Below are 288358 nucleotides of genomic sequence, written 5' to 3' on the forward strand. Positions count from 1 at the left end.
ATGGGCATCCTTCTGAAGAAAGAGTGTTATATACAATATATCATAATATGCAATTAAAACCATAACACAAAGGTTACAAAGGTAGAGGTTTTGGCATGTGTTTTTCTCATCTGAAACATGGGGAAAGAGTTGATCCCGGACTTCCACACTCTCCATGTGAAAGATTTTCTCCTGGTTTTCCTCCTCCAAGAACTGTGTGTATGTGTGTTGTCGTTACAGCTACTGAGGGCGTGAACTTCTGACAGGAGCTGGGGGGGTTTGTGTGAGGCCATGGCGTTGCAGAGGCCATTAAGCATAGACTTAGTGAAAGAACGTCTCTAATTTATTACAATCTTATTGTGATATAAGCTTTGTGATATATATTTTTCAGTTTTAAAGGAATGTTTATTTATAGTGACTTATTAAAGTCAAAGGTTTATCTGCAGTCTGCCTGTTCACAGCCTTGCTATCATTTGTTTGTCGAACAAATGCTTTTTTTAAACCAGCTGGAGGGTCACAGTCTGGCAGTAATCCAGTTTGCCTCCATGCCTGCTATGCCAACGTCTTATTCATCATGTGTGCTACGAGAGTGAGGGCAGAGTTTGGATTCCAAACATCACATATCTGCATAGACGTGACAGGTCCTGTACAGTGAAGTTATTTGTAAAGTGCGCTGGAGAATCTCTAGTGTTACGTTCCACATCCCTCCCCTAGAGAGCGCTCCTACCCCTTTCGGTTATGATTAATTTCTATTATTTTCTGGTGCGTCTCGTTTGCTTTTTGGTTAAAAGCCTAGCGTCTCTGCAGTTCCAGGCTCAGTATTGGAAGATGGACGTTAAAAAGCTTGACTTGAGTATTTTCTGGGTTCTCCGAAGGCAGGCCTTTTCCCCGGCGTCCTGATCGCCTGGGTCAAAGTATCTGGTCTCGTTATGTTTTTAGCTCCTGTTCCTGTGCCGGTTCCGACCCGGTACCCCTTTTTAACTGTTTGTCTTGGATGGCTCTCCCGGCTCTTGGATTATGTACTGCGCCCCGACTTCCCTTTTGGATTTCCTTGGACTTGGTTGCTACCACATTTCCCCCGAGCACCTGCTCACTACAGTCACCGCCCCTGTCTTGTCCACCCATCCTAACCCCGTTGTACCTTCCTCCATGGTCTTTTACGGATTATACCGTCCGCATAGGGTCTTTAATAACGCACTCCACGGGAGTCAAAACCGGCTCCCGTGACATCTAACATCTCAAGTAAAGATCCTGGGAAATAGTGTGATGCGTGCTTGTACAATATCAGTAATAAGGTATCCAAGAAATCTTCAAGCTCTCAATACAGTGTAACTTCCAGTGGAAATGAATGAAAGAAGGAAGGACCGTGAATGCAAGATGATAATAATAATAATTGCTAACACTTATACAGTATAGAGTGTTTCTGGACACTCCACTCAAAGTGATGTTGTGATGGCAGCCATAGTGTGCCAGAACGCTCCCCACACACCAGCTCTCAGTGGGGAGCAGAACAGAGTAATGAAGCCAGTTCATAGGTGGGGATTATTAGGAGGCCATGATTGGTAAGGGCCAATGGGAAATTTGGCCAGGACGCCGAGGTAACACCCCTACTCTTAGCATTTAGCATTTTAATAAAACACTTCTCTGAGAATCACCCGTTGTCCCAGACGGGCAATGTCTGAACAAGTGTTTTTTTTTCACGTGAATCCCTCTAAAGGTATAAAAATCATAGATCGTTGCTCTGTTTTCGATTCGTTTTTCCAATTAGACACTTAGGCTGCTTCTGTTAATTTAGAAGTCATGAAATATGCTTCCACATATTCATAAAAAAACAAGTTATCCAAATGTTCCAGAAATGAAATAAATGCTTCTAGTGAAATTCAGGTTGCTGCCGTAAGTCATGCTGTTGGACACGTGGGGGGCATTTTTACCTCAGAACTGAATTACCAGATATCCATTCCCAGATTACTGACTGGGGTGCTGCAGACAGGATCATCCTTTTGAGATTTGAGATCTTTTTGAGATGTGAAACTGAGATCCTGGTTACTTGGTCATAAACATCTGGTGGCACTGTTCATAACAGAAAGGGTGTTTGTTTTCTGGCTTGCCTGGCTGACTTTGACAGTCTTGTCTCTATAGCCCCCTCGCTTCATTCAACTGGCGATGTGATACTGTACCTCCTTTTATTTTTCACCGTCTGCTGTGCAGTGAGGATTCTGGTGCAGAAAATCTGCCAGGTGTCACCCAGGTGACAGCAGGACTCCAGTGATGGATGAAGTGGGTCCACTCCTGTAGGTACTGTAAAGCTCTCTGGGATACTTCATAGAGAATAGTGCACATGCATTCTATATACTCCTCTGCATAGTTGATGATTTTCTGTCATTATTAATGTGTTGGTAATGTTAGAATAGACTCAATTCATTCATCGTCAGCTGTACGGGAGTGGTGAAGCAGACAGTGGATATTCTGTAACTGTGCCCTTTTCTTCACCCTGGTCTGTGCGCTGAATTAGTTCACCTGTTCCCACCTTGTCCTGTTCCCAGCATTACCAAGGTCACACCTGTGTTCATTATCTGGCTGTTGCTGCTTTCCCAGCTGGGTCCTGTTAATGACAATTTCTTGCTCTCAGCTTAACTGTCCCATATTAAAAGGTCAATTTTTGCTGTGTTTGTAATATTCCTTTTCCAGCTTCAGCCTGCGGAAGTGGGGATCATCCTGAAACATGGAAATAAATTGCAGGTGAGCACCTGGCAGGGGGAAGAGGAACATTATTGTTCACAGATGGGTATCCTTTCCACTTCTTTCACAGGAATCACATCTTGATTCAGAAAAATGTCCAATGGTCCACAGTTACTGTAAGTCAATTTAGATAAAAATGTGAGTCTAATAAATTCATGATGGCACTTTGGGAGGCATGGTGGCACAGTGGTTAGTATTACAGCTTTGCAGCTCTGGGGACTTGGGTTCAGTTCTGTACATGGGGTACTATCCGTGTATAGGTTGTGTTTTCCCTGGACTGCAATGGACTGGCAGAGGCACATTCCTTGCTGGGATACATTCTGAATCCTCCGTGGCCCTGAACTGGAAGAAGAGATATGAAAATGGATGGATGGATGGTTGCGACTTCCTGTAAAAGTCAACCAGGGTGTGCGTGTCTTTGAAAAAGAGCGTGCTGTGCTGTCATCGGTGCTCTGTACAATAAGCTCCTTGGCTTTGTCACTAGAGCCGTGTAGCACAGTTTTTGGACACATTTACTAGTACAAAAATTGTTACCATGATTCAAGATGATGAGGCAAATTTGAAACTGGGACGAGGACAAACAGAGGGATCTTACGGGATGTTAAAGAAAGACCCTGCCTCTGTATGTAATAAGATAACCACATCTCTGCCTTTATGTACAACCTGACTGGTTCATTCACAGAGGTAAGAACTCAAGAGTAGATTGAGGGGAAGGAAGTGTCACGAAGCGTTTTTCAGGACCCTATGCAGACAGCAGAATTTGGAGGGGAGTAAGACAAACACAGGGGGGAAAAAAGAATAGGATAGGGGCTGTCCACGGGGGGTGTGTCCACGGTGTGCTGGTGCTCGGGGGGGCGCGGTCCAAGGCAAACAAGTCCAAAGGGGGTCCATTAGGAAATCCATAGGAATGCAATTGTCCAGAGCCGGGTGGTCCATCTATGATGGAGACAAGACCAAGTTAAAAGCCGGAGCGGGATCCGGCGAAGGGTCAGGGGAATAAAAAGGGGGTAACGGGGCCAGGCGCTCCCAGCCCTGGACATAGATGGTCAGGATGCCGTTGCGAAGCCTATGCCATCGGGCCACTCCTGGACTCTCTGGTAGGTGGGCTGCCAGGCGTCCATCTTCCAAAGCTGAGCCCAGATTGGTAGAAGCATCTGGCATTTGTAGGAAGGGGGCTGGAACAGGAGGCAGGTGCAGAAAATCAGGTAAACATGGAAGGGCTGGAGTGTCCTTAAGAGGAGGGGCTTACGATCGTGACAGGAAGAAGAGCAGGAAACCAAAAAACAGCTAAAGGCAGGAAGAGTATTGAAGTCGAGTATTACCTGCGCCTCTTTCAGGTACCTGCAGATGGCGCTGAAAGACAGCCCAGCCGACCCCAACAGGTAGATGGCAGATCTGCACCGTGTTGTTCATGTGCTTCACAACCTTCAGATTACAGTTCGGTCTCAGTTTTGTATTGTCAAGACCTGTACTCTGTTAGTCCTTTTAGAAAAAGTGATTAGGTTTGTTCTGTTTTTTTTTACTTCTACCTTTCTGCCTTTACTTTTCAGCTGGAACAGTAGTGTAGTTATTCCTTCACTCTTTCCTTCCCTACGTCTCATGTCCCTTAATCCACCAGCATATTACCTATCACTGATAATAGCATTCATTCAGCTGGAAGCTCTTTACATCTTCACAAGTGATTTTATCTGCTGACTATATGAAGACTATATGACTGTATCAAACACACGCTGTCTCCCTCTTTGGTCCAGAGCCTGTGCTTTCAGTCAGTGGCTTTTGAAAAGTCAGTGGGAAAGGAGAAAAGAGAAAGGACCTGACAATAACACATGTTCACCTGCCACAAATGAACAGGTGTCTGCTATAGTATAACAAAGGGCTCCGTTGACCTCCCCCAAGTCTTTGACTTGAGAAAGCAGTTCCACCTGATATTTTTGACACCGCCCTCATCAGAGCCTCAAAGTGTCATTCCTTTGACCATCAATGACAGCTTCCCCATCTTATAAGATGACCCTTCCACTGCAATCCTCTTTTCTGACAGCCCCAACATTTCATTTCACTGACCACCTGATCTGCACAACCTTCTTCTCACCCATAGGACATCATGTACTGTATGTCCAGGAACATTTACTGCATCTAATGCAGAAGACCATATATTATATTGGAGAAGACCAGCAGACCTTTTCAGGGAAAATGTCAGAGATGTGAAGATCAAACATCTCTCCAAGACAATATTTCCCCAGCTCACTTCTGATAATCATAATATTTCAGATAACAGATCCACATCGGTTGGTAGATCAGCTCAGTATTAGGTAACAGCAAAGGAACAAGTAATAGGTTTATACCATGCTGAAAAGAGAAGAAAGAAAACACAACGTTTTGGCTGTGGAGCCTTTTTCAGGTGTGACCCACCCACCTGAATTACTGTAGGTAACAGCACCTTCTAATGATTTATATGCAAGAGTCTGTACTTGAAATGTCTCAGACTACATCCCCGAAACATCTCAGTTACATCCCAGCATGAGTGAAGACTGAGAATAAGGAATAAAGTACAATGTCATCCTACTGCAGTAACTCTCTGGTGGTGCTGTTGATGAAGAACAAGTGGTTTGTATTTTAAGTCAAGTAGAATACATTTTCAGAAAAATAAGTGCTGGTACTTTTCTGGATTTATCTGAAATTCAAATGCAGTTTTCTGTATTCTGAATATTGGAATATTTAGAAACAGAGTCATAATCAAGAAACTGTTGCAACGATTAATTTGCAGTACAACAATTCTCTTTTTGTGCGGCAGAGCAGTCATCTTAATGGAGCTCTTTGCATTTACTCTCGCTGATAACAGGGATAAAGGATGATTTAGTGCTAAAGTAACCATGACTTCTGAGTACATTTGCATGTACTGTATATGGAACCTCCTAAACATTGTTTTTTGTTTTAGGAGTCAGAAGCCTGAACCTGCTCTTGTTGAACTTGAAAATGTAGAGCACAACTTGTGGAGTGAACAGTTCTGAACTCTGTGTGGTCTCTCGTGATGTCATCACAGTGCTGTGCCTTATGATTTCATGCCATTCTTTGTCCATAGTTGTGTCACAGCCTGTAAGATCCAAACTTGAAGCTGATAGACCAAGAGTTTTAGAAACTTGTGAGTTAATTTTCCTTTTTGGGCCTTTTAACAAATCTTCAAACTGGAAACCAGGAACAGGAAGGGCTCCACTGGGAAGGTGGACCAGTGACTCAGAATTGAGCTGAACACAATGTCGGATCAATGCCGGATTGCTGAGGATTTAAATACCCTCAGAGCACCTGCTACAGTCAAAGCTCTCACTAAAGCCAGGTGCCCTGTGTCACTGTTTCCACGGCGATCAAGGCAGAGCGAAGGTGTGGTAACTAAACAGAGACACGTGCCTCTGGAGAACAGCAAGGGCAGGCATAGCCACAGCAGGCAGGGGGAGTGTAACAGTTCGCTTTAGCAAATAGAATCTTTAAAACCTTGTGGAATGGTTTGTGTCTGGATGTGTCTAATTGGGCAGTACGATGTTGTCTGTCAGTGCCCAGTGCTCGCTGTACAGTCTGTCATCTCTGATTCGATCGTGCGCATGCGACAGTCTCTGATTCAACACCGAATCCATGTGACGGAGTCTCCTTTATTCAGGGTCACTGATCGTCTGTCTGATATCATCGGTCTGTGTTTCACACAAGGGGCAGAGATCAGGGTTTCAAAGAGAGGGCGGCTGTGTGCACCGTGAGGTTAATCGGTTAGGATTTGGAGTCACGTCTGAGGATTATTTTGTTGAAGGAGCTTATAGGAATTGTGCATGCTTTCTGAGTACACACATTCCTCGTTTTACAAACACCTTGTTTACTAGTTTTAGATATAATATTATATAGTAACTAAGTTATAGTAACTATGTTATTATATAGTAACTGCACATGCATTTTCATACCTATTTTGTGCTTTTGCCTGCAGATTTTTGCTAAAATAAAGGTAGCAAAACAGAAAGTGCTATCCTGACCTCCCCCCAACAGTTAATGAATGCATTCTGAAAATTTTAACAATATGCAGGGTTAATAGGGGAATTATCACAAACAAGCAAGCGTTCCTGCTGTGATGATCATAGTAAAAACGAATAATACTTGATGATTTTTCTAAACCTTAATCAGAAGGTTTATCACAAGAGAAGTACTACATTTATAACTTGCCCACCACCAACCAATGTACTGTAGATATGCAATGTCAATAATGAGGACATCCCTGAGAAAGAGGTGTCTAACCCTTTTTTGAACTGAGATGCTGGAAGGTCTCCATTTCCCATATGCTCTGTGCTTTAGGATTCAAGAATTTCAACTCTTACAGTAGGATTTCCTTGTGTACATGAGAGTAACATACTGTAGGGGTCTCTCTTTATTGTGCCACAGCCTCTTGCTACACACTCTATTGATGTTTCACTGGATTGTGAGGGGTTGTCATGTGTATCATAGTAGATTGGGGTAGAAAACCTTATTGCATTCTCTGAATCCATCATTCATTGTGATATGAATGACACATGCACACCCAAACTGAGGAATAATGGCATAAAACATTTTAGCGGTGCAATCCATTGATAAAATCTTTTTTTTTAATCTGCTGTGTTAATAGGTGCGTTGCTGTCTGGCACAGAGATGGAACAACCCCCAATACATTATGATGAAAGCTGTTGTCACCATGTTAATCCTCCAAGGCCTCTCCCACATCCTGTTCAGTCCTACAGGGCGATATTTGCAATCCATGATCCATCTATGCAGAGTCTCCTCAAGCAAATGTGGTTGAAGATGACAAACTTCCCACTTAGCGTATGTTAAGAGCCATCTGGAAACAACAAAAAAAAAACATTCTGCTTGTTAAAGTCACACTTCCCATCAAAAAGAGACAGAGAAAACATCCATTTCAGGATCTGAGCGCTGCAGTCCCGTTTACAAATTGAACTGGACTACTGCACTCAGATCAGAAAATCAGCACCACACTTTTGATATTAAATCCACATCTGTCAGATTTAATGAAGAAGAATCAGCGTGCACTGACATCCAGCTACTGTAGCTCTTTCAATGGTGGCCGTGTTGGTAAAGAACAAGTGGGTTGTGTTTCAATGCAAGGGGAGGCGACCTTCAGAAAAATAACTGCTGGCCATCTGGAATTATTTTTCACTTTCATGGATACTCAAACATTGGAACGGGGTTATACTGCAGCAATTTGTGTGTAGTGCAACAGTGCTGCACTCCTGAAAGAGTCATTGTACTGCAACATGGTATTTTAATGGGGCTCTTTGCATTTTCTCTCACTGATAACAGGGATAAAGAACGACTAAAGTAAAGCTGACTTCTGAGTGGTTTCAGCAGGACATTTGCATGTGTGGGGAACCTCCTTATCATTTTTGTTGGTTATAGGTTTCAGTAGCCCACTCTTTAGAGCCTTAGGGGGAGATCAGAATTTTCATATTTATGTTTTACTGCCCTTTTCTTAAGCTCTTTGTCTTTTGTAGTGAACTAATTTGGAGCACAATCTTCCTGTGGTTTGAACAGCTCTGACCCCTGTTTGCTGTGTCTAAACATTTCATGCTATTCTTTGTCCATGGCTGAGTTACAGCTCGTAAGGTCCAATCTGTAAGCTCATAGCTAAAGAGTGTTAGAACTTCGTGTGTTACTTGTTACTTTCAGGCCTAATACTAATCCTCATACTGTATTATTTCAGGAGTTGCCAAAACTAGAATCTGATGCACAGTGACTCAAATTAGACCCTGGTAATCGAGTCATGTCATGTTGAGAAAATGTGATTGCCTGTACAATGTAACACAGTAGTTCTAAAGTACCTCAAAGCACAGGATCAGAAAGATCCATGAGAGCTGTAATTCTTTATAGATGACACTAAAACCAATAATTAAACTACATGTGGATTTTTGAAGAATTTGAATTGAAAAACAGTGGTGCAGTATTTAGCCTTGCTGCCTTGCATCACAGGGAACCTGGGTTCACTTCTGGACCTGGTATCTGCATTGAGTTTGTTTTATTCCCACAGTCCAAAGACAAGCGTGTATGTTAATTGGCTACTGGGAAAACAGGCCCTGGTGTGAGAGTGTGCATGTTTGTGTCTGTGTCTGCCCTGTGATGGGCTGGTGATGGCACTTGTCCAGGGTGTATCCTGCCTTGCACCTGTTACTTGCTGTGAGAGGCTCTGGCTCCCCCTTGACACTAAATTGCATGATGACTAGGTCAGTTGGTGTCTCCAAATTGTGCTTTTGTGTGGACGTCCTGCAATGGACTGTTGTCCCATCAGCACCTACCAGTAATTACCAGCTTTCTGTTGTTGGGTGAATTGAGGTTTATCCTACTGTATATTTTTTGCCAACTGCTTTGCACATGACGCAGCCTCTATCGTATGTGAATAGCTGGTGGAACGTTTCCATTCACACATCACAGCTGAGCAGATTTGCATTCTCTGTATCTGTGTCAGATAATCCATAAACACTGCTGTGACAGAAATTGCCTTCAGACTCCTCTCCAGGACAGGAGGTAAGTTACACACTTGGAGAAACGCAGACGCGCGCTTGTCTTAAGTGTGATTCTCCTTCATCCCTCAGGTAGAGCTTTAGCAATACAAGACCTGAAATGCATGTGATGAAAACTGCCGCATACTAAGGTGCATACTTGTTGACTTTTCTGGTGTGCTTGAGAAAAAACAAATTTCGGGAGACTCCATTTACACACCGAAAGACTTAAGTGTATCTTTGTTTGGGCTCTACCTGAGGGAGTAACAGCCCAGCTGTGGAGATGAGGCCACTGGAAACCCCAGCAGGTGGAATGAGTGAGGAAGACAGCTCATGGGGAGGAGGGAGGGCTGTTGAGCAAGGAATGCTGGGAAAGTGTGATAGATACCTCAAAGTGTAGGTGAGTGGAGGGGGGGTGGGGGGTGGGATTGTTCTCTTCCTTTTGAGATCTGCATGACACATAGCTGGGGAACAGGCAGATCACCCTCTCTCCAGATTCTCATTTCATAAGATGCTTCAGCTGGACAATGATGTTAAAAGCTGTGGGGGATTGTTTCTCACTGAGAAAGACCATGTACAGTAGTTACACTGTGATAGATTGATCAAAGCAGGCATCAGCCTGTCCAGTCATCTAAACATTTTGTAATACACCTATTGTATACGCCCTGATGTGAGAGTTCAGAATAGTTGGCGGACTGCTGGCGCTGGACCATAGCCAGAGCAAACTGTTCTTTCACATCTCAGTCATCTGATTACATTTCAGGTGCCCTGCGTGAATCTGGATTCCCTTTGCCATGACAGTCTTGCCACCTGGGTCCCTCTTAATCGGGGTGCTGCTGTTGAAAGTCCTCCACAGCCCTGCAGAGGCGCCCCCTGCTCCTGTCCGGGTGTTTGTTGTTCTGGAGGACACAACGGAATTCCAGCAGAGCTACACCCACGTCTTCGAGGAGCTCCGCAAGAATTCAACTACTGTCTTGATGCTGTTTCAGAACAGCACATGGACGGGACTTGAGTACGCAAGCAACAGAATACAGAGCAATCTCAGCAGCAGCCAAGTACAGGACATCTGGGGTAGGCTTCTGAAACCAGGAAGAAAAATTCTGTATGTAATTGGAGACTTTGAGACTCGAAGTACTACACTGGGTTTTGCCTGCGGCGACAGCTTTTTAGAGTTACCAAAAGCCGTATGTGGATTATTTCAGAATAATTCTGCTAGTGTCTCCATTAGGGTTGTTTTCCCTGAACCAGGCACACAGGCAACTCTTGGGAATATTTTTAAACAACAGTGGGAACGAGAGCCTCTTTGCCAGGCAATCGGTGTTCATTTGGGGGTGAAAGACGTCAAGCTTTATGTTGGTTTAGACCAGAATGACAGGACAATGTTAGAGAACCGGTTCCAAAACAGCAAAAATTCCGACGAAGTTGTTGTTCAGTATGAGGCCGGAAATGTGGAATTTTTTTCTTTCGACAACAATTTTTGGGTCAAGGACACAAGCTTAGAGAACGAGTTCCAGCAGAAAATCCGGGAAGCTGAACGCGTGACTATTTTCATTGATTCTTCCTCTCGGATAGATAGCCGGCGCGTCTTTAAAGTAGGAGAACACAGCGCGACTGACCTGGCGGACACGCTGATTAATATTCTCGGCACAAAAGAGCACCCCCACCAGCGGGTAAAAGTCAGGTTTCCAAAACCGGTTTTGAGCCTTAATGCCGGGCGGCAATTTATTAATCACGCTATCGGACAGATGCACAACCGCGGAACGGACGCCTACGGAAAAGAGCCCAGCGTGACTCTGTATCTCATTCTGGACATGGACAACGCATTTTATAACTTATTGTTCCGGTTTCATTTCATCTACTTTCCCACAGAAGGCATTTTTGTCGTGCATTATCGAGGGAATCACGGGCGGTTCTTTGAGTATAACTGTCCCAGTGTTGACGCCTGCGGATTAAATGAAGCAAACGATGAAAAATTAAGAAGTAGGATTTCAGAGGCAGAGGAGCTGTCCATTGTTATCTCTCCCCATGGCAATTACAAAGAGAATAAATGCACACACTGGCAGGTTGCTGGAAAAGATCCAGACAAACTGGCCTGTATAATAGGACGTTTACTTTTAAGCAAGTCGATTAAAGTTGTGAATAAAAGAGTAGAAGTTAAATACTTCTTCTGCAATGCTGAGAGCAAAGATACTGAAATGTATACTAGAAGATTTCTGAGTAGCATTGATGCAAATCTTTTACTCATAAAGGAAGTTATAGCTCTGAACAGGGGAGCGCTAAAGGCTGATAAGGGTGATGTTTATTCTCGAGCTGCTTCTGGGAGAAATACGAAAAAGAAATCTCAAAATGTCCTTGGTGCAAAAAACAGCCATGGAGAATTTTCAAATGAGCTTAAAGGTCTCAGGCTTTTAAAAGGAAAATTTACTACTAGAACAACCAGAAACAGAGACACTACATTGGTTTCATTCCCTACAATGCCAGCTGAAGAATACAAAATCTACAAATTAAAGTCTTCTTGCTCTAATGGAAAAAATAAGAAAGGGGATCTTTGAAACATTTTCCTGTGTATTATTCAACAGCATCGGGACACATGTCTGAATATATCACATCCTGAGGCTTTTGAGAACTTCCAAAGCAATTGGCATTAAAAATCTTTTTTTTTTTACTTTGAGTTTTACGCCACAAGTCAAGAAAACAAGCTCTTCAAGTGTTTTATACCTGTTCTCTTGCATGGCAAATATCTTAAACCTGCCTGCACCTGGGTTCTGTGATCTAGTCTTGACACTTATTGTATTAGCTCCATTAAGAAACATTGTGTCAAGAATTTTGTTTTTTAATTAGAGCTGTACTTGTCTAAAAGCCAAATTAAACGGGAGGTTAAATAAGGGCTAATAGACCTTTTTTAAAAAAAATCACCACATATTTTTGTTTTATATTTATATTATGTGCCATTGAGCTATTTTACAGGTTTCCATACCATTGAGAACCACAGGTTTTCAGGGGAATCTTTATGAAAGTAAACACCTGCATTTCCTAAAGGTTAATATCAGAATCAGGTGTATTAAAGTGCTTTGACCTCAAAAACTGAGAAGGAGCATAAAGATTCCTCTCCTACTGTTTGTGACAATTTGACGTTTGTGTGTCAAGCATACCACATCCAGAGAAAAGGGCTAACCTTTGCTGTAAGTGAATTTTTCCTGGTTATACAGATTGTGTAGCTGAAAATGAGTAGTGCTTCATGATGAGAAAGGCCTGTCTTTCTGTTCTGTGTGTTGGGTGGGAGGGCAGCATGATGTGTACTTATTCCGATAAGCTACACAGCATCTCCCTATCTTTGTTAATGGCACTGTACGTTCTGGGTCCTTCAATAAAGACCTGTATTGTTCAAAAAGAAGGTGGCATTTATTTTCATTTCTAATGAATGATATCATTTTGCTGTAGGTAAAGAGGTCATCCTACCATGAGCTGAATTTTCCTTCACTTTAATCTGGGTGACAAGCAAGACAGAGTCTCACACTAATTTGCAGCAAAGGCATGACTCTGGTTCTGTCAATACACAGGTGAAATGACTATTTAAAGCCTTTGGTATGTTCCAGACAAAAACTGAGAGAAACACTCTGGGAGTCTCCTGTAAGTTTTATATTAGTACTACAGTCAGAGGTATGAACTTGTGGTTAAGGCTCTGGACACATTAGGAGAAAATTGTGGATCGGCAAAATACTAATGAATGCATTATACAGGTCTTATTTGTGAAATATGAAGAGTAAGTGGTGGCTCTGTGGCTAAGGATATGTGCCTGTGGCTGAAAGGTTGCTGGTTCAAATCTTGCAGCTGGCAGAGGAATCCTACTTCGTTGGGCCCCTGAGCAAGGCCCTTAACCCCAACTGCTCCAGGGGTGCTGTACAAAAGCAGACCCTGTGCTCTGACCCCATGCTCTCTCCCTGTCTGTGTGTCTCATGGAGAGCAAGCTGGGGTATGTGAAAAGACAAATTCTTAATGCAAGAAATTGTAAAGGGTTAATAAAGTGATGTTATTATTAATGACAATAGGCAACGTACCTAGCCAGACTTTATGCAGGAGTTTTATATTCTTTTCATTAGTGTGTCACCCATACAGAACTAACATGTGGTCTACAGGATGCTCCTAAAATAAAGTGCTATTCCAGTGAGCAACACATTCCCAGCTCCTTTCATTCTGTAGCCATACAGCAAGACTTCCTTACCGATGTGTAAGATTGTAGACACATGTTTCCATACAAGTTTCCTGTATTGTTCCTTCTACTTTTTGTGTTCCTGCCTGTGATTTTAATTATCAACTTTATTTATATAATGCCTCTAAAAGTGACTCTAAAAGCTGCAGAAGCATAAAAGAAAAAAAAGCAGACAGTGAGAGGAGACACCAGAATTGCGCAATTGCAATAAGTAGTTTGAATTACAGTAGGAAAGCCAAGGGACAGACACAGAACAAATTAAACAAAAGCCCTTCTAAAGAAGGTTTTGAGTCACTGATATGATGGAGATGTCATTCCAGAGCTCTGGGACACAGCAAGTGAAGGCACTGTCACCCAAACTACTGTATGTAGATGGGCTTGGAGGACAAACAGGAGACCAGAATTAGATTAATGAAGTTTGCGAAGTGGGGAGTAGGATGATAGTAGCTCAGACAGGTACTGAGGTGCCGAGCCATGCAGAGCCTTGTAGGTGAGCATGAGGATTTTGGAGTCAACTTGAGACCTGATAGGAAGCCAGTGCAAGGACTCCAGGATAGGAGTAATGTGGTCTCTTAGCCAAGACCTGGTCAGGGTTCTGACTGCCCGAATTCAGGACATACTGACGTTTGTTCAGTGTGGATTTAGATACCTCCAGCAAGCAGAATATTACAAAACTCAATGTTCTGTAACATTTGCTATAATTATTTCAACTACTCTTGTTTGCCCTCTTGTGGTGACTGAAGGAATGAAACACTTATGTTCTGATTAAAAAAAACATTGTTACAGGCTGAGCTAGGTGATAATGAAAGTGTCTAAGACTCTAGATAAAGTGTGTAACAACTGGCAGTGTAATAATTTCCAGCTTCAAAGCAGAAGGGTGTTTGCTGAGATGTAAGGGATCCAGAATCTGTAATCAAATCAAAGTTTACCTCAGTTAATTAAGTTGTGGGTAAATGATTAAGTGTCAATCAACAGTCCAGAAACAAACCATATAAGATCAGATCAGGAGTAGAGAAAAACAGGGGAAAAGAAGGTCACACAGCAAGAGAGAAGCAAAGAGGAAATGGAACTTGAAGCTTGGGCCAGGTGAGAGCACCTACTTCATGATCATCCAAAAAAACGAAGTATTTGAACCTTGCTAGAGAGAGCTTGCTATTCTGTGTTTTTAGGGAATTTGGGTTTCCTGAGTCAAGAATACCTCTGTTAAAATGGCCTTTCCTGCTTGGGGGTGCATTCTTAGAATAGGGAGATACGCTCCCACTTATTCTGTGGCATGTGGGTTTTCAGAGAGATTTTATCGGAAGGTTGTATTGCATTTAGTTTAGAAGTCAGCTTTTTTCCTATTTTGGCCTTTGTAGGCATTAAGAGTTGAATACTTGGTAAGAGTTTGGGGTTTTTCTGGGTGATTAGGATGTTAGGAATCTGGAATGCAACTACTGTACTGCAGTGCTATTTTTTTCTGACAGAACTTCAGTGCAAATGTAATGGATATCTATTTGAACACTGACTTTTAACACCACTGCAACCTGTGGTCCATTGCTTCCTTTGTTGCCCAAGACATGATTCCCTTGTAATAATCATCTGATCCAACCTTCCTGATGCTTTACAAAATTTGAAACACTTCAATCAAGTCAGACATGTTTTGCCGTCACTGAAGAGATTGTTCCTGCAATGGGTACTCATAACAATGTCCAAGCAAACTGACTTTCAGTGTTGTTTTTACACACTACTGCAAATGGCTACGAAAAGCTTCTCTGTTTCCTAGTCCCATTGACATTGAAGCAAAGGGGATCAGTCATCATCACACAACTGACAGTTCAGTGCTCATCTTGTGCCCAAAGATGGGTTGAGCTGGGATAGAGAAAAGAGTGCAATGTGTGGTACAACCCAGGAAAATTATATTTTCACCTCTTTCTTTATTATGAAGCTATAACACATCAGTATATAGATATACAATACATATCCAGGCAATAATGGCTTGAAAATCACATAGAATGGTTAAATGTGTTTTGTAATTTGTAAGCAAAGAAATAATTATGAACAGACATCAATGCGCTCCTTTGTTAACTTTGCTTACTGGCCACATTCATGGTCAATACTGCTTGTCTGGCCCATTCAATAATCATTTATTTGATCGAATTGTGAGCCAAGGACTGTTGTAAGAAAGAACATATCATTGTAATCTAATGTATAGCTTGGAGACAAGCCTTTTTATTTTTGCTTTTGGGTTTTGTTTCCACAAACAAAAGGTGAAATTCCCAAAACCACCCAAAAATTGATTGGAGAGGAGTTACATCCTCTGGATTGCATAATGAATTCCCCTGCAGATTATTTCATTTGGATTCTGTGATGGAGTGTAAATTTAATAAAGAGTCCCACACAGCCCATTTGTGACCTCAAATAACAAACTGAACCAAATATACAGTATGGTGGCAAAGACTTAATTACAATTTAGTCTAATAAACTATTTGACTCTGCCAGAAGCACAGACTCTGTCAGAAAAATGTGCTTGGACAGTTTGAGGTACTGTACTTCATGGTCAAAACCCCATCAAGAATGGGTTGCCCCTGTACAGACCCAGGGTTGTGAGTTGATTTCTTCCTGTAGCTCAGAAGATCTGTCTGCCTCCTCATTTGACATTTTCCTGGTCCGTCTGGACTTTCTTCCAGCCCTGCATGAAACTGAAGCTTGTGCTCCTGTGCCTGAAGGAAGGCAGGTTGGGAGTCCGAGATTTGGGCAAGGAGCTGAGAATCCCGTTCTTGGTGTCATCACCCCGCTGTCTCATTATGGCCAGCGCTGGGGTCACCTTCAGGTGGTAGGGGTCATCACGCTGGGAACAGGGCAAGGATCAGTGAGATTAAGCAGGGTTTACATCAGACTGTAGTCACATTAACAATAAATCTGTCCTTCAACTTGTCTGGCCTTCTTAAAGTTTTGCAGTGGAGTGATTTATATTGTAATGCTTCGGGGTTCAAGTGGGCATCCACACCACTGCCACATCAGGTTGGCCCCCCACCGTCAGGGACTTGAACCCAGGCCTCCAGCGTCACTCAACAGGGACCCAGCCTCTTGAGCCAAAAGGAAATCTCCCGTCAGCCGGGCAGCTGTGGTCCCTAATATACACAGGGAAGGGAGGTGACATCACCACGCTGGTAAGTCGGCCCTCACAAGCAATGGAGACCGTATGCGTTACAATACATATAACACAGGTATCTGTACAGTGGTTTGGAAAACAGCTGTCCTACTTGGTTTGGAGGGCTCTCCATTTAATCTGTTTTGTTTTTTTTAATGGAGTTTGTAACAAAAGTTCAGGAGGAATGACAATGGCCAAGTTCAATCAGACTCAACTGTCAGTAATTAGCAATCACTTCTGAGGTCATTTCCTCTCCTAAACACTATAACTACTGTGTGTGATTCCCTTCTCTCTCTCACATGTCTTTTTGCATCCCACCTCCACCCCATCTCCATCTCTGCAGTTGCCCCTTAGTCACTCCTCACTCTGCAGGGGGGTCCCAACCTCCTCGTCCTCTGGCCAGGAGGTCAGCCCTCAAACAAGTGGGTGAAGCCAACTTTTAACTAAACATTTTATAACTCTTTCATTACACTTAATTCTTGGGTGTTGTTATTCCTTGTGACATTTCAGGGTATGTACTACTTTAATATATATTAATACACTTGTGTTGACAGAATTCATTATAGTGCATAATAAGTGCAAGTCATTACTAGTTTTGTAGTACAATGAAAGTACTCATTACAATAAAACACTCAGACAATGTACTTGTCTGGGTGATGTTTGCATGATCTGCTTGTGTTTTGGAGGATTCTCTACACCACCAAGACATGTAACTTAGTTTAATTTGCTCCTTGAAAATAATAATTCCTTACACTTATATAGCACTTTTCTGGACACTCAACTCAAAGCACTTTACAGGTAGTGGGGACTCCCCCCCACTTGGATGATGCAACGGCAGCCATCATGCGCCAGAACGCTCCCCACACACCAGCTCTCAGTGGGGAGGAGAACAGAGTGATGAAGCCAAATCATAGATGAGGATTATTAGGAGGCCATGATTGGTAAGGGCCAATGGGAAATTTGGCCAGGACACAGGGGTTAAACCCCCTACTCTTTTCGAGAAACACCCTGGGATTTTTAATGACCACAGAGAGTCAGGACCTCAGTTTTACATCTCATCTGAAGGACGGTGCCTTTTAACAGTATAGTGTCCCCGTCACTATACTGGGGCATTAGGACCCACATAGACAGCAGGGTGAGCGCCCCCTGCTGACCCCACTAACACCTCTTCCAGCAGCAACCTTAGTTTTTCCCAGGAGGTCTCCCATCCAGGTACTGAGTAGGCTCACACCTGCTGAGCTTCAGTGGGCTGCCAGTTGTTAATTGCAGGGTGATATGGCTGCTGGCTAAAATGTCCCCACCCAGGAATCAGTCACTGGTCCCCATGAGGAAAAAAAAAACTAGGAGCTCTAACATATTACTTTCCATACTACACAGTTGTATTGTGGGTGTCTGAAGACATCCCACTGGGGCAAGTATAATTTAAAGGAATATTATTATTCACAAGGACAGGGGATCTGTCAGTTGCAGCTCTGAACCTACAGCAGAGCATTTTCAGGACCCCCAGATTTATTCTTTTATAAATTTACCCTCCCCTATATACTAAAGCCTGCACCCCAAAATAGCAAAACTGGCAACACAAAAGATTTAAAGTAAAATGTCAGTTTTCTAAAGAAGTAGAAATATCTATCAATATATTTTACAGTGGAGGTCCCGATTAGACATTTGAAGAAAATTGACACAAAACTATGTCTGCTTCATACTTTAGAGAAAACTAAAGTTAGCATAAGTTGCTAAAAATAATGGACAAGTGCGACAATCCACAAACAAGGCCATATACTGTCTCAGGCAGTGTAACCAGATGTACCCCTGAACCTCACACTCTCTCTTCAAACCATTTTCCTGAAGGAGCATGCAGATAGTCTCTGCCATTCTATCCACTGGCATTGGCTTACCTTGGCTTGTGACAGCCTAAAGCTAGTGGTCTTCTCCAAACCATCCTCAGAGAACTGGCTCAGGTCCCACATGGACTTGCTGGCCCCAGGCACAGCAGTGCGAGCTCCCCTCACAGGCTGGGCCAGGGAACTGCGCCGTGCCTGCAGTCCCTTGAGGATATCGCTGAGAGAACTGGAGGCTCCAGTGTGGGAGGGCTGAGATTTCTGTGACCGACGTAAAGAGACAGAAGAACCTATAGGTGTTGCCTGCATACAGACACTGTGACAAAGTATACTAGTACTACTTAAAGTAGTAGTACTACTTAAACTTAACATGAAATCCAGTTATGAACTCCTTTGGTACGGCCTCCATTAGAACATATCTATGCAATTTTGGTTAAAGAATGGACATTGATGTACAGAGCTTTCAAAATAATCACTTGTTTTACAGGCAATGTTGTACACAGAAGTTTCAAGTCTTCAATGTTCTGGCTTGTATAGCTATTTTAATGGATTTTGATTGAAGTATTCAAAATCCTGAAAGTTATTGGCAATGCCAAAAAATAGGAACAGGAATTAATCATTATTATATACCTGACCAATTTGAAATGGCCAATAGTAATAATATTAATAATTGCTTACACTTATATAGCGCTTTTCTGGACACTCCACTCAAAGCGCTTTACAGGTAATGGGGACTCCCCTCCAGCACCACCAATGGTGTCTTTAGAGTTGGCTTGCCGTGAAGATGCCTGGACCCACATGTGGGCTGATGGTCATTTGGAAATGTGGAAGGTCCCTCAATGACATTACAGAAAAACTTGCAATTTCTTGGGAAGTCGCAGAGGTTCTTGTTTTACCAAGAACCATGGCTAACCAATTTCAACCACTGGCGGTGCTAAGGAAATTGTGTCACTAATCACGGTCACTGATGGCCCAAGACTTGGACTCAAGGAGCTCAAACCGTACATGCCCTCGCAGCTTGAACCACTTTGGAGATGCACACCTCAAACAGAAACACATGTAAAGACTTGCCTTTGATTCGTCAGGCCCACGAGTCTGCTCTGTCTCTGCCAGTTCAACATTTAGGGCTGTTCCCACCAGTGTGTTTCTTCTGAGCCTGGAGGAGAACTGCCTGAGACCCGAGACTTCCTCTTCACTGTGACTGGAGGATCTGGCTCTGAAGTCCTCCCTTGCAGAGACCTCTCTGCTGTGATTGGGCGACTCGCCACTTTGCCCTTCAGATGGGTTGAAGACGTGGGCGTTTGCAAGCGGCTCATCCTTGGGCTTGCCGCTAAGAAAGGAAGCACAAATGAGCAGCACTGCCAAAGGGAGGCAGGTTGAAGGTTTACTTGATATGTAACAGACTGCCTCATGAGATCCAATCCAGCTTTGCTAATTTTCTTCGATGCTATAACTGTTCGTCGTTGCCTGCATCTCACACAGTACAGCTAAAAACAGGGATGTAGATCTTTTTGTTATCAAGCTCTGTGCTGAGGGAAGTCCCCAGCCAATTACATTAAAGACTTTTAAAGACGTTTGTTTAAAAAGAACCAATAAGCGCTGAATTGACATTTTTCACTTCTGTGCGTATCTCGAGGTCACATTCGCACAAAGGACCTAAGAAATTCTAATAAGTAATGCACTGTACTACTAGCTTTTTTTAAATTAAAATACTAGAACAGAGATGTTATTGAACATACAGTGCTCACAATTAGTTGACAAAGTTCTACATACAGTAAATGTATATTGTGATGCCATAATTTCCCCCCATCATTTACGGATGCTTTTGCCCCCACCAAGATAGCCACAAAAAAACAACTGCCCATCAATTACTGGAACATGGAACAGCTGCATGCCCTGTTCAAGCGCTGTCGGCCACCTCTTTCGCCCTCCCGCCCTCCCCCCCTTGAGACAGCCCTGATAGCACATCCAGTGTTTTTAACAATTGCAGTTGCTGTCACCAGTGCTGAACACTTGTTTAGCAAACTGAAATTGATCAAAACTTATCTAAGGTCCACCGTGTCGCAGGAAAGACTGTCAGCTCTGGCTTTGCTGTCTGTAGAGAACAGCACCGCAAGGCAGGTGGATTTCAGTGATATCATCGCTGTGTTTGCTTCGACGAAAGCGCAAAGAGTCAAGTTGTAAACTTTAAAATAACTAGTTACTAATTATTGTTATTGTAGAAACCAAGAGATTCGAGCCTAAGGTGTCTGTTCGCCAAGCCAAGCTTTATTGTATGCATACAAGGAACCACAATAAGGACTATTGTTATAGTAGTTCAAAGGAGATTCGACACTACACAGTTTACAGTATATACACTTTTCTCCTCCCCCCCATGTCTTTGAGGTACAGTACTTTCCCAAGAAACTCAAGGACTCAGAGAGCAATTAAATTAAACATTCCTTCCTTATCAGATAGTTTAGTACAGAAGATGGGAGTTTGGTACAGAAAGGGAGAAGCATCTGTGCTCAAGCAAGCGTGAAGGTTAATAATAATAATAATAATAATAATTGCTTACACTTATATAGCACTTTTCTGGACACTCCACTCAAAGCGCTTTACAGGTAATGGGGACTCCCCTCCACCACCACCAGTGTGCAGCCCCACCTGGATGATGCGACAGCAGCCATAGTGCGCCAGAACGCTCACCACACATCAGCTATCAGTGGGGAGGAGAGCAGAGTAATGTAGCCAATTCTTAGAGTTTAGCATGTGAATTCAGCAGGAGTTCACATCTCCAACCACTATATTGGTACAGAGTAACAGACAGATTCTGCTAGCGGACTCCATCGGTATCAAGTTCAAGATGTGAGCCCGTTTTAATTCTGCTCTCTTTCTCTGTGTGCACTGGCGGAGGGAGGAGGAAGCCGGGGAAGGGGGCTGGGGGGGCTTTGGTACTGTTTTTACTTGCACCCGGGCCCAAGTATGGGTTGCGCCAGCCCTGGTCAGAAGTGAGCTGCAGATGCCAACTTTGTAGAAGCAAGGAGAGTGAAAGGAGACTGCAGCAAAAGAAGACACTGTGAGATTGTGGTGGGAAACCGTCAAGACCAAGAACCAGAGGAGAAACTGAATAGAGGAAGGAAACGTACATAGGTGAAGGTGAAGAAACTTCACTAGGTGTGTGGAAATGTCCTTTTTTGTTTAATACAACAGTGCTCCAGCTAGCAAAAAACTAGAAACACCATGATGTACTAAGACAGAACTTTTATTGCCCTTTTAATTTATAGAAAGGGCTATTTCCAAACCAAACTTGTAAGAAAAGCAGAGCAGCACAGTCTTTTCTATCTGCCTGTCAGTTCTGGAGTGAACACAAACAGTACTCTGTATTTCCTTCAGCATCACTCCATTTCCTAGGCAGCCACACATTTCCCCCCACCCTTTCTGAAGATATTACAGCCATACCTCCAAAGCTGCCAAATGTTGGGTGTGGAAATGGAGACAGATACAATATGTACTTCAATGGAAAGTGACTGCTCAATCGCTTCTCTCCACATGGCTAAGTGCACACTTTGAATCCTACTGTTAATATGATTCAAGGTCTCTAATAATGGGACTATCTTCTCCTGCACTGAGTCCCCCTCATGTGCTCTTTGCACCAGATTGTGCAGTTTTTATTGGGGAAATCTTTCCCGTTTTTCTCACTCAGCCCCTTCTAACATCCACTGGGATCCTAACTGGGAGATGGGTTTGTCGTTTTTCCCTACCGTTGCGCTGAGTAACTGCTGCTCCAGGTGGGCGTTTCTGTTTGAGATCGGAGACGTGTACTGGAAGACAAGCAGAAATGTAGAAGAGGAATGAGAGTGATTTCCAGGAAACAATGTCAAACATTTTGAACTTTTGAGGATTTCTTTTAACTTTGTTCATCACAAACACAAACAGCAGGTCTCACTTTAAACAACGGGTGTTTGGCTGCATCCATGTACTGCTTTATATACAACATATCAGCTGTGACAGTAGTGCTTTGGGACTCAACAGTGGCTATGCAATGAGGCCTGATCTCAAGGAAGCAGTGCATATCTTCTGAAAAGAAATCAGTGTCTTAAAGATTGCTTTAAGAAAAATGTTAAATCTGCTTTTTAGTTAGTTTTCTGATGGGGAAATGCTTTATTTCTTCCAATCAAAACACACATTTTCCCTTTTTCTGTTTATAATCCTTGATATCTGGGACCATCCAACAACAACCCAAACTGAACAGACGAATACTGTTCACTTGATTCATGATTTATGGTTTATGGTTGTTTGATACCATGTGCTCTGATTCAGCACAGAGGTGAGGTGGGAGCTGGATAACACATTTTAATAGTTAATAAACGAGAGGAAACAATTTGTTCCACCTATCTCTTTTGGAAATGAGTATCTTATTCATTCTAGGATTTCACTTAGCCATTCTTGGAAGAATCCAGGTTCACCAACAGGTGAGATACCTTGTTCTATACTCACACAACCCTTTGGTGAAGAAGTGCCTCTGGTTCATGTTTATTAATCATGTTGAATATGTTCTCTGCATTGTCTTTGTCAGTACTCTTGAGTGAGGATCTTGAGGACACTATCGTATCAATTCATTTCCTAATCTCTTTGTCTTTGAGGATTTCAGGACACTATACATTAACATCAGCCCAAGATGATTGGTAGGTTCTCAAGATTTATTTTTTCAAACAGAGAACAAAGTTGCATACCTTTGTGTGCTTTGAAGATTGGAGTCCCATGGATTGTGTCTCCTTAATTGAGAGAAAATAACAAAACTGCCTAAAACTGAATACATTATTCATCTCAATATAACCATGCTGTTACTGCTGACAAAATCAAAACACCTTTCATACAGTGGTCAAGTAAAAGTATCTTGAATATGTTCTACCAAAGCTGGAATTTAGAGGAGGCTTCTGTTCTTGAGTTGTATATAGTTGAAACAACCTTCAGATACTGCTACTAATTCTGAAGAAGAAGAAGTTGAAAGCACCCACCTGTATTTTGGGGGGCTGCTACTCTGTGCTTCAGTCTGAGAATGGAGACATGCACTGGAAGACACACAGCACTGAATATAAGATCTATGCATCAAGTCCCGTGGGTTTTCAGAAGAATTTTAAAGATTAAACTAAATAAGCTTTGTGGAAAACATTTGATTAAATCTTATTAACTTACTCTATTGCTTTCTGGATTTCAGAATTCTGGGGACCAGTTTTCCTGTCAGAAAAATCAGAAATATTTAAATATGAGAGTCTGCTGAAATAACAGTATTATCATGCAAACAGATGCAGCCCAGACTAAGGATTTATTCCATCTAGATCATTGACTAGTAAATAGATTAATTAATCTTTGGATCTCCCTCAGCCATTTTTTAAAATAAGTCAGGGTATCAGCTTCTCCAACAGGCTGGGTAGTTTGTTCTATACTCCCACTACTCTTTGTGTAAAGAAGTGCTTCCTGTGCCCTCTGCTTCATGAATAACTAATCATTCTAAATACATCCTCTAGGTTGTGTTTGTCAGTTCTCTTGAGGGTTTTGGCTACTTATATCAAGCCCCTTCACAATCTTCTTGCCTACAGGACACTGTAGGTTAACATCAGCTGGCACAGACAGTAAAAAACCTGTGCTGAAAGACGCACATAAGCTAAACATTGAACTAATCGCAGGATGCTTGTTAAGAGTTTTTAGGATTTTATTGTCTAAAAAGCATTAAGTTACATACATTTGCGCATTCTTGACATCTGACTCCTTAGGATCATGTTTCCTAGAAGAGAAAACTAAAAGATTATTTTTTTATATTGTCGGTGTCAATATGAAGACAGGTCAGCTCTCAGTTTGGTAAAAGGATTAACATATTTCTTTCAGTCAAAGCTGGAATTTTGGAATTGTTGTTACGTAATGGGAGACTCACAATCTCTAATTGTTGTGAAATACTTGCTGAAACACTACCAGTCCAAATGTTATTGAACAGAACTATTTCATTTCCACATCATTCAAGTTGAAGGGTTCCAGACTGCAGAAAACCCTTCCTTTAGCCTGTTTACTGGTAGAGGAGCCCTATGTCACTCAACACACCAAGGCCAGGCAAAGATTTAAAGGAAAAACAACCAATGTGAAATGCCTTCCTAAACCCTTTCTTAACACTTAGGTCATGGTTGAACACATGGTACTGGGATCTCATTGTAAGTGTAATTATTTATTTTTTGAAAATCTAATGCTTTTTTTTAAACAAGATCATTGTACTTGGAAATGTAGCTGCATTTGAAATTTGAAATATATTCAAGCATAGCTGTGTATTTAACAATAAACTGAATGTAGAATATTCAGCCACAACACAACATATAAATTATGTCATCTGAAAAGCCAAAAGGATCTGTGTTTCTTTGTTAAATGCAATTAAAACAGAAACTCTGTGGGAGTCGGAAAGGTGAATTGAAACTGCCTTATACAAAGAGCACTTATCCCAGAGACAAGATACTCCTCAGTGAGAATAGACACAGAATTGTTGCCTAGAACAGGAGTTTATTACACACACTGGACCTGTGTCCTGTGTCCTGTGAGGCTGCTGATCTTAATCTGTGGTTTGGTCTGAAATGGGGATATATGTGCTGGAAGACACACAGAGGAACAAAGGTAAACATCAGCACAGGAGGACCTCAGGTGGTCACAGGAAACTTAAAGTGTTTAGAAAACATTAACACAGTCAAATCTTGTAACTGAAAACAGATTCGTTACATCTATAGTCTCCTTTTTCCTAAAAATACAAAAGTTTTAAGAAAGAAAGAGAAGAAGGTTTTAACAGTTTATGCTGCCTGTGTAAATGATACTATTATTACTAAGAAGCTGCAGACACTCACTGTAATGGTAAGGTCAACAATTAAAGTTCTGTTATCTTCCATCTCTTTTTACATAGGCAAAATAAATGGAAAAAGGAACTACTGTACAGACTGTGCCCTAAAACATTATAAGAAGGAAAGCCAAGCTTTTCTTTAAGCTTAGTGAATTAACAAAGCACCACAAAGGTGCTGAAATGGACACATTCACAAGCTTCGTAGGAAATATTAAATATAGTTGCTTACATTGGTGCTGCCTGGAGGTCTTTGTTCTGAAGATCAGGTTTCCTAGATAATAACAAAGAAACTTAAGAGGATTGTGTTTTACAACCATGCAGTTTATGTTACCAGTACAGAATCTGGAGTGCTGGGTTAGATCAACCTGATACTTGTCCTCCAAACCAGATCCTCTGTTTTTTAGCTCACTGCCATGGGCAAAACATCTCGAAACATACTGAAAACATACCAATCGAAAGAGCACAGGATAAAGTTTCATTTAGCTTGGTATAGCTTAACCCACAAGGACAATAAATTAAATATTCAAAGCACATAGGCTCTTAATTCCTCATAGCTTCCTACAGAGGTTTAAGAACTTATCTGTTCCAAATATAGAGCCCTAAGGCTAAATATTTTAATTTAACCATGAGTAAGCTTAAATGTATAAGGTGTCTGCAGGTTTTTTGTTCATTTGGTGACTCTAGCAATCTAATTACTGGCTTAACTGTACCGACGTCCCACAGCTCTTCAGGTGCTACTATTTTAAAAAGACCTCGCAAAGCTACAGACACACTCCAGAACCAGGATTGGAGACCCCCGAGTTTGAATATCAGAACTAATGTGAACCCACTGCACAGCATATGCAACGCAAATTTCTGTTTTGGGGCTTACTTGCTTTTATCCAGCTCTGAGGAGAATCTTAAATCCTGCCCTTCTTTACTGGAAGAAAGCTCTTCCCCTACAGGAGCCCGTCTTTCGAAAGACGGAGGGATGTGAACATGCAACCCTTCCCACTCGCTTTCCTTCTGAGATTCCTGCTGGATGATTGGGTATCCATCTGGGAGAAATCCATCCTCCTTCAAAGATTTCACTCCAAGCTCCTCCCAGTTAAGCGGACAGTCTGAACACGGAGGGGTACTGAGGTGACTTAGGTTGTCCAGTCCCAGAAGTGTGGCATGATCAAAGGCTTTGTATTCAGGGTATGGGAAAGGGCCTTCAGGTTTGTATGGTTGTTCGCCAATCTCCCAGTCACTGGCCAAGGGCAGTGATGATGCGTACAATGTCCTGAACTCATTGTCAAACGACTCCACCACCTCTCCATTCAACACTGTCACCAGCTGTCGGTGTAGATGTGCGTCTGTCCATGTCAGACTAGGAGACAGAAACACAGGAAAGGGGTCAGTGTAGAGAAAGAAGGCTACACTAGGAGATGGGAACTAGTGCAGCTGCTTCATTCAGGTTCACTCAATCCTTAATTATATCAAGAGACATGGTCTAATCCATTATGATAAGATCAATAAGAATGGAAAATAGCTCAAACTGGGAAATGGGCAACACAAGATGTGGTCCTCTGTTCCAAGTGACATGAGTGAAACTACCCAGCCATGGGATGGAAGAAGATTCCCTGGAACCTTTCAGGCAGGAGCACCATGAAGTTCTAGGATCCACTGTCTATTATTAATTTATTTGAATACATTTAGCAGTTTCTGGGCACCTTTACCTTGGCTTTACTTTAGTCTGTGCATTCCTGCAGCTTCAAGATCTGCACTTTACTACACTGCACCTCAATGTAAAATACATTGGTGTCCTTGCGTAAACATGGCACTGAAGCATGTATCATTTCGCATCATGGTTTTCCTTAGGTCCAGTAAAGTAAAACACAGTAAAGCAAACCACTCTGTCCTCCTGAGTGACTTATCTAGCTAGCACAAGTGAGGGCATTCAAGGCTGGGTCATGTCACTAGCTGTCTGACCGGCCTCTCTAAGCTCTCAGCAACACTGACACCTGGGCATCCTGGGAACCTGCAGGTTGGCGGTGCTGTCAGTGAGAGACGCATCTCTTCCCCCAATCCAACCGTACCAGGTAGTGTCACCTGTGATGTGTTAGAAGATAAGTGGCTTGAAGGTGTGTGGGTCAGAGGAGCTTACATCCCTGTGAGCCGAAACATGAAACATACTGAGTTTACTATTCCAGACTAGGTGCATATAAAAACGCCTTTCATCAATTTTCTAAATTGCTCTATCCAGTACAGTGCTGCTGGGGAGATAGGTGAACCTGGCGTGTAATAGGCATAAGGCAGGACACACCCTGGAAGGGAAGCCAGTCCATTGCAGGACAGACACACATACACAAGCGCACACACTCACTCCAGGGCCAGTTTTCCAAGAACCCAATTAACCTACCAGTATGTGTCAGGACTGTGGAGGAAACCCACACAAACATGGGGAGAACTTACAAACCCCACACGGACAGCACTTCAAGAATTGAATCCAGGGCCCCACCTCTGAGAGGTACAGTAACTATGCTAACCACTGTGCCACTGTCCTGCTCCGACACATAGCTTACAAATCAGAAGTAAAAAATAAAGAACTATGGTAAAACCAGTGCAAAGTGGAAAAATGAAAATGAAATTTTACCAAGGTAAACTATAATATGTGTTGCTAATTTATAATCGTTCTCATGATTTTTACTATACAAATGTCAATGATCTGTAGCTATTCAGTAGACCAATAAGCTGGGGCTTAAATACTGTATGTAGGAATACCCATGATCATAAAGAGCAGGTGAAAAGTGATGTCTATCTGAATGCTGTATCTTTCTCTGCCCTCCCAAGTCCTTGTATAATGAGAGTGTTCTGCTTTCTTGCATATGGTATACAGTAGACTGAGAATGAGGAATTTAATCTGAGTATATGAGATCCTAACAGGATACAATACTCTAAAAAGTATTGGGCCAGCAGTTATTGTGACTTTAACAAACAATTTGCATTTGAATGGCAACATTTTTTCCACATAAGCCAACTTGACATTTCTGTAAACATTGTTCTGCTTCTGCCATCACTCGTTACAGTGTGTCATGATCGCCATCCCTCCTCTACAGGGCGCTCCGACCCTTTTGTGTTTTTCATTATCACGTTCACCTGCCCCCTGTTCAGTCCGGAAGCTCGGGACTCTGCATTGGAAGTCTGACGCCCGGAGGCCCACCTAGCATCAAGTCGCCCTACGTCTATAGCTTGAGGGCTTAGGCTTCCGATCGGCATCCTGTCCAAGCTGACCAAGCTTCCATTCCTGACTGTGTTTTCCCCGTAGCCCTTTTCCAGTCACTTCCGGATTATACCACCTGCACAGGGCCTTAAACTACGCACTACACGGGAGTCAGGACCGGCTCCCATTACACAGTGCAGGTGAGTGAGCCAGTTCCACAGGTGGCCAAGAGTGTCCTGGATATGATACTGCTACCATCATTGGTCATAAATAAGCCATTGGTCTTTAGAGCACATTTGAATATTTGGATTTTTGAAAGACACTGCACATAGGGTTAACCCAGCGGATTATTCCACGTTTATTTGCAAGACAAGTACATAGAGTCGCAATTGTAAACCATAAAGGAAATAACTTTTTGGGAGAAGAAGAGGAAATTCTTCTTTATTCAAAGACATCTATATGTCTGGAACTAGCTTCCCTACCAGATGCTTGAAGCCCAAACTCTAGGTAAATTAAAGAAACAACCGGAAAAAAAAATTATTAAACTACAAAACAACCAAGATTGGGCAAATAGCTTCCTCTCATTTATAACCTTTCTCATGTTCTTATCTTTCTTTGATTCACCTGCAAAAATTATTCTGCGCTATGTTTCTTCCCCTGAGGGCTAGATCCATGCCACTTTTAGTTTTACCTGTAACTTCCTAGGACTACCGTCTCCAAATCCACCAAGATGAAGTTGTCTTTCAGTTCCCCTGTGACCACCTTCCCATCCCGCGAGCAGAATGTGTTGCCTCCCAAGACGCGCACCCTCATGTTCTGTGAAGAGGAGAGAAGGAACAAGAAAAACAAGTGAGATGCTCTGGCAGCCGAGGCAGTCGTGGCACTGTCCCAATTGCAGTGTATAAATATCAGATCGTCTCTGTGAAGTGGATTCAGTGACATTGTTCCTGTGAGCATGTTACTTGTCATGGTAAATGGGGTTACAGTTCCTTAAAAGAAGAGGGTGTCCAATGCTAGCCAGTGTGTTAAGATATAAATGAGATTAAGCATGATAATCTTTACATTGATAAACATTACATCAAAAGAACTTTAATTCCAATTTTGCAAAAATATATGTGAGGAGAACATTTTGACTTCTGGAAATGAATTTATTCTTTCATCTTAAGGACTTTACAGCAGGCTGCCAGATGAATGCACTGCAGTTGCAGCCAACATGCCACTAGAGGCCACCAAAGGGCAACTGTAAATAGACACAGTAGGTGATAATTTCTTTATTGATTCAAAGTGTTTTTGTGCACATGCTCACATGTTTTTCATTAGAGGTTTGTATAAAAGAGCATGCACAAGGGCAGTCGGGTTTTCTTTTTGTAAGATGTTGAGTATGGAAGAGCCTGCAAGCACAGCCTTCTTGTTTTTGCTTCAGAGGAGTTGCACTGGTTGAGAGCAGAGTGTCACAGGCTGCTAGAGATCAGAAGAGGACTTTATTTCAGATAGAAATTCAGATTGTTTCAAATCCTAAAGACTTGCATCATTCCCTCCTCCCTGCAGGAGATGGTATATTGTGAATGTAGTTAAACCTGTTGTACATTTTTGAAGTCATGCTGCCAAACACATTCCTTTCATAGAGAGCAGTATTCACCTTGATGAAAATAAAATTGTCTGCTGCAAAAATGTCAGTGTGGGTTATCGGGTTTGGTCTTTGTTAGTCTGTCTAGCTGTCATTTCTTTGGGATTATGGTCAGTGCTATTGTTCTATCTTGTTTCTGTTTGTGTTTGGCGAATCAAACGAAAGGAATTCATGCATTGCTTTGGTGCATAAGAACGCCTTGCAGACAAAGACAACAATACTTCAGTACCTTGGAAAAATATGAAAAAGTGCACGCAAGTGTGTGTTGTGATTGAATAAGGCTGCTGTGTTTGCAGGAAAACAGGGAAACTGCAAACAAAAATAAAAATACAACAATTAGATATGAGTCCTGCCATGTTTGTGTGTTCACAGCACCTCTCCTGTCAGTTTCTTATTCTTCGGTAGATGCTACTTTAATTTCCAGTGTTACTTTCTGTTACATCTGCTTTCAAATCAACCAACACCATATTTATGGGACTCCGATCAGAAGACTGATCTTGGCCATCTTTGGTGTGTTGATGACATCCGTGTAATCTTTTTGTTTTTAAAAAACAACCTTAACCTCACTCTCTGCTCAGGATTCTCATCCTGCTGAAATACAAAGTCCTACAAATGTCTGAGCATGAAGTATCATATGAGCTAGTAAAATACGCTGGATGTTTGCAGCTTTCCTTGCGCCACATGTGATGCACACTTCACAGTGGACACAGTCACAGGGGCTGAAGGGCAGAGCCAAATGCCATGTCTCACACTGAGCACAGTCAGTAGCTCGTTTTCCTCCATAAATGTGCTGGTAGTTGTTGTGGGGAAAAAGCATTTTTTGCTTGTTATGCCCTCAAAATGTAAAAAAGTACTGCGAATGAGTGCATGGACGTTCTGCAAGCACATACTTAAGGAAGGAGAGGGTTAAGATGAATTTTGTATGGGCTTTGTGACATCAGCAGCATTTCAATATAATACCGAATCAGGCAACTTTCATTTTTACTCAAACCATATTGAATGAAGATTGATCATGTTTGTATTTAGCTGTTCAATAATTCTCAGAATATGCTGTATGTTCTTGCTATTGTAACAAGATCACCTTTCTATTTATTCCAAAGACGTTAGTCTGTATTTTTTAAAAAGACCACAAATTTCTGCCTTTGCCTGTATGCGGTATGTTAAAAATATCCCAGCTTGCCACCACCCTGTAATGGGTAATGATGGCTCACTTCTTCAGTTTCTTTGGGGTGTGCTCTGTTTTTTGTTATATTTAAGCAAAAAGTTCAGGTTAAACAGAGCCACGTATAGACTGAATCCAAGGACATAGATATAGGGTCAATACCTCAGAGTGCAAAAAAACAACAGGCACTAACTGTGTACAGAATCAGGCTATTGAGTGAGATCAAAACTGGAATCTCCACAATAGCTGAGTGACCTTATTCAGGAGAAGTGAAACGAAACACTTTATCACACACAACAATATGAGCCTTTTGCAGGAACTCCACAAGAGGAAACAGAAGAAAAATCTCTTTTTCTTTCACTCTGCTTCACTGCCAAAAAATGCTTCTCAGCTGTCCTGTGTTTCCTGTGTACTCACTTAACTGCTGCTTAGTGTCATAGAAAACCCTGCACTTAAGTACTTACTCCAATTCACAGGAAAACATTTTTTTTTCATTGTCGCCTCCATTTATGTACACTACTTATTTGTTTGGATTTCTAATTGTTTCAGAATTTTGTGAGGGATATTGAATGTGTGATCCATATTTTATATGCTATATTCTGACTATTCTGCACTGAATTGTTCTCCTTTAATTAATTGTATCGCAGGACTCTTGTGCCATTTTTACTGCTTCTTTGTTTTTCCTTGAAAACAGCTCAGTTTATTTAAACTCCTACTTTTATTGCCATTATTTATAAAGCACATTTCACAATGCACTTACAAGCTGCGGTGCAAATCAAAAACCATAAACTTTTCTAAAAAGGTTCTTAAAAAGGAACACAGAGTAAATACGATAAGCATGTGATGAAACCTGTGACCACAGTAATCAAAAGAAACACCAACACGAAAAAGGATTTTGTAAAAAGGTGTTTCGCTAACAAAAATCACTTGAAAAGTTTTACAGATAAAAACACAAATTAAAATGAGTTTGGAAGATAAATGCAAACGTTTCAGCATGTCGGAAACTTTTTAAAGGTGGTGTAGAAAGGAGCTCCACATCTGTGGTCTGTGAAACTATAAAACTGAAGGTCCAGTCTTCTTATTTTAAACCCTGGGCATGTTAAACTCTGTGACTCTCAGGTTTAGAGCAGGAGCACTAATCTTAAATAGTGAGGAGCTAAACCATTAAAAGCTTCATATCTTAGTAATAACTATATAACCAGAAGCCAAAACATGTGCTATATGCATGCAAGAATCAGCCCTTAGTAACAAGCTGGTAGCCAGTTCTGAATGTGTCGCTGTCTTGTAAGGACCTTATCTGTTGCACCAATGAGCAGAGCATTATAGCAATTGATTCTTGATTAAATAAAAACATGGCAAAGCTTTTCAGTTCCGGTTAAAGACAGGAATGGTTTTACATAGGCAACATTACGTAAATTGAATAAAGATGCCTTTGCAACATCTAGTTGAGTCCAGGTTTTTAAGGGACATAGGAGAGTTAATTCCCTTAGCATTAATAAATGTAGTTTATATCGAAAGTTCAGGGGAGAGGACAACAGCCAAATTCAGTATTGGTGTCAGTAATATGTTATCAGTTTGGTGTCATTTCCTTCTCTAAAACACTATAAATACTGGATGTACTGTAACCCCCTTCTCTCCCTCCCATACTGTACGTTTTTCTGCACTTCCACCACATCTCCCCCTCTGTTGCTGCCCCCTGGTCACTCCTCACTCTGGGGGTCTCAACCTTCTTGTCCCCTAGCCAGGAGGTCAGCTCTCCCCCAAGTGGGTTAAGCCAAATTATATTTCCTAGAGCCCTCCATAATCCTTAATTATTGGGTTTTTGTTATTCCTAGTGAACTAGTATTAGCGCTGTGTTTTGCCATAAAGCCAAAGTGAAAAGGTTAATAAAGCTCATTAGCAACCAATGATACTAGTGCTGATTACTCAGTTGATGAGTGCACAAAACTTCCTATGATCACCAAATTCCTATGTAAATCCATTGTTGTTTTTCTTGTAGTCAAATAATATTTTGTTAGAGGGCTCCTACAACGCACTTCCATCACTGTCTGCCTGTTTTGGGTATGATGACTAATACAATAAGTGTGTTTGTGTATGAGGATTGTTCTGCTGGCTCCCAGATGGGTAACACCCATACAGAGAGCTGATAGCAGAAACTATAACTCAGATAAAGCTGTGATGAATCTGGGTTTTTCAATGTGTAGGCTGTTTAATGGATTCTCCACATAAGAGTGTTCAGCCAGCTTGCTTTGAAATGGATGTCCACCGCTGTCCACTCAACATCCAACCTTGAGGCTGGTTGTCATGGAGACATTACAGTATCATTGGTGTGACCTGGTACCGAGTGAGAAATGATGTAATTTAACAGAAGTTCAGGATGATGTAAAATCATACATACAGTATAAATACTCCCTGGCTGCCCTAAACTGAGCAAATCTTATCTAGAGTCTGTCCCTTCGCCCCAACTTCACCCTTGCAGCTGCCTCCCTAGTTCATTCCTCAGACGTTAGTGGGTTCAGCTCTGATCTTCACTGTCATTTCCTCAGCCAGTTAATGTCAAAGTAAAAAGTACACTGTACCAGCTCATTTTCTCATTATTAGAATCAGGCCAAACTACTGAACTGGCAGTTCCTGCAATGGCAGATAGAAACCAGGGTCTTTCCTGAGAAGGCATTACCTGGTGTTTTAGCCTGCTAAGCGTGCAGTGCCCCAGTGCTCCTCTCCGGTTCAGGATGATGTACACCGGAGTGCCGCGATCCGCCGCGCCCAGCAGGTCGGCGATCACGACATTGTCTGTCAGTTTGTCCGTCACCACCGCGACCACCTGGCAACCAAAACACATCAGTCTTCCCACAGGTGAGGGGATTGGGGGGTGTAAGGGACTGGTAAATTCCCTTTCAGTACCTAGCAGTTGAAATAGCCTGCCTTTAGGAGCAAAGCTATAGAGCTATTTTAAAAAACGAAAGCAAGATGCCCTTCCTGTACCAAATAATTTTAACAATATTACATGCCTTTGTAGGTGATCTGTGCCAAAGGGTTTTACTATCCCTCTAACAAGCACTAACAAGATACTGCCTATTGGACCTCAGGGTTATATGTCACAACTGTAAAAAACTCAAAGTGAGTAAGTAGCAGAGTCACAGGCTTGAACCAGGAACCTCCTGGCAACAAGCCCTTTATCTGGATCATCCTCCACCTCCACCAGAAAATTGCAATACACACATCAGAGCAAAGGATCTCATGCCAGACACAGAAGATCACCAATATCACGCAAACTAAAACAGCCGCCTTTCGGAGCAAGAATTCTTAATTCAAAAACTATAACAGCAGGTGTAAAACATAAATTACAGACACTGTATTTTTTTTAATTCATCCTCTTGCTTTGCATTTTAAATTTCTTTCTATTTATGTGATTTATTTTTTAGTTATTGTTTGGGTTGCGATCAAAGGATGAAAGATATCACCTTGTAATATTGGTATATCTGTTGGCTTGTTGCAATGATGAAATGAATCTCAGACACAGCAGCAGCTGGTAGAAGCCAACTCTGAGGTGACAGACGAGTAACCTGGGTCAAGGTCACCCGTGTGATGAGCTGATCCAGTGTTTTTCATGCACACTCTTGGATCGGGGTTTCAGTATCAGCATGTCCTTTTGGTGACTGCCAGCAGCAATGGGAAAAACCCATCCCTACCTTGCTGGCTCCTTGGATCAGCTTCCTCACCACCTCTCGGATTTGCGGTGCTCCCTGAGTGGGCGGGCTCGTGTAGACTGTCGCCCGGGCGATCCCTTTCCAGCTCCCGTTTTCCGGCCAGCCCATCTCTAGGCTGGGAGCCGGGACGTCTGTGTGCTGAGGCCAGTAACTGACGGAGAACTCCCGCCGGGCCAAGTCCTCGCCCCCCTCGCCCCCCTCGTTCTCCAGCTGCACCTCACTGTGCCTGTAGTCCTGGGCCCAGCCGTCGATCTGGGCCACCTCCTCTGGGGAGAGGAACGGGCCGAGCCTCTCCAGGCTGAGCTTCGTGTGGAAGGCTCCCGGCCCGGCGCTCAGTAGCGACTCCAGCGCCCGGCGCTCCGGCTCGCTATAATGGAACTCCGGACTGGACTCCGTGATCGGGAGGAACTCCGCGTCCTCGTTCAAGCTCTGCTCCTGGGAATTAGACATGCCGTTCGCGGACAGGACGATCGGAAAAATTTCAGCTGAAACTCCTAGAGGGATTTCTCTTCGGACCACCCTAGGCAATGAAAATGGTTATTCGAGGGCTTGCTGATAATGAGAACAATGATCTTCTCTGTCGCTTGTGACTGAACCAAAAATCACAGTACTTACCCAATCATAGATATAATAATAGGCTCCTCACTTTGATACTGGCGAAATCCATTGGGAAACTGGATCTCCTTACTCCTTACAAACAATTTGTAGAGTGGATTGAAAGAGGCTGCTCTTGTTGAAGCAGCTACGTCAGAGGTGTAAAATGTATCTCTCTTAACGCACAGAGTGATGGCAAGAGCAGTGAGGAACAGGTAGCATTCAAGCACACAGGTGGACCTGGGGCTGCCCTGTAAGAGAAGCGGAGCATGAAAATTAGCAATAGTGGAGGAGACCCCCTCTGTCTTGGGGCGTAGCCGAGAGTAATCCGGCCCCTGGGCAGGGTGAGACACCTACCCACCAGTCATCAGGCTACAGTCTGGCACAACACACGTACTGCGGAATAACAATATGTTTATGCAAATCCATTGTAAACGTGCAGTGTATGTGTGTTTTGCATGAAACCGTAACCACCAAGTGAAGGGCTCACTCAGTTGTTGTTTGTACAATGTGCAAATAACTTTAGATTTTTTTCAGAAGGCTGGATTTCTAAAGCACCAAAATCAGCTGTTAAACAACTTGAGAATTCGAGAGCGGCACGAAAGGGGCTGTCAGAGAACCAGAAAATTAAATAAGCAGAACTCTTGCTGGAAAGTCCTTGAGAGAAAATAGTTGCCTTCAGTTCATTTCATTTACTTATTTGATGGGAGAGTCCTGTCAGAGGGTACCTGTCATACAGTGACAAGAGGAGATGATTTAGACAGAGTTCACCTCTGCTCTGCTTATCTTTGTATCATGAATTCCTGGAAATTCAGCCCCAAACCGTTGGTGCTCTTTCGAGACGTGAAAGAACTGGAATTATAGTGTTAAATAGCATTGAATGAACCATTTAGAGACAGCATTAACACTAATGACAATTCAGAATAAACACTGAATTGTGGTGGCATTGTGTCAGACCACATACTGTAGAATCACCTGGGCACAGCACCAACAACAACAACCACACTGTAGGCAAGTGCAGGCTGTCAAACAGTTCTATTACATTCTTAGAAAATGGAAGACTAAAACGTATTTCTTTTTGGAAACCTTCAGTCCAATCAGAATTGTCTATCAAACAGCAAGCCGAGGCATGATAAATACCACCACTGACAATTAGTGACAATTAGACAATAGGTGCTCACGTTCTATTCTCTCAAATAAGAAACTTTATCGATAGATAGCAATGGTGCAGAGATATCCACCGAAGACAAAAAGATATCAATTTACTGGCACAAGGCCATCATGTAGGCTCAGTCATAATCACATCCTTACGTCAAGGAAAATGATGATGGAGTCACAGTAACCTTATGTGAAGCATAAAAACAAAAATGTCAGGCAGACTAAAAGCCTTCCTTTTGGAATTTATACCATTAGCAGTTTTCAAATGCAGAAGACACAAGTTGCTTTATTGTATACAAGCCTCTGCGTTATTCTTTTCTGCAGGATTTAACCTTCTGTGGGGCCTGTGGATTAATTCGCTATTACCACTTTGTGTGTGGAGCAACTGTGTATACAGTATATATACTTTTAAATGATTTCTATTCAGCCTTGGTGTTATAAAGTCATAAAAACAGCTTTGATAATGCACATGACTTCTACAAATGCTTTTCCTACGTCCACAACTGTTATTAACAATATAACATTTTATACTATTTTAATGAATACAATATAACATTTATATTATTATTTTGTATCGTGAAAATGAAAAGCATGGTTTTGATGCCAACAAATCTGATAAAAGTATTTACAAAAAAAAACGATTATGTATAAAATGGAATTACAGTTGCAGTAAATGATTGGAAAAGCCCTTTTGCTGTAAGTGTGTTACAGCAGGTGAGCAGAGTGTGTACTCAATTGCAGTTAAAACTGGTAATGTCACAAGAACATAAGAAAGAGAAGAGGCACATCTAGTCCAAATGGTAGTTAATAGTGTTACAAGGATCTCATATGGTCATTTCTTAAAAGAAGCCAGGGAATGTGATTCAAAAACATGACAGAGACTGACTGGCACTTGAACACCAGCAGCAGGTACAAAACTAATTCAGTCCCTCACCCTGAGCAGCAGCTCTCCCAGAGAGATCTCATCTGTCACCGACAAACACGTTCCCTCTCTGTCCTGCCTTCCTGCTCTTGCACCTCCATCTCTCCGAACCACATTCCTACTCTCCTCTCCATTTTCCATCTCATTTTTCAGTCTCTCTTTGCTATTTTCAGTTCATTCTCTATATATTTTTTAATTTTCTCACCTCTGAGTACTTCGGGTTTTCTGTGAAGAAGAAGGATCAGCAGCCAGTATTCGCCTGCATCACGGGCTCTCAGACACTATGTATTCCAGAGCATTCTCTGAATGCATTGTTACTCCTTTTTCATTTTCTTTTTGATATTCTAATTCCAGGCTCTTCCCAGGATTGTATTTCATTCATTCTGCTTTGTTGCCTTTGGAGCCACTGTCTTTCACCACCGAATATGGAATCACATGGTGCTCCAGTTCTCGGCGATCCAGAAGAACAGGTTCGCCTGGTGAAATATCGAAAGAGGCTCCAAAGAGCAGAGCCAACCCTGGGGAACTTCAATAAAAGAGAAATGTGACATTTGTGCTCAATTGTCTTTTCCTTTCAGCCTCCAGAACTGAAATCTGAAAGTCTGCCAGTGTGTAAACTCATCAGGCTCAAAGCGCTGAAAAAGCTGAGACACAGATGTGTGCACTGCAGAGGGAAATAGCTATTCTGATCTTTCAACCTTTTCTAGTTTCCCCGGTTCTATGTATTTAGGTAAATTTATTGCGAGTGGGCCCACATGTGAAGTATGGTAAGAATTTCACCTCTGCAATACACACTGCCCTGAACTTATGCAATCTTTGATTGTCTCTGTTGTCTCATTACTCAGGCTCCTGGAACGTCATGTTTTCACATCTTTTTCAAACTCTTCATTTCACACAGACCTCTGACATCGGGCTGACAACATGTAATGTCTGATGAGTTACCCCTCCAAGCTTTTCCTAACCACTTTATTGAATATGGGATAGTGGGAGAGCCGGAGCCTATCCCAGCAAGCAACAGGCAGAAGGCAGGATAGACCCTGGATGGGACACTAGTGCATCGCAGGACAGGCAGGCACCATTTACTTCATTTACTTACCACCTTGTCTTTGTACTGTGGGAGGAAACTGGAACCCATGCGAACTTGGGGAGAACATACAGACTCCACACAGACAAATTGTAGAGTGGATTGAAAAAGGCTGCTCTTGTTGAAGCAGCTACGTTGGAGGTGTATAATGTATCTCTCTTAACGCACAGTAGTGATGGAAAGAGCAGTGAGGAACAGGTAGCATTCAAGCACACAGGTGGAATTGAACCCAGGGCCCCAGCACTGCGAGGCAGCACAGCTGGTCACTGCACCACAGTGCATTTACAGATATTTATTATTTAATCAATCGTGTTTCTGCCCTTCTGTACTGTTCTGGACAGGACAGAGCTCAAGGTGGAAAAACATTCTAACTTTCTAAAAGGAGCTGTGAAGGTAAACACTAATTTTGCAGATATTTGTGTAGCCTTTAAATAATGTACACAAACTTCATTTGTGTACCTCAGTTTACTGTCAAGCTTTATTGCAGGTTAATATAGCAAAATGTTTCAGATTATCTTATTGTAAATACACTTTATTTTGGGATATGCACATCACATAACCATTAAGCAGCCTTTAATAAACTATTTGTAAATGACAAATATCCAACTTCAATTACTATAAATACAGTTAATCATTATAGTCACTTATTGTTTAAACTATTAATGTATTACAGGATATAAAGGGTTTATAGGTGAATTAGCAGCCTCTATACAGACGTGTTACCTGTTAAGAGACAGTTTAGCAATCAGCCCACAAAGTTCATTTTAATATCCTTTAATATAATATCAAACAGCGAAAGGCTAATATTTATTATTGTAATGGTCAGAAAACATCATGACTTCTAAAAGTATGAGGAAACATGACTCATCTGTAAATGTTATCTTTTCATAATTGGTTTACAATATAATACTTTATACATGATAAGAAAATATGTTGCATTAAAATAAACGACTATAGAAATAGCTTTATTTATTTACAAAATCGTCCTTCAAAACAGTAAACATTCAAGAGAGCATGATTTTTTATAGGAGAGCATGTGTATAATATATTTGTACACATAATATGAACACTAGACATGGAGCTGTAATGTGCTGTAATGGATGCTAGGATATACAGTAGGATGTTAATTCTGGCATTGTTAAATGCTGTGTAAAGATTACTTTCTGAAGCTGTGTGATGAGTTTGTTTTTCCTTATTCAGAAAAGTGCTACAATTCTGACATGGGTGAAAATGTCTTTCTACTGTATATCCAGCCCTGTGTCTCCAGGACGGCTGTCCAGTCCTGGTCCCAGGAACCAGCTGTGCTTCTAATTGCTAAATTGAGCTTTTGATTGAACAGAATCTTTGTCATTATGAGCGCCTATGAAGCTGGTGATTTCAAGTTATTTCTCACATTGTGTTGTCAAAAGCTTAAAATAACTCCAAGGATCCAAAGAATAGAAATCGAACTGAATTAATGACAGAACTAGGTAAATGCAAGCTCAGCTGGACTAAAACGTAGAAGATACTATAGCCCTCTGCTTTAGATAATATGATATGAGGTGAAAAGTGAACAAAAAAAAGGATTTTAAGTTGCTGTTGAGCCTTTTTACAACTTTCCTCAGGCGAATACTGTCCTCTACAGAGATCAAAGCCACTCTTTTCTGTAACCTTCATTTACTCCCTGAGGATTTCAAACACCTAATCTCAGCTCAGCTCTCAGCCTTCAGCCCCTGCATTCCAGACCTTCCAGCCACAGCAGAGGTGCAGGCAGGTGAGTTATTCCCTGTAGCAAAACCTGCGGGCAAAACCCTGTTACCCCCATCTGTTGTTGTAGATGCAGCAATATGGCTCAGTAAAGGTTTTGTAAGAAAAGACAAGCAAGTGTTGGCAATTTATTTCTTTCAAAACCTTGCAGGCCGCAGTCCAATCAGCCTTTGTCTGAGGTCAGTGAGATCTTTCAGCCTAGTTTTGTGACTGCAGTACCCCAGCAAAAGGAATGAACTCAACTAAGCTGTCATTGCTGGTAGTGTATCACAGTACTGTACTACCATATGTATCACAACAATTAACTACTGTAATTTTTTTCTATATTGTGACTTTGTACATTTTAAAACTGTGGAAATGTGGAATGTGGAAACTCTTACTGAACCACAGTGTTTTTTTATCCAACCTGAACCAGACATTGCACAGAGATTGCACATACTGTACAGAGATTGAAGCTCATTGTTGTGAAGGCTTCTTCCCCACTTGGTGGCTTGTTCCAAATTCACACAACACTTAAAGAAGGCTTAAGTGTTTGGGGTTTTACATGCTCATTTATGAACATCTTTGGCTCAAAATCTGTTAATAGAAAATAGAAGCAGTAGACGGGGATCAAGATCTAAGCTCACATGAAATCTTTCAGCCTAGGGCTGGTTCTAAAGAATATATCTGCTTTACATGCTCAGACCTGAAAAAAACATGAACTATGCTATAACAGAGTAAATGCATATCACTAGTTTATATTCTTGTGTAGAAAATAACCTGTAGTAAATTTGGGAAAAAATAAAAGTATACAAAATGCTTATGGGTATAATACAAAACAGGGCTCTGTCAATATACATGGGTCTCACATTAGACATTTACACAGTGGCACTTGTCTTCTCTCTGGTGGGCGCCTGGGCTCACTCTTTCTTCCGCAGATGGAAGTACATCACTCCTCCACAGAGCAGCAGCGGCACGCACAGCCAGGCCAGGACAAAACAGTATCCGAAATGGCCGCCGTCCGGACGTTTCCTGCTGTCCCGCAGGATCTCCTCGTGGTGGACGGTGTAGATGAGGGCCGCTGAGAAATCCGTGAGACCTGACACGAAGGAGAAAAGAACGCAGTGGGGTTTATAGCAATTCTTCTGCATTTACAGACCCGTTGTTTATATGTGAGCTCTAGGTTTAAATTGAAAATGAGTGGGTGGCAGTGGTAGCATTGCTGCCTCACAGAGCTGGGGTCCTCAGATCAATTCCAGACCTGGGGTATTGCCTGTGTGGAGTCTGTATGTTCTCCCTGCATTCTTGTGGGCTTCCTCCAGGTGCCCCAGCTTCCTTCCACAGTCCGAAGACATGCTGGCATTTTAAATGATTCCTGAGAAAATTGGCTCTGGTGTGAGTGTGTCTGTGTGGGCCCTGCGATGTACTGGAATCCTGTCCAGGGTGAGCCTTGCCTTACACCTATGGCTTGCCAGGATAGGCTCTGGCACCCTGAAGTGGAAGAGAAAAATAATGCCACCCAGAATTCTGGGTAGATCTTTAGCGACAAGTAAAACAAGATGCAGCCAGAATCATGAAATGTGCACAGAATAGCAACTTTCCATGCGTTAAGATCTCAGCTCTATTTTTTTTTAGATCCTGCAGTTTGAAAACTGTGACACATTTAGGAAAGGGTTGGTTTATGCTCTGCTGACAGTACAGCTTGTAGGCAAATGAACTGTTGTAACAGAGAGGACTAGAAGGCCTGCAGCACTGCAGAAGCAGGCACACTGTGAATATTTTTAACACACATACCACTGTCATTGTTTCCCAGCTAAAATATATTATTAAACTATTATTAAACTTAAGCGTAGAGCAAAAGTTTTATAAACTTGACAGGAACAACAGGAATATCTTTTAGCTGGGAAATAATGACAGTGGTATGTGTGTTATAAATACTCACAAAGTTTCTCAAACAATATATAAATAGGATGCGCATTATTTCAAATAGCAGTATTGTTTTGTTATGTGATATGTGCTTATTAATATCCTTTTTCAGGAAACACAGTAAAAAACTGAACATTTTTTACTTTGTACTGTCAACACTACAATTATGAAAGGGAGACCACTATGAATCCAAGAATTGTTAAAACAATTTAACTATGCGTAGGTTTACAAATACAAGACAGACACACTTCTTTTCCTCCTTGATGTCCTGTTTCATTGTATTTTAATCGTGAAATTCTGTTTATATGCCAAGGAAACAATAAAGTTCATCCATCATCCTTCCTTTCTTTTTCTAACCACTTTATCGCAGCAAGCAACAGGCACAGGGCAGGCTACACCCTGGATTGGACGCCAATTCATTACAGGGCACCCGCACTCTGACACCAGGTCCAATTTTCTTAGAAGTCTATTAACTTTCCAGTGTGTCTTTATACTGTGGGAGGAAACCAGAGCTCCTAGAGGAAACACATGTGAACACAGGGAGAATATACAACTGCACACAGACAGCATCCCAGGTCTGGAATTGAACCCAGAACCCCAGCACTACAGGGCAGGAATGTTGATGTTTCTGCCACCCTTCATCTGTCATATGCTTTACAAAGAACATGTCTGGATTTAATCTGACTGAAAATAACACCCTATCTGACTTTGTCTTGTGATGCTAAAAACTGTAGAGAATGTGTTCACATCTCACCAATGGCTCTGTTTGTCCAAATCAAACTATCACCAGTCTTATTCTCCAGCATGTCATAGACGTAAAACTGAGATTACCAATGATGGCAGATTATCATCCAGAAATTAGAATTATTCTGCATTTTTTTAATTTACTAAAGTGCCAGAATTCCAAACCCAAAGATGAAATGGAACCAAGGCCTTGAAAAATGTCCACACAGATATGTACTCAAGTGGACACTAAAACAAAGTGGGTCAGGATGTAAATCTTCATGTACATGCTGGCAGAAACCAGGAACAAATTGCCCAGCCATGTTCCATCAATCAGTTTGATTCTTATAAAGCGTCTTTCTGTTTAAATGTGAAAATGAAATACATTTTTGAAACAAGTATGTTACAATATGATCCAAGGGACTCTTGGATCAGTAAGCACTCAGAAGGCTGACTGACCTGCACGTTCAAACTTTCTTTCTAGTAGGTAAACAGTAAAGAGATATAGGCAGCAGATATATCACCCTGCAGCTCACAGCTGGCAGCCCACTGAATCTCAGCAGGTGTGAGCCTGGCCTGGACCTGGATGAGTGACCTCCTGGGAAAAACTAAGGTTGCTGCTGGAAGAGGTGTTAGTGGGGCCAACAGGGGGCATTCACTCTGCGGTCTGTGTGGGTCCTAATGCCCCAGTATAGTGATGGGGATACTAAACTGTAAAAATCTTCTTTCCTTTGGATAAGATGTAAAACCCTGTTCCTTAAAAATCCCAGGGCATTTCTCAAAAAGAGTAGGGGTGTTACCCCAGTGTCCTGGCCAAATTTCGCCCTGGCCTTTACCAGTCATGGCCTCCTAATAATCCCCATCTATGAACTGGCTTCATCACTCTGTTCTCCTCACAACTGAGAGCTGGTGTGTGGGGAGCGTTCTGGAGCACTATGGCTGCCGTCGCATCATCCAGGTGGGGCTGCACACTGGTGGTGGTGGAGGGGAGTCCCCATTACCTATAAAGCGCTTTGAATGGAGTGTCCAGGAAAGCGCTATATAAGTATAAACAATTATTATTATTATGACCCACTATGCCTTCCTCCAAATCTTTTTCTAGATCTCTTCGTCATGACGAAGCTACATTACCTTTGCTTACTGCCCTATCTTTCTCACACCTGAAGAAGGCTCCACGGCCAAAACGTTGTGTTTTCTTTTTTCTCTTTTCAGAATGGAATAAACCTATTACTTGTTCCCTTGCAAGCTACGCATGCTGACGCAGCTACCCACCTGAACTACTACTACTACTACTACTACTTATTATTATTATTATTATTATTATTATTATTATTATTATTATTATCGATAATAATAATAAGTAGGAGGTGATGCATTCACACAGCACCTAGAGTACATTGTTGGGTGTTTGCTGTTTCTGCCCCTGCAGTGTCATTGACTGGAGCTGACTGGCACGCAGGGAATCTGGAGCTCCACCCTGAGGCAGGAGCAGCCAGTCCCACAGACCTCACGCCATTGGCATTTCCTGCTGGCTCTTTCTTTTGGCTTGGATTTCTTGCAGCTTTTATCCCGATACTCATTGCCGTTGTTTGGGTCTTAGGTTTTCCATTTGCCAGTTTGGGCTGTTTCGGCCCAGACCGGAGGGTCGTTGTTATCCTCAGAACGATGACGGCCTGCTTTGACCGGCCCTGTGAAAGTGACGGGCGTGTAGGGGCTCTGGGCTGAAATAATACAGAACAAAACCACACAGCTGCCTAAAACCTGAGTCAGCGGGCTGTGACTAGTGCTGCAGGTTTTAAAATTAAATCCATTCATCCCTGGCTCGGCTGATCTGGGTGCATCTGAGAAAAGTTAACAGAAAATTATACCCTAGTAGTAAATGTAAGGAGGAGCCATGGCCTGCCCTGGCCGAGTGGAGCCTTTGGCTGCACTGATTAAAGGCCGCCACTAGAGGGTACTACAGAGACGGCCACTAACGTCTAGTAAATCACTGGAATCATTCACCTATTACAAACTGTTCACTGGCTGTGAATTGTGTGATTGGGGAATATGGGAATTTCTCATTGTGGTCTATTTGTATGTAGAGGTGGGTCTGGTGCCCTGAGCTTGTCTGTAGATCTGCAAGGTTCTTGGTAATGGTAGGAGCTTAACCTGCAGTATATGTCTGTGCAATTTGTATCTGTGTGTCAATACTCTCTAGGGTACAATCTCCTACAGTTTAGAAACAGTTAATCAAGAGCTAGATCTTCCTTTATTTTTGTAGCCTTGTATTAAATTTGACAAATTCAGCATATATGTATTTTTGTCTTTATTGTTTCACTTACATTTTAAAATATCTATGCATATATAAACCATCAGAACTATGAATTACAAATTAAATTAGCTTTGTAAGGATGTGCTATAAAATAAATGCACAAATGCACAGGAATTATTTTGACTATTATCATTACTATAGATGTGCAACTGGTGTTCGTTTAATATCTATCATTTGTTTTGGAATAAATACTGTGAGCACTTGACACACTGAACATATATTAATTATTAATAATAATAATAATAATAATTGCTTACACTTATATAGCGCTTTTCTGGACACTCCACTCAAAGATTAAGTATGTTCAAGGTTGAAACTGAAAACCCTCCTTGTATTCTATCAAAACAAATGCTACAACTCTTTGGATCTTCAAAAATGAAACTAAACAAAATAAGTTAAATATTTCTGAAATGTGAGATAAATATGAGATTAATAAAATTGTTTATAAAAAACAAAATGAATGAATAAATTTCAATGTGTTGTTAATATAGAATTATTGTAATGATTCTTAATACATCATACAGTAAAAGAAGAGAGATTCAATATTCTGAGAGTTCACAGATTCTCTGCCACAGGCGAATGAAATATACTCAGATCTGACCATGAAGGGAGTCTGTCACAGGCCAGGACTGAGTCAAAGCACAGTGCTTTTACCACTTGTGCAGCTTATAGCTGTCCTATTTCACACTAATTTGTTGGAATGCTCTGATGTTCAACAGCCCTGAAGTTGAGACTACAAACTGGACAGGACCCTAGTGCATTGCAGGGCACACACAATGTAGAAACACCAGTCCATATAATAATAATAATAATAATAATAATAATAATAATAATAATAATAATAGCTTACATTTATATAGTGCTTTTCTGGACACTCCACTCAAAGCGCTTTAAAAGGCAATGGGGATCCCCTCCACCACCACCAATGTGCAGCCCCACCTGGATGATGCGACGGCAGCCAAAGTGCGCCAGAACACTCACCACACATTAACGATTAGTGGGGAGGAGAGCAGAGTAATTAAGCCAATTTGTAGAGGGGGATTGTTAGGAGGCCATGATTGATAAAGGCCGATGGGAAATTTGGCCAGGATGCCGGGGTACACCCCTACTCTTTTCGAGAAACACCCTGGTAATCAGGACCTCGGTTTTACATCTCATCCGAAGGACGGCGCCTGTTTACAGTATAGTGTCCCCATCACTATACTGGGGCATTAGGACCCACATGAGCCGCAGGATTAGCGCCCCCTGCTGGCCCCACTAACGCCTCTTCCAGCAGCAACCTTAGTTTTTCCCAGGAGGTCTCCCATACGTGTGATACGATTTTCTGTGTACTGTTCTATTCTAGTTTCCTCTTGTGTGTCCGGACTGTGAGTAACTCTTGTCTTGTATTGTATGTATTGTACTATTATTATATAATTCGTTACACTGTGGCTGTGTTGTGTGTGTTAAGCTGCTGTTGCACTGCAATTTCCCTCACGATATCAATAAAGTATCTATCTATCCAGGTACTGACCAGGCTCACACCTGCTTAGCTTCAGATAAACACATCATTAAACATTATTACATTATTATTATTACATTATTACATCATGTCTTTAACAGAATGCTTGGAAAAAACACACAGTCGTTGAAAGAACGTGCAAGCTCCGTACAGAACGTGCCTAAGCCTAAATCAAACTCAGGATCCTACAGCTGTTAGGTAGTAACTCTAATCACTACATCACTATGCTGCCCCAATGTTTTTCGTCATCTTACTTAATTATCATGCTGTTGATCTGATATACCAGTCCTTCTGTCACATTGTATTATATTCATTGTTTTGTTAGATTTAGGTGTGAAAAAGTTTTGTTATTGTCACTCTATGTGTTGGACTTTGAAACTTGGCTACAATTACCTCAAATTTGTGAAACTAAGCTATGATTACTGTATGCCACTTTCGATAGAGTCGCTTACAAAATAAATAAGGAAAAAAGTATTTAAAACAAGCCTGATAAAAAAATATTTGACGTGTTCTCCATTACCATTTGTTTGGCTCTTAACAGAAAGATTAATTTATAACCAATCTTGTACAGTCCATGCCTGAATGTGTGTGTTACTGAGCAAAACTAGGGATTTTGATGGATCTCCTACCATCCATAGCTCTGTAACCTTGTGCTCAAATTGTCACGCCCTCATCCCACCACGTTCCAACATGGTACTGTAGCGCACTCGTGCGAATCACACTCCAGCCCCGAGCACTTCTGCCAAACGACACCGCTCCTGCCAATCAGCCATCATTCAGCGCACCTTCCTCCTCTCACAACACTTAAACCCTCCAGAGGCCTCAGCTCTTGGCCTGGTATTGGTTGTTCTTTGGAGTGCCTACAGTACCTTCCCTTTGTTTTCTGAACTGGCTCTTGACTTTTCTTGATATGAACCATGGAACTTGCCTTTGACCAGGTCTCTTGTCTAGCCCTCGTTTACTTTGGAAGCTACCTTCTTGCCTCTTGACTCCCTGAGGTACTACATAGGGTCCATCCTCCCGTTTGCACAGGGGGTCATGCGTAACAGAAATGGTTCATAATCGAATGAACAGCAGAGGATTTGTATAAAAATGTCTAAGGCTTTAGTTCTGTGGAAAAGGTTTCTATAGTCTACTTCAGAGGGGGCAGACTCAGTTTCTGGAGGGATTAGTGTCCTCTGGATTTTTCCCAAATTGAGCTCTCAATTACATTGTGGGTCTAATTATTTAACCAGATGTGTTATAGTGTAGCACTCTACTTGTTACTTAGCTCTGAGATGTTTTAAAACAAACTGCTGTACCTTTAGTGAAGTGAGTTCTTTGAGTCATCAGCTTTAAAAGCCCTTAAGTAACATCTTGTTTATGTCTGACTAAGAAAACAATTTGTCAGATTGTTTATTTGACATTGTTTGTTATTTAGCAGACACAAGGCTGACTAGGAAGGTAGCTTCAAACCCCTGGTGGAGTGCCTCTCATTTCCACTGCTGCGAAGGACAGACAAGGGTTTTGTGGCAATAGATCCAGCAAGCCAATGACAGGGAACTGAGCGGAAAATCACTTGGGTTGACCGATTTTTCCAGTGGGAAAGGGTCAATTCGGGGCTGGGCAGAAGGCTCGTTAATCAAAAGGAAAGGTGACAACTTGGTGCCGATGAGCTTGCCCGTGCTTTGTGTGTTTCAAGTCGTGGGGCTGTCGGTCTATACCTGCGAGCACCTGGCACAGGCCAGTGAAGTAGAACAGGTCCCCTTTGTTGAGTGTGAAGAGCTGCCCTAGGAAGACGAGGAAGGAAATGAAGCAGAAGATGACGGAGAGAACCATCAGGGCCTGGACAGCCTGCAGCCAGTCTGGGAGAGAAGAAGCAGCAGATGAGTAACAACAAGGCCCACAGAGAGAATGGCCACATCCATCCACCTGTCATCAGAAAACTGCTTATTCCTGTGAGAATGCCACAGCCCAGTGTCTATCCCAAGTCATAAGATCGCCGGGTCTGTAAATGTAATATGCTACCCATCTAGGGTATGGAACTGACATTTGCATGGTGCACAACATGACCACAAAGGCACACAGATAAGAGAAACATCTGTTACCCTGGAAAGCATGTGTCTGGAGGGTGGGAGAAAAAGTGAGCGCTTGATCATTGCCTATGCAAAAACAGAACATGCATGCTCCACCCAGACAGCACCCCCAAGTGAAGAAATAATGCCTCAGACCAGTTGAGGTAACTCTTGCTATGATGTGAATCAAAGTCCATTTTGAACAGCTACAAAAAGGTAAGTTTCAACAAAAAGTATTTAATTTAATAAATGCCTGAATAAGGTTGTTTTAGGTGCAGTGCTGTATTTATTACTTAAATTGCCCATGAATTTACTGTTATACTTCCTGTTCAACTGCTCTGATTGAGAAGCAAACCTCTGTTAGGACTACCATCAGGCCAGAGGCAAGGTCCTGCCAAAGACTAAGATCTGTGGACATCAGCTCTTGACAACCTTACAATTAAGGATGACCGAGATGAATATGGGCATATTTACCATTGTCTCCAGTAGAGAAACACACCCAAGATCCAGTAGTATTATCAAACTCGCAGTTGTACCACAGATCAGAGTTCTCTACATCTGTCAAGACCCACCAAGCCTGAGTGGACAGAGAAGGAGAGAGACTTACACAAAGTTTTCACAGCCATGAGGAGTCAATAGAAAGTCTAGAAAACAAAATATTATAAAATCCAAGCACCATTGGTTGAGCTATTTGTACTGCTACATACTCATGGCTCCAGTATTTCACCTCCTTAACTGTCATTGCTGTGTTGCAATTTGACTTCACTGTATAATTTATTGCATCAGTGTAATACACACTCCATCTGTATTGTTTTCAACCCTTTCTGTGTAATACTGTTCCCTTCAACTTGCTAAAGAAAATGTGTGGTTGAGTGTAGATCTGCTTTGAGAAAGCCATGATAATAAACTATTTTTAGAGCACCTTTCATACAAACAGTAGCTCAAAGTGCTTTACAAACCAAGTGCAAAAAATTAAATATTAAAATTAAGAGACATACTTTCATTTGTAAAGGAAAACAACAAATGTCCATTTATGCTTGAAAAAGAAAGAAATAAAAAATTAAGAAGGTCATAATAAAATAAGAACAATAAAAGGTAAGTAGAAAGAACAAAGAACCATTTTAACTAAAAGCTAAATTAAAAATGTTTTTTAAAAGAATGTACCGGGCTTGACTACCTAATAAAAAGTGGTAGTGTGTTCCATAATTTAGGAGCACAAAAACAGAAAGAGGCCTCTCCACTCTTTCTGTTTTTGACACGTGGTATGTGCAGATCTATGGTCACGTATAGGAACATATAAAGACAGACATTCAGTAAGGTACTAGGGCGCTAAGCTGTTTAAGGCTTTAAAAACAAGTAAAACAACTTTAAAATCTATCCTAGATAATACAGGTAACCAGTGAAGTTCTTTCAAAACAGGGGTGATACGTGTTCTCTTTCTTGTTTTTGTTTATAAAATGTAAAAAAGCAAACTACAGCTTTACACCGCATGAAGGTTTATCACAGTGAACAGGAATGGCATGCTTGTAATTTATCCATGCTTATTGGTGCTTTTAATTTGCTTTATCACACTTCCTCTATCTTGCTGTGCTTTACTTCATTTTACCAGGCTTTTCTACAGTTTTCCCTGCTTTTATTATAAAGCCCCACACTTACATTTTGTAACTCTAATATCTTGGGGTCTGTAGATTTTAACTGGCCTGTAACACTCCCCTGACCTCTCAGGGTGCAGTCTCACCTTCTCCATGGTGGCTATGAAGAGCATGGTCAGGGTGATGAGATGCAGCAGAGTCACAGAGATCAACAGGACAGCCATTGGAACACCAGCTCTGTCTCTCCCAAGTCACAGGCAGCAGGACCTAAAGGCAAACACAGAGCCATGATTGGCATTGCTGAGTTACGGCACTCGGTGCCTGGGCAACACTTCGCGACATGGGGACAGAAGATGGTATGAAAGTGCAGTTGTAGTAAGAGTAATAGTTGCAGATCTGTAAACTAGTTTATAAGGTCATGTGTGAGCTCCCAGACAGCTCAGCCAGGATCAGCGGTGCTCATCCTGAGCTCACACTGAGCCCTGCTGGAGTCCAGGTTACCAGGCATGTCACCAGGACTCTGAAAGTGTGAATAAGGGTCTGGGTTCTGCTTGGGGAAGGTGGGCTCAAGTGAGCAAACCTTTCTGTCAGTTGCTCTGCAGCAGGGACTCCTGTATCCCGCTGGTGCCTGTGAGCTTGCAGTGATGTCAGTGACCACCAGATGGTGCTCATTCTCCTGTAAAGCTCTGTGGAGCTTGCATTTTGTCAAAGAATTAACATCTTTGACAGGGTTTGTCAGTGTGGCATCTGCACAAGTCTTTCTTGTCTTGTCCTCTCTTTACAGCACAGATTACTGTAGTGGTACCAGTTTTGGGGGTAGAAAGCTAAACAATTAGTGCCAGCAAAGTGAAAACATATAACAGAATCAGAATCGTGACCAGGTCTAGTGCAAGTGTTCATATTACTTCTATCCTGGAGTCCTTGCACTGGCTTCTGATCAAATTCTGTGTAGACTTTCAAATCCGCATGCTCACCTGTAAGGCTCTGCATGGCTTGGCACCACAGTACCTGTCTGAACTATTATCGCCCTACTCCCCACCTCGCAACCTTCGCTCTTCTAATTCTGCTCTCCTTACTGTCCCCCAAGCCCGTCTACATTGTATGGGTGACAGGGCCTTCTCCTGTTATGCCCCCAAGCTCTGGAACTCTCTCCCCAAGGATACCGGAGAGTAACCTTCTCTAAACTCCTTCAAATCCAGACTCAAAGCCCTCTTCTTCAGAAAAGCCTTTACTGAACTGGTTCCATTCTTCACCCCTCTGCTCTTCTTAGTACCACCATCCACGGTCTCCTCTATATATTGTAATTGTGTTTTATCTTGTGTATTCTTCTTATCTATTGTTGTTGTCATCCTGTAAAGCGCTTTGAGATGCCACCTTTAAAGGCGCTATATAAAACAGTTTTTTATTATTATTATAACTGCATTATGCTTATGTAAGGAACAGAGCATTCTATAATGCTGTGACTTGGCAGTTATAGTACCTTCAACACAATGTCAAATTGTATGGATAGGAGACAATGATAACTCACAGCAGTCTCTGAATATTTCTTCCAGAATTAAGCTCAGACATTTTCATTGTGCTGTTGCGTAAGTGTACAGTACAGGCCAAGTTCTTTTGATTAATAACTCAATACTTTGTTGTGTGAAGTGGCAGAGCTTAGCTAGCACTGTTCTTGTTGGAAGGCCAAGGGAATTTTCTAAATAATACCACAGCACTTCTGTAAAAGCACAGCGAGATTAATTTATTTAACACTCTACTCCAGTCCCCACTCTTTCGTTTAAGAAAAATAAGTACCTGCTTTTAAATGAAAAGGGCACGTTGTTCTGTCTGGGAGATATCAGCAATCATTTTTACATTCTTTGGCTGTCTGGTAGGGAATATTTGTGATTCCATCTGCTTTCAATTCCTGCAGCCTTAACTTTGCATTCGGAAGACATCTGACCACATGATTTCCGTGGACAAAATTTGTCTGACCATGTCTCAGGACCCGTTTTCATGACTGACAGCTAATCTGTTAGCATGACTGACTGCCAGAAGAAGATCCATCCATCCATCCAATTTCTAACCACTTTATTCAATTCAGGGTCGTAGGGGGAGCTAAAGCCTATCCCAGCAAGCAACAGGATCAAGGCAGGGTACACCGTGGACAGGACGCCAGTACATCACAGGGCTACACCGATACACACGCACCAGGGCCAATTTTCCCAGAAGCCCATTTTCCTACCTGATTGTTTTTGGACAGTGAGAGGAAGCAGGAGCACCCGGAGGAAGTCCATGCAAACACAGGGAGAACATACAAACTCCACACAGACAGCACCAAAGGTCTGGCCTGAACCCAGGATCCCAGCACTGCAAGGCAGCAATGCTAACCACTGCAACACCCTGCCACCCCACCGAAGAAGATGTTCACCAGAAATGCTAATTGTCAATTTACATTTACCTTCATTTAAAAAAGAACAAAACAAAGAGCACATCTCTATTCTGATTCTGGCTGGGCTCAAAATAGTATAACTGCAAAAAGATATGTATGGTAGAGCTTCAGGAAATAATCAAGTCTGAATTTTTTGCCTGCTTTAATAGCAGTCAAACAACATCCTATATCACCAGATCAAGCAGCAGATAAGGAATCCAGAACCCAAAGATGGGCTGAACTAGAAGAAAGTGTCCATTAATTTCGGTCTCCAAGGTTTCCAACTGACTAATGCCTAATATCTACTCTCTAACACAATTATTATGTGCGTATAAGAAGATATAAGGCATATCAGCTTCATTATCCACTCCACCACCACCAATGTGTAGCGGCATCCACAGAACGCTCACTACACATCAGCTATCAGTGGGAAGAAGCGCAGAGTAATGAAGCCAATTCAGAGATGGGGATCATTAGGAGGCCATGATTGTTAAGGGCCAATGGGAAATTTGGCCAGGATGCCAGGGTTACACCCCTACGCTTTTCAAGAAACGCCCTGGGATTTTTAATGACCAAGGAGAAACAGGACCTGTGTTTCACGTCTCATTCGAAGGACAGAGCCTTTTTTACAGTATAGCGTCCCTGTCACTATACTGGGGCATTAGGACCCAAACAGCCTGCAGGATAAGTGCCCACTACTGGCCCCACTAACACCTCTTCCAGCAGCAACCTCAGCTTTTCCCGGAGGTATGTCCATACTTTCGGATCCAGTGGTCAGAGCTATCCTATGGTCTAGGAGCTGCAGCAGTTGCATCAGGCTTTCTGTGCTCTTGTTTGAAAATGGGTTTTATTTTGGTAACCAATCTTTATTTTATTCTATTAAGTTGCCAATAGCTATGAAAATATTTTGAGGTGTAAAGGATATATTAATGAGGTACTGTTTATCTCAGAAATTGGATTTTCAAAAGACTCGTTGCAAGGGCTCACAAAGGAATTTTTTTTATGTTCACACCTGCATTAAATTGTCTCATTCTGCTGCACACCCTCTGTAGTGCAAATAGGCAAAGGATGCCAATTGCCTTAACTCTTTCAAGTGCAGTGATTGCCCTGCTTTCTAATCATGGCAGCAAGGACAATGACTGTTTGATGAGCACTCAACAAGAGGAAGCATGATAAAAATAGACAGAACAGGATGACATCAAGGTTATAAGAGTTGCAAAAAAAAGATCATTCAAAACAAAGTCTGGAGAAAATAATGGAAAAGTAACATTGCCAAGATTACATTTGGCAGATTGGAAAGGAGTACACTTGGTGTAGTTGAACTGAATTGTCTTTTATACCTAAAACTATTGCACTGTTTTGAAACTTGTTCAACTCCTCAATAATTTACCAGAGGTTTCAAAGCAGAGCTGCCAAAGAGCAAAAGGGAAATGAATGAAAGGATGCCTCTAAACTCTGCAGGTACTACACATAGTAATCAGAGAAATACAATGTTGAAGTCGCATTCGCTGGTCCTCTCGTGTATCAAAATCTTGAATTTGGCAGCAGCTTGCAGAGCTGTGTTTGAGTGCGTAGCGGAAATGCTGACATGTTTAGAATGATAAGCTGACAAGCTACACTTGAGCTTTTTTGATTTTGTTTTTTCTCAGGGTATTATTTAGAAAATGTGTTTAACTACTTTTAGCTATATGTCGTTTAAGGGCATTTTTACTGTCAAAGAATTCATGCTACAGTATATCATTTCTGATGGTTTTGGTGTGGACTGTAGTTATAGAGACAGAAAGCTTTGATTTAGTTCACAAAGAATGTAAAATGAAGGGCAGCCCACAGTGCCATGGTAGTACAGTGGTTAGCACTGATGCATCACAGCCCTGGGGGCCTGGGTTCAACTCCTGGGGTGCTGTCTGTGTGGAGTTAGCATGTTCTCCCTGTGTTCCTGTGGGTTTCCTAACACAGTCCAAAGACATAGTGGTGGGTTAATTGGCTTCTGGATGTCACAGGAGCCAGGTCGGTCTCTTGTGGAGTGTGCAAATAAGTGTCATGATCATCATCCCTCCTCTAGAGGGCATTCTGACCCTTTTTGTATTTTAATTTCATATCACGTTCACCTGCCCCTTGTTCCCTGTATATTATTTAAACTTCGTGCCTCTGAAGACTGGGGCTCTGCATTGGAAGATGGACGCCCCAAGGCTCGCCTAGCATCAAGTTTCCCCACGTCCGCGGCTTGTGGGCACAGGCTTCAGAACGGCGCCCTGACCAGCTGAGTTCAGGGCTCGGAGCGACTGGCCTCGTTACCCTTCTTTTAAACTTTCTTGTTCCTGGTTCCATGTCCCCATTCCCTGATTTTCTTCATGTCGTCTCTGGATGGATCTCCTGGTTTTAGATCATGGACTGCGCCCCAGTTTTCCTATTTGGACTGTTTTGGACTCGTTTGCCTGTGCTCCCCCCTTGCCCCTTACCGTGTTTTTCCTGTACCCATTCTCCAGTCTCTTTCCAGATTAAACTGTCTGCATAGGGTCCTAAATACACAATACACGGGAGTCAGGACAGGCTCCTGTTACATTAAGACTTGAGACAGACATCAGGGGAAAACACAGCAGGGTTAATCTGGGTTGACAGACAGGGGGCAGTGACAGCAGTGATCTGGTGCACGAGGGGAAACCAAGTCCAGGTAGGTCCAAAGGGGTAGTCAGGGCGCAGTCTGTAATCGAAGAGCCGGGAGATCCATTCAAGACAAAGACCATTAAAATCCAGGGAATGGGGGAACAAGGACAGGAACACGGAAGATAAAACCATTACTGGACCAGGCGCGCTGAGCCCCAGGCACAGAGCTCAGGATGTCGGGATGAAAGCCTAAGCCCTCAGGCTATCTCCAAGCCTGGTGCTGGACGGGCTTTCGGACGTCCATCTTGCAGAGACGCAGGGCTTATATAACGCAGAAGGGGATAGACACAGCTGGGAGTACTAAAACTAAAATCAATAGCAAAAAGCTAGGAGCACCCTCTAGAGGAGGGATGATAACCATGACACTGGGGAATTTGGCCCTGGTGTGAGTCTGCTGTATTTGTCTGTCTGCCCTACAATAGACTGCATCCTGTCCAGGGTGTTTTCCCCTATGCACCCAGAGCTTCTGGGATAGACTCTGGGACATCGTGACCCTGATTCGGATAAGTGCTTATTGAAAGTGATTTGATCATGTCCAAGAAAAACATTGGTTGCAACAAGCTGGTTTGAATGTGATCCCGGTTCTGTCTATTGTGCAGGTTTAACTAAATGACTGTCGCACAACAGATGGTCCGGAAGAGTTGCTTCATAGCTCCTGAGATCTGGGTTTAAATCTGGCTCTGTCTGTGTGGAGTTTGCATGTTCTCCTCAGGTTTTATGAGGTATTCCTGGGGTATTTGTGGGTATCCCTGTTTCTCTCACAGTTCAAAGACATGATTTTCCAGTGGCGTTTCTGATTTGCTCACCTGCAATGGAGCAAATGATTTGCAATGGACTGGTGTCCATCCAGGGTGCCAGACACACCTTATGCCCTGTCCCCCTCACCGTGACCCACTTAAGCAGGGGATCCTAATTTTGCTCCTGGGGTACCACTGTATTTTCAGCTTTTTGTTCTAGTTGAGATGGTATTCGCAGGTTAAATGATTGCAGTTTCTGAAGCTTACCTCTATAATTGTGTTCAGTACCTACAATGTTAGGCTTGTGAATGTAATTAATCAATTACAGTGAATGAGACTGGGAATATGTAAACACCATCAACCCTAATTGGGCTGGTTTCTGATGATCAGATTTCCCCTGATTCAGGCAAGTTACCTGAAATGTATCCAGTTGGACTACTGGAGAAGTGGAGAAACAAACGTGGATTTTGGGACTGTCAAAATTGTCATTCCCAACTTAAGTATGTCTGTTCATCACAAATTGATTATCTTTAGTCAGAATTAATTCCAGGAGCAATCGTTTCGAAGCAAGTAGAAAAATGACCACTGAAAGACCTGCATGTTGAGAAGCTATAAGCGATATGATTTTCCAAAAGTTTAACAGGTTTAACACACATCTGTTAAATGAAGTTGAACTAGGTAACTGTGTCAGCTTGCGTAGGCTGCAAAGAAACAAGTAAGGGTTTATTCTATGCTGAAAAGAGAAGAAAAGGAACACAACGTTTCGGGTGTGGAGCCTTCTTCTTCACACTCCCGAAGAAGGCTCCACAGTTGAAACTGTGTGTTTCTTTTCTTCTCTTTTCACCATAGAATAAACCCTTACTTGTTCCTTTAAAGTGAGCAATTATCCCCAGTAATTAAAGAGGTCAACTGGAATTAACACCAGCAGACACAGTGATCCATTATAACCAGGACTGGGATTCCCTTCCTAAGAATAAAATGATTTTCAAAATTAGACTGAATGGAGTTCTCCACAAAACCTACTGTCCTTTCAGAAGCTGTTGGTACTATTCCGTACTGTAGGTTAACTAAACCTGTTTGCAGTATATATGTGAAGTAGACGCATACTGTACATCCCCCATCACAAAACCTAAAATTTCATAGTTAGATATGTCACATTCCAGACCTATGACTCCTGCAGAGGTTTTCCTCAGTTATGTACAGCACCAAGTGATAAACACAGGGGATTTGTTAATTTTTTGAATGATACCTAGTGTTACCACTTAGGTATATCAAAATGATACAATGCACAGGAGTTCAGACATTCAGGAAAAAATTCACTAGCAGATCCCCTGTTGTCTTGTGAAATGGGGTGAAGGCACAAAAACCTTCTAACAACCTTGCTAGTTTTAAGAGATCCCTCAGCCACACACGTACACACCCAGAAACACACATACTACAATACACACGATAATTCTTCCACGAGCAAGTACAGAATGCAGACTCATGACAGAGGCTCTGGAGTCATTCGAAGAAATTAAAAATCAGAAAGGAAAAAATTGATAAAAAATGTTGGAAATGAAAATCCTGGAAGATACCTTCATCTAGAAGTGGATTGATAATGACTGGAAATGAGGATGATGTTGATGATTATGATGAAGATGTAAATGACCATTGATGTGATCTCCTAAAACTAGGCTTTGTGGGGTTATTTCTCCTATTCAATCGATAATATTACTGACTTCTTCCTAAATTACAGACCTTGAAAATCCCTACAGTCTCCACTTTCCCTGAGTTTTGAAGACGCATGCATGAAGAAGACTTCCACATTCAATAACTGCAGATTTAATCCTGAGGCACCTGATTTGGGGACAGAGCATCACACAGATACACAATTTCTCCATTCATCTTTCTCACATTGCTGCCATTCAACAAGACCAGGCACATACAGGACAGCAGTCTGAAGGACACACACTGCCTGAGATGTCGTCTCATCCCAACAGCCTGAAAAGAACAGCCATATTCAACAAACAGCAAGGTAGGAGAGATCCCTAACACAAGCAGCTGACTGCTTTCAGCCTTGCACACAGTAACATTACCAGGAATAAACACAAATGAAAGTTCCTTTTCCTTAATAAAAACGGAGAGGGAAAGTTCTGTGAAAGTGAACAACATGGTGAACTACGTTAACTAGTTTCTAAACTTAATGGACATACAGAGAACAGCCATCAGCCAGAAAAAGGGGCTAAGTTACAGTTAACCAGCGTTCAACAGCTACAGAAAGCCTTTCACATTTAAGAATAACAACACCTCACCTTTTCAACTGCAGTTCCCAGGACAACAAGTACTGTACGGTGAATGAGGAGTCAGAGTTGTATGAAGAAAACTCCTCTCTCCACCCTCTTATCCTTCTCTTACCCATCACTCCCCCACCCCCTTTTTTCTCCCACCCCCTCTACTTCCAGAGAAAAGGGAGGAGAAAACTGAGGAGTGTTTTTTAGAAGGACGTTTTCAACGCCCATTTCCTTTCTCCAGAAGCCCTCTCTGCCTTCCCCCCACCAACACACACACACACACTCTCTGAGTTCCTCAGCCAGGTCCAAATGTAAAACTGCAGCATGACTCAACTAGACCCGCCCAAGGTCTGCCACCACATGAAAAGGTCACATAAACATTCGTAGCAGCCCAGCTCGCTCAGCTTCCAGCCAGCAGAGGAGAAACATCTGCTGGGCAACTGCGTTCCTGAAGAGCAGGCTGTGTGGAGACGCGGCCCAGGCCTCTGGAAAAGAAGGGAGAGCAGAAAAGGAGAAAAGAGAAAGTCTAGTTTTTCTCTCTTCCTGCACCATTGCTGGGCTCCCTGGTTTTGTTGTGCATTATTTCTGTCAGGTTTCTACATTTTCTCTTGCTTTTTATGCCCCACCCACACCCTCCTCCTCCTCCATCATTTTTTTTATGTTCCTAAATTATACTCTCCCCATCTGGAGTTACCAAAATGACATTTCCGCCAACGCCCCTGTGCCACGTGGGGGAGAGCCCTACTGAAAAACCCTCTCGTCAGGCTGTGCCTTCATGGAGAGGCCTGTCTGACGGTCTACAGTGTCTTATAGGACAGTTATTGTTGCTAGGAGGGCCGGTGTGTCTTTCACACATCGCAGAAAAAAAATAAAATAATTGTTTACACTTACGTAGCGGTTTTCTGGACACTGCGCTCAAAGCGCTTTACAGATAATGAGGACTCCCCTCAACCACCACCAGTGTGCAGCCCCACCTGGATGATGCGACAGCAGCCATAGTGTCCCAGAATGCTCCCCACACACCAGCTCTCAGTGGGGAGGAGAACAGAGTGTTGGAGCCAGTTCAGAGATGGAGATTATTAGGAGGCCATGATTGGTAAAGGCCAATGGGAAATTTGGCCAGGATGCTGGGGTTACACCCCTACTCTTTTCGAGAAACGCCCTGGGATTCTTAATGACCACGGAGAGTTAGGACCTTGGTTTTACGTCTCATCCGAAGGACGGCGCCTGTTTACAGTATAGTGTCCCTGTCACTATACTGGGGCATTAGGACCCACATGGACCTCAAGGTCCTCACTAACCTCTTTCCAGCAGCAAAATTTCTAAATGAATACAATTTTGGTGATGAAAAACAAAAGCTTTTCAGAATATTCTTGAGTACACAGTATCCGCAAACAACCTGTGGCATTAAAGGCAAGATATCACCAATAACACTGAAAACTCGACATTACCCGACCAGTTGCAGGACTGTCTCTAGCAGTGCAAATCTGAGGACACCCTGGCCAGCTCCTGCAGAATCTGACTACTTGAGCACTGTTTGAGAGTCAAGGTCACAGAGTGATGGCCTATAATAAGCACAGGTAGGAACTGGTGATATCTGGTCTGTTAGGCCCAGCTTTTGCATCAAACAGGAGCCTTTGCTTTACAAGGTATTCTTTTTTAAATTTTGTTAACCTTGATTTCCATTCATCCTGTCTGTTTTCATAATACTTTTAATGTTGAGCACATCACCCACAGTGCAGCAGAAATCGTAAGGAAAGCAATTGGAACACTTTAAAGAAATAATTTTTCAATTTTTTGTCTGTCTTTGTCTTTGGAAAACTGTAAAAATGAAATGTATAAAAATATATATAATATAAAATGCAGTTGTACGAATATGAATTGCCAGGCAATTTAGGATTACAAAAATAATAACTTTAATAGGAAAAGGATTTAGAGAATGAAAAACTGACTCACCCTCTGAAAAAACTGACTCTGTCTTTCTGTAAACTTGGCAGTTTTAAGATTTCTCGTGGTGCCAGTCTCTTCCCCTGCTTTAATGAGAACCTGAAAACAGCCCATGTTTTCTCAAAAAGATGAAAAGTTGAAAATCGATTATAGTTAAAAGTATCAAACATAGTACGACAGAGCATTAAAAAACTAGTGCCTATTGCTGCCTTAATAGCTAAGAAAAGAAAGGTTTGATAATCCTAAATTAAACTTAAAACACTTTCAAAACAGAAACAACTTATGAGAATAAAGATTTCCATCTGATGACTGTTGTGACAGAAGGGACACCTATAGCATCACATAGTGGTAACAAAGTTGTCATTTTGGTGCATGCGTGGCCAGTAGCTCTGGCCAGTTCCACCTCAGTCGCTGTTTTATGCTCAGTCAGTCTTCAGTTATCACAAGGAGAAAGAAAGATCAGCAGCAAATAAAAAATAATTCAGTCCTACTGAGCAAAATCTTACGTGTGGTGGATGTTTCCAACAGCGAGTGAATTTCAGAAAGAAGTGGATGACCTCAGTGGGGCTAGGTGTTTTTTAAAAAGAATATAGAAAAAATATTGTACCTTCAAGGTAGGGAGAGAAGAAATATTAGACAAGCCTTCACTAGAGACTGTAAGGACCAAGTACAGATTAATTTCACCCTGCAATGTACTGTAGAAGGCCGACTCCAGGTGTAAGATAAGATCACTTTATTGGCCATATATAATTTCTTGCATTAGGAATTTGTCTCTATGAGACACACAGACAGGGAGAGAGAAGCTTGGGGTCAGAGCGCAGGGTCAGCCATTTATACAGCGCCCCTGGAGCAGTTGGGGTTAAGGGCCTTGCTCAGGGGCCCAACAAAGGAGGATTCCTCTGCCAGCCACAGGATACAAACCGGGAACCTTCCAGCCACAGGTGCAGATCCTTAGCCACAGAGCCACCGCACCACCCGAAGGTGGGAGACTTCTTGGGGTGCAAATGTCACCTAGCTCCCTTCATGAACCAAAGCTTTTCGTCAGCTGACTAGATGGATTACAGTAAAGAGATGGTCCACTATTGTAAAGAACAATGCTTCATTCATTATCATAAAGCTAGTTATTCTTGTTCATGGTCACTGTTGCGGTCCTCAGTTGGAGAGTTTTTTTCCCCCTTATTGTTTTCTCCTTTTTCTCCAGGCGCTGCCAATTACTATATTAAGCAAATGAGGCAGAAACATTTCAAAGGGGAAAATGAGGCTGCAAAAGGGAAGACCCATCTGGGATGGTGAATGAGGTTAGTTGAGTGGAGTGTTTTAGGGATGGGGGAAAGACATGTTGTGTGCTTTTCTGTTTTTGCTTTTGGTTTGGGTAGGTTATTAGTGTAGATATGGGTATGACGCGGAAGACTTTTTTTTTTGGTACGACCGCATTGTTAAGCACAACCACCTTTTTTTCCAGTTCTAGCTTATCTAGTTGTTGTTTTTTTAGTCAGTTAGTTTGTTGGGGTTTTGTTTTCCTTTTGGTCTTTCCTCTCCCAGTTGGAATACAGATGTGCACCTCTGCCTCCCTGGGGTTTTTTTTGGAAACATAAAGTTGATTTGTTTTCTCGGGGAAGTCCGATCTCTCAGGCATTCTTTTGTGTTGCGACTTTTGGTGGGACCCTAGACGTATTTTTTAAGGTCATAACAGTCACAATAACACAGAGGCACTGAGTACAAGGTGGGATCGCACTCTGGACAGACTGCAGGCAAAGACAGAGGGACGATTCAGGGGCAGTGACTAACTTATCCAGGGCGTCTTTGGAAACCAAAGCAGCTGTCGAAATTCCACAGGACTGTGGGGAGAACTCCGCACAGAAGGCTCCCCAGTCCAGAATCATCCCCGGACAAACTGTAGGGCAGCCGCACTAATCATCACAGCACTGCGATTATTCAACCATTAACACAGAATTCTTGCCTTTAGGTTCTCAGTGAAAAGCTTTGTTTTTGCAGACATGTCTTACCATAATCTGTGTGGAGTTTGTTCGCTCACCCTGTGTTTGTGTGGGTTTTCTCCCACAGTCCAAAGACATACTGGAAAGTTAATAGATTTATAGGAAAATCGGGCCTGGTGTGAGAGTGTGTGTGCCCTGTGATATACAGTACTGGTGATATACTGGTGTCCCATCCAGGGTGTAGCCTGCTTTGCCCCCTTTGCTTACTGGGAAAGGCACCAGTTCCCCCATGACCCTGTATTCAACAAAGCTGTTATAAAATGGATGAAAGGATGACATCACCTTAGGAAAGTGGTGTGAACTCTCCTAGCCAGGCAAAAACAGTGTGTAAAATGAAAATGAGTTTTCCCTATGTTCTGTATTCTATACAAGCCATTCGGATAAATCCTGCTCTGTAGATCTGTGCTTATTACTGCAATTCCACACAGTTCCTGACAGCACCTTTGTTTTAAAAATTTTGTTTTTCAAATCAAACTATGCTATAATGAGTGATTTATGTCAACAGGGAAAATCAAGGAGTGCCAGTTGAAATCACAGGATTGTCTTAGTGTCTTAGTGTGCTCTGATGTCTTATGTCTGACCTTTGCCTACTAGGAATTGTTTAAAACATTTTACTTTAAATTCTAATATCAAGGGAACGATTAGACCTACTACAACTATCTCCCACATCACTCTCCTGTTGTGCACAGATCCGTGAACTGCCCAGGAAGCCTTCTGTTATGTTATACAATAGGATGAGTAATTTATACTTTCTCAGACATAGCACACACGACTTTGCTCATTAATTTACATTCTGTTTTACTACAGAAATGTGAGGTATTTTGACAACTATGTCACCCTGCCCCCAGTTGATTACAGCTATCGCACTCAAAGCCATCAGTGCCATGAGATGCTTCATAGATGCAGACGTTTATTTTCTTTGTCTCCTGTGGGGGCTGCTGTGAAGGCCTGTAGCAGTGATTACAGAATCACACAATCCTAAAGGTGGAGGGCGCTTAAGAAATGCAAAGAAATGAGTTTTGGATGTTGTTTGGTGTGCAAATGAACACAGAAGAAGAAAAGGCAACCAGCAATAGCAACGTATAATTACACCAATTGCTTTATCGTGGATTTGCGGAGGCTGCTGTTTGCTCAGACCTCCAGATGTCAATCTTGCAGTCAATGCACAAGTACATTTGAAGAGCACCGATCTCATTTTTCAAAGTAGGTGGTATCAGTAGCAGAGGAAGCAAAGAGCTCATTTTCCACAAAATGAATACCTCACTTCTGTGATGGACTAGCGTCCTACCCAGGGTTTGTCCTGCCTTGAGCCCGCTGCTAGCCAGGATAGGCTCAGCTTCCCCGTCACCCTGCATGTGATAAAGTGGTGAGGAAATGGATGGATACCTCACATGTAAGCTAACAGAGAACACAGATGAATTGATATAGAGCACAGCGTGTGTGCTGGTGGAAACTCTGGACCAAGTACATGTTCCTTCCAGAGCTTTTTTTAATCTCATCCCTGGTGACAGACGAGACCGTTGACTCCAGCCCACAATGTCCTGAAAGGGAAACTTACGCCTTGATCCTAAACACTAAAGACGTTTTGCAGGAGGTCAGACAAAGCACCAGGGCCTGATGAGGTCTCCTCCGGTATAATGGAGAAGAGATTCTGCCAAACACTCACAAATGTGTGCTCTGGAGTTGGAATGAAACTCAATTAAGATCATATTTGAAAAAGGTGATGGAGTATGCAGTGTGCTGAAGGTATGCAGTGCATTGCACTACATTTGAGTATTGATAAAACACTTCTCAATATTCTTCTAACCAGCTCATGGATCGTTAGAGAGACTCTCACTTGGGATTCAGAACATCCTGTGATACAAAGCACGTGATCTTTGTACCAAACCATCTCACTAACATCATCAGGAACTGCTCCGCATCTTGCCAGCAGCCATATCACCCTTCAACTCACAACTGGCAACCCACTGGAGCTCAGCAGGTGTGAGCCTGGTCAGTAGCTGGATGGGAGACCTCCTGGGAAAAACTAAGGTTGCTGCTGGAAGAGGTGTTAGTGGGGCCAGCAGGGGGTGCTCACCCCGTGGTCCACGTGGGTCCTAATGCCCCAGTATAGTGATGGGGACACTGTACTGTAAAAAGGTGCCGTCCTTCGGATGAGATATAAAACCGAGGTCCTGGCTCTCTCTGGTCATTAGAAATCCCAGGGGGTTTCCAGTGCTGGATTTCCCCATTAGGCACTGTAGGCACAATGCCTAGTGTCTATGAAGGAAGGAAACACTAGTGACTTATGAAAAACGAGCTGATCAACTCTTGGTGCTCCAAATCAATAATCGTATGCTACCTAGCAGCTGTTCTATAACTAGAAGGATCGAAGTGATGGTCGCTCAACTCGCTCCATCAATCACATGGTTCAGCATTAGAATAGTGGGGCACCTCCAATTAGCTCTGTGCCCACAAGGCAGGCTGGGGGTAGTGGCTGAGGGGCTGGACTTGAGGGCAGTGTGTCGACCGGAGATTGACCTGGCAGTGTAAATACGAGGAGCCATTGTAAATAGGTGTCGGTGTTTGCTGCTTTGTCCTTGTAACCCCCCCCTCCGTAAACTGAAGTCCCCCTCCTTAATCCTTACCCTGTGTGTGTGTGACCCCTTCGAGGAGTTTCAACCTCTGTCTGTCGAAGTCCGAGGGGTGAAGGTTAATAAACGTGTTGTTGCTGGCACATCAGAGGTGTGCGAGCTTCATTCTGTGTTAATCCCCAAGTCATTACAATTGTTTAAAGTGCATTATGTCAATCGGCATAATTCAATTGGCATTTACCCATCTTTTTGCACATTTCAGAGTGAAAGTGCCCAGGGCCTACAAACACCAGGGCGTTTCTCGAACAGAGTAGGGGTGTTACACCAGCATCCCGGCCCAAATTTCCCATTGGCCCTTACCAATCATGGCCTCCTAATAATCCCCATCTATGAACTGGCTTCATCACTCTGCTCTCCTCCCCACTGATAGCTGATGTGTGGGGAGTGTTCTGGCGCACTATGGCTGCCGTCGCATCATCCAGGTGGGGCTGCACACTGGTGGTGGTGGAGGGGATCCCCATTACCTGTAAAGAACTTCGAGTGGATGGTCCAGAAAAGCGCTATATAAGTATAAATAATAATCATTTTTAGTATTATCATTTAGTCATCTAATGAAGGCCCTTGGGCGTCCAACAAAATTAATCACCCTCAAGTTATTCCATGATGAAATTACCTACCACTGTTTATTGCAGTGGATCTGATACTGAACCATTTATTAGCAGCACAAGTACAGCAGCAATGTATGGCTGTGGTTAAGCTTTTGGACTTGTACCTGGAAGGCTGCGCATGCACATCTGTGTGTGAATCTGTGGCATAACTGTTGTGCCCTGTACTGCACGTACTGTACATCACACAGGCTGCTTCACTAAAACACCCAGCTGTGTAAGTGGGGAAGCCATATTTGGAATAAAGCACTTAGCAAATCAATCAATGATAACAAATAAAATCCGATACCAAATAATAAAGTCCTCCACGAGCATAGGGGTCAACATGAACAAAAACAGAATTAAACAGGAATGCGGTATTGCGCCAGTGCTCTTGTCTGTTTGCCTGACAGCTGTCAAGGACACCAAAGTCGCCTTTGGAATTAAAACTGAGTACTGAGGAGATATATGCAGTTTTTTTCAACATCTATTCCGAAACCAGAGTCTTCAGTCCACCCATAGCTGTGCTGTCCTGGAGCACAATGTGAAGGAACTTCAAAATCTCAATCGCCCTGACGAAACATCTCCCCACTCCCACTGGGGCCTCAGCACACAGGAAGTCACCATCAATGTTAATGTCACAGAATGAATAACCAGGTGTAGAACAACAGGCATCAGGAACCACACTGATCTTAAATTGGCATTAAACAAACAGTCTCCTTAAGGTGGTGCATGTATCTTCCCTTGCTCTTAAGCTTCCCATTGATCATAGGTCCTCCTTGCGGGAACACTCATTAATTACTCATTAATTACCACACAGTGCAGAGGGGACATGTGGGATTGCAAGAACAAGGTGTGAAGACACAGTCACCTCTATGCCTTCTGCTTGCAGCCACTTGGTCAACGAGCTCCCAGTGGTTAGCTCTGCTGCACCCTGGACATCAAAGGGACACTCCCACTCCGTCAAGAACAGCTAAAAAACAGCAGTGGACAGGACACAGGGGAGAGATTGCAGCGGTTGGACCCAGGGGAGCACTCGGACACCAGGGACTCTACAGAGAGCAGAGGACTCGGAGACTAGCAGGGTAGAGGGGGGAGCATGAGGAACCACACTGCGCAGGACAGCTGGCAGGGAGGAGGATGCGGAAAACGGCACAGAGTGTCTTCACTGTGGCAGAGCGAGGTGCATCAGGCGACCGACCGGAGCTGGATTCGGAAAAGAATGCTGCCGGACATTTCCTCTGGGATGTTGGCACTTGGTCACTGGGGCCCCTTGTCACGAACTGTGTTCCTGTGTGCACCTCTCGGCGTCAACACCTGCGCCCTGGTTACGCTATCAGCTCTGCTTATACCCTCTCACTCCTCTCAGTCCTCGCTCACTGTTGAGATCGACTTAGCCTTTCTATTGTGCACGTACCTTTCTGACCTGACTTCTGGATTCTGACCCTGTTTTGTCTCCGGCTTCGTCTTTGTTTCTGCCTAGCAGCTATTGGATTTGGATACCCTTCTGACCTGACTTCTGGATACCCGACCCAGCTCTGTCTCCGGCTTCGTCTTCGCCTAGCGTCTTTTGGATTTGTTTACTCTACCAGACTCTCCAGAAACCCGACCAAGCCTGCCTACCCCGACCTCGTATACTGCCTTTCGCTCCTAGGATTTTGGACACCTACTCTCTCAGCACCGCATAGGGTCCGACCACCTTTTCTCACAAGTCCCTAGTGACTTCACTGACACCCATGGGGTTCTGTGAGAAACAGGCCCTGGTGGATGTGTCTGTCTTGTCTGACCTGTGGATGCACTTGTGCTTCTGGGGGATAGAGAGAACCTATTGCTGGGATAAAGGCATTCTAACCCCCTTGTAATTGCTAGGTGGCGAAGTCGGCTACAAAACCAAGAATTATTCCTGATTTAGGGGGGTCACCATCGGTGCCATGAAGCTCTCAAAGAATCGAAGTATTTGTCCTCCTGGAGCTGTCGTCTCTCCCAGAGCTCAACCATGGAGGAAGAAATTCTGCGCAGAATCCATTGCCTCACTTCCTCTGGCTTCACAGACGGAGCTCTGGAAAGAGAAGCAGAAAGCTTGGTGTACAGTGCTGTCATCTCCCAGGCTCCCCTCTGCTAGAAAGCACAGGTGATATATCTCACCAACACATCCTGGAAAAATGCCATTGGAATCACTCCAGGAAGTTTCCACACAACCAGCAATAATGTCACAGAAACGCCAGCATGAATAATAATAGAATAATAATAATTGCTTACACTTATATAGGGCTTTTCTGAACACTCCATTCAAAGTGCTTTACAGGTAATGGGGATCCCCTACACCACCACCAGTGTGCAGCTCCACCTGGATGATGCAACGGCAGCCATGGTGCGCCAGAACGCTCACCACACATCAGCTCTCAGTGGGGAGCACTGAGAAAACAATAATCGGCTCATCTGGCTGGATGCTCCCTGTGGAGACTCGACAACCACCTCAACCACGACCCTTGAGGTGGAGAGAGGAAGAATTTCTAACTCCCTCCTCGTGGGGACAATTAGGAGGCTAACCAGGCCATCCAGCTGTTTCGGGTGTTAGCAGATGATTGATCCAAGGATATCATCTTTAAGGTATCGGACCAACAAAAATGCTGTGTACCTTGTTGTACACTCCTGCCCCTCTTTGCGTAAAGAAATGACCCCTGCTCTTAGTTTCCAGTGCACTTCCATGTGAGTTTCGTGTTTGTCCTGGCGTAATATGTAAGGACTTACAAAAGAGACATTTCTCTATTTTAACCATTTTCTCTAGTCTAAACTAGAGCCTAGTTTCTCAGTTTATCCCACAAATACACAATCTCAAAGTGCCGGTTGTTCCAGCCCAGCAAAGAGTCGTTAAACACGTTCTGGGCTATTTTAAAGAGTGCGCTCCATATCAAAGTAAACACAGTGAGAGACGCGCTTGGGGAAAAAAAAGCGATCTTGTTTTTGGATTGTCTATTTTTGTTCCAAACACTAGATGGCACCAGACAGTTTTGCATCCTACAGGTAGATTTATCAGTTTCGAATTTCCCGAAGCATGTAGAAAGCATTGCCAATCGCAGGGGTGCGCGTTTCAGTGGGTTTACATGAGAGTATATCTGCAGTAAGCTCAATTGCGATCTTTGCGGACTTTTCTAAAACCGGAGATGTGCAATAACATTTACATATTTCATCCAACCCCAAAGGCATTAACGGACACGACAGATTTTATCCGACTTTAACTCTTCGCGGAACTCTCCATTTTGGCAATCAAACTTCTTAATTAGATACACAAAAATATGATGTGCCCACCTTCACGCGATTATACGGTAAACCAGATAGGCATATCAAAACCATTCCTCACAGAAACAGCCCTTAACTTCAAACACCCAAACAACGCGGTTTTATTAATGAATTATTGATTCACAGTAGCATATTTTAAGTACAGACGCATACTCTCTGACTTCGTTGATTTCTTGACTTCAAGAACTTCATTTAATGTTTGATTGAACGAGAGGTTTCTCATTCGAGAGGTTTAGGAGTTATTTCTAGTTTAAATGACTTCATGTTCATGGGATTTAAATGGTGATCTTTTAAAAAAAATTAAAACTATACTTCAACGTTTAAAAAGTCCGAATTTAAAATTACTGCTAAAACAAGGGGTGTGCAAATGCTTTTGTTTATATTCACTTATTTCACTCAGGTAATGGCAGTAATTGCTTTTCCCCAAATGCTACAAGTCTCTTTCTCAAAGGCTAGGTCCCCCCCCCGCCATGCAGAGCTCATGGTTCGGTCCGTTGCCAAGGTTACCCTCGGCCTCCGCCGACACAGTGCTGAGTGAGCGCCCGTCGGCTGCTGCTCATCTGCGGGGTAACAGTCTGGGCGGCCGGCCGGACTTCTTCCCGGGCGCCTCTCCAGCACTGGGTCTTGTGATGCTGTGGGCCGGGACAGGACATATCGGCCGGTTTCCGATTCCAGAGTATCCGAAAAATGCCCCCGCCAGCTTTAAATCTGCCTTTGCACAAGAGAGACAACAGCACACAGCTAAGTCTCTTCCCTTAATCCCCGACAGTCACATGGAGTAAGCGACTGTAAGTTTTCTCTGGCGTTTTAATTCGTTAGAAACAAATGCTGACACTTTTTTAACGCCTCGAAGTGGGTGCCGAGGCGAGGTTCAGATCGTGTCCCTTGTATGCACCGCGAAGTTTCTGTGCTCTCCCTTAGCTGGAGTTGCAGTATTGTTGCCTATCCGACCAGCTGGATCCTGGTCGGGGAATCTGCCCGACCCGGGGGCGGAGAACCGGCGGATCTGAGGAGCGAGTGGATCGGTACCGCTGGGCTGGCCCCTACTGCAACACAATCATGCAAAAAAAAAAAAATGAAGGGTTCCCTCTTTAAACAGTCGAAGTGTGTATGTGTTTGAGAGGGGGTACCGTAAAGTGCCGAAAAATGAGACACGCAAAAAACCTGCTGAAGAGACAGCGGCACTCCTCCCAGCCAAAGGAAGGCTGCTAAAATCTGGGATCCGAGCATTTGTCGCCGGACTCGAAAGTGGATTCGGTGTCGGACATTTTGAAGGAAGCAAAACATCTCTGAAGACCCTCAGCCGCCGCCAAACTTGAACGAAGTTGGTTGTGTGGCCGTGACTGGCGGTCCTCCTTGTAGCGAGCGGTGTGTCCAGCAGAGAGAGACAGAGAGGGGGCAAAAGTTTTGCCTTTTTTGGACAAGAGCTCCGGAGAGACGCGGTCCCTGGCAGCTGCGTTGTCAAAACACCGGAGGGCCGATTGTTTTGCACGCCTCGGTCCTCTCCCGGCTCCCGGCTCGCCCGGTCGTGCACGACTCCTCACAATTTTACACGCGTTTCGGAGACGCACCAGCCCCGCTTCCAGACGGCTTTCACGCTCGCCAGCGAGTCCGCTCTCGTGTGGGAGGGGAACCGACACAAGGCAACTGCGAAACATTTTTTAATATCTCGCTACTCTTTTTTTTAAATTGGTTATAATGAAACATTGTGACCCAAACGCCGCCTGTACGAACTCCGTGAAAATCAATATGATGAGCGGTTTGAATAATTGATGTCGCCCGGTGCCAGTCATTACAGCGTAACTGTATTTTCGCCTTTTATTATTGGTTTCATCTTCGCGAAGCGCTGGAGGGTATTTGTATTGCTGGGCATCGATGGGGGTACCCCTCGCCATGGACTGGCCGTAGAAAAGCACACCTCTCTGGAAGGTTTTCTCTAACTCTCCCCAGCCCAGGATATCATGGAGGAACCGGAGGTAAATATGCAAATATTATGTTTCCAGTTCATACAGCAGCAGCCCTCAGTGTTAAAGTGCTGCCTTTTAAACTGCTTTACTGCAGCATCCGATCGGCCACTTGTTAAGTCGACATTTACAAGTCGCTGCAAAGTGACAAATTTGATTTAACAGTAAATTGGTGAATAAACCTTTGTTACAGCTACGAGCTACCAGTGCCCAGGGCTGGATCTTTAAGAGTAATGTAATTAGCTCTAAAATCACTTTTTAGTAGTTGTCTGCCGCATTAACCCAGTGAGCACTCGCACCTAATATTTTGAAACTGGCCATTTTTCCACATCAGTGATGCGATGCGCATAGCCGAATTGCCTATACGAATGTTTCTGCCTGCTCCGTTTTGTGCCTGGTTTTATTACAGCTGTCTTATCCTAGGCAGAATTGAACCTTTCAACTTGGTTTTGGTTTAAACAAACCATATAAATTGATTTTGCAGTACACGTCAGAAAAACAAAATACACGTCCCATGCTTAAGGCTTGCTCTTTGATGTGCGTTACTGGAGCGGCGATCGATTGTCATGTTAACTCGCTTTTCATGCTGAAAAACCGCTTCTGATTGCGCCTCGGAGCTGAAACCTCGATTAGGCTTCCCGGCGTGTTGGAATACTGGAGGCGGAGTATCTAGAGGATTTTCTTCAGAGCTGCCGTCATGCTGTTTCACAGTGGGAAAAATCATGAGTCTCTACTCGAGTTTGATGGACAGGACCCGCTCCTGGTTCAGTGTGAAAATCCGTCCGCCACTTTAACTAATCCCTGAGTAAGTTTGTGGCCCAGTTGTCTGAGATATTGCAGAAGACGAGCAAGCGAGCTCAAGGGATGTACAGTAAGTCTCAAGCTGAACAGCTTTGTGAAGACGCTGCTACACTCCACGTTAGGATGTAGTGACTTCTCCGAGGTACTAAATATTGTGAGCTGTATAAACAATTTGTAATCGGCTTTAGTATCGTTAATCTTAAAATTAAGGTGGACCAGCTAATGGTAAACTCCCAGTTCCTTTTAGAAACAATAGTTTCACTAATAGGAGCTATCTGATATACTAAATAGCAAATATAAGGGTTATTGCCAAAAGTTGCTTGATAACTTAAAAGCTTTCAGGTGAACCTGTGTTTTCTGGGCCTGGCAAACAAATCCAGCTTACTTTTGGTGTCAAGACAACACATGTTTTTGTTCATGTACATCTGTCAGTACTGGATACTTTTATAGGATTTTTAAAGACTAAGTGTAATTCAGTTCCAAAAATGTATACTCTGGTGGGCAGTTTTAAAGAGTTTATAAATATCTAAAAATGGAAAAATCTGTCCATTTTCTAACCTCTTCTTCAAATCCAGGGTCACAGGGGAGCTGGAGCCTATCCCAGCTAGCAAGGGGCAAAAGGCAGGGTACACCCTGGACAGGACACCAGTCTGTCACAGGGCAGACACACGCACACTCACACCAGGGACAATTACAGTTTTCCCAGAAGCCAATTAACTTAGTATAATGTCTTGTGGGACTGTGGGAAGGAACCAGAGCACCCAGTGGAAATGCACACAGACGGGGGAGAACATACAAACTCCACACAGACAGCACCCCAGGTGCAGAATCGAACTCGGGGCCCCAGCACAGCAAGGCAGCGATGCTGGCCACTCCGGCACCCCTTTCAGTGTGGAACTGAAACACACTCACTTTACTGCATCGTACAGTGACCCTGACAAGCATCAGAGAATGGGGAAAAAACTACTTATTGCAGTCCTTCTAGTCCTGTGTGCAGATCAGTACTAGGCCATCATCACTGGTTTTCCTTATGGAGAAGGCATTTTCTAAACAGCTGTATGGGGAGCATATGTTGGCAGGTGTGTATGAATCTAAGACTACAGCTGCACTCGCTCTGCATTTGAAGTAATTAGTACCATCAAGGGCTCAGCTGGAAGAATGGAACTTGCTGACTCTGGTATAATATGGCCAGCAGCCATATCACCCTGCAACTCACAACTGGCAACCCACTGGAGCTCAGCAGGTGTGAGCCTGGTCAGTACCTGGATGTGAGACCTTCTGGGAAAAACTAGGTTGCTGCTGGAAGAGGTGTTAGTGGGGCCAGCAGGGGGCGCTCACCCTGTGGTCCATGTGGGTCCTAATGCCCCAGTATAGTGAAGGGGACACTGTACTGTAAACAGGTGCCGTCCTTCGGATGAGACGTAAAACCAAGGTCCTGACTCTCTGGTCATTAAAAATCCCAGGGCATTTCTCGAAAAGAGTAGGGTTGTAACCCTGGCGTCCTGGGCAAATTTCCCATTGGCCCTTACCAATCATGGCCTCCTAATAATCCCCATCTCTGAACTGGCTTCATTACTCTGCTCTCCTCCCCACTAATAGCTGATGTGTGGTGAGCGTTCTGGCGCACTATGGCTGCCGTCGCATCATCCAGGTGGGGCTGCACACTGGTGGTGGTGGAGGGGAGTCCCCATTACCTGTAAAACGCTTTGAGTGGTGTCCAGAAAAGCACTTTATAAGTGTAAGCAATTATTATTATTATTATTATTATTATTATTATTATTATTATTATTATTATAATGATGCACAGGGCTGGGGTCGCCTCTCTTAGGCTGGGCTGTAGCAGAGGACAGCTGTACAGAACCTCAGCATACTCCAGTGCTGATCATATTGCACGGTTTGGTAAGAACCAGTTTGGCCCCTACCAGTATTTCATGTGCTTTCCCAAAATGGTCTTAGTGCCTATAAAAACATACGAATGGTCACAAATGAGAGGAAACTGTTCAGCCCATCGAGTCCGTTTGGTATTGACCAGCTTAATTCCTCTCACCCAGCTGTTTCTTGATGGAAGCCAGGGTACAGACTTCAGCTGCTTGTCTGAGGGGCTTGTTCTGTATTTCCCCATAGTTTCTCCTCGTGTCCTCGGGTTCGTGTTTCACTTTTCATTCTGAAGTCCACTGTATCAATGTTGTCAGTGCCTTTGGGGATTTTCAGTACTTGTTTAAAGTCCTCTCCTCATCTTCTCTGTTCAAGACCAGAAGGTTCAGTTCTTTCAGTCTGTCAGTGTAGGACCTTCTGAATTGCATCAGAGCAGCAATATCGTTTTTAAAACGTTTTTATCAAAGTTCTAAATGAGGTCAAATGCATTGTATTTTAACATAACACTCCGTGATTTAAGTTCTGTGTCTTTAGTTATATATCCTAACGCTTTGCTTGCTGTTTTATTATTGCTACCCAACATTGTTGAGAAGAAACATTTCTAGCTAAGCGTTTCCTATCTTGTATTTATTAGGATTTTACTACCTACAGGTACATGCAGAACTCTGCACTTCTCTGCATGAAATGTCAACTGCCCAATCTTAAATTTTTTATTTTTTTTATTTTAAATTTTAATGCTTCTTTAATGTTTTTCGATCTTCCTATTTTGGAATCATCTTCAGACTTGACTATTTTAAACTATGCCAGATTTTCAACATAAATTAGTCAAATTAGTACAAATTCCTGCGATCCACCGCTAATTATATTATCCCAATTAGATCTTTCACCCCTTTTCTGTGCGCTTTGTGTTCTATTAAACAGTTCTCATTTCAAATGAATGCAGCTCCCTGAATTTGATCATATTTAATGAGGAACTCTAAACACACAATTACTGTGTTTGCATGTTCAGAGAACTCTAACAAGGTGGTCAGGCAAGACCTACTTTTTCTGCATCCATGCTGACTCTTCCCTAGGGATGTAGGTGATCTTCTAGTTCAGTTCTAAAACTTGTTTCCATAACTGTAATATAAAACAGACTTCCATCCATCCATTTTCTAACTGCTTCATCCGGTTCAGGGTTGTGGGAGAGCCGGAGCCTATCCAGTCAAGCAACGGACACAAGGCAGGATACACCATGGACAGGACACCAGTCCATCACAGACACACACACACTCGCACCAGGGCCAAATTTCCCAGAAGCCAATTAAACCTACCAGTATGTCTTTGGACTGTGGGAGGAAATCAGAGCACTCATAGGAAACGCACAAAGAACACAGGGATAACATACAAACTCCATACAGACAACACCCCAGGTCTGGAATTGACCTCCGATCTTGAGACGTACAATAAGACAGCGATCTTGAGACGTACAATAAGACAGACTTATTGATCTATATTTAATTGGTTTAGTTATGTCACCATTCATTTGGATGGGCAGTATATTGGCAATTCTCAGTCCCTGGATCTCGAGTGACAGCTGGAAGAGTTGCACCGATGCTTTCTCAATTAATGTTTAAGAATGTTTACATTTTAACTGTAACATCCTATAACCTGAGCCTGTTCCTTTTTTTTCTTAAGCATCAGTAGTAAAACTTAAAGTAATAGGTTTATTCCATGCTGAAAAAAAGAAGAAAGAAAACACAACGTTTCGGCGGTGGAGCCTTCTTCAGGTGTGAAGAAGCTGACGCAGCTACCCACCTGAACTACTACAGTAGTAAAACTAGGCTAACGTAAACAAGCGTTATTAACAGCTGACAAATCGAAGCCCTGCTTTACACACAAGAGCTGTGGGTGTCATTCCCAGCTGTGCTGTTGAAGCTGGCTGCCTTAACTCCCTCAGGAAATGTCTTGTTTACAGACAGGACAGGCTGCCAGACTGGCCTGTTGCTGTTTGACCACCTTTCTTATGTGCCCATGTTTTTATACCTGTGCGCTCTGATTACACTAGATTTCATCACACTGGATTCTCTTGTGGGGACTCTGTGCGCTGGGCAGAGAGGTTTGAGTTACTGTGCTGCCAGCGCGCTGTGCCAGAGGCGAGGATCAGTGTGTGCACGCGTGTCCACAGGCAGTCTCCCTTTGTCTCCCGACAACTGTTCCTGCTGGATATCCAGTTTCTTGCAGCTTTTTTCAGACTTGTAAAGGGAGGGGGAGGAATGAAATGTTTCACATTTTTCTGCCATTTAAACCCTGCGTCGTGATTAAATTGTAGAAGAGAAGACGAGCTTGTTCTCGGTGCTGCACTAACAAGAGCTTGGCAAATAAAATCTTCAGGTTTTCAAGTCTATAAAAATGTTTTCGTAAAGAAATAACATCACATTCACATCTGTATGGTCTTTTTGTCCGGTATATTTTATTTTCTAGAACTCCCATTGCTGATTTCAGTAGACATTTTGAATAAGAAACTGATTTTGGACTTACTGTCTGTTGTAGTACTACTGAGTTCTTCTTTTCACTGGCATTTAGAGATTGTTCTCCTTAGTTGTCCTGACAAATTATTTTTTTCCAGTACGAACTGGGTTCTGTGCAATCTATATTTCATTGTAAGCAGAGGATAGCTCAGCCGTACAGGATAAGCATCAAAGTTCATGCAGTGCTAGCCATATAACCTTTTTCTATGCTAAATATTGGGTTTGGTGTAGTCTACTTTGACAATATGCAGTGAAATCTTGGAAAGAGCCTGGAAAGTGTTCTAAAATCATTGTAGATGTAAAACACTGGATAGCATGTGTGAGAATCTCAAATTCCCATTCTTACCTTTCAGAAGAAAGATGCCCAAATTACTTACAAGAGGACATAGCTCACCTATGCTCAGATAAAAATAGCTACAGTACTTATAGTTCACAGTACTGGCATTAAAACCCCTATTTTACTGCCAGGCTTTCACTCTGGCTTCAGACACACACTCTGAAAATGCATTGCTGTTCCCCAGAAATGGATTAAAACATTCTAAAGTGAGCCCTTTAATTCCTAGAAGTTTTCTGTATGGTCTGTACATACAGTGGTGTGAAAAAGTAAGTATGCCCCATGAAAAGGTTGGTCTTTTTTTAGATTTTTGGACAAAATAATATTTGACAGTCATTTCGACAATACTAATAGATAAAGGTGATCGAATTCTAAAAAATAACATTGTAAAAACACCACAACACATTTTGCACTCATTTGTACTATTTAAATCAACAGAAATGCAATTTCCTTGTGTGGAAAAAGTTAGTACACCCCTACCTTTATCATTGCATCAAATGCTTACAATTAGAATCAGGTGCACCAAAACAGGTACAAATGATTAGAACACCATTAGCCTTATATAAACATCAGAAAGCTGTGGGCTGGTTTGGTCTTGGCAGTTGAGGTGTGTGGCTACATCATGCCAAGATCAGAAGAGCTCTCAGAAGCTCTCAGGAGAGAGATTGTTGGTGTCTATGAGTCTGGGAAGGGTTTTAAAGACACTTCCAAGCAATTTGTAGTCAATCACGTCACTGTCCGAAAAATCATCTACAAATGGAGAAAATTTCAAACCACTGGCAATCTATCTAGGTCAGGTCATCTCACCAAATTCAGCCCAAGAGCTGACCGAAAGATGCTGCAGGAAGTCTCCAAGAACCCCAAGATAACATCAACGGATTTACAGGCAAGTCTTGCCTCAGTCAGTGTAAAAGTGCATGAGTCAACTACGAGTCCGAAAGAGACTGCACAACTTTGCCCTGCATGCAAGGTCAGGAAGGAAGAAGCTCTGTCCCAAAAAGAATATAGATGCATGACTGAAGTTTGCCAGACAACACCTAGGTGAAGATCAGGACTATTGGAACAATGTGCTCTGGACGGATGAGACAAAGGTAGAGCTGTTTGGCCACAACGCCAGATGTCATGTTTGGCGAAAACCAAAAACTGTCTTTGACCAAAAGAACCCCATACCAACTGTAAAGCATGGTGGTGGAAGCATTATGGTTTGGGGCTGCTTTTCTGCCTCAGGGCCATCATAGAGTCAACCATGAATTCCACATTGTACTAGAGAGTACTTGGGGAGAATGTGAGGCCATCTGTCAAAAAGCTAAACTGTAAGTGGACCTTGCAACAAGACAATGACCTTAAACACTCAAGCAAATCCACAAAAGAATGGCTCAAAAAGAAGAAATGGAGGGTTATGGAATGGCCAAGTCAAAGCCCAGATCTTAACCCCATAGATATGCTGTGGGGGGACTTGAAGCGGGCAGTACATGCAAAAAGCCCTCAAACATCACACAGTTGAAGGGGTTCTGTAAGGAGGAGTGGGCAAAACTTTCTCCAAGTCAATGTAGGAGACTGATAGGCAAGATATATTGATATACGAGGAATGCCTATAAGAAGTGATTTCTGCCGAAGGGGGCACCAGCTATTGAAGCTAGGGGGTGTATTTATTGTTTCCACAGCAGAGAATTGCATTTCTGACTTTTTTTTGTTGTTGAATAAATGATGGCAAAGAATAATTTTCATTGTCATTTGTTAAATTAGATCACCTTTATCTATCACTATTGTTGAAATGAAGATCACATATCCATATATGCAAATATGTTGAAAAACGCACACCTTTTCATGAAGTGTACTTACTTTTTCACAGCACTGTACTGTATTTCTGCAGTTTTTCACCGGCGTATCTGAGTATCTGTCAGCCATTGTCTGGCTGGTTGAGTCGAAGGGTATGGTTTTCCATAGACATGCCTCAGCTGGCCCCGGTCACAGCCCTGTATGGACGGAGCAGCCTGTTCTCATGGAGACACAGCAGCGTCTCACCAGGGGGCAGGGATCTCTGATCCTATACAGGACTAGTCACTCATATTGTTCCACACAGTCATTATTTCAAGGTGAAGCATGCCTGAGACGTTTTCTGTAAGTGTATTTGCTTGTTAATTTCACTAACTTTAGCTTGCAATCTTTATTTCTTGATCAACACAGTACCAGAATGATCTCTGATCACGTTGACCTCCAGTATGTGGTCTTCTGTAAGGACTAGGCAGCAGAAAACAGTTTTTGAAGGTTGCAGTCTCGTGTTGTGGTGTGGGGTGGAGAGGGTGTCTTTCAAGAAGCCATCTGTTGTACAGCAGATTTGGAGCACAGTGTGATAACATCAGAACGTTTTAAGGATTTCTAGGGATTATTCTCTTCAACAAAGTTGTCCATTGTAAAAATCTCTTTCCATTTCAGTAATTCTAGAAACTTGTTTTTCTGAACATAAGTAATAGATGCTAATTCTATTCTAATAGGTAGCTAATGCTAACATTACATAAAAGTAATAGATGCTAATTCTTGCATTTTCAACATACAATCTAATGGAATAAACTTGATAATTGACAAGATGTTAAGCTTGCTTTTGTACTGAGGCCATGCAGCCTACCTTACTGGTTTGGATGGTTGCAGCATCATGTTCTGAGAACTTCATTCAAGTTACTTTTTCAAGCATCACAGCTTTAAAGGTACTCTTGACTTCCTAACACACGCCTTGATTGCGGTCCTGCCTGAAACCTGCAGTTCCCTTTATGTCCACTAGGGCTGGTTTCCTTGTTGAGCGCCTGTTTGGATTGGCCACATGCTGAAGGGTGACAGTGGGGGCAAGCTCTGCTTGGTGCTGTTTTCATTAGTGAAATGACCGTAGCGTTTTCTGACCAGTGCAAATGGTTGTCACCGTATGTCTTTGATTTTGACCTGTGTGGTTGATCAGATGAGGAAGACGCTAGTGCAACTTAATGAAACTCTTGCAGACGTTAGACATCACTGTTTTTTTTAACAGACTTGATTAGAATTGTCAGTAGCAATCCAAAAGAATGTTATTCTGTGGGCGGAGCGGTGGCTCTGTGGCTAAGGATCTGGGGCGGGAAGGTTGCCGGTTCGTATCCCGTAGACACATTCCTAATACAAGAAATTGTATATGGCCAATAAAGTGATCTTATCTTAAATGGGCCTGCTTTCTTATCCCCTCATTAAGGCAAGAAGAGTTACTCTCTTTTTTTTTAAACAATCTGGCTTGAAAGGGATTTTTGGAGTCGTTTTTTCTGTCTGGGAGGTGCGCGGGGCAGGGGGGGGCTGCGGTTCCCCGATACGCTCAGGCGCCGCTGTCTTCCAGGAGCGAGCGGAGCTGGGGGACATCGCCCAGCGCTTGAGGGAGGACGGGCTGACCCCGGGGGCCACGGCGGACGAGCGGCTGCGCCACCTGTGGCGCCTGTTCCTGCGCAGCGAGGGCAGCCTGCTGTCCGTCACGCAGGACCTGCAGGCGCTGCGCACGCAGCAGGCCGCGGAGATGAAAGAGGTGAGCGGCTCGTCGGCGTTCCGAGCTCTCCACTTGCGCAGACCGTCCAGGACACGGGGAAATGTCCCGAAGAAGCAAACATGTATCGCCTCTGCTCCCCACACGCAGGGAATGAGCCTAAGTCCGCAGCAGTTGTCTGCTTCACAATCGGCAGACGTCTCTAACCGCCGCCTGGCTGTTCCCTTTGGCTCGATTTGCATGAACAGATATGTGACGTGACGCTTTGCATGCTGTTGAAATAGTGAAGCACCGCGCACCCTTTCTGCTTCATGCTCTCTATTTGTACGAGAGTCGTCTGCTTCTGCAATCTGAAGCGGATCACGTTGCAGCACAGTGGGGGGTCCTTGTTTCTCTGGCGTACAGCTGCGGGGAGCCTGATCTGCAAGCAGTTCAGCCTGTCTAAGGTGTTACAAGCAGAAGGCCCAATATACAGATTGCACCGACAAGACAGGAAAAGCAAACATATGCTGTTTCCCTGTTCATTACTGTGTGTTAACGCAGAATATCAAGCACATGATTGTATTGAACAAGAGCTTTGTAACCCTTAAAGATGCGCCAGTCAGCTGTGCAGTGAGGGTTTGATTACCATCCCTGTGTGCAGCTTTGGCTTTTATTGGCTCATCAAAACTTTGATCTGCTGAGATTTGTCCTCATTTCTGCTGTGTTTTTGTATGATCAAAATAAAAAAAACCTGCAGAATGGTATTAGAAAACAAGCTAGACAGTCTCCAATAAATCAACTGTATATAATTATGTAATATGTAATTATTTAATAAAACCCACCCGGTTTAGAGTTTGAAGGCTGTTACAGTGGCATGAAGGGTAGACTAACTCTTCTCACCTGGGTCCGCGGTTTGATTCCGCACTGAGGTGGCTGGTGTGTGGAGTTTGCACGTTTTCTTTGTGTTAACATGGGTTTTCTCCAGTGTCTCCCATCTCCTAGGGACATGCTGGCTGGGTTAAATCTTGCCTAGGTTGCTGTGACCCTTTTCAGGATCAGGTGGCTTTCTGATAAGGAATGAATAATGTCCAGAGCTATCTAAAGAGTTTTCCCAGACAATCAGGAGAAAATAAACCAGCTGAGACTCAAGACAGCAGTCACACCATTGGAATAGTTTAGGACTGTGGGCCGTTCTTAGTTTGTGAGCTCAGTAAGTGATGAGTAGAAACTGTAACGGTGATCGTGCCAGTGCAGTATGAAATTCCGAGCTGTTTTAGTGCCGGCTGACGACTCCAAGCCTTCCCGCCTTCTGCCGGCTCCTGAATTCCTGCCATCCCGTCTCCAGGTGGAAAACTACGTGGACCACATCCGCAACCTGTCGGAGGAGCGGGAGACGCTGACGGCCGAGTACGAGCGGGAGAACGAGCAGCTCCGCCTGGACTTGCAGCAGCTGAGGGTCCAGCAAGGTGGGCCGGCCTGGCGGGGGGGGGGGGGGCAGGTTTGCGTCGCTGCGGCCAGGCTTCAGCCGAGAGCGGAAGCTCCGATGAAGAATTCCAATAAGGATTCCTTACATTGAAGCCAGCAGCCATATCACTCTGCAGCTCACAGCTGGCAGCCCACTGGAGCTCAGCAGGTCTGAGCCTGGTCAGGACTTGGATGGGAGACCTCCTGGGAAAAACTAAGGTTGCTGCTGTTAGTGGGGCCAGAATGTGGGTCCTAATGCCCCAGTATAGTGACAGGAACACTATACTGTAAACAAGCACCGTCGTTCAAATGAGACATAAGACCGAGGTCCTGACGCTCTGTGGTCATTAAAAATCCCAGGGTGTTTTTCGAAAAAGTGTAGGGGTGTAACCCCGGCGTCCTGGTCAAATTTCCCATTGACCCTTACCAATCATGGCCTCCTAATAACCCCCATCTATGAATTGGCTACATCACTCTGTTCTCCTCCCCGCTGTGAGCTGGTGTGTGGGGAGTGTTCTGGTGCACTTTTGCTGCCGTTGCATCATCCAGGTGGGGCTGCACACTGGTGGTGGTGGAGGGGAGTCCCCATTACCTGTAAAGTGGAGTGTCCTTTAAGAGCTTTACAGGTAATGGGGATCCCCTCCACCACCACCAGTGTGTAGCCCCACCTGGATGATGCGACGGCAGCAAAAGTCCGCCAGAACACTCACCACACACCAGCTCACAGCGGGGAGGAGAACAGAGTGATGATGCCAGTTCAGAGATGGGGATTATTAGGAGGCCATGATTGATAAAGGCCAGGGAAAATTTGGCCAGGACACCGAGGTAAGACCCCTACGCTTTTCGAGAAACGCCCTGGGATTTTTATAACCACAGAGAGTCAGGACCTTGGTTTTACATCTCATCCAAAGGATGGCGCCTGTTTACAGTATAGTGTCCCCGTCACTATACTGGGGCATTAGGACCCACACAGGCAACAGGGTGAGTGCCCCCTACTGGCCCCACTAACACCTCTTCCAGCAGCAGGTTTAGTTTTTCCCGGGAGGTCTCCCATCCTGGTACTCACCAGGCTCACACCTGCTGAGGTCTTCAGTGGGCTCCCAGATGAAAGGAGCCGGAGGTCATCCAGAAATCTGCAGTGGCTGGTGAAAGTCGGCTGAGCTGTTGTCGCAATTCAAAGGCATCTCAATCAGCTCTCTGCCTGGGTACTAGTTGATTTATTGATTACCCTGTGGCTCTTGTGACACCATGTGATAACCATGTCAGTGAGTTATTCAAATACATCCTCAAATGGGTCTTGCAGGGAAGTGCTTAAAAGTCAATCCCAAAGTCTGTCTTCAAATATACAAAAATTGAGGTGCTTCTTAAGTCTTGTAAACAGAATATCACTCAACAGTATTTCTGTAAATGTTTTCTGTAAGTGGGTACATTTAATTCCAGTGTTATTCATTATTCTAACCCTGTGAATTGCTATTGATGAGATACATGGTTACAGAAATGTGAGCTTCAGAGGTAATCACAAGATAGTCCTTGTGTTAAAATGAGGACATCTATACATAGTGACTCTGTGGGCCTTTTTCATATCACTTTTGTGCTCAAGGCATTCATATTATCTTCATAAGTACCTATCTGCCTACAGACCTGAGAGGTGCAGAAGGCTGAGACAACAAGAGTTAGTGTGTGTTCTCTTTTTGCTTTCATGGTATTTTGCATAAATATTACTAATCTCTATTCCTAAAAATGTTTTTTATTATAACTATTGTTTCAGAATGCATTATCATAAATTAGTGTTTTCTCTCAGCACTGTACAGTTCCAAGCCTTTGCTGTCAGTAGCATCTTTGTAGTTCTTGTGAGCTTTCCTTTGAACATCTGAAAGCAGCCGTGTTTGACTTCAGCTGCTGGGTTTCAGTTCAGTTTATTGTCATATGCGGTGCAATGAAATGCTTATTTGCATGTATGCTCCAATGCAAAGACATTAAAGGAATCACCAAAAACATAAACACAGAAATGCAGCAGCAGCAACAACAAACAAGTTAAATAATGTACAAATTAAAAACACATCGGTGTGAGCCAGTTGTAGGGGTAGAGTTCAGTAAGCTGACAGCTTATGGGAAGAAACTGTCTCTGTATCTGGACGTTCGTGCCTTTATGCTCCTGTAACGCTCACCTGAGGGAAGGGGGGAGATAAAGTGAGAAACCAGGATGACTGGAATCGTTAGCGATACTCCCAGCCTTCCGAGTTGTCGGCGAGTTGTAAACGTGGTTGTTGTTGTTGTCTGTTGCTGTGCCGGAGAGCAGAGGCCCAGCTGAAGGAGGTGGAGGAGATGCTGGAGCAGGAAGGGCTGGAAGAGATCACCCACAGCAGCCCCAGTGAGCAGATCGCCTACCTGCTGGTGGAGAGGGCGACTCTCCTGGAGAAACTGGAGGCAGCCGAGAGGAAGCTGGACACCCAGAGTCTGACCGGCAGTCTGAGGGAAGTGCACCTGCAGGTATGGAGCAATTCCAGGCTGCACACGGCTCTCCTCAGCGGACTCACGGCTGGCTGTGGTGTATCTGGGTGTGAATCTTTGCTTGCCTGCTCTTTGGGTGATTAGGAGGAGCTGGATCAGATCAGACAGACACTGGAGGAGGAGCTGAGGCAGCAGCGAGAGTCTATGCAGCGAACCAAAGAAACAATGAACAAGGTGAGTGAACACAGTGGACACTGAGCGGACACTCAGGGGATTGCTTCTTTTCTCCACCGGCACACAAAAAATACATTTCTTCCTCACCTCATGAAACCTTTTCTTCTCTCACTGCCACTTCCCGAGAGCTGCAGTTTTGTAAATGCTTTTAAATCAACCATTGATTCACATTATTCTCATTTCAAGGAGCTCTTCAAGTCATTTTACGTTGATGTAGCTTTTTTGTGAAAAATAAATCCATGCCTTTAAAAAGCTTAGTTGGTATTAATTTCAATGAAAAATAATGACAGGGTATAACTAAACTGCCTCGCCATGAATCAAGGAGTATATCCATGAAGTTCAAGCATGTACATGAAGCAGAGCTATGTGTGCATCATTGTGCTTGCTTGGTAGTTGGTTTCTTTCTTTTTAGCGAGTGGATTGGGAGTCAATAAGCTTTTCTTTCGGAAGAATAAAGCGTATAATATAATAATAATAATACGTTTATTACAGCCTAAGTGGATGGAGGATCTGATGGTGTCTGAGTTCTGTGCCCCGCAGGTGGTGTGCATAGAAATGGAGCTGCATTGAGCTGCGCTGACCTGAGAATTTATCCCCCTTGTCTCTCCACAAGGACTCGCAGTCCTCAGGCCAGAGCCCCTGGAAGAAGCTCTTCGGCGTGCGGAAGGCAGCACAGAGCACACAGCCTGGTGCTTCCGTATGTCCCTCCCACCACTCGCATTCCTTATCCGACGCTCTGCGTAGCAAGGCATGGGAGGCACAGCTGTGCACAGCTTTCAGCCCTGCATGAAGGCCCCAGGTATCCAGAGCTTGAATGAAGCTCGTGCAGTCTGTAAACTCCCAAAGAGCGGGTGGGTCCCCGTTAGGCCGCAGTCTGGTCACACGGATCACAGCTGCCTGACAAACACCTTTCTCCCCGGGCTGACATGATGGAAAAACTGGGATCCTCACCAGCAGCTGGGAAAGCTGTTTGATTGACAGCAGCCTTGAAGACACAGCCCACTGGCAGTAATTGAGAGATGATGTCTTCGATGTTGGGTGCACTGCAGCTCCAAAACATTATCAGGGCAATGAAAAGACAAATTCTGCACATATTACTGAAACTATTGTGGTAACACAAAGTGATGCATATTGCTTATCTTTTTCAAAGCCTTCTGTAAAAGAATCTGAAACTTACTAAATTCAGTTTGAATCCTCACTGACTGGCAAACATTTTCCTGTTGTACTCTGGACAATCAGGTCTTCATGTATACAGGTCTGAGCAGAAATGGGGTTGTTACTCATCCATAATACAGTTTATAATATAATGATCGACAGCTGTCTGACTCAAACCTTGAATGATCTTATTGGAAAACAAAACTTGGAACCTCCCTCAAATTATAGTAATCCTACTTGAGGAGAGTGAAGGAGCCCTTTCACACCTCAGACTGGATCTTATATTTCTGACATGTTTGGTTCTGTTCTGGGCCTCATGAGCACTTTTGGGCTCGAGCTGGCCAGGCTGTGCAACAGCGCCCTCTGTGGCTTGTAGAAGAGACCTGAGATGAAACAGGACTGATGGGACATAAGAAGGAAAGTAATTGGCAATTCTTTTTTTTTAATTCTTTCTTGAAACACAAGCAACATGGGATATTCAAACAAAAAGGAAACTATGTAATATAGTCTTAATTTTTTCAAGGCATAGCAATAAAACCATAGATGGGAAATCAGATTAGATTTGTCTTGTGCTAAATGTCCTGCCCAGTGATTCAGCCCCTCCCTCTGACTTGTGCAGCGTTGTGCCTGCCATGTCCTAATGCTATTGCAGAGCCATACTAACTCCTATTCACTATCCACAGACTTCAGCATGACACCAGCCACACCAGGGTGCATGTTTCTGACTTCACCAGTGTCCATTAACCACTGTCTCATACCTCTTTCCTTGTCTAATATATTGTAGGTTGCTGGTTAATCCTCAGATCTTTTGCTTCTGCAGACATTGGCAGAACTGTACTGCTTGGTGGTGTCCACTCAGCTCAGGGTTATCTGCAGCCCATCTGATCAAACCATCCCAACATTCAAGAGCACGAGAAGAAAATCAAGTCTTTATATCTGAGCATGCTTGTTTGAAGACCCAATTTTTAGAAGTGTGTTGGAGCACTAACACTGACCTGCCCTCAAACCAAGGGTTTCAATCAAGGGTACCCATTCAGAGTGCGGTTTTAAATATTTCAGGGCTCTCTTGCATATTAGTAGTTAAAACTGGATAATTTTCAGTACTATTTTAATGATTAGTTTCAATCAAATTTAAAGAAATGTTTTCTTCATAGTAGAATATGTGAATATATTGTATGCATAAATGGATCAAACACCCAGATCATGAAAGGCTTCCCAGGACTGAATATGGAGCAGTGCTGTTCTAACACACTGACAGCACAATCCTGACCTTATACTGCCCCAGGTCCTAAACTATCCTCGCTGGCCTGTGCACTGATGCAAAATTTCAGTTTTAAGTTTCACCTTTTGTTCTCAAAAGAAATATGAACCATGATAGAATATAATCTGACAGCCTTGAGAGTTCTTCTTAAAATTATGGCCAGTGCCCCTCAAAAAGGATTATCTATGCTTCTCCCCCTGAATGTGAACCAATTTAGATACCCAAACTGTTTTATCTAGTCCTGCTGGAATATGTTAATCTATATTCTACTGTATATTCATTTTGCACCAAAAATGAAATTACAGATCTCTGTCCATTGATTCCCGTCTTGTGTGAGGAAGCTCTGGATCTGGGACAGATCCTATAACAAAAGTCTGTGTATTATTTTGACCGCGGTGGTGGTCCGGGAGGATGTCTTGAGCGAGTAACAGGCAGTGAGATCTTGTGGCCTTCAGGAAGAGGCCTGGTCCTCGCCCCTGTGCCCGGGGCGGAGCACGAGGGGCTGGGGGCTCCAGCGCTGAACCTCCCTCCCTCCCTCCCTCCCCTAGGCTCACGGCGCCGAGCTGTCCGACGAGCGGCTGGCGCGCCAGCGTCTGGAGAGGGACCTGGACGAGGCATCCCGCCGGCTGGCCATGGCGCACGAGGAGATCCGCCGGCTGAGCAACGAGCTGGACTCTGCCAGGCAGGCGGGGGGGCAGTGCGGTGAGCGCTGGGAAGGGCAGGCCAGCAGGCCGGGCACGGTAGCATAGCATTGTCAAGTGCCCGCTGTGGGCCGGTCCTCGATTATCCGCCTACCGCTCTGCAGCGAGTCTGCTCCCCTTGAAAGGCCGTATGAGTTTTAGTGGGATTTGGCTGAGCACAGCGTTACTGGGAGGCTGCGAGTTCATATCCCAGTTGGGGCATAGCTTTTTGTACCCTGGGGCAGAAACAAAGATAAGGTGCTTTGGCTAAGAGTATCAGCCAAGCACTTTTTTTATCATCATGGTTTTTCTTTCTCAGAGCCAGAGTTGCAGAGAGCCAATGAGGAGGTGGAGCTGCTGAAAGAGGAGGTGGCCAAGCTCAAAGAGAGAGGTGAGACAACTTTTGGCCCAGGCTGCCGGGCTCTCCCAGCTGAGTCCCAGAACTTCTTCTGTGTAACGAAATAGATGGCCCAGTAGTCAAGTTACCCCAAATTCGCTTTTATTATTCATATTTCTTTCACTGTTGTCTGCGTTAAATGTTTTGAATAGTGAAATAATGAAAAGGCATGGTGTTGTTGGAAAGACAGTTTTGGTGAGACACCATGTAGTAAAAGTAGGAGCATAGAGTACTGAACGTGACTAATATTCAGTTCTGCCACTTCCCATTGACGAACATGGTGGATTTCAGAACAGCTGTTGTGCTCCAGGATTTAGGTTTAAAAAAAAATAAAAGTGTAACCCTAGAGGGGAACATAATTAGTAAAGGAACAAAGAAGGTATAGTAGTTTTTTTTGTACCAATACTGTCCTTGTAATGTATTCATTTAATATCTGATTTGTTTCCCAAATAAATAAAATAAATTCTCATCAGTAACTAGGTGTCAGTCGGATTCCTGATACAGTAACAGTTTCAGCAGCTGCAGGTCTGCCTGCAGGAGACAAATTAATGAACAGTCCAGAGCCCTCTGTCCTGACCTGGGTCTGGAACATGCCGATACACACGGCGTCTGGAGCCACTCCTTCCCCAGACGACTCAGAGGGTTCAGAGCGTCTCTGTGTGTTTCTGATGTGTTTCGGCAGTGCTTCGGGTTCCCTGCCCCTTCTCTGACTGCGGTTCAATTCCCTTTTCCCCAGACGTGACCGAGCTGCAGAAGGCCAAAGAGCAGAACGACAGGCTGGACCGGGAGATTCTGGCTCTGAGAGCCCGCGTGCGCCACCTGGACGCGGAGAGGAGATCGCTGCTGGACACGGTGCTTCACTCTCCTTTCTCTCTGTCGTTCCTCTCTCACACTGCTTCAGTCCAGCAGGGGTGAGAAGGAACTCACAGTGCGGGCTGCCGACAGGGCAATCAAGATACCTTCTCTGCATGTGGAGGAGTTCACCCACGGCCTTTCTGAATAAGCCGTCATGGTTAGATTGCCTGCAGAATGAAGCAGGGTGGCCCTAGCTTTTTGGGGGCTCTGGGCAAGATCTTGGAAGGGGGCCCCTCTAGATCATGATTGGCAGCTCCCACCCCAACTGATTTTACTAGTTAGATCAATTACATAAATTAATTATATCACTAGAAATCTTTTATTAACCAGCTTTGAGGAACACAATAAATAACTTAAAAATAAGATCAAGAAGCACAAACCACATCATAAAGAAGCATGACCTTGCTCTGTGCAGTGATATGCTCAATACAACTAGTAGTCTACATGTCAAGCTAGAAAATATGGCTTGTCTGCCGTTCGCTAGTTACATGGATCTGACAGACTCAAAACTGAAACAGATACAAATGCCTTATCGCAGTGACGTGATTTGGCGTACTTCTGTTTTGAGATCGCTTAACCTGCTTTTCTTTTCTGCTCTTCCTTTTTTCAACACCCAATAGGAATGTCATTTTGGCGGACAATATGCATTTACCGGTTGCAACTACAAGATTTTTAGTTTAAGCAACACAACATTTACTACTTTTCCGAAATGCAGCGAACAGCATTCGGTGTAGCAGCAGCTGGAACTAAACTGATATGGTCCTCTTTCGTCAAAGATGAGAGTCATTTACTACATTGACATTTACATGCATAACTAATATTATCATTTATAAGTAACCAACTTTAACAGCCTAGATTGCACAGTAGCAACAGAAAAGACCACTGGAAGGAATTTGTGGATCATATTTGAATGTGCTGATTAGGAATGTTGTGTTGCACAGTGAGGGGGCCCCCTGGTGGCCTTGGGGCTCTAAGCAGCCTAGCAATTTACCTAAACCAAGGGCTCTGAGATAACAAAACCTTTTGCACCGAATTAAAATTTGGTGCACCAGATTTGTCCTCATTTTTACCCGCAGGATAGAAACAGTGTCATAGTAACCCTCTGACCCGTGGATCAGCCAAGGAAAATTCTGTTGTGTTGATATATATTATTGCTTGTATATTTTTACTGACCTCTAGTGTTGACTAAGTTGTTTTGTGGTCAGATCATTGTTTTTTGTACAATGGCTTTGAACATTCCGAATACATACATTACATGTACTGACATGCTGAATACATTACAAACAAAATAGAAAGGGCTTGGAAAATAAAACACTGCCTGAATCCAGCCCTTTAAAGCCATTATGTGTAACTAGCTCACAGCGAACGATTTTGTGATTAACATGGTTGAAAGAGAGGTGGCATGGTGGTACAGTGCTGGGGCCCCGGGTTCAATTCCAGACCAGAGGAATTGTGTGTGGAGTTTGTACGTTCTCCCCGTGTTCATGTGGGTTTCCTCTGGGTGCTCTGGTTTCCTCCCACAGCCCAAAAACCTACTGGTATGTTAATTGGCTTCTGGAAAAATTACCCCTTAGTGTGAGTGAGGGTGCGTTTGTGTGTGCCTGCTCAGACCCTGCCTTGCACCTGTTGCTTGCTGGGTCTGCCTCTTGCTCCCTTGCGACCCTGAACTGGAAGAAATGGTTAGAAGATGGAAACTGTTCCTTTTCTCTGAGTGTATTTTCCTCAGGGGTGTTCTGAAACCAGTTCCCAGCTGGGCTGGTTGAACATTCTCAGCTGCCTTTTTCCTGGGTGTGTCTGGACCTGATCAGCCTCAGCAGTGCTGACGTGACACATGCTCACATATATCCTCACACAAGTGACTGTCACACCTTCTTTTCTTTTTCTAATCATTTTTATATTAATGCAGATTGTGAAATGAGGCACACACACACACAGCAGTGCTCTGATCCTGATAGTGATACTGCTGTTGATCTGTTTACTCATGCTCACAGCACATTTTAGAATAACTTAGTGTTATAATTATTACCATTAACCTTCTTGGCTTTTGCATTTGGAAATTAGGGTCATGCGGCTACTGAAAATGATTTTATCTGCGGTATTGTCATTGCAGAACTTGGTGGATAACGTGGATATCCTTGCGTTTGTAAAATGTGGCAAGATGAAAAGTGCTTTGCAAGTTCAATAGTTTTTTTTTTGCATTGAATTTTTAACCTTTATTGATCTCCCGTTGTCTCGTAGGTGGAGAGCCTGAGAAGGGAGCCGCAGTCCGTCAGGGATGGAGGAGGAAAGGCAGAAGAGTCACTGTCTCCTGCAGCTCTCCTGGGCCAGGTGAAGGCTGAAGAGCTCTCCGCCGGCCCTGGCCCTGAAATACAGACTGCAGATGCCAGCCTGAGCAATAAGGATCAAGAGGAGCTCATCCATAAAAGGTCTCTCCTGCAGCAGATGTATTCTACAAAGTATATATTGTGTAACATATCACTATGTAGTAAAATGTGGATTCATAAGTTTACAGTGCAAGGGTGGCATGGTCACACAGTGGCTGCCTTGCTGTGCTGAGGCCCAGAGTTCAGTTCTGGAGCTGGGGTGCTATCTGGGTGGAGTCAGTATGTTCCTCCTGTGTGCCCTGGTGTGAGTGTCGTGTGTGCCCTACAGTGGACTGGCAGCAAGTCCAGGGTGTATCCAACCTTGCGCCAATTACTTGCCTGGATAAACTCCAGCTCCCCCTGACCCTGAATTGTCTATAACTGTTAGAAATTGGGTGGAGGGAAGTTTACAGTGTATAGTCCCAAATTACCTGTCTGTTAAATACCAAGTATAAATACCAATACCAATACAAAAGAGCACAAGAAAGTATCACTCCCAAACTGAAGCTGAGCATCAAAGTCCCAGTCTGCTACCCAAGCACACAATATAGTTTGGCTTAATTATATTTTGGGCATTGAATAGTCCAATTTTTCAGCGTTTTTTCACATGCTTAATATTATCAGACATTATTAGTATTTCAAGAATACCGATCATTTGAAAATATTTAAGTATCAGCAAAACATAAAATTACAGATTTTTCTCAGAATTTAGAATAATGGTGTTGAATAACTGTTTGTACGGGGAGTTGAATGATGAGTATAACAGTCAGCTTTGGTTTAGAATCCGGGTTTGTGTGAAACCTACAGGGTGTGGAAGAGCTTGAGATACTATTAAGCAATATTTCGTTGCTATTTGGCTCAGGTCTGCTGGGAAGTGTTAATTCTGTGTCGATTTTTGCCAGGGTGGCACCATGTGCCTATTGACATGCCCCTACATGACAGGTGTTGTTTGCAGGTGGGAATTTGCATATTTCTAAAACCCTTGCAGCCTGATTCCTGGAATGTAAAAAAACGACTCAGAGTGTGAAAAGAAACAAGAGCAGACAATGTGGTATGGTATGCCATTGCAAAAAATAGAAAAAAGCATGGCTGACTACAGAGAGGGCTTTGTCAAGGGCCTTGACTGTAGACTCCTGTTTGTGTACTGAGAACAGTCAGCTCTGCTTTAGAATTAAGGTTTGTGTGAAACTTACTGAGTATGGAAGAGCTTGAAATAATATCAGACAAGCTCAGCATAAGTTATCTAACTCTTGTTGGTGTCAAGAATCAAACACTGTTCCAATTTAACCTGCAGGAGTGCAGAGTGATGATTACAGTTTATAGATGGAGATTATTAAGAGGCCATGACTGGTAAAAGCCAATGGGAAATTTGACCAGAACACTGGGGGAACACCCCTACTCTTATTGAGAAATGCCCCGGGATTTTTAATGACCACAGAGAGTCAGGACCTCGGTTTTACATCTCATCCGAAAGGCTGCAGTTTATTTACAGTGTAGTGTCCCTGTCACTATACTGGGGCATTAGGACAAACAAGGTGAGCACCCCCTGCTGGTCCCACTAACACCTCAGCTTTCCCAGGAGTCTCCCATCCAGGTACAGACCAGACTCACACCTGCTGAGCTCTTCAGTGTGTTGCCAGTTGTGAGCTGCAGGGTGATATACTGTATACTGATGATCTGCTCGTCTTAATGATAAGATTTAATAAGAACAATAAGTTTTGCCAGAAGCTATATCATCCTGCAACTCACAACTGGCAGCCCACTGAAGATCAATGAAGCCCCATCTCTGAACTGGCTCTCCTCCCTCCCTGCTCTCCTCCCCACTGAGAGCTGGTGTGTGGGGGGCGTTCTGGCGCACTATGGCTGCCGTCGCATCATCCAGGTGGGGCTGCACACTGGTGGTGGTGGAGGGGATCCCCATTAGCTGTGAAGCGCTATATAGGTGTAAGGAATTATCATTATTATAAGTCCGTCTACAGTTAGATTTGAATGTGCCCTGCTGGATGAAGACGTTACTGATTGTGGCCGCAGGTGCCGCCAGGACGCCGAGGACCAGGCCTGCCGCCTGCGGGAGCTGCAGAGGCGGCTGCTCAAGCTGCAGGCGGAGCACGAGGAGCTGGTGGAGCGGAACGAGGAGCTGGAGGCGCTGCTGGGGGAGGCGCAGAACCGCAGCAAGGAGGAGCGGGAGCGGCACGAGGGCGAGGCCGAGGGCATGCGGCGGAAGGTCAGGCCCCCTCGGCGCATGAGAGAGCACCCCTTCCGCCTGGGAGCTCTCCTGTGCCATGTGTATCCATCCGTTTTTCAACCACTTCCTCCAATTCAGTCTATCCCAGCAGGCAACGAGAGCAGGGCAGGGTACACCATGGAAGGGACGCCAGTCCACCGCAGGGCAGGCAGACGCACAGTCACACCAGGGACAATATTCCCTGAAGCCAGTTAACCTGCCAGCATGTCTTTGCTGTGGGAGGAAACTGGAGCACCCAGAGGAATCCCAGGCGATGACAGGGAGAACGTACTTTACAAACTCCACACTAACAACCCGCCAGGTCTGGAATTAAACCCAGGGCCCCAGGACTGTGAGGCAGCAATGCTGACCATTGCATCACCATGCTGCCCCAATAACGTATATATATACACCACAATGATACCTAATACATGCAAATCAACAGAGATATGCCTGATAACGAAGGAAAATAAGAGAAAGTACAGCACAGTGCTCTGTTATAAACATGAACATTAAGCGCATACCTGTCCAGTTAATGAGTATGGTAATCTTTAGAACGATGTGATGAACCACGATGCGATGGGTAATATGGAGGAAAACATGTTCAAATTTTGATTTGAGCCCTGGAGAGCAGAGCAGCTACAGTCCTGTGAGAATGTTCTAGAAGCTTCGGACTTCTAAGGATGTTCTAGAAGCTTCGGACTTCTAGGGATGTTCTAGAAGCCTCTCAGGCCAGGCTGAGGCTGACACTGTCAATAGACAAAACCGTAGATGAGGAGAAAGCAGTGTACAGTCAATCATTAACTGTGCTTTCTTTTGAGTGTGTCATCATTCTGATTTGATCTAAAGTTATATCAGCCAATCTGAAGTTGTAGGTTTTGACTGTCAATGGAGACAGTCTGTTGACAGTAAACTGACAAAGAACTGCTATTCATGAGTTCACTCTGAATGCACACCTAGTCCAAGGAAACTTGTCTGCATAGCAATAATTGTAATTATTAATTGCATTTATATAGAGTTTTTCATCATGAAGGATCCGAAAAACTTGGAGAGGAACCATTTAGTTCACCACTGAGCTGCAGCACTGACCTGAGGTGTTATTCTCACCCCTACACAGTAGATCAAATGGGGGAAATAGTTGCGATACCAGTTAAGTCAAACTGCAAGTCTTGATTGGATTGGAATTGAGCCAGGAACACCAGGGTGTACACCCCTGCTCAATCACATCTTTAGTGACCATGTAGTCAGAACCTCAGTTTAATGTCATCTGAACAACAGCATCTCCAACAGCACTGTCCTCTGTGGCACTGGTTTGGAAATTCAGTTTCACAGGGAAGTGTGTTGTCTGCCGTTTCAGCAGTAGGTAGACAGTGAGACTTCCAGATGGTTCTTCCTATTTGCTCTGGCATCACCCATTAGTAGGGATCTGTAGCTGACTTTTCCAAGTCATCTAAATACAGTTTAGATAACTTTTAAACTTATCTTGTAGCTGTTTTTGAAACTAATGCAAATCAATCTCGTTTACCATGCAGATCAAACGCCTGGAGGGAGAGCTGAGTCAGCTTTCTCAGGATCTGGAGGGACCTCAACTGAAGAGGGAAATTCAGCCCCTTGCCCTCACTAGTGAGCCAGAGGCGTACCTTCAGCAGGTGAGTCAGGGCAATAACAGGCCTGCCTTCAGCAGGTGAGTCAGGGCAATAACAGGCCTGCCTTCAGCAGGTGAGTTTGGGGCAATAACAGGCCTGCCTTCAGCAGGTGAGTCAGGGCAATAACAGGCCTGCCTTCAGCAGGTGAGTCAGGGCAATAACAGGCCTGCCTTCAGCAGGTGAGTTTGGGGCAATAACAGGCCTGCCTTCAGCAGGTGAGTCAGGGCAATAACAGGCCTGCCTTCAGCAGGTGAGTTTGGGGCAATAACAGGCCTGCCTTCAGCAGGTGAGTCAGGGCAATAACAGCTCTAGCTAGTGCATTTTGAAAAATGTTCTTATCCACAGGCAGGTTAGAAACCAGACTTCTTTTTGAACTGAGGAGATTGATAAAGGCATTTAACAAAACATTTAAGTGTTTGAAATCCTCAGAGGCATCACCTACATTAAGCCAAGATGTTCATCCAAGCTCAGCCATAAAACACAGACCTGGGGGTGCAAGTGGACATTTAGAGGAAGTGGACAGAGCTGAAAACAGAGGGTATCTGGATCAAGCAATTCAGCTGATTCTCTGCAAGTCGTATAAATCAGCTAATTGTGTATCTGGGATGCGTTAGCAGCTGGTAACCAAGCAAACAAGAATCTTACATTCTTTTAAAGTATTTTTATTTTCTACTGCTCATCCCTCTAAAAAGGTTCTGTTTGTACACACTTTTTTTACTTTCATTGTGGTTTGAAATGTACTGATCATTGTGATTCTTTCTAATCCTGAAATATAAAAAATAGCATTGCAGTTCCCTTTAAGGATCAGGTTCAGTTGGCATTTATGTTGAATCACCTGGGCCAAGCAAATCTGCCTCTGATCCTCATACTCACTGTTTACCTTTCTGGGGAACTGAAGACCCCAAATATTGGAATCATTAGAAATAATAAGATATTAGAATTAATGTTTTAGGAATCATACTGTATAAAACTCACCAATCAGCCTTCTTATTTCTGCGTGGTTGTGATAGAACTAAACGTAAAGAATTTTTGCTCAACAATTGCATTTAAAGAAGCAGCCAATATGGATTTAAAAACGGTCTTGTTTGACTTGCTAGCAGTTTTTTAACAAGCACCAGACAGCTGACAGGTGTACAGTGTATGTAATTAGATTTCCAGAAACATTTTCCTTTACCGGTTCTCCATTGAACCATTGATTCTTAAAGTAGAAACCGTAATATTCCAACGTAAAGCGTGCGCATAGATTGATAAACTGATTAATGATTAGTAAACACCATTTTAAGGAGCTAACCTCTGTAGACCTGCTGCTGTAGACCTGTTTGACTGTAGTGTTTTAGGCCTGTTTTAAAATCCAAATGAGAGTTTACATACAAGTTTAAAAGTCCACTAATGTCCAGTTAGAGGACTCCTGTCCAGGATGTAGAAACCCTGCTTTAGGCCAAGTGACTGGAGGCCACTTGCACACCGGACACAGGCTTGAGCTCAGCTTCATCTCGGCCGTTCGTGAAGGGGTCTGCAAGCCCAAGCTGCAAGGGCTGTGCAGGGGGCTGAGCGATGATCTACGATTTATCCCCCCGTGTCCCGCAGCTGAAGAGCAGCAGCCAGGAGAAGCTGGCGGTGCTGGAGGGGCGTCTGACGGAAGAGCAGGAGTGGAGGAAGCAGCTCGAGGTCGACCTGACTGCTGCCCAGGGCACCCTGAAAAAGGAGAGGGAGGTGGGGCGCCATTCTTCTTATATAGAGCCGAACGGCTACAGGGCTTCTGAACACCAGACAGCAGAGAGCCGGGTCTTCCTTCAGCCGTTTTTAAGGGGGCAGAGGATGGGCTGTTATTAAGGTTGCCTTCCTCTCCGTCCCTCCCTCACAGCTCGCTTGAGTGATTGCAGGTTATTGTACGGGGAGTTCTGGCTGCAGTTGGTCTTCCCTGTGCTCCAGGTCTGAAATACTCTTCCTACGATAGAATTTCTCAAGACATTTGTTAAGATCACTTTATTATACAATTTCTTGCATTAGGAATTTGTCTTTTCACATACCCCAGCTTGCTCTCCATGAGACACACAAACAGGGAGAGAAGCTTGGGGTCAGAGCGCAGGGTCAGCCATTTATACGGCACCCCTGGAGCAGTGGGGGTAAAGGGCCTTGCTCAGGGGCCCAACAGAGTAGGATTCCCCTGCCGGCCGCAGGATACGCACCGGCAACCTTCCAGCCACAGGCTCAGATCCTTAGCCACAGAGCCACCACTCTGCTTGTTTTTCATCCACGCAGTTATATTTTACACACACAGCGATTTACAAAAAGTATAAACAGTACATCTTAATGTTACATTAAGAATAAATATAACATTACATAAAAGACATCAACCCATACATTACACACCACTCCTACACAGCTTACCAGAACCTGTAAGTTCACTTCCCCCAAAATAACACCAAGCCACTATAATTGCACAATACCTTCCATTTCCTCACATAACCACTAATTGCAATTTCCCATAAAACAGCACTCCTTTATTGTGTCCGTTTGTGGAGTAGTTTGATCAAAAGATAAAAGAATTTCTCGTAAGGTTACACCTGCCCTGAGGGACTCTAAAATGTCTGTTTACCTAGTTGAAGGAATCAGTTGGTATTCCTCATGCAAAACATGTTAGGGATCAGAAGAGATACTAACAGCTAGTCTCAATTGTTGTGTGTTCACATGTTTTGCGTGCAATTGTATTGTGTACAATTAGATTTTTCATTACAAAAGGCAAGAGCAACCAGATATATTAATTAACTTCATATGCTGATTGTTAAAATTAGTCATTTGTTGAACATTAGTCTTGAACAGGAAACTTCATTCAGTTATACTTCAAATGCGGTGGAGAAAATGTACCTCAATGGACACATTGAAGGACGGTGGTAAAACATGAACCAGTGGGCTCAAGTGAAAACCAAGGAAGAGGTATATTGAAGCATGAGAAGAAAAGGGGTACCTTTACACAGAGGGTGGTGGGAGTCTGAAGCAGGTTACCCAGTCACGTTGTTGAAATGGAAACCCTATGATCATTCAGGAAGATAAAATTAGATTTTAGGATTGATTTGCAGGCCATAACCAGGCAGTCTAAATGTACCAAATGGCATTTATTGGTAAAGGCTTTATGTTCTTGTCTTCAGGAGCTGCACAGGAGTCAGGGTGAGCTGAGGAGCTTGCGAATGGAGACTCAGGCGCTGAGAGCTGGACTTCAGGAGAGCAGGTCCCTGAGCACCAGCCTCACACAGCTGCAGGGGGAGAAGGACTTGTTGGAGCACAAGGCAAGTCTTCACATCTCACTCTCCAGCAACCAAAGTCTGTAGCATCGGTGCCATAAAAGCTGAGATTTTTCTTGTCTTGGGGAAAAAAAAAGATTTACCCATTTATACATAAAGGTCATATAATTATTCTTCTGTAGTGACATAGACTTTGAATAGAGTAGAATTCTTTATTGTCACAAAATGATATCTGGTGGAATTTGCTTTTGGTGCAGCAAGAGAACACCGATAAGGCAAACATACAACACACACAGTATTAAAAACAAAATGCAGATTGAATAGCAAAACACAATCCCATTCACATGCACATGTAAACATTCGTCTTACATGTAGCAAACGGGATTGTAAAAGAGATGCTACAGTAAATACCTGAAGGTGGAAAGGGTTTGCATGGTAGTGGGAAAGAAGAGGTTGAAGAGGATTGATTTAAAGCACTTGCCTGAAGGGAAGAGCTGAAAAAGATTATGCCAGCAGCCATATCACCCTGCAACTCACAATTGGCAGCCCACTGAAGCTCAGCAGGTGTGAGCCTGGTCAGTACCAGGATGGGAGACCTCCTGGGGAAAACTAAGGTTGCTGCTGGAAGAGGTGTTAGTGGGGCCAGCAGGGGGCGCTCACCCTGCAGTTCATGTGGGTCCTAATGCTCCAGTATAGCGATGGGGACACTATACTGTAAACAGGCACCGTCCTTTGGATGAGATGTAAAACCGAGGTCCTGACTCTCTGTGGTCATTAAAAACCCCATAGGGGTGTAACCCTGGCATCCTGGCAGAATTTCCCATTGGCCCTTACCACTCATGGCCTCCTAATAAATCCCCCTCTATGAACTGGCTTCATTAGTCTGCTCTCCTCCCCACTGAGAGCTGGTGTGTGGGGAGCGTTCTGGCGCACTATGGATGCCGTCGCATCATCCAGGTGGATGCTGCACATTGGTGGTGGTGGAGGGGATTCCCATTACCTGTAAAGTGCTTTGAGTGGAGTTTCCAGAAAAGCGCTATATAAGTGTAAGCAATTATTATTATTATTATTATTATTATGGGCTGACTAAGAGGGGTCGGAAATAATCTTGTAAGTACAACTGAAGGTATAGCTAGTGTCAAGGAAAAAATGGAAGGGCGTTCACAGCATAAACTTGAGTCTTCGGACATGCTCTTTTCCAGTTTTCCTTTTGTATAGCTTTCCAAATTCCCATACTAAACAGAGATGGAAGTTGTCAAAATAATTTGAATAGTGGATGTGTACAATTGAATTGTTGGCTCGCTGTGTTTCTGAAGTACAGAGAAAGTACATCGTCTGCTGTGCCGCCTTAAGTACAGTATGTGATCTATGCTGGGGTTCCTTTTAAGGTCGTCACTTATACATGATCCCAAGAATTGGAAGGAATTTGTGGACACTATTGATGGTCATTAATGGTGACGGGAAATTGTGTGTTCTGGACACATCTAAAATCAATAATGATCTCCCTGGTTTCTGATGCATTGTTGAGCATTATTGAGCTGAGTTGAACATGCGACAGACAACTGCGATGACCATTGATGATCAGAACGCCAGGTTGGCGTTGTAGAACCTCATCATTATGAGAGACGAGGCCAATAATAGCATAATCTGCATATTTAAAAATCTTAACCGAGTCAGCCCAGGATGTGAAGTTTTTTGTAAAAAAGGGAGAAAAGCCCCAGAGATACAGTAGGACACAGCCTTGAGGCTTGTAGTGTTTGGTGACACTGTGTTTGCTGTCCACTAGAGTGCATTGGCAATCCCACTGCCTGCGTGTTTTTTGCTAAGGTTCTGTTGTAAAGGACAGCTGCACAGATTATAGAGCATAGCTTGGGATGTTTTTAACTGGTCTAAATCTCCACTTGGGTGCAGTATTTTTTTCTACTGCTTTTTGCAGCTTGGTACTTGTTGGAGCTACTCTACCTTACAGGTTTAACACTGCTGTATGAGAGAAAGTGGCCTCTTCTGTGCAGGTGATCCAGTTTGCTCTGGAAATGCATTGCTGTCTCATTGTTTTTGTCTTGAGGCACCTTAGAGTGTGCAAGTTTTTTTTCCCCACAAAAGTTTGAAATCCACTGCAGCAGGTGCTTTTCTCATCACTAGATGGTGCTGCCTGCTACACTGTGTTCCACACCACACCACATCCTGGCTTCAGTCTATGCAGTTCCAAGTGTTCTGATCTGGCATGCAGACAGCACTTCATCATTTCCTTTGAATTCTGTGCCATCTTACATAGCATGTAAAACACTTGTGTCATGGCTTATTTTCAAATCTTGCCATGTAATACTGAATAGCTCTCAAAAGAAAATATTAAGTGCTGGATAGCTCAAAAAGGTGGCAGCATGGTTGCTTCCCTGCAGCGCTGGGGCCCTGGGTTCAATTCCCGGGGAGCTGTCTGTGTGGAGTTTGTATGTTCCCCCTGTGTTCGTGTGGGTGAGCTGTAGGGGCTCTGGTTTATTCCCACAGTCCAAAGACATGCTGACAAACTGGTAGGTTAATTGCATTCTGAGAAAACTGACCTTGGTGTGAGTGTGTGCGTGATTGTGTCTGTGTGGGCCCTGCAATAGACTGGTGCAGTGGTTCTCAAACTTTCTGGACCAAGTATCAAACCAAAGCATCCAAGTACCACCTACCACCTACAAGTCATCTACTAATAGGAACCCCAGAAAATCTCAATGACCAACATGAGCGTGTGTGCGTGCACACACTCGCATACACATATAATAAATATTATAATAATAAACTTTATTTGATATAGTGCCTTTAAAGGTGGCTTCTCAAAGTGCTTTACAGAACAACAACAATCAAAAATAAACAATAAAAAAGCACCATTTCAGTAAGTGGGGTGAGCCTGTTTAGTCAAGCAAAGCAGATGTGAATTCATTGGTCGAGCCTTGATACAATTCACAACAGAGTCTAACAGATTTTAAATCCTCAGGCATTTTCTTGATGGCCAAGGCCTCGCGGTGGATGCTGCAGTTCATATTTGGAGCAACCTCTCTAATTCGTGCAACTACACCGCTGTGTCGGCTTGTCATCGCTCTAGCACCGTCTGTACAAACTCCGGGGCATTTTATCCAGTCGATGCCATTCTCTTCGATTAATTCATTCAGAAGCTGAAAAATGTGCTCTCCTGTAGTTCCTGTTGGTAGCGGCTTACAGAACAGAAAGTCCTCATGGGACATGCCCTCAAAATCGTATCGAACGTAAATGAGCAAATTGACCAAATCGACTACAGACTCATCTAATTGCAGTGAAAAGCATTTGCTGATCTTAACACGCTCTATCAACGTACTTTTGATATTATCCGCCATATCAATAATTCTATGAATGACTGTGTCTTTCAGGGGGAGGGGGGCAGCAGGTCGAGCTGTTTAGCAGCCTTTTCTCCACACATAATACATGTCAGCTCTTTTGCCAATGGTAAATAAGGTTCTTCAAAAATAGTGTGGGGCTTACCTGCTTTAGCAATCCGCAAGCTTGCATTTTTCTCCGTTTCCGTTTCAGGAGTCTATCTCAGAAGTTAAAAGAAGTTTTTATTTCATGCACATGGGAGCGAAACACAGAGACGCTCGGTGTATTTTTTTCAAATTAACCTAGAAGAGTTCTTAAATATTTTTCGGTTATCTATCACGCTTTCCTGTGCTCACAAGATTGCCAGCGTTCGTAGCACGCATTTCTATGCTTTCCTGTGCTTACAACATTGGCATTGTTCCAAAATCATGCACATTCCCCTACCTCCCTATTTGCTGGAGATATGTTTTTTTTAATACAATTGGTCACTTATGTTCGTAGCACGCATTCCTATAGAGTGGTAAAGAATTACATTGTAGCTCTTGTGTCCACTCAAGTATTAGCGCGCTGGATCGTAGTACGTGTGCTGCGTATTCAACATATATTAAAATAGAAAATCTGAAAACCCGTCCCGAATTTTCAGTGCACACAAAAAAGTTACAGGGTCATATGGCGTACCAGCTGGTGCCTCTGTATTGGATAACGCACTTATGAAATGGATGGATGGATTGATAGATCAAAAAGGAAGAGCTGGAAAGATACCCTTGTGTTGGGATGCCCTTTTCTAGGCAGTTTTCCTCTTCTGAGCTTCTAATCCTTGGAATATCCCTTGTCATGCTAACTCTTCCAGCAAAAAAACGCTTCTCAGTGCTGAAAAGCGCAACGGAGAGGCGAGGGTGTGCACCGTGTGAACTGGGGTGTTGGCGTGCTTGCAGGTGTCCGAGCTGGAGCGTGCACAGGCGCGGCTGGAAAGCGACTTGGAGCTGCAGCGGACAGCCAGCCGGGGGGCCCAGGAGGAGCTGAGGCAGAGCAGGGCGCGGGCCTCGGAGCTCAGGGCACAGGTCGGGGGGCTGAAGGCAGAGGTCGGCAGCCTGGAGAGGGATCGAAACGCCCTGCGGTGAGCAGCCCGAGCCTGGAGATTGGCAGCACCTGTGCACAGATCACAACTCATGTACTGTTGCAAAAACCATAGAATAGAAGTGGAATTTGCTGTCAAGCACTGATATACTTAGAAACACTAGGCTACAACTTGTAGGGCCTGGGGTCTGCACTGACTAGGGGAAATAATCACTGTTGTTTGTCAAACAAATGGATGGTTCAGGTATTAATATTATCCAAGTTCTTTTTTTATAGATCTTGGGTGACATTAAAACCTGGGATATTAGTGGGCGCCTCAGATTGCGATTTGGAATCACTCACAATCACCGCCCAGTGGCTCTCACTTCAGTAGTGCCTGGAAAGACTAGTACTGTCCTACCTAAATTGCTCTATCCCAGACTCCTTTGACCCACTTCAGGTTGCTTACTGCCCGAATAGGTCAGTTGATGATGTCATATCTCTAGCACTTCACATTGGCCTAGATCATTCAGACAGAGTGGGCACCTACAGTATGTTAGGCTGCTGTTTATTGATTACAGCTCGGCCTTCAACACAATTCTTCCTGCCAAGCGGGCCCAAACTCAGGAATATGGGCTTATGCAACTCTATCTGCAATTGGATACTGGATTTCCTGACGGGCAGACCTCAGGTGGTGAAAATTGACAAAAATATCTCCTCTACAGCGATCCTAAACACTGGAGCCCCACAAGGCTGCTGTCTAAGTCCTAGGCTATACTCCTTGTTCACCTCCGACTGTACAACAGCAACCACATCAGTAAGTTTGCAGATGGACACCACTATTATTGGACTGAACAACATCAATGATGAATCCGCATACAGGAGAGAGGTGGAGTGTCTTAGTGCCTTGACAACAATCTGGCCCTGATTGTCAACAAGACAAAAGAACTGATAGTGGACTTCAGGAGACCCAGAGGGAGTCACGCCCCAGTCAGCATCGAGGGCACAGCAGTGGAAACTGTCAGCTGCTTCAGGCTCCTCGGCCTATACATCTCCACCGACCTGGCTTGGACTCACAACACTGTAGCGAATCTGAAAAAGACACAACAGCGCCTGCGCCTTCTGCGGTGCGTAAAGAAATGTGGTTTGGGAAAGCTCACTAGTGACATCACTGTGTGGTACAGCAGAACTACCACACATGACAGAGACGCACTACACAGGGTTGTGGCAACAGCACAGAGGATTATAGGACATGATTTACCATCAATTGGCGAGATCCACATCATCCGCTGTCGCAATGAAGCCCGATCCATCATTCAGGATCCAAGCCATCCCGGCCACAAACTGTTCTCCCCCCTACCCTCTGGCAAGTGGTACTGCTCTATTAAAGCACAGACCACTAGACTAGACTCACTAGACTCTATCCCATTGCAGTGCGCATCTTCAACAGCTAACTGCAGGGCCTCAGACTCAATACACATCTGCACTCTGCACTTTTTACTTTTTTTTTCTTTCTCGGTCTCACTGCTGCATATTTATTTTTCCGCAATATATTTATTGTTCCTGTTGTCTACCTTGTGTGGTGTTGTCTGTTGTACTGTGTGTGTCCCGAGAGATCAGCGCGATTAAGAATTCCAATGTACGTGTACATATGGCAATAAACTACTCTACTTTACTCTCATATCCAGTATATAGTATCAGTGTTCAGCAGAGCACTAGCGCTTGGGGTTGCAGTAGTTCGTGGTGAGAGACAGACGGGCTTGTGTTGTGTCCGGGCACCAGGGATGCGCTGGCGGAGGGCCGCGCCCAGCTGGCGGAGCTCCAGAAGCAGCTGAACGAGAGCGCCCAGGACCGGCTGCGGCGGCAGGAGGAGAAGCAGAGGCTGAGCCTGGAGCTGCAGTGTGTGAGGGAGCAGCTGCACAGCGCGAGGGAGGAGGGCCGGAGGCTGAGGCAGGAGGCGGGGCGGGACCTCGGCTCCGCCCCGCCTGACAGGCCCAGGGACGAGGGGGCCAGCCAGGTACGGCCCGGCCCCGCGCCTCACCCCGTGTGACCCATGCACCATTGCGTTCTGGGGTTCCCCCTTTAAGCTCACGTGTGCCTAACTGTTCTGTAAGAGACCTAGACTCTTGTGTACTATTGCTAGAAGAGGTGTTAGTGGGCTAACTCTCTGTGGCCATTTAAAATCCCAGGGCATTTCTCAAAAAGGGGTGTCCTGGTGGTGTCCTGGCCACATTTCCCCCTGACCTTTACCAATCGTGGCCTCCTAATAATCCCCATCTATGAATTAGCTTCATCCCTGTGTTTGCCTAATAACTGGTGTGAGGTGAGCATTATTATTCTTATAATAAGGTCAATAGAGGTCTCATAAGAGCGGGGTCATTAATTCTGGTATCCTGGCTCAATTCCAGTCCGGACTTGCAGTCTGGTTTACATAAACTGCCCCCTTAATTCAACTGGTGAAGCACTTTCTTATTTCCCCACCCGCTTCATATCATTGCACCGTGTGCTGCTGGTGCATAAGAACATAGGATCATAAAATCGGTTCGAAATGAGAAGAGGCCATTCAGCTCATTTAGCCTCGTTTGGTAGCCAATTGATCCAAAGGTCTCATCCCACTATGTCTTGAAGGAAGCCAGGGTATCGGCTTCAGCAGCATGGCTGGGTGCTTGTTCTTGACTACCACAACTCTTAGGCTCTCCTGTTCTCAATTGTAAATGCACTTTCCTGTGATGTAATAATGGCTCCTGTGTGTCACCCAGGTGGGTGGAGGGGAGTTCTTTGGTTATGAAGTTTCATACAATTACTATAATTTTTATTATTTAGCACATCGATTATTTACAATGATGGACATTTGGATGAATGTGAAGGTGGTTTGCAGTCTTGTCTATGGGAGCAGTGTTAAGTAGCTAAGACGTAGATTTCTGTGCCCTTGTTGTGGAGGCCTTCCTTCTGATAAGCCATAATTTTCACCTCATCTTTAAAACTCTGCAGCAGATTCACTATCTATATTATGTCTGCCTTGCAGGGTGGAACTTTCTGATATGTTTCCTGAACCACTGAAATAGTTTTATGTCATTATGTTACTGTATGAGTTAAATTTCACAAAACTATGAATTTATAATTCAGCTGTTTGCTTTGTTGCCATAATTATTTAGTACAATCTGTCTTTTCACCTACGAAAGATCTCTTGATACATCTCGGTTTTGAATGGAGTCCGATTTTTCTGTGATTCTCAGTGACAAGTGAAGTGAGAACTGTAAAGGATGTTTGATGGCATGGGTGTGTTTTAGGACAGAAATGAAATTTAGGAAAGGTGGTATTTCAATGTTATCACTTTTTTTTCTTGCATATATGGCTGTATACACTGCATTGCCCTAAATGGGAATGTTATCTAAATTGCACAAAAAGCAAAACGTTGAAAGAAACTGGTTATACTTTTCTAACTCTTTAATTTGGCATTGAATGCACTGGCATTTTAACAGATACAGCTAAGATTTATTGGGTATTCCAGACTTTCAACCTATTTAACCCTGAAATTATACTAATTGAGAACACCATTCAACACGAAATTTCCAAAAACAGGATTGTTGTCAAAAAATACAATTGTACCATAGTTGATACATTTTCTTTGGTTTGGAAAGATTGCTTAGTCTTTTCAAACATATATTTTGGTGCTCTGAGTTACATTTTCCGCTCAAATGAGTGAAAGGTTGTATTTAATTCTGTGAAGAAAATCTGAACCCTAAACCTAACCTCCCCAAACCCTTAGCTAGGGTCAGGGTTAGGATTATTAGAAAACATAAAGGATGTTTGAAGGCATGGCTGTGTTTTAGGACAGAAGTGACATTTAGGAAATGTGGTACTGTATTTAAATGTTATCTTTCTTGCAGATATGGCTGTATACACTACATTGCCCTAAATGGAAATGTTGTCTAAATTGCCCTAAAAGCAAAATGTTAAAATAAATTGCTTATACTCTTCTTAATCTTGCATTGGGCATTGAATGCACTGGCATTTTAACAGATTCGGCTCCAATTAATTGGGTGTTCCTGACTCTCAACCTATTTAACCCTGAAACCGTGCTCATTGAGAACACCAATCAACACGAAATTTCCTAAAAGAGCTGTGTTCAGGCTTTTGTAGTATGTCATGAAGTTTTAGGAGTGGTATCGTAGACATTGACATTGTAATCTGTTGCCTACTAACTGGGGTACCCTGAAGAAACAGTATTTCCAGCGTTCCAGGATTTCTGATGTGTCAGTCAAGATCGAGACACAACCACAGTTTTTTTTTTCCCCCCACTGTTCTTGCTGCCTTGCTGAGCAGATGTCTTGTGTGCAGTTAGTGTCTCTCAAGGTGGAGATGGGCAGACTCCAGACCACTCTGGAAGAGGAACGCCTGCTTGCCAGCCAGCACCAGCTGGCCCTACAGGCCCAGATCAGCGAGGCCCAGGCACGGGCTAAGGTACACCTCTCGAAACCCCTTTTACTGTAAACGTGTACCACTTTACTTATGTATTAATGATGAATTTACAAATAGGTATACCTGCCACATTCCTTATTGACTGCTCCAGGACACTTTTTTAGATATTTTTTTTTTTCATACACCAGGTTTGGCTGATATCACACTCATGCAGTTCTTTGAGATTTTAATCTTTTCAGATCCACTATTTAGAAAATAGTCACCGGTATCTTTCAGTTGAAGAGTAGGTGGTTCAACTACTTTATTCTGATTTTGTTGCATGGAGAGTTCATCCTTCCTTTTCCGTGCCAAGGGCGGTTAATGAAAACTGTTCAGAGTTGCACAGAGTGGACGTACTCTCTGATGGGAGAGCGTGTGAGCGGGAGTTTGACACGCACGTTGTGCCGCCCTGTGCGTCTCAGTCCCAGGATGCCCTGCTCCAGCAGAAGGGAGAGGAGTGCCGGCAGATCCGCCAGGACGCGCAGAGGACCCAGAGCCTGTTCACCTCGGCTGAGAGGGAGCTGCGCTACGAGCGGGAGAAAAACCTGGACCTGAAGAAGCACAACGCTCTTCTGGACCAGGAGAAGCTGAGGGTACGGCAGCGATCTTTAAAGCTTTCACTTCTTGAGGGTAAACGCAGTTATAGTAACTGCGCGTGAAAACAACTGCAAAGCATCTAATTATCACCAAATGCAGGGTAACAAATTGCATTACAGCACTGTACTTAAGAGTGAGAAATAAAATAATTGAAATAAGCAAACATAGGTGCTGGCTAACATTTTGAGGAATTACTAGGAATTTATATTCTTTGGAAAAGCCATGGCAATGGAGTAATAAAATCTGAGTCAGAACAGACAAATGTTTAACAATAAAGTAACACAAAACTAAACAACATAAAACATTAAACAACGTAGACGTTCACATTACTCTGTATACAAAACAAGGCATCTCAAAGTCCTGTATTCTACAGGCCGAGAAAACCACTGTGCTTGCCATGTAACCCAAAGCACTCTCTAACACCTTTACAGGCTAGCAAGAGAAATACCCTGCATCCTCAATGAAAGAATATGACTCCAGACTAAATCTCCCTACCTCCCTGTCTTCTTGGCCTAATGAAGCCTCTAATGATTTGCAAAGCAGAGAACCCTGATGGACTGCCTGAGTTTACTTGCCTGTAAACGCTCAGCTAGGAAAGCACTTTAGACCTTAAACCTATTCTCTGTAGATTTTCTGTCATGTCACCTTTCCAAATGCGAACAGCAAATCTGATTGATTTTTGTGACCCATTCAGCTATAAATATAACATCGGTCTCTCTCTGTTGAAATAGAGGGCTGGATTTGTTAGTCCCTGTCAGAATTTCAACAGCCTTGTTTAATTTCCTCCTGTTCCAGGTTGAAAGGTGACTTTCAGAGCCAGTATAACTGTAGTATTTCTACCTCGTTATGTCCCTCATTTTGTACAATCCCCCTAACGTTCTTTTACTCTGCCCTGCTGTGTCGTGAATCAGGAATCACCCGAAGTGCTTACCCGAATGCTATTGAGTCAGAAGGTGAGCAATGGAGAAGTGCAGGCGTAGTTGTCCATCAACAATACAATTTTATTGAATGAATTTCTTTCACCTTTTAAAAAGGAATAATGAATGAGGCGTCTGAGTCAGTTAGTCAGTACAGGCCCTGAGCACAAGCTGAGCTCAGCCTTGATCAACTATTTGTCGTAATGTGGAGCCTGGGGTTCAGAGGGAGAGCACAGCAGGGATTAGTCAGATGGGATTCTTGCTTAATCTTACTGTATCTTGTATCCAGTGGAGATCTTTGGACTTTGAGCTGTCAGAGAAGTAGCATCAGTGTGTTTCTGTTGAAAGTGAGAAATTGAGGTCAGGATTGGCTTTGTCAATCCCTTCCTGGCAGGGAATGATATGGAGTCAGAAGTAAGCACTGGAGGAGCAGAGATGAAGTCAGCTCTTTCAGCTTCCAGCCAAACTGTGACCCCTTGGTCATGTCATGTGTCTGCACCACACTCTCAGAAAGAGAGGGGGACACCTCCCTTCCAATCAGCACTGAACCCCCCTCTCTATTGCTGTAGTGTATCAATCAACAAAGGGCTGGAGGGGGGGACAGCCCAGAGGCGTCTGTTTGCCCTTCCTCACTCTCCTTGTGTGGATGCTGGGGTGGGTGTGAGCTGGGGACATAAAGACACACCTGGCACTACAATAATCTCTCCTTCCTGTGTTCACCGGCCGCAGGTTGGAATTGTCTCCTCGGTTTATGCCGCGCCTTTTTCCCCAATTTGCTTGTATTGCCTGTGAGCATCCTGCCCACACATCCCACCAGCCTCCCGTTCGCTCCCTCAGAAGCCGTCGCGCCGAGCAGACGCCGCTAGGTCCCTCTGTGTGTTCTCCTTTTAAGGCAGTAGCTTTGCTCTTGAGCACAGCCCATAGGCATCAGTTCTGAGGCTGAGAAAAAGCAGAAAGGGAATTGTGAGAGTGATGCCTTTAGTAAGTGTTTGTCGCTTAAGCTAAGTGTGCTACACAGTATTTGATTGCAGTATTCATATAACCTTTGATCTGGAGCTGTGTGTGGTGTGAGAACCCAATCAGGACAAGATAAGATCACTTTATTGGCCATATACAATTTCTTGCATTGAGAGTTTATCTTTTCGCATACCTCAGCTTGCTCTCCATGAGACACAGACAGGGAGAGAAGCTTGGGGTCAGAGCGCAGGGTCAGCCATTTAAATGGTGCCCCTGGAGCAGCTGGGGTTAAGGGCCTTGCTCAGGGGCCCAACGGAGTAGGATTCCTCTTCCAGATACAGGATTTGAACCGGCAACCTTCCAGCCACAGGCTCAGATCCTTAGCCACAGAGCCACCATTCCACCCAAGTCTCTGCAGTTTGTGGACTTGAACCCAGACCATCACCGACCACAGAGTAGTCTGGGGACTTGAACCCAGACCCCTAGTGACCACAGACCAGCGCGCTGCGCTAGGAGCCGCAGCGCAGGTCGAAGGAATAGGCAAATACATATAGTGTCCTGTTTTTCAGCCGTGCCATGTTGCACAGTGTTCAATGGCGTATTCGGCAGCTGTATACTTCATGAGAATTTACATATGTATTTTGCATTTTGTTCCCTCAAATATTATTATCAGAATACCTTATTTTATAGTCAAAACATCTGCCAGCCACAGCTAATACCACAAATTTTCAGAGGTCAAATACTGTGAATAAAATCCCCAAATAATAGCAGAGTCCCGTGTGCTGATATGCAAATACATGTTGTGTTGCTGTTCAGTTGAGCATGGGGGGGTCTTTGTATTCAGTAATAGGAATAAGTACTGTCGTTTGACAGAGAAATTAACAGATTGGATAAGATATCCAACTAGATAAATGGATAACATTGTTTTTGATTAAGAAAATCATTGAATCATAAAATGTTATGCACTAATCTTGAACCCAGAATAGTCATATATCTCATAATAAAATCAGCAAGGGACAGTAATCTTTTGTAATGTAATGTCATTAAACTGGCAATAATCCCCACAAAACTGTGTAGTGCGGTCCTTCCTTCAGGACAGACTGTGTGCACCTCTATCTCAACTTCCTGTCTGTCTAGATAAGAGACATATCGGGGAGCCTGTTCAACAGGAGCTGCTGTACCAGTGTCAGTTTTGTGTTTTATTATGGAGACTGAGAAAGAGCAAAAGGGACAAGAAATCTTATATCTTTAGAAAGGAGAATAGTAGTGGGTGACCAGGCTTTGTAAGGGGACTCATGGGAGTTAATGAGTCTACTGTTAGGACAGTGAAGAAGAATGAAGCAGTCATTGTTTTATGTTTTATGTGCTGTAAAGTTATATTTTGTAAGAATAATGAATAACCTGCATGTTGTGTTGCATTTAGGATGTATGCATGCATAGCAGTGAAGAAAACCAGAGGAACTGCAGTTCTCCCTGTCCCTGTATTGTTCATAAGGCCTTATACTGTGCCTTTTTCCCCCAAGTTACAGCTGTGGTTTCTGTAACTCAGGGGGTCCTGAACACAAAATTATTGGACATTCTAAGAACTAAAAAAATGGACTAATGGATGCTCTCTTGTCAAACTAGCACTAGCTTGCAGAAGTAGGCCTGATCGCTCTGCCCTGCTGTCGCGAGCAGGTGTGTGCCGAGCTCAAGCAAGCCCAAGCCAGGCTGACCCAGCTGGAACAGAGCAGCGCCTCGCTGGGCGGGGAGCTGGAGCGCGTTCAGCAGAGGGCCAGAGAGCTGGAGCTCGAGATGGCCAGGGGCTGCCAGAGCCGGCAGGCCCAGCACAGCCTGGAGGAGGAGCTGTGCTCGGAGAGAGCTCGGCTTCTCGCCGCCGATAAGAAGGTAAGGAATGGATCACATCGAAGCAGAGCCTAGTCGTGAGCCAGTTCTGGGGGAAAGTGTGGTGTTAGTTGGCGTAAACGGTTCAATCAGAGCTATGTGGAGCAGTGACATTAAGCACGCATATGGATGGGACCACGGAGAGCATGTAGCACTCACTGGTGCATAGATGAGTTCAGTGTGACCACCATGTGTCCATAATGGCTTGCATGCATGGAAATTGTCCGGATAGCGCCCAGGCTAGGTACCATCTTGAGTTGGATGCTGCATCACTGCCATGGATCCAAGAGGGACATCGGGGATATAGCTATCTTTTAGGAAGAATTTACTGGTCTACAGAGATCTGCATGGAGTACAAACACACAGAAGACATGATGGATGGAAGGATTAATACCCTCATTATTTCCTTTTGTTTTAATTATGTAATGTTAGCATGCCCAAAGGGGTTGGGTACCAGTTGACCTTGGACCCCTAGAGGTTTTATTCTCCTTACTAAGGAGTTTCTAGTTCCTCCCCTCTGTTGTCTTCTGGTCTTCTGTTCTGTATTGACAAATTGTCAATTGTATTGTCAATTGCATTGTTAAGCGTCTTGGGGCAACCTTGTTGTGGAAGGCGCTATATAAAAATAAATTGAATTGAATTGAAAACACAGCTGCACTGGGGTATTCAGTGTCTGTTGTTTTCCTGGAGAACCTGCTTACAAATGAAATAATAAAAATTCCATTGCAACATGGTGCATATCTTTAACAATACAGTGACATTTTATAAGCATCCTATAAAATGTGCTTAAGGAGAATATTGTCCGAATGCCAACTTGCTTCAGTAGTATTTTACTGGGTAATTTGAGAACTGTGCAGACGTACTGCTTTGATGTTGTGTACTTTTGTACATAAGCCAGGAGGCCTGTGTAGTATTTGTTTAATCACTGGGATTAAAGCATGCAGTGCTACTACTGTTATGTCAGTTTGCTGTGAGATATGGTGAAGAGGCCACACGCGAAGCCTGCATGCCAAATCCTTTTAATAGGTCTTAATGCTAAACCAATGCAAATTGTGGATTTGGAATTGCAAAAGATCTCTTCCAGCTCTAATAAGGAGCCTAGCAACGCTGCAGCAGTGTCTTTCAGTAGGAGGCCTTGCTTGTGTTGTGTCTTGCCAGCGTGCAGTGCTGAACCAGACACTTCAGCATACATGGGAGACAAAGGTCCAACAGGGCCGCAGACTGCTAAACCACCAGCTTTTTCCACCCACTGGGTAGCAGAAACAACAACTGTAAATTATAAACAGGCTGAAAAATTGAGGTGTGTTTTACTAGAGCTTCAGAAATATCGCAAATAGAATGAAGTTGTCGTTTTTATTATATTTTGTTTTATTGTTGTTTTTTTTTGTACAAAATAAACGAAGGAAAAGTGTTTTATGTAGAGAATGGGAGAAGGGTGTTGAGTTCCTGGGCACTTTTATACTAATGCCTTATTGTTTAATGTCATTGTTTTAAAAATGTTTAATTTTATGTAAAGCTAAACCATGCTGTAGTCCCAGTTGTGAGCTGTTCACATTCATATAGTAGGTGTGATTTATATGTATGCTCTGACATTGTCACAAATGTGTGCTTGATTAGTTTGTGCTGCTGGTGAACAAAATGGCTTCTCATGCTCTCTGGCATGACTGAATGGCTGGAAATGCATGGACACGTTGAATAAAACATTGAGAGCACTAGGATAGTTTTCTGAGTTTTAGCTACTTCTCTTCATGCAGATTACGTGTCCACATTGCTGTTTCCTTGCCCTTAAACTCACTCTTCACTCTGAGATTTGCATAAATGAATGAATTGAAAGCTGCTGTTCATCTATACTGTGGAGGACTTTGTGGACGTGAGAAGAGAAGTCATTTTCTGTTAGTGTTGTAACAGAAAGAATAAGGTTCTGGATCCCGAGATGAAGTTAAACAGATGAGTTTATTGCATGCAAGGAACAATAAAGCCGAAGTCTTGTTTCCCGCAAGAAACAACAAAACCGAAGTATTGTTCAAAGTGCTGGTACAAACTTTAGGTTAATATAGTCCTTCCTTGCTGCTCTGACGTCATTCATTCTTATGTTAAAGAGGGAGAGGGGGTCATGGTATTTGGCCAGTTAAGAGACCCTGGCCAAATGGTCAGTTTAAGATTACGTCCCCATTGGGTTTTAGCTCTCATCTGGAATCCTTATCAGTTAACCCCCTTTCCTGCCATAAACTCCAGCTTGTTGTTTAGAAGTCTAAACCTCATACAGAAAAGGATTTAATTTAAACCCGTCTTCACATCTTTCTTCAGTAAGGATACAGGATCACATTGAAAGTTAATTGCATTTTTTGGCCCTCATTGTATAAAATTGTCCCTTAGCTTTTGAAGGGAACTTGCCAGGAGGGGGCTGATTGTATCATGTACCAGTTAGTGTTCAGATCTGTGCAAAGCTCAAGGAAGGCTTATAGCCACACAGCAGGGTTATTGATTTGCTTCTAGCTTTGCAACTGTAGATTCAGCATGTCAAAATTGAATCAACTGTCAAAATATGAAACAAGGACTTTGTGGAGGAATTGGCCGTTCAGATGAGCCCTGAACTTTCTTGTTAAAGCTGCTACTACATCTTGGGTCTAGAGCTCAAAAGAAACATCTCAGCAATGTCCTCTATGCCAGCAAACGTCATTGTAGTGAACACTTTCACGGCTTTTAGAGGAAGCAGCTACCAGCTCATAAAATAACCTGAGCGGCAGAGGACCCCCATCAGAATGATCATCTCCACACTCTCCCTTACTTCTTTCAATCCCCAGGCAGCTTGAAACACACTGTTTGTCCACCGGTTGTGTGGTGAAGCCCTTGCTTTGGCCCAGCACTGAATGTTCATCCTTCTTACCAGCATGCAAGGCTTGCTTAGTGCGAGTCCACGCTTCTCAAAGGTGACGCTGGCCTTTGCAAACACAAGATTACATTGGTGTCCAGAGGTATCAAATCCGTCAGTTCCTCACAGACATTTTGGTCATTGCGGTGTCTTGCATGCTAAAAAGTTGTGCGATGTCATTGTCTTTTGATTCACCGACGGCCAACAACATAAACTCAGCATCTCTTGGATCGTTCAACAATAAATGGAGATCTTTCAATTCCAGGCAGCCCGGTTTAATTCTAGAAAGTTTGTAGATGAGAGGAGACCATTTGTCTGTATCTCATCCAGTCATTTCTTGATAGACATTGGGATATTGGCTTTGCTGGATATCTTGGTCCAGACTTCATATGAGCCTTTGTGAAAGCAAAGTGCCTCCTGTTCATTGTGGTTGAGTCTTACACGACAATTTGTTTGACTGGGTTAATGACAGTTGCCCTTGGGAGTGGCCAGCAGGCAGTCCTTGCCAGTTTCAGATCCAGCGCCGGGTCTGTTCTTTAATGCCACAATCTGGGCCAGGTGTTGACCAGGCTTACACCTGCTGAGCTTCAGTGGGCTGCCAGTTGTGAGTTGCAGGGTGATATGGCTGCTGGTATTGTACTTATTCATTCAGTCCCTAGGAGAAACACTTGCAGTCAGCCAGGAAGCTGACCATTAAATAATAAGGACTAAATGTACGGTATTCTGTGCATTCTGTGTGGAGTTTGCATGCTCTCACCATGTCCAGCAGGGTTTTCTCTGGCCACTCTGGTTTCTCCCCACAGTCCAAAAACATGCTTACCAGGATACCAGATCCCACCCAGGGTGCCTCCCATGTTAGGCTTTAACTCACAAAGACACTCTATAAAGCACTTCTGGAAAAACTCTCTGCCTAGATAAAAATAGGAAGCTCTGAGAGAATAATGCGCTCTCTTTCTTGCACTTCTTGCTGAAACGGCAGGTCCTGGAGCTCCAGCAGCAGTTAAAGAGCGCCCTGCACCAGCTGCGTCTGGAGGAGACCCGCGCCAGCGAGGCCGATAGGCTGCACAGGGAATCCAAGGATATGGCCCAGACCCTGGGGGCCCTGAGGGCCAAACTGCAAGAGGAGCAGCTTCAGAGGTAGTGTCACCCACCCCTCCCCCACCCGCACAAAGACACTGTCAATTCACTGGCACAGGCCTGGGAGTGCGAGTCATTGATATTGAGATGGTGAGACAGTGAAGTATTGAGATATTGAGATATTAAGATATTGAGAGTAGTGTTAGGTGCAGCTTCCTGCGTGTAACGCCAGAACCTGTTCCAAGGACTAACCGAACATATGAATCGTGTGCTGGTTATGTACTAAAAGGCCATTCATTCATTTCATCCTTTTTCTAGCAGCTTTATCTAATTCAGGGTCCAGGCAAGCAACAGGTGCAACCCAGGGTCCATCTCAGGCCAGGCAGACGAACACAAACACAACAACTCACACACTCCCAGCAGGGCCAGTCTTCCTAGAAGCCCATTAACTTACCAGTGCATCTCTGGACTATGGGAAGAAACCGGGGCACCCAGTGCAATCCCACACAAAAATGGGGAGAACATACGAACTCCACACAGACAGCACCCCAGGTCCAGAATTGAAGAGGTATCTGTGTGGATAGTCTCTTTAGAAAGATAATCTTTTAAATATCCCCATGTAAACATCAACTCAGGTAAAGTTCAAATTTCTCAGCAAAACCTTTACCCATTGATATTTTCAGGAAATTCAAGTGTTTTGAGTGTGTCAAACCACAACGAGTAAACAGTTAAGTCCCTCATTCAGTTATCACAGAGAATTTCCAATAGTGACCAATATCTGCAACTTCCATGAAAATTATAGTCACCCCCGAATTTTCTCTTTCGAATTTGTTTGTATTCTCCTTGCATCCTCAGCTAAAAATATTTTTTAAATAAAACACAGATTTGTTTGACAATTTGACAAGAAAAGACAACAGTTCTCCATCATTAGTAGGGTAGCACTTTTTAAAATATTTTAGCTAATTGTGCAAGGGGGAGTATTAGGCCTTGTGAAATGTCCAAGACAGCTGTAAAGTGCAGAATATAATCACAAACATATTAAAAGCAAAGGCAGTGTTGAATGAAACTCTAAATATTAAAAAATATATATTGTTCAGTTGAAGGAATTGAAGAAACTATCAAAGCTGCAGTAATGTCAAAGGATTTTGATTCCCGACCAATATTTGCACCTCAAAAACCATTCGTCCTCGAAAGAAGAAAAGCCAGTTTTGTTAGGAGTCTTCTGATAATCCATTATATTTTGGATGTAGCTATAACATGTATAACATGAAGAGAGATTTTAGCAATTGCATGCTGATACTGCATTGAAGACAGATTCCATCATTTAGTGGTCAGTATTAATAACGCTGCTGACATTGATGGAGAAGAAATGTATGATGATTTGACAGCCTTATCTGATCTAATAAGTCCTAAAACACCTCCTGTAAATCTGTTAGAATTTAGAGCAAGAAATATTTTTTTACCCCAAGCAATGTAATTGGATTACACATTATGATAACATTACTAGTTTCAGAAGCTTCTAGTGAGCACATTTTCTCAAAAATGAAACTAATCAAAAATTATTTGAGATCTACCATGTCCCAGAATCGTTTCTCAGGACTAGCATGTATATTAATTGAAAGTACCACAGCAAAAAATGAGATGTAATTGAAATATTAAAAGACTACGTAAATATTAAAAGTAGAAAAATTCAGTTAATATGATAACTTTACCTTTTGAGGAATTAGGCACACTGGAAGACACTAACATTTTTCTTTGTTGCATTACATGAATAGCTTAACCTGAAATAAATTAACCTGTTAAATAAATACCCTAGTAAGATATTGTTTTATTTCACTAACTATAAGTTTTCTTCTGTTTCTTTCTGTTTCTGTTTCTTTTCTTAAATTTTAAGCGACAACATTGCAAAACGTAGGTATGGGTAAAAACCAACTAAAAATTAATTGAGGGGGTCAGGCAAAAATTGTTCTGGGCAGCAGAAAACTAGTCCTGATTTAAAGTAATCCTAAATATTTTATTTACCAAGTTTTGCACTGTATTTCCTAGTAATTATTCTGTCATACATACCTCCATTTTTTCGTCATCAGATGTAACTGCCACAGCTAAAAATAACAGCTCCTAGTGGGTGAGTCACTGTTAACAAAATCGCAAACTAGAAAACATAATTAGAACTTCTACCCACGTTCTCTCGGCAGACAGCAGTGTCAGTTGTGCAGATATACAAATAGATGCTGTGTTGTTGCTCACTTGAGCTGGGGGCAGGGTTTGTATCTCCTTTTAGACATATCTCACATATTCGTTGTAGATTCTCATGTTCAGGAACTAAAATACTGAATCTATTGTGTTGATAGTGGTGGTACCTATATACTGGTAAAACCAGTATACAGTGACCTCCAAATGTGCCTGGTGAACAGCTAAGATCATATTACAGAAAGATTTACAGGTTAGATCATGTTTCTTGTTAAACAAATTAGTACAATGTTTAAACGTAATCATCGTAGCATTGCGCACAGCAGTCATGTTTTTCATAAATAATGCAAGTCCAGACAACATGAAGGTTACATTTATTCACCCCCTTGTAGTTAGTATGTATGAAGCCTTCCTCTGGCAGATGCCTCCTGTAGAATTGCTCTTTCCTTCCTTTAAAGTCCCTTCACTCTTTTTGGTTTCTATTTGAACACCCATCTTGAATAAGAGTTACAAATATTCAGTTTTACTGGGGTCTGGAGACTGAGACGGCTACCCAGGAACCTTGTGTGCAGTTAACCATTCCTTTGTCGATTTGGATGTATGCTGAGGATCATTATCATACTGGACTCATTTTTTGCCAAGTTTGGCCTGGCCTGATGTCTTGATTTTCCCTGTCTGAAGGGAAGGGCTCCAAAAACACCCCTTTTTAATAACCTGGGGTGAGAAGATACACTTTTGGTCTCTTTTAGGCAATTATACTAGTAGCCTTATTTCTTGACAATAGACACTACAGCATAACAATCAAGATGGTAGGTTCAGCTTTTTGTGGATTTTTATAGCCATCCCCGAACTTCAAGGTCTTGAAATGTTGGCATCTTGAATGATTTTTCTGACCTTAACCATGATAATATACTCGAAGACTGAATGTTTTCAGTGTGTTTTCTCCTTTTTAGGTCTTTGTATAGTTCAGGAGCCTTCTACTACACTTCCACAGTAGAATGTTATTATGATTACACTATAACGTCATTAGAATTTGCGCAAATCCATAACTTATTCTGCTATATGATGATTTGTTTCTTCCCATTTCAATGGTGGCATTGTACAGTATGTGTCAGTCTCAGTATGTTGAGTAGTGAACTGTGTAAACAGTGTTATCTAAAGTTATGGTCCCATTAACTAGCACTTTATTAAAGAAATGGTTCAAACAGTGCTCCAGGGAATGTACCATTATCAATCCCTCAAGATAGGAAATTCTAGGTACACAGATAAAGAAGCAATTTAAATTCCACAGTCACAAGTGACAAGGCAAAGAAAAAAGTAATAGAGGATCATACCTGTAAAGAGATGTTCAAGAAGTATGCTGTACAAAAAGTTGTAGACTGAAACAATACAGGGCTGAAACAATAAATGCCAATGAATTCTGAAGCACAGACTTCTTCCCCAGCACTATTCAGACACTTGATGGCTCAGAAAGGTCTAATTACAAATTCTCGCAGCACCTGTCAGGTCTCCTAGTGGGAGAGAGAACAGATGTGAACTGGAAATAGAGCTGTATAAAAGTAGGTGTGTCCAGACAGATCAAACAGGCGACTAGAGCATCAGAAAAACGTAGTTACAAACGAGTGGAGACCATTCGACTTATCTAGTCCATTGGGTTGTGGCTAATTGATCTGAGTACCTCAACCAGCCTTTTTTATAAGAAACCAGGGTATCGGCTTCATCAACATGGCTGGGCAGATTGTTCCATACTCACAAACCCCTATGGGCGAAGAAGTGTCTCCCGTTCTCAGTTTTACACACACTTCCACACAGTTTCTGCTTGTGTTTTTTGGTTCACATTTAACTCCTAATTCTGAAAAAGTCCACTGGGATGACATTGAATGTCTGAATACCTGAATAATTTTGAATGAGGGTATCGGGGCCCCTCACAGGGCGGTGCGGTGCGGTGGCTCTTTGGCTCAGGATCTGCACCTGTGGCTGGAAGGTTGCCGGTTCAAATCCTGCAGCCAGCAGAGGAATCCTACTCCGTTGGGCCCCTGAGCAAGGCCCTAAACCCCAGCTGCTCCAGGGGTGCCGTATAAATGGCTGACCCTGCGCTCTGACCCCAAGCTTCTCTGTGTGTCTCATGGAGCAAGTTCGGGTATGCGAAAAGACAAATTCCTAATACAAGAAATTGTATATGGCCAATAAAGTGATCTTACAGTCTTCTCTTTTAGAGACTGAAAAGGTTTGGTTATTTTTGCCTGCAAGCATAGGCCTTTCCCTTTACCCCTGGATGGTATTTGGTTGTCCTCCTCTTTACTGATTCAGAAGCAGAGCTGTAATTTGGTCATGTGGTGACCCGACATCTGCACAATATTTACACACAGTGCGATCGTACTTGTGCCCCCCCAGGAAGCGGCTGGAGCAGAGGGAGGAGGAGCTGCAGCAGCAGGCGCGGTCTCTCCGGGAGAGGGAGGCGTCCCTGACCCGCGCCACCTCCGAGCTGGGGCTGCGGCTTCAGCAGCAGGAGGCCCGGCTGGGCGTCCAGCAGGCAGAGCACAGCGCGGCGGAGGAGGAGGTGAGAGGCGCCGCCGCCGCCCCCCGCCTGTCCCGTCACTGGGGAGATCAGTGCACGAGGCCAGGTGTCTGAGGGGAAGCGGCTCAGCCTTGAACCGTTGAAATCTAAGGAGGGTTTTAGCTGGCGATGCCAGAGGTGCTTTTATCCTGACAGGCATGCAGAGGCCCGAGGGTTAACTGTGGCATCACCAACTGCAACAACAGATTTATTTCCAATCTGAATCTCATTTCTCCACGCCATCTGTCAGAAAGGTTAATAAACTGAAGGCAGCACAGTTCGACCAATCCGGGGCTGCAATCAAGAAAACTCCTGTTTTAAAGAGTCGTTTTGTAGCCTCGGCCAGTCTCCTGTTATATATTCACTGTTGCTAAACATATCTGTAGCCCCTGCTTCCAGATTTGGCACTTAATCTGCACTGTTCCCTAGCACCGGCATACTCAGAAGGCCAATCAGAACCTCGCAGAGCAGCTGTTGTCATGCCAACAGGAGTCGGAGAGGCTACAGGAAGAACTTCAGCAGGTCTTGCAGCAGCTGGATTTGCAAGTCAGGTGCGTGGCTCCACTCAGAGTGTGTGGGAGGGCCTCTGTCAGGCAACGAAATGAAATCGTCAAATTAGACAGAGACACATCAAGCAACCACACTTAACACAATCTTAAGGTTCTTCACATAAGAAGGGCATCCATATGTTTTCTAAGTGCTTTATCCATTTCAGGATAAAGCCAAAACTTAGGTGACCAGAAGTGAGCATCATATTCTTAATGGAGAAAATGTAGAGGTTAATCCCATGCTGAAAAGCTGAAAGACAGATTAAAACATACCTCTGCTTGTTCCATTACAGGTTCGATACAGCCTATCCCAGCAAGCAATGGGAGCAAGGCGGGGTACACCCTGGACAGGATGCCCGCCCATCACAAGGCACACACAGACACAAACACACACACTCACACTAGGGCCAGTTTTCCCAGAAGCCTGTTGACCTATCAACATGTCTTGGTACTGTTGGAGACAAGCCAAAGTACTTTGAGTAAACCCACGTGAACATGTGTAATACATAGGAACAAGTAATAGGTTTATTCCATGCTGAAAAAAAAGAAGGAAAACACAACGTTTCGGCCGTGGAGCCTTCTTCAGGTATGATACATGCCAACTTCATGCACGTAGCAAAGGCAAACAAGTCCCAGACTAATTACTTGCATTCAATGCAGCTAACCAAGCTTCTTCAGAGCTTGGAATAAGCGTTTTGTACATCCTTTTGATCCTCTTGCTCCTTCCAGGAAGTACGATGAGAAGCAGGCGCAGCACAAGGCCAAGCTGCGTAAGGCCAAGCAGGTCTTCGTGAAGGAGACCTCGGAGAGAGACGGCAGGATTCAGCAGCTGGAGAACGACCTGGCTCTGGCCCACAGCCTGGCCGAGAAGGTGGAGTGAATCTGCTGGAAAACGAGCAGCATTTAATGCCTCCTGAAACATTTTAGTCTGGTAATCAGAGAGACGACTGATTCTAAAATGCTGATCCTAAAGTGGAGCAGCTTTGCCTCCCATATTCTGAGCGTTAAAGCTATGTGTACCAAGGAAGAAATGCCCAAACTTCAGGCATTATGTTTGTTTGTTTTTAATGCTGATTAACTCGTTTGTTTTGCCACTGGAAGCTATGCAGAAATCACCAAAATCTGATCTCAGGTAGGCTTTGAAAAGGATGTTAGACATCCTGAGAGCTATTCCCTGCCTACCCCACTACCTGCATCTCCTAGATATTTTACTAAAGGGTAAGCGTTGTGGATCTGCAGAGCCCTACCATACTAAAAGACTATTCCCCAGTGTAGTACAGCCTGGTTCTCCCCCTAGTGCTAAGCTTGCTGTAACTGTTAAATATGATGTGATCATAAGGTTTTGAACTAACTGCTGTTCAGTCTCACCCCAGTTTTTCTGCAGGATCTCGATAAAGCTGGGATAGGAGGATTGTTTTGGACGGGGAAAGTGATATAGCATATCTACATATCAGAACACCTCTTGATTTTCAAGCCAACCTTTGCCTGACTCTGAGATTGTTCATTTCCCTGGGCGTGACGTTTTGAATCACCCGAACATGGGAGGGCTTTGTGTTTCACTGTTATAATAACAATCGCTTACACTTATATAGCACTTTTCTGAACACTGCACGTAAAGCACTGTATAGGTAATGGGGATCGCCTCCACCACCACCAGTGTGCAGCCCCACCTGGATGATGCAATGGCAGCCATAGTGCGCCTGAACGCTCATCAAACATCTGCTCTCAGTGGGGAGGAGAACAGGGGAGGAGTGATGGAGCCAGGTCAGAGATGTGGATTATTAGGAGGCCATGATTGGTAAAGGCCAGGGGGAAATTTGGCCAGGACACAGGGTAACACCCCTACTCTTTTCGAGAATCGCCCAGTATAACAGAAGCTACTGTATATCGCTATACACAGGAGCAAGACTGGATCAAGAAGGTCACTGAGGAGAACGAGAAGCTGCTCCTTGAGAAACGCCATCTGCTGAAGAAGCTGAGCGAGGAGGAGGAGGTCGGCCACATGAACATGCGCACAACCTCCACCATCCAGCACAGGTGCCGATTGCAGCCACAGAAGAGCTCCTCGTTGATCGGAGAGGAACAGCACTCTCTTCCTCGCTTTAGCAACATTACATGTTTATTTTATCTCAGAAGAAAGGCAAAACAGATGGAATAAGATCAGAGATTTTCTTTTCACGTTGGGTTTCTCAATGTTGAGTGCACTTTAAGGTGTTATTAGTCTAGAGCACAACAGAAGTGCAGTGAAATTATCAGTTGATTTAGCAACTTCAGTCATACAGTATGAGCAGAACATTTACTAAACAGATTCATGCCCTCAAATCAAAGATCAGTGACCTCTGATCAGTGGCCTTTCGGTGCTCACCAAGTCAGTTAGGTGTAATAGGTGTTCTCAGTCATTGACTAATGTTCTTTTTAATTTTAAGGCAATAATTAATTCAGTGAATCAATCAAGAGCAAGGTTGGATTAAAAAAAAAACGTACTGTAGCTCTCAAGGACATTTCTCACATTGTAAAGTTCAGGGATTTGTATGTAGATAAAAGATGAATGGAAAGACCTGGGTAGATTATTAAACAGATTAATCAGTACTGATGCCAAAGTGGGGTGTGAGAAAACAGATGGCAGGGGATCAGATATATTGTTTTGCAGCTTGAGCTCAAAAATAGGCATAGAGACTGAAAGAGCCATCTAATGTTGGTTTGTGTAAGAGCTTAGGGGACTCGTAAAACCTCAGATGGATCAAAACAGCGTCGGGTTTGCAGCAGTTGCTTTAGACGCCAGTGACTTCAGAGTCAAAGGAAACCCTAATCCGGGTGCAGCTGTCCTAGGTACAGGATTTACAAGTAGGCTGGAAACAAAGGACCTCTGTCACAGCAATCCGAAAGCTTATTACAGCAGGTAGGAATGCAAGTGGAGTTAGGCAGGCTGATCAATTCCATGTCATGCTGATGTGCAAAGATAGTCACGTATTCATCGTCATACCAGAACTCCAACAAGAACCATATTAATGAAGACCAGCCAGGCGGAGGCTCTTATCAGTCTGCCTCATCGGGCAGATTGGATTGTATTTCTGTGTCTGATATAGACACTTCCCAAATAAGTCAAAGGTGTTTTAAAGAGAACTACACCCCCGGACGGGACACCTGTCCATCACAGGACAGACTCAAACCCGCCCTCACTCACACCAGGGCCAGTTTTCCCATAAGCCACCTACCCAGTTACCTACCAGGGCTAATGTCTTTGGACTGTAGGAGGACACCAGAGCACCTGGAGGAAACCCTTACAAACCTGGGGAGAACATACAGACAGCATCCCTGGTCTGGAACACATTAATGCGAAGCCGCCGGTGTTGACGGAATATCTTCCTTTATTTTCTGGCAGAGTCAACTTTCTTGAAGGGGAGAACAGGCAGCTGCAGGACAGAACCTTACAGCTTTCCACCCAGGTTGGAGCCCTCGAGCGAGCCTTGAGGAATGTGCAGTCTGTCTGCAGCATGGAGGTAAGTGGTGTGATTATCTTATTCTGTTGCGATCACCCACTCAGCAGTAAGGGCTCTCGGAACTAGTGGAGACGTAATTCATTCAAGAAATCACCCAACATGAGCCAGGATTCTGCAAGTGTTGTGGCAGCTGCATGGGTTTGAGTCAACTAGCTTGCAGAGTGACAGACATTCTGTGAAGCACCAGGTGCCTGTAAGCACACCAGTGGAACTACAGTGCTTCCTCAGCCTTCTGCCTGATTTGAAATCTGTTGATGACAGTGTGAAACATTCCAGATGGTTCAGTAATGCATGTTTCAGAAGAATTGTGCATGGACTTTGATCCTTTATTGCCTTATTGTTTCTGCAAGACAAATCCCTTGGTAATTTAAACTAGGAGATGAAATTAAAAATCCTATTTATGTAGGGTAGATCTAGCACTAAGACATATATTTTTATATCTTAATCTATGTATTTGGGATTAACTGAATGCCAAGAAAGTTCCCATTACAAATAATGATCTCCCAGTAGATGATTTAGTAGTTCCCAAAAACAGTCTGGTGTCTGTATCTTTTAACAATTTTATTTTACACTGGAGACAGTTAAGATGAGACAGGAGACATGTAAATGGCTGAGAGACAAGTCCCCCAGACAGAATCTGTTGCCAATCCTACTATAAACTGTTAATTTCCCTAATAAATTGTAATTATTTTTTATGCTTCATTAGGAGCTCAAGAAAATGTTTCCAGCTGAAAGTCTTCTCCTTAATGGCAGTGTTCTGCAGCCCACAAACCCAAGGTAAACTACTTCTTTTGTTTTTCTGTGAGATAATCAAATGATCAAGTTCAGTGCCAAACCTCCCCTCTTGCTACTTTTCCTGATACTTTTGCAACGGAACTTTAGTATTTGCATTACTTCATAGTTAATATTTCCTGATTAATACATTCTTGTTACCCCAAAGATAATTTGGTGAAGTGGGAGCCTATCCATGGAACCAGTTTGGTGTGTAGGTGATTAGTAATTCTGAGAAGACACTTTATATAGCCTTGTTTGCTAAATGCAGAGAGAAATTTGATGTGATAAATGAAGCTATATTACCTTTAACGGTGCCATATTTAACTATGGCCTGAAGTGTTATGGAGAAGTGTTAGTGTCGTCTGCAGTAGTACAAACTCCTGTAGATGTGATGATTAAAAGGGCAAATGAAAGAGTTAAACTTGAACTTTATTGCCATATGTAACCAGCACATGTACTGGTACAAAGGAATTCTTACTTACAAAAGATCTCTCAATTGTTAAAAAAAGTGTAAAAACACAAAGTGCAGACAGTGCATCAAAACAATATACAGTACAAAGAAACAGTAGACAGTGTACAAGTAAACAGTTCAAATGTAAACAATCTGCAGATTTGCAATAAATAAAATACATTTAATGAGGTAGATGGTGTAGGTGTGGTCTGGCATGGCCAAATGTGTTCACCAATCGCACTGCTTGGAGGTAGAAGCTATTGAAGAATCTAGTGGTAAGTGTCCATATGCTCTTGTATCTCTTGCCTGAGCGCAGTGGGGGTGAAGAGCTCATGCCTGGGGTGGTGACTGTCCTCTGTGATGGCCAGAATTCTACCACGGCAGTGGTCCTCTTAGAGCTGTTTAATCTCGGCGAGACCACAGCCGATGATCTTCTGGGCCAGGTTCACCGTTCTCTGCAGTGCCTTTCTCTCTCGAGAAGAGGTGTTGCCGTACCACATGGTGATCCCGTTGGTGAGGACGCTCTAGATGGTGCAGCGGTAGAAGGTCACCAACATGGATACTGGCATCCCCAATCGCTTGAGGCACCTCAGGAAATAGAGGCGCTCCTGAGCCTTCTTCAAGATAATGTCCGTATTCACAGTCCAGGTTAAATCATTAGAAATGTGAATTCCCAAAAACCCAAAGCTGGTGACTGTTTCCACTTCCGTTCCATTGATACTGAGTGGGCTGTGAGTGTATGGCCTTTTTAGCACTTTTAGCTCTTTTGTTTTATTTACGTTCAACTCCAGGTTATTGCTATGACACCACCTCTGCAGCTGTATGACTTCATCCCTGTAAGTGGACTCGTCATCATCGCTGACAAGGCCTATTATAGTGGCGTTATCCGCAAATTAACTGATGGGGTTGTTGCTGTGTCTTGCTGTGCAGTTGTGAGTGAACAGGGAGTACAACCTTGGACTCAGACAGCAGCCTTGTGGGGTTCCAGCGCTCAGGGTGAGTGGTGCTGATGTTTTATTACCTATTGTTTCTGATTTTGTTGTTCCTGCCTCCCGCAGTCTGGCGCCAGGCATGTGCAGCCCCCTGGGCATTCTGGATGTGATCCGGAGGGTGAAAACCGGCGAGCACCCCGAGATCGGAAACGCCTCCCTCTCCCAGCCCTCCGAAATCGGCTACCTGAACGTCACGTCCACCGCGGGCCCCACCGCGGCCCGGGAGCACGAGGACACGCCCAGCCTGGGCAGCGATGAGGTCTGAGGGCCAGACGGGGTGCCCACACCTCCGCCCGGAACCGAGGCTCGAGCCAGGGACCGCCACACTGCCCGGCCTGGTGCCGCCCGTCAGACACGTGTGTAGCAGCTCCACCATGTTTGACAGCTGACCCTGTTTTCAGGGGGAGTAACTCGGATGAACATATCACAACCATGACTCATTACCTTTAATTCCTTCCAGCCGGTTTATAAGTAATTTAAAAGCATCAGTGACACCAAAAAGTCTTATATAACATCAACACCTTCATCAGTGCTACTTTTTTATAAGCTCTTTTTAAATTATATACAAAATGAACCCTGTTTTGTACAGACGAGTGCTTAAGATGTTGTGACGGGTGGGATATCGTTTATTCCACTTGCTTCTGCTCAGTTGTGTGTCAGTCCCATGCTGTTTCCCAATGCCCTTGGCTCTTGTGGATGCCCCCTTAGACTGGGACTGCTGGGTTATGTAGAGTCAACACTGCATCTTATGTGAAAGGCAAATACTCGATACTTAATATCCTGGGTTTAACAGGCATGCGCAACAGGCATCAAAATACATATATTGATATAAACACTGCTCTGTAGTGCTCTGCAGGAGAGTTGATAACCAGCACATTTAAATAACTATACAGATAACCCAACATCATGCACCCCTTTTCGGTGTAGAAAATATTAACACAACTGTGTTTGTACCATGTGCAATTCGGTGCTGTTTTTCTCTCTGGTTATTGCAATTCTCATACCATGCAGATAGTTTTACTCAGGATCCTCACATCAATATCGCTGTCACTATCAGTGTCACCATATCGCTAAATAATTACCTGTGCTAACTGCACATCTACTATGTGACTGCTTATCGGTAACTTCAAATAATCAGCATGTAATCCCTCTTTACCTCCTGGTTAAAATACTACAGTTTGCTGCTGTATCCCCTCTATTTACAACTGCTCATCTCCATGGCTTGCAGAGTTGACGCTGCACAATCTAGTTCAGTCCATTTTATGATGCACCTGGTAATAAATCGATAACCTTTAGTATCAGCCTACACCGTACGGTACTAGTCAAACAAGTGCTGATTTTGTAGACTACGGAAGGCTGGGCATTGTTTCTGTAATTTCAGTTGTTCAGAGTGGTTACTGGAAATAGATTAACTACGCGGTGTTATAAACATTGCTAGCTGAGAATACTTAATATGCCAGGAACTGTGATATTTTTGTTTATTATTTTATAATTGTGAGCAAACATTTTGTGGTCTTCTGCCATAGCTCTGTGGCACATGTACTGGAAATGTGATCTCTGTATTATAGCCTCTCTATAACGATTTGTAGATTGATGTATTTTTGTAAGAATGACAGTATTTTTTAAATGCAATACAAGAAGTGATCCAAAGTTAGTGACTTCCACCCCAATGTGCAGCACTGACAATCTCTGTGGTACTAAGAAATGTACAGTGGAATGTGTGTGATTGATGCACTTTGTTCGGGCAGGAATGTCTGTCTGGATTTTTCGTAAGAAACAAGTTGATGACAGGACCTGTCTTGCATTTCGCACCTTCTAGTAAAACAGAGATACTATTTTTTAATTCAAAAGAGCTTTATTCTCTATAAACCTGCAGGGTTTCATAGATTTAAGGTGAGAGGGTAATGTGTTCTGTGTGGCTTAGCCAGTAGAGACTCTTGGTCGGAAGGCAGGCTGAGTGCTATAGTCTTGCCATTGCTAGATCAAGCTTGGCGTCACAAGGTCCCATTTACTGTATTTAACCAGTGGGATTGGTTGGGTTTGGAGCCTTATGCAGACTGCCCATAGCTTGCCATTCAACAGCACCCCCTGTGGCTGGGTGGGGCGCCTGCAATGCTCCAGTGAGAGCAAGATCAGGCCTCCATTAAGCATCTGCTGTTCTCATGTGTGTGAGGACAGAGGGCTTGAAAGTGCAGGGTTTTGAGGGGAGAAGAGAGGGGTAAAACCCTCAGTGCTGGTGTGAGGGTTATAGTTTTAGATCAAGCTCATTGACATTTGGTGACTCTGAAACTGAAAACAGGGCTGTGCACTTTTAACATAGTTTTTCAACATTGCAATACTGTGCCAAATCTCCAGAGGCACTCAGGTTCCACTAATTGAAATAGGGATAGAGTGACATTTCTGGCTACAATCTTACTTGCACCACTAAGTCAGAAATGCATGTATTCCACTTGCCGGTTATCTGTTCTGTATCTTTTTTGTTCTGAGTTAAGAGCTCTGGGGGTTCGAATCACAAAACAGCTTACAGTCAGGAATGTGTGTAAAGGTCAATTCAGGCTTGTTTTCTGTGGTTGTTATTCATTAGGTCCTGCTCTTCCAGATGTGAGATTTAGATGTCTGGAGGTCTGCAAGACCTGGTCCTGAATTCAAGTGATATTTGACCATTGTTGCCAATTCTGTGGAGACTGAAAGAAGTGTTTATATACATGGATAGGTCTCAACAGCACAGTCTCAATCCCTAACTGAAGCAGAATCCCTAACTGCTTATATCAAGTGGAACAAGAACATGTATTTTATTCAGACTTAAGACGTAACGCCGTTTTTTATTGTTTCCACCATCTTCCGTAAATTCAATGAACCTAATTCCGTACATTAAACTTTAAAGGAAATCCTGTGTTTCAAAATGCCCTCCCCTCTCATTCTGTTCTAGGCATCTTAACACAAAATTTGGTAAAACAACCATAATATCACCATAGTATACAGTACACCAGCCTCCTCTTCTTTTAAGTTATGTACTGTATTTCCGCCTGCTGAGACTTTTGGCAAGGAAATATTTTAAGAGAAATCTGACCATTTCTAAACATCAACTCTGTTATGCTTTGTAAGAGCAACACAGAAATACACAATGGACCGTTTCCAATCCTGCCACCCAGCCAACATTCAGCAGGATGGAAATGTTGCATGTAGCTGATTGGCTAATGCGACTTCTCACACAAGTCTTGAAAAACACCCAAGCCTAGTTTTCTAAAACTGTCTGAAAGGGGGTAGTTAGTTATGTTTGAGTTGTTACACGCCTCTATTTCTCAGCTCTGTAGTTGCAAGGATACTGAAACTACAGCAATAATAAAAGAATATGCTTTATTTTTCTAAGTCATGTACTTACGTAATTAGTAAATTGGGAAAATGTAGCGGGTCTGTGAGTATTTTACATACAGAAGGCCTTAATAATGTAACTAATAATGTAACTCATTTCTTTGTATTTTGCTGTGATGTACTCATTTATGGTTAGCAGTCAAAAGTCAAACCATTGCTTGACCTTATGTGTTACATTTAGCTTTTATTGAGCTTTTTGTTTCTCGATAAGCTTTTTCATTGCTAAGCCTTCACGAATAAGATCCATTTACAACTGTGTATATATACTAAATTATATTTATATTGGTTAATTTGTCTAGCTTGTATAATTTAGATCTAGTTCAAGTGGATAGCTGCATCAGCATGTGGAGGCTGCAAAGGAGCAAGTATGGGTTTATTCCGTGGTGAAAAGAGAACACAACGTTTCGGCTGTGGAGCCTTCTTCTTCACAGACCCGAAGAAAGCACCAGAAATGTGTTTCCTTTCTTCTCTTTTCAGCATGTTAATTTAAATCTTATGTCATCTGGATTTCTTTGATCCAAGAAATGTTATTTCCAGATAGATTAAACATACCTTGTGGCTTTTATCCTGAAATATCCTGAATATTTCAGGGAAAATGTACAGAAACCTAAGTATAGTATAAAAGCGAACCACAATCACAAATCCCTGTGTAATTAACAGGAATTGCATCATATAAAAAAAACAAAGAAAATATTTATTTCGTTATTTTCAATGCAACAGCCCTTTTTAGGCAACAAAATGAAGCAAAAAGAAACCTGGATTTAAAATTGAGGTGATGTTTAAAGCAATATTTTTTTGCCGTTAAGTAGCCTTTTTCCCCTTTTCACTCACACACCCCAGGAACAGGTTCCTGTGGTTGGCCATTAGAACAGAGAAGAGGAAGGATTTAAAAATTCAGTTGAGAGACCAGCATGGCCACATAACCGCAGCTGTGTCAAATTACCTGGTGGCCACACACTCAAACCTTGAAGCAGCACAGCTCCATTAGACTGCTGCTCACGCCACCATCTAGCAGAATACAAGTGAAAGCCATCAAGCAAGTCTATGACACATCGCTAAATAGAGCTTTTAGAAAGATATAACAGACCAGCTGTAGAGAGTTCAGGCAAGACAGTAACATATCTGTCAGCACAAAGGATGCATCAACAGATGATTGATCTTTATCACAATTCAGGGCTTCAATCCAAGGGAATTTTAAGAAAATTTAAAGCTTTTTTGGTTCACTTGGATGGTTCTGCAAGTAATATATCACATACATTTTTTTGTGTTTTTTTAACAGAAGCAGCTGGCCTGTGTCTTGAATCAGGCTGCTGTGCACCTTGTTGAATCTTTCTGCACAGCTTTGGACACTTCAGCTAATCTTTCACTCAGCCTGTTCACTATTTCTACATCTGAACGCTTTGAATTGAGCCAGGCTGTGGATGTCACAGGACAGGTTTTTGAGGAATCGTGTTACATCCTGCCGCACGTAACCATAACATCAGACAAAAAGATTAAACTATAGCTAATCGCATGATTTGTTAAAAAAAAATTAGAAGCATTGAGTGAAACAACACATCAGAGCTCTTTTCAGTGTAGGTATCCTTTAAGATCAGGAGGAATTTAAAAGCATTTTTTTTTCAAATGAAACTTTTCTTTCATACAGCTCTTTGCATCTTGTCATTAAAGCATGCAAAATATAGTGATATAGTAAAAGATACATTTTTAAAAAAATACCGTTAAGTATTCAGGAAGTTTTGCAACACTGTGAATCTGATTGTTTGTATTTGAAAAACAAAAATAAGTTATTCCCTACCCAGTTAGTCATGTTGCTGAGGGTAAAAATTGAAAGGCTGTGTATGCATTAGTGCATATCAGCACAGAGAACTGATACAGTAGCAAAGGCATTCCTCTGGCGAGAGTAGGTCTGGTAACGGGATGCTGTTCATATAGTGATGTAGCCCATTCCCTCTAGTCTTCCAAAAGCCAGTGCTGTTATGACATTAAAATGTAAGTTGACAGTATTTTCTGCTCGATAGTGTGTTTACAAAGATAAAGCAGTGAAAGGCACGAGGCCTCTTCATTGCTCCCATGCCTGGACCTCGATCCCCAATCTATTGGCAGGTGAAGGCCCGTGCCAGCAAGCTACAGTAGTGAGAAGAAACTACGCAGTCATCTGTTAGGATACTCCCTGAGTACTTGCAGCTAGGACTGCCTGGAACATGGCTCTTAGTGTACTAACATAAAGACAAAGAGAGAAACAAGGCCTGAGTTATGGATTAGGAATTGTAATAGGATACACTGTCAGTGGCTTCTAGAGCTCAGTATTCCTATTAACCAAGACCAGCTCTGTTAAGAAACTTAATTTTAGGACTTGGATCATATTGGCCCTTTAGCAATACCATGTTTGTGTTATTTGTAATGCATTTTATTTTTGCAATTCAATTTACCAGCGGCCTTTTTATTCAATTCCATATTTTCATATTTTCAAAAGCCTTAGATTTTCTCTCTAACAGCTGTTGAGGTAAAGCAACTAAGAAAGGCGGCGATTCTACAAAAAGTTATATTTTTATTCCTTATTCCATATCAAGGATTCTGGGCCATGTCCTCCCTGCTACCTGCCTGGTTGTGCGTTAAAGCAGCGTTTGTAGTTAATTAGAAATATTGACAAGTTCAGTGTTTTTTTACAGACCTGTGACTGTAGCTTTTTCTTCTATACCTTTTCCTGCTGTACATGTTGATAAAGAAAAATGAACATGCTGCTAAATATTGGGTCTCACTTGTTAAACTGACAGCATTTTACCCATGCTGTCACACTTGGCAAGCAATGCTATATGGAGAACTAGTGGTACACTGCTGTCAGACAAGACACAGAAACGCTGTGACTAATCTTACTCAAGTAAACTATCTGCTTTTTGTACATTGTTTTTTTGTGAGTAGATTTCCTAATTTTGGGACATCATGCTATTTTAAAAGTGTCTTAAGCAAATAATAAAGGTACTTTGTATTTTCATAAATATATAGTCTCTGTTTATGTGTTTGGTCAGTGTGAGAAAGTGCAGGGTTGGACTCTTCATAAATATAAAACAAATTAAAAAAAAAAAACTGTCAAATTAATTCCATGGGATCCAGAGTGATAGTTGGGTGACTTTGAATCTCGAAACCTTTTTTCTTTTTCATGGCAACATTATCACACCTCCAGGAAATAGTCCCCCAGTGTGTCCTCAGCATATGAAGAAACACAGGATGCTCCATATTTATTCTTATCTCCAGTGAAATATGAACAAAAAAAACATACAACTTAATGAATTATGGAATAGTCATGCTTGTAAAAATGTATAACTGTTGTACTGTGTTCATGCTATGGCACAGAGCAATTACATATTTGTCATTCATTCATAATTGTTTGAATTCCAGTTGCACTGAGGGCCACCTTCATTCACAGCAAATCACCTTAGCAGAAGCAGTCCTTCAAATGAGATTATACCTTCAGCTCTTTGCAAGTGCAGTGGACGTCTTCAGCTTTGAAGGGGGGCCTGTTAACTTGGGGTGTAAAAGGAAAAATTATGGACACACCCGAGGTCGTGTCGTGCCAGAGATCACACAAACTCTGGGACACGGTAGAGGTCACAAGACCTTTAGTACACGGTGCAGCAGTAAAGCGCAGATATGCAATAGAAGCAGCATCACGGTTAAGGTCAGCAGGGCCTTTGGAAAATGACAGGGAATTGACCATTGACCTTCACTAGCTGAGGGATGGCTATGAATGCAACAAAAACTGAATCTGTTACTGTGCATTGGAGTGTCCACTACTACTGGAATAGTGGCAGTCTTGCCAGAAAAAGGACACAAGTGGATCTTGCCTCTCCAGACTCTGCAGAAAAGATGTTTCAGGAGGCAAAGCCAAAAGGAGAGATCTCCCGCACAAATCCACATTATCAAGATACAAAAAGTGTCAAAACTAGCGTTCGGTGTCCCCTCCATGGGTGTGGCATTCAGGAAGAAGCACAAAGAGGCAAACCGCAATTGAATGACCACTGGTACCATATGATGTGGTCAGAAAAAAATAAAAATAAAAATTGAGCTTTTTGGACACATACTACATTTGGCATTAAAAAGAAAACACTTGCATGCTAATCCTAATCGTAAGTTTATACAGCATGTTAATGGTCACCAATCTGTAAAATATTAGTAGTGCAAACATTCACAATGGATAAACTTATTTCTAAACTTCTGTTAATGTAGAAACGTGTGTATTACATGATACAGAGGCTAAAACAAGGTACAACAAAAAAAACCTAGGCTGAAGCATCTAAAGCAGTACAATACACAGGAATGAGACTCAAATCATTCTAGCTGTTGGCAAAATCTAAACATCATGGCATGTTCAAGTTAACCTCAGCAGCGCGATACGTGAGCCTCTGAAATGTCCGTCACAGGCAGGTTCCTGACGGCAGGAGGGCTCATGCAGAGAGGCTGGTCTGCCAGCTGCCTGTTGCTAATCAGCCATTGCCGAAGATACCTGACGTTGCAGTCACACTGCCATGAGTTTCCCTGAAGTCGCACAGTCGTCAGATTCGACGCATTATCGAACAGCCCTTCCGGGAGCTGCTCCAGGCTGTTCTGCCGTAGGTCGAGTGTTTTCAGATGAACGAGGGGTTCCAACATCTTGGCTTCAATGGTCTGCAGCTGGTTGTCGTACGCGTACAGGTGCTGGAGGCCCGTTTGCTGGAAAAGACTGGCCGGCAGCTGGCGGACAGCATTCCTGGCCAGCGAGAGCCAGGACAGGCTGCGGAGGCCCCGGAACACGGCGGCGGGGACCGCGCTCAGCTTGTTGTCGTACAGCGCGCACACGCGGAGCGCCTGCAGGCCGCTGAAGAGGCCGGGGTGCAGGGAGGCCAGGCCGTTGGAGGAGAGAGACAGGACCGTGAGGGACTGCAGGTTCCGGAAAGAGCCAGGAGAGAGGCTCTCCAGCCTGTTTCTCGCCAAGACCAAGGTCTTGAGGCGAGGCAGAGAAGAGAACAGGGCGTCTGAAAATCGAGAGAGGTGGTTGCCGTTCAAATGAAGGCGCTCGAGATTCTGCAGAGGGGCGAAAATGCGATCCGGGAGCCGCGTCAGCTGGTTGCCGTAGAGATAGAGGTGGGTGAGCTGAGGGAGGGGAAGGAAGAGGTCTTCAGGCAAGCTCTCAAGCCTGTTACTCTGGAGATGGAGAGCCTGCAGCTGGGTGAAGTTGTGGAAGGCAGAAGCAGGCAGGCGATCCAGGGAGTTGTTCTTGAGGATTAGGACGCCCACATCTCCTGGGATGTCCTGGGGGAGGCCATGCAGTGCCCTCCCGGCGCAGTCCACCGTCAGGATGCCATCTGAGGTGTGGCAGAGGCACTCCCTGGGACAGGACAGGGCAAGGCCACCAAGGAGGAGCAGGAGGAAGAGACAGGTTAGCGGCCACATCACTCCGCTACCTAAGGGTGGGAAGGTAAGATTTAACCACATCTCACATTTCTCAAAGTGGAACGAAAGCAAATTAAGTGCACCTGGAGAAATATGTCTTTGTGCTAATGATGGCTGAGCCAATTAAATACAGCCGCCATTGTTACTATCCCTTCGTTTAAATCACCATTGCAATCGTAATTATTAAAAAAGAAAAGAAAGCTAGAAACAGTGTATTACCTCAAGTAAGTGAGGGAATGAACCTGCTCAAACTCCACTGGAAGCCTACAGTACATGATTGGCACATTATTGGCCGATTGAAATATCAAAAGAGTTTTACAAGATATGGTTCAAGCAAATGATCGAGAACTTGGATGAAGGCGTTTATCCATCCACCATTTCAGTGTCAGAGGCTGCAAACAATTCCAAAAAGTTTTGAAAAACAAACTTTTTGAGCCATAGGCATTTTTACAAGCAAAACGGTCTTAATTACAGCAGTTGTCTCACCTCGAAAGTAAACAACTGTTCTTAAAATGATTTCTTCCACATTTCCACTCACACAGTAAAAATCCATTTTCATTTTCCACATACTTTACTAACCTCAAAGTCAAATTAAGAACAGACCTGTGAAAGTCATTAGGAGAGAACAGCCTAATCAGAAGACCAAAATGGCCCTGAATGGCTTTTGTCAGCCCAGTTGCAATGAAATCTTAAAAAAGCATCAATATAGAATACATTTCCCTTGTCCTTGAGACTGAAATACAGAAGCTTAAAAGATTATAGCATTATCAAGTTGGGTTTGTACTTGCCTGTAACCTTCACAAAATGTTCACCTCTTTTTCAGGTTAGAAGCTGTTCTTCTGTGAATTTCAAGCTGATTGCGGATGTCAATATGCAGTTCTTCCCAGAAAGCCTTCAGTTTTATCACTATTTAGTCAGAATGTTGTGAAACAGTCTGTGATGAAATTTCATGCACACACCCCGTATTTCCCACAAATGATGAAGGAAGCATTCATCTTTGCCAGTATTTCAAAATCCTGAACAAATCAGAATGGGAATGCTGTAGTGATAACGTTCTTCATTGCCTCTAGCTAGTTACTTTAATGATCACGTATTTCAGACACTAACTAGGTTGCTATATAAATATATGTGCTGTTTGGCTTAAAACAACGCATTTTGGCTGTTTAGTTGATAGTAGATGAATGCAAAAAAAACTATCTTGAATATTCTTGTAATGGATATCTTTTATAAGCAGGGTATTAAAAATAGATGACGTTATCAACTTAAACCAGTGAAAAGTGCATTTTCCAGTGTATAAGTGTGTAAATAGCAGTTCCCCCACATTTATTAATATAACTTCAGCACACTAGTAATACGGTACTGTACCTCCACACAGACTTAAAATAGTTATATTGGCGTGTTCCTGGTTCGTGATCAGTTCCTAATTGGAGCCTGGACTAAAGAATAAACACTGAATGCTAGGAGGGGCAGTTCATGGAAGCAAATTTATTCTGCATCTATGAAGGAGGGGTGGAGGAGACTGGAATATCTGAGGAGGAAAAAGTCCCACCTAAACTGACACACAAGGTTGGATTTGAACCCCAGGAGCCCAAAGTTGTGCAACTTGTAGTTATTATCACTGATAATTTTTGCTGCACAACTTGACCCTGTGTAATTGAGAAGTTTAGAAAACCCGGGACTCTGCTGCAGAATACATTCATCTCACAGGATCACAATTCCAGTCTTGTAAGGTCACAAGGCAGCAGGTATTACAGGTTTCTTCACATTCCAGCATCGACTAAACTGGGGAAGCTGTTAAACTGGGTCACAGAAGGCAACACTTAGATCGATTAGGTATTCAGAATTCAAGGGTGGAATGAAACCCTGCAGCTCCCCTGACGTTTCTGCCAACAACCACAATGAAACACACATTTTTTTCCCCCCTTTTTATTTAAAAACTTTTAACATCTCGACGGTGATCATCAGGCACCTGTAGTTCAAGTCGGTCAACATCTGATGAATGTTGTGCCAGCCAGCCGGGCAACATGTGAACACAACACAGGTGGGGAACTGGCAGGTGAGCCGGGAGATTCTGGCCCTGATCCTGACGACCCACACCGCCGAGTTCGCTCCAGCCGAGCTTTATGTAGAGGTGCCCTTTGAACTATAGCATTTCAGAAGTAAAACAAAATCCCTGATGTTAAAGCAGAACACCTACCTTGGCAAATATTCCAATCAAGCATCCTGTCAAGTCCAATTATAGCTTAAATTAAGCTCAGCTGGAGTAAAAACGAGCAGGTGTGTGGAACTTTACAAGAACTGTGAACCCCTGCACTTGTAATTGTTTGCCCGCAGAGGCACTTTAAAAGGCTGGTCTTTCATCTCTTTTGCCACACCTTACCTCCCACTTACGATGGATCAATGGATTCATTAACTCAATGTACTGGCGTCTCATTGTGATGTAAATGCATAATGGAACACATAAACGTGCACAGATAAAAATGAAATTCAAACTGAAATTTTTGCCTTTTAATTTTAAATGCTGTATCTCACACATACTATTTCAAGCGACTGTCTCAGTAGCAAGGCATTACAGCGATTCACTGGTGGTAAAAATGTGAGCAGCCCCTTCAGTGATAGTGGTCACCCCACTGCACAGCTAAATGAACTTTGGCAGTTGGAAATCACTTAAGGTCATCTCAAAGTGTAACTACCACTCTCTGGAGTCACCTCTAATTTTAACTAACAATTGTATACATTTAGCACTTTTCACCCCAATAGACCCAGAAGGATTTCTGATATACACACAAGTGGGTCCACTTCATCTATCACTGAAAAACAATGCCATGACACCAGTAATGCAGTATTCATGACCTTTGTACAACATCTCATCTGAAGGATGGAACCTCCTGGAAAACTGTGTTCCTTGTCACCATAAAAGGGCACCGATTTGAACATTCTGGTGTGGGGAGACAAGCACCACCTACTGATCTACAAACTGGTCTACGCTTTTACAGAAGCAACCTGATTTTCCTGACTGTTCCTCCCAGGAGTGACCAAGCCCATTGGCCATTATTCACTACACTATCTGCTACTAAATGTCCTCCACCGCCCTTCCAACCTCCTCCTGCTGCTTGTGGTGTGGGCTCAACTTTTTGGGGAGACCTGCACAAAATTGGGGGGTTGGGGGTATGCTTTTTTACCACCAGTTTACAATGAGCAAAAATAACATAACTGAAGTATTAATAACACAGACATACTGTACACATACATGAACACTGTTGTGGCTTAATCCTGACTCAGCATAGAGTGTTAACAGTCTTGAGAAAGAATGCACAATAACCAAGCTTCACCAAATCTCAGAAATTAGCAAATACCGCCATGGGCGCACAGCAAGTTCAACTACATGTTCTTCAAGTGATGTTGCTGGCCGATAAAAAGAGTAACACCAAACTGCAACAACTGATATGTCTGCTTTCCTTTAACATTCTGTATAGCATGCACTTAACACAAAATCTGAACCAGAATCTTTAAACCCTCTGCTTTAAACTTTGCATATAAAAGATAAAGATGTAGTATAAACGTATAAAGATGCACAGACATCACTGCAGATGCCTTTAGTGATACAGACAATGCCAGACAAGCATTGAACTTCCGGAGTCAGGAGATGTGGTTTAGTAAGGGTGGTAAAAGCAGCAGTAATAATTAAAAGGGACAAAGGCATTTCATATACTTACGTTAGATCTGGGAGGTGCATAAATTTGGATGACAGAAGAAGAAAATAAGTAAAAAAAATTGACAAAGGACATTTGGCCCGAGCTAGCAGCCATATCACCCTGCAGCTCTCAACTGGCAGCCCACTGAAGCTCAGCAGGGTTGAGCCTGGTCAGGACCTGGACAGGAGACCTCCTGGGAAGCTATGGTTGCTGCTGGAAGTGGTGTTAGTGGGACCAGCAGGGGGCGCTCACCCTGTGGTCTGTGTGGGTCCTAATGCCCCGGTGTAGTGATGGGGACACTATACTGTGTCCATGGTGTCCATGCTAAATTTCCCCCCTCGGCCTTTATTGTGGCCTCCAAATCGTCCCCATGTATGATTGTCTTGCACTTGCCCTGCGATGGACTGGCACCCCGTCCAGGGTGTCCAAGGGCCCGTCTCTCTTCAGTAGACCTGTTGTCCTAGCCTGCTTAGCCACTTTGCTCTAACCTGACTGCTGCAATGGCAGTTTCATTCCAGCTCAGCTCGCTATTGGCCTCATGAGCCCAATTTAACAACTTCGCTCAGCTGTTCAGCTGCTGCTGCTGCTTTAAAGAAAAACAAAACCTTCAGAGAGTTCAACCCTCTAGGACCAGGGCTGGGGACCCCTGGGCTATAAAATCACTTCTTTTCTGAGGTCAGCTCAGTAGTTCACAGCTCCTGCTAAACTCCTGGAGATTAGGACACACTGGCTTCCTCTTCTCTGCCGCAATCTGATTGTTCTGGCAAACTTTCTACTCTTATAGGTTTTGCTTTACGTATACCTATGACACAGGTCTCTGAAAATGTCAGCTTCCCTACAAATTCAGCAGAGCAAGTTTGATATAAAATCAGATCCTTTCCGTCATATTGAAGTTTGGCCACCTAATTCAATTCAATCTGGCATTTCAACAATTGATAGCAACCTGAGGTAGACCAACAATTAACTAGTGATACGGTGTGTACATGGTAGTCAATACTTTTGATATTCCGCAACAATTTTAAATGACCGAGTCATTTTAAAATCTTTTTGAAAATCAGTAATGCATGTTGATCAAATTTGCATTGTGACACTCTGCAACTTCATAGAGAAACAGACAAATCAGAAAGGAGGATATATAAATACATGTACATTAAGTCAAAAGTATTGTAGCACAACAAAAAACGTACAACTTGCACACACATGGTGGTGGCTGACAGGATTGTAGTTAGAGCGGAGGAATGAGCGACACTGAAGCAAATGTAGTGCTGCCAACGACCAGCTCGAATTTGGAGCTCGAAGCTCGTCTCGAATTTGGAGATCTTTTGGCTTTTAACGATCAGACATAAAACAGAGCAGCGTGCACTGCAAACTTTGCCGCAGATCCGTGCCAGCAAAGACAGGCAACACCAAGAACCTATTTCACCATTTAAAACAACATCACCCGTTAGAACACGCAGAAAGTAAACATTACAGCCACAAACTACTGTTGTTAGTGGAAGGGGACCATCTATAAGCACCAGGCCAGTATTCAGTGCGGCTAAACAGCAGCAAACCATAGTAGCATCATTTTCGAGCACCGTGCCTTACGACAAAAAAACGAAAAGACATGAAGACATCACAAATGTAGTTGCATATTGCATTGCAAAAGACATGCTTCCCATTAGCACTGTCGAAAATGAGGTATTCAAGAAGCTTATCAGAGTCCTTGACCCCAGATACAAGCTACCTGGTCGGAAACATTTTGCACTGACTGCACTTCCTCGGCTGTATGCAGAGTGTAGGGAGATGGTAGATGGGCAGCTGCAAAAGGTGCCATTCTTCGCCACTACTTCTGATATGATCCTTTAAAGCACTTTAAACTTTGCAGCCTGTCTGAGCCATCTTCTATGTGTGTTTTATCACACTGCAGCACTTAAATTTTTCTATTAAGATTTTTACTTGGTAAATTTTACTCCTGCATATTTTGACATAAAAAAAAGACTTGAATACTCCCTACCTCAGATATGTTTAATGTTTCTGCTGTTTGGCAAATGTTTGTTGTGTTCTTAAAGAGTTGTTTAATTTACCAATAACTGTCTGGTTTCTTCAACTTTTACTCAGGAGAAAAAATCTGCCTTTAAACTTGAAAGAAATAATGATTTTACATTTATTGTGATAATTATCGATATCAACTGATATGAACATTTTTATCGTGATAATGTTTTTGGCCATATCGCCCAGCCCTAGTCCCAGTGAAGAAATTATAACTTGTAATCTACAGTATGTAGTTCTGCTGGATTTTACTTTGTACTTTGAAAGACTAACTAGCCCTTAAAAAGACCTTTGACATTTAATGCATTGTGCTAAAGTTAAAGATTCATCTCGGTTATACAGTACATGTGATGCAATGCTGCTCTCCTGGTTAGCAAGGCGGAAGGAACCAAAGCAGATCCTGAGGCTGTGCCAGAGAGATCAGATTATAGTTCAGTGGAAACTTCTTCCTATCACGATACGCATAGCGATATTTCAAACGCTGAGCGGAAAACAGATTTAACCAAAAGCCACAAACTCAAACATCCGTGAAGTCTAAAGGAAGCAGGCACAAGAAGTGCAATTTACACAATCACATTGCATAAGATGAAAGGAAATGAAAAGAAATCGTCTTATCCAACAGTCCATCCCTGGGCTGAAAGCAAAGCATCCAGGCCCTATCAGTGTGTTCAAACCTTCTCTCAGCTAAGAGCATTTGATAGTTCCTTAAATCTGGTGCCAAGTTTCAACTTTTAACCTATGAGCCTGCAGGAACCATGCATTCCATTGTTAAGAAATACTATGGTAAAGCCTTGTAGTGTTTATTATTATTTAATGTTATTTGGTTACTGTTAGCAGAACAGACAAATGAAGGATTCACTTTTCTCAAATGAAAACCAATGACAATTTCAGTTGTACCACACTGTAGTAAAGTGATGTGAAATTAAATGGAAGGAAGATTGTAAAGAACCAGCCATTTGTTATGCAAGACCATTAATATGTAAGAAAGGCTACAGAATGAGAAGGGACCATTTGGTTTTGGTAGCTAACCTGTAGCTTCCATTTCTATCCTCCGAGAGTAACACGTTTTAGACAACATGAGCTGTATTGGCCCCATGAGTGATATCTGAAAAATCTGGAGTTTGCTACCACAAACTTACAAACCTTTTTTACAACAAAGGAATTTTGACATTTCTGTACAAGAAATTGGTTAAACCCCAGTTTGCACGGGAATACCATTTTAAACGAGTATAACTGAATTTATCCCAGGTGCCAGAATGATAAATACCTAAACTGGTTTGACTATTGTGGTGTCTCCGGGGGAAAGGTTTATGTAACCGAGACAAAAGTACTCACACCACGCTTCTCTTCTTTAATTTCTGTGGAGTTTCCTCTGTTTCTCCAGTCCGTACATCTTCCAAGCCAGTCCGCAATCCGTTCGCTCAATCTTTATTCAGTCTGAGTTTCAAAGTCTGTAAAGTTCCACAAATCCGTGTCGTATCCAAATCACAAACCGTAAACCGTAATCCTTTATGTCTTCCGTTAATCCGTTATTCTTAAATCCTTACCAACACCAACCTGATTCTACTATCTCCTCCAAAACGCATTCACCTACTGGCTTCCACGCCAGGTCACTGTTCAGGGTATATATATTTTCCTGATGAGACACACCTGTGTCTCGTTGTTTTTCAGACTGAGCCCTTTCCATCTGCGGGTCAGCTGGTTTCTCTTGGCGGCCATCTTGCTCAGGTCTAAGTCGAGTTTATTGAGCAGATCGTTCCTGAAATACCCGTCCTGGATGACCCTTCCCCTGGTCATCTTACACTATCTAAACACGTTTTGAACAGAAGCCTCTTAAACTGCAGCCAAATTGAAATGTGAAGCAGGTGAGGATGTTGCAGATATCTGCCAAGGTTCAAATCAAATACTTGACCATTTCCGAAAAAGACTTTTTGGAAATGAGGCTCAGGTCACCATCTTGGCTGTCGAAGCTGCAAATTTCTTTTCAGGTGTCAATCAGTAGCTGCCCGTGATGATATGTATCATATTCCAGAAATGTGAATGCAAGAATTGTGACAGAGAAGATGTGTTCAATTTGGAGTTAAATCCTTAAGCTGTTTTTGAAAAGAGTCTAGTTTAAATATGAGAATGATACTGCAGTCGGGTGACCATTATGACTTATATGGGGACCTCATTTCACTATATTTTGGGTCTACCAGCTTCAGAACTATTTGGCTTGACATTTATGGAACTGGGTCGGTCTTTCACAAATCAGCATGTGATGACCAGTGTGAATATAAATATCAGCATATAAACTTGCAACAAATCTTAATCTGGCATGTTCTTAACATTTCACCTGGAACATTACATCTGGCTACACAAAGCTCAACTAGAGGCAGCCTGAAAGCTTGGAAGAAACAAAAAGAAAAATCTTCCAAGATAGAGATTACTAGAGCTACAGTATGTTTAAAAGCCTAATAAAATGCAGTTTCTTGCCTTCTCTCTTCAGCGGATATATGCCATTCTCATATTTTTAAAGCACTGAATGTCTTCAGTAAAATCCTACTTAAATACTGATCTACTAAGTAATATAGAATCAAAATAACTACAGTTTAAGAAATATAATTAACTGGTGAACAACATGGTGCACACAATTGAGTTTGTAATTACTTATGCTTTGCAGAACACTTCTATAACTTAACGAATAAATCTTAACACTGGTAAAAAAAATACAGGTATTGCAAGAATATATCAACTAGCCTTTGACATATATCTAAAATTAATGTGATACATTCGGTCTCAAGCAATGTTTTCAATCGTTATTCATGCATAATTTCCAGACCAGGCCTCATAATCTTGCTGATACTGGCATCAATTTCAAAGTTAAACTGAATTCCTGAAGGACATACTTATGATGGACGCTATGATCCACAATTTGTCTATTATGGGCAGAAACAGGATCCACTGAAAGTCATACATAGGTCAAGAACACTACCTTCTGTATCTTCGAGAGCATTGCTGAGCACTATGTTCTTACCACTATTCACAGGGACTTCAGGAAACAGTTAACAATTTCATTTAACATCTTCAAAGAGCTTCTCTTGCACCTGTTTGGCTGGCACCACTTGAAGAGTACTGTAAATGCCAGGAGATCTGTTTTGGCTCACCCTTGTCAAGCATCAGTTGAAATATCCAGAGTTGCACAAAGGACCATATAGACCAAATATTGGTTGTAAGCATGTGACTTCAAAACAAAACTGGCAGAAGTTAAGAAGGATTCAAAGATATTTCTAATTGATTGATCATAAAGGATTGTTAATAAACCTTGTACAAGTCTTAGCACAAATACCAGATAGTGGAAGACGGAGAATGGCGGGTTTAAGGATAGCTGAATTTTACACATTACACAGCGCCATGGAAACAAGGCAGCATTTTCTCCCTGAGTCGCAGATACTTAATGAAGATCTTTAAAGGCAAGTGAGATAACGAGGCACTTGGGGACACCGATGCCACAAGGCTCCTGAGTACTAACGCTGACAAGTTTTGCAAAGGGAACACAAAACACAAAAGCAAAATCAGTGCTGTCTCACAGGTCTGCAACGTAGAACAGGCCCATTGAGAAAGAAGAATAACCACCATTTTTTGAAACTCGTGATAAGAATACATTCAAGAAATATTTAAATAATAGAAAGGGAGTAAGTCTGTGTGCATAGAGAATGATCCCAGTCAATGAACTTTCCATCTACTGCCTGAGTGCTCTGTAATGCTTCTCAGCCCAGACAAGCCTGGGAAAATGCAAATCCATGCGATAGCCGATTTCCGGCGCCCAGCAGTACTCAGGGGAGAGAACTTTTGTTGGCTTATGGATCCAGAAGTACTTGTTTAAGTGGCTCTCGTCATGCCAGAGCGCCTCCACCTGGTTCTCCTTGTCCTTCATGATACCCTTGTAGCAGCTCTCGGTCAGGCGCTTCACATTCTGCCATGTGCCCCCGAAGACAGCAGCGTGGTAGTAGATGTCGCCCTTCTCCATGAAGGCCTCCGACTTGGGGTTCTGGTCGTAGGTGTACCTGAACTTCGGGGTGCGGTAGAAGAAGGCGTGCATCAGCGCCACAGAATCCCCCAGGGCCTCCGTGCCGAACCGACCCACGAAGACCTGGTCCACGTCCAGGCAGAAGACGTACTGGGCCCGGTGGCGCACCTGCGACTCGATGGTGTCGGCAATGGACTTCATCCGCATCATGGAGATGTCCTGCCAGCGCCTGTGCCGCTCCACCTGCAGGGTGACGACTTCCCGCCCTGGGGCCAGCGCGACCTGCGGGACCTTCGTGGGATCGTCCGTGAAGATGTAGTAGGTCACTCGCAAACCCACCATGAAGTAACGCTCTGCAGAGGTGAGGAAGTCCTTGAGGTAGGTGTCCAGGTACCTAAAAATAAAACAAAGGCGTTGTGAAACTCTCCATCTTCTCTACCAATATCCCCTCAGAAGCAAAAGAAGTACAAGTCACTCATAAAGCCAGTTATCCTAGTCAATGAACTGCATCGTGAGTACTGTGCAGTATCTAGTATTAATCTCTTAAACATAAAAGTGAGAGCATGATATGTTCCCATTCATAGCTACAGCTCACACTTGAGAGCGCTAAATTGGCTCAGTGCAATTGCGGTTTGAGTCCATAATGGTTTGCATGCATCTACCATCGTGGACTCGTGAGGTTACTGCCCTGAACTGTGTACTGTTGAACTCGTCCCATTTGTACGTATACCAGCTGTTACGGCTCTAAGATACACAAGGCTTCCCAACAACATATGTGAATAAGTCTTAGGTTACTCCTGAAACCCTATACCAACAGCGCCAACAGACCAGTAAGGAGTGGGATGCTCTATCTCCACCTCTGCATACGAGAAGATACAGGGGTAACATAACTCCATTCCCTCCTCTTTCATTTCTCCTTTCAAGCTCCAAGGATCTTGATGGCTACTCTTCTCTATCGATTCAGAGTAGCCAGCAAACAATGGGGCAGTTTCCCACCGCATTGTAGCCCAATGTATACAAGGGAAATGCAGTTAAGGAGCATTCCAGACAGAAGAATGCATTTACACAGAAGAAGCATGAGGGGCCACATGGTCACCTCAGATTTGTAGCCCTTCTGTGTTGCATAATGCTTTATGACTCTAAGACAAGTTGTGCTCACTGCCTTACTTTTGTAAAACATGTTGTAAAACAAACAGATTTCATTGATTAATATTGTGCATCACATCCAGATAAAAGCATGACCTTACATGTAGAATTCATGACAAAGCTCAACATCATGAAGCAGCCTCACAAGGCCAAGATATCTTGACCTCATAAAAATAGGAGCTTCTTCGATTTTCTTTTTAAAAATGCAGTAAGAAAATTCAAGTAGCCAGTCACAGCAAGCTATGGAGCAGTGGGTTACTTGCTGTTTTCCCAGATTTATAAGAGGAGTCTTATTTTACATTAGGGCTTTAAACAGGAAGATTGCCTATAAATTATCTACAATATTAAATCATGCATTTCACTTTAAGTCTAACCTGACTATTTTTCACTTATTGCTCAAAATGTCAAAAAAGACATCTCATCAGAGCAGAGGAAGACTAGCTGGCCAACAAACAGTTACATCGTTGGAAAAAAAAAACTACATACTTGCCAACAGCAAATACGGTCAATGCAACAGAGGTGTTTTGCTTTCTGTAAAACACATCGTAGTATTCCGGGTTAAACATGCCGTCCCAGATGACTGGAGCTCTCCAGTACGTGCATGTCTGGACGTCTGTCCTGGACCTGAAAGAAAAGACAAACATTTTGAGCAGTTTGCTCTTTAACTCTTTGTTCAATTGGAACAAATGACAAGTTATGATGGTCTGTTTACCACACAAAAAGTAACCAGATAGCATACACCCCAAAACCACTGGAAGGTTAGAAGCTACAGTATACTTTCCCATCTTCCACTCAATCAGTGCCAGATTTGCCTGTTAGTTTCCTGATTCACTTAGAACATTTTCTGAGTTGAGCCCATTAGAAACTAAAACACCAAGCACACACCATTTTAGGGTCATTTAAAGACTTAAGATTAAAGGATTACATTTTCTGCCCAGTCATCTTCTTTACAGAAGACAAAATCTACTTTGCGAGTTTTCAGTGATCTCTTGATTTTTATTAACTCATGTTGGATGACTTTAAAAAAAAATCGAACACCCTTTGATAAGCTTAGGCCATTCATTTTTACATCTTTAGAATTTTTATGTTTCTATATTTTATAACATTGAAAACATGATTATAATTCTTGTTGCCCTTTAACTCCCTATTATAAAATAGATCTACCAACGAGTTTTGGCATACTGTATTCGTTCCAAGCTTTCAGAACTAATATTTGTCTGCTCTATATTTTCTATTGTGATAACTAGACATGTTGATCAATTCTGCACAGTTGTAATATTCTTCTTATTCTTTGCTTGCTACTTTATGTGAATTTTAATTAAGATAGTGGGTTTTTCTGCTGTCTGATGAAGATGATATCCTGTGATTCTTCACAAAATGGCTGGTTGAGATCCTCAAATTAACTTACTGGTTAGAAATCTTTTGCCGGTACCCCATCCTTTGCTCTCAAGTTTTGTTTTTAATTTAAATCAACAAATGGACATAAGAAAGCTCGCTAGCATGTGGAGGTCATTCTGCCCATCACTGGTTGATAGAAACTGATCCTTAATTAAGGTAGCATGGACAGGTAGAATGTTTATTTGCAAAAACTTTGTCATTTCTTCATTTATATATTTACTTTTAATTCTAGCAATAAATATTATTTATTAGTATAGCAAAAATGAAACTTCTTTGATGAGGGATTGGTGACTATTATCAGTAATAGGGGTTTATTTTTTGTGAATTTGGTGAAGCTCAGTCACAAATAAAACACTGGATGTATTTGGCTTCAAAAAGGTAGTTGCTCTTTAGTAACACAGAAAATGTTTTTGGAATTGAAGAGCCCATCTTTATTTTACATTTGAAAAAAAAAAGATTTGGAATCACTAACACTGTGACATCCCTGACATTGTTTACATAAGAAAGTGAAGAGATGCTGGCATTATCTAGATCAAATATCCCAAACCAAACACAAAATCATTTCCGCCTTGGAAGAGACAGATTTGGAGTTTACTCAATGAAGTGCAAAGTCTACTTATTTAATTTAGCTTTCGGTTTATTTGCTTTTACATTAAAAGACTTACATGTCCCATTTGGAAACAGCCCCCTGTGTTCCTGTATCCCTACCCTGCTGTTAGGTATTAGCTAATCACTCTCTGCTCTGTCGATGGTGTCAGTCCTATCTGGGCTGGTCCTGCAAATAGCAGTTTAGCACATAGGGAAGTGCCGCCAGCAGTGGAAACAGTATTCAGTATCCATTTAGATTTTTTTCTGATACTTAAAAAATAAAGAGCATTGGGATCTGTTGTGTTTTAAAAAACGAGATCATATTATGCAATATATTCATATAAATAAAATGTAAACATAACATATTATATATACACATAATATGTGCAGCATATTATTAATATGAATTAATATGGCCAGCAGCCATATCACCCTGCAATTTACAACTGGCAACCCACTGAAGCTAAGCAGGTGTGAGCCTGGTCAGTACCTGGATGGGAGACCTCCTGGGAAAAACTAAGGTTGCCCCTGGAAGAGGTGTTAGTGGGGGCAGCAGGGGGGCGCAGTCTGTGTAGGTCCTAATGCCCCAGTATAGTGAGGGGGACACTATACTGTAAACAGGAGCCGCCCTTCGGATGAGACATAAAACCGAGGTCCTGACTCTCTGTGGTCATTAAAAATCCCAGGGCGTTTCTCGAAAAGAGTAGGGGTGTAACCCCGGCGTCTTGGCCAAATTTCCCATTGGTCCTTTCCAATCATGGCCTCCTAATAATCCCCATCTCTGAATTGGCTACATTACTCTGCTCTCCTCCCCACTGAGAGCTGGTGTGTGGTGAGCGTTCTGGCGCACTATGGCTGCCGTCGCATCATCCAGGTGGATGCTGCACATTGGTGGTGGTGGAGGGGATCCCCATTACCTATAAAGCGCTTTGAGTGGAGTGTCCAGAAAAGCGCTATATAAGTGTAAGCAATTATTATTATTATATAATCATATTAAAACACACTATTCTAAATGTTTTTGCTTTTCTATAGCCCAGGGGTTCCCAACTCCAGTTGTAGGGACTCCCACACCTGCTGGTTTTCATTACAGCTCAGCTCTGTACTTCAGTTCTGAATTGAGTCAACGAGTCGCCAAAGTTAGAACCTTTGTATTTTTTGTACTCAAAGATAAGAGATTTGAAGCTACCGAAGAAACAAACTAGCTAAACGGCACTGCCTTCACATTGAAGAAGAGTTCAAATCAAGAGTTCAAGAGTTCAAATTCAACCTGCTGTTGGCTCTATGAAGGTGTTGATAACTCAGCCGAGTGCTCAGCTGGGCCCAGCAGGAACAGGAGAGGGAACTCCTGCACAGCCCCTCGCATGCAACACAGGATATGAACATCAGTAACGGACTTCTTTTTCCTTGTCAAACCTAACTTAGCTGCAGTCATTTGTGAAACCTAAAGCAAATGGTCAAGTGCAGCAGCTTATCCTCAAAATGGGTCCATTTTTAGGTAGCAGTTCTACATCTTCAACGTGTCTCAGTAAGCAGGAAACACTTAGGGCTTATATCCTAAACAACTAATGCCTCAGCGTTGGCTTCAGGCGCTCTCAAGAGTGCGTTTCCCAGGATCAGTCATTCAAGCATGTTTTGTCCATTTGAGAATGAGACCTGTTTCATCCTTCAGATTATGCTAATGCACCAAGGGGGCGGTCTTGAATAACCAGTCATGAAGGGTGAGGTTACTGGAATAGAGGGTGGAGTACTGGGTCTGGCCGCTAACATGAATGCTAAACGGAAAAACAGCACACTCACTACTGCATAGATCTTTGGAGGTACTATGGGCGCTAAGGATAGTTTAACGACACTGGTAGCTCCTTAGTAACATACCACCCCAGGGGCTCAAGGAGAATCCAAACACAGGCAGACAAGCAAACAAGTGGAAAAGCAAAACCCAAAACAACAGAGCAAGTTCAGAGCAGAGAGATCCATGGGACAAACCAGAAGAAAAATCCAAAAGGTCACAGAGCAGGGAATTTTGAGGCTTTGGGGCCAAAACTGTTAGACTGAGCGCAGGGCTTAATTGGCCTTTTCCCCGTGAGACAGGTGTGGAGGTTACCTGCACACAGGTGAAACGGATCTCCTGCCAGAGGGCATGGCCACAGCGACCAGCTGACTGGCAGGTCTAGCTGAGGTCCGGCCAGTTGCCATGGTGACTCTAGTGTGTCCTTCAGTGCTCCAGCAGTAGGAATGACAGATAGCACTGGGTTTATCACCATGTTATCAATTCCTTTTTTTGCTCCTGCTGAACCATACCCGTTTAACAAACAAATTACATTTCCCTCTGCATGAAAAAAAAGTGACACGTGTAGTCAATTTAATTTTAATGACCTCAAAATGTGTGTAGCCACTGCTAATTTGACTTTAAAGAAGGACAGAAAATGTTGTACACATAAGGTGCTTATACCATGTGTGGAGTCTTAGCAAATGTGGGACCCCATTTGGCCTATTTTGGTGGGGCCTCCTGGACTTAAAATTGTTTCAAATTAGGTATCAGGAATATATGCTATTACATTATATATAAATATCTATATTTATTAGCTTATATTTTGACATAAAATGTGTTAAAATGAAACAATACTTACAAAGAAATGTGTCTTGGTTTCTGTTCTGCAACCTCAAAGTTTAAGTTTTTTGCTTCATCACCTTCTGTGGATAATATTGCAAGGCTGTTGAGTCTATCTTGGAGCATGTTTGACCTTAGATGAGATTTGATCAAATTTAATTTGGAAAAGCTTCTTTCCCCTGACGCCACTTTGACTGGAATTATCAGAAATGTCAAACAAATGTCAAAAAATGGAAATCCAGTAGCTCTCTCATTCAAAGCAAGGAATTCCACGATTTTCAAAGGCTTTCCAAAGTATGAAGAAGGAAGAATTGGCTGCAGTGTTTCTATTTCCTTGACCACTATATGGCCATCTAACTCTGCTAACTTTACAGACTTGACAAGTTCGTTTTCCTGAATGAGCTTAACATTTGTTACCGCAATTTTCCAAATCTGCAGCATGTTTTTGTAATTCCTCCTTTGGAATTTGTTTAAATTTACTCAAAAAGCCAAATAAATAAACAGGTTTTTTCCACTGCTTAAACTGTGGCTCCAAAGACCGCATAGCCTTGTCTAAGACTTGGCTGAAGCAGTGTACCTTGTAAGAATCCTTGGGATCGGTAACAGGGTCATCAGCAAACTGGTAACTAAAGAGTCTTTTTCTCTTTTGCAATTCGTTTGGAATTCTTGGGTTACCTCCAAGTCATTCGCAAGCTCATTTGCGCCAACTAAGACTCGTTCAAAGCCAGTCTCTCTATACTTTATCAGCTAATGCAAGAGCTGATAAAAAAGTCATGTATTTTTGACACAAACACATATTAAGAGTACAGTTACGATATGGGATGGAGCAGAACATTCAAAGCACAAAAGAACTATAATCTCTACTAATCTATCTACCTACCTCTCTTTCTCAACCGTGAGATTAATTAGAATAAGAGTAAGTGAGGGAATGATGTAATATTCATAAATGTTATCTCGGTGAATGATTTATTTGTATCATTAATTCAACAATTTATTTTGCTGAAAGAAAACACTGATAAATTGCTTACTGAGGCCAAGCTTGACGTGGGCTCTTTCTTGCCTGTCTTGGTCCTTGTTCAGAAAAACAAAGGAAGCATCGTTATTTTATTCTTCCAATTATCATTATTAAACCCTGCATATGGTTGGAGTGCTTGTTGTGTTCACCATTATATATATATATGAGAGGTTGGATGGAAACAAGTTCTGTTCTATAATTAATCTGTAATACTGGGGCAGCCCATTGTAGGGCAAACAGACAGGCATGCACACACACTCACACTAGTGCCAGTCTTACCAGAAGCCAATTAACCTATGTAGCGGCGAGGCTTATTAATAAGACAGAATTAAGTGTTGTTGGGCTTTCCCAAATGAGGCCTTATCTCTCTCTTCAAGCTATTCATGCAGGCTGATTTAAAGATGTTTTCTTTTGATAAGGGACAGCTCCCACAGGAGGATGCACTTAGCTAAGCCTGGCTATCATGATCAATGCTCATCCATTGGCGCCTATCTGTCTAGGGAGTGCCAGATGGACACCTGGACTGCATTCCAAGTGTCAGGAGTAAGTGATTCATATCTCACCTTGATCAACCAATCAGGGACTGGTAGGGCCGAGTAACCCACCTGGGACTCTGATGCCCATGGAACTTTCAGCCAATCAATGACCTGAAGTTCCTCCAGGTAAAAACAGGCAACACAGAGAGCCTGTAGTGGACTATTCTGAGACAATTCTAAAGGGAATTCAAAGGAGAATTCCAGGGCAGGACGGCCCAAGAGCAGAAGGCGCCCAAGGGCAGGACATTCTCGCAGCGCGCCCCCTGACCATCCTGAGACTTAGCCCGGACAACCACGGAACGGCCAGTGTGTCCGAGTGCCAGAACTTTCCTCTGTTCTAAGAGTCTAGAGTGGAGGTTGCCAGAGAGTAACCAGAGGATCCACCCGAGGTTAGCACCAGCAGCAGGCCTCGTGAACAGGTCGGAACTGTGGACAGCTGAATCACTATTCAGAACTAGCGCTTCATCAGGAATGAACCGGTCCTCTTCCTGAGCTGCTGGGACCCACAGTCATCTTTTCTCCTGTGCACAAACTGTGCTAGTTAAAGCCAACACTAACTAGCCGGTCAGTGAGCATCAGCAGCGCATCGTCACAAGCTGCACAGCACAGCCTGGCACGGAGCCAGAGAGCCTGCAGGAGATCTGAATCCCCAGAGATTGGATGAGTATTCAACTTCAATGCATTACAGCTCGAGAATTCAATTGTTATCCCAACCAGTTGATATCAATTTAATTCCTAAGAGTTATGTACTTGTTTTGAGTATCTAATGTAGAAGTTATAACCAAGTGCATTTACGAAACGGTCTAAATGAATGATATACTGAACGTATGTCCTCTTGATATATGTAACTCTTCATAACTGAATGAATATATATCTTTTGTATTCTGATAACCCTCACGATAAGATCGGTTAGGTTTATATGCATATTTTATGTATTAATAAATGTATCCTTGTGTATTAGTACCCGTGTGTGTGTGCGTTGTTTGAGTTATATCGCATGGTTGGATTCTAAGGCCATCAAAAGAATCATTTTGTGATTTACTGCTACAATTAATAATTGTCCCAGTAAATGCCCAACCCCTACAGAACTGGTGCCTTCAGAGAGCACACTACACCTACCAGTATTTGTTGGGACCGTGGGAGGAAATTAACACACCTGGAGGAAACCCATAAGAACATGGGGAGAACATACAAACTCCACACACATCTTGAAACCATCATATTCCTAGTCTCCTGTGCATGCTCTGTCCAATCTGGCTAATGAACTGATTAGCTGGTCTGACTGCAGTGAAAAAAGATGCCTGCTGTGTTTCCCAAGTTTCTACATGACTTTTTGCTTTCTTCTTTATCTGAAAAGTTTAACAATGGGCTTATCTCCAGGAAGTACTTAGTTTTAAACTATTCATCTGTACTTTCTTTATAGTGACAGTGACCCTCCTTACAGCAATATTGTTTTTGTAGAACAAGGTCAGTTTAACAGAAGCTGGTTAATCTACCAGCATGTCTGTTGGAGGAAGGTGGAGCACCCAGAGGAAACCCACACAAACCTGAGGGGAACATACAAACTCCACACAGACAGCACCCCAGGAAGCAAACCCAGAGCTCCAGCACTGCTAACCACTCCCTCACTTAATAATGTATCTTATAAATACTTTATGAGAATCATAATTATCATGTCAGAGGTTTATGAGCTGGGTTTTTAGATGAACAGAATCATACCCAGATTGACCATAACCCTTGCGATTTTAAAAAGTTTGAAACTGCTCCTTTTGAAACACCTTTCCGCAAATCGATCACCTGAATGCAAATGTAAAATTCCAGAAATACGATTCCACACTAGAAAGTATGATTCCTAACTAGGAATCGCAACTAACCTGTGTGCGAGATGGGAACAGCTCTGCTAAGATACTGTACAATCACAGCAGCTAGCTGGCTCAAAGCAGACACAGCCACTCTGTACACTGCAAGACTTGGTCCTCCACAGAGGGAGAAAACTAGGAATCGCAACTAACCTGTGTGTGAGATGGGAACAGCTCTGCTAAGATACTGTACAATCACAGCAGCTAGCTGGCTCAGAGCAGACGCAGCCACTCTGTACACTGCAAGACTTGGTCCTCCACAGAGGGAGAATTCTACACAGTCTAGGGTTCAAGGGACGACATGACATCACCTTCTGGAACAGGATCAGTGCCACTGGGCACTGTTGCACAGGCACGTTTGCATATTGAAAAACGGTTGCTGTGCTACACAGGAGGTTTAACTGAACACAAGGAGTGAGTCCTCCTATGAGTACAAATAGAAATTCTACTCTGGGTTTAATAATATGCTTGAACTACTAAAAAAAACAACCTGTGTATTTTGTTTTAAGCTGTGAAAGTGTTTGAGCCACATACTTTCATTGGGGCTTCTGGAGCCTTAACTATTCAAAATGGGGATAAAAGTGTTAAACCTCGCTGTATCTTACAAACTTTTTTTGTTTTTTGTGAAGACATTTCTGTATGTACAGCTCAGTCTACATACAGTATCGATTAAATACGAAGCTTTCCACTTACAAGCAACTGCGAACACAAATCAATTTATTGGTACTGTATATTAATTTCCACCCAAAGCTGAAAGTACTTGCAAACATATTTTAAGCCTGTCAGCAGGAGTCTCTTCTTTACACAGAATCACTTACATCTTGGAGGTCAAAGCTGTATCTCTTGGATCCATTAAGGATCAGCAGGATGGGATTCTTGGACCACTTGATCTTACATTTGTATGTTTTCTGGTTTGAACCTGAAGTATTGAAATAATCTCATTTGACTGAAATGAGTACAAATAGCTTTTTAGGTGTACTGTAAAAATGTCCACAACAGGTCATTTTGTGCACTACATACTGACACACTGGGCTGTTTGGAACACAGACCAAACAAATCCAGGATCACTGGTTCCCTCAGGTTCTGCAGCTGTAAAATCGCACCTCACCAGCCTGCATGCAGCTCTGACAGTTTGTACACCAATAGCTGGTACTGGCCTCAATAGCCATTACCCTCCTGATCTGGGATCTGCAGCCTTGCATAATCAATAAAGCACAGATCTGAAAAGCGTGTTCACTGCTCTTAGTTAAGAAACTGACTGACCCAGTTAAGACATGCAGAGCTTGGCTGGAATGAGAAGAATGAGAACGAGAAGACAGTGCTGCTTTATCCTTTCCCCAGGCCGATCAGACACTAAGCTAGCTGCTTGCAGAAAGTACCGTCATCAATGGCAAAGGCATCAGCACTAGGGGTCACCAAAAATGTCAGCAAAACACTGTTACTTGTGATGCATAATTGTATACTGATTGTGTTGGAAGCCGGAATTTTCACACAGGTGTCATTTGTGGTTTGTCGAAGGTATGTATTGTAATAAAGCCAGGACATTTCTTTGATCTCACAGGAAGTCACTCTTGCGTGAACAGGAACTCAGGTTCCCTGAGCTTTGTGACTTACAGTAAGAGAAGTCCCACAGTATAGGAACATGCTGGTGATTAGTCATTAGTTGCCATAATCTTACACTGAGAAAGAGCGTTTAAAAAGTACAGAAAAGGCCCGCAAAATATGTTTTTTCTTTGGAAATACACAGTCCTTCACAGCACTCACCACAGATCTAGGGAATTGTCAACATCATTTTCAGGTCGTAATTTTGTCCCAGGAGGCAAAATGCACTTTTCCATGGGAATGAACCCTTCAAAGAACCTGCAAATAAACACAATATACAAACAATTAGGCTGGGCCTTAACTGGCTGACACAAGGGTGGTTCAAAAAGCTCAGAGCCAAACACAAAGAGAAGAGGCTGTTGCTGTTAGAGCTGCATTACTTCCTGAGTAAAGTGAAATTGCCATATCCCCGCCTTCTAGACAGCTAACTGGTACTATTGCACAGACAAGCTGAAAGGATGTGGGAAGTCAAAAACCCAAGGCTGTTACAGCTATCAGATCTTAGATATTGCAAAAGGGGAGGGAGGAACGTTGACTCCTGTGTTGACAGGATATTGCACATGGCCAATCTGTAGATACCCTGCAACTCACAACTAGCAGACCACTGAAGCTAAGCGGGTGTGAGCCTGGTCAGTACCTGGATGGGAGACCTCCTGGGAAAAACTAAGGTTGCTGCTGGAAGAGGTGTTAGTGGGGCCAGCAGGGGGCACTCACCCTGCACTCACCCTGCATGTGGGTCCTAATGCCCCAGTATAGTGACAGGGACACTATACTGTAAACAGGCGCCGTCCTTTGGATGAGACGTAAAACCGAGGTCCTGACTCTCTGTGGTCATTAAAAATCCCAGGGCGTTTCTCGAAAAGAGTAGGGGTGTAACCCTGGCGTCCTGGCCAAATCTCCCATTGGCCTTTACCAATCATGGCCTCCAAATAATCCCCCTCTATGAATTGGCTTCATTACTCTGCTCTCCTCCACACTGATGTGCGGTGAGTGTTCTGGCGCACTATGGCTGCTGTCACATCATCCAGGTGGATGCTGCTATTGGTGGTGGTGGTGGAGGGGATCCCCATTACCTGTAAAGCGCTTTGAGTGTAGTGTCTAGAAAAGCACTATATAAGTGTAAGCAATTATTATTATTGTTAACAAACACAAGCAATGTCCGTTTAACCTTTGTCTCAGTACATTGCCTGCAAAATTCGAGCTACTGCACTGTAAACCAATGTGGCTGGTTAAAGAAGACTCCACTTTTTCTTTACTAGACTTGGAGGTGCAGTTAAGACCTTATTAAAATATCACGTTACAAGATATTGGACACATGCACAACTGTGTGGAGTTTTATAGCTCCATCTTGCTCACAGATGTAGTGAACATAGTAGAGACATTTCAGTTTATATTTCTACATTTGGAATCGCCAGCTTGTTTATGCACACCCTTAGGAATCACCTACTACCACTAAATGTGCCTTATTACGACATCCCACAGTGCAGGGATCCCAGACCCTGGCCTTAAGAGAAATCCAACAGCTCTCATAGGTTTTATACAATCCAACTCAGAACAATTAAACAGGTGGTTTGATCAATTAAGTCATTTACAGATCCACTGGGAACAAAGATCAGAAAATCTTTCAGCTCTCATGGACCAGTGTTCCCTTCACTGTTCAATGAATCAATGATCAATTAAAGGATCAATTGCTGGATCAGTTTCTAATGTTCATCTAATCATTACATAAGAGGTGGTTAATAGTGTCACTGCTTCAGGAGGTTGTGTGTGCAGGGAAATGATTCATGTTTTGATGTATAATCTACTAGGGGACTGGGAACTCATCACACAAAGTGGACCATATCCTTGACACAATGACCACTTTATTCAACCTTATTGCATAGAGATATCATTAATACAAAAGAAAGAGGATATACAATATTAGGGACTTGTGTACTGCACTACAAAACCTAAAAATATTAAGAGTTTCTTTCTAAGAAAATGTCCAAGTATGCGTGAGTACAGATCATATCTGCCTGTAGTGCACACAAGCAACTTTTTTTGCTGAAGGGAGTGATTTTTTTTGGTGACTTGGTGACTGGAGCAAGGTCTTCTGCACAAATAAAACAAATCTGTGTTGCTATAAAACATGAAGAGGCAAACCTAGCTGGTGGCAATGCAGACTTAGAACAGAGATGCTACGAAGTTTTAAAGAGTTTTGAAAAACACTTGGATTAAAAATGGAGCAATGTGTGCACAGCAGCAAAAGAGTTTTTCTTGTGAATGTTTGAAATGGACAAAGGAATTCTTCACATCCAAATTCATACACATAAAAAAAAGAACTGAGTCAATAAAAAGTCTTGACTAGTAATACTCAGATCGTCCAGCAGTAAGGAATGTCCGTGAAGAAATAGTTTACGTTCCATTTATTATAAATTGTTCACATTCTAAGTTAACAAAAATTAACTATGCAAATCAAATTCAAGAAATAAAGTAAAAACTGTAAAACTATGCACAGTGGAAAGTCTAAATATTAGGGGGTGGTTCAAGTTTTACATATATTGTATAATACAGTGTTGATGAGCCAATAGAAATGACAAATGAGGAAGTTACAGCAAATTAGAGAAGATATTACAACATACTACACTTGAAAAGGAAACCTTCAGCAGGGATGATTTAAAGGCTGACTAGCTTGACGAGATTTCCTGAGTTCCTGAGCTGAGCGATGCTGTTCTCGATGGGACAGGGACAGGTCTTACCTGACAGACACAGGCCCAAAGCTGGCGATGAAAAGTACAATGGGGATGCAAAGAAGGTATATTTTCTTGACCTTGAGATACTGCCTGGAACAAAAGGAAGAACAGGAGAGTTTAAGATTTAGGATTCTGAAATTTCATCGTAGACATAACCTAACATTTCATTAAAGCTGATGGCTTCATATACAGAAGTTACTGATGAACAAAATAATAATAATTGCTTACACTTATATAGCGCTTTTCTGGCACTCCACTCAAAGCACTTTACAGGTAATGGGAATCCCCTCCACCACCACCAATGTGCAGCCCCACCTGGATGATGGGATGGCAGCCATAGTCCACCAGAACGCTCACCACACATCAGCTCTCAGTGGGGAGGAGAGCAGAGTGATGGAGCCAGCTCAGAGATGGGGATTATTAGAAGGCCATGGTTGGTAAGGGCCAATGGGAAATTTGGCCACGACACAGGGGTTACACCCCTACTCTCGGACCTCAGTTTTACAGTATAGTGTCTCCGTCACTATATTGGGGCATTAGGACCCACATGAACTGCAGGGTGAGCACCCCCTACTGGCCCCACTAACACCTCTTCCAGCAGCAGCCTTAGTTTTTCCCAGGAGGTCTCCCATCCAGGTACTGACCAGGCTCACACCTGCTGAGCTCCAGTGGGCTGCCAGTTGTGAGTTGCAGGGTGATATGGCTGCTGGCATTAAGCAGTGACTGCAGACCTTGCTGCTACCCTGAAACCATCTCAAAAACCTCAAAAACTCCTAATAAGGAACAAATATTCAGTTTCCTAGTTTTTGCTGTTCCTCTTAAAAAAAAAACTTTACCACTAAAATACCACTACTGCAAAACAGTGCTTATTACAGAGAACTACATGGTCATAAAAAATGATTTATTGCATGTTTATTGCTTTTGGGTGGAACAATGGCGCAGTTCTGGGGCCACGAGTTCAATTCCGGACCTGGGGTGCTGTCTGTGTGGAGTCTGTATGTGCTACCCATGTTCATATGGGTTTCCTCTGGCTGCTCCAGTTTCCTTTCTCAGTCCAAAGATATTAGCCCTGGTGTATCCGTCTGTGTGCCCTGCGGTGGACTGAGGTGTATCCCGCCTTGTACCTGTATAGACTCCATCTCCCGCTCTAGCTCTACCTAAAATGTACCCATCCCCATCTACTTCTGTAGTTAAGTGCAAATAAATGTGTTACCACAGGAGTGCTTTTTGCTGTAAATACTTATAAATAAACATAAAATACCACAGAAGACCCTGAACCTGCCCCTCAGCTGGTGTACTGGAACACGATCCACATGGGCGGTGTGGCTTTGTCTAGCGTCCAGCTGTAGACACAAAACCTTATCCTGATCACGACTGAGTCGTGCAGTACTCTTCGGTGGTTCTGCCCTCTTTCTGTATTCTCAGGTGAAATGTAGCCCCTCCAGGGTCCATATTACAGTGCATCCAGCTTATCAATGACTCATCTCCCCCCCCCAACAGTGAAAGTGCTACTCCATTCTGGCCTCTACTATGGGTGGCTGAAAAATTTATGAAAACTTAGGGTGGAAAAATTCCTCCTCAGCCCCATGCTGCAGATCTTCTTCTTCTCCCTTTGTCTGGTCTGCTGGAGATTAATGCCTGTTAACAATGCCTTTTCAGTTCTTATATCACATTCAAGTAAGCTGCTATTCATCCATTTTTTAACAGCTTCATGGAATTCAGGGTTGTGGGAGAGCTGGAGACCATCCCCACCAAGCAATGGGTGCAGGGCAGGATACACCCTGGATGGGATGCCAGTCCCTTACAGGGCACAAACACTCACACACTCACCCCAGAGCCAGACTTCCCAGAAGTTAATTAACCTACCAGTATGTCTTTGGACAGTGGGAGGAAACCGGAGCATCTGGAGGAAACCAATGCAAACCCAAGAAGAACATACAAACTCCACACAGACAGCACCACAGGTCTGGAATCGAATGCAGGGCCCCAGCGCTGTGAGCAGTGCAGCAGTGCCTAACCCTTTGGTTAGTCACCATTTGTCTAATTAAGTAGTATCAATGTGCTGAATGCCCCCCCCCCCCCAAGTTTTATTTTGCAAATACTAAGGCATTGGAGCTAAAGCATACTGCCAACATGATTACACAAGACTCCCAGAGAACTACAGTATGTCCTCTGCTCAATCACTGCCATGCTCAACAGTTCCCATATATTGCCACATATTTTGGTTAAAACTCTGCAGAGACTTCAGCCACACCACATGGAAAGCTTGTTGAGACGGGGTGCAGAGAGGAACAACTACCCTGGGGCCTATCTGTGGATCAGTAGTGACTTCCAGCCCGAGAGACAAAGGTCACTCCATGTGCTCTTCTGGATTCCAGCCTGATACAGGAGGATCTATAAATACTGATATCATGAACTTTTTATAGGCCAGGCTAGACGTAGCTATTTTTGTTCAACTATTCTGCATGCCATTACTTTAATAAGTGGTCAAGCATAGAGCTGGTTATAAGCTGAGGGATTTGTACACCTTCTAGCACAGAGCTAAGGCCTCAGAAATGAAGACTCGGGCAAATTTCTTTTGGAGTGGAAGCACAGCTGCTATGGGATTTATGCGCTTTTAAGTTTTCACGCAGGCCCAGACAGTCCACATCTACAGTAGTAAATAATTCCAGAACATCACAAGGCATGCTGGCTTCTTACGCATGCCAAACAATAATTTTTTCTCCAAAGTCGTCGATTACCATTGCCACGTTTTCCCCAAGTTGGATGCAGCCCCAGACTGAAGTCATCTTAGCCGTGATCCTAAAATTTCTCTCAAGAGGCAAGTGGCTCAGGTTCCTAGCAACCGAAACAACAGTGAGGACACTTCTTTGGGCCGTTCTGCTGTCGTGACGGGACAGGGTTTACTAAAGGTTACAGGGCCTTGCAGAAGTATCACACCCCTGCACAGTTTACACATTTCGTTACTTTAGAGCCTGCCGTCATGACAGTTTGAGGCAGCAGCTAATATTTGTCAGATGTAAAACTACTCATTTCAAGGAAAGAAAGAACTGGAAAAGTCCCGATTGCAAATGTATTCAAATGCTTTGCTGTGGTTGAGGACTGCAGTGACGGATACAAAAGGTCACGCAGTTTAGCCATTTATACAGTTCTCAGAGAGCAGAAAAGGGTAGTTAAGCATTTCGACATAAAAACCTTCTTCTTGCAAAGAAATGAAAAATACATTTTTCTGCATGGCTAAATTAGTAACTCCCAGTATCTTCAAGCCATGAAGATTAATGCGTACAGATTTCCAGCCTCAAACCACAGGGAATCAGCCGAGCTGCATACGTGTCAAACAGATAGAGAAGACCTACAGAAGACACAGTCATGTAGTTCATTCAGAACCCAATCACGCCCGATTCTTGAATGCGTTCTTTTGTCTCTTCCCCAGAGTTGTCTCCAGTCATTCATACGAGTTCCTGCTGTACTCTTCGGTGGTTCTGCCCTCTTCCTGTATTCTCAGGTGAAACGTAGCCCCTCCAGGGTCCATATTCCAGTGCGTCCAGCTTAGCAATGACCCCTCCCTCCCCACCCCCCAACAGTGAAAGTGCTACTTCCATTCTGGCCTCTACTGCGGGCAGCTGAAACATTTCTTAGGGTGGAGAAATTCCTCCTCAATCCCACACTGCAGATCTCCTTCTTCTCCCTTTGTCTGGTTTGCTGGAGATTAATGCCTGTTCACAATGCCTTTTCACTTCTTATATCACATTTTAGTTAGATTCCATCCATACATTTTTTAAACTGCTTCATCCAATTCAGGGTTGTGGGGGAGCTGGAGACCATCCCCACCAAGCAATGGGTGCAGGGCAGGACACACCCTGGATGGGATGCCAGTCCCTTACAGGGCACAAACACTCAAACACTCACGCCAGAGCCAAACTTCCCAGAAGTCAATTAACCTACCTGTATGTCTTTGGACAGTGGGAGGAAACCGGAGCATTAAACTATTTTTTGTCTTTAAATTCTCATTTGGATGCCATTCCGCATCTCCCAAGTTAAAAAGCAAAATGCTGCCCCGAGGACAATGCAATTTCATAGCTAGAAACAGATGCACCACACAATTCAATGAGTTCAAATGAAAACCAGCAATGAATAACATAGAAATAGTTTAGATTGAGCCACTATGTATTTAAAATGCTTATAACCAGTGTATATTTTTCTAATTAGTACCATTAACGATAATGAAAAATATCTTAGCCTAATCAATATCTTTAAATACTTAAGCAACGTATTCAAATTTTGTACCACTTTGACCTCTACTACGCAGCAGTCTCGCTCTAAGGCAGCAGGGCCAGCTGTTTATAGCTACTCGGGTTACAGGGTGACACAAAATGGGGAAAAAAAACTTCACCTACCAACTTTGTTAAAAGCAATTTCAATTTGGGGTTTAACTTCTACCATTTAAAAAAATGTAAATTGCATCGTAAGATTGAAAGCTTTGATGGTTTGCGCAGGGAAGAAGGCAATTTTGAAAATGTCCACAAAAATAGAGCACTGCAAAAACTAAAATAGTGAACAATCACCAGTGCTATGCAAATTACCTGCCCACAGAACCTGTGAACTAATTATTTCAGTCACAGAATGTGTTTAGACTCTGTGTGTATTTATAATGTAACCACAGAAGAGCAGTGTCCAAAAGTACAGCAAAAAGTCAACACTTGATATTGCTTGACTGTAAATCAAACATTTGTGATTTTGAGATTAATTTGAATAAGTACAATATCGCATATGTTTTATTTTTGAGTAATTTCACACACACACAATTATATTATAACAAAACCATAGTTTTTATGTTCCACCTAGTCATTTCAAGTGACCTATTTTAACACATTTATCTGAAGAAAACTCATTCTTCACTCAGGTTGGGAGATTGTTAAACAGAGATCTTTAATTCAATCAGCTGAAGGGGAGCATATCGCAGAGAAAGGGTTTCCCCTAGCACTCAAGACATGCTCACTGGACTGAAATTACACTTTCCTTTTTATATATTAAAAGTAGGTAAGACTTTAACATATCAAAGGAACATACAGGGAAAAGGGGCAGTGTCAGAAGTCAAACAAACAGGACAGAAAGATCAAGTATTAGGTTTATTCCATGGTGAAAAAAAGAAAGAAAAAAAGAAGAAAACAATGTTTCGGCCATGGAGCCTTTTCAGGTGTCAAGGAGGCTGAAGAAGGTTCCACGGCCGAAACGTTGTGTTTTCTTTCTTCTTTTTTTCAGCAGGGAATAAACCTATTACTTGTTCCTTTGCAGCCTACGCATGCTGACGTAGCTACCCACCTGAACTAGGACAGAAAGATACCCTTTGGCATCCTGCAATCTGTTTCACTTCTCTGGTTGAATGGGTGGGAAGAATCACAGGCTTTAGTTTGCACCTAAGACAGTGTTCCCGCACATAGTCACTTTCTTGACCTTTTTCCACTCTGTCTTCCACACCACCCACCTTCTAACCATTGCATCAAATCTAGGGTTGTGGCGGAGCACAATCAGCAGTTTCAGAAAGCGACTAACTGAAATTTAAGTGAAAATGGAAACTTAAATAGATTCTTGCTGAAGAAAACTGACAAAAGGAGAACCTGACTATTCTGTAAATATACTGTAAAGCAGCACACATAGTGCTGGCAAAAACAAGAGGATGCCACTTGCACTTCTGTTAAAAATCCACCATCAGCTGTTAAAGTGCAACATAGGTATTTAGATTTCGGATTGATTGGGAGTGTTGAAGAATGTGAACTTATAGATAAAAAGTGGGCTCTTTGCAGTCAGCTTTGATCAAATCGCTGCTAGAAACTTAAGCTTCTCCAGCATCCTTCATACAAAGCATTGGTTTTTCAAAGACAATCCTGTTGATGTCTTGCAAAGAAAAGCTGAACCAGTTACAACAAGTAATAATCTGTTAAGAGTGGTCGGAATTCAAGATCTTTAGAAGTATCTGATAAAGCAAGTTGAAGAACTGTTCAGACTGAAAGAGGACAAACAACAGAGGATACTATTACCTGCTACAATTTCTGCCATTCTTGGAGAGGAAGCAGCAGAAAAATTGGATGTTGCTCCTCTAATATGGTGTCAAGAGAAATTGAATATAAGGGCTTTTCAAGCTAAAGAAAATCTAATGCCGCCCAAAAATGCCTAGTAAAAGTAATTTTAATTGAGCAGTAAAACTGGCCAACTGCTACTCAGTTCTCCCTCATTTCTCAAGAGAGGAGTGAGTCTTAAAGGCTAGTTCTCCTTCCTGACGTGATTCTGATCTCTCATGGAAAGGTGCTGGTTCATCTGCTTGGACTGCAATTTTAACCACGGCTTTTCTTTAGTGAGTTTTCTATTTTACCAACCATTTAAAACTACAGCACATGCTTTCCTTGGTACTTCTGGCTCCATTCAAACAGACCCTTACAAAATTAACATTTTAGACATATAAACAAAAGCCACTCAAAAAAAGTGTCATTTTTGTCTTTTGTCCCTTAATATCAGGGCTAGTACTCAAAATACTGGTTAATAAGGGAGAACCTGCAGCACACTACAGAAGCTTGTTTCATGGAGAAAAGAAATATTCTGCTTAACATTAAAAAATTATTTTGCAAGTAGTACTGCTGCAATATATCAATATATATTGCAATAATACTGCCCCATGCAAAGTTCCATTTTCTAACCAAAAAATAGGCCCACCCCTCTTTGTGCAAATTAATTTAAACGCGCACACGTTTATAAGGACTTATAAAGTACATCGAATAAAACACCCTGGAGCTGTTTGAGAAAGTGGGATTACTCACTAAACAGACAGATTAGATGCATAAAACCGTTTATTGCATAGTCCGTCGTGAACACAATGTATTTTTTTCAGCTTTACATAAGCATTATAATGATTTATATTTGGTCTTAATGCTACTTACACAGACTAAATGATAGAAGGGAACTAAAATAAACATGAAAAAAAAATATTTCTTGTGATGGAATTAATTATTGAAAAGCTTCATCTAAGCCATGTTGTCATCTGCATACTTTGGTGTCCCCTTCTACTTTGAAGAGTTTTCTCCTATAAGAGCCAAACTCACCACATACTGTAGGCTTTTAGACATCCCCTAATTTGCGAGCCACACCCTGAATTTTAAACCTTGCCTTTACCAGCAAATTTGCTCATCTCTGTGTCAGTCTCAATGAGCAATATTTTAGTGTTCCATTCCAACAATAAACCACACCCCAGATATTCAGGAAAAACTGAAAAATTTAAGACAGGGGAATACAGTCCCTGAAGGCCCCTATTACTGCACGTAGCACTACAACACAGATGTGAGAAAAACACTGGATCTTGACCGTGGGCAGGCAGTACCAGCACAGAGCTAACAATCTTGGGTGAAGATTGTTACAGTGAAAAGCAGTATTTTACATTAACATTTAAGCTCACAGAGCAAAGAAACTACCCCTCCTTTATTAACTTTGGTGCATGAAGAAGCACAAAGTGAAATAGCAATAACTGATTTACTGCCAGATCCATCTGTTTTTACTGTTTTATTTGTATGTAGCCAATCCTGTTAATCAAATTTAAACTGTGTGGTGAATCTGAAAATGTATATTCATGCTTAGGAACATGATGGTCAGCTCAAATGTAACTCGTACTACAACATGATTGATCTCACTGACTGAACTTCTCATGATACCAAATTTCTCTTATATCACATTTAGTCTGTATGACGACACTGTACAGATCTTAAATCTTTGTCGTCTTTTTAATGACACTTTGAGGTGTAACGGACAATAAAACTAACTGTCAATCAATGAACATCTGATGAATATTCAAAAAGAAATATCTTCTTCTCAGTGTAATATCCAATACAGGACATCCTAATCCAAATGGTGATGCATAATAGTGTGAAATTTGACAATAGTGCAAGACACTTCTGAGAGCTGGGCAACCTCTAATCAATTGCATTAGATCGTTTGGTTTTCCGTAGCATATAGTGATAAAGACATTTGTTTTAAATATTATCTGTTTTTAGGGCCACTATGTATATTTTTTATAATCTAAAATACAATTGATTTTTAATTACAATTTATACACAATTACTAATAATTCTGTATACTGTATGGAATTAAAATATTTTGTTTGTGTTATGCTGCATGTCATAATACTGCATCTAATTTGGAGTAGTGCATAATCATTGTTTTTAATGAAATTGTCACTAATACACTATGCATACTGTACAGTATGATTAGTGTAAGAAAGCAACAATGGGGTAATAAACATTTAATACTGTACTGATTTGTCTGAGAATCGTGGCAAATGTGGCACTTTATGGATTCACTGCTCCTCCTGGCAGTTTAACAACATAGTGCAGTGCAGCATCGGATTTATTTGAAATTAAAAAAGCGAGATAAGGTTCTGTACCTCATGCTGCGGCTCTTACCACCCTGCGTATTCTAGATGGATGCATCTGTTTTAAAACAGTTTTTACATCCTGTTCCTAAACAGCGGAAAATTTTCAAATTTCATATGCCTGCCTTAAGAATGCCTGCTAACCCTTCCAAAAATAAACTGTAGATTATTTTCACATTTTTATAGGGATGTCCATATAAAAACTTCAGGTTATTGTCACAAGGGTAGTGAAGGCTTCAACTGTGGACTCGGAGATCTGTTCCAACAACAAACAGGAGACAAGAGAAGCTATTTTTTTAATTACATGCCTTATTAGCTAATGTTAATCTAGACATTTAACCATGAGAGTGTATGTGTATCATGATCTGTACTTTAACATGTCTACTGTGGAAAGTCTGAGACATAACAATCAACATAAGGAAAAAAAGGAAACATGCACTTCAGCTACTGATACTTCACAAAACTCCCTAATTCACGGTGCCTTAAATTAATATGCTTGTCAGGGCTGTCAGGCAGGAGACAGGCGCTGGCAGTAAAGTGAAGTGGGAAAAGGGCCAGGAAACTTAATAATTTTTAGACATTACAATACTCCAAAGGCACCCACAAAGTTTCCTGGAAAGGCTCCCTACGGTATAAACTTCTGCAGAATGTAATTCTTACACACACACACAAATTAGATGCACAGCTTGAGGTCTTTGCCTAATATAGATATAAGCAGGAGAGGCAGATGCAGTTCCACCCACTTACAGTCTGGAAGGAGTAGACTGCTTCCCAGAACAGCCATATAGCAAACTGCCTTGCCCCTAATCCCTCATTTTACTAACCGATATTCAGTTATACTTCACAGGAGGTTGGTCCACCTGCAGTAATAATTATGTTGCTGCAGCAGTCGTTCATACATTCCATTGTCCACTTCATCATGGGACCACTCTGCGACATCCTCACAAGATGTACAACCTGTGTCTATTCCTCTAGTTCAAGATTTCTTTTGTTGGCCTGATTTCTGCTCTTTGTTGTTATTGTTCTGTAAAATGCCAGTTACAACAGAAATCTGAAATATAAATACAAATCCAGTTCCTCATTTAAGCCTGCAGGAAGAACAGGATTTAATAAAAATGTTTCCACTTCTTTATTCCGATGGCAGGTCTTTGAAACGTACTGCTGTGAGGTGACAGGGTGGGAGGACTCCTCTCTCTAAATGAGCTACTAGCAACAACACAAGCCTCCATATGGGCTTAAATGACCTCCTATCACTCGTACCCCATCGAGCTGCCCTGGCCGAACTGTCTCGGAAGTCGGGGATGCCGACATGCAGACCACAAGAGAGAGAAACAAGTCCACATCTGAAGAGACTGATGCCTGTGATCATTTTCTCTTTTTTGTGCATCACTTGCCCTTGCAGATACTGGATACATTTTTGACCTGTGATCATCATTGCTGTTCGTACCCACCCAATATTCTTACTAGAGCTGTCTTTACAACTTCATGCAGTTAATGTGCTCCAGTTAAATTCAAATTAGCTTTACTTTATTCCTTATTGATTTATTATTTATTTGCACTGGTTAATCAATCAATGGTAGAGATACAAAAAGGAAACCCATCCATTTTCTAACCGGTAACCCCTAATTCAGGGACCTGGAGCTGGAGCCAGAGCCTATCCCAGCAAGTACCAGGCTCAAGGTGGGGTACACCCAGGGTGGGACCCCAGTCCATTGCAGATTAAAAGTAAGTGTTCTTTAATTAAAGGGAGACTGCAGGCCCAATTTCTCAGATCGCTTATTAAATCTCAGTAACAAAATAGATTAATTAATGGTATTGAAAAATTTGACAAATTCCTAATTGAGCACAACATTGTGATTTTTGTGAAAGTAATGCAAGTCGCCATGTTGTCACAAACCACTGGTCTCGCCACGATCGAGAACTGCGAGGGCTCTATTCAAGGTGTTGTGAAAAGGCTTGACAAATCCCACCCCCCTGCATTTCAAAGCCTGACGGACATTGCTCTCAACGGCTGCCGTTAGAAGACATTTGACCTTTTGAACATGAATCCTTTATACAACCTCTTTCCGGGTCCCAGTATGTCCTGCAGGGCCATATGAAACACCCCAAGGAAGCATTTCAGTGCATTGAAGCTAAAGCCTTGCAAACAGCATTTAACTTTTCAGCACCAGGTTACCACCACTTAAGTTAAGTTAAGACTTAACAGCCAGAGGTCCTTAGAACCATATACAGTACATATATATCATAAATACATGTGTATATATACAGCTTTCCACAGGATTCTGAAGTCTGCCTTAACCGTTTCATTTTCAGTTTTAGTGCAATATACCACAGCAAAAGCAGGGTAATTTGTTAGAATTATGGTAAATAAGCTTAATTGCTTTCATAAGCACATGTCCCACACTCACCTCATTGTTGCAGGTGGACTGGATGGGTCGCCACCCCCGTAGTCTTTCCAAGCCTTTGCAGAACAGAACCCTTACAGCACACCTGGCCCACAAGTGAAAAAAGGAAAATGACAAAAAATGAAAACGGTTTTCCTCTGTGTTGCATTTTCAGTTAATCTACCCTGATTTTATTACAGTGGTCCATAGATTTGCCATAGTCTGTTCTACAACAGTGTATGGTGACTTACAATATTTGTTAATAGAATAGTAAGTGGTTAACACAACCATCAGGGCTGCGGCAAAACCTGCACAGTAGTACGCTGAGTGACATAAAACCACAGGAAACCTCTGTGAAACAATCTGGAAAACACAGACAATTCAAGGTAATGATGCCAAATTACCATGTAAGATCACAATGAGTTTCATAACGATAATCAAGCAGAATTTAATTAGCCCCATCTGAAGCTCAAGTCCTCTTCCGCTACACAAATTTAATAATGACCAAGTGCAGTCATTATTAACACTTGGCTTACTTGTCCTTAAACAGCCTGAGAAGGCTGACAGTTAAAACTGTAAAAAATGCAAGAAGGTGAAGTCAAAATTAATGATGAGGACAAAACTGTAATATTTCAGGCCAATGACTGACAATAAGATAGATGAGCTACATTGTCGGATCAATGCGGAAAGGGACCTGAGGGATTGCTGTGTTTATGCCTTCACTGAAACCTGGCTGAATGCATGCGTCCCAGACACCACCATCCAGCCAAAGGGGTTCACCGTTTACCGCATGAACAGAAACCACCAAGCAACCGGCAAACACAAAGGCGGAGGTGTTTGCTTCCTGGTCAACAGCAAGTGGTGCACCGACGTGAAGGTAATCTCTAAATCCTGCTCGCCGAATCTAGAACAGCTGACCATAAAATGTCGACCCTTTTATTTGCCGAGAGAGTTTTCCGCCACTATTATCACAACCGTTTACATTCAACCTCAAGCCTGCGTGGAAGCAGCACATAGCGAACTCCACGACATTATCAACAAGCACGAAAACTCCCACCCAGAAGGCGTCTCAATTGTAGTTGGGGACTTCAACCACTGCAATCTGAGGAAAGTACTGCAAAAATACATTCAGCATGTTACTGTACCGACAAGAGGAGGCAATATTTTAGACCACTGCTACACAACAATAAAAGGAGCATACAAAGCACTTCCCAAACCGAGTTTCGGTAAGTCGGACCACATCGCTCTCCTGTTGCTTCCCCACCTGCTTTAAAAAAAACACTATTGTTCCAACCCCCAAAAAGACAAAAGTGACATGCCTGAATGATTACCGCCCAGTAGAATTAACATCTGTGGTGATGAAATGCCTGGAGAAGCTGGTGTTGTCACACCTCAACTCCTCCATCACAGAGTCCCTGGACCCCTTGCAGTTCGCCTACCAGAACAACAGATCAGTGGATGATGCTGTCTCTCTGGCTCTGCATACAGCCTTGGAACACCTGGACACTAAGAACTCGTATGTGAGAATGCTGTTTGTGGACTACAGTTCAGCATTCAATTCCATCATATCCAGTCAACTGGTGACAAAGCTCAGGGGGATTAGGTCTGTGCAACTCTGTCTGCAACTGGCTGCTGGACTTTCTTATCGAGAGACCACAGCAACAACCGCATCATTAAGTTTGCCGATGACACCACTATAATAGGACTGATCAGTGATGATGACGAGTCCACTTACAGGGATGAAGTTGTACAGCTGCTTAGGTGGTGTCATAGCAATAACCTGGACTTGAACATAAAGAAAACGAAAGAGCTAATAGTGGACTTTCGGAGACACAGGCCACACACTCACAGCCCGCTCAGTATTGATGGAACGGAAGTGGAAACAGTCACCAGCTTTAGGTTTTTGGGAATTCACATCTCTAAAGATCTAACCTGGACTGTGAACACTGACTCTATCATGAAGAAGGCTCAGCAGCGCCTTTATTTCTTGAGGTGCCTCAAGCGATGGGGGATGCCAATACATGTGTTGGTGAACTTCTACCGCTGCACTATCGAGAGCGTCCTCACCAACGGGATCACCGTGTGGTATGGCAACACCTCTTCGCGAGAAAGAAAGGCACTGCAGAGAATGGTCAATATGGCCCAGAAGATCATCGGCTGCGGTCTCACCGAGATTAAACAGCTCTATGAGGACCGCTGCCGTGGTAGAATTCTGGCCATCACAGAGGACAGTCACCACCCCGGGCATGAGCTCTTCACCCCACTGCCCTCAGGCAAGAGATATAAGAGCATACGGACACTTACCACTAGATTCTTCAATAGCTTCTATCCACAAGCAGTGAGACTGGCGAACACATTTAGCCATCCCCCTCGGACCACACCTACACCATCACCATCTACCTCATTGTAATTTATTTATTGTACGTCTCCAGTCATTGTTTACACGTCTGTATTGTTTACATTCAAACTGTCTGCATGTTTACTTGCGCATTGTCTATTGTTTGTTTGTACATTGTCTTGATGCACTGTTTGCACTTTGTTTTGTTTTTTTTTACACTTGTTTTACAATTGAGAGACTTTCTGTAAGTAAGAATTCCATTGTACCAGCACCGGTTACATATGGCAATAAAGTTCAAGTCAAGTCAAGGTGGTGCGGATAGGCAATAAAACATCAACACCACTCACCCTGAGCACTGGAACCCCACAAGGCTGCTGTCTGAGTCCAAGGTTGTACTCCCTATTTACTCACGACTGCACAGCAAGACACAGACAAGAGATATAAGAGCATACGGACACTTACCACTAGATTCTTCAATAGCTTCTATCCACAAGCAGTGAGACTGGCGAACACATTTAGCCATCCCCCTCAGACCACACCTACACAATCATCATCTACCTCTTTATGATTTCTTATCTATTGCACATCTCCAGTCATTGTAGTACGCATACTGCATATGGCAATAAAGTTCAAGTTCTAGTTCAAGTTCAATGAACCCTCAAAACACCTACCTGACAAACTGGTGGAGCTTGCACGGGTTACTGGTTTTGGTAGGAAAGGATTAAAGACTGAAATATTTTAATTTTGCAAATATTATCTCAAGTAAGTTATTTAATCAATTCAACAAGTTTACTGTAGAAGTAGTTCAGGTGGGGAGCTGCGTCAGCATGCGTAGGCTGCAAAGGAACAAGTAATAGGTTTATTCCAGGCTGAAAAAAAGAAGAAAGAGAACACAACGTTTCAGCCGTGGAGCCTTCTTCAGGTGTGAGAGAAACAGGGCAGTAGGCAAAGGTAAAGTAGCGGGAGAACAAAGGTTGGGAGGGGGGAGGAGTGAGAGGCGGAGCAGGGGACAGAAAGAGAGGCCAATCAAGAGGTGTGGAGTCAGAATAGGTGTAGACAGGTGTGAAATGAAACCTCCAATGAATGGTGAAAATAGTACACAATACGGGATTAATACATCAAATTTGTTCTTGGAGTACTTGTACATCATAAAAGCAAAAATCCCATTTTAAAGGCTTTAAGATTATGACTGGACTGCAGTTTTATAACCAATAGCAGCACAGACATCATGATTGGCCTCTCTTCCTGTCCCCTGCTCCCGCCTCCCACTCCTCCCCCCTCCCAGCCTTTGTTCTCCCGCTACTTTACCTTTGCCTACTGCCCTGTCTCTCTCACACCTGAAGAAGGCTCCACGGCCGAAACGTTGTGTTCTCTTTCTTCTTTTTTTCAGCATGGAATAAACCTATTACTTGTTCCTATTGTAGAAGTAGATGCACTGGGGGAAAAAAAACGCAGGTGCCCTTTGCTGACACGTGTTATTTTGTTGAACATGTAATCCCCAGAGGACACAGAATGGCCAGTCTCGGGTCACCTGACACGACTTTCAACAAAAATGACAAATTTGATATTTTAGTATGTTTTTTTTTTAGGATTTCTTCTTGCATGAGTTGCTCCTGTAATTATCCATTCTGATAAATTTTTAGTATATCATGAAGTTATCGAGATGTTATTGTATATCCATTTGACATCTTATGCTTTATTTAAAAAAACACAGATCTATAATGAGATCAATTATACATTTTACCAGCTCTTATCTGTTAAACTTTATAAACTGGTTATTTTATAAATAAAATATCAGCAGCAAGAGTCAATCTGTAAAAGAGCCATTACATTTATAAAACTACAAGATGTTCTTTCAATTTATGAGCAGACAACGTTTTTAGAAATTAACAAGCACATCTGAGTAGAGAGTCACAAAATTTATCTTCTAGCCCAAAGGAACTGGACAGCCTGACTGACAAAGTAACTTCAAAACCCTAACACGCATCTGAAATTGCCAGATAATGATCAAAGTGTTAGTCACTTTTTGCCAGCTCGTAGAGTGCACAATAAGCCATCCAGACAAACAAAACCACCCTGTCTATGACATAAAACATGATTCTACCATGTAAGTGGTCATTTATCAGGCACCTTTGACCAGCATGACACATAAACCTTAGCATTTTGTTTTCCCAGTGACTGATTTTCTTTCATGATTCATATAAAGGCATAACTGAATCAAACTCTTAGCACCTCTTAAACCAATGTACATTTGAAGTGACAACAAATAAGGAATTAGTCTTGCTTAATGTGCAATAATTATTTGAACAAGCAACAAAGTAGATAAAAGAACATTTCAGATTTACACTTGCAGAAAACTTTTAATATGATCCCTCAAAAAAGGCTGATTTAAAACTCACGGTACAGATAATGTTGCACACTAATAAAAAACAAAAATAACTGTGTGCAGTGAACAGTGGTGTCATAGGGACCTATTTAGAGACTAATTTCTCTTCTTGAGCTATTGCATGATTTTAGATCTAGATATGAAAATGTTTGGATGGCAGAAATATAGAGAATGCCAAAGAGAATTAGTGGCAAGGGAACTATAAATCAGACAACACCAATTAAATGTATCATAGATTAGTACAAAGTGGGGCAGCACAGGTCAGCAATGCAATGTTCTCCCTGTGGTGCTCTGGGTTCCTCCCACAGTCTAAAAACATGCTTTTGGGTTAATTGGCTTCGGAGTGTGAATGTGTTTGTGGCTATGTGTGCCCTGAGATGGACAGGTGTCTTGTTTAGGGTGTACCCTGCCTTACCCCTGCTGCTTGCCAGGAGAGGGTCCGGCTCCCCTGTGACCCTGAATTGGATGAATCCGTTAGAAAATGGATGGATGGAAGTAAAGAGTGTTCCCCATTCATGGGTGAGGGTGATGGGTCACCCCATGGTAGTGCAGGAAGCCACTCACAGAAGACTCTACACAAACATTCAGAAGCCTACAGTATGAACTGATCACGACAACATGGAGAAGCAGGAAAAAAGAATAGCAAAACTGCAATTTAAACCAAGGGATGTTATGTTTAAGTTTGACAATGCACTAGTGAAACCTCATTTAAATCACGGTGTTTAGTTTTATATAAAATATCTTCATTACAAACCACAAAGAGGATATTATAGCCTCAGAAAGAATTAAAAGAAGGGATTTTCATATAAAGACAAAACTAAGGGAACTAAATGCTTTCGGTGTAGAGCAATGGAGATTGAGACAAGATCTGACTAAAGGATATAAGATCCTAAGTGTACAGAGTTAACCCTGGGGAAACTTGGAAATGCTGATGATGGAAGGATACCAAGACAGAAGACTGATCCAGATTCCTATGAAAGCACAGTGAGTAACTACTGATTAATATTCTGAGAACAGAACCAATATTTGGATAATATGTAGTCCGAAACATACCAAACAACTCAAATAAAAGTATTGTATTCTTCATATGAGTGCTATACCTGACACTTGTTTCTAAAATAGTACACAATACGGGATTTATACAGCAAATTTGTTCTTGGAGTACTTGTACATCATAAAAGCAAAAATCCCATTTTAAAGGCTTAAAGATTATGACTGGACTGCAGTTTTATAACCCATGGCAGCATAGGCATTTTAAACTACCTGTATCTCACTTTTGTGCACTTTATACATAACTGTGACCTGCACAATTTTTTAAAGGAAGAATTGTGTGTTATTCACTAAGAAAAATGTTTCCCGTTTTTGCAAAAGTTTGCAATTTTTGCCAGTATCCTCACCCAACGGGCTCTGCGTGTACTTCAAAATCTGGTCTCGTGAGATAAGGTACTAATAACCATATTGTGTTTCCTCAGCTTTATTAGGAAAATTGAAACAACAATCTGCAGTCAGCTGTGAATACAGGAGAAGCTGCCTTTAAATTTTGGCAGATGGGCAGCAGATGTAGGAATTCTAACATAAAAATGGAGAAAAGCCATGGGGTCTGTAGAATTAAGTGAAGAATTTAAATGAAAAAAAGAGGATTTATTCAAATGAGAGGAAGTTACCAAAGTCACAACAATGCTTTTACAGCTGGGTGTGACACAAACATATATGGAATATAATCTTTGTTATTAAGATTTTCAATAAAAGGATGTATCTATATATCAAATAAAGATGTTTTTTTTCCCTTGTATTTTCATTTTAGGGTTTTACTAACAACTTTTCTCTTTCACTGCAGATAACACTGTATAAACTGGAGCAGCTTTTATTGGCTGATATCTAAACAAAGTAAAAAGATCGAGAGAAGCAACCGCTTTTTGTTTCTGTGTGCAGAAATAATACAAAGGAATAAGTCAAAGACCTGAAAACATTTTGCTTAATTCAAAAGGAAATTAATTTGAACTACGTATTTTACAGTTACTCACAGTAGCTGTTTCTGTTGTGCTTCAAATCAGATATGAACGCACTAGTTCTTCTAGACACCCAATAAGACCCAGAAGACGTAAAGGAAGTGTTGCCTTGGAAGTCTCTTTAGAGCTCAGTGTACAGTATGTCTGAGCGGCTTTGTAAACACTACGCTTAAACACGCATAGATACATGTATTTTCGGTTCTCCCTGCAGTTTGGGAACAGGGCACGGAGCAGAAAGCACTATGGCCACCCCGGGGCAAAGAGAGCGCTTTAAAAGCGCTTCTTCAGCTCAGTAAAAGGACAGCAACGTGTTACAACAAGCTTGACTAGGAATTACAGTACGGCAAACATTTGTAGTTATTCCAACTGTTGTCTTTAGCCATCTGACTAGCTAACTTATCCACTGAAAGCCAAGGGTTGGAATGTCGATACAGAGATGTACAATTGTGTTATTCTTAAGTTATATTATTTATTTAAATGTTTATCTATTGCTATTGATGATACATTCATTTTGTTGTTTCTTTTAACAGTGTATCACTTAATTAAAGAGTTTACAACAATAACCTGCATTGATCTAGCGCTTTCTGTCCGAAGCTGTTCACCTGTTGAAAAGGGACCCACTGCTCACAGGTAAAACCCGGATATATTTTGAGAAATCTAGGCCTCAACGTCACTGAATCGAAATTTTGTAACCGTCTCCAGTTCGTTAATAACGTGGTTGAACACGCTGTCTTTACCCAGCAGTAAATATCATACCATCCCTTAGAAATAAAGGTATTTTACTGATAATTTGTACGGTATAACCGTGAAATGAGAATAACGGGGGAAAATAATTTAGTGTCAGAATAATTTAAGGGGAACTGGTTTAAAATAACTAGTAGCTGAATGAAACTATTGTGGAAAAAGAAATCCTTGAACTTTTGTAGGCGGAGGAGAATAAAGAATAAGCAATTGTATAAAATAAAATTGTGTGACCTTATTTCAGGATTGAGATCTGCGGTTTTGAAACTCTCCTTTCCAGAACATTGGTACAAAACATTTTTACCAATATAAGAAATAGGGAGTCTCATAACCTGAACTCGAACCGAGTTTATAAAACACACCAGCCGCACACACACAAAGTGAAATATACACGTGTTTATGTGCAGGTCACATGCCAGTTTAGTAAATTCAGTTTAAGGTGTCCTCTTCAGAGATTTAAGTGAATTAAACTGTTTTTTTTTTTATAAAGAGAGCGGTGCTGACCACGAGTCAGTAGGACGGAACAGGTTTTAGTGCACTTACCTGATCCAGCAGGGCGGCTGGGGAGCAGATGCGCTGTATTGTTACTTTATAAATGCTGTACTGTAGGGTGTGTCTATTCTAACCCATGTCCGAGGAAACACAATTTGAAGAAAACACACACACAGGAGGAGTAAAAACAAAGTCAAATCTCAGTGATAATATGAAGCCTTGTCATCTTTTAATCCTCGCGTTTGTCCTCAGAGCCAGTGGCTCTCCAACAGGTGAGGTACGCACAGTCTGGAAGGACACACACAAAAAAACCTCCACCCTTTCCAGAAATCCCGGAAACATGAAGATGGACGCCGAGATGGAGCCTCCCAGTTTATATAAATCACAGGAAAATACGCTGGGTAATAAATTTAGAGTCGATCACGAAGAAATGCGGAAGACCAACTGTATTTCCACCAACTGCAAAGTGTGGTTACCCAGCTGTTTTTTTTTTAAAGAAGAGTTTGCAATTTCAGAAGTAGCCGCCCAAGAAGCTGAAAACATCACCCTCTTGTGTTCTGCAGACACTGAGGAAACATAATAAAATTTTAAAGTTCTCACGCGGCATATAACGACGAAATAATTATTGACTGAGGCAATGTTCCACCTCGGTAGTAAAATAACCTACAACAAAAGGTTACAGTGTCCCGACTTCAGGGGTGCCTATGAGATAGAGCACTGGGAAGGTGATATGTCCCCTGTCGTTTTTTTTTTTTCATATATACTGTGAGGTGCTAAGCCACAGTAAAGACAATGAGTATATTTTCTGATTAATAATTTTGTTTTTTTAGGGCTTGAATTTACTTTGCAGCCTTCTTATCAAATTAAAGGTCAGTAAACGCATGTTCGTGGAACTGCAATAAAGGCGTCGTATAGAACAAACTAATCGCATTATTTTAATTGCCAAATGATTTCTGATAAAGTATTTTAAATGCGGTACAATCTCCTTACAAAGTGTTAAGAAATTGATCAGTAACCTACGAAAATGGGAGGACAAAGTGATGCTAAAGTGTCGGCGGAATGAAACGGGATCCATCTAGACATTTTTTTTTTACCTGTGGAAGGGGAAATAAAGACCACGCAAAATCCCACTTCGGTTAACTAAAAATGTTCATCTGTAACAATAGCACATTCATAATAATAATAATAATAATAATAATAATAATAATAATAATAATAATTGCTTAGATTTACTGTATATAGCGCTTTTCTGGACACTCCACTCAAAGCGCTTTACAGGCAATGGGGACTCCCCTCCACCACCACCAATGTGCAGCATCCACCTTCCACATTACAGTTAAGGAAATAAACTATCTGGTTAAAAAAAAACATTGGAATACTGACCGAGCGAGATTCCCAGAAATTCTTCTGGACCCTTAGCGTTTGAAGATGGCAGGAAACCATTTCACCTGTCTTGTTTGTTGGGTTTAGCGTTGCTAAGTGAATTCGGGGATTTCCTCCATTTTCTTGAAAGATCTAGGTCATAAAGATATGGTTGGATAGCTTGTTTCCGACCTTCACGGCCCTGATTTTTTTAAACTCCTTTTTTTACAGCAACTCGGGTTATTGGGCTGTTCGATGGAGAAAATTTCGGATAGAAAACAATTGATGTTCCTCTCAAGTTGCTTCACCACTTTGAATTTACCGAAACTATTTTGTTTTAAGAAAAGGTAAAAGGGTGCTGACTGTTGGGACAAACGGCACCAAATATCGGAACCAACCTTTAATTTCACAAGAGCAACTTTGTATGCTCTTTCGAGATGTTTTGTAATTTGTTTCATAATGGACGATTGCTCTCAGCTTTAATGCAGTAAATAACGTTGACTTTGAAAAACCCGGAAAGGCACTTCTGTTCTTTATTTTACTTTTCTGTACTTAAAAAACAAAACAATTATCCCTAAAAATGATTTTGGAATGCTACAAAGTCTGTAGTAAAATGGTTCAATTGTGTTCTACTAATAGCAGTATTCTGAACATCTCCCAAACATAAAAAAATCGTTCTCCTTTCCTTTCTCATTGTAGCATGGCAGAAAAGCACGTTCATCTTTAAAATAAATTGCTTTTCTCCTGAGGCGCCATTCCAGGGGAAAAGCGCCACTCAAAGCCAAGTGCAACGTGACGAATCCCTGAATTCTGAGATGGAGAAATAAAGAAACAATTAGTTAGATTTTTATATTAATTGCAAATATTTTAATTGAAACGGATGTTTATATTTTAGATGCTCCATAAGATGGCAAATAACATTGCATCCCCTCTTCACCTCTGCATGATGCAATTAGCACCACAAATGAAGAAGCACATTAAAAGCAACCCAAGAACCAGAGGGCACAAGCTGTAATGAACAGAAGGTGCTGTTAGGAGAGAAACAGACAACTAGTTGCTGGAGCTTCAAAACCTGGCTTGGATAAATGTGATAACTGGCACCCAAACTGTCTTGTTAGACCAAATGCCTGCTTTCTTCCTTTCTTGCTTTGTTCCCACTTTGAAACTTATGTTCTAAGAACCCAAATGTTCAAACAGAGCTGCAGGGTGTCATATCATCATATCATTAGTTTGCAGTAAGCACGGTGTCATATCATTAAGTTATTAGCGACCATATTAACAAGACAGGCTTCATGGCCTCCTCTCATTTGGAACTTTCTTATATTCTTATCAGTATGGCTTATCGCCTTACGTCACATCTCTTTTTCATGAGGAACAACAACAGTCAAAAATCAGATGCCTTTTGACTGAGTGTTTTATGTTGGATGAGTTTTGGCTTAACCCATTTGGGTAAGGGGTCCTCTGCTGGCCACAGGACAGAGGCGTGGCCCCCAATTCAGCGAGAGGAGTTAACCAAGGGGTAGCTGCAAAGGTGTAGATGGGGTGGTAGAGACATTTTCCCAACATGTTTCACTAAAATGCAAAAAGATTCGTTTTTTGGGGAGATATATATAGCTGTAAAAATGCCTAACAGCTGTGTGAAATTGGCTTCATTTGTCCAAACCATTTTGAACTTCAGTTAATAATTACTTTTATTATCGTTTCTGTCTGGATGACAGACAGAGACCACTTGTCATTTTCCTCTTATGTTGACTGGACCACTGTCCACAAATAGATGAATAATACATGAGGGAAAATACGAGATTGTTTCTCTCTTTCTTTTTCTTTTAGGACTGATGACTGCAACATTCGTGCCACCAAAATGCGAAAAGATTAGTTTGTGCGAGATGTACTATATATACACCATGAAAGTTGGTGATGGTACTTTTGACTGTCATTGTCCCCCATGAACTTCAGCTCAGAACTTCCATTCATGCTCAGTGCCTTTACCTGAGTCAAGGCAGCCACCAAAACTATGGATATTTGTCAAACACAAAATACTCACAACGCAGTTATAGTCAATGTGCTGGCAGAAATACAGCAGCAACGTCAATTGTCTGCAATGAGCGAAACCAAGTGAAAGCTAGCTTAGGGCTGTGAGATGTTTCAAGGATGCACAAGATATTTTGAAAAGAAAATAAAAAATTATGGAAAAAAACAGGATAGAGTACAACTTGCACAGGAATGTCAGTGTTTTAGGAAAATAATTTCTTCCACCATTAATCCTATCCTTCCACCACAGCTGCCTGGTTTGCCTGCCAGGCAACTATAGATATTGCTGGAACTTAGCATGGGACTGGGCTTGCTGACATTCAGATATTCAGTTATATATCACTTATTCATACAGTATGTAAATTACAGCACTTTGCATGGGTTATTGTTATCTCTACTTCTGACTATGCAGGTCAGAAACACTGCCATTTTTTATTTGGAGTTGCTCAGATTCAGTAACCTGGAACATGATTTTGACTAAACCTTTAAGTAGTGTAGAACCCTCGGCATATATTTTAACTAAATAGGGATACTTCTACAAACAAACTGAATTGTAGTTAAACCTTTTCTGTCAGTGAAATGGGACACACCTTATGCAAAGCTTTGTCTAATACTCTTTCCCTGTGGGAGGCTTTGTTTGTAGGTTTCATTGTCTTTTACAGTCCTTTTGTTATCATAATCCACAACATGCTCTCCTACTTGATGTGGGCCTGTATTGTACTTGCAAAGACATGTTAGGCAGTTATAAAGAAGTCATAGAATATTTGAGTGTGCTTTAGTTGTAGCAACTTACACCTGTTTGTCAGCAAATGTCAGAAAACCAGCATATAGGTGTATTCTCACAATAAGTCATAGAGGTGAGACTTTTTCAAGCTGAAAGTTGGAAGTGCACAAATACTCACAAGGTTCAGCTGTCTTGGAGATGGTCCTAACAGCATGAGAGGTTTTGTTCTTGTATAATCATAAATTAATTACTCCTTCTTAATTGAGGATGTTTTCATTTTTGATGGACTGTAGAGTGTACTGTTGGTGTGTCCTTGTGTGTGACACACTTCGGGTCCACACCCAAAGAAGGCTCCACAGCCAAAACGTTGTGTTTCTTTTCTTCTCTTTTCAGCATGGAATAAACCTTTGCTTGTTTCTTTGTAGCCTACACATGCTGTTGCAGCTCCCTACTTGAACTACTGTATTAACAGCTTGTCTTGGGCAGGACTGCTGTAACACATCAATTTCCCTACAGGATTAATAAAGTCTTATCTATCTCTCTTTCTATCTTAACATGGCTGTCTAGCCCACCTCTGTTGTGATGCTTATGCTTATTTAAGCACTTGATCTACTGCTATTCACTCCTCATTGGCCTTCAGACACATGCTTCAGTATTCAGGTATGAGGCAGGATACACCCTGGTCAGGACACTGTCACGATCGTAATCCCTCCTTTTAAGGGCGCTCCGGCTTTTTCTTATTTTGCTGATTACGTGCACCTGCCCCCAATCCTGCTCCACCTTATTTAAGCCTGGCGCTCCTGCTATTGATGTCTCAGCATTGGAAGATGGACGCCCGGAAGCCTGCCTTCCAGCGGGTCCAGGAGAGACCCAACGGCATAGGCTTCACCACAGCGTCCTGACCATCTGAGTCATCCTGTTTTTATGCCCTGTCCCTGTACCGGATCCCGTTCCGGTGTTTAACCTTGTCTTGTTTCATCACTGATGGATCACCTGGTTTTGGACCTTGGACATCACCCTGGATATCCCCCCTGGACTCCTTGGACTTGTCTGCCTTGGCCACACCCCCCGAACACCTGTTCACTGTCATCACACCCAACCATTTGTCAACCTGCCCTGATCCTCATCGTCTCCTCCCCATTGTCCTACTCCACTAACTTCCAGATTATACCATCTGCATAGGGACCTGGACTACACACTTGACGGGACTCAGGACCAGCTCCCGTTACAGACACCAATCCATTGCAAGGTAGACTCAGACAAACACAAACACACCCTCACATCAGGGCCAATTTCCCCAGAAGCCAATTAAACTACCAGTATGTCTTTGGACTGTGGGAGGAAACCAGAGCACCCAGAGGAAACCCACACAAACATGGGGAGAACATACTATACAAACTCCATGCAAGTAGTACCCCAGGTCCGCAATGCTACCATACTGCTCGTGCATAAATCCAATTAACTAAATATCAAGAACGAAACCGAGTGTCACATCACAAGAACAGGAGTCAAGGTTATGAAAACAGTATACTGTAGCATCAAACAGAGCAGCACACAATAAGATAATAATAACGGTCTTAAATGTGAGGAAGCTATTCAAGTCATAGTTCATTTGGTTGCTGTGAGTTGCTTTAGCATGGCTTAGTAGCTTGTTCCAGAGCACCCCCACAACTGTCTTTATTTATAAATGCACTTCTCTGCCATATTCACTTGTGTCCTTGAGGTTCATGTTTCACTGTTGATCCCAAATAAGTCTATAAAGGATGGCGGTGTCTGTTCTGGGTCAGAATCCTCTCAGAATTCCAAATGCTTGAATCAGGTCCCCTCAGTCCTTCTCTGTTCAAATGTAAGATGGAGCAGTATTTTTAGCGTGACCGTGTAGCACATTCCTTAGAGCCTAGGAATAAATCTGACTGTTCTTCTCTGGACTAATTCCAGAGCAGCAGGAACGTCTTTTGTCACGTGCTGACCAAAGTGCTACTTAGAAATCAGTATGAGGTGTTAATGTTACATTGTACAAATTTCACGTAGCATTCCAAAATTGAACTTTTGCATTTTTTACTATGTGTCCTAACATGTTTTTACCATGTTTGACCTTTTTGTATTGTATCCCCCCACTATCCAGAAAAGGAGATCCCAATCACCATAACTTGAGGTTATGGAGAAAGCACAAATTGGTCCACTTGCACCTTAATTGGATTAATTTTACGTTATTCTCAAGTGTTAATATTTTAAGTAGACATAAACCATCAGGAGTTGTGAACCGGAATTTTACGGAATGTTTTCATCCTGTGCTCACCAGCAAATGTCACAAAACAAAAACAGAAAAGAACAATCATAAAGAAATCATGTCCACATCATGTAATTGAAGTTAAATTAAGCTCTTTTTTATCCAAAAGGATATTGTTACTTTATTTTCATGGTTTTGGCAGTTCAAGCCAGAAGACAGAAAAGATCAAGAAATCATCACAATAAATCTGAAATTACATCCTCAGCAATTCAAATAAGTACTCCAGTTGAACTTTGACAATACCTCAGGCAACCGATGATGTAATGTAATTTAGTAACTCTTATCCTAACTGAAAAAAATTCTAAAATAATCTTGCCTGGTATATTTTTGGAAACAAACAGGTAAAGGTTTATTCCAGGCTGGCAGGAAAAAAAAGAGAACGTTTCAGTGCTGAGTCTTTTTCTCTTGTATCTACCTCACATATGCTGAAACATTGTGTCTCTTTTTTTTTCCTTTCAGCTTGGAATACACCTTTAATGTTTTTTTTTTAATGTTTCTTTATTGGCCCTATACAATTTCTTGCATTAGGAATTCATCTTTTCGCATACCACAGCTTTTCTCCATGGAGGCACAGACAGGGAGAAGCTTGGGGTCAGAGCGCAGGGTCTGCCATTGTACGGTGCCCCTGGAGCAGTTAGGGTTAAGGGCCTTGCTTAGGGGCCCAAGGGAGTAGGATTCCTTTGCTAGCCACGGGATTTGAACCGGCAACCTTCCAGTCACAGGCGCATATCCTTAGCCACAGAGCCACCACTCTGCCCTCCGCACCACTCCTTTACCCATTCCCTTGCAACCAGGCATGATTACACAGCTACCTGCTCAAATGTCTAATATATATACTGCTGAAAAAAAAGAAACGCAACACCTCCTCCTCCACGCTCTGGCTCTCCCGTCTGGGTGGAACAGGCTGAAGAGTGACTCATACGTGAAGAGAACCCGATGCCACTGCTGACGAGTCCATCGCAGCCTCTGTCTGGCCGTTGGGTGTGACGTCTAGGAGGTGTGAGCAGAGGGCCTCAGACAGGTCGCCTTGCTCTAACGCCAGCAGCATGGAGCCTCACTGTCCTGTCACTGATGTGGGCATTGTGTCTGTCGGCAGTCTCAGCAGCAGTACGGGTGGCAGATCTGAAACGATCTCTTAGACAGACCAGTCTGATGTGTCGGTCCTGTTCTGGTGTGGTCACAGTGCGACTGGGTTTTGGATGGTCATCTTTCCTGCTGGTCTACTGAAACCTTACTCCACATTGTCTGGCAATGCTGGCACATTACATGCCTGCCTGCAGCATTCCAATGGGCTTCTCCCTTGCTTCTGGTAACATTCGAGGCATTGTGGAATGCACAGAAAACTGACTATGTGTGGCCTTTTTCTTGCAGTGACCTAAGCTTCAAATTAATTTAATTAAGACCTTTTTAATAGTGACCTGATCCGGCATTGTTCCACCTAGACCTTGGTTTTGTAAAAATGCACCTAACGAGCTTTCGTGGGATTGGCAAGTTGCAATGTCTCACTGCACAAGCTGTATTGATGGTCAGAGGGCTTAAAAGAAATTGACAACTTTTTGTGAAAGTACATAAGCTTTAACTATAGCATTGTAATTCCAGAAAATGTTGCATTTCCATCAGTATATATTTGTCAAAGAATTAAAGACCTACCTTGCTGCCTACTGTAAATCGAGATGGCCTCTGAGTTCATGAAGCTGATGAGCAGGAACCTGCAGGACACTGCAGTGAACGGGCTAGATCCACCAGACTCTGAAACAGCTTCTTCCCGCAGGCTGTCAGGCTCCTCAACACCCTGGAATCTACTTGCACCCACCCCAATTCCAGAAACAGGGATTAAATCCCCCCCAGTGTGTTGTGTATATTGTACTACGTATTGCCTTGTAATTTGCACTATCTGCACTTTGCACTATGTGAATCCTGTCTACAATGTCTATGTCAGTGTCCTGTCTGTATTTGCACCATGGACCAGGAAGAACGATATTTCATTCCACTGTACACTTGTAGATGGCTGGAATGACAAATAATCGTGAACTTGGACTTGAACACTCTGTTGAGGCACACCACTGAGAAATCGGGGTGCAGTGTAACCAGGGTCTTCCATTGGCCGTGGACTGCGCATCTCATGACAGCACCATCATTTTCTTGCACTTTCCCCAATCATACCATGCATCAAAATCATTGCTGTCATTGTCGTCTAATGTTGAAATCAAGGAGAAGCGTTGTCCTTCTTTAGTTCAGCTTCATTCATTAATTCCTCCTTGGCATTTTCATCCATTTCATCTTGCGTCTATTGAGTATCCTCACACGTCCATCGAGATGGCTTTGCAATTAAGTGCAATATTTCTATTGGATTAAAAGAGATGTATTCACAAGCCTGCTTGTTTACAGTGTCTCTGGACCTGCGGCATTTCCACAAAACACCAGATAGCAGAACAAAACAGCGAAGTAAAAGCAAAAACCTTCGAAATAAAAGGCCTTTGTCTTTTTTTGGAAGTGATGAAAATGTTGTGAGAAAAAAAATACCTCAACAAAAGTAAATATTGTTATGAAACTGTTGGCTTTAGAGCTTAAAGATCTGTGTTCATATATACTGTTTAATATATATGTAAAGTTACCCAATTTGTGATTCTCTGTATTTATCTTCACTCTGTGAAGGTTGTGCTTTGACTTGGCGGTGAAAATACGCTGCATCTGGTGTATTCCAGAATTCGCTAAGAAGATAAATTGTCTGTACTTTCGGCCTGGGAAATGGCATTTATTCCATGCTTAGGAATAATGACTAAGACCCATTTATCAGAATCGTTACAAAACGGCAACATGTTTTGCAATCCTCCTGACAAAACTGGAAAATGCAGAATGTCCAGTATATGGAATCTCACTGTTTAACATTTGCACCAAGCATGCGTACTGTTTAGCTTTTAGTCATTTTTAAAAATGTACTGTAAATGGTAAATACAGTCTACGGGTCCACAGGGCTTACATTGTCAAACCAAATAAAGTAGACACCATGGTGCAGATGAACGTTTGTTCTTGCACAATCAGATCTACAGGTTAGAATTACCACTATGTACTAAGAAGACTCCACACATACAGAGTATTAAGTGTGGCTGTACACAGTGGAAAACCAGCACAGCTTTACAGTTTAGTTTACCTTACGTATTTGTTTGACTTTAAAAGCAATGACTGGATAAAAGAATGAAATCTTTTGAGACAGACACAGAGGAAACTGCAAGGAGACTGTGTACAGTGATCTAAAACCCTGAGCATTCTTGACAAAGTGAATCTTAAGGATTAAATCAGGACGAACACTGGATTCAGCTCAATCTGAAACAAAACTGTGATGAATCGCATTAAGGGAAGAGCAGGGCACATTCACATCATGGGATAACCTTTGAAATGTTTCTGTGTTATACAATCGAGGGGTCTGTTAAGGCTGACGCAGCTCTTTGAAGGCGATGACAGCGCGTGATCTTGATCCATTTGCCTAGTGGCCAGCATCATTACACCAGACACCGAGAATGTGCCCAATCACTGATGTAATAATGGCTCAGTTACTGTATGTAATGTCACACTCACGGCACTTCTATGGCTATGCGATGCAGTTGTTTATAGCAGTTATAAACAAGAGGAAAGAGGTCAAGCTGACTACACATTTGGTAGTTTGTTGGGACATTCAGGATCGAAGCCATGCGTAGCACCTGGTTACACTTATCAGTGGACAATCATGGCATCGCTGTGTATGGAGCGGAAACTTTATTAAAAGAACAGCCGCTCAACCAGGCTGTTAAAGCACGGCACGTGTGCCAGGCAATAATAATCTGGGTCTGTAACTCACGTGGGACTTGTGTCATCATGGTTTAATGCCTTCCTTGGTCACCAGTTCTCATGTTGGCAGTACTGTACGTTGAAACCACTGACTTGCTGTGGATGCTGGGTTTGTACTGCACGTTCGTCATTTATCATGCACAACTTCATTTCATGGTCATATAGTGGTAACAGTACTGTTAGCACAATACGAATACCATGAAATATCAAATCAAATTTTACTAGCAAAAATTCAATTAATGATTGTGCTCACTACTCAAAGTAGCAGTGCAAAATGTCGCCTTGGTTCTGGTCACCCTCAGGAAAGTAATGAATTGTCACCTGACTACCTGGTTGACAGCTCCTATTCCGGCTGCACTGTTTTTACAACCTACTAAGATTCATTGCAGGTCAACCCCTATGATACCTGCAACAGGTACGACACAAAAAGCTTTATCTATCTCTAAAAAACATCTGTTTTACTTAAGCCACAGCTTCACCAAGCACCTCTCAGAATATTTAGGTGTCAGGATGCACGATTCACTATGAGGGTGATCAAGGTGCCCCAAAAGAGGATTCCAAGTTAAAATCCTTTCAGGAGAACAAACTTTAGCCATGGAACCAACTACGAGATGACTTTGCTTGTAAACCTCACAGGTAGTTTGGGAAAGAGGAAGAAAAAGAAGACATTTTCCTCTCAGTCATTTGAAATGTTTAACACTTTAACCACAACTAGTAGAAATTAAAAAGCATACAGAAAAAGGAGGTCTGTTGTGTCTGCAGTTTTCTTAGGTCTCCAAAAAGCAGCACCTAAAGATCTAGAAGAAACCAATCCCATTAATTGGCCCGATTATTCCAATAATGAGCTGATTTACATCATAAAGATGATGGAATGAAAACCAGCAGACTCACTGCCCCTACAGGACTAAAACTGCCCATCCCTGCCCACTGGTGAACAAGTCTCAACAGCATAGAGCTGACGGATTAGAAAGGGTTAATCTTGCACCTGTGAGGTAGAAGGCTAACAGGAATCATGCCACACCTTCTGGTGAAAGAGACAGTTTTTATTGTACCTTTCAATATGGTCAGCCAGCTATACTTCAATTTCCACCTTATCTTTACTCTCCTGATTTTGGACACACTGAGTAATACAGTATGCATGTAGCTCTGTATATTTAATTGCTCTGTATACTTTTTTCTGAAGAAGTAATACATGCTAAAAAACTTATTTTTAACTTAAACGTTATTTTTGGCAAGCTGCTCACCGTTTTCCTTCTGGAACTTTCAAGTCAAGGATACAGATCAGATTTAAATTGTTCCTTTATTGACTTTATTTCCTGGCTGCCTTCATTTTAATTAGTTTCATAGTAATGTGGTCCCTTTTCCCTTTTCACCACAAAAAAAACCTATTTATGAGCTGAATGGAAGCGATTCCAAATGAAAAGGAGGAGGAGATTTAGACAGTTTCAGATTTCAAACGAGAGGGCTTTTCCACTCCTATAGGCACAGCAGCTGACAGCTCTAAAATGAAGGAACCTCTAAAACAGATAAATCAGATGAGTGCCACTGTCTGGGGCCTTACAACCAGGGCACTTTTAGCACCAACAAAAAATCCAGACAGCAGTCCTCAAGATAACTTTATCAGGAAGGGGTGCTCCACCAGCTCACTGCCTTCATGACCTCTGTTTAAACAACATAAGGACCCAAGGTCAAGGTTGTGTTTCAAAGGGGCGCTACACAGGAACACCTGCCACTAACGTGCACTGCCTTCTGAGGAAAAGAAACTTAATAGCCCACTTAAACAAGATCTTCAGAGCCAAGCTTGTCCTATTGTCATGATTGGGTGGGGAGCAATTGATTTTCAGGTGGTGCTAGCAAAGCCAGCTCAATTATTTTACTCTGAAGTCTTGGGACAAGGGGTATTGTTTTGGCAGTATTTATCTTGCTCTTCTTGGGGTATAAAATAAAGTGAATTCAGAGAATGTCACAGATGATTAGGGGATGTTCTTAATAATTTAAAGACTACCACATTAAAGAACAGACATTCAACACTAATTGAGCCACCTATGGATGGATTATTGTGCCAGGTAATGAATCAGCCACCATAGGAATGAACCACAGCATGAATAAGGGAGGGAACCTACAGGAGGGAAATTTTCAGCATATATTGTTGTGCTTCAATTTTGGATATTGGAGTCCAGATGAAAGTCTACCATTTTTAATGTGTTCAATTGAATTTAGGACATGAACTGCAATACAGGCGAAGTTGAAGTATTGCACTGAAGTGAGGAATTGATACCATTCCAAAATGGACAGTTAGTTTAGACAGATTAGAACTTCTAACTAAATTAGTCTAAATTATTCTAAATTTGTTTATTGGATTTGTATATCACTGTTCGTCTTAAAGCTCTTTACTTTAAGAAGGTAACTTCTAATTCCTTGCCAGTCCTTACAACAGCTTAAGGAAAAATGCTCAAGATAGTGAGATAAAACCTCAACTAGTTAGAATCAATACCAGGCAAGGTTAAACGATTTCTCAGATCTGAACAATATAGAAATAACTGGCATATACAATTTTAAATATACATTACAAACTAACAGATAGAAAATAGAAAAACTGTTTATAATAGGAGAGTTATGAGAGTCCAAAAGCCTTCTCTTCTATATTTCCCCCCAATGCATTCAGAACTGGACATGGGTCCGATTATGGGTCAATTGTACTGAACTTAAAGCAGCACACTAACAAGGGATGATCCTGTGGTTAGTACACAGCTCCATACTAAACTAGTATACTACCATATACTAGTATGTATTGTCAGTATACTGTATGTAATACCATTTTTTTAAGGCTAAATTAATACAATTATTGCAAGAGCTTTAGCAATTCAGTACTATAATAAAGAGGAACACTGGATTTCATGGGAAAGTTGCAGAAATCAGTTGCAGTTTATTACAGAAATGTTATTATTGTGATGGAATGATTTTAAGTGTCCGTTTCTGGGAAATGTATTGCAATATTCAACTAACATTGCATTCCAACTGCAATATAATAGACCTATGTCTTGTGAAAGAAGATATCCTCAGTATTACAGCTACTGCTGCATGCAGAGTCTGAAGTATAAAAAGAGAGTTTTGAGATATATTGAGATAAATATTCTGTGAGGTAAGCAAACTGAAATTAAGGCAAATACACAAGTAAAACAGAAGAGACCAACAGTCTCGCCCAGCTGGTCCAGATCTGCACACTATGACTATTATGGTAACTACTATGGTACTACAGTATCTTGGGATCATCACCAGCCGCATGATGAATTACAAGGAGAAAACCTGCAGAGCAAAGTTGGAGATCAGCTGATCCTGTTCATAGTATGATACTAAGCTGTTGTTGTACGAGGTAGAAACTGAAGGAAGCTCTGAATATTATTTGAATTATCTGTACCAGTCAACTAATATTCGGCATCACATTGATTTTTGTTACTTTTTCATATACGGTATATAGTCAAATAATTCTTTTAGATAAGATAGGTAAGACTTTATTGATCCCGTAGGGAAATTGATTTTATGTTAGTTTTTCATTAGTAAATATGAAAAAACTCCAGATGAGAGCAAGTGCAGTAACTATTATTCTATCAATTTCAAAGTGCCAGAAAAAGAATGCAGTAGCTGTTAGTGTTGAAGTTGATCATTTGGTGTATCACAGAGACTTTAGTTTGCATTTATAAATGATACAGAGACATATTGAAACTCTTTAGATGCTTAATGCAACACATTGGTAATTTGTTTTTTATGATAGGCTTATGCTACATGTATGTGTAGAAAATACTAACCCCATGCTCCTTCATGTGCTGCATTCTTTACAGATAAATTACAATTTCATTTATCTGATTTTTCTCATTTTTGACTGTTTGGAATAGCTGGGTATCCAGTGTGTTGACAATGTTCCTAGAACTGCAGACAAAAGGTCTTAGCAGCAGTACTGAGGTATTGTTCTGAGACTTTAATCTCCAGGGACCAAGAAACAAAACACCAGACCTGAAGAGCTGGTATTGAAGCAACAGACAGAGTGGAAACACAGCAAGGCCTGTTGGAGAGTTGGGAAAATGTCCAGTACAGCCAGGCCATTGCAGAGACTTCCCAACAGGGACTATTAAAAAAAATGTTTTTTTTAATAGATCTACTTGTTCAGTGCGGGGGAAAAAAAACGTTCACATGCCGCGATTGGGCTGTTGAATTTCTGGTTCTCAAGTGTGTCCTTGGAGATATTGTGTGTGTTGTAGATTCCGTGTTTTCGTGTAGACAGTGAGGAGTGCTGTAATTATTAGACAATAAGAAAGGCATGTATGCAATACTAATGCCTGGAGCTGATCTGTTAGTGCACTGGTGGTTAAAACGAACCTGTTGCTAGGATAAAGGCATCCTAGAATTCCATAAAATTTCTAAATGGCATAGTTGCTACAACAAATTGCATTTAGGCATCACTTTCTATGACAGTTGTACGTACTGTACCCTTGTTCCTCAATGTCCTGATTAGCTCGAAGAACCGCCCCTGTGAAGAGTCCTTTTAGAATTAATAGAATAAATCTTCAAATGACACCCAGATGTGACGTGCAAAGTAATAATTATATATTAATGCTAGCCTTAGTATGCATTAGTTTGCTGTTTAGAATAATTCAAATATTCCGAATCAGACCCCCTCTTCAGTTTCTGCTGAACAACACCAAAGTGTAATCCTTAGTACTGTACTAAGAATGGAACCAGTCGATCTCCAACTTTATTCTGCAGTTTATTTTTGCAATTGCGTACAAAGCTGGGGATGATCCCTACATAGTACAGTACTAAAAAGTACTCAAATTAGTGTACAGATCTGTACTAAATTAGTAGGTCCATTGCAATTGACCCTAGAATTTTCCCCAGACTGCATCCTAAATGCAATCACTAACACTGTGGTTGGCCCTTTACATACCTAAACATCACTAATTACACCCATGTGATAATCAGGAATTTTTCACGATTGTAATCCCTCCCCCTTAAGGGCGCTCCAGCTAGTTCACATTTGAGTTGATTTTGTGCCCTTGCTCCCTGTTCCTGCCTCCCTACAAAAGCCTGCACTGGAACACGGACGTTCGGAGGCTAGCCTACCACCAAGTTGCCCTTCATCCGCGGCTCAGGTGGCATTCGCCTCCTAGGTGTCCTGAACCAGCCGAGTCCAGGACCTGGAGCGTCTGGTTCTGTTCTCCCTTTTTTCCCCCAACCCTTCGCCGGATCCCACTCCGGCTTTTAACTTTGTCTTGTTCGTCTTGGATCGATCACCCGGCTCTGGATATCTGCCTGTACGACTTCCCTTTGGACTCCCTTTTGGACTGTTTGCCTGGACCACGCCCCCCTGTTGCGTCTACCAGCCCAGTTATTCCTCATGTGTGCTCACTCATTTCCAGATTGTACTGTCTGCATAGGGTCCTGAAAGACGCATCGTAACAGAATTCAACCCCTCAGCAATAACAATTAACTAATTCACACCCTGACAGCCAATGTCCAACTAACACATGCTCCCAAACTCCACTCTCCGTGAAGCAATTCTCAGGGGAGTGTAGAGGTTGGCCATCAGTTGCTCTGTCTCCCAGGAACCCAACAGTAGTCCAAGGTTTCTTGATGGCTGTGAGCAGACGACCCTTGCTTTCACGAAGACTGCAGGGTCTTCAGGACACTGTTGTCACCCAGAAGACCTCAATCCTATTCAGACAGATGGCAGGGAGAGTGGGTCATCATCCAAAAGGTGTTTTCACCCTCTCCTGGAGTCTTTGGGGCAGGAGACAAGACCTGGCAATGTCCTGCACCTTTCTCTAACTTCACGGAGATGTTTGTGGACTCACTGGCCTTTCCCACTACTTTTGTTGGGGAAGATGCCAAGTTGGTTTTTACTTATCCAGCGAATAAAGGAGCAAATGTCTGAATACTTAGAATTCCCTTCCTGTTTTCTTTTTCTAAGCTGGTTGGCTACCAGCTCCACCTTTATCGGCTGCTGTTTCTGCTGACTCAGTCTAGCTGTGGCGAAAGGAGCTCTTTCTCCCTCACTTCAGGGAACTGCTCCACACTTCCCTGAAGATCCTCAGCAAAGCGTCTCTGGCAGCATGTACCCTCTGCTGTGTCCCTGAGCTTGTCCAATAGTTGCAGATTGCTCTGGTAGACTGGCTGAGAACATCCTGTGCCTTCTGCTTGAATTCCTTCAATGGGAATCTGGGAAAAATATCTGAAAAACCTCCTTTTGCATCCTCTGCCACTCCCTTAGATGCTATTCCATAATAACCTTCTTAGTCCGAGCAGAACGTCTCCTTATGATATGTGACAGATAGGTATTGCAGTAGCAGCTGATGTGCCACTAGACCAAACTGAAGGCCCTCTAACAAAAATTGTTTAATTAAAAAAAAAATAGGTATGAGGAAAGTGTGTAACACAATGCCGGCACTTCTTTTGTTCAAACAAGTAGTCTCATCTAACAGATCTAAAACTGCACTGTGCAATCTTTTCTAACAATATCCTTCTCATTCTGGGTAAATGTGTTATTGAGAGTTTGAGCATGCAACATTATAATGCAATATCTGTCTTATATCAATATCATTCAATTCCTGAGTGTTCATGATGTTTAGACTCTTGGTCTAAAACTGGTGGGATTTTGTTCAGATTGATGATGGTCTGCACTGAAGCATCCCCATTATCTTTCCATAAAGTACTAGATACAAGCATGTTCCACAGCCTTTTCCCTGAGAGCCTGTAACAAGGCAGCTGTCACTGTGAGAGGCGTTTGTGTGGTTGATGTGTCTAGGGAGCCGCATAATTTTTAATTGATTGAGAAGCCTATTAGATAGATCACTGCTCATGGCTTAACATCACACATTTGTAACGTTCATTATTTAATCTCTTTAAAGAATGGTTGAGACAGAGACACAGGAGGAGAGGTTAAACACTCATGATTATAACATGAGTCATAAGAGTCTGGTTACATCAGTCTCCTTATACTCTTGGTTAGAAGGTGACAAGCTGTCTCTTGCTTGCAGTAGGTTAGATTGGTGAAGTGGAGAGTATTCTCCAAAGAGTCAGGGGGGCTCTGTGTTGTTTAAAGTTTTTATCTCGCATGTGTGACGTCAATTTTCCAGTCCTTTTACATGTCCATGCAGTGACTTTCAACACAACAATGTGGAAATATACTGATGGAAAAAAGAAATGCAATGCTTTCTGGAATGAGAATACTCTAGTTATAGCTAACTAGAGTTATAGCTCTAGTTATATGTACTTTCACAAAAAGTTGCCAATTTGTTTTAAGCCCTCTGACCAGCAGTACAGCTTGTGCAGTGAGGCATTGCAACTTGCCAATCACACAAAAGCTCGTTAGGTGCACTTTTACCCAACGAGGTCCAGGTAGAACAATGCCTGATAAGGTCACCTTTAAAAAGGCCTTAATTCAAAGCTTAGGTCACTGCAAGAAAAAGGTCACACTTAGTCAGTTTCCTGTGCATTATATAATGTCTCGAATGTCACCAGAAGCAAGAGAGAGGGCCACTGGAATCCTGCAGGCAGGCATGTCATGTGCCAGCGTTGCCAGACACTATGGAGTAAGCCGCTCCACTGTGTCCCAACTGCAGAGAAGGTTTCAGCAGACCTGCAGGACAGACAACTGTCCAAGATCCGGTTGCCCTCGAATGACCACACCAGAGCAGGACAGACACATCAGACTGGTCCACCTGAGAGATAATTTCAGATCTGCCACCGGTACTGCTGCTGAACCTGCCGGCAGACACAATGTCCACATCAGTGACAGGACAGTGAGGCTCCATGCTGCTGGCCTTTGAGCAAGGCGACCTGTCAGAGGCCCTCTGTTTACACCTCCTAGACGTCACACCCGACTGTCTTGGGCCAGACAGAGGCTGCGATGGACTCGTCAGCAGTTATACATCGTCTTAAAAGGCAGGCTGTTTGCAACTGACTTTCTGTGTGGGTGTAGGGAGGATAGTCCAAACTGTGGTTGATAAAGTACTATTACCTGCATTGAGAAAGGAAAGACGTGCAATCTGGGTCACTACACCTCCCATAGAGCCACAGAAAGTCACAATTCATAGTATTACAGCAGGTATTAGCAGTAACTTTATTTTAAAAGTTGATAAGATAGATAGATAATACTTTATTAATCCCGTAGGGAAATTGATGTGTTACAGCAGTCCAGCCCAAGACAAGCAAAAACAGACATCAGAATAGTTATAAAACAAAAGACAACAAAATAAATAAATACATAGGTGTATGCAAAATGTGATGATCATAATCTCTGTAAAAACAATAAAATATGTGCAAAATGTGCATAGGTTTATACAGATTGATTGTCGAAAAAGTACAATGGAGCAAGCATGCTGTCCATAGACGAGCAAATGAAGGGCTATTTATTACGGAAGCACGTTGCTACCATCAAGTAAAGAAAAATTTAACGTTATCTAGTGATTACGTGAAAGTTATCTCGTTTTTACAAGATAGTATATTATCTCATAATTATAAGACAGTAAATTATCGCACTTTATGTGATAATCACACAATAGCACAAATGTCATAATTTAGGCACAGTAAGTTTTAAGCAGTGGAAGCAATTGCATGGTACACTCATTCTTGTTTAAGGATATGTGCAAGTGTTATAATGATTGTGTTCACATTAGAAACAGATTGCAACATTTCAGTGTGAGTAAAGTCAGTCTGGGAAAATTCTGCATTGCTGAACATTGTCACAAAAATTATACTCACGGTTCCATCTGGGCTCTCAGTAGCTTCTAGGTGTTGTCATTGCGCAAAGCAAGAGGTTGTTCATACAGATCATTTCTATACTCGTAATTACGTACTGTACGTAATGTACTATCTTCTAATTACAAGGTAACACATTTTTTTTCCCTTGATGGCAGCAATGCACTTCCATAATTTATGAAAGACCAATTCCTCTAGCAACTAGAATGCTATATACATGGAGAATGCATCAATAATGATGTATTTAGAAAGAGTACAAATTAAAAAGACTGTACGTTAACCTGATCCACTGTATCTACATCCACCTGAAAAAAAACAAAACAGATTTAGGATTAAGAACAAATTTAACAAGTCAGTACTATATCAACACATTAAAATATCAGGCCTTCTTTTACACTCGAGACTGGCAGTGTTACAGTCAACATACTACTGCACATGCATATAGCTGGCAAAAAACAAAAATACTTTCGCTGTCATTCATATAATTATCTCACAGGACATTTTACTGTACATTATTAAGAAGCAAGCGCATCTTTCCTTCATTGGTCATACATTCTCAACACATTGAAATTTTTCTTGTGACACTTTATCATGGTTCCGAATGCCCGACGTTTTACATCATTTTGGGTCTTAAGTAAAACCAACAAAACCAGAAGCAGTTATTCAGAACCAGAACTGTTCCAAACTGAGAAGGGCAGAACCAACTGACACTCTGTTCCAAGAAATGGCTGAACACGATCTGTGTAGCTACTGGAAATCAAACAGGCACAATGGCCCGAGCTTGTCTGCAGCTTCTATAGTACACTCATCCATTAGAAGAAAACATCTTATTGTTTGTCAAAGGCTGTGGCAACCTGAAACATATCCCAGGAGCACAGGGCACAAAGTGGACTACTCCCTGGATGGGACACCAGGGTCAATAGAGAGACACCAATCAAACCTTCCCAGCATGCCTTGGGCAGAGCACATGGAGTAAACCCATGCAGACAGAGGAATCTTCTGCTCTTTAGGATGCATTAAGGAAAGATAAAGAATTCTATATTTAAAAATCACTTAAAATAATTAACTTACCAACACTTTCTAATGACAGTTTTTTGCTCTTCTGAACAGCTCACCCACATGAGATAGAAAATTGTGCTTACCACTACTAGTGTTCTAGTGTTCCTACTTCGGACTGGGGTTAAATCTTAAATCCCCTTTATTACAAAAGGTCTAACAGCTGCAGCCAAAATAATACAACAACATGTTGGAGATCAGCCTAAACATTGGGTCAGTTCACCCTGCCAAGGATGGAGCAGGATAAGACATTCCCTTCATTCTAAATTAAAGTTCAGGTGGGTAGCTGCGTCAGCATGCGTAGGCTGCAAAGGAACAAGTAATAGGTTTATTTCATGCTGAAAAAAAGAAGAAAGAGAACACAACGTTTCGGCCGTGGAGCCTTCTTCAGGTGTGAGTGAGACAGGGCAGTAGGCAAAGGTAAAGTAGCGGGAGAACAAAGGTTGGGAGGGAGGAGGAGTGAGAGGCGGGAGCAGGGGACAGAAAGAGAGGCCAATCAAGAGGTGTGAAGTCAGAATGGGTGCAGAGAGGTGTGAAATGAAACTTCCAATGAATGGAGAAAATTTAAAAGAACAGTAGTCTGTCGTTAAGGGAAGGGAGAATGTGTGATCCTAGCTGCAGAATAATTTTAGTTTCGGTGGTCTTTCTGATGTATGAGTTCGGAAAACCGTCTTTGAGAACACAGACGGAGAGATTAGAGTGGTCATGGCCGTCAGAGGTGAAATGAGAAACAATGGGCTTGGAGAGATCTTTAATCTTCACAGCCCTGACGTGTTCTCTGAAGCGGTCTCCGAGTCTCCTTCCTGTTTCTCCAATGTAGATGGCTGGGCATTTACTGCAAGAGATACAGTAAATAAGGTTGCTGGAGGTACAAGATGCTGTCTGGGTGATCCGGAATTGTCCTGAGGGGCCTTGAATGAGTGTGGTGGTGGCTGTGTACTTGCAGGTGATACAGCGAGCTCTGTTGCAAGGGAAAGTGCCTGGTGTGGAGGGTTGTTGAGGGCGGTCAAGGGAGCTGTGAACAAGGAGGTTACGCAGATTAGGTGGTCGGCGATATGAGATGATAGGGCGATCAGAAAAGAGGGCCCCAATAGAGGGATCATCCTGTAGGATGGAAAAGTTCTGGTTAAAGGTCCTGGGGATAGGAAGTGTGTTAGGGTGGTAAGGAAGCACCAAAGGAATGTGGTAGTAGTTCAGGTGGGTAGCTGCATCAGCATGCATAGGCTGCAAAGGAACAAGTAATAGGTTTATTCCATGCTGAAAAAAAGAAGAAAGAGAACACAACGTTTCGGCCGTGGAGCCTTCTTCAGGTGTCAAAGGAATGTGGTTATTCTAAATTAAATACAAGTGTACAGTAGGTACAGAGCTCCTGGGGTGTATTTGTAACGGACACGGACTGAAATCCGTGTCAGATCTTGTAGAAGACCCTATGCAATGCGGTAAGAGCTGGAGAAAACAGGAGGCATGGTAAAAAGGAACACACAGGGGTTTAATAGTGCACAAAATAATAGTGACAGTCCATGAGACAGTGTACGGGGAAGACAAAACGGCATCCAAATCCAAACGGGGGGCAGGACAAAGCATGGTCCGAAAGTCCATAAACTGGAAATCCATCCTGGAACGCGACAAAGTTAAAATCCCCAGGAGGGGGGAGCACATGGACAAACGAAACATGGAGGTCCAAGGGTGACGGGGCGAGATCCTCCAGACCCCGGGCTCAGGAAACGGGAGGTGTCGGGGATGAGGCCTATGCCCTCAGGAGACGGACGTAGGGTTTCCTGGTGCTAGGCGGGCCTCACGACAACTTACCCTAATGATGAGCCCCGAGGACTGGAGGAGCTGGTCTTTAAATAATAACACTGAAAGGGTACACCTGGAGAGCTAAATGACACGAACAATAATGAGAGCAGTGGAGCGCCCTCTAGGGAGGGATGTCGGGCGTGACAGTATTGTTACTGAACTGGAGAACATAAGAAAGGTCACAAACCAGAACAGGCCATTTGGCCCATGTAGCCCACTTGGTCATTTGGCAACTGAACCAAACATCTCATCCAGATGTTTTTTGAAAGAAGCCAGGGCATCATTTTCAACAAAATGGTTGCATACAGTAGCTTTTCCCATCCTCCTGCAAGCCTTTGAGTAAAGAAGTACCTCCTGTTCTTGGAAATGTCCTGACCATGGTTCTATCTGTATGTTATTTATACATACCACACTAAGTATTAAATAATACAAAATATGAGATAACACTGCTAATGAAAAGCTGGTCCATCCACTGTGACATCGATTAATGGCACATGGAGCAATTCCAGTAGATGTTCATAAATGTCCGGGGCAAAATTGTTTGCAAAACCTGCTACCTGTCAGTAATGTTCAGTACAACATGCTGTACTTTCTGATTTTTTATTAATTTCACCAACGTCTTGTCTGAATTGACACATTAGCCAGGTCTGCTGTTACATTCATCAATGCATAGAGGCACACATATGAGCAACACTAAGAACATGTGGTATGGAGCTACTTTCCTGCCCACCAGACTCAATGGGCAATTTCTTTGGCTCTACTGGAATTGACAAGAACTCCTCGTTATCAGCAAAATCTAACATGAGACTTGAAAGAGTTTGATGGTTCATTATTGCAGAAAGAAAAAAAAACTCATTAGACATATTTATTACAGAGTCTGCATTTATTGAACAACAAAAAGATACAAAGTGTTTTTCATGTTTTTTGCTTTTTACACAAATCCCATTTTTCTTTTCAAAGTCTTAACTGCGTATTACACAGCCAGAGTGAACTTTTTATAAGGTACCACAATGCAAGACAAAGGATTTTTTAATAATAACTAGACCTATATAATCATTTAATATAGAAAATGGGTTAACAGTAAGTATTATATAGTTTATTTACAGTATATTCCATGCTAAGAAAAAAGTATGTAGATACAGTACTGGTTACCGAACAACACCAATATGAAAAAATGGAAATAAAATGTGATAAACATACAGTGATAATATATAGTTAAGGCTTAAATGTGTATAAAAATAACAAAACAGTTAATTATTAATATTTTAGGCATGAAGAAAATAAAAGATTACAAGACACCAGGAGGTCTTTTATACATAAACATATCTATACAGAATTTAATGAGACACCCAAAACAAGAATTCTTTTCAATTTAAAACAAAAAAGGGCCGAAGGTATATTTATCATGTAAACTCACACATTCCGATTTACTCCATTCAAAAAAAACAAAGATTTGTAGGTAAAAGGTGGGATCTGTTTTTTCTTGGCATACATAGTTATGTACTTAAGGGTTTTATACCAATTAAATGGCCAGATTATATATAAAATATATATTATAACCTATATAAATAATTATTTTACTCTGTGGGGTAAATTAGTTAGAACAACACACATTAAAAGCCGCACATTAAAATCAATTTCAAAATGCTACACTTTTTAAGCAACACCTAAATGATTGTTCTCTTTTTTTCTCCAGTTGCTCTTTCATTATTATTATAATTGTTACTAAACTGGAATGTCAGTAAATGTAGTGGAAGGAACCATTACGTGCAGGAGGTGGGGCTGCCTCTCAGATACTGTGCATGCTGAAATCTGGTACACTAACAAGACTCCTGGGGCTTCTGGCCTGAGCTCACAATCTAACAAGCACATTTATGCAATACAGGGGATGCCCATCAGATTCTGAAAATGCAGAACAAGCGCAGAGCATTTACATTGGCCGCCTTGTAAAACACAAAAGTTACAGTGGACTTTGTCCTCTAACCTTGTGCCAAAAAACCTCCTGATTTCCATTCTTTTTAAATGATTACAGAAAATTCAACTTTATTACACATAATACTGTGTAATTAAGAGTTCTTAGACAAGTTATTATGGAGATTGCAAACATCAGACCTTTTCTAAAGCTAAAATATAGAGGCATTTTTTTTCCTTATGTAAAAGTCCAATTTTCTGACAGTCCCTTCATATATATATATATTTAATTACTTTAATCACTTGAAATGAAAACCCTATAACACTTTATGTTCCAATGACATGTCTGATTTCAATTCACCCCAGCAACACTGGAATAAGAAATGCATGACCAAGCTGTAATGATAATAAACACATGCTCTTTTTTGTGCACTGAAAGCTAAAAAAAAAGCGTGATAGATAAATGCAAATAACTTTTTTCCCCCCATTATTTTCTTTTTATACGGCCACAACGGAATCACCAATCCGGCACTATGATTGTCACACCAGCTTGTGAGCTATGCAGGTCGCACGGTGCCCCCAGCTCAGTTAGCATCAGCTGGAGGAGTGATGCAGTTCTCCCCGACAGCACAGCCTGCTCACATGCCCTGCACATCCCAGGGGATGCTGGCATTTTGTCATTCAACCAAGAAATGGGAAATTCTGACTGAGAATAAGAATGAGTATTCCCAGTTAAATATTGTGGACTGCAGCACACCGCCACGCTGCACAAGCCAGGGCTGTAAAGTGAAAAGTGGACGCTATCTGAGCAAAGTATATGGGCTCCAAACAGCAGGTCGCTACTGCCAATCTGGTCAGCCCAAACTCAAGGAAAGCCATGAAGAACTGAACAGGAAAGCCATGGAATACAAGAGCTTGCAGTCCTGATCAAGTAATCAAGGCTTAGGAATCCCATTTCCGAACAAAGATTAAATCAATGCCTTTGCCAGACCAAACAGTTATAATATACAATTGGGACCCAGAGTTTTCCCTCGCAAATCCATTTGCTACTGTCAAACTATGACCAGGGCTAACTGAAAGCCTCAGGTGCCGCTGAATTAAGACCGCCCTGGAAAGTTTGCCGAAAGCGTGCCAATCACCACACAGGAAGTGCTTTCACAGGAAGTGCTGATCTTTAGATGTACCTTTTCAGTTACGACCATAAAACCCACCAGTAAAAACCTGCATCCTCAGCCTCTGGGCAGTGACATCACTGCGGAGTGCAGCCTACACGAAACTTGTGACAGGGACCCCACCTTTTTACATCTAGAAACCTTTTCTCAACACACACGCACACAAACACATGCATTCACGACCACACGAGATGGGGATTGCAATATTAAAAACCGCATGCCTCCATTTCAAAGAAACCAGGCACGCCGCCTTTCACTAAAAGGTTACATTAAACTGGAATGCAGTAAAAACAAGCCCTCCCCATTTCCTACCCATAATATTGTTTTTGAATGTAGCTTATTCTTATTTATCTGGTTAAAAGATAATCCACGAATGGGCGTCCATCACTTTCCGAGTGATGTGCGATGGTTACTTGGTAAAGAGCCAAACACAGAGGCCAAGACTGCAGATACAAGTCAGAGAGAGTGGGGACAGAAAATGTCAGCAGCTGTACTATTCTTGTTTTCTTTGAAAATATAAAGTACACTAGCTGTGCCACACTAGTTCCAGATTATATAGGAGCTATATTTAAAGTTCGATCAGGGCTTAAAGTCCTTTTTATGTAGACTGAAGATTCAGGATATCGTTTTTTTAGCCCATGCTTTTTCTACTGGTTCAGTAGAGGTGTGATTCTGTATTTTATTTTTGTCCAATATTTACTTCCTAGGTAACATGAATACAACAACAATCCCTTAAGCATGTGCCTTTTGTCTGTATTGCCCGGTTGACGATTTTAGCTATATCATAGCTTGTATCACTACTTACCGCAGAGCCGTGCAGACATTCTCTGGGCCTGCTTTGGGTGTGCTGCAGTTTGTTTTTTTTAAAAAACCCAAAACATTTTTGTCCATTACTCCTCTCATAAAGACGCCCATGTAACTCCAAACTCACCTGGGACATAGCTGGATGGTGCTATTTTTCCCGAAAACTCCCATGTTAAACGTTCCTTTCTTCATAAAGTAAGAAAGAAAACAATTCCCATAACACTGTGCATTAGGTATAATCTTTCTAAAAAAACGGTTCATTAAACCAAAACCTGGCACGTACCAATTATCAGATTTAGGGCCCCCTGCCATCATCTCAGGACTGGTCACAACTCAGTTTGAAGAAGATGCCGTAGAAAGAAGTGCTACCCAATTAACCAGTTCTAACCATTTAGACTTATTTTTTAGATTTGGTTCTAACCAAATCTAAAAAAAGCACACAGGAGGTCCTTTAATACCTATGGTCAAAAGTCTTAGCTGCCTGTAGCAATGCCTTTTCATTTTTTGTCTTAACAGACTATAAACTTTTTTTGGCCAATACTGTAAAGGCCTGAAAGTGCTCTAAAAATCATCTTTGGATGTCCCACCCCCCTCCCATCCCCTTTCACAAACTAATTAACTAGCACCTGCCCCCTCACCCCCCCCCCCAAAAAAAAAATTGTTGTGTTAAAATACAAAATACAGTCTGGCACATTTTTTTTTTGGAACCCAAACTGGGGACAAACGAAAACCAAACGAACGACAAGGAACAGCACAACGGGGAGCTGGCCGGCGGCCCGCGGCGGAACGGAGGCCCTTGCGGGGCGGCACAGGGAGCCCCAGGAGGGGGAGCCCCGCGCCGCTCAGATGAGGGAGATCCGGATGGGGATGCTCGGGGACTCTGTCCTCTGAGGGGAATGGTGGTTCACCAGGTGCTCGACCACAGTATGCTTGGACATGTGCTTCATAAGGTACGTCTCCTGAAAGGCACACAGACCAGCAAAGGCTCAGAGCTTGGTACTCTGACTACATGAAATAAGCTCCGTTAAAGGCAACTAAAGAAATAAAAAAGCTTCAGTCCAAAATACAATTTAAAATCATACAACTGCTGATTACTGAAGTGCACAAAACTACAACTTAAATGGCACATCCCAATTTTCCTATTGGCCTTCACCAATTATGGCCTTCTAATAATCCTCATCTCTGAACTGGCTCCATCACTCTGTTCTCCTCCCCACTGAGAGCTGGTGTGTGGTGAGCGTTCTGGCGCACTATGGCTGCCGTCGCATCATCCAGGTGGGGCTGCACACTGGTGGTGGTGGAGGGGATCCCCATTACCTGTAATTACGCCCCATTACCTCCGCCCCATTAAGCTTTGAGTGGAGTGTCCAGAAAAGCGATATATAAGTGTAATCAATTATTATTATTATCATAATAACAATTTGGAACAATTAAAAGTTTAACCTACATGAGACTACAGGGAGGCTGAAGTTTTTGATTTCAGAAAGTGCTGTTTCATGGTTCCAGGGAACATTTCTCAGATACTGCCTTTATTTCATTAAGACAAGACTACTGTAACACCTTTCTTAATGGGAAAGTGTGAAATAGGCTTAGATATGTCAACATTTTGTGGCTCATGTACTAACTAAAATTACTCTCTAAAGCAGATTAGCTAAAACTAATCAGCATATACAGTACTCCCATTTTTGGAATAATGCATTAACTCCCTTTGAACGTTAGAGTGGATGTTAAGGTTATCCTGCTCACATACAGTGCCTTGCGAAAGTATTCGGCCCCCTTGAACTTTTCAACCTTTTGCCACATTTCAGGCTTCAAACATAAAGATATAATTTTTTTATTTTATGTGAAGAATCACCAACAAGTGGGACACAATTGTGAAGTGGAACGAAATCTATTGGATTTTTGAAACTTTTTTAACTAATAAAAAAATGAAAAGTGGGGCGTGCAAAATTATTCGGCCCCCTTGCGTTAATACTTTGTAGAGCCACCTTTTGCTGCGATTACAGCTGCAAGTCGCTTGGGGTATGTCTCTATCAGTTTTGCACATCGAGAGACTGAAATTCTTGCCCATTCTTCCTTGCAAAACAGCTCGAGCTCAGTGAGGTTGGATGGAGAGCGTTTGTGAACAGCAGTTTTCAGCTCTTTCCACAGATTCTCGATTGGATTCAGGTCTGGACTTTGACTTGGCCATTCAAACACCTGGATACGTTTATTTGTGAACCATTCCTTTGTAGATTTTGCTGTATGTTTGGGATCATTGTCTTGTTGGAAGATAAATCTCCGTCCCAGTTTCAGGTCTTTTGCAGACTCCAACAGGTTTTCATCCAGAATGGTCCTGTATTTGGCTGCATCCATCTTCCCCTCAATTTTAACCATCTTCCCTGTCCCTGCTGAAGAAAAGCAGGCCCAAACCATGATGCTGCCACCACCATGTTTGACAGTGGGGATGGTGTGTTGAGGGTGATGAGCTGTGTTGCTTTTACGCCAAACATATCGTTTTGCATTGTGGCCAAAAAGTTCGACTTTGGTTTCATCTGACCAGAGCACCTTCTTCCACATGTTTGGGGTGTCTCCCAGGTGGCTTGTGGCAAACTTTAGACGAGACTTTTTATGGATATCTTTGAGAAATGGCTTTCTTCTTGCCACTCTTCCATAAAGGCCAGATTTGTGCAGTGTAAGACTGATTGTTGTCCTATGGACAGACTCTCCCACCTCAGCTGTAGTTCTCTGCAGTTCATCCAGAGTGATCATGGGCCTCTTGGCTGCATCTCTGATCAGTCTTCTCCTTGTCTGAGCTGAAAGTTTAGAGGGACGGCCAGGTCTTGGTAGATTTGCAGTGGTCTGATACTCCTTCCATTTCAAGATGATCGCTTGCACAGTGCTCCTTGGGATGTTTGAAGCTTGGGAAATCTTTTTGTATCCAAATCCGGCTTTAAACTTCTCCACAACAGTATTACGGACCTGCCTGGTGTGTTCCTTGGTCTTCATGATGCTCTCTGCGCTTTCAACAGAACCTTGAGACTATCACAGAGCAGGTGCATTTATACAGAGACTTGATTACACACAGGTGGATTCTATTTATCACCATCAGTCATTTAGGACAACATTGGATCATTCAGAGATCCTCGCTGAACTTCTGGAGTGAGTTTGCTGCACTGAAAGTAAAGGGGCCGAATAATTTTGCACGCCCCACTTTTCATTTTTTTATTAGTTAAAAAAGTTTCAAAAATCCAATAGATTTCGTTCCACTTCACAATTGTGTCCCACTTGTTGGTGATTCTTCACATAAAATAAAAAAATTATATCTTTATGTTTGAAGCCTGAAATGTGGCAAAAGGTTGAAAAGTTCAAGGGGGCCGAATACTTTCGCAAGGCACTGTATAAGGCACTGAATGGTTTAGTGAGTGAGGACCTCTGGAATTGACTATGGCATTCCCAACAAGGTTACCCTGATTGTCAGAAGGAAAATGCTAGAGGGTTGCCTTGTACTTACTGAGGTGTAGGCCCGGCCGCACATACTGCAGCAGTAGGCCTTGGCGTTTTTGATAGCGTGCGCGGACAGATGGATCTGCAATGAGGCCGAGTCGGAATAGGCGCGGTAGCAGTTTGGACACTTGTAGGGCTTGTCTTTGTTGTGCTGCCTCTGGTGTGACTGGTGAGACAAAATCAGGAAGAGACGAGCTGTTATTTCTGAGATTTCCGGCGCACCTGAAACATCCGCGCGTTGTGAGGGAACAGGAAAAACGTTAGCAAATCACAAAGTTGCCAGTACAAAAATACAGACTTCTCAGAAGTAGGCTTCTCATGTGGTTTCCTCTAAGGCAACTTGGTCACTCTGCAAGACTCCTGTCTCCAGCGTACTGCGAGTGAATGACCTGAATACAGCAAGGATCTACGAAGTGCAAGAATGAGCTTTGTATCAATTGAAAGAATACCTTGTAAGCCTTGTAAATCAGGGACAAGGCATAAATACAATTTATTTTTATTGTATTATCTTTTCCAGACAGCTTTTACATAATTAATAGTGCTATGATAAAAAAAAAAATGCAAACAGGTAAAACACATACATCAGCCTGAATATAGATCCTAGCTTATTTTCTCCCGGTTAAAACAAGGCTTTATTTTACTTTGTTGCTCTGGTGCAGTTAGTAAAATCAAAGCTGTCGTGCATACAAAGGCAAAGGAAGAGAATACAGGCTACATTTTGTTTTTAAGTTTTATGAGGATTTCAATTATTGAAGGTCCTGTGAGACACTGATCACGACAACTCATTGTGGGCTCTCTCAACATCAGCAGTGACACCAGGACCAAATGACACAAGTGGAAAATTACTTTTTGGGCCAATTGCAACAGAAATCAGACAAGGCATCTTTACACCTTCAGAAGACATGGAGGTGAAGCTGACCCCAAGAGATCTTTTAAGAAACACAGACTATATCCACGATCCATCAAAGCTATCAACACCCTGATAAGCAAGGTCTGCCAAATGAACTCCTCTTCCTTGTAATTATAGGTTCCCAGTTTCTTTTAAAAAAGATCAATACAAAAGTAGTACTTTATTTAAATCTTCAAATGCATTGGCATTTAATTTTAATTTGTGCATTTTTGTTGTGTGGTCTACAGATAATACAATAGTTTGGCCCTAGTTTGTCGATCCACTCTAAGGACTTGGAACACCTTGAACACATATCCAGCGCTGCCCCTGAGGAAAGAAAGGCACCCTTTAGTCCTGCAAGGAGAGTGATGTCTGCCTTAAGAAAAGGAGAGAGACACCCTTTAGTCCTGTGGGGTTGAGACAAGAGCAAGGTCTGCTTTGAAGATCAGTGAAAGGCTGGCCTCAGCATTATTTTAGAGGCAAACTTATCTTAAGGTCAGCTTGCATATGAGGAGTGAGACACAAAGCACTACAGAAAAACTGCCTTTAAATCCATTTGAACAAATCCTTTGCCATTTTGAAGATGGTGAAATTAACAGCCTATACTGTAGGTATCAAGTTTTGGCATCAGGTTTTAATTGTACTGCTTTCTAAGTCATTATGCAGCTGGGACCCTCGCCCTGCTGGTAAGAATGGTAGGATTCCTTTCCTGTTTGCAAACAATGATACATTTCTCTTCTACCTTTGTATTTTGGAGAGCAGCTGAGCCTTTCATTACAGGGAGATCAATACGCTCAGATGTAACACAAACACCTAATGCTTACAGATAAAAGGAGGCTGTCTGGCACACACAGCCTGTTTGGATCACCATTGGCTGAATTGCGCAACCAGGTTGCATAACCAGACATCTACCAGGATACCACATGCTCAGCCTGCCAGAGTAAGTGAATCCTATACTAGTCACCAGGTTCATGAATGAGAATCATCATAAAGTACAAAGTTCACTGAAAGAAATTTACTACCTGCATGTAACATGCTGAGCAATTGTGAACTTTGTCTAAGTCTTTTTGAATGTATTTGGCCATTTTACAGATCATACAGTTTGTTTTTATCCATTTTCATTTTCTCCACAAATTAGTTTAACTATACCAGGATCTACATCATTAAAAATATCAACTGTTGTCCTAATATTAATCCCTCCAGTACTCCTATCACCCCTATCTGAGTATTTACCCCTTATCTATACTCTGTGTAGAGATTTCAGTCATCTACATCAAAGAAATTGTGCAGAAGGCAAATATAATCATTGACTGTTTCCTATTAAGCAGATCTTAATGCAAATACATGCAACTCCTTGGATACCTATAACCTTCAATTTGAGACTTGGTTATTTATGTGGAAATTGGTCAAAAGCCTCCTGGAAATCGAGAAACACCATTTGCTGTTTGCATCTTTTACTGCTGCTCTTTGTTTAAAGAAATCTAATAAGCAAAAGCTCCTGGAGGTGCGTGAGGCTTGGAGTGACAGACAGGCTCTAAGTGAGAGACGGGTTCTGAGAGGCTGGTGAGGGGGAGACGGGTCTGCGAGGGAGACTCCTCACGGTTTGCTGGGAGATAAGGGTGAAAGAAGTGGGGCCACTATTGTGGTTGCTAAGCCAGAGCTCTTGGAAAGACCTGGGAAAAGCAGAGCTCATGGAGGAGTTAGGGTGACCTTGGAGAAGGAACCTGCTAGTTTGGGCAGTTTATTTTTGAGCCCCATCTTAAAACACATGAACCTCAATGAATTCCTTTTACATGGAAGTTACAATGCAGAATAATGTTTTAAGCATTGGATTCTTTATTTCGCCAGGAACATTCAACATACAAGGAGAGTGTGGTCTTCCAGCACAGCAATAAAGCTGATCAACGCCACCCTGCTGTCCCTGGTGTCTCTGTGTGGCCTAGCCTAAACCCCATGCCTTCACTACCTTTCCTATATCCATGGTGAATATTCCTAGAATATTATCATACAGACAACCCTTTAGTTCAGTTTTAATTATCATCTCCATAAATACACTGCAAGAAAAGTAACATCAATCCATAACAACTTGGTTGGGTGATACAGGAATCTCCTAGTCAACAGATTGTTTCCACATCCTGACCGATTAATAGTGTCTTGTTAATGGTCTATAAATAACGTCTTCCACTATTTTCTTAAGTCACTCTGGATGAATGCCACCAGGCTCTGAAGATAAGTGCTTGCAGCAAATTCTTCAGAAAAACTAAGGATCTGTAGTGCTGAAGTGTACTCTAGGCTGAATCACTGGACAGTTCTAACACTCTTATCCCTTATTTGCATAAAATACTTATCACTAGATGATAATAGTAATAATAATACCAATACCACACAATATGCTGCTGAATCATGAATGTTTACTATTTCTGGATTTTATTTGAGGAACACTTGCAAACATGCATCTTTCTGAAGAATTGTTTCTTCTTTCAATACTACTGTATAAAGCCTAATTGGTATTAAAGGATTAAACATGAGCTGTCTGCATTTAATGTTTTACATTTATTTACATAAGATTTTCTAGCTATTTCCCTAACAATGGAAATTGTTAGGAATTCTTCCACTGAGCTCAGCATTTTTTTTTCCTTAACAAAATTCGATTTGAGCTTGGAAAGGCACAGTTTTCCCACCTTACGCAGCCTCTCAGATTTCCTTCCATTAGGTAATGGAATACTTGGTTGACACTAACCTGGTTAGTACTGTTGGGAAAAATAATGGATGGCTCTGGGGTCCTGGGTTCAATTCCTGGGGTGCTGTCTGCATGGTGTTTGTGTTTTCTCCTCATGTTTGCATGGGTTTCCTCCCAGAGTCCAAAGACATGCTGGTGGATTACTGGGCTGTGGTGTGAGTGTGAGTGTCTGTAATGAACTGGAGTTCTGGTTGTAACCCGCCTTTCACCCAGTCCTTCCTGGAACACTGTGACCCTGAACTGGATATTCAGTTTCTGAAAGTGATGTAATTTGATAATAAATGGTAGAATGAATGATTTTACAGTATTGTAATGTTATTTGTTATGAGCTAGTTGTATCATGGTTTAGCTACATTTATAATACATATCCTGATAGAACCACCCAAGGCCATTACTCCTTACTCTAAGTCTAAAACAATGGTATCAATCGAGGTGTTAGCCCAGCTGCAGGCTGGCTAAGAGGCAGGTAAACACTGATGGTTTCTGGAGGATTTCTCTGGTTAGCCATAAAAAAGGTGAAAATTCAACAGCCAAAGATGCAGCATAATACAGAAGGAGGAACAAGGAAGATATGAAGACAGTGAGAGAAGAAGGAGCATCGTCATCACCCTCCTCTCCCTCAAAGCTGGTGCCATGCAAGAGGACCTTGTTCAGATCAGTCCTCGAAAACCAGATTCTGGTTCATTAATTGGAGCATTTTAGTTTAGTGCTTGTTATCTTATTTGAGGAAATTCTGATTTCCTATATTGTGGAAACCTTAAACATCCTTTCAAAGATTGTGCTGCATTTGTAGAAAAGGGAGATTGATTCCTAATTACATTTAGGCATCCATGCTGTAGAAAGCAAGATTTAGTTCTAAGTCATATTCCTTTATACAGCTGTAGGGTTGTTGACTTTTTTGGCCTGTCTAGGTGTTGCATAGTGCTTTCAGATTAAAATCAATTCTTTCTAGGGTTTCTAGGTTTCCAGGTTTGGAGTACATAAGCCTCTGAAACACACAGATTTGAACATAGTTACAGTGTAACTGGTGTACTATATAGTGTATAAAGATGTGGGTTGTATAGATTGTTCTTTGTTAATTAATATTTGTCCTGTAACAGTACAAGCCTGATTAATTAGTCACCAAAACTGTGTCAGAGAATATGAAAGCAGGAGACCAAAGGATTACAGAACTGTGGAATCATGTAGCACTTTATTTTAATAACAAGGATGCATGGACCCCTGGAGCAGCTGGGGTTAAGGGCCTTGCTCAGGAGCCCAGCGGAGCAGGATTCCTCTGCAAGTCGTGGGATTTGAACCGGCAACCTTCCGGCCACAGGCACAGATCCTTAGCCACAGAGCCACCTCTCTGCCCACAAAATTTCACATTCTTTTGTTTTTGAACTTACTTTGACTGGACATGCTGGACTAACCTGTAGATTGGAGAGCTGAGTGAAGGCTTTTTCACAGCCAGGATGGGCGCATTTATAGGGCCGATCACCAGTGTGGATTCTGGGAGAAACGAGAAAGGCATAAAAATATTAGAAACAGCACTTTTCTGGGTATAACCCTATCCCAGTGTTAGCTTAATGCACACATATTTCCCTACCAACAGGTTTGAAAACAATGACTCCAATTAAAAACAAGCATCCCTGAAAATGCACTGTGAGTGGACATTTCACCTCTTAAAAAAGGGCAAATCCTTAAAGTCTAATTTGTTCAGCCAATGCTATGCATAGTAATCATGGTGGCATTAACAAGTCAATCAAGATTAAATTCTCCATACTTTAATAGAAATGAATATAGCCTATATACAGTATCTCAGAGGCTGCTAAAAATCCACCTTTATAAAGATCACTATGAATAGGCCAGCAACCTTTGTATGCATCCTGACAATGGCCCTTGTATCACCTGTGTTAAAGCCACAGGTGTTGCGATGGACACAGTTGATTAATGATCAGCATTTACAATCTGTTTTCAAAACTGGAATGTAACCACTTCTTACATTCACATTTCAACTCTAGAAACAGTACATAACAAAAGCAAAGGCTCTGAGGCAGAAACTGAAACACACTTCAAGAGCAGACATCATAAAGGCACTATACATCTTAAGTCCCCGATCCCTTTGTGTGCTTTGGTGGCGGATATGTGATCTGGTGCAAAAGATGTTTCGACAACAAGGATGATATTTTAAGACGGGCTTGTTTAAGGATTCATGCAATGATCTGGCCAACAATGTTAATAGATACTGAGCTGTTCTGACACTGCAAAAAAGAGGCAGATGAGAAGTGATGGGACAACAAGCATCTCACAGCCAGATAAATAACTGTCTTCCTCCTATCTGTTTCTGTCCTGTGCACCTCTGAGGTTTTAGAAATTTGCCATTAGTGAGCCATAGAGAGTATTATGATCAGTGGTGGACTGGCCTTTTTTTACACTTCCTATGATAAAATATCTTGACCAAGTTGCAAAAGAAAGGCAGGATCCTCCAAATAATATGATCTGAAACACCACCCCTCTCACCTTTTCTTCCCGTATAGTGGACTTATCATCTTGAGTAGGAGAAGTGAACAGTTGCTATTATATACTTGTCACAGTGACGACTGATTAGTGATGTGAAGAACTCATGTCTGAAAACTAAAAAGGGATGTTGCTGAAAATACTACAATGCAAGGCTACTGCAGAGAAAATAAAATTAATAACATTTAAGACTAGCTTACTGGAACAGGTGTTTTAATTGCTGCTAGGGCTTCAGGATAGATAGCAAACTATGAGCTATGTAAAGAAAGAAGAGTTCAATTTAGAATGTTAATCTATTATTAATATCCTAGGTTCTACGAAAAAATATGTTTTCACTGCTTTGAGGGACATTTTAATGTTTCACATGGGTTTAATCATCTGTCCTCTGCAATGTCCCAGTGTAGAGAAAGAAAAAAGAAACAAGGAAAAAAAGAGACCATCTGGATTAAGATTAAAAAATGCAGAGAAAAAAGTTCAGGAAAAGTAAAGTGGTGAAGACTGTTCACAGGGAAAGCTTAATTTTTCTAAACCTAACCCATCTTTAACACAAGATCCTATAACGCTTTTATGGACTTGCCCTTACATTACCAGCTTATACAAACAGAACAGGTCATTGCAGTAAGCTGTTGAATAATATCACAGCAATAATCACAGACTCCAAGTCAGTACAGTTTGATGTTGGAGATATTGGTTAATAATAGCACTGTAGAGTGTTTACATAACTGTCCTTGTCCTTGAAGCAAGTCAAATACTGTACGTAACTCAGGTTAAACTAATTCACTGTTAAATCATTAATTCAGCTATATTAGAACACTATTTTTTTTACAGTGACTGGACCATTCCCAGTGAGGTATTGACAGTATGTCAGCTTGTCATCCTACAGGATGGAACAAAGGACAAAGTTGGGTCTAAGGCAAGTCAGGATAAATACAGCAATGCACTAACCACAGGGAAGCCCATTACAGACATGAAAAATTGACAGAAAGATTTAAACGATGTGTTCAATATTGATAAAAAGAACTACAATTGTTTGTGTGTTTGTGTGCAGTATCATGTGTTTCACCGAGATTTGGCTGCAGGAACTTATTCCGGACTTGAACGTCGGCGGCTTTCAGACGGTGCGGGCGGACAGAAACACCGAGAGCGGTAAGAAGAAAGGAGGGGGGCTTGCTCTGCTTGTCAACAACAGATGGTGTAATCCTGGACATATTCATGTTAAGGAGCGCGTCTGTAACCCGGACATCGAACTGGTAGCCATAGGACTGCGTCCGTACTATCTGCCGCGGGAGTTTACATGCGCCATCTTTGTTGTTGTTTACATTCCACCTACGGCAAATGCAGAGGTAGCGTGTGACGTCATAAACACAGTCACAGCCAGGCTACAAACAAAGCACCCTAGCGCTTTTATAGCTATTTCAGGGGACTTTAACCACGTATCTATTTCCACCACTCTGCCTACTTTCCACCAGTTTGTTAAGTGCCCTACCAGAGAAAACAAAACACTGGACTTATTATATGCCAATGCTTAGGATGCATATAGTTCCACAGCCCTTCCCCCCCCTTGGCAGATCAGATCACAACCTCGTCTTGCTTACACCACTATACACGCCTATTGTCCAGCGCCAACCTGTGACCATGAGGACTGTGAGGAGATGATCTCAGGAGGCTATGGAGGATCTACGTGGTGCTTTGGAGGCAACTGACTGGGATGTGCTGTGCGAACCACATGGGGACGACATAGACAGCATGGTGGACTGTGTCACTGACTACATTAACTTCTGCATAGACAACACCATCCCCACCAAAGACATACACTGCTTTCCCAATAACAAACCCTGGATCACTAGCGACCTGAAGGCTCTTCTGAATGACAAAAAGAGAGCCTTTAGGAGGGGGGATAAGGAAGAGGTCAAGTGTGTACAGAGGGAGCTAAAGCAGAAGTTAAGAGAGAGCAAGGACGCCTACAGGAGGAAGGTAGAGGACAAGCTGCAAAGGAATAGGGTGAGGGATGTATGGAGCTGCATGAGAGAGATCTCTGGCTTCAACAAGCCTGGGGGTGCAACAGAGGGGAACCTGGAGATGGCCAACGAGTTGAACCAGTTCTTTAACAGGTTTGATTCTGGGTCCTCTGTGGCTCAACACCCATCCCCCCACAGCCACACGCTCCCTATCCCTTCACAGCTGCGACTGCCTAACACCTCCTCCATCCCCCCACAACCATGACCGCCTACAGCTACAACCCCCGACAGCTACTCACCCACCCATCCCCCACAGCTGCCACTCTCCAACACCTCCGCCATTAACACCTGCAGCACTGAAAGCACTATGAGCACCATCCCCCAGGCCAGGCTGACCATCACAGCTGACAAGGTGAAGAAGGAGCTGAAGAGGCTGCACGAGGGTAGGGCCACGGGACCAGATAACATCTGTCCCAGAGTTCTGAGGGCCTGTGCTGATCAGCTGAGCGGAGTGCTCCAGCGACTGTTCAACCTGAGCCTGCGCTTGGAGAGAGTCCCGGTGCTCTGGAAGACATAATGCCTGGTCCCGGTACCAAAGAAAGGGCGCCCCTCTGTCCTCAACGACTACAGACCAGTTGCACTGACTTCTTCAGTGAAGACACTGGAGAGGCTGGTCTTATCCCACCTGAGACCCCTGGTCAGCTCATCACTGGACACCCTACAGTTTACCTACCAGCCCAGTGTTGGTGTGGGGGATGCGATCATCTACATGCTGCAAAGGGCCTACTCACACCTGGACAGGGCTGGCAACACTGTAAGGATCATGTTTTTCGACTTCTCCAGTGCCTTCAATACCATCCAGCCCTTACTTCTAAGGAGGAAGCTGGAGGAGATGCAAGTCGATGCCTCCACAACCTCGTGGATCACTGACTACCTGACAGGCAGACCACAGTCTGTGAGACTTCAGAACTTTGTGTCTGAACAGGTAGTGAGTAACACAGGGGCACCTCAAGGGACAGTTCTTTCTCCATTCCTCTTCACCCTCTATACTTCGGACTTTAAGTACAACTCAAAGTCATACCACCTGCAGAAGTTCTCAGATGACTCTGCAATTGTGGGATGTATCAAGGGTGAGCAGGAGGAAGAGTACAGAGGACTGGTCAGCAGCTTTGTGGAGTGGTGTGGGATGAACCACTTGGAACTGAATGTAACAAAGACAAAGGAACTGGTGGTAGATTTCAGGAGGAAAAAGGTCAAACCTACTCCTGTCTACATCCATGGGAGTGGCGTGGAGATGGTGGACTCGTACAAGTACCTGGGAGTGCACATTGACGATAGACTGGAATGGTCTAAGAACATCGAGGCCATCTATAAGAAGGGACAGAGCCGACTTTACTTCTTGAGGAGGCTCAGGTCCTTCAATGTGTGTAGTAAGATGCTACATATGTTCTATCAGTCGGTGGTAGCGAGTGCCATTTTCTACACAGTGGTGTGCTGGGGCTCTAGGATTAGAGCAGTGGATTCTAAAAGGCTGAACGAGCTCATCAGGAGAGCAAGCTCTGTCATTGGGTCTGACCTGGACCCCTTGGAGGTAGTGGCTGAGAGGAGAATGATGTCCAAACTAGAGGCCATTATGGACAACTTCTCCCATCCCCTCTATGACAGGCTTGCAGAAATGAAGAGCACGTTCAGTAATAGACTGATTCATCCACGGTGCGACAGGGAGCGCTACAGGAGGTCATTTTTGCCTTCTGCCATAAGACTGTACAACGCATCCACCTTGCGTCTGGGCAGAGGCAACATCGACAGTGACCTGTTTCTGGACTGAATGCATCTACACATCTACTGCTACATCTGTTCTCTTTCTTTTTTTTCCCGTTTACAACCGTTTTTTGTGCAATATATGCCAGGGACCTGTGCAATACATTTATATCTATATTTATATCTATATCTACATCTATATTTATATTCATATGTGTGATACGATCTTTCTGTGTACTGTTCTGTTCTAGTTTGTTCTTTGTGTGTCCGGACTGTGAGTAACTCTTGTATTGTATTGTACTGTAGCAGCGAGGCTTAATAATAAGGCAGAATTAAGTGTTTCTGAGCTTCCCAAATGAGGCCCCATTTCTCTGTTCATCTCTGTGGTGCAGCCACAGAGAGACCATTAGTGCAGGGTGATTTAAGGTCCTAGGACAGCTCCCAAAGGGGGATGCACTTAGCTAAGCCTGGCTATCATGATCAATGGTCATCCATTGGTGCCTATCTGTCTAGGGAGTGCGAGTTGGACATCTGGATTGCATTCCTAAGTGTCAGGACTAAGTGACTCATATCTCACCTTGATCAACCAATCAGGGACTGGTAGGGCCGAGTAACCCACCTGGGACTCTGATGCCCATGGAACTTTCAGCCAATCAATGAGCTGAAGTTCCTCCAGGTAAAATCAGGCAACACAGAGAGCCTGGGAGATTCAGATTCAGGGAGATTCAACAAGATTCAGTGAGATTCAGATTCAGATTCAGTAAAATTCAGAAAGGATTCAGGAGAATTCTGTGGACTGTTCTAAAGGGAATTCAGAGGAGAATTCCAGGGCAGGACGGCCCAGGAGCAGAAGGCTCCCAAGGGCAGGACATTCTCGCAGCGCTCCTCCTGACCATCCTGAGACTCAGCCCGGACAACCACGGAACGGCCAGTGTGTCCGAGTGCCAGAACTTTCCTTTGTTCTAAGAGTCTAGAGTGGAGGTTGCCAGAGAGTAACCAGCAGCAGGCCTCGTGAACAGGTCGGAACTGTGGACAGCTGAATCACTATTCAGAACTAGCTCTTCATCAGGAATGAACCGGTCTTCTTCCTGACTTGCTGGGACCCACAGTCATCTTTTCTCCTGTGCACAAACTGTGCTAGTTAAAGCCAACACTAACTAGCCGGTCAGTGAGCATCAACAGCGCACCGTCGCAAGCCGCACAGCACAGCCTGGCACGGAGCCAGAGAGCGCGGATTGGACGGCAACAGCCTGCAACTGTTTCTTTGTGCCCGCAGGAAGATCTGAATCCCCAGAGATTGGATGAGTATTCAACTTCAATGCATTACAGCTCGAGAATTCAATTGTTATCCCAACCAGTTGATATCAATTTAATTCCTAAGAGTTATGTACTTGTTTTTAGTATCTAATGTAGAAGTTGTAACCAAGTTCACTTTACGAAACGGTCTTAATGAATGATATACTGAACGTATGTCCTCTTGATATGTGTAACACTTTGTAACTGACCGAATATACCTTTTGTATTCTGATAACCCTCTCGATAAGATCTGTTAGGTTTACATACATATTCTATGTATTAATAAATGTATCCTCGTGTATTAGTACCTGTGTGTGTGCGTTGTTTGAGTTATGTCGCGTGGTTGGATTCTAAAGCCATCAAAAGAATCAACTTTGTGATTTACTGCTACAATTAATAATTGTCTCAGTAAATGCCCAAACCCTACAGAACTGGTGCCTTCAGAGAGCCACTATGATTACATATTTGGTGTCCCTGAGCCGGTTTTCTTACAGTACGTATTGTACTATTATTATATAATTCGTTACACTGTGGCTGTGTTGTCTGTGTTAAGCTGCTGTTGCACTGCAATTTCCCTCATGGGATCAATAAAGTATCTATCTATCTATTAGTTTAAGAAGATTGTGTTTGTGACTTAAGTGAAGATCAGACCACATTTGTATGAGTACTTAATGAAAAAATTCAGGTAATTCCAAAGGATCCACAAACGTCTTCTTGCAACTGTATATCTGGAAACTCTACAGTTTTAATTGGGACTGCAGTCCCAATTTCTCAGACTGGTTATTCAATCTTGGTAACAAAATAAATTAATTGAAGGTATAGAGAAAAATGGCAAATTTCAAGATCTTGTGCAAGTACTGTACATCGCCATGGTGAGGGACCAGGGGTTTAGGACAACTGGCGAGAGTGAGAATTCCCACGAACTGTGACATGAAGTGGCCCTTCCTGCTCACTAGTCATTGTGATGAAATGCGATGTACGGGCAAATAAGTACAGGTTGTGCAGCAAATATTTCACTGCAGAAAGTTTCCAAGGTGAGCTGCATGCAGAGTTTACATCTAAGTTGTCAAAACTGTCTCGAAATTGAGAGCAATACGCTCAAAGTACAATGTAGAAGTTTACAAATGCTACAAAGCAAAGTTTGGAGGAATGAGACGAAGTTGAAGAGAAGTAAAATATATTAGGATAGATATAACACCGGTGTAAAATGGATGGAAACTAAAGAGATTCTTCTTGAAACAGAACAAATCTGGTTCTCCCAAAAGTGAGTATAGGATTTACTTAGGGATTACTCCAAGTAATTAGGGAAAAATATAGAGGAAAAGAAAGCACTTTATAAAAAATGAAAAGTTGTACAATGAAAGAAGGTATTAGCTTGGCCAAAAGAGTAACAACAAAAGAGCTGTTGGGGATGAAGTAAAATATAGCCATGACAACAACGGAATCTTCTAGAAAATCGAAGGAAAACAGCTGATACACTAAATTAATATTTCACTCAGTTTACTAAGGAAGAAGACAGCAACAAGTCTCAAGCAGCGGTAGGACAAAGTTCTGTATTAAACAGAATCATCATAAACATTGAGAAATATTACAGGTACCAGAAGTACTTATGATAAATAAATACTCCAGGCCTAAAATGAGACTTTAATACAGACTCTTCAACAGCTGCTCAAGGAAGGGACTGCACAATTTTGAATGTAGAGTCGATCCATATGAAGGGTGAGAGAACTTAAAGTACTTACAGATCGATAACTCTAAATTGTATTATATGTCATATTATAGAAACAATTATTAGACCAAACTAAAGGATCACATACAAGCAAATCAGATACTTGGTAGTGGTCAACATGTTTTGAGAAAGGCTGGTCTTGCTTATTAAACATACTACAGTTTTTAGAACAAACAACAGTAATGGACACAAAGTATATAAGTATATAAGCCAGCAGCCATATCACCCTGCAACTCACAATTGGCAACCCACTGAAGCTAAGCAGGTTTGAGCCTGGTCAGTACCTAGATGGGAGACCTCCTGGGAAGCTATGGTTGCTGCTGGAAGAGGTGTTAGTGGGGCCAGCAGGGGGCGCTCACCCTGCAGTCCATGTGGGTCCTAATGCCCCAGTATAGTGATGGGGGACACTATACTGTAAACAGGTGCCGTCCTTCGGATGAGACGTAAAACTGAGGTCCTGACTCTCTGTGGTCATTAAAAATCCCAGGGTGTTTCTTGAAAAGAGTAGGGGTGTAACCCCAGTGTCCTGGCCACATTTCCCATTGGCCCTTACCAATCATGGCCTCTTAATAATCCCCATCTATGAACTGGCTTCATTACTCTGCTCTCTTCCCTGGTGAGAGCTGGTGTGTGGGGAGCGTTCTTGCGCACTATGGCTGCCGTTGTACCATCCAGGTGTAGCTGCACAATGGTGGTGGTGGAGGGGGGTCCCCATTACCTGTAAAGCGCTTTGAGTGGAGTGTCCAGAAAAGTGCTATATAAGTTTAAGCAATTTTTATTCTTAACTCTCAAATAAGACCACTGTTCTTCCAATTCATATCAATGATGTATATATAGATCCTGACTTATTTCATAAACTAGTCATGTTTATAGATCATATAGGAGGATTAGAAAACACTTCAGAAGCAGCAAACAAAAAAAAATTGAGATAATTCAGGATTGAGTAAACACCTTGCAGATGATGTGTAATGCAGACAAGTGCTGGGTTTGGCATGCAGGAAGTAAAACCATAATCCACAAATACAATTGAGGAAACACAAAGCAGAGCTAGGTATTTATGTTGGTAAAATAATGACATTTTTTACAACACAAACACAAATTTGGCACGAAACAATGTGGTGGGAGGTACTGTGTTATTCAAAGAGGGCCAACTTTACAGAGCTCCAGCATTGTACTTTTGTAACATTATCTGTCGTCACATTTATTTTTTTTCTGTCTGAAACAAAAGCAGCAATACTAGTTTCATTTCAAGTTTAAACAGCTCCAGTCTGTCATTGTTCTATTTCTAAAAAGCGTTGTTTTACTTTTAAGTTAAATGAATGTTTGTTCCTGCCTTGCCTCCATTGTATTTTTACTAGCACTTAAAATAGTAATGCTGTGTAATTAACGTTTATTGTTTAAAAGATGTTCTCAGGTTGCATACAAGCATTTGCAAACAGTATTAGCACTGTATTCAAATTAGTGTTAAAATTCCACAGAGGTGTGTTTGCTTTTGTTTCCTAATCAGTGGAAGCCCAGTGTTTTAGTACTGTTTATTAAACAGTAACTTGAATGTTGTCTTGCGGCTGGGGATTCACCCAGTCACAATTGGTTTTTGTTGCTGTGGTAACCATTAATATAAAAACATTATCTCTTGGACACCTGAAATCAAATAAATCACATGAGTTTGAAATAAGGGAAAGTAATAACATTTCTCATTTTTGCACCAGTAGATTGAGAACAATAATTACATCTTTTTAGCAATTACAAGATTTCTATTATTTAAAGTTGAGTGGTTGCAGTCAACTTCCAGCAGATCTTTTTATTGGGAAAGTGTATAATATCGTTGTCTACGTAATCCACTGTTTGTCTTGACTGAACTGAACAGGCCTTTGCTTGGCGCTTGTGAAATAGCAAGTAGTACATGAAACAAATACTTATGGGGATAATCAGAAACAGTGGCTGAAAACCGTGCATATTGCATAAAAAATAATGTATAATTAAGGAGAATCAAGCTGGAGAACAGTCTAAGCTCTGTCAGTAATAAACGGCTAATTTTCTCTCAGTCTCTCGACTTAAAATACAGAGTCTGTAATGTGTCCCAGGTAAAATCATAAGTCTTGTTTTGGCTGTGGATCCTTCTTCAGCCTTCACACCCACAGAAGACGCCTCATGAGGCAGAGTGGTGGCTCTGTGGCTCAGGATCTGCGCCTGTGGCTGGAAGGCTGCCGGTTCAAATCCAGCGGCCCGCAGAGGAATCCTACTCCGTTGGGCCCCTGAGCAAGGCCCTTAACCCCAGCTGCTCCAGGGATGCCGTATAAATAGCTGACCCTGTGCTCTGACCCCATGCTTCTCTCTCTGTCTTTGTGTCTCATGGAGAGCAAGCTGGGGTATGTGGAAAGACAAATTCCTAATACAAGAAATTGTTTATGGCCAATAAAGTGATCTTATCTTATATTATTACCTGTAAAGAGTGGAGTGTCCAGAAAAGTGCTTTATAAGTGTAAGGAATTATTATTACTAATATTATTAATTATTAGAGGGGTTCCAGTTACACAGCTTTAAGCATCTGGACATGCCGCTACAGCTGTTTAAATCTTACTTGTAAGATTTCTATTTGTGGTGAATACCTTGAACTGTTTTCTGTAGGGAAAACACTGACATGGGGCCCTCTGTGCCTCTAAACCCTCTCCACAAATTAACAACCTCTGGACACTAAAAACATTTTTTGGTTGCAGCCTTGCCTGACAGTCTTATGATCCCAGGCAGAAGTCCATGGAAAATAACTCTCCATTCCTACAGTCCCAGTCCAACTAGTGCATATCGACAGTCTGAAGGCTGCAGTTACTATTAGTGCTTAGTTGCAAAGAAAACAATGCCAAAGAAAAACGTATTTCCATCTCCATGACAGACCAAGGCCAAACCTATGTTACCCAATTGTTCTGGTTCTTCCTACCATTGATGGCGCCCTTACACCTCTTACTATGCAAACTGCACAATAAAAAAATGAAAGAAAAGAGAGACTGTACACAATGTCAGGATGCTTACTTATGGAAAGCAATAAAAAGCGCAAAAAGAACATTAGGGAATATAGATACAAGTGTAGAAGGTGACTGAAAGAATGTTAAGATTTACAATACACTAGGAGGACCACACTGCAAAATCTGTGTCCAATTTTGGGTCACCCAAAGAAAAGAAAACAACACTTCTCTGAAATTAGTTCAGAGAACAGCCAACAGATACGCTCCCAGTGTTAAAGGCCAAAAGAACTGAGGTGTTTAACTTTGATGAGAGGAGACTACAAGCAGACCAGTTTCAAATGTTTAAAACCATAAAGGACAAGTGTATTACTTCAAACTCAAATAGCAAAACACAAGCCAGAGGTGTCATGCTCATCTCTCTGGATGACCAGGGCATGATATCTCACAGCAGCCAGCCACAACTCATTCAAGTGCTGGTTACCATGATAACTATTTGACTGGAGCCCTGGACCACCTGGAGGCAATGACTTACCACGTCCACCTCAGGTGTTTCACTCTTCAGGAGCTGTGATCTGGCAGTGCTCAGGAACTCTGTCAAAGAGTTAGCTAGGTCCCAAGCGGTGTTCCAATTTTATGAGTTCTCACTCTGTTTGCCTCCTGGATTCTGGGCCCTGCTTCACCCTGACTTCAATATCTGGATTCTTCTCTGGTGCTCTGTGCTGTGTCTCTTGGTTTTGAACTTTGCTTGCCCTGGTTTATGTCTATGGACTGTTTACCTGGACCATACTGGCCAATGCTCACCTTCACTGAGCCTGTCTGTCTCCACTACTGGCCTGCCTCCTGCTCAGGCTACAGTTTGACCGTATTTATCTGCCTGCTCTTGTATTAATTTCATGAATGCGTTACCACCTCCAGCAGTGACATGACAACTTCCTAGAATAAATGCTTTTAACAATTTATCTCCTACAGGTTAAGCTGCATATTAGTAGCCTGTCATCAGGAAACACATAGCAAGTGTTGTACTTTCATGATTTCACATAACGTCTACGCAGAACATGTAACATCCTGTTTTGTGAATTCTGCGTTCTGGCAAAATGCCATTTAAGGAGGTATTTTCTGTTAGACCAGCATAAGAATGGAAAGGACTGAGTCAACAGTTAGCAAGTCATATAATGTATGTGCTAATACTTTATTTGTTACACTGTATGAAAAGACTAACTTTATAACCGTTCGAAGAGACTAGCTTTTGCAAGCTGCTCTCCCGTGTGCACACGGATAAACAGCTCTTCTTTCACCAACATCCAAATTCTGACATTTTAATGTTTCTTCACTTATATGCTTAATAATGACACACAGACAGTTAAAACACCTGCAGACATTGGGAAAGTGTAAGGCTGCCCATTTGAAAATGTTGCTGTTTATCTGGACAGCAACCCCAAGGAATGGGGGGGAACATGGTGCCCTCACCTGGTGTGCTGCTGCAGGTGCGACAGCTGACGGAAGGACTTCTCGCAGTAGGAGCAGTGGTAGGGTTTGACGCCCAGGTGGATCCGCAGGTGCTGGGCCAGGTAGGAGGCATTGGCGAAGGACTTGGAGCAATGTGGGCACTTGTGGGGCTTGGCCTCCGTGTGCGACTTAGAGTGGATCTGCATCTCCGACTTGGTGAAGAAGGTCAGGGGGCACACTTTACACCTGCAGGAACACAAGTGACAACCCACCCCCGGCAGCTGTAAGTGATGACATAAACCCGAGCCTGCCCCGCAGCTGTGGACGTCGCGCCGAGCTCTGCCCGAGTTCTAGACAGCCCACAGCCCTGCAGGTCTCACAAGCAGCTTGATCTGGGCTTTGTCAAGCAGTCAGTTGATCCAAATCAGTCATTCATCAGAAACCAGAAGACCCTGTGGCTCTCCAGATCCCTGAACTGTATAATTTGACCATATAACTGATAATCCCACCCTCATGTCAAAACTTCTTTCAAAATGTTTAAATTCCAACCCACCTAAAGGAAAACATTTAAGTTATCTTTTTCTTTACAAGCTGTTGATTGAGATATCACGAACCATGTGACGAAATATGGTCAAGGTAGGAGACATGAGAGCCTGACCAGAGTGAAAGCATGGAAGATAGATTGCAAGTTTCAAGGGATGCTGAAAGATCCTTGTACTGTTCAAGGTTCAAGGTACAAGTAAAGTTCAGAAAAGAATGACAGATTTACCTGCTAGTCATTGAACACATAACTCAGCCTACTCAGCCCTTAGCCTCAATCCTGTAGCTTGGGGACATTATCTATTAGTAGCAAAACGAATTACAAACCTAAAATCAAGCTAAATTACAAAATGAAATCCATTATTCTATTAGAGCTTCCGAAGGCCTCGACAGTCAATTGTGCTAGTCCAAGTCAGGCTGGATCTGTGATCATCTCTGAGAGAGCCAGGTTCAAGCTTGGGTCATGTCACTACCCGACTGTGACTGAGAATCCCCAAGTGGCAACATGCAATTGGCTGAGCGCTGAGAGGGGTTGGGACTGGGCTAAGTCAGCCAGGGCTCTCTTAGCTCCTGGCAATACAGATTCCTGCAGCTGCCAGCTAAACCTGCTGCACACTCTTGTGTGGCCTGTGATCTGTTAAAAGAAGATCGGTACCTAGGTGGACATGGAGTCGTTTATACCACAATGCAACAGCTCGGTGAAGTTTCATTCCTAAAATACAATGCAAAAGTTTTTTTTAAATACTTCTGCAAATAGTAGTTAAGGTTTTGTCTTCTCTGTGGCCGGAGAGACCCACTGACACAAACATTCCCATTCCAATTTTAGTTTTAGAAAAAACTCTCAATTGTTTTTAAGGAAGAACAACAAAACTTCCAGATCTTATAACTACTATTTTGGTTTCAGTACATTACTGGAAGCATTTTCACATGCTGCATAAATAGCACCCAAGTTTGGAGAGAGAGCTTGTAGATGAACAGGCTCTTTCTTTGCTTGGCTGGATCTGTTGTTAGAATAATGTGATGAAAAAAGGTTGCGGAATTTAGCTTGAGCATTTTTAGAGCGGAAATCATGCAAGCTTAAAATTGATTCAGCCAGAGGAATTGATGAATGTACACACTAACAAATGTTTGTCTTAAAAGCACAGCCTATTGACAAGAAGCAAAACACATTTTCCTGCAGAAAAATTGATTCCTAGGATAATCCCTAATCAGACTTGAGCTGCCAATGAAAAGGTAAAAAAAATAAGCAACCATGAACAGAGTTCTGCTAGTCATATTATTCTGAACACTGGCGTATCAATAACCAAGCTGCTGAAAATGTATGCTCATCTGGGTGAACGTTTTCTGTTTTACAATGAAGTTAAATACAGAAGGGTCTTGACATTTGTGTGGATTCATTATAGAGAACTGTCGCAAATAGCCAAATTCTATTAGCCATTAACTAAGTCTGTCCCAATACCTTTGCTTAATGTATACAGTATATAGTATGTATGGTTAAAAAGCACGTATCCCTCCTCTATATGATTATTAAAGTGCTAACACCTAGGAAGAGGTGTTAGTGGGGCCAGCAGGGGACGCTCACCCTGCGGTCTATGTGGGTCCTGATGCCCCAGTATAGGAACGGGGCCACTATTCTGTAAACAGGCGCCGTCCTTCGGATGAGACATAAAACTGAGGTCCTGACTCTCTGTGGTCATTAAAAATCCCAGGGCATTTCTCGAAAAGAGTAGGGGTGTAACCCTGGCGTCCTGGCCAAATTTCCCATTGGCCCTTACCAATCATGGCCTCCTAATAATCCCCATCTATGAATTGGCTTCATTACTCTGCTCTCCTCCCCGCTGATAGCTGATGTGTGGTGAGCGTTCTGGCGCACTATGGCTGCCGTCGCACCATCCAGGTGTAGCTGCACAATGGTGGTGGTGGAGGGGAGTCCCCATTACCTGTAAAGCCCTTTGAGTGGAGTGTCCAGAAAAGTGCTATATAAATGTAAGCAATTATTATTATTATTAATGCATTGGACTTATTAAAGTACACTGATCAGTTAAAACATCAATAATCACAGACTTATAGTAATCAGGTAAAATAAACAACATGAATCCCTCCTCTACGTGCAGTGGATGCCTGCACTTTCTCTCTCTGTCTGCCATTAGCTCACCCCAGTGTAAAGGAATGGGCAATAAAACTGTCAGTGAGCCTGTAATGTCATCTCCAGCCGGCAACACAAAACCGCAAGCTTTCATTTACGCGTTGAGATGGGGATGATGGTAGTTGGTATTTGGTCAACAGGCAGGTGGAGGCTCACTCGCGAGCTAGATTTTTTCACGTGATCCGAGTCTCATCTAGGGCTGATTTGAAAGTTGCACTTTCCCTTTGGCTCAGTTTCATCCTGCTCTGCTTTTCTTCCATCTAAAACTCTGTCGGCCAGAAGGAATGGCGAATAAGCAAATCTGTGATTGGTAAATTTGCAGATGTCAAGACCCTACTGTACATTCATAACTTTTTACAGTCATGCAGAAACTACAGCTTAAAAGTATTTTGTATTCTTGAGTTAATAGACATATTGCTTATGTGAGACCCAAAGTGTTCTGTCATTTCAAAAGCAAAAGCTGTTTACTAACATGTTTTACAGTCAGTATTCAGATAACAGTAGAAACAAACATAAAGCACAAACTATTTAAGTGATCAACTGGTTTGACCTCTTTTATTAGTACAACTGGCTTTCATCTAAAAAGGACAAAGACACATTGTGCATGGTTGTACAACTCGTGGTGCCATGTTAACTGGAAGTCCTAAAAAAGGCTTTGCTGTGAACACTTTTCCATTAGTTTTTCTACTTGTTAATTGACAGAGCTATACTTTGATCTACTCTGAGAAAGTCCAGTTGGGACTACATTCCTCAGAAAGCTCTGGAGGCAATTAGCTGCAGCTCTCAGTCACCTAACCAGTTTCAGGAAGACAACTGCTCAGGTAAGACTTTGAAAAGTAGGAAGCAGAGCTTCCTGTGTAAGTCAGTGAAAGGCTATGCCCCAAATGAGGCACTAAGCTCTAATCCTTTCCTCCAGGTCCATTCTTCCGTATATGTACACACTTCATACATAGAATACATATGTATCTAAAATAAAATATTATGAGCTTTAAAACTGTAGAAAATCTACATTTTACCAACACAACTACACTCCACTTTGATAGGTTAGAAAATGAAAGGTCAATATTCTGCAAAGGAATTTGGGGTAATTCCTTTCAACTAAGTCAAATAGGGAAGCCCTGGAAATTAAAAAGCACTTTCAGCAATCACACTCAGAAATGCACCAAAATTGTAGCACTAATCTTGCATCTTGTCACGAATGTGCCCCCTGCAGGGTAAATACTGTACTCCCCCTGTAATGCAACACTCAGTTGCCCCCCCCAAAAAAACTATTGAAAGTCAGAACTGGCATAAAACTCACTATGACTCGTATTCAACAGATCTTGTTTCAGAATTGGGTGTATTTTCCTACAGTGGTTTACAAAGCAAAAAGGACTTTCAATATTTTCTGCTTCGTTCCCTTAAGAAAGACAGTACTCACTTTCCAAACCCCAATTACAGCAATTACAGTAAGGAGTGGGGTGAATTCACACCCCTTCTGCACAGATTACTGGGTGTGTAGCTGCCTGCAGATCTTTGCACTTTTTAAAGGAGTGGGTTTACAAGCCAAGCATGTGGAAGTGTCTAATATAGAGGCTTAAACCCAGGGTATGGAGAAGAAACCTGCAAGTGCTTTGCATCACTTCTGCAGAGCACAGACTTTCAGCTTTAATGACACCCGTTATTAAACTGTACGGAATCTCACCTGCTCTCATTAAAGTCTCACATACAGCTCCTGCTGACAGACGCAGCCATCCTGCCATCCAAGTTGAGGCTTTGGTCGCTAAATGCATGAAATGTGTGATTTCCTTTCTGGCAACCAAAAGCATTCACTGCACCAGAGCTCCATCCCTGCCTGTATTCTTGTAGAATCAGAGGTTACTTTAATTTGCACCCTGTGCATTTTCCTTGCCATTTTCATACATGTGTGCTTTTAGAATTGAATCCTTTCGAAGACCGATAAAAACACCCCTTTTGTTTTAAAACGCCACTTCTTTACCCCAAAGGTCGTAGGTGTACAGAGCATGTCACCCAGCTATGTGGTTGAAGCCGATACCTCGTTTCCTGCCTTCCTTTAAGAAATGGTCTGATGATCCTTGGATCAATGAACTACAAATTACCAAATGGGCCAGATGAGCTAAATAATAAATAGCCTCAAGACGTTTGAAACCTTTCTTATATTCGTAAGACAAATAATTCTGCAAGCAAAGAAGCAAACACAATGGTAACAGCTTGCAAATCCTTATAAATATGCACATGCCAGCACACGCACCGATACGAGCTTATCAGTTAACGGAGAACTACAGTGCAATTTTTATATTTTGGGGTTAGAAAGAATGAGCTTTCATGAGTGCATTTTTAAAATAAAAACAAAATGGAAAAAGATTGTAGTAACCCCAACTTGCATAAAAATAGACTACATTCCCAGGTATGTGCAGCGCCATATTCTGTGATTCAGAAAGAGGCAGCAAACCTTCCAGTGACGTGAAGCAGCCCTATTACACTGTAAACAAGCAAGCTTGTGAATCCATCCTTTTTAATCATATACAATTTCGCAGTTAATCCAATAGAACTGCTTTAAACTTTTAGACAGTTTTGCTGACAAATACAGTGCCTTGCGAAAGTATTCGGCCCCCTTGAACTTTTCAACCTTTTGCCACATTTCAGGCTTCAAACATAAAGATATACATTTTTTATTTTATGTGAAGAATCACCAACAAGTGGGACACAATTGTGAAGTGGAATGAAATCTATTGGATTTTTGAAACTTTTTTAACTAATAAAAAAATGAAAAGTGGGGCGTGCAAAATTATTCGGCCCCCTTGCGTTAATACTTTGTAGAGCCACCTTTTGCTGCGATTACAGCTGCAAGTCGCTTGGGGTATGTCTCTATCAGTTTTGCACATCGAGAGACTGAAATTCTTGCCCATTCTTCCTTGCAAAACAGCTCGAGCTCAGTGAGGTTGGATGGAGAGCGTTTGTGAACAGCAGTTTTCAGTTCTTTCCACAGATTCTCGATTGGATTCAGGTCTGGACTTTGACTTGGCCATTCAAACACCTGGATACGTTTATTTGTGAACCATTCCTTTGTAGATTTTGCTGTATGTTTGGGATCATTGTCTTGTTGGAAGATAAATCTCCGTCCCAGTTTCAGGTCTTTTGCAGACTCCAACAGGTTTTCATCCAGAATGGTCCTGTATTTGGCTGCATCCATCTTCCCCTCAATTTTAACCATCTTCCCTGTCCCTGCTGAAGAAAAGCAGGCCCAAACCATGATGCTGGCACCACCATGTTTGACAGTGGGGATGGTGTGTTGAGGGTGATGAGCTGTGTTGCTTTTACGCCAAACATATCGTTTTGCATTGTGGCCAAAAAGTTCAATTTTGGTTTCATCTGACCAGAGCACCTTCTTCCACATGTTTGGGGTGTCTCCCAGGTGGCTTGTGGCAAACTTTAGACGAGACTTTTTATGGATATCTTTGAGAAATGGCTTTCTTCTTGCCACTCTTCCATAAAGGCCAGATTTGTGCAGTGTAAGACTGATTGTTGTCCTATGGACAGACTCTCCCACCTCAGCAGTAGTTCTCTGCAGTTCATCCAGAGTGATCATGGGCCTCTTGGCTGCATGTCTGATCAGTCTTCTCCTTGTCTGAGCTGAAAGTTTAGAGGGACGGCCAGGTCTTGGTAGATTTGCAGTGGTCTGATACTCCTTCCATTTCAAGATGATCGCTTGCACAGTGCTCCTTGGGATGTTTGAAGCTTGGGAAATCTTTTTGTATCCAAATCCGGCTTTAAACTTCTCCACAACAGTATTACGGACCTGCCTGGTGTGTTCCTTGGTCTTCATGATGCTCTCTGCGCTTTCAACAGAACCTTGAGACTATCACAGAGCAGGTGCATTTATACAGAGACTTGATTACACACAGGTGGATTCTATTTATCACCATCAGTCATTTAGGACAACATTGGATCATTCAGAGATCCTCGCTGAACTTCTGGAGTGAGTTTGCTGCACTGAAAGTAAAGGGGCCGAATAATTTTGCACGCCCCACTTTTCATTTTTTTATTAGTTAAAAAAGTTTCAAAAATCCAATAGATTTCGTTCCACTTCACAATTGTGTCCCACTTGTTGGTGATTCTTCACATAAAATAAAAAATGTATATCTTTATGTTTGAAGCCTGAAATGTGGCAAAAGGTTGAAAAGTTCAAGGGGGCCGAATACTTTCGCAAGGCACTGTATTACATGTAGATCACATTGGAACATTTCTGCGGTGAAATATCTGCTGCATAACCTGTACTTATTTGCTCATATATCACATTGCATTAGTTATTACAGTGACTAGAGAGCAGGAACGGCCAGGTCACAATTCATGCAAACTTGAATACGAATTTCCGACAACTGGGTGACTTATAGTACCTTCACAAAGTTTAATCATTTTTGCTTAGTTCAAAATTTTGGAAATATTTCTATAACATCAATGCATTTATCTTGTTACAGAGATTGAATTAAGAAATTGGGACTTCAGTTTTCCTTTAAGTAGAACTATCCTGGGTGAAAACTGCTCCACAATCCCTAATCCCTGAGGAACGATCTAGGAATTTAAGAAAACAGACAGGAGGCTGGTCAACCTCCTGTCTGTTTGACCTGGTCATTTGGTAGCTAATTTAGAAAGCTGGAAGTTTTTGTTTTTAATCTTACTGCTGGCCTGCTGTATCCTCTCACTGCCACCTTCCATAGCGTTGGAATAGCTCATCAAATCCAGGAAACAATTGTTCTTAAAACCCGATATTATCACTATTGCATGGGATCATTAATAAAACCTAATTTAGCTAAGGTAAGGTCATGTCATGTCATTTTCCAAACCACTTTATACCATACAGCGTCGTGAGAAGCCGGAGCCTACACGGGAAGCAACGAACGCAAGGCAGGGTACAACCTGGATGTGGCACCAGTCCATCGGCAAATTTAGCTAAGGTGTAATGCTTAAATTATCATTTCAGTTTAAGTGAGACCTTAATGGACATATTATAATTAACTAACAAACACTACACAGGTTTTGGAACGTCTTGTTGTAAAAATATAGAGTACACCAGAAATTATAAAGAATGAATTGACCAAGTTAATCTGGTGTTGGTCTATTGTGGAAGCAAAGCTCTCTACAATAAGAGATTATATGGTTTGGCAGACAATGGGATTCGCTTCACAGGAATACAGTCTATGTCTAAGTGGCTTTCAGTTCCTTCTTTCACTTCCAAGATCCAGGAGTGAAAACTAAAAGATTGGTATCAGGTTGTGCCCAATGTGCCTCAATTCATACAGGCAATCAGTTCTGATTCAAGGAGCAGCGTCTCTCCCTGACATCAGTACAGAGAGGCTCTGCTCAACACTGAACAGGGTGACTTAAGCTAAACCAGCCACAGTAACACAGACCTGAACCAGCAATATTAAGACTGTAAAATCAGGGGATCCTAACTCAAGACCAGGAACTATATTTTGACTATATTTTGTTAGAGCCGAGTTCTTATTCACATTTCATTGACTTGTAATTTGTGATAAAGAAATTGTAATTTATTGGAACAAGTAATACGTTTATACTTACACACCTGAAGAAGGCTCCACGTACGAAACGTTGTGTTCTCTTTCTTCTTTTTTTCCAGCATGGAATAAACCTATTACTTGTTCCTTTGCAGCCTACGCATGCTGACGTAGCTACCCACTTGTAATTTATTGGTCCTTCACCAAGTTTTGAGGTTTTTGAAATCCCTTCATTCACCTCTCGCTGTTAAATTGACATTAAGAGCTATGAAGAGCTGCTGCTTCAGAAATGAGAGAGCAAACTCTCAAATGCACATCGAGAAGAGTCTTGAGAAGCTGTGTGCTAAAGCAGTTGGAAACAATAAGGAGGGCATCTTTGAAACTAAGGAATGGGTGCTGAAACAGTTTAAAACAGCTGATTCAAAGGGGAAATACAGTCCGGATAAAAAAATCTCAATGACAAAAGAAATTAGTTAACGGTATAGTACAAGACCGTGAATTTTGTGTAGTTGCCATGATTTCGCAGACTGCCGGTCTAGCCAAAGACAAGAGCGAGAGTTCACTCACATTGCGATAGAACATGACCCTTCCTGCTCGCTAGTCCCTGTAAGCAAAAGGGAAATCTTGGTCTTCAAACAACCTTAATCCTTTTTTGGCTTTTGCAACTCATGTATATTTTTTAAATGATGCCTCACTGCCTAGCATATGTCTGTGAAGACCTGTGGTCAAAACTGAGGATCAGATCAGAAAGTCAAACTCTTTAGTTGTCCATGGGATATTCAATTAGCCATGAGATGGGTAATAAACATGGTCAGTGATGTTGGAATCATCAGCTAATTTCTCACAAGATTCAGTGCGATGTACGAGCTGCAGAAATGTTTAAATGTGATCCGCATGCAGAGGTAAGAAGAAAGTAGTATTTGTCAGCAAAACCATCTCAAAGTTGATATACTGAATTCAATTAATTTGCACTCATTCAGATCAGCAGTCTAGATAATGTATCTAAAATGTCTCCTTGTATGTGTCAGTTTCATAACAGTTTAGAAACTAATGAATACAGTAGGAATATTTGTTGTAAAGCATGTGTTTTATTGCAACACAATTTTTGTTGCTTTTGACTTTACATGATTATGAAGCCTGACCATTCATAATAAGGAAAATATTTTCATTTCAGATACTGAACCAAAACTTGTGCTCCTACCAGGTGCCATTTTTGCCCATATAAAGCGACCAATGAAAAGAGAACGCAATGAGAGGGTGACATCAGTGCTCGAGAGAAAAACAGAAAACAATCTTCACGATTTACATGATCATTTATATCGGAATTATGTTTAAGACCTAAGTTAAGATGTGCATTAAATATGGTTTTACTTTATGACTAAGAGCGAGATATCTATTGGATTAAAGATTCACAAGCCTGCTCGTTTACAATGTAAAAGGCCACTTCACGTCACTGGAAATTTTGTTGCCTCATTCTGATTCGTAGACAATAACGGCAATCTGGCGCAGCACATACCTGGAGTTTTCAGCCACTTTGTGATGTAGACTGGAGGTTGTACACATTACTGTGTACTTTGTACTTTCAATGTGATTTGCAATGCACTCAATGCCGATTCTTTAAAAACCCCAAAACGTAAAATAGCATTGCGGTTCCTCTTTAAGAGCTCAGCAAGAATCAAGTGTCCCCACACCGAGCTTGAAAGTCATCCCTACAGGGCTAAAACCTCTTTTTTTAGCCTTTCTGGGGAACAACCCTGAAAGGAGTCTATGCAGATATACTGTACCTGCAGCAAGGATTTTCAAGTTACAGCCAAGATGGACCAGTTCTGACTTTGAACTCAGAAGCCAAGATCAGAAGAAAGGTAACATGCAGGAAGAGACTGATGTCTCTCAGTAGCTACGGTGCCGAAAACATCACTCCTAACTCGCGTGTTGATTTATGACCATTTAAATCGCAGACCAGAAAGCAAAATTATGCAACCACTACACAGATTAAAAAAGAGAAAAAGAAAGAAAAACAGGCATTATACCACAGCCAGCTTATTTCCCAAACAACAGCAAAATTCATTCCAAGGTTAAGTGTAAGCACAGGCTTGCTACATACAAATGGGAACACATGCAAAAAAGATCCTTTTCCAGAGGGAAAATATCTTCTTTGTTGCCAAAGGAATTGAGAAGGCATGCCAGAAAAAGCAGACTGAGCATCCAGATTGTGGAGTACTAATTCAGACAAATAATGTAGCCCTATTCCATAAGTCTGTGCTTTTAATCAGAAATGGTTAAGCATTGTAGCTATTGAAGGAATAAAGACTTATTCATTCAGTGACCTGAAGTACTTTTCAACCTTCATACTCAGTCATACTATTTATTGTGGCTCAGAGCTCCAGCCCTCTAGGGAAAAAAAAAAACTTTCAAGTACATTTTGTATCAGTCTGCTTAAAAATCTGAAAACAGCTGCCTGAAAAACAAACCTAAGTATTGTTTTTCTCTGTCATCACCTTGTGAAACATTCCCACGCAAGTAAGGAAAAATCGTCAACAAATTTCCCTCCAGGGTAGCAAACATCTCATTATGTAATTAAAAGAAAACAGAAGACTGATTTTATATAAGGCCAGTCTAGTTTGAATGAAGATACTAACACCAAAAACAAGGCACTTACTAAACATCAATCAAACATTTTTGCATTAATCCACATGTAGATTTTCACCTATATGAAATGTTTAAATTAAATCAAGGGATCTAATTCTTGCTAGGTCTTACTAGTAACAATTGAGTCGATGATTCACAATATTCCAATTAGAATAATGTAACTGCGATCAAATTAGCAAGTGGGTTGTTTGTTTAGTTAATTTAAAGATTACTGTGCAAAGAACTGGGAAAAGCCTTCAACTCTCAGGGAAAAGAGTTTGTGTACCTGAACAAACTATTTACTTAATTGATCTATAACTCTCAATTGTGGCTTCTTTAAAAGATACTTTAAAACCTCTCAACTTAAAGTGACCTAAGACACCAAATAGGTTGGAATTCTTCAGGAACAGGGCTGAAGATTGTTGGGTTTACAGCAGCTTTTGGTTTTCATTCCAACCAAGATCTCACTGACTTAACCGATGCCATCACTGGTGTAAATACTGAAAAGTAATGTGATTCTTAGTGTCTGGCAGAAATGAACTGTTAATTCTGAGGGCCCTGGACTCTACAGGATAAGCTCTGGTCCTTAGCCAGGTGAATCATTTCTTGTTGTTTCTATTTTGGAATCCATTACACCCACCCTGATTTCTGTCACAGATTAATTTGGTTCTAAAAGCTAGAAATTAGGGGTCTCTGCTGAGATAATCAGCAGAGAGGGACATAAGCGCCCAGCAGACCAGAACAGAAACGGTCATCTTATTCCCAGAGGACTGGAGAAAGCAGCCTTGACCCAAAGAACAAAGGAAAACTTAAAAAAAAACGGGAAATGGCAAAATTCAGGAAGTGAATCACGGTATTGTGTACTCTGTAAGTGGTACTCTACCGCTTATTTTCCAACCTGTACGTTTTCCCCTCTTTCGCGGCGATGGTGACGGTGGACTGGTCCGTGCCGGAGGCCAGGATGGGGTACGGGACGACCAGCAGGGGGCCCGACGGGCTCTCGGCCTTGATCTTCTTCCGGCCGCGCTCCCCCTTGGGCGGCGGCCCCAGCAGGCCCGACAGGCCCCCGCTCTTGGCCGGCTCCATCCCCGGGCCGCTGGCCAGCCCCGAGCTGACGTTGGGAGAGGAGGCTCCGCCCAGGCGGCTCTGGCTGCTGGAGGTGGGGGTGGTGGGGGTGATGGCCTCCGAGGTGTTATTCTGGCTGCCCGTGCGGGACGACAGGGCCAGGCCTGCAGGGAAGAGAGTTGGGGGACAAAGACGGCGTCACGCCTCCAGGCCTCCAAATAAATAACACAACATCGTAACGGCTTTCCCTTGTGGGGAAGCTGCCCCTCGAGGCAATTTTACATGACTTTTCCCACAGAAGAAGGATGTCTTGGCTTACAGAAATAAAAGAAAGTTTACAACAAAATCAGGCCATTAACCCCTCAGGGTCATTTTCCTGTTTATAGTGTAGTTCACCCACTGTGTCAGGATGAATTTCCACCTCATGATATGGCAGATATCATGATATGTTTTCTAGCTTTGGTTGAGAATTTAATTGACCCTCACATTCTCAAGCTACAAGTGAAAAGTCACGAAGTCCCTTAAACACGATTATAAGCAATTATTCAATTCAAGGATGCTATCGAGATTACAGGACGCAAAATGTGATTAGAGTTTCACTACTTTGCTTATTTAAAAAAATCTGTCAATAATCCTTCTAAATAATATCTCAGATAGTACTTCCAACATACACTGTTAAAATGGTTAGATCAGCAGCTATTTTGGCTCTAAAACGTTTTACTGTGCACTTAAGTCATGTGCCCAGTATGTCAAGTAATGTTGGCTTATGCCAAATATTTTTGATTTAGTTGATATTGAATTTTGTAGATGTTTACTTAATTTAATTCATTGCATTCATACTTTTCTTTCCAAAAATCGACACACAACCATTTGCTTGGCTTCTGCTGTTCAATCATTCCGTCTCCCTGATCATTCATATCTTTGACCAATTTATACATTTAATCCCATGCATTTATGGCCAGCAGCCATTTCACTGTGCAACTCACAACTGGCAGCCCATTAAAGCTCAGCGGGTGTGAGCCTGGTCAGTACCTGGACGGGAGACCACCTTGCAAAAACTAAGGTTGCTGCTGGAAGAGGTGTTAATGGGGCCAGCAGGGGGTGCCAACCCTGTGGTCTTAGTGGGTCCAAATGCCCCAGTATAGTGACACTATACTGTAAAAAGGCGTCGTCCTTTGAATTGGTAAAACCAAGGTCCTGATACTCTGTGGTCATTAAAAATCCAAGGGCGTTTCTCAAAAAGACTAGGGGTGTAACCCCAGCGTCCTGGCCAAATTTCCACATTGGCCTATTATCAATCATGGCCTCCTAATACTCCCCATCTCTGAACTGGCTTCATTACTCTGCTCTCCTCCCCACTGAGAGCTGGTGTGTGGTGAGCGTTCTGGTGCACTATGGCTGCTGTCGCATCATCCAGGTGGATGCTGCACATTGGTGGTGGTGGAGGGGATCCCCATTACCTGTAAAGCGCTTCGAGTGGAGTGTCCAGAAAAGAGCTACTGTATATGTGTAAAGAATTATTATTATTTATATAGCACTCTTCATCCTAAAGGATCCCACAACACTTTACAAATAGGAGGGAATCAGCCCCACTTGAGTGACCTACAGCAGGCATTCTGTGCCATCAGTCACACTGCACAGCAGACCAGGCAGAGCAGAGCTACCTCATCGCCACCTGAAGCAAGGGGAGCTGGCAGGACTGAGCAATTTAACATCCCATGTAAGAAAGCAGTAGTATTTTCAAAACGGTAGTTTTCCTATAGTTAAAACCAAACTCATTACTGCAAACAAAAACTACTGCAACCGCTAAATAATTATCAATTGGATTAAACAGTACCGTACCATATTGGAAGGGAATAATTTTATTTTAGAAAACTGCATGGTCAGAATGTATGCTATTCCATTAAATAAAGGAAGGAAATTGACCAATTTGATACGCAGCAGTTACCACATTAAGATGGATTTGATCAGCAGCTATGTGGATTGATGTCAGTCCAGCTTTAGAAATATTTATATTTTATACAATACTCCAAGAGCAAAAATGAAATTTTACAAAACTCTTCGGTCACTCTTACTGTATTTATGATGCAATTTCTGTACTGTAATGTGAAATCTGCAAAGCTATTTTTATATTTTGAGGTTAGAAAAAATCAGCATTGATGAGCACATTTCAAACTACAGCAAAAAGTAAAAAGGTACAGAGTAACATTTCTGCGCTGGAATTTCAGCCGCACAACCTTATTCTCTGGTACATCGCATTACATGAGTCAAGACAGTGACTAGTGAGCAGGAAGATCTTCATTCGCACAAATGCTCGCTCTCACACTGGGGTTTGCGACAAAAAGGGAGACGATACAGTACTTTCACAATGTTCACGATTTTGTGCTAATTTCAGAATTGTAAATTGGCCTGAGACGTCAGGACTGCAGTTCCCCTTAATTTGTCCACATACGTCCTCAACAGGGCGGCGTGGTGGGGCAGTAGTTAGCATCACTGCCTCACAGCACTATTCCTGGGGTGCTGTCTGTGTGGAGTTCGTATGCTCTCCCAAAGACAGACTGGTAGGTTACATGGCTTCTGATAAATGACCCTGTGACTCTAAATTGGATGAACTGGTCAGAAAATGGTTGGATGTCTGTAATATTACATATTACACACAGATTAACATAAGGAATGGATTGAATGTGATTCAACTTAAAAAGCCTGATCAAAAAAGGCATTAAAGCTACAAACATTTTACAGGCAGGAGTCCATTTGAGCACTAACTGCTAATGTTAAACATTTTAAAGTGGGAAACCCAAACTAACAGTATAAGGCTTAAAGGGAAAGTGAGTAAACCATTAGGTTGGGTGGTTATATATATATAAAAAAACTCTTTCTCTGCTGTTATTTCTGTGAATCTACAACTGAAGACACAGCAGGGATTCCAACATTCCAGACTATCCGATCAAGGATAAAGAAGTACTAACCCGGAGTGCCTTACTGAGACAGCAGTAGGTTTTGAGAGGATTCCTGAGATTGGCCAGGGTGGCTCCTCTGGAGTTTGGAATCCGCTGTTTCTGAACCCCACCCACGCTGTGGGTGAAGAACAGCCTCCTGAATTTAGCTGCACTTTGTTACTTTTACTTTGAAATTACCTTTCCTGCTATCTGTGTTGACCCTGACATCGAGGTCTTTTCAAAGATTTTTAATTAATTCCCGGCAACCGATTTCTCAATTCCAATTTGTCAAGCTCTCAGAATACAGAAAGCTGCCAATGACGTCCCTGGTAAACTGCTAAGATCCGCGTTCTAGGATGTGCAGACTCAATATTTGTCAGCTCTCATCTCATCATGGATGCCCTTTGCTCTGGATTGTACAGTACAATACAGCTGTTCAATAAAATACAGGGGAGTTCCAAACTGCTCTGCCCCGACGCTCTGGAAAGCAGTACTGCACCATTAAGGTCAGAACACTAGGATTAAGAACAGCTTCTATCCTATGGCAGTGCGCATCCTTAACAGTTAACAGTGCAGTGCATCAGAACTCAATGCTGTTTCGCACTACATACGGACTTGGACAACCATGATTTGTATTCACTACCATATATTTAATGTTCTCTACCAGGTATTTATTGCTCACGTTTTATTGACTGTACATACTATCACTATTTGTTATATAGTGTTTTGTAATGTACTGTGCATGTCCTGAGAGAAGAGAGCGAATAAGAATTCCAATGTACACGTACATATGGCAATAAACTCCTCTACTCTACCGTCTCCTCTACTCTACTAGCTATAGATTCTTTCATTTAGTGGTGCAAGAAGCAAACGCACTTTCATAGGCTACTGCATTAAGCAGTTTCAGCCATACCTCCCTCGATTACAACGTAAGGCATTTCACTGCGTTTCCAATCGCTGGTAGTTTTTTAGTCTGTCCTTCGTAATTTGGTCAACAGAAACATGAATAATAAAAACAATCTACAATAAGTGGGACTACAATAAACAAAGAGTATCTATTAATAGGGTGAGCTGGGAATTGTGGAGGCTCAGAGTGGAAAACACTGACATAACAGATGGGAGGCATAAAGGAACTTCTTATGGTAGATAGCAAGTGACTGGAAGAAATTGATGCTCAGGGTCTACTTATCTACAAGGACTCATTTGAATTTACTGATATTCAATTCCCAGGTCTGTTTGATATCCTGCGCCATTGTTTTATGATTTTAGCAACTCCTGTTCTTTTTTTTTTGCCATTTCAAAATAACGAGAGCAGCAAACCTCTACAGCACGTAAAAGAGAGCAGCATGAAGAAGGCTCCACAGCCAAAATTTTGCGTTTCTATTCTTCTCTTTTCTTTCTAAACTTCAGACCCCTGATACAACACCTTAGCGTGGAAAAACCATAGAGGATCTCTCTTCCCTCAGAATATGGCGGTTTACTGTGCGAACAAAGTAGTTTCGCTAATAAAAATGTGACAGTTTTCCTACAAACAATCCATGTCTTTTCCTAGACCACCATATTCATTTTCCAAACTCTCTCATATTAGATTTAAGGCAAGCCCTGGGAATTGATTTAGAGGGTTTGCCATGAAGAAATTTTCCTAAAAAAGATCACAACAGTAAAAATGCAAAATGGCATGGTACAACAGTTTAGATATATATTACGGTTAGACTTGGCAGGATTTAAGATAAGAGATAAGATAAGATCACTTTATTGGCCACATTGCATTAGGAATTTCTCTTTTCACATACCCCAGCTTGCTCTCCATGAAACACACATACACACAGACAGGGAGAGAGAAGCTTGGAGTCAGAGCGCAGGATCAGACATTTATACGGCACCCCTGGAGCAGTGAGGGGCCCAACGGAGTAGGATTCCTCTGCCGGCCGCGGGATTTGAACCGGCAACCTTCCAGCCACAGGCAGAGATCATTAGCTACAGAGCCATCGCTCGGCCGGATTTGATATTAATTTTACTACTGCACCCAAAATAGTGTAATAAATGACTTCATCTGGAGACTTAATCCAATTAATCAGTTACGAGTTGTACTCGGTCAATGATATACTCCACAACAAGTGGAAACCTACTTCAATACTTTTGAGGAATGTACAGCCAGGTGCTAGGTGCATCCTGTACAAAATAAAACCAGTGTATCTGACAGTCCTGGAAAAGTAATTAAAACAGGTCAAATTTGGTGGTCTAATTTTACTGTTGAGTTGAATATGCTGTTAATTAGCAAGACAAAGGGGAACACAGCCAGAACAGAGCAGTAAACATGTAATGTGGCAGAGTACAACAGTGCAGGTACTCATGATTTATACATTATGGATTTATTACTGCTCACAAAATAACATACCAATCCAACATTCATTTTCTTTGATTAACAAGTTCAAAGGTATCTGCTTCCATTATTTTTTCAAAATTGCCATGCTAAAGAAATATTTCCCAGAACAGGTGAGTATTAGAAATCCCCTTTTTCCCCAAAAGGCTAAAATGATGCTTCTGTAGCACTGGCATTAAGTGATTAGAGGTAGATTTCACTTTAGGATTAATGCACAGATACTAGCACACAGAAAAGAGCTGCAATTCTCAGCACAGCAGCTCCCTGAACTTGTCTGTCACCAGACAGACAGAAAGTAATCAGGAGGAGTTAGTCACCTACAGTTGAACAACCGCCTTGACAAGGTGAGTCTGTTATGGCATTTTGTGTGCAAACAAGGTGTGTGGAATTCGGGAAGACCTATGCATTCCAAAACAGTAGTTAATTCCCAGTCACGTGTCAAATTTTCCTGGAGCTTTGTAAGCGCGGTGGAAATGTGGCACCCATCAAACTACACAGCTAGGGCAATATTCCCATGCCGTTAAAATGATTTCGGGGTGACTAGATAGTAACTCATTCATGACACTTAAAAAAAAAGCCACTGCTCCATTTTGACTCAAAACACAAGAAGATAAAACCTTGAGGTCTGTTTTCTTTTTCTTTTAACAAGGTAACATGGCAGAAATGCCAGATCCATGGAGAGGCGATTACCTGAGAGATGGTTCATTCTAGTAGGCTGGTCTATGATTTGACGCAAATGCCAGTCCTCCCACAATCCTTTAGCTTTTACAGATGTCTTATCATCCAAGTTTACATCACCAAGAATAAGGCCTGTTAGAGATGTGCAGAAAACCCAGATTTACGAGAAACATTGGTATTCATGGATAATCAACATACAAGAGCAACTTAAAAAAGGGAGAAAACATTTTTTTTAAAGAAGGTGAAGGTTTATACATTTATATATCCCAAAACATGTCCATAACCCACCCTGGTCAAGTTCCTCTTTATCTGTAATGCAGTTTCATGCCTTCGGGTCAGTGGTATTGCAAAAGAAAAACAACAACTGCGGTTTTGTTTTTAAATACAGGACCACCTCACAAGATAAACTGGTCAAATGTGGGAAGAATTTACTGAAGGCTCAGTGGCAAATCGGACAGCTGTGCCTGTATTTCCAGGGGTTAAAAAGGAAAATACAAAATGCCAAATCTTCTGGCACTGTGTAACTGTTTCTGACTTAACCAAAAACTCTCTTATCAATAGACCCGTGGGTACAAACACAGAATCGTTAACAGCCAATCGCCATCTTGCTGGACTCCCAACTACAAACTACGTGGCGTGTATGGAAATCATCAATCATTTTCCACAGCCCTCCTGAGGTTTACAGCTGTGTATGACCTTGTCAATTAAGAACTGAATCCTGAAAGAAAAAGTGCAGTCAAGGATTCCACTTGACAGAAGCAATGAAATGAAATGCATGAGCAATAGGCTCTGGTCGTGCCAGCTGGCAGGCTCTTTGCCCACAGACAACATGGGCACAGGCAAACCTTAAAGTAAAGTTTAACTGCCTTCCTTCCAAAACAACTTTTTAATGATCAAACACTGAAAGGCAGTTTATTCCGAGAGCTGCAGAAAGCTGGAATGCTTTTCGGGAAGCAGTGACTCAGCCATCTCATCTTGATCTTGCCGCGATCCATGTGTGCCGAGGGAAGAGCAGTCTGGCTGTGAGGATGAGACTATAGCCCCCCCTTGCGGATCAAACGGAGATGCAGCAGAACCAGGAGTCAGCAAAGGATTCTGGGAAGGGTTTGGCACCTGTGTCCACCCAGCCTTTACTCAGAACTATGTTTATAATATTCATGCTTTCATAACCCTTTATTTACGATCTTAAAATAAAGGTATTCATTCAGTTCTACTGCTTCCAGTCAGGAGAAGTTGAATCCATACAATAATTTTCTCCATACAAGGGGCTAGCACTCTGTAACTGCAAAAAATATTTTGTTTTTAATAGCATTACCACACCCGACCAAAAATAGTGTAAATCAATAAAAAATAAAAAATACAGCAAATCATTTGTGGTCATTTTTATTGTAAGGCAAATTGTAGCCTTGAAATAAAAGTGCAATGTTATTGAAGCCGTTGTTTAACAAAGGCAGGACAGGTAATGCATCTGAAGTCCTCCTTAATGCTGGCTAGGAAGACACTGTAACCAAGCTTAAAACTCTTGACTTTGACTCTTACTCCTTGTGCTGCACACTATATAGGGCTGATACACAAAACGTAGCTCCCACTCAAATCAATTCATTTATGATTGGAATAGAAATAATAATAATAATTATTATTATTATAATTGCTTACATTTATATAGTGCTTTTCTGGACACTCCACTCAAAGTGCTTTACAGGTAATGGGGACTCCCCTCCACCACCACCAATGTGCAGCCCCACCTGGATGATGCGACGGCAGCCATAGTGCGCCAGAACGCTCCCCACACATCAGCTCTCAGTGGGGAGGGGAGCAGAGTAATTAAGGCAATTTATAGAGGGGGATTGTTAGGAGGCCATGATTGATAAGGGCCAATGGGAAATTTGGCCAGGATGCCGGGGTTACACCCCTACTCTTTTCGAGAAACACCCTGGGATTTTTAATGACCACAGAGAGTGAGGACCTCGGTTTTACGTCTAATCTGAAGGACGGCGCCTGTTTACAGTATAGTGTCCCCGTCACTACACTGGGGCATTAGGACCCACATGAGCCGCAGGGTTAGCAGCAACCTTAGTTTTTCCCAGGAGGTCTCCCATCCAGGTACTGACCAGGCTCACACCTGCTGAGCTGCAGTGGGCTGCCAGTTGCGAGTTGCAGGAGAAAAATGAGGAGCTATACGTTCCTCCAGGAGTTCCAATATCTTGCAGCATTCATGTGTCTCACAGTATAATTTATCTCCAAAACCTGCTTATTTGACTCCAACTTTCAGTTTATATCAGTCTCTTTGGACTCTTTTGGCCATTTTATCCCTTCAAACAAAACATTCAAATTCCATAGACAAGAACAACCGGAATATATTTTTTAAGTTTAGGTTCACCCTAAGCATGATTTTTTTTCCGAAACACAGCTGTCCTTTTAAATCTGTATTTGCAGGCTTTGCAACTTTAATACAGACGGAACCCACAGAATGTAACGGCGAAACCCCAGCCAGAGCAGCCTTGCGATCCAATTACATTTTCTGATTACAGTAAAAAGCCTCCAGTCGCTCCAACCCACAAGCTGCTTGCTGAAACGGGCACCCAGCAGCTTTTCCGTATTAAAAAAAAGCCATGAAGCGACTGCATCACAGTAGAGCAGAAAATGACACAAATGGAGGGTGAGGAGATGCCGTGTGAAATATAAATGGATGTGAACCGATGCCCTGAGCTGAAGGAGGTGAATTTCGTGCACATCGCTAGTGCCTTGAAGGAGAATCCTCTCAGGGGGCAGGAGTAGGGGGCATTGCCTACCTGCCACAGTGCTGGAGGCTGGCCGGGCGTGCAGGGCGATGTCAGGCTGCGAGGGACTGTGTGTGTGGAGCCCGGGCACCTGCTGAAGCTTGGGAATGGACATCACGTGCTGGCCGCCCTCCGAGGGCGAGGGGGGCACCAGCAAGGGCTGCTGGGAAGGGACAGAGGTGGGTGGCAGGTGGGGTGGCCTGATCTTCTCGGCCATCAGCTGCTCCTTGATCTTGTTGATCAACACCAAGTTATCCAGCTAAGAAGACAACAGAAACAGAAATGCATGCGATAATGATCATTAAACTGCATGAACCTCTTTTTAACCTAGAAGGCACATCTGGAAAGAATCGGACCGATTCGAAACATCAAGGACCGACTGCAGTGAGTTTCGTTTCTTCCCAGTTTTGATGTTGCTCAAGTTTAAATCCCAGGCAGAACGAGCAACTTTATGCTAAGTAGGCAGACATACTTTGATTTTTTGTGACAAAATCTGGGGTTCTCTATCAATCATGATGGTGGATTGACCAGCTTTAATAAAAAATCCTCTCAAATTCTTCTTCTTGTGCAGAAACAATGTATGCAATTTACAAATTGAAAATTATTCACTTCATCAGTAGTCCAAGCTGAACCACTTGGCAAGCTGCTACTTTATTTTTACTCTGCAATAGGTTAGAAACCATTGTAAGAAACCCAGCCTATATTGTAAACTTCTACTCAAAGACCCAAATTTTCTAGCAGACCAATCCCTGCTGTTTAAGAAAACATTTGGCCCATTTACTCTAAGCATGGCATCGTTTCAGCAATACCATAATCATCTTGATACAGACAAGAACAGCACTGTTTTTGTCTTCATGAAGACGGCAACATCGTAACTAAGCAGATTTTAAAAACCACCAAATTTGCTAACGAACTACCTTGGTGATGTGTGGCTTCTTACACAAACAGCTCCTGATGTCCAGGCTGCATGACCAGGTTGTGTGCAAGTGATCTCATTACTCCTGTGCCAGTGTCCTTGCACTGGCTTCCTATGAGGTTTCAGGTCAATTTCAAAATCCTTGTGCTCACCTATAAGGCTCTACATACCACCTTAGTACCTTTCTGATTTATTATCTGTCTACTCCCCACCTCACAACCTTCATTCATCTGACTCTGGTCTCCATTTTGGACCCCAAGCTCGTCAACATGTGACAGGGCCCTTGCTGCGCCCCCGACCTCCGGAATTCTATCCCGAAGAATACCAGGGAGTCACCTAGCCTGAGCGCTTTCAAATCCAGACTCAAAACCTTTTTCTTCAGAAAAGTTTTTTTATCTAATTGATGTCGGAATCGGCTTCTGCTTTCTAATTCTGGCATCTTCACTCCTTGTTATCTTTTTTTCCTTATGGTAAAGCACTTTGAGAAGCTACTTTTAAAGGTGCTATATTATTATTAACATTGTTAACACCTTCAAAAAGGAAGCCCACATGGCTTCAAAAAGAAGCCACAATACTCCGTACAGGAAGACAGAAAAAAGTATTGAAGTGAAGTCCATAATTATTCTCTCGCTTACACACAGTACTTTACTCACTCGGATCTCAAACATATAAACTGCGCTAAAATATCTGACATTTTAGACTCTGCCTTGAAATATATACAGTGGTGTGAAAAAGTGTTTGCCCCCTTCCTGATTTCTTATTTTTTTGCATGTTTGTCACACTGAAATGTTTCAGATCATCAAACAAATTGAAATATTAGACAAAGATAACACAAGTAAACACCAAAACGCAGTTTTTAAATGAAGGTTTTTATTATTAAGGGAAAGAAAAATCCAAACCTACATAGCCCTGTGTGAAAAAGTGATTGCCCCCTAAACCTAATAACTGGTTGGGCCACTCTTAGCAGCAACAACTGCAATCAAGCATTTGCGATAACTGGCAATGAGTCTTTTACAGCGCTGTGGAGGAATTTCGGCCCACTCATCTTTGCAGAATTGTTGTAATTCAGCCACATTGGAGGGCTTTCGAGCCTTAACCACTTTTTTAAGGTCATGCCACAACATCTCAATCGGATTCAGGTCTGGACTTTGACTAGGCCACTCCAAAGTCTTCATTTTGTTTTTTTTAAGCCATTCAGAGGTTGACTTGCTGGTGTGTTCTGGATCATTATCCTGCTGCAGAACCCAAGGGCGCTTCAGCTTGAGGTCACGAACAGATGGCTGGACATTATCCTTCAGGATTTTTTGGTAGACAGCAGAATTCATGGTTCCATTTACCACAGCAAGTCTTCCAGGTCCTGAAGCAGCAAAACAGCCCCAGACCATCACACTACCACCACCATTTTACTGTTGTTTTGATGTTCCTTTTCTGAAATGCTGTGTTACTTTTACGCCAGATGTAATGGGACACACACCTTCCAAAACGTTCAACTTCTGTCTCGTCAGTCCACAGAGTATTTTCCCAAAAGTCTTGGGGATCATCAAGATGTTTTCTGGCAAAACTGAGACGAGCCTTTATGTTCTTTTTGGGTTTTTTGTGACCTCTTGGATGAGTCGTCGCTGTGCTCTTGGGGTAATTTTGGTCGGCCGGCCACTCCTGGGAAGGTTCACCACTGTTCCATGTTTTCGCCATTTGTGGATAATGGCTCTCACTGTGGTTCACTGGAGTCCCAAAGCTGTAGAGATGGCTTTATAACCTTTTCCAGACTGATAAATCTCAATTACTCTGTTTCTCATTTGTTCATGTATTTCTTTGAATCACAGCATGATGTCTAGCTTTTGAGGATCTTTTGGTCTACTTCACTTTGTCAGGCAGGTCCTATTTAAGTGATTTCTTGATTGAGAACAGGTGTGGCAGTAATCAGGCCTGGGTGTGGCTAGAGAAATTGAACACAGCTTTCCAAAGATGTGGTAAACCACAGTTGATTTATGTTTTAACAGGGGGGGCAATCACTTTTTCACACAGGGCCATGTACGTTTGGATTTTTCTTTCCCTTAATAATAAAGACCTTCATTTAAAAACTGCATTTTGTGTTTACTTGTGTTATCTTTGTCTAATATTTCAATTTGTTTGATGATCTGAAACATTTCGGTGTGACAAACATGCAAAAAAATAAGAAATCAGGAAGGGGGCAAACACTTTTCCACACCACTGTAGCATCTAACTTTGGAAATATGTTCAGCTTTGGTTTTAATTTTTTTTACCATCTATTGATGGAAATTAAATACCCTTTAAAGTGTTAAAAGTGCAAATAGTGTCCTTCTCTCTGGCTGCACGTTTTAGCACATGTAAGTTATATATATGTATGCTGACTATTTTGTATTATGAGAAATCCTACCGATTAAATGGATCATAGACAACAAACATTAAATATGTGGAGATTTGTAATGAAAATGGCAAAAAAACAGTCCAAAATGAATGATGCATTAGTCGGAAGTTACATGGGTGAGAAGCTCCTCTTAATTAAAACAAGCTGAAAAACCATTGCAACTGTTGCTATTTCAGTTGTGGAGGCTGAGATGCCAGCTCCAGATGCCTGCCTGCTATTTAGAACCTATCTTGGCACTGGTAATCTGCACACAACCCACAACAGTGCATTTCTCCCCATTGTGCATAATTCTGATTTTGGAAAGCAGTGAAAGGTTTTGTTCATATATGGTGCTTTCTCATTCGGCACCTATTATATTTTATAGATTTTGTGAATTTCTTTTGGTACTATAGGAAACGGTTATCTATTAAATTGTAATTTATTTGCATAAATATTTAGCCAATTGGAAACTGTCTACTGCTAGCATTATGTAGCAGAAAAGGGATAAAAATATGCTCAAGGCTGCCACAGTGCCAAGGAAGAACCTAAGGAAAATGCAGGCCCATTTAGTATACAAATCAACAAAGAAACAGTTTCTTACGAAATGTACTTTCTAGCTCTCCTGTATCAGAAACCGTCAGTCAGAAAAAAGAGAGAGAGGGTGAGCAGTAACTAATGAGCTGTGTTTTAATGAGCTATAGTGTCTAAGACGGCCCCAGAAACGTGTGTTTCGTGCTACTTGAACAGCTTCAATCTGGGTGGAACCTTTAGAACCAATCTGCAAGCATGGAGATAAAAAAGAAGTATATATATATATGTGCATATGGCAGTGAGACTCTGCAGAGTAGTCTACGATGTCTGTGTGTCAGATTTGTTGTTGTTTTGCTTGTGATACAGTGTACAACTCTCATCTTCATATCAACAGGAAGAACTAGTATGTTGCAGTGCCCTGACTGGCCATGGAGTGCCATGAGTCATGTCTGATAATCTGCCTCCATCATACATCTCTGAACTCCCTGTTTACACTCCCTCCCCTAGGCTCCTGTTAGCAAAGGTTGGTCCTTTGCTCACTGTACCTGGGACTAAATCCCGGACTTTCAGAGGCTGTACTATTTCTGTCGCTGCTCCTTGGTTACGGAATGCCTTCCTCGGACTGTACGAGAGACACATCCTGTTACAATCACCAAACTCCAAACTCACCTTTTTACCAGGAAACCTTTTTATTGTGCTATTTTTTTATCACTATGTACAGCATCCTTGGGTTTGGAAAGGCTTTATTAAATTTCTGGGTCATCTAGACAAACACGCAATACTTCCAGTGTTTCAAAAAGGGTCAGGCTGGGAGCACAAAGACAATTTCCTTTAATTGGGTCCTACTCATCCACACCGGTGCTTAAGCCTTATTTTTTTTCACCATCGGGGGTGTTTCTGTACAACAGCTGGTTGCTTACTTGAACCCAAGGAGAGACTGCTCTGTACCACAATAAAATATTCTCTTGTCTTTTTGCCAGCTGCTTTGACATAGTAAGGATTTAGCCAATCTGCTGTTGTAAAAATGGAGATCACTTGGGAAAAGGGAAACACTGATTGCATGTCTGCATCACATAAAAAAAACATTGAGAGAACCTTGGGATAACGCTCCAAAGCACTACATATTTATACTTATACTACACTTCATATTTATACATATTTATACTGTGAAACACAAGGTATATACATAATATTTACAGATACTGCATATCAGCTGCGTCCCCAGACCGACTGAGGCAGGCAGCAGGAGGAGGCACAGTAAATGGTCACTTATCTATCTAAATCCCCAGAGAGGAGCAGAGGTCCAGCTGCTTCTGTCCACTTCCCAGAATAAGAGCACCGTCTGCCTCACACGTGACAGGTTTGTTACTCTGACCCCAGAGATAATTTACTTGTGAAAATGGTGTATTCAATAAGGACCTGTCGGACAAGAGACACGAACTTGAGGAGCACATTCGTACGCCGAGAGAGGAGAAGGAAAATTGACTTCCGGTCAGTCTACGGTGCTATAACTCCTCCAGAAATTCTCCCAGCCCCTCAGTATCCAGACAGAAGGTGGCACTAGTGGCTCTAGGATAAACAAAACAAACCAGGACAATCGCCGTCTCCGAGTTAAGAGACGCTATAGAAGCAGGAACAAGAGCCCCCTGTACCTCTGTCTCACCATTCAGACCGATGTCGTGACCTGCTCCTGAGCTGGGACTCCTGATCTGGAAGAGTTAGAGAACCCAGCTGCTGGGCGAACAGAGTTGATGATCCTGCAAACCCTTCTCTGCTGTGCGACCAGCTTTGCGTCTGAAGGGGAGTCTGTTCGGCAGCCTGTGCTGTGGTGTTAGTGGGAGTGCCGGTGTGGGCTTTAACAGGGGGCCGCCAACAGGCAAGCCCACGATCCCGGGACCCTGACTCTAGCATCATCACTAGGGGGCGAGGAGTCAATGTGCTCGACGCTGGAATGAATCGTGCGTAAACATCGTGTACCTAAAATTGAGACCGATGTCTATCTGAGCCGAAGGACACCGATATGAGTAAATTGTTATGACTTGCGCCTGAGGTGGGGACTCAGGGTGCGATCCGGGAGAGAAGAGATCCCAGCTGCTGGGCAAACAGGTGGTGGAGCTGGGGAGCCGGCAAACAGCACACGGGGAATCGCCCAGAGCTGTGTGTGGCCGAGTCTGGAGGGAGCAGGGATCACACACTCTGGGAGCAGGGAGCAGGCCCGAGAGCCGAGGAGACATGCACACAGGCAGGAGCGGTGCTGGAGCTAGCCAGGGAGTCCAAAGAGAGTTGCAGGCGAACACAGTCCAGGTCTGTGGTCAAACAGTCCAAGTTCAAAGCCAGAGACAAACCATAAACAAAGCTAAGGAGGTGATCCAGGGCTCAGAACACAAGCCAGACATGGGAAATACCCAGAAGCCAGGCTCGAGGGCTCAGTAGCCAAACTCAATGGCAGAACCCCGACCTTCATCAGGTCTGAGTGTTTATTCTGGGGAGAACCTGGAACTGGTGTGGTCGTAAACTGACTGCAGGTTCTGAGTCTCCCAAGAGATCAGTTTCCTGTGGCAGCTGGAGATAGGAGACACTCTGATGGTGACGCCACAGCTAGCTCACCCCACATCCGAGCATCCTGGGCAAACAGGGCAGAGCGGTCTCTGTGGCTAAGGATCTGCACCTGTGGCCAGAACGTTGCCAGTTCAAATCCCGTGGCCGGCAGAGGAATCCTACTCCGTTGGGCCCCTGAGCAAGGCCCTTAACCCCAACTGCTCCAGGGGTGCCGTATAAATGGCTGACCCTGCGCTCTGACCCTAAGCTTCTCTTCCTGTCTGTGTCTGTGTCTCATGGAGTATGTGAAAAGATGAATTCCTAATGCAATAAATTGTATATGGCCAATAAAGTGATCTTATCTTATCAATTCAGGTGGGTAGCTGCACCAGCATGCATAGGCTGCAAAGAAACAAGTAATAGGTTTATACCATGCTGAAAAAAAAGAAGAAAGAGAACACAACGTTTCGGCCGTGGAGCCTTCTTCAGGCGTTACTTGTTCCTTATCTTATCAATAAACTGTATTAGTTTTGTGCCATTCTTCTAATATATGCACTTTAGCAAAACAGTTGTCTACTAATAAACTAAATATTAATGATATTTTCACATTATTATTCGTATAGGTACCTAACTTCCCAAATGTTAGTTATAATTGAGTAACAATAACATACTTAATTTGTAGACAATGGTAATTAAAAGGAAATGAAATGGAAACTGAACCATGTGTCGCAAAGCCAATTCCCAAATTTAATCTGGGTTTCGGATGCTCATCATTGGCAATTCCACAGCTACAGACATTGCAATTCAGTCACCAGCAGCAGATGTGAAATGTCTCCTGGGAGCCAGGCTGTCTGACATTAAGGCAAAAATAAACATGTCAGGTCTGGAGAGAGTCTCTACTCTGGTTATCCATGCTGCCATGAATAACTCATAGACAGGCAGAAATATTTAAGAGGGAATTGATGTCATTGTAATTGTATGTGACGCTCCATGCTGATTATACGGAGGGGATGAAGTCTTTAAAAGGCTCTCCCTTCACAACAAACTGATGTGCCTCCATAAAAACAGGCTCTGTTGATAGTTGGGATTCTGTGATGGACTGGTATCCCATCCAGGGTGTATCCTGCCTTGTTCCATTCACCGTCTCCCCCACAACCCTGAACTAGATAAGGCATCTAGAAGATCGATGGATAATTGGGATTATTTTTGGGAATGACCTGGCTTTTATGAGAGATGGTCCCCTTCCTAACTGGACTGGTTATGTTATCTGACAACTTTGTTACATTTCTAAAATGATTCTTAATAGCACGACCCAGGCCACAGGCTTGCAGGCCTAAACCGCAGCCTGCTCCTTCCAGCAACTCCTCCTCAATGCAATCAGAAACTGAAACTGAAAACTAAAACAAGAAGTCCCTATGCCAGGGAGAGTACCATACCCCCTGCTGATGCCTCGTCGATCAGAAACAGTACATATATTACCACCATACTCATATGTCATGGTAAAGGGAGCAGATTAGCCCATTTGGTTCAGCTGTGCCCTTCCAGCTAAATGGAAGTTATTAACTGATATTCAGGAGCGATACCAATGAGAAGTCAATCTCACAGAGCTGTTCCTCATCACCATCATTACAAAATGAACTCTATACATCAAACACAAACTCCCCCCTTCACATTCACCTCAAGCTTCCCTCCTCCAGCTGCCCCCTGGTCACTCACTCTGAATGGGGGGTCGAGTCTCCTCATCCCCTGGTCAGGGGGATACCCATTAACCAAGCGAGTTTACTCAAACCTTCCTCACCAAATAATCCAAACACTCACAAAACATTCAATTCCTGGATGTGGTTGCACCGAGTGAAATGTGTCAATCACTCTTCATGGTACCAAAAAGTTTCAAAGAATTAAATCAAAACAACCCCTTCAGGTCATAATCACTTACAGGCCCCTTGGCCTCTAATCTACATTTCAGATAGAGTTCAGTGGATTCTTATCTACATTTACAAAACTGTATTACTTGGGAGCAACAGCTACATGTTGTCACAATTACAAATAACAGTGCCAATGAAGGGAAGACTGCAAACGCCTATATACTATAAATAACTGTGGGTCTTCTCCATACACAAACAAATACCCTACTGTATAGGTGCTTTCCATGTGTCTAGAAAACGGGTCCACTTCGAGTCTGAAATATCATTAGATGGAAAGGAATGTGGAAAACAAAATTGGACTCAAATCCCAGAGTGGTGTAAAAGGCCAAACTTAAGAATTAAAAAAACAATTTCTGCAGAAGTTTTCTGTTTTTAAACTTACATTCCTTACATTCCTCTATAGCAGTGGTTCTCAAACTGTGGTACGCGTACCGGCAGTGGTATGTGGAGTGCCGCCAGGTGGTACGCCAAATGACCCTGGAACTGTGTCGTGTGCACTGAAAATCGGGACGGGTTTTCATATTTTGTATTTTAATACGTGTCGAATACGCAGCCTACGTACTACGATACAGTGCGCGCTAATACTTCAGTGGACACAAGAGATACTCTGTAATTCTATACCCCTCTATAGGAATGCGTGCTACGGATGCAAGTGACCAATTGTATTTAAAAAAAGCTACTGTATCTCCAGCAAATGGGGAGAAAGGAGAATGTGCGTGATTTTGGACCAATGCCAACTTTGTAAACACAGGAATGCATAGAAATACGTGCTACGAACGCAGGTAATCTTGTGAGCACACGAAAGCGTGATAAAAAAAATCTTTAAGAACTGTTCTAATTTGAGAAAAATACACAGAGCGTCTCTGTGTTTTGCTCCCATGCGCATGAAATAAAAACTTTAAATAAATACGGAAATAAAAACGGAAAAGCGGAAAAATGCAAGCTTGCGGATTGCTAAAGCAGGTAAGCTACACTATTTTTGAAGAACCTTCTTTACCGTTGTCAAAAGAGCTGACACGTATTATGTGTAGAGAAAAAGCTGCTAAACAGCTTGACCTGCTGCCCCCCTCCCCCTGAAAGACACAGTCATTCATAGAATTATTGAAATGAAGGATTATATCAAAAGTACACGCACGTGCGCGTTAAGATGAGCAGATGTTTTTCACTGCAATTAGATGAGTCTGCAGTCAATTTGGCCAATTTGCTCGTTTACTTAGATATGAGTTTGAGGGCATGTCCCATGAAGACTTTCTGTTCTGTAAACCGCTACCAACAGGAACTACAGGAGACCACATATTTCAGCTTCTGAATGAATTTATCGAAGAGAATGGCCTCGACTGGATAAAATGCGTCTGAGTTTGTACAGACAGTGCTAGAGCAATGACAAGATGACATAACGGTGTAGTTGCATGAATTAGATAGGTTGCTCCAGAAATTAATGTACGCATTACAACATCCACCGCGAGACCTTTGCCGTCAAGAAAATGTCTGACGATTTAAAATCTGTTAGACTGTTGTGAATTGTGAATTAATTTTTCGAGCCTTGATACATCTGCTTTGCTCAACTAAACAGGCTCACCCCTCTCACTGAAATGGTGCTTTTTTATTAGTTGTTGTTAATGTTTTTTTCTGTAAAACAGTTTGAGAAGCCACCTTTAAAGGCGCTATATCAAATAAAGTTTATTATTATAATATTTATTATATGTATGTGTGAGTGTGTGTGCACGTGCGCTCATGTTGGTCATTGAGAATTTCTGGGGTTCCTATGAGATGATGACTTGTAGGTGGTACTTGGATGGTTTGGTTGGATTAGGGGTGGTACTTGGTCCAAAAAGTTTGAGAACCACTGCTCTACAGTATTATATCGTGATAATGCACAAAAGAAACGTACCACTCAGGTTTACTGGATTTAATGCTTTAGAAACATGTCACATGAGGTGGTACCTCACTGCTCTTGTCCCAGGTATGATTCTGGACTGGGACTCTTTCTTGTGGCATTTGACTGTTCTTCCTGTGATGGACTGGTGTCTTGTCCAGGGTGTGGTCCTGCCTTGTGTCCTGTGATGGACTGGTGTCCTGTCCAGGGTGTGGTCCTGCCTTGTGTCCTGTGATGGACTGGTGTCCTGTCCAGGGTGTGGTCCTGCCTTGTGTCCTGTGATGGACTGGTGTCCTGTTCAGGATATGTCCTGCCTTGTATCTTATGCCTCAACAACAGGCTCTGAATTACCTTCATCAAGAATAAGCAGTTTTCTCACAGATGGATGGATAAGTACTTGAACCAAATGATAACAAGATGAGAAAAAAAAGTACAGTTCAGACTCTTTATAAGTTTTCAGTATTAAATTTGATACACTGTCAAAATAAAACATAATAAAATCACTACTTAATATGATGTCCCCGAAAGACTGAAAAGTGTTTTGCTATTTGACAGGCAGCTGGAGAATCCCGGCCCGCAGTTATCTCTTGTTGATGGACTGGTGAGTTGGTTCTGCCTGGACTCAAGTCAGTCTTGAAGCTGGGCTGTGAAGACTGTGTGGTCCTGCATTGTCCCGCTGAGAAATCAACATGTCCAGTGTGGCTAACAGAAAAGGAAAAACTGTGGATTGCCTCAATATACCACCAAGCAGCAAAGGTGCCCACAGACATTTTTTGGGTTAAAGGCGATTTCTTCCCACCACCTCACCGGCTGGCTTGAATAACGTGAAAATCAGTGCAACACTCACCACGACAATCCCACAGACATTGTCTTCAGTCAGGTCTGCTAAGGGCAAAACGGTATTCATCAGTATAGGAAACACTCTCACTCATGTTGCCTGGCAACATCGCAGATGTTCTTTTGCCCATACAAGACTGCAACTACAGCCAAACGGCTGCCAAGCATGTAGATCATCTTTGTTCAGACAATGAGCTACAGTCGTTCTGCTGATGCTTAGGTTACTTGTTCCTAGACTTTCTCATGAATCCTCCAGCCTTTGCCAGGACTACAGATCTGCATCAGATGGATGTGATGGTCCCAGGTTCCATGTGTGGTGACCCTCACACATTCACAACGCATCCTCTCTCTCACAGGGCAGGTTTCCAGCTTTCTCTGGTCTACCCTGTTCATTGCTGAAGCATCACATTCTCTTGCCAAACTCTCTCACAGACTGGCCTCCTTCAATCACGTTGACAGCAACCACTCAGCAGGATGTGTTCATATCTTTCATGGTTCTTAAACTAAAATTGTGTTTTAAATTGGCAGTTTATTCCAATTAATAACTAACTCTTTGGGAAATGTACTTCAACTTGATGCCAAAGACTGAGCATTGTTTTTTTAAAATGAAATTACCAGATCTGAGCACAGTATTTTTTTTTCCCCCACCCAAAGAAAACTATGAAAATGTAAATGTAATAATTATGTATGTCCTCGTGAACTACTGAGACAAAAACACAGACTGTTGCATTTCCCTGGGCACCAGTGCATATGCAGTTTTGTGCTTTCCAGAGCAGATGTAGTTTTAGTTTGGAAGTAGTAGTCAGACAGAAAATTGCAACAGAAAGAAGATGTTTACCATTTTGAGCACTAAAATGTTCAGTAAATTGAACCTAATTGGAAGAGAAACCTATTTTGCACCCAGTAAATATTTTAAAATCCCTAATACGAGTTCTTCTTTGGTTCACAGCAGAGTTTGGAGTATGGTCTGCATGTTACTCAAACAATTAACCAGCAATATAAGCCAAAAATTACTGGATTGTGACACTTTTAAAAACATCTACTTTCCCCTTTGTTTTTTCTACTACAATGACCATACGCAGGAGAAAAACTACAATGCTGATGTGAATCACACACATAAAACCTGTTCTAAATATTCTGTTCTATTTCTAATGCCATTTAAAAAATGTTACTAATATATGAAATACTTAAAAGTTTCATAAAAATTACATACAAAACATTATTTTTATTTTTGAAATAACTGTCACAAGAAGCAACAAACTGCAGATACTGTATAATACTGTTTACAGATTTGCCTCCCCCAAAAACATTTAAAAAATCGGCAACCCGTGACTCAACACTGAGTGGGTTGGTGTAACTTTAGTTCCATCTAGCGGCCTGAACATGAATTACACGCTGGTCGGATGTAAATAATAATAATTGCTACCAGGTAATGGGGACTCCCCAGTAGCCCCCACCTGGATGATGCGACGGCAGCCATAGTGCAGTACGCTCACCACACATCAGCTATCAGTTGGGAGGAGAACAGAGTAATTAAGCCAATTCATAGATGGGGATTATTAGGAGGCCTTGACTAGTAAGGGCCCATGGGAAATTAGGCCAGGACGCCGGGGTTACACCCTTACTCTTTTCAAGAAACGCCCTGAGATTTTTAATGACCACAGAGTCAGGACCTCGGTTTTACCAATTCGAAGGACGTCGCCTTTTTACAGTATAGTGTCCCCGTCACTATGCTGGGGCATTTGGACCCACACAGACTGCAGGGTGAGCGCCCCCTGCTGGCCCCACTAACACCTCTTTCAGCAGCAACCTTAGTTTTTCTCAGGAGTTCTCCCATCCAGGTACTGACCAGGCTCACACCTGCTGAGCTCCAGTGGGCTGCCAGTTGTGAGTTGCAGGGTGATATGGCTGCTGGCTAAAAGGAAAAGGAAAATATTGCTATTCCCAAGTGTAAACAGCATTTGCTTTTCAATATAATCTAAATCTTTAAAAAAGTCAAATATAATTTTCAAATAACCAGCTGTCAGCTTATTGTTCTCCACAGCACAATTACATTCTATTACAGCACAAAACTTTTCATTAAAAAAATTCCAGGGTGATTATTTTAATCCAATTTGTGAATGACAGATATTAGCCTTCTCAATGGTGATGTTTCTAATATAATTCTACAATGTACCACTGTAACCTGTGGAAGCACAATAATGCCAACATGAACATGTCCAAAATTAACCAAGTTCTTACAGCTGCTATCACAGAAAGCAATATTAAAAGATCTCATATGGATTCACTAATAATGCTGTGTAGATGCTTCCTAGTTTCCTAGATATTAGGCTAGAGTCTAATAATAATCCATCTTTAACTTCACAACAAGCTGTCTCGGGGAGCTTCACATGAGGCTGAACAACTAAACAGGTGCTGAACAACTAAGGGACGGAGTGGTGGCTCTGTGGCTAAGGATCTGCGACTCTGGCTGGAAGGCTGCCGGTTCGTATTCCACGACCGGCAGAGGAATCCTCCTCCGTTGGGCCCCTGAGCAAGGCCCTTCAACCCAACTGCTCCAGGGGCGCCGTATAAATGGCTGACCCTGCGCTCTGACCCCAAGCTTCTCTCTCCCTGTCTGTGTGTCTCATGGAGAGCAAGTTGGGCTATGCAAAAAGACAAATTCCTAATAGAAGAAATTGTATAGATAGATCTACCTATCTAAAGAAAAGAAAAGCATAATGCAGTTAGGCATTGTTAACTGAGGATACACCTTAGTTGGCAGTGGAGCAGGGGAACCTGTCCAATTAACTGTCCCTTTGCATGAGATGTTAAGCTGCCAGCAGATCAGCCCTTTCCAATCCAGGGCTGGTCCTGACGAGTGCGTCCCTGACTCCCACTCTAGCAGTAGCAGTGAAAACCCCAGCCGGTCAGTCCTGTTAGGCCAGTCCTCTACCTCTCTTCTTAGTTACTGGTGGGCTGGCAGGACAACACTCAAGGCTGCTGCAATGAGGTAAGTCTTAAAACTGGGTCATGTAAATAACCCACATATCCAGCACTGCACTTAACCACACTGTGGAAGGAAGTGCTGGGATCTGCTCATTAGGCCTCCACCAACAGTTACACCTGACTTGCTTTAGAAACTCCAGCAACTTATGATACACAACAAAAGACAGGACAAACACCCATAAAAATACCATCAACAGAACATAAACAGGAAAAAGCCGCTCAACCAATGCTACATATCAAAGGACAGGACAAATACCCATAACAGACCATGAAACTGTGAAACCAAACCTCTTTCTGAGGCCTTACTATAGATACGGGATGGAAACCCCTTTCTGTTGTCTGTTCTGCGGGGCAGACCCAAGAGCATTGCTGTCCTTACTGATCTCAATAAAACTCAATCTGCACAAGACTGTGTCCTGCTCCCCTCATGAAGAATTTCCCACAACAGTTTTATTTTCAGTTTTCACTCCACTGGAATATGCTCTAAGGACTCACCACCAAGCTCTGTCTACTCTGAACTTCTTTTTGGGGGTATTTCTATCCACAGGTGTGACCGATTTCTTAATCTCCTCGTGAGAATGGGAGGTTTGCTCTAGCTGGGAGTGTCTCAACGCTGCCCTCTGGCTGCTCAACCCTGCTCTTACAGTCCAAACAAGGCTGCTCTGTTACAGGCACGGGGAATAAGGCATTAAAATCTCACATTCAACCTGGTTTCAAAAGACTGATATTGCCAGAGACTCCTTTATTGAAAGGAACTCAGAGCATTGAAGGCAAATACTGGAACACCAGTAAGCTTTTTGAAAGTGCTCAGAACTGCAGAGTCCAGGGGATCAATAAGTAAGATCATTTAAGATGGGGCCTGTCCCTTTAAGGGCTTTGTTAAATTAAAAAAATCGTCTATTCATTCTGTTATCATTTTTTCCAATACAGAGTCACGCCGGAGCCAAAGCCTAACCCCTCAAGCAATGGACGCAAGACCATATACACCCTGGACAGACCGCCAGTCCACTACAGGAACACGATATTGACCCGGTATAATTGAGAGCCAGTGTAGAGATGCCAGTATTGGTGTCACGTGGCCAGATGTCTCTGTTTCTGTTAGGAGCTTTTCAGCAGTAAATTGATTTAGCTTTAGTCTAGTAACAATTCCTTACATTTATAGCGCTTTTCTGGACACTGCACTCAAAGCACTTTATGGGTAATAATGATTTCCCTCAACCACCACCAGTGTGCAGCCCCACCTGGATGATACGATGGCAGCCATCGTGCGCCAGTACACTCCCCACACATAAGCTATTAGTTGGAAGGAGAGCAGAGTAATGAAGCCAATTCATAGATGGGGATTATTAGGAGGCCATGATTGGTAAAGGCCAGGGGGAAATTTGGCAGGACACCAGGGTAACAAACGTACTCTTTTCAAGAAACACCCTGGGATTTTTAATGACCACAAAGAGTCAGGATCACGGTTTTATGTCTCATCGGAAAGTCTGTGCTTTTTTAACAGTATAGTGTCCCCATCACTATACAGGGGCATTAGGATTCATACAGACTGCAGGGTGAGCGCCCCCTGCTGGCCCCACTAACACCTCAGCAACCTTAGTTTTTCCCAGGAGGTCTCCCATGCGGTACTGACCAGGCTCACACCTGCTGAGCTCCAGTGGGCTGCCAGCTGTGAGTTGCAGGGTGATATGGCTGCTGGCCATAGTCTAGGCAAAACCCGGTTTGGGCAGAAAAAAGGGTATTACACACTCAATTTCTCAGCATTGTGTGCAATATTTTTGGGCAGGAACACACTCTGGTTATAGTGTCCATAGAAGCTCTACACACTTTTTCCAAAATAACACATACTGTGGCCTGACAGCCTGAAATCATGTCACATTCATCAGAATTGATTTAACTTTTTTTCACATATTGTAACACACAACCTCCAAGAGAAAAACAAATGCCCAAACATTCTGAAAAGTAATCTCAGATGAAAACCTAGAAAAATGGGTACAAACACCTGAGTCAGTGCTTGGTAGTAGCACCTTTAGCTTGAATTATAGTCATAATAGTCAATCTGTATAAACCTATGCACATTTTGCACATATTTTATTGTTTTCACAGTGACTATGATCATCATATTTTGCACACACCTTTGTATTTATTTTTAGTTATTTTCTATAATTTTTTGTCTATTGTTATGTCTGTTTTTGCTTGTCTTGGGCTGTACTGCTGTAACACATCAATTTCCTTTTGGGATCAATAAAGTCTTATCTACCTAATTCTGGTTAGGTCTGTACCAACATAGCTCATCTAGATACGAGCTATATACCGGCTATATTCCCAATACTCCTTTTACATGTTTACTCACCCCCCCTTGCAGTGCTGAGGATATTAAACAGGGGTGGCCAAAGTTAAAAAAAAACATCTAAACTCCTGAAACAATAAAAGTGAAGGAGGTGATCTGTTCAATTAAGAAGCCTATTCATCCACTGAAATGAAAGTAGATTTCCAGTGTAACATCTGGCCATTCAACAGTTAACTGAATAAACAATGTCTGTCATTTGCTCCAACATGGACCTTAACAACAGGATCCACCGGACAAGAGCCTGTCTGCTTGCTCCCAAAGCTCTACAATCCACAGTACCTGTAGAGTTCTACACACTCCGTGTACCTCCACACACACTGCCCTGTCCACACCTCCAATAAATGTTCTACAGGAAACACTCCAGCTCCTCCTCAAGGGAGCAGAAACACACTCCAGCAGTAAAGCCAATTTTTGTTCCCCCCCACTGTGCTTGAGAGAAAAACATACATCTAGAAAAGCTTAAACAAAGGTCTAAAAACAGTAAACAAGCACTGCTTCTTCTGTTTCAATCCTCACTTCCTGTCTATGAAACACTCATGAGTCAAAAATGTATTTTGGCCTCAAGGAAGAGGCAATGTCTTTATCTCAAATTGGGTCAACTGATTTGGTCACAGTATTTGATATCTGCTTTCTTATAGCAGCAAAACTTTTATTGTGGGAAAGCAGCAGAGGGTTTTCGGTTTCTGAGCATGCTCCTGGCGTTGGTTGGCTTGTTAAATTGCTGTGTTCAAAATAATTAATTTAACTTGTGTCTGTTACGCGAGAGTCACCTGACTGGCTGAGGACAGTGCACACTTAAAAATCAAGACCCTATCTTTCCAAGCAAGGTAAGAAACTTCAAAGTTTCTTAGCCTCTAGAGCAGTTGTTGCAGTTATACTAGAGGGCAAAGGGGATTTCCTAAATATTTAGAGGTGACGAGGATGTTGTTAAAAGTAGACTTATTGTTATCTAATGAGACAACAGCTGGATCTGGGTCAATGAATACTTGAGTCTTCAAGGCTTCCAGCTACAGTTAAAAATGTCCATTTATGTCTTTATGTTCAGGTTTTGCTAACTATTTAAAACCTTAATTAAAGCATCAAAGCAGATCATTTTACTAAGAAAAATATTTAATCTGTCCATACAATCCATCCCTGCAAGCACCGGGCACAAGGCAGGGTCCACCCTGGATGGGTCAGCAGTCCATCACGGGGCACACACAGGCACACACACTCACACCAGGGCCAGTGTTCCCAGAAGCCAATTTACCTACCAGTATGTCTTTGGACTGTGGGAGGAAACTGGAGGACCTGGAGGAAAGCCGTTTTGATGCCATTTATAGGTATTTTGGGCCTCCAACATTACTAGATACAATAACCTGTGTTAAGTCTGTGTCTATGTTGATTTGACCTATTTACTAATTATGTCCATCACTTATGTGAGCAAGTGGGTGTGATCTTTATGCTAAATGGTATAGAACTTTCTACCGTGAACAATTAATTATTTGTGCGTAAATTACATTGACAGGAAAGGGTAATTTAAGGATCTCTCTCTTTTTTTAATAAAACCGTAGAAAGTTGTTATGCTCTTGGGAGGGGCTCTCATGGGAGAGAACGAGAGGCTCAGACCACGCGCGCGCGGTGTGGAAACGTGCGCTCAATCACTTTCCAAGCGGAGCCCCACAGCGCCTACAGGGAAGAGGAGGTCTCCCTAGAGGCAGCCCAAGAGCACAGCAAGAACAAGACACAACACATCCCAAGAGCACAGCGCCTAACATTCTTGCTCCAGTTAACCCCACTCTAACAAGGCTTTTCTTCCTCTCTTTGCAAACACGGAGGTTTGAGGTGACGTGTGATCAAGGACAAGGGACAGGTAAAGTCCAACTCGCTATGTCTCTTGGAGTCTGTAAAAGTCAAAGTTTTCAGATCGTACACTGGCGATATGCACCTTTTACACATCAACACTGATAAGAAACATGCTCTTCAAATACCCCAACACCCTGAACCAACCTGCTGTAAATGCACTTGGTTTTGCGATACTGTATTCAGAAGCCTACCGGTGCGCCAGTCACACTCTGCTGCTGAAGGATCTGTAGTGTCTTGGCTCCAATCCGTGTTAAACACTCAGTCTAATTTGCCCTTGTTAAATTTAACAGCTCGGAAAGGATTTCTGTGCTTTAACTCAGTTGCATCCTTCAGTTAATAAGCTTTAGAAGACCTTGAAGAAGTCTGAAATCTGGGCATACGTTAATTGGCTTCACAGTGCAGTCTCAACCACTGGGTTATTTGAACATGCAAAATAATTTATTTTAAAGTCTAGATGACCCAATAATTAAGAGTTCTGTTTGCAATGAACACTAGAAGACCCCTTTATTTAACAGCGAATGATCACAGCACATGGCTGATACTGGTTTCTTGTCTAACAGAGCGTCACAGTTTAAAGAAACCGCAAGAGAAACCCGCCCCCAAAAAACTGTAGATGTTCTTACCTGGCTGGGCATGGTTGGTGGAGGAGGCCAGAAATAGGGATTATTAAACCGAGGCTCTGCCATCCTAAAAAAACAAACAAACAAGGATTAAATAGTACACACACTGAGTTTGTTCGTAAAACAAGAAGCCTTTTTAGATTAATCTTCGACATCAGTACTTAGTTCAACAGCACTACCTCAGCACATCACGTGTAGTTCTTGTTCCACAACAGAGTGGTTTTTCCAGGGATTCACCTGGAAAGGATTTAACCTCTTTTCACACAAAGATGAAATATTAGAACTCACTAACTGTGGCTGAAAAGCTGATCAACACATTTGTGGTCTCTCGAATTGACTACTGTAATGCTCTACTCGCTAGGGTATCTAAATCTACTTTGAACAAACTGCAGTATGTCCAAAATTCAGCAGCCAGAATCCTGACCAGGTCTAGTGCAAATGATCACATTACTCCTATCCTGGAGTCCTTGCACTGGTTTCTGGTCAAATTCCGTGTGGACTTTAAAATCCTCATGCTCGCCTACAAGGCTCTGCATGGCTTGGCACCTCAGTACCTGTCTGAACTATTATCGCCCTACTCCCCACCTCACAACCTTCGCTCTTCTAACTCTGGTCCCCTTACTGTCCCCCAAGCCCGTCTACATTATATGGGTGACAGGTCCTTCTCCAGTTATGCCCCCAAGCTCTGAAACTCTCTGCCCAAGGATATCAGAGAGTCTCCTTCTCTAAACTCCTTCAAAACCAGACTCCAAACATAATTCTTTAAAAGAGCCTTAACTTAACTGGTTCCATTCTTCACCCCTCTGCTTTTCATAGTACCACCATCCACAGTCTCTGTATATTGTAATTTTGTTTTATCTTGTGTATTCTTTTTATTTATTGCTGTTGTTGTTCTGTAAAGCGCTTTGAAAAGCCACCTTTAAAGGCATAGTTTATTATTATAAATATTAATTCTGTGAGAGGTGCCTTTACTTAACATGTTAAAGGTTAAGTGGTTCCAATGGTGTAAAACTTCAGCAAACATTCATATTGGGTTTCACACATGTCCTTCTACCAAAACCTGTTGCTGAGGCTCACACAAATCCTTCTATGTGTCTAACACACATGCAGGCATGCACATGGTCAATATTTGAATACTTTGCCCTTATGGTGAGCCAAAGAGGCACCTTTAATGACCTGAAGATCGGGCTGGTGTCTGAGCCGGAGACCAGTGTGACAGAGTGAGGAAGCCCAAAGGAAAAGCGTGCTGCCCCGAGCCTAAATTTTTTTTCCATGGTTTAGCTTCTTGTGAATTCGAAACAGTCTGTCCAGAAAGGAAGGGGTTGAATTACGTGCAGCCATATCACCCTGCAACTCACAGCTGGCAGCCCACTGGAGCTCAGCAGGTGTGAGCCTGGTCAGGACCTGGATGGGAGACCTCCTGGGAAAAACTAAGGTTGCTGCTGGAAGAGGTGTTCGTGGGCCAGCAGGGGGTGCTCACCCTGCGGTCCATGTGGGTCCTATACTATACTATAAACAGGCACCATCCTTCGGATGAGACGTAAAACTGAGGTCCTGACTCTCTGTGGTCATTAAAAATCCCAGGGCGTTTCTCATAAAGAGTAGGGGTGTAACCCCGGCGTCCTGGCCAAATTTCCCATTGGCCCTTACCAATCATGGCCTCCTAATAATCCCCATCTATGAATTGGCTTCATTACTCTGCTCTCCTCCTCACTGAGAGCTGATGTGTGGCGAGTGTTCTGGTGCACTATGGCTGCCGTTGCATCATCCTGGTGGATGCTGCACATTGGTGGTGGTGGAGGGGAGTCCCCATTACCTGTAAAGCGCTTTGAGTGGAGTGTCCAGAAAAGCACTGTATAAGTGTAAGCAATTACTATTATTATTATTATTATTATTATCATCATTAAAATTAAACATGCCAAAATTAAAAGGAATGGTCTTGCCACAACCTCTAAAAAAGCAGCTTTTTATTAAGTACCTGGCCAGGATGCAGTTGACATACTCATTAAGGTGAAATTTCATGAAGAACTTGGTTTAGATATGGAGCAGACTTTCGCTTTATGACAACAAAAGCCAAAGACTGCGACTACTACAAATCTAATCAGCGGATTATTCACTATCCATGTAAGTGTGGAGTATGACCTTCTATCATGATAAACAAGGAACTACAGTTCTGTATGCCTCTCTTTCAGCACTATCACAGCAGATCCTAAGACCTATCCTAACTTAACACACCTCAACCACAAACTCCACAGGTCCATAGAAACATCAAAGCAATACAATGTATATGGTTATTTAACAGTATGCCTTTTTTGCTAGAAAAAATACGTAACAATATTTTTGATGACCTAATGTACAACCTAAAAATGTTCAGATCTGAATCTTATATCATATAAAGATATTGAATGATTCTTATAATTTTAATATATACCATATGTATACACTCCCTGCATTTAATCATTGCTAGAGTTTCAACTTCAAGTGATAACTCAATATAGTACTTTTTATACTACAAATGCAAACAAACAACTAAATGTTAAGGATGTCAAGTAATTGTGAATAAAGGGCAAGTCTTCTTTATTAATCGATTCACCAGAAGCAATAAACAACACCAGGTCACGACTCCTCACTGTTTAACAAGCAATAGGCATCATCCTGGACTCAGGACAGGGAGAACAAGTAAGAGGTGTGTCATGAGGAACAGTGTTAGCAGTCTGGCCTTCAGAGAGGAGGGTCATGCGTTCACATGCTGGTTGACACATTTCTGTTGTACCTTTTAGCTCTTCGATACCACTTCACTACTGCTCTCACATGGCTCCAATAATAGCTTGCTCTACTAAGAGAGCTCCAGGTTTTCACTGGAAAGCAGAAACTCCTCTCAATTGATTTAGCTATATAAACAAACGAAACATTAAAGCTCCATCCGTGTTTGAGCACATTCTGCACGTAAAAACTAATGTCTCCTCTTTTGTGCGATGCAATTTGTACAGGTACAAATCTAAAAACTATCTAATTTTTTATTGCTTTTATCAAAACCTCTGAAGCAAGCAAAAGCATAAAATCTAGAACATTTCTGGCTTCAGCCGACTGAGAAAAGGACTTTTACATTTGCAGGGGCCCATATTCGTGCACACATTTGCTAATAACTGGATATAAGTGTGTCAGAGGCACGTTACCAAGCTCCTGCACAACCTTGCAGGCTATGGAATTTTCACACAGAAAAACTGGTTACATGGAAGCTCTAGATAATTAAGAAAGTGAAATAACTGATGACGCTGTCCCTTTCTGAGGAAATGCAAACAAATTCATTAAAATTTTGCAGCACTAAACCTTATTTGAGAGTGTCTTTAGAAAAAAGAATGTATCTTCCAAAAACAAATGACCTATCTTGTACATGCATATCGCACAAATTAGACCAGAGTAATCGTCCACTCGTCTTCATTATTGTACACCTGGAGAGCAAAATGACTTTTAATGTGATCGGTTTTCTCGACAGAATAATTTAGGTGCTCAATCAACTCTCAGCGAAGGAAACTTCCTAGCATCTTCTCTGAATAATATTATAACGCTAATTTATAGTACAGTCTAATTTCAATACTTCTGTTAGGGAGAGTGTCTGAGGGACTCATTGAGTACAAACGTTCAAAGTGGTGGCTATGGTCTTTTTGTTCATGGCAGACAGAGGTGACTGGTGATTTTAGGAAACTAAGCAGGGTGGACTAGATCATCAGAGAAAAGTCTTAAATTACTTGAGCAGTAGGTTTAAAATGTCCATCATTTATTCCCTCTTGTAAATGTTTGTTCCTGTAAAGAATCCATAAAATATATATTTTATTGTAGCTTTCAAAGAACATTTATTTTCAGCACACATAAGCACTATAAGATAAGAGTGCTTATAAGATCACTATATTGGACATATACAATTTCTTGCATTAGGAATTTGTCTTTTCGCATACCCCAGCTTGCTCTCCATGAGACCCACAGACAGGGAAAGAGAAGCTTGTGGTCAGAGCGCAGGGTCAGCTATTTATGCAGCGCCCCTGGAGCAGTTGGGATTAAGGGCCTTGCTCAGGGGCCTAACGGAGTAGGATTCCTCTGCGGGCCGCGGGATTTGAACCGGCAACCTTCCAGGCGCAGGTGCAGATCCTGAGCCACAGAGCCACAGCTCCGCCCTAATGTTGAGCATTATTAATGACAACAAATGAAGACATAGTAGATTGACAAACATCCTGAGCTACATGTTCCAAAAATTTCTGTTCCTAATCGGATGTCCTTTACTAAAGCATCTCTGAACAAGTATAGAATCTTTGGTTTTCTAATTCATTTTATTTAAAAAAAAAGTTCACCAATCCTCCGTAAACAACCTTTCTCAATGGCTATAATCCTCACATTGAGCTAAACAAGGATCTGACCAGACCTAAAGTCAATGAAAATTCAGGAGCTGGGTATTTTACTACAGCAATCTCAGTGAAGTACCTTGCTTCACCTTAAGCAGGATTTCATCCCAAGTTTGATATGAGTCCAGAGCTCTAACCATTACTCCACACAGTTGTCTTAGCTTCTCAATCTGCAGAACACAAGAGGGCTACAGTGAGCTCAAAAATGCTACAGTATACCCAGAGTGCCGAGCATCCATGAGCTCAAGGCACTCCCATCAGACACTACTCCCCTCCAGTCTGTGCTCTTTCTCCTACTAAGCAGGAATGCAGCATAAAAAATAATATTTTTGTAAGGAACCGTGCCTGATACTCATCCCTCTTTTATAGAGAAAAAATAATTCAAGTTTACAAATGCTAGGGGGCACCCAATTTAAACATAGCACTAATGGAACAAGAATGTCATAATGGGATGAAAACATATGTTCAGGTTTTTAGAGAGTTCACATCATCGTGTTTGCTCTATATGCTACATTACACAGCATCTGGACTCTGAAACAGGCAGGGTAGAACTTGCATGTCTGAACTGAATCTCCTGTTGCAGAATGTGGAGTAGCCCAGCAAAACACCACTCAAACACTACAGACCTGAAGGATGGATTGGTGCTGCTATTAGACATAAAAAATAATAATATTACAACTACTGCTTCTTGCATTTAAAAGTGGTCTGCTGTCATATGCATCCATATTCCCAAGACGCCAATGCCACCACCCACCTTCAACAATTCAACTGCAAAAGGGTTAAATAAAGGATGGCATTTTATGGCAAACTGAAAGAAAAGTGATGAGTTATTTCTGCATTTGCCAGTCCATGGTAAATAAAAAATCGACTGAAAGCACACAGGGGCAGAATAGCTACAAAATGGGAAGTAAGAATCAGAATGTCTTAATTGAAAAGGCCATCTATGCAAGAGTTTAATTGGGCAGATGCACAGCAGCAAGCACTCCGTTTCTGTTGGAAACTCATGTACAGGGACTAGCGATAATTAAATTAATTAATCACCTTGTTGTTTATTCAGCTGTCCTGAACAAAGGAGAGACATTACTCACAATTAAAGAGCAACATTTTGAACAAATATTGAAATAAGAAGGAAAATGGATAAGATGGTGACACAGTACCACAGTGGTTTGCATTGCTGCCTTGCAGCACTGGGGCCCTGGGTTCAATTCCAGACCTGGGGTGCCGTCTGCCAGGACGTCTAAAGAACTCTGGTTTCCTACGGTCTGGAAGAATGGAAGAATAACTGGCTTCTGGTAAAACTTTTTCTGTGTGCCCTGTGACGGACTGGCATCCCATACAGATATCCCGCCTTGTGCCTGTTGCTAAATGAGATCCAGCTCTGCCACGACCCTGAATTGGATAAAGCAGTTAGAAAATGGGTGGATGAATGAGAAAAGATCACACTCAAAGAGCAGTCTGAGCTGTAAGTCTTTGGAGAAAGTCGTCTGTTCTTTTAATTTCTTGCATCCATCAATGTGCCAACCAGTTCTAGAACATTTGCTGTCCTTTGGAAGAGCCCACATTGACCCTGAACCTAACATTTCAACTGTATTTTAAAGGTTTTCTTGATTGTAACATACGAAAAATGTGCATCACAACAACAAAAAAGCAGTTAGTTTTACAGCAGGTCAATTAGACTTAGCGTATATAAAAATCCAAATAATTTTCAACTTATCCATTTGCAATTTCATCCTTTCATTATCAGTCAGTTAATTTTAGAAAGGGCCAGCACAGCCTGGAGCTGCTCCCAGAAGCACAGAGCACAAGGGAAGCCTATCTCCTAGACACAGTGCCAGTCCATCACAGGGCACACACACAAGGATGGTTAGAGATACTGATTAACCTGCCCAGCCTGCCTCCAGGGGGTGGGAGACAACCAGAGCACAATGGGAAAACCCATGCTGACCAGGAGACAACATCCAAAGGCACAAAGATGATACCCTTGTCTGGAAAAGAATCCAGCCGCTGTGCCAGCCTTCGTGTGACATCACAGAATACTGGGTATCAGGTCGGGAAAGGACACTTCTGTCTAACCAGCGAAGAAGCATCCGTGACAGTTAGCAGCAGAGTGTATGGCACAGCAACTTCCACACGACAGTCCCTCAACTTCACAGACACAGGAATCCACAGAGACACAGCACCCAGGGAAGACGAAATAGTAGCTCACACGTCTAACAGGGAACAGGAAGCTTTAAAACATGAAATTGCAACCTGGGCAAAGGCTTTATAGCACCGCAACCATAAATACCAGGACCACTGCTTTTCCTAATCTGCACCAGCGACTGTGGCCTGGACCCACCCTGTGAATCTCAAACCTCACAGTGCGCGGCTTTTTTACCTTCTTCCCAGCGAAAAGCCAACAGCGAGACCAGGGTCTGTAATTTGTGCCAGGATGGGAGGGTTGGAGTATTGATTTCATCCAGACTTAGACCGAAGGTTCTCTGACTGACACAAACCTGCACGTGTGAGGGTGTATGAGTATGACAAATTTACAGCAAATGTAGACGTATATATACTGTATGGAGCTGTGCCGATGCAAATTAAACTTAGTGTAAAATTCAGGTAAAAGGATCATATAAAAGTGATGCCGCTATAGACTACAACCCCATTAGCCCACATGATTTTTGAAAACACCCAGATGCTGAGCTCTGAAGTCAGCGTTTTCAATGATTGGTGAAGCAGCTGATAAAAGTGATCCAATTCCTGGTTATACCATTAAGAGCTGTCAAACACAATTGGGAAAGAAACATCAAAAATGTATACAAGCTACAAATGATAAGTGGTTAACCTGCCCCTCTAGCCTGCTTGGTTGTTAGCTTCCAATTGATTCAAGGATCTCAACCAGTTATTTCCTCGAAGACGTTTTGGCTCTAACAATACCACTGGGTAGCTTGTTCCATACTCCCACAACCCCTTGTGTAAAGAAGTGCCGCTTTAAATGCACTTCCAGGTGGGCTAACTGTGTAGAAACTATTGTCAGACCACAGCTAAATTTAAGACAAAATAGCCCAGTAACACATGATCACACTAGAATGACCTAAATGAAACTAAAACAAAAGTATTAACACCTGTAAAAGCCTTCACATTCTTCAGGCCGATACCTGGGAAGAAACAGACGTGAAGAACACTGCTGCGAGCTTATTCGGGACTTAGCCACTTCTTCACAGGGCCACACCTACCATGTGAATAGCAGATGTATGGGAGATGCCACAAAGCCACACTATGAATGCAGATTCACTGAGATCCTGCGGGAGAACCATGAAATAAAAATATTTTCCGTCAACAAGCCATTAGCCATCAAACCAGATGGACCAAAAGGCTTATTCTTTTCAGCCGAGGTTCTCCTGATAAACATTTTGCATTTCACCTCCACTAGCTACATATACTGATGACAAAGACCCTCATTTCTCAATTCCCCCAACAATTAGCAGAGTGAACCAAAACTGGCATGGCACTGAAACCAGCCTCCCACCACATACAGCAACATCACTCTCCCAGAAAACCCGTTAAGAAGGAAGAACCACTTTCGGTAATTTGCTCTCAAGTCTTACAATTTTTTTTTAACACTCAGGAAATCTGATATTATTGTTGGCACTAACCTACCAGCCTTCGGATTTCAGGAAAGCAAAAAAAACAACACAATTCTGCTAGCATAAAGCAGGATCCTGCATTCAATGCAAATTCATTTTTATAACATACAAGCACACTGACACACAGAAACATACTGCAACCTGACTACCTGAGAAGCCAAACAGAACCCACATACAGGATTGACTCATGAATTGTTTTTTTTTTTAGTTTAGTTTAGAATTTCCCAATTAGCAGGCTACAACCATTTCAAATGCATATTTGGTTAACTATGTGCCCCCAGCGCACAGATTTTGAACGTGATCGTAGTATGAATGCAAGCCCTGCCTCAGGAAAATGAAACAATTTCCAGACACCTGGTATTTTTCAGAATAATAAAATACAGTACAGCAGGGAGGAGGGCACATTAAGCTGAGGAGAGACAAAGCAGCAAAGCTCCTTTTGCTGCAGATAATTTTCTGAACACTCTGTTGCCCGTTTATTTTTATGAAAGCGACCACAGTCAGAGTAATAGCACAGTGGAAAACACCATACAGCAGCTGGCAAATGTAGAAGATGGAATTTTTTTTTAAAAGGCTCAGCAACAATCAGAAAGCAATTGAAAGTAAAAACACCTTTAATTATTGGCCGGAAAGAACCACTACCTTCATCCAGGTAGCCATTTGCATTAGAATCCAACACTAAGCAATTAAAAATGTCTAGCATTTGTAAAGGGCTTTACATCCCAAAGCTCCTAAGACACAGGAGGGGTCTCACTATACCCCTCCAGACCAGAACCCCGTTGGGTGATGAGCAGCCATTCTACTCCAGCAGCCTCAATCAGGAGGAGAAATCAGAAATGCTGCACTGACTGAAGCAAGGAAGAACTGCAGGGAGGCCAGACTGTCCAAGCTTGGACAGGACAGGACCCACCAATTACCAACAGCACCTTGGGATCTTTAACAACCACAGTCTGGACCCTAGTTTAAAGTACTGTATAAACCAGCAACGCGTTCACAAGCCCCACAATTTTCAGACACTACAGCCCATGAGTGAATCTTTGCATGTTACAATACAGACGGCATGATGGTACAGTGGTCAGCATTGCAATTCCAGTCCTGAGGTGCTGTCTATGTGGAGTTTGTATGTTCTCCCCATTTTCCTTCTGGGTTTCCTCTGGATACTCCAGTTTCCTCCCACAGTCCAAAAGCAGACTAGAAGGGTAACTGGCCTCTGGTAAAACTGGCCGTGTTGCAAGTGTGTGTCTGTGTGTATTGCAATGGACTGCTGGCTGACAAACTGATGTGCCTCCACAAAACTAGGCTTTAATAACTGATAACTGAGATTCTGCAATGGACTGGCGTCCCGCCCAGGGTGTAGCCTGCCTTGCAACCATTGCTTGCCAGGATAGGCTATAGCTGCAACCCAGTCCTGAACTGGAAGATGTGGTTAGAAAATGGATGGATGTTACAATCCTGAATAGCAGTTTCGGCCAAATCACTGGCCCACTAACTAAACAAGTTGAAAAACTGGGAATTTCAGACTGAAACCAGTAAGCACTTCATTTATACTAATTGCTGCAGGGGATCTGAACTGCCCACACGTACTCCAGCCGAATCTCTGGGATCCCTCAAGAAACACATAAATAACATTACTCAAACAATAAGCTACAAGTAACCCAAGCAGGAAGGACACGACAGCTCCCTTTTATCTGTAATATTTCTTAATATAACGATATAATCTATAAATTGATCCGATGTGTCAAAACCAGAAAATAGTGTCATAATACACACAGGAGATTAAAAGATCCTCATTTACCAGTTCAGTTTTTAAATTTTAATTTTCCCCAAGTAATTTTCCATGCGTGGGCTGCAAAGGAACAAGTGAAGGTTTATTCCTGCTGTGAATTTCTCCTTCACCTATAATCAGTGAAACTGTATTGCGTGAAACCGTCTCATTCTGTGTAATGGTGGGTCACCATTCACATTTTTAGGCATAAAATATCTTTTGATCTCAACCACACATCTCTGCTAAAGTTATGCATATGATTACTGCATTTGTCCAAAACCTTTGGAAATCCAATGGCTGACGTATATACACAGAATGCTTAACTGAGCCTGTTGATATAGTAGCCTCCAGATTATAAAGACCCTCAATGAAACAGGAACAAAGACAATCACATAATTAAAAAAGTTACGAATTGGATTAACAGTCATGTGCAGAGGTAAGCAGATCTGTCTGAATTGTGATGCACAAAAACACAAGGGACAAATTTATTCACACCTCTGTTGTTAGGATTTTGTAAATCCTCCTCTGGCAGGAATTACACTGACAAGACGCCTCCTGTAGTGTCCTGTGAGATTGTGGTACTGCAGAAAAATAATTTTTGATCATTCCTGTGGCAGAGTGGACATTGGTCCTCCAGACCCTTTGATTTCTGTTTATAAACTGCCTTCTTGGGTTGGAATCACAGATGTTAGGAACAGATCTTATCTAGCTGTTTCTTGAATGAAGCCAAAGTACCAGCTTCAATAAACAATGCAGCTGGGTAGCTTGTTCCATACTCCCACAACTCTTTGAGTAACGAACAGCTTCCTGTTCTCAGTTTCCACGTAGTTTCCACTTGTTCATGTTTCAACTGCTCATTTAGTACAAGACTAAAAAGGCTCAGTTTCTTCAGCTTGTCAGTGTATGGTTTTCCTATAAGCCCCAGATTGTCTGTTATATAAAGCCGAGACCAAAACTGAACACAATATTCGACAAGATGTCTTGCTAGTGCATTATACAGTTTTAACATGAGCCTTGATTTAAATGCTACACTTTTAACAATACCAGCACAAGATAATAAGGTTGCAAATGAGAAGAGGCCATTCTGTCCACATAGACCATTTAGAAGATATAAAGACCAAATGTCAGCGAAATTGCTTCCCTCTATTGTCTGCAATGACATGTCAGTATAGACACCTCAGTCTTTTTCTGTAGAAGCCTCTTTCAGCACAGCGTTTCCATTTTTTAATTTAGAGCTTTTGTCTTTGCTACCTGCATGCAAAACACTGCACTTGTCTACATTAATCATCATCTACTCTTTATCTAACACTTATTTGAATTTCGATTGTTGCTGGATTTTCTTTTTGTTCTTCCCACTGTGTACCCTGAAGACCTCTGATCAGATTCCAGCTGCTGCCTTTACTTTTGCCACTCAACCGCTTGACAGCAACATAAACTTAGTCCTCTTACTAGCAGGGTGTCCACTATAGCAGTGGCCTTGATTGTCCAAATAATGGACACTACAGTGCAATGTGGTAGATTCAGCTAATTATGGATATTTTTACAGCTGTCCCTCAATTTATGGACATCAATGACCCTTAAGTTGCTGTCTTTTAAGAGCTCTCTGTCCTTGAGAGGCCTCTATATAGTTCCAGAGGCTTGCACCACACTACCAAGAAACAAAATTGTGTTTTTGTTGGAGTTAACCCAATGGAATGCTTAGAGGTATGTATAAATTCAAACACCAGGTTTTCTGGAACTCACTAAATTATTCCCACAAATACAATTTTGCCACATACAAATATGCCTTGATCCTCTTATACAATCCATAGCTCATTCCAGCACATGTCCACATTTCATCAAAAGTACAAACACACCTGAAGGCAACTGCATATCATTCTCAGTTAATTCATTAATCTAATTGCATATTAAGCATTACAGTCTACAGTCTCAAAGTCTAAGCCTATATCCTATATATAAGCTTACATATATTCACCCTTTGCATAAAGCATGATCAGACAGCCATTCCAACACACTGTCTTCTTTACCAGAAGGGAGTATAAGCATTTTATTTCACTACAACATGCCATAACATATAATAAAAACAATCTTTTGGGCAAAATGAAAAGCAAATTCCTCCTCATACAGCAGTATTGTGAAAGGTTGTTTTTTATGTGGTATCAACAACTTCACCACCTTGCTTTCTTATGAGGTCAAACAGTGGCTTGTGTGAAAACCTACATACCACATCTTTATTTTTTACGTTGTCTGTGGCTTCCACACACAACATACACAGTACATGCTCATGGAAAGCAATGTGGAGCAGTGGTCAGGACTCTGTGGGTTCAGACCCCAGATGAGACAATTACACCCTTGAGCAAGGTACTTCACACAGAGTACCCCTGAAAATGTCCTGTTCTTTACATGGATATAAATGTAAGTTGTTTTAGATAAAAGTTTCTGTTAAATTAATTTATATTATTCATTGTAATAATAACATTATACAATGGTTAATTAACAGTATCATCAATCAATAATAAAATAAATATTATTAATTATAATAACATAATACACAATTAATTGTAATAAACATTCTTTCAGGCAAGACAAATTACACTTTATTAGGTTCGCTGACTTCATGTATAGCAGCCTAAGCTTACAAATGAACAAAATGAACAAAACTCAGTATAAAAATAGTTTGTGATATAGAGATCTTTGAGACAATTAGGTCAACATGACAGCCTTTAATAACACTGTACAATAGTATCTGCCATAATTATAAAACCTTTACTTGCAACACTACATGGTAGCATATTTGAAAGCTGTTACTGTATTCTGAGCTTCAGAAGTGCTACAGTGAATCCAGTTTATTAAGAGCAGGTAAATATGTTCAGCCCAGTACAACATCAATGCTGTTGATGCAAGAGAAAACACAAATGATCCCTCTTGAACTTCTTGAGCTTTTCAAAGATTAACAAGACGTGAGCTGCAGTTACTCAAGGATATGTCCCCATAAAACACAAGGATTATGTCTTGAAGTGGCCCTCCACCACTTGAAAGAAGCGGATTCCAGTCACGTGTGGTCTATGCTTTCCGTTAAACTTTTTAAAACTTCATACACTTTGTTTTCCTCTTGTTTTATGACTTACATCCATCCATCATTTTAACCCCTTTATCCAATTCAGGGTCGCGGGGGAGCCAGAGCCTATCCTGGCAAGCAACTGGCACAAGGCAGGACACACCCTGGATGGGACGCCAGTCCACTGCAAGGCAGATGCACAGACGCAAAAGAGCTAATTTTCCCAGAACCCAATTAACCTGCCAGTATGTTTTTGGACTGCTGGAGGAAACCAGAGCACATGGAGGAACACAGGAAGAACATGTGAACTCCACACAGATACAGTTTCACCCCAGGAATTGAACCCAGGGCCCCAGTGCTCTGATACAGCAACACTAATCACTGTGCCACAGTGCCACCCTTGTGACTTCCAGTTCTATCTAAACCCACAGGGCCAAAAGCATCTGTGCATTCATCTCTCTGCTTCCTGTTGTTGTACCGCTGTTTGTGTGTTCAAACTTATATTCAGAATTTGCCATTACAGTACATGGCTCATAATTCCTTGAATATTTAAAAAAATATTACTGAATATTGAACAGAGTCCTCCAGCATTCTGAACATACAGAGCACAAAGCTAGGTCAGCAGTGTGGAGCAGTGACTGAGGCTCTGAATGGGGAACTGGAAGGTTGTGGCTCCGGATGCCAGTTGGGACACTGCTAACACACCCCTGATCAACTTACTGCATTCAGATTGCTCCCTGGAAAATACTCAGCTGGACACAGCTGGGTACCAACGGGTACAGCTGTACAGTGATTTGATAGAAAATGTCAGACAAACGCATCAATAACATTCAGAGTAAATACCCAGAACATTCAAAATGCCAAATATGACTGACGAGAGTATACATGGAAGCACCAGGCTTTTTAAGTGAAGAACAAAGATTCTGCACTTCCCAGAAAAATCCCACAGGGTTCCACCAGTTTTTAACAGGACTGTGAACATTCTGGCCAGAGAAGGCGTAGAAGCTTGTTTCAGGCTCCTTAACCCAGTGATTCCGACTAATACTATTTTAGTAGGAATAAAACAGGGGCCACTAAAGTTTTAGGGCCACTAAAACTATTTATTTTATGGGTGATCCTACCAGTGAGTGGTCCACCTAACTAACTTCCTGCCATAACAAAACTTCTGACGGGCAGGGACTTTTCCTTACTGGAGACTGGCACCCAAGAACAAAGACTAAATCTCAGAAATCACTGTCCTGTGCAAGGCCTCAGAGCACAGACACACACACACTCGCTAGAAGAAAGCATCCGCTTAAACATGAGGAAAGGTGCTTATTTTTCCAGGTCACACAAAACTGCGATTTTAGTGCAACTCTCTCTGCACTAAAGAAAATTCTGAAGGGTTCAAACGTGGTGCAAAAAAAGGCTGTTCCATGGCCATGTTTAACAGAAAAAGCAAATCACAAAAAAGAGATTCATAAGGCTCAGTGGAAGCAAAGTACACTACCTGTCAATCATCTATGCCCTTCTGTTGACTTCTCAGTGAACATACCCAGGATGTAATGTAATGTAATAATAATAGAGGAGTTCCGGATACACAGATTAAACTATACATTCATGGGCTCAAACCAACTCCAGGGAGGGCTGGTGAAAACTTTATGAAGCACATTTTGTAATTAGAAGACACTCACTAAAGGACACTGCTGCACAGAAAGCATTACTGAGTCTAACAAAACGTTTTACGTTTTCCGCCTGGAACAAAGACTGCTGTAAAAGATCGGAAAGTGCTTAAAATTCATCAAGGCACTAACCATGTCAACCCACACCTTTCTTAAAATCAGATCAGAGGGCCAAACTAGAAACCATAAACTGTAAATGAGGCTGATTTCAATTCAGAAACAAAAACATCATGACACAATGGGTTGTGGGTGTATGCAAGAACTGCAGACAAATGTTTTCATGCACAAATTTAAAGGGTAACTGCAGTGCCAATTTCTCAGAGCGGTTATTAAATCTTTAAAAACTATAGATACATTAATGGTATTGCAAAATTTTACAAATTCCAAATTAAGCTCATAACATGAACTTTGAGAAAGTACTGTATAGTCACTATATTGCAACAAACAACTGGTCTTCCCATGGGAAAGAGCAAGAGTTCATGTGAACTGCGATGTGAAGTGGCCCTTCCTGCTCACTAGTCACTGTGATGACTAATTTAATGTGATCAAGCCCACGAGTGAAAGTGCAGGTTGTGCAGCAGATATTCTGCCGCAGAAATGTTCCAACGTGATCTGCATAAAGAGCTGACAAGCAAGTTGTATTTGTCAGCAGAACCGTCTCAAAGTCGAGAGCAATATTTCTATTGGATTAAATGATTCACAAGCCTGCTTGATTACAATGTAAAAGGCCTCTTCACGTCACTGGAAATTGTGTTGCCTCATTCTGACTTGCAGTACTTTGGGCTACAGACACCTGGAAATTATGTCTATTTTGCGATGTAAATTGGAGGTTTCGCACATTACTATGCACATTTTACTGTGTTATTGTGGTTTGAAATGCACTTGTCAGAGCTGATTCTTTCTAACCCTGAAATATAAACATGAAATATAAACACTGCAGCTTCCCTGTGAAAAGCCCAAAACAAATAGGCGACCAAGCATTTTTGTGGACATGAGAACCGAGGAGCTTCACACCAAAAAAATCAGACTTTCTTCAGAATATGTTTGAAATAACATTCCCATCCCACACAATCAACTTCTACTACACCATACTGGGCATATGCAAGATAGGAAGGAAGCTGGGTGTTTCTTGTGTGATTTTGGTCTTAACTAGTTGGATGACTTGCTGTGAAGGAACATTTAGCCCAGCCTTGAAGGTCCACACTCCCTTCCGCCACAGATTGTTCTGCGCAAAAACAGCAAGAGGCCTTTAAAAAGACGTGCCTTTGGACTGCTAAGCATCTCAGCCAGTTCAGATATCCACTTAGAAAGTAGGTTGAGCTCTATAGTCCAGACTTCCCCAGTTAAAAGTCTAGGTCAGTAGGCAATTATGACTGGGGTTTCTCCAAGCAGGTTTGCACAGGACTCTGGGATCAGCAGATCCCCCAATGAATACCCAGTCTCCTGCAGAGATGTAGGACTTCTTGTGTTAAAGTAACTTCCTGGAAGAGGTGTTAGTGGGGCCAGCAGGGGGCGGTCACCCTGCGGTCCATGTGGGTCCTAATGCCCCATTATAGCGACGGGGACACTATACTGTAAACAGGCGCCATCCTTCGGATGAGACATAAAACTGAGGTCCTCTCTCTGTGGTCATTAAAACTCCCAGAGCGTTTCTCGAAAAGAGTAGGGGTGTAACCCCGGTGTCCTGGCCAAATTTCCCATTGGCCCTTACCAATCATGGCCTCCTAATAATCCCAATCTATGAATTGGCTTTATTACTCTGCGCTCCTCCCCACTGACAGCTGATGTATGGTGAGCGTTCTAGCGCACTATGGCTGTCGTCGCATCATCCAGGTGGGGCTCCACATTGGTGATGGTGGAGGGGATCCCCATTACCTGTAAAGCGCTTTGTGTGGAGTGTCAAGAAAAGCGCTAAATAAGTGTAAGCAATTATTAATTATTATTATTAAAACACAGAGAACAGCCTTGATGTGTTCATGGTTTGAAAGACAGCATGCCCAGCCCTCATTCCCTGTGTGCTGCTACAGGGTTTATAACAGCAGACCGGGTTCATTACAGATCCCAATTTTGAAAGCATAAAAAAGACAAATTTCAAAATTCAAAATCAAATGTCAAAAGTAAAAAATAAGTTGACTGCAATGTCATTTCCCAGAGATAATTCAGAAGAAATGATAACGTCAATCCAGTTTCCACAAGTAATCTGAAATTGCAGGTTTTTTCCCCAGAACTTGAGCTGCTTAAAAAAGTAGCATTTCGGGAGCCATCACAGTTTGTTTTTATCAACATTATCGAGATCATAAATAGAATATCTGAGAGGTGACTTAATAAAATGTGTTTTTAACCAGAAGCACAATTCACTGCATTGTAATCTGCAATATGGACCTATGACAGACACCAAAAGCAGACAGAAACCCAAACTTTCAGGAAAAAGATTCTAGTTTACTCTTATAAAAATAACATGTTAAAACCTGGTTCTGACTTGAAAAGATTCAATCAATCAGATTTTCCTAATGGCTATCATGCCAAACTCCAGGACTCCTCAAATTTAAGTTTGCATCCCTGAAAAACCATTACATCTGCCAAAACAATCCCTCAGTACTGTTGCTGCATACCGACAGACTTCACGTTCGACATCATTGCAGAAGACTGAAATAAATTCCTTTAAAATTAACAATATTATATGACACAAAATGGCAGCATGCAGTTGCGTTTTCATTAATTTATCGTAACTTAGTCACTATTAATAACAATTAATTACTATGAATTATAAGTAATAATTATGGCAGGTTACAGCCCTGGTACTCTTCGCCCAGAATACATATTCTTCAGGAACGCAAATGCCCAGGCCTTCGCATTTACTTCTGGCAGTCAGCTCATGAAGTCAGGGGACAGATTTAATTGACTTAACTAGTGACTTGTGTCAAATGGGCACACGTTACCACAGTCCAACACAGCAAATCATGCAAGAGAATGCAGGAATCACACAAAGTGGCAGCCAGTTCCAAATTTATTTTTCTTCAGGAGCACAGAAAGGAACAGTTGGCAGAACGAGGGTGTGGAAGCCCATTTGTGGTTGACAGAAAATGAGGTACGTTAGAGGGAAAATCCACTGATGAATCCAAGGGTCTTTTAATCATATGTAAATAGCTGCTTAATCTATTTGAAAGGCCAGTCACACACAGCATGGTTTTTAATCAGGAACAAAAAGAACTTATTACATACCAAGCCAACTGGTAATGACATGACATCAGTTTTAATAACTGACTAATCCTCATTAACCCAGTACAAATCCGAAGAGCGTACTGTAACAAGTTGAGCCAAATATGAAACCTTGAATCTTTTTAGGTTTAGTCATTTATTACAATGGCCTGCTATCATCTGCACATGGTTCTACATTCAGAAAACCAACAAGGGGGTGACACTGAAAAACATCATGCACGCGAAAAAGCCATTTGGCATTTTGAAACAAACTCAAGACTTGACAACTGTAATCATGATGTCCTTCTTAAAATGGGTAGGAACTGAACCTTGAAGAGACAGAGGTTAAGGAGACATCATTTCCTAGAAGTACTAACTGCACTCCTAACGAGCAGGCAACCCTCACAGAAGATACAGATGACACACATTTCAAAACGGTGTGCATCTTCCCTTTCATGGCGGGTGACTGATATATGCAAGAGGGCTCAGTGCACTTAGCATGGTACGGAAGTGACATCATCCCCTTGAGGCCTAGGCAGTGCAGAATTCTGCCGCAACAGAGAAGCCAATCTTATGCCACAAGGAAGTTCACTGACATGTGCGCTCCAAGCCCACAAGCAACTTGTGATCAAATCCTGGCAAAGGCAGAGCTGAGCTGCACATCTTACATTGTTACCGTGAGCCCACTTTCACAGGCTGAGGTTGCAGTAGAGGAGAAGGAGGGGTTAAGAGGGGGATAGATCAATAGGGCTCAGTGCACTGAGCCTGTTACTGAAATGACATCACGCGCACCCTCTTCTGCCATAGTGGCCACTATCTAGAGAGTGATGCTGTGTGACTCACAAGCAACCGTGATCAACTCCCACCAGGGGCAGAGCAGAGCTACACAGGTTCCAAATATGTTATGTCATGTCATTTGCCAAACCCCTTTATACCGTATGATGCTTGTCGGGTAGGCTCCGGCTTCCCGCGAAACACGAGCACAAGGCAGGGTATACTCTGGAAGGGGCGCCAGTCCATCGCAGTACAAGTGCAAGCCAATCATACATGGGGACGATTTGGAGGCCATGGTAAATGCCGAGGGGGGAAATTTCGCCTGGACACCGGGATAACTCCCTACTCTTATCGAGAAATGCCCGGGGATCTTTGATAACCGATGACCACTGACAGTCAGGACCTCGGTTTAACGTCTCACCCAAAAGACGGAGTTTTAATATATGTAAAGAATAAAAGGAAATATTTAACCAACCAGAATTACTTTATGTCTTCTACTTAAAGCATTTGAGGTGAATGCCACCGAAAAGAGCATTCGGTAGTGCAACATATCAAGATCAAAGTGACTTTCACCTGAGGAAATTGTGGTTAAGATCTGTGAAGTTTGGAAAAAAAATGACTTAGCTTCTAGAGATATGATTTCCTACCCAACAAAAATGATAAAAGCAGCAATAATCTGCTGGCAAAATCAAAGACGTGTCTAATCTTAGGTGCTGCCTGACAATTCTTACAGATGGCTATTACCAAGAAACGGCACTGGATTGAAAAAATAAGTAGACAAAGTAGCTTGTGTGTTATCTGTAAAATTAGGTTAGTTTTATCTGCTCTTAAGACGGGGTCAGGACTAGATAAAAAAAAAAATGAATCAATATGTTACACCAGAACATCTGAAGGGGGTGTACTCACTTTTCCTCCACACTGTAAGTGGTAAGCAGGTACCCATGTGTCCCCCAAAGATAGGCAGCGAGCTCCCCGCGCACAGGTTCAAAGAGTTAAACACGCGCTGTCGCAGTGCTCGCAGTGTAGGAGGTGACATATGATGCAATGAACTTCATCCCTCACCCCACATCCACAAACCACAGCAGAGAGAGCAGGCTTGGTGCAGAGAGACATGGCGGAGGAGTAAAGCAGTCTGTGTATGAAGCATATGTTTCTCCTGGTACTCATTCACCTACAAAGAGAAATGAGCTGAATCCCTGGCTGTTACAGTCTACCAAGATTTCAAAGCTTTGTACAAGGCAGCTTGAGGCAAAAATACCAGTGTCTACTGCAGGATAAGTTAAAACAAATTAACTACCTCGAAATTAAAAGCGAGGAGACGATGACTGGCATACGGGAAAATAAAGGCGTGACAATCCTCTATTAATCAGAATATGGTTGTTCAGAAAATGACTTACAAACGTCATTTTATCAGACAACGTGATTCCAACTTGCGTCTTTCCATTTCCTGGCCTTCTTGGGCACACATTTCTTAGTGAACTTCCCTGACCAAAAAAAAAAAACAAATGTCCAGACTCAAATACAAACATGGTGCTTGTGCACCTTTTCCTACACCAGCTAACAACCAAAGGAGTCTCCAGCTGCCCTACCCTGATAGTCACGTCCTCCTGGCCAAGAGACTGTCAGACAGTACTGGTAGGTACTGGAAGACAGGAGTTTCCAGGCTTTAGGATGAACTCTACATTGAAAGAATGGCTTCTGACCATCTGAGTCTGACTCTGTTGCTTATAAGGTCAGTAAACCTTGCTTTTCAAAGGGAATGAAGGTCTTGCACTCTAATCAAATGTTTAACGCATTCCAGAAAGCCACTTTGTTTACATCCTCTGCCAGGTTGAAGAGGCCTTATCTTTGACAGGCACTACTCTGCCTACATCACCAACTATTTTCATGAAGTATAATTGCACACGCTGGCACCTATCATTTTTGCTTTTTTTGGCACAGAAAAAAAAATAGTTTCTGGTAAGTGAAATGGACTGTGGGGCAAACCACAGTGCCCAAACACGCAGTGAACACGGCCGTGGAAAGAAAATGGCTGTCCGACCAACGACCAAGCGTTTAAGAAGCAAACGGAACTTGAGGCACACAGCCCCCTGTGAGAGTATTGAGGCTCTCACGTGAGGGCTAAAAATTTAGAAAGGAAAATCCTCAGGAAAGCACTCCTATGCTATCTGTTCAAAAAACAACAAATTCAATTGAGGTTGGATAGCTCAGAACTATTAAATAGAAAAGCACCCTAGATGACAAAATATATGGTTCTGTTTATTCAATAAGCATAGATTTCTGTCCACTCTTTTATGGACAGTGGGGAGTCAGAAACTGAGGAAATTTACTTTGGTTACAGCCATTGTCTGGCAGACTGTGAGGGCACAAGAAAAAAAAAATGATGACCAACAACCCTCTCATATTACATTTGCAGATAGAAATAATCTACCATGGAAGGGTACCAAACAGAACTGAAACAAAAATGCTTTAAAAAGAGAATGTCAACAACGGGATTATGAAATGCTCAGTCGATTGGGTTTATCCCGACCGACACCGAGATGATTATCACTTAAAACTAGCTACCAACAGATAGATCTGCAGTCTGGAGGAAGGAAAGTTTTCCTGTGATTTTTCTACATGAAACATGACGCACGTAGCCGCAAATGGTCATTTGGATTTATTCTATAACCTAAGAACTAACATACATTTAGAAACATCCCTAAAACTCTGCCTGGGCAAACATTAAACTGCAAGTGAAGAAAAAAAATCGAAGGATGGTTATTTGAGGGATGAATGTATTGATTATGGGCCACAAACTAGTTTGAGAAAGAGGTCTTTACTGTCTTAGCGCAACACAGGAGTGGTAAGACAACCACATGAAGCTGAAGGTGATTGTCTTCCAGCAGTCTTGGAGAGCAATTTCACAGCAATGATCCAGAAACCTAGCACTGCACAATAACCTCTGGGATTAAGATAAATCACAGCTTTCCACTGGAGTTGGTCACAGCTGGGTGTGCTGTAACCATATTACTTAAATCCTGTTATGTTAATACAAAAAAAAAAGTGGTTGTTTGTTCTCGGCATATATAAGAATATTCACAAAAAATCAGAATAAGTATTGAATAAGACATGTATGGCATGCATTAAACAATAAAAAATTTAAATAAAGGGGGAAGATCTTGAAATTCCTCCATTGTGAGGCCATGTGATGCGATTAAACACATGCTTTAGGTGTGTTTCTGCACACATGTAGCCAAGAGCAACGGTGCTGGTCTCTCCACAGAGCTTCGGCGCTCCAGTAATCGAAATAAATCGCCCTGGGTATTTTACTTCGTTTTCCCAGTTCCATCCTTATTATGGAGTATCAAGCTGTGGTCCTGCTGAAAGTAATTCTTCAGCAAGCAAAGCCCACCTCACTGCATAGAGACTCATGAGGCCTGAGATCACCCTGGCTTCTGTAGCCTTAAGCAGACTAAGACATGTATATCCCTTCCTGGATAGGACACTGGTATATCCCAGGGGTGACGTATGTGCAGTGCTGGTCCAGGTTTATACAGGTGGACTGGAGAAACTGTGGTAAAGCACCTCACTCAACATGCAACAGCAGTGTCTACAGTGGGGACTCGAACCCACAGCCTGTCATCCTAGCTTCTCTCTGCTGCTCCTCTTCATTCTGGTACCATTCACCCAGAATCAGATCACTGGTCAGGCATACGATACAGCATTCTCTCTTACTCCTGGTCCAGGGAAGGCTCAACTCTACTGATTTTCCAGAGAACTCAATCTCTGGTGACCGGGAACATGTTGTAGTTCAGATCAATCGCCCCACTTGATCAGATCCAATCACGTGAAGAACAACACAGCTGAATGCCCATCAGAGAACCCCCTGACTTTGGGACCAAGGGGGGCGGTAAACTGCTCTAAAGAATTAAGTAAAACATTAATTAAACATAATTAAAATAATTAAACAAAACTTAAATGCATCAAAAAAAAAATCAGCTTCTATGCTAGCAATTATTTTGCGTATTACAAATGTTTAAAACAACCCAAGTTTAAATTTCAGCACTACAAAGACCCAGTTGGACATCTGGAAATGTCATGAGGGTCCAACATGTAGGACTTTTCAACCAGACACGTGACTTGCGAACAGGGCAACAGTGAGTGCGATCCAAGACTCACTATTTGGGAAGAAATTGAATTAGCTCCCAAAACTAAAAGGCAGATCTCTGCATGAGCTTGTTTGAATAATTTTGCATTGTTGCTCCAGAAATTAAACAAATTGCTAAAAATCTAATGGAATGAAGCAGCCATTCCAATACTGAAACAGACACGCCAATGAAAAACAAGTTAGTCAGTCCAATAACTTCCTTTCGAAGAAGACTGAATAACCATTGGACATGATTTACTTCACCAGAGCCCTACTTAAATCCTGCCCCAGTTAAGCCTTCACTTCACTACCTCGTGCATTTCTCTAGGAGCATCTGAAGATGATTCTGGGACTAAGCACACAAATTCACAAACTGGGACTCTTAATGGTCAAGTACGACCCTATTTTCAAGGCAATTGGCTGTGCCAAAAATAAGTGAATTCCGTGAAGTTCACTCCCGTAACTGGCCACACTTACAGTATGAGACCCAGAACAGCTGCTTGACTTTTAAGATGAATCTGTACTTAAGAGACAGGTTGAGACAAAGCTGTCAGCACACTTTTCAACTCCACTTGGTGAAACACAGACCAAAGGCGCACAACTCCAGTCCCGGACAGCCAGACGATCTGTGGTCTTCTTTCCTTTCCATGTCCTTAATTATCCAATTGAACGGATTAAAGCCTCTCCATGATCTTAGGAAGATGGAGATGTAAAAGATACCTGTAAACCTGTTTAAGGGATAGCAGCCCTTAAACCCTGGAATTGGGATTTTACTGTGACAGACTCTCAGAGGACACCAGACATCTACGGCACCGGAATCCAGTTTTCACTTGGACCTATTGGGAAAAACAACGACTCCGGTGTTTGACTGCGAATTGTACTGCCCGCCTCAAAGATCATGTGTGTTAGTTTCACACCTCTGTGTTTAAGGTTTGGACAAAACAGATGCAGTCACAAATGTAACACTGTACCGCGCTCTATTGTATGTGTCAATAAATCACAGAGCTCTTTTCCACGCTAGAGGAAACATTTTACTATTAATGTCACCCAGCATTGCTTCCAGTTACTTCTTTAAAATGTAGATCGTCATTAAAATAAAAGCTGGCTCCCCTTTGAGCGATTACAAGTAAAACCATAAAATAATGTATTTTAATGTAAATCGACGTCTTTTAAAAAACGAGACGCTTCATTCACGCTAGGCACCCATCAGCCATAAAAACCATCGTTAAAAATAAAATATGCCGAACACTCACGTTTCTTTCGCCGCTAGAGCCAAGTACAACGCTGATACGTTTGTATTTACTTTTATTTTTTAGAGGACGTTTTATGTGGCTGATCATTTGGTCGGACTAATTCTCAGACTGGAGATTATCCGAAAAAGTTCCGCACTCCACAACTCAAAGTTGCCTAACTTTTCTTCTTTAATTTCACCAGGCACCAAGCGACTGATTCAGATAAAAATCCATTACTTTTCGCAAACCCGTTCACGTAAAATGTAGGACCCGACTGTCAGCATTTCAACAAAAAGAAAAAGTCGCGATTCCGCCTAGTACCCTCACCCGGTGCCTCTCCCACATTCTCAGACAGTTTTATTAAAATTTTCAGACAAAAGGAAAACAAAAATGGCAGCCTGTCTTATTTTTATAAGGACAGGACGCCATATTCTGCAGATCCCAAATTTACTAAAACAATTCACCTTTAAAAAACGAAAGTAATCTGACAAAATCGAAATTTGAGACCAGTTTATTTGCATTAAGGGCATGAATGATTGTTTACGAAGAATTGCAGGTTTGAATAGCCCGGCTCTTAAAAAAAAAACTAGACACTTCCTACAACAATCATGCCTTGCAAAATTGCACTGCATTTGCTAAGGCGCTCGGATGCTTTTTTTGCAATTCAAATTTATCCTGAAAAAGGGCACCGCCGCAGCCTTTTAGATCTTGCATTTTGGCCACGACACAGAGGGAAATGTTTTACAATCCCAAAAGGAGGTTGTCTTTCCCAAACATGCGCTTGCTTTTGTAATATTTGTAATTTGCAACTTTTTTCCCCCGACTCAAATGAACGAAATTAACTCTTTTAAACATGCAATGCGCGCACCAGAACATGTTTAAAGTTCTCAGATAGAAAGACAATGAAGGATTGCATACAGACCTTGATCCCCGATTGCAGATTTTGTCTCTTGTATATATATATTAAAAAAGGTTGAGATGTTCTTTCTGCCTGCCTTCAATCGGAGTTCAGACCTTCCGGGTCGCCTACTGTTCACTTCTGGTTGCTGCAGGCGAAGAACGGCTTTCATTACCGTCTGATTTACAATGGCTCGACTGAACAAAAATTAAAAATACTCCCCAAGTACGAGACAGCGGCTCACATCGTGAAAGATGCACAATTGAATAATGTTGCCCGCTAGTCTTCACAACGCAGGAAGCTTTTAATTAGCGTCTCATTTACTCGTCTCACACTGACTACACGCTTTTCAGCGGACAACAAAAATGGCACGTATTTGAACGGAACAAAAGAGGGGGTTTCTTGTGTTGTGATTTATGTTTAAGACCAGGCGCATTTATTAGAAATAGGAAAGGGCGACTCTTTATTCTATAGACGTCAGTTCGTAGTCTAACCATTCGAAGCGATATTGCGCTCTTTGAAATAACTGGATTTCAGTTTTTCACCGTGAAAACACAAAAAGACGTAATATGAGTTCAGCATTGCTGTCGATTCTCTCCCCCCCAGCGCCAGAATAGGTTTGAAAAATATGTCCGCACATGTTTCCTCTAGGCCTGGCAGTTCCCATGCCAGTCTCCCCGTCCCAACAA

The 288358-nt window shown here is 42.4% G+C and overlaps 6 protein-coding genes across 21 annotated transcripts in view; 1 reads left to right on the top strand and 5 right to left on the bottom strand.

Moving 5' to 3' along the window:
• Nucleotides 1–15354: 15354 nt before the first annotated feature.
• fam83e (family with sequence similarity 83 member E) lies at nt 15355–38250 on the bottom strand. 3 transcript variants are annotated; one of them, XM_015336772.2, is made up of 15 exons: nt 37830–38250; nt 35566–35795; nt 34933–35470; nt 33918–34064; nt 29143–29267; nt 26139–26618; nt 25497–25538; nt 24140–24181; nt 23593–23634; nt 23415–23468; nt 23130–23171; nt 22158–22217; nt 19486–19744; nt 18472–18675; nt 15355–16273 (listed from the first exon to the last, which is right to left on the bottom strand). In XM_015336772.2, exons 2-15 carry the CDS (start codon nt 35571–35573, stop codon nt 16073–16075), a joined length of 2244 nt encoding a protein of 747 aa, XP_015192258.2. In that variant the 5' UTR covers nt 35574–35795; nt 37830–38250; the 3' UTR covers nt 15355–16072. The 3 variants fall into 3 exon arrangements, with proteins under 3 accessions (XP_015192258.2, XP_015192260.2, XP_006641930.3); XM_015336774.2 differs by lacking the exon at nt 26139–26618; XM_006641867.3 differs by lacking the exon at nt 23130–23171.
• A 1412-nt stretch (nt 38251–39662) lies between these two features.
• Nucleotides 39663–58776, bottom strand: LOC102684764 (epithelial membrane protein 3). The gene is made up of 5 exons (XM_006641866.3): nt 58649–58776; nt 50690–50810; nt 49426–49528; nt 48601–48741; nt 39663–41532 (listed from the first exon to the last, which is right to left on the bottom strand). The coding sequence occupies exons 2-5, from the start codon at nt 50765–50767 to the stop codon at nt 41354–41356; spliced, it is 501 nt and encodes a 166-aa protein (XP_006641929.1). The 5' UTR covers nt 50768–50810; nt 58649–58776; the 3' UTR covers nt 39663–41353.
• A 10827-nt stretch (nt 58777–69603) lies between these two features.
• On the top strand, nt 69604–132553 carry si:dkey-264d12.5 (coiled-coil domain-containing protein 30). 6 transcript variants are annotated; one of them, XM_069184073.1, is made up of 29 exons: nt 69604–69876; nt 70933–71064; nt 79925–80107; nt 81393–81513; nt 83811–84001; nt 84107–84196; nt 84810–84893; nt 87161–87314; nt 87612–87683; nt 88426–88541; nt 90783–90970; nt 92939–93131; nt 93241–93453; nt 94664–94780; nt 96365–96490; nt 97927–98064; nt 102288–102469; nt 104191–104425; nt 106735–106872; nt 107292–107462; nt 111018–111227; nt 115076–115233; nt 119758–119923; nt 120350–120471; nt 121198–121339; nt 122369–122505; nt 123851–123968; nt 124675–124745; nt 126252–132553. In XM_069184073.1, the coding sequence occupies exons 2-29, from the start codon at nt 71050–71052 to the stop codon at nt 126448–126450; spliced, it is 4050 nt and encodes a 1349-aa protein (XP_069040174.1). In that variant the 5' UTR covers nt 69604–69876; nt 70933–71049; the 3' UTR covers nt 126451–132553. The 6 variants fall into 6 exon arrangements, with proteins under 6 accessions (XP_069040174.1, XP_069040176.1, XP_069040175.1 ...); XM_069184075.1 differs by having other exon boundaries at nt 69604–71064; nt 106750–106872; XM_069184074.1 differs by having other exon boundaries at nt 69604–71064; nt 93244–93453.
• A 180-nt stretch (nt 132554–132733) lies between these two features.
• LOC102686990 (leucine-rich repeat-containing protein 15-like) lies at nt 132734–135878 on the bottom strand. The gene is made up of 2 exons (XM_015336789.2): nt 135773–135878; nt 132734–134995 (listed from the first exon to the last, which is right to left on the bottom strand). Exon 2 carries the CDS (start codon nt 134982–134984, stop codon nt 133935–133937), a length of 1050 nt encoding a protein of 349 aa, XP_015192275.2. The 5' UTR covers nt 134985–134995; nt 135773–135878; the 3' UTR covers nt 132734–133934.
• A 1592-nt stretch (nt 135879–137470) lies between these two features.
• Nucleotides 137471–178699, bottom strand: LOC102684573 (alpha-1,3-galactosyltransferase 2). 4 transcript variants are annotated; one of them, XM_015336810.2, is made up of 7 exons: nt 178350–178699; nt 177018–177532; nt 169025–169106; nt 158210–158293; nt 155634–155729; nt 146352–146489; nt 137471–145113 (listed from the first exon to the last, which is right to left on the bottom strand). In XM_015336810.2, exons 3-7 carry the CDS (start codon nt 169027–169029, stop codon nt 144432–144434), a joined length of 1005 nt encoding a protein of 334 aa, XP_015192296.1. In that variant the 5' UTR covers nt 169030–169106; nt 177018–177532; nt 178350–178699; the 3' UTR covers nt 137471–144431. The 4 variants fall into 4 exon arrangements, with proteins under 4 accessions (XP_015192296.1, XP_015192298.1, XP_015192299.1 ...); XM_015336812.2 differs by lacking the exon at nt 177018–177532; XM_015336813.2 differs by lacking the exon at nt 169025–169106.
• Nucleotides 178700–203450: 24751 nt separating this feature from the next.
• The window catches only part of znf362a (zinc finger protein 362a), a 94628-nt gene continuing 9720 nt past the window's right edge, over nt 203451–288358 (bottom strand). Inside the window, exons 1-9 of one of the 6 annotated variants that reach the window (XM_015336790.2) lie at nt 287694–288151; nt 262932–262995; nt 244147–244393; nt 241367–241486; nt 235173–235518; nt 223481–223705; nt 211223–211301; nt 206189–206347; nt 203451–203654 (exon numbers count right to left, since the gene is read on the bottom strand). In XM_015336790.2, the coding sequence (XP_015192276.1) occupies nt 203538–203654; nt 206189–206347; nt 211223–211301; nt 223481–223705; nt 235173–235518; nt 241367–241486; nt 244147–244393; nt 262932–262994 (1356 nt within the window). In that variant the 5' untranslated portion in view covers nt 262995; nt 287694–288151 and the 3' untranslated portion in view covers nt 203451–203537. Of the gene's footprint in view, nt 203655–206188; nt 206348–211222; nt 211302–223480; nt 223706–235172; nt 235519–241366; nt 241487–244146; nt 244394–262931; nt 262996–286792; nt 287104–287693; nt 288152–288358 lie in introns of those variants that run through there. The other 5 variants (XM_015336791.2, XM_069183892.1, XM_069183891.1 and 2 more) reach the window with 5 other exon arrangements.

The sequence above is a fragment of the Lepisosteus oculatus genome, chromosome 25, assembly GCF_040954835.1.
Source record: "Lepisosteus oculatus isolate fLepOcu1 chromosome 25, fLepOcu1.hap2, whole genome shotgun sequence".
NCBI classification, from domain to species: Eukaryota; Metazoa; Chordata; class Actinopteri; order Semionotiformes; family Lepisosteidae; genus Lepisosteus; species Lepisosteus oculatus.

Bases quoted from the DNA above. Each gene is read 5' to 3' on its own strand.
- LOC102686990 (XM_015336789.2), bottom strand. From the start codon at position 134,984: ATGTGGCCGCTAACCTGTCTCTTCCTCCTGCTCCTCCTTGGTGGCCTT.
- LOC102684573 (XM_015336809.2), bottom strand. From the start codon at position 150,900: ATGCTGCAGATTTGGAAAATTGCGGTAACAAATGTTAAGCTCATTCAG. The intron at 146,490-150,478 runs GTAAGTATTGTT...CTTTTCTTTCAG, and splicing joins AAACCAAGACACATTTCTTT to GTCCAGGACAGACGTCCAGA. The intron at 145,114-146,351 runs GTATGTAGTTTT...TTTTATTTTTAG, and splicing joins ACCGTATTTGCTGTTGGCAA to GTACCTGGACACCTACCTCA.
- si:dkey-264d12.5 (XM_069184073.1), top strand. The intron at 102,470-104,190 runs GTGAGCAGCCCG...TCCGGGCACCAG, and splicing joins AGGGATCGAAACGCCCTGCG to GGATGCGCTGGCGGAGGGCC. The intron at 122,506-123,850 runs GTGCCGATTGCA...ATTTTCTGGCAG, and splicing joins ACCTCCACCATCCAGCACAG to AGTCAACTTTCTTGAAGGGG.
- fam83e (XM_015336772.2), bottom strand. The intron at 24,182-25,496 runs GTAAGCAACTAT...TTTCTCTTCTAG, and splicing joins GACCTCCAGGCAGCACCAAT to GAAACATGATCCTAAGGAGT. The intron at 23,635-24,139 runs GTATGTAACTTA...TTTTTCTGACAG, and splicing joins GATGTCAAGAATGCGCAAAT to GAAAACTGGTCCCCAGAATT.
- LOC102684764 (XM_006641866.3), bottom strand. From the start codon at position 50,767: ATGGCTGTCCTGTTGATCTCTGTGACTCTGCTGCATCTCATCACCCTG. The intron at 49,529-50,689 runs GTGAGACTGCAC...CTGTCCACTCAG, and splicing joins TCATAGCCACCATGGAGAAG to GCTTGGTGGGTCTTGACAGA. The intron at 48,742-49,425 runs GTAAATATGCCC...CTTCTCTCCCAG, and splicing joins TTTCTCTACTGGAGACAATG to ACTGGCTGCAGGCTGTCCAG.